At 41.1% G+C, this 242,157-nt stretch overlaps 5 protein-coding genes across 7 annotated transcripts; 3 read left to right on the top strand and 2 right to left on the bottom strand.

Annotated features, from left to right (window-relative positions):
• Window positions 1–63,603: 63,603 nt before the first annotated feature.
• On the top strand, window positions 63,604–125,467 carry LOC130193116 (cell migration-inducing and hyaluronan-binding protein-like). Its single transcript, XM_056413458.1, has 28 exons — window positions 63,604–63,783; window positions 66,960–67,097; window positions 73,524–73,662; window positions 74,279–74,515; window positions 76,264–76,443; window positions 78,931–79,001; window positions 79,193–79,288; window positions 81,091–81,212; window positions 85,460–85,607; window positions 86,200–86,391; window positions 87,996–88,165; window positions 88,467–88,676; window positions 89,052–89,257; window positions 101,719–101,788; window positions 102,202–102,330; window positions 104,139–104,224; window positions 105,339–105,470; window positions 105,731–105,766; window positions 107,621–107,776; window positions 108,759–108,939; window positions 109,830–110,045; window positions 111,455–111,666; window positions 116,747–116,932; window positions 117,812–118,016; window positions 119,844–119,930; window positions 120,549–120,706; window positions 120,998–121,098; window positions 121,860–125,467. The coding sequence occupies exons 1-28, from the start codon at window positions 63,720–63,722 to the stop codon at window positions 121,985–121,987; spliced, it is 4,056 nt and encodes a 1,351-aa protein (XP_056269433.1). The 5' UTR covers window positions 63,604–63,719; the 3' UTR covers window positions 121,988–125,467.
• A 751-nt stretch (window positions 125,468–126,218) lies between these two features.
• Window positions 126,219–172,158, top strand: il16 (interleukin 16). Of its 3 annotated transcripts, none has more exons than XM_056413764.1 (27): window positions 126,219–126,308; window positions 131,637–131,863; window positions 132,854–133,094; window positions 135,970–136,106; window positions 137,011–137,119; window positions 140,264–140,407; window positions 140,517–140,622; window positions 141,892–142,040; window positions 142,839–142,934; window positions 143,463–143,577; window positions 144,139–144,212; window positions 144,823–145,072; window positions 146,440–146,557; window positions 148,005–148,137; window positions 149,555–149,642; window positions 150,995–151,218; window positions 151,379–151,516; window positions 152,088–152,240; window positions 152,997–153,053; window positions 155,090–155,177; window positions 156,057–157,189; window positions 158,323–158,474; window positions 158,736–158,901; window positions 159,571–159,672; window positions 169,242–169,473; window positions 169,573–169,692; window positions 171,595–172,158. In XM_056413764.1, the coding sequence occupies exons 1-27, from the start codon at window positions 126,306–126,308 to the stop codon at window positions 171,759–171,761; spliced, it is 4,722 nt and encodes a 1,573-aa protein (XP_056269739.1). In that variant the 5' UTR covers window positions 126,219–126,305; the 3' UTR covers window positions 171,762–172,158. The 3 variants fall into 3 exon arrangements, with proteins under 3 accessions (XP_056269739.1, XP_056269738.1, XP_056269740.1); XM_056413763.1 differs by having other exon boundaries at window positions 155,087–155,177; XM_056413765.1 differs by lacking the exon at window positions 152,997–153,053 and having other exon boundaries at window positions 155,087–155,177.
• Window positions 172,159–173,533: 1,375 nt separating this feature from the next.
• On the bottom strand, window positions 173,534–188,669 carry stard5 (StAR-related lipid transfer (START) domain containing 5). The gene is made up of 6 exons (XM_056413768.1): window positions 188,074–188,669; window positions 186,416–186,465; window positions 184,642–184,774; window positions 181,356–181,473; window positions 179,414–179,507; window positions 173,534–179,308 (listed from the first exon to the last, which is right to left on the bottom strand). The coding sequence occupies exons 1-6, from the start codon at window positions 188,161–188,163 to the stop codon at window positions 179,158–179,160; spliced, it is 636 nt and encodes a 211-aa protein (XP_056269743.1). The 5' UTR covers window positions 188,164–188,669; the 3' UTR covers window positions 173,534–179,157.
• Window positions 181,976–182,851, top strand: LOC130193292 (uncharacterized). The gene is made up of 2 exons (XM_056413767.1): window positions 181,976–182,554; window positions 182,650–182,851. The coding sequence occupies exons 1-2, from the start codon at window positions 181,982–181,984 to the stop codon at window positions 182,791–182,793; spliced, it is 717 nt and encodes a 238-aa protein (XP_056269742.1). The 5' UTR covers window positions 181,976–181,981; the 3' UTR covers window positions 182,794–182,851.
• Window positions 188,670–189,208: 539 nt separating the features above from the next.
• LOC130193291 (transmembrane channel-like protein 3) lies at window positions 189,209–232,865 on the bottom strand. Its single transcript, XM_056413766.1, has 22 exons — window positions 232,744–232,865; window positions 223,986–224,132; window positions 220,042–220,117; window positions 216,752–216,833; window positions 216,194–216,300; window positions 214,947–215,045; window positions 213,472–213,614; window positions 212,699–212,846; window positions 212,434–212,477; window positions 210,925–211,072; window positions 209,410–209,519; window positions 209,220–209,298; window positions 206,665–206,928; window positions 205,123–205,251; window positions 203,617–203,684; window positions 203,126–203,254; window positions 194,646–194,756; window positions 193,321–193,446; window positions 193,159–193,237; window positions 192,616–192,655; window positions 192,254–192,530; window positions 189,209–190,214 (listed from the first exon to the last, which is right to left on the bottom strand). The coding sequence occupies exons 1-22, from the start codon at window positions 232,863–232,865 to the stop codon at window positions 189,209–189,211; spliced, it is 3,534 nt and encodes a 1,177-aa protein (XP_056269741.1).
• Between the last annotated feature and the right edge of the window lie 9,292 nt (window positions 232,866–242,157).

Here is a 242,157-nt window from a genome sequence, read left to right as displayed (position 1 = left end):
ATTAAGTTGAAAAACCAAACAAAAAATAAGTCACAGGCATCGGTACCGATCCGTCCTGAGCTCCAGTTTAAAGTGAATCCTGCTGACAGCTGACCTCATTGAGAGTTTTACAGTCATTGTGGGGACATTTCAGTGAATCCAAGTGGATTATTTCCATTAAAAGTTTGTTATCAATGTAATACAAATATAATATTTGTATAGAATTTGTAAAAAATCCTTTGAATCATGTTTATTGCCCATACCGGCTCTCTTCCTGACACTCGGTTATTGTTTCACTCGATGCAAATAATTCACGACTCTGGATTCCTGTGCGTGCATGAGTGTGATATGATTTGGACTCAGTCAACAACGCATTAATAAACTACGAGCTGCGTAAATAAACAGGCTTGAATGAACACAGACTGCATGTCGTTAATAAAGTCGTTCAGTTTCTTGTATTCTATTCCATAACTCTTGTGTTTTATTGTTCTCTTATTGTATCTGTTTGGGTTCTTCTTCACTGCTTCTCCTATTATAACATATTCCATATTCCTCACGTCTTTGCTGTTTAGAAGCAAACATTCCATCCCGATTAGCTTTTTCGTGATGTATCATGTGTGTGTATGCCTCTGTGCATGGTGTATGACAACATTGAATTGCATGAACGTTGATTTTGTCATTTTATTTCAATGCAACTCAAATCACTCAGGGGTATTAACTACCAGGGAACAGAATGCACGATGTCTCCTCAGAACAAAAGTACCATGAAGTTCTCAGCAGAGTGAACTACGCATCGGCATAAACTGGGCCTAAGGTGAACCAGCATGGATTTGATGGGCGTTTCTTCTTGGCTGTTGAGGAACACAGTAATGAATGAAGTGGCTGAAGAGTAAGTCAGTATAACGAATGAAGTGGCTGATGACGTTAAATGACGACTTTCCACTGGAAAGCATTGGCTCAGTCACCATCCATCCATCTCAATGATGTTCCCACACATCTCAACTGCAAGCAAAACACATGGTAAATACTTATGGGTGAGTGGGTAGCAGGTCCGTCTTTCAATCAGGGGGTTGGAGGTTCAATCCCCGCCCTAGTCGATGTGTACTTGAGCAAGACACTTAACCCTGAGTTGCTCCCTGTAGCTGCGTCTACAGTGAATGAATGTAACTACTGTAAGTCGCTTTGGATAAAAGCGTCAGCCAAATGACATGTAATGTAATATTGATAAACAAAACGAAAATGGAACCTAAGTACTTGGTTTGCTTAACCCTTGTGTTGCCTTCGGGTCATTTTGACCCGATTCAATATTTAACCCTCCTGTCGCCTTCGGGTCAATTTGACCCGATTCAATGTTTAATGTCGGTGTTCTTTCGGGAGTCAACAAACAAACATAAAGTACCTCACACTTAAACTTGGAAAACAATATTAATTCTAATAATTTTCTGGAGATTTTAATAGCTGGGGTCATATTGACCTCAAGGGTAAAATATGTTAGTAAATATAAAGGTAACAGGAGGATTAAACATTGAATCGGGTCATATTGACCCGAAGGCGACAGGAGAGTGAAACATTGAATCGGGTCAAATTGACCCGAAGGCGACACAAGGGTTAAAATTAGTAGTAAAAAAAAAAAAAAGTACAATACAATAATGTAGTCTACTGAAAAACATGTCACATTATTCTACTGCAGCTTACTGCAAATATTTTCCAGCTGAATTCTGAATTCTACTCTCTGACTATCAGATTGGTTGTTGCAAATTAACTGAGGGTCACCAAGTAAGCCTCAGCCAGCAGTTTAAGTGACAGAGTGCTACAGAGCATTCAGGCTGCAGAGGCTTTATTTAAATAACATACGTGTGACAGCGTTTGTATCTGTTCCTTGGCTTCCCTCCAGCTGGTGGCATCCCGGTAGATTCCCTAAATCATGTTTGCTTGGACTGCGACGGTCCAGGACACAGTCAGGGGAAAATGTTATGATTCGTTAATAGTTGTAAACTGATAAGAGAACATAAAGATAATGCTCTGCAGCAGCTGCTTTGTTAATCAGGATTGGAAGGTTTTAGTCTAAATGAAACAGGGATTTAGAGGTTATTATTGCTCACCTCACATTCATGCCAGGGAGATTAAATTAAAATGCACTGAAATGTCACACAGTCTCACAAAATGGAAAGCACCTGAAAACATCTAAATGTTGACACGTCCCCAGTATCCTCACTGATACTGATGGGTGACCAGTAAAGGACAATCCCGTGTAAAGTGTGTCAGTGAGTTGTTGTTCCACATGGAACCTTAAAAATAATTTCAGAGCTCCACGTCAGATATGTTCAGCCTGGTGTCCAACAAATTCAACTTCCATTGTCAGTTACTGTATGTTTCAAAGGTAACTATTTTCTCCTAGATTACGTTTGTTTTCACAAACACATGTAATCAAACTCTGCATAATTTGCATTGGGGGGAACTTTTACTTAACCTAACCAACTAGTTTTACAACTTAAACCTTAAAGTAAGGATGCTACGAACGGTTTAAACACTACGACATAGTTTTAAATATAAAATTAAACTCTCAGCCTGTGGAACTCGACTTGTGGGATGAACATTAAGAAAATGGTCTCTTTTAGATGAAGGAATCGATCTATCTATCTATCTATCTATCCAGTGCCGCCGCTCCCATAACTAAAAAAATCATCATAATAATTCTAATGCCGATATTGACCATACGGCACTGGTATCAATGAATCAATCAATGAATCAATCAATCAATCAATCTATCTATCTATTTATCCATCTATCCATCTATCTATCTATCTATCTATCTATCTATTTATCCATCTATCCATCTATCTATCTATCTATCTATCTATCTATCTATCTATCTATCTATCTCACACGCACACGCACCCACGCACACACAGTGGGCGTGACTTTAGTAGAGGCGGCGCTGCACCGTGCGCCCTGGACGGGAATGGCCGTGTCTTTGCGCTCCCACACCGGCAGACACATTAACGGGGCTCCGCTCCATCACTGCACTCCTCCTCAAGGCGCGTCTCACGGGCTCCGGGACTAGACACGGTGCTCACGCTACAGGTCAGTAGGTCTCCGTGTACTCCTGAACACCTTTTGAGGGGCATATGTGTGTATGCTCGGCTGTGTGTGATGATGGTGTTGTGGGTGTACAATGAGCGGGTCCTCCGGGGCGTAAAAGCGGTTTTATGTGCGGGTAGCGCGCGCTGCAGGGGAAGGAAAGCAGTAGCCTGAAGAGGGTCGCGTTCCTGTGTACCTCTTCAGTGTGCGGGTGCGCACTGCACTGGTGAACGCACGCCGCCTGTCTTGCCACGACTTTATGTGCAAAAAAGGTAAGTGGACTCCCGGCGAGCGCGCGCTGAAAGAACACTCTCTGTCTCCAGCACGCACGGCTGTCTTGGACAAAAACACACGTGCTTGCAGCTGGAACTGATGTGTAAATAAATGTTCAAGGAAACTGCACTTAAAGTGTATATAGCTACTGTTGATGACCAGCATGCTGTTGCGTTGCCGCTCTCCATTCCTGATGCTGCTTTTTTATTTTCGGGCACGGGGAGATGAAGGACCTGCTGGGAGAACTTATAAGAGTGTAAGAGGTTGCACAAAGGAAGACAACTATTTTTACTACTTTTTAGGAAAATAGTGCATGTTCAGATCGGCGCTGGTTTCAAGCAGCCGTGTGCAGGTTCCCCCTCTCCCTCGCCATGAATGGCGCGCACTGTTCAGCGGTAGTTCCGCGCTGCTGTTCGGCTCCAGGGGAAACAAGTGCACTGCTCTTTCCAGCAGGTTAGTGGACCCTTTTCTCCCCACTCACTCCAGGAACGAAGCTAAACAACTATTTCATATTGTTTATTACACAATTGGGTAAATGCTTCTTCAAAACGCTTATCACAATACTTGCAATATGATAACTCCTCATATGGCATAACATAGTAATAATGCCAACATGTCTTTTTATTTACTAATACTTCCTTTTGCAGCTTTAGCACCTTTTACATGTGCATGCAATTTTCTAAATGACATTTGAGAATGATTTCTACAGTTGGCCAGTATTACACTGTCTGAATGTCTTTATTCTGATTCTGCTTGTTGCAGTTACTCTGTAGCTTGGCTGCTCTGTGCCTATTAATATGTGTTTGTATAAACTAATCATTGTGTCTCCATTTGCAATGGAACTGTCAGGGATTCTTTGTTAGTGACTCTAGAATGTGGGAATCGAGTGGAATCTGCTTGGGCTGTGGAAATGGCGAAGCCTCTGAGCGTTCTGTGGCTGACTGCATGCCTGTGTTCCCTCATCGTGATGAGCAGAATAGCAGCGTGACAAGCACTAGGAGTAGGAGCAGGCTGGGAAAGAGTGGCAGTTATGATGGTAAACTACAGTTTGTGTTTGAGTGACCAGCTCTGTAAAGAACAATGAAGGATATACTGTGTGTGTGTGTGTGTGTGTGTGTGTGTGTCTCATGGCTACAGTGCTTGAGTGCCATATTCCACTGCGCGTGACAAACTGTGGACGGCCACCGGGTATTTTCAGTGTGCATATAAAAAGGAAAAAGCTAAAAGGTTGGCACGCCCAGTGTGTGCCTGCAGGAAATGGAAGCAACTCATTCCTAAACTGGTGCTATTGAAATGGGCTATCGTATTGTTTGTAAGGACAGGGATTTACGATATCGTTCTAGTGTCTGTTTACCTGAAGGCGTACAACATTAGTGTAGGGTCGTTTTCAGTGGCCTCGCTAACTAGGCTAACATTACCACCGCGATAAGTGATCTGTACTAGTGCTTGCTCGACTACCCCCATCAGTCACATTGACCCCCTTGTATCTCTGCTTTCTGGACTCTGCTGTAGCTTCTTGACCGACAGCTTGAGACATCAGGGACGAGGTGGAGTTCAGTGACCTTTCAACATGTTGGCTGGATTCTTTTTCTGAAGAAAGCGCTGGCTGAGATCTTCTTCAGATGAGGTCACGTTGTTCTGATCCGACTGAACTCTGATTGCATTACACCTGCATTAATATGCGCTGTTGTCCAGACACAAATTGCAATACTGGATGAAAATGGGGTCAAAGCCAGGTCACCATTGTGGCCACAGTAGCTGCTGTTCAGCAGAGTAGATTTAAATGTGCTGCTCTGGAATACGGATTGGTAGAAGTGAGCGATGATCTAACTTAATCTAGTTCATGAACACTTTGACATTTTTAGATTTACCGACCATGAATCACTGACGAGGCAACAACTATTAGTGTCTCTGAATATTTTTAATCTGCTCGGGGGATGATGTGTCTGAGTGATGATGTAAATGAGCAAAGCGCTTGAGTTCATTTCAAAACCCTGCAGCTATTTAAGGCTTGATGTTGGGCTGTTGAAGCTGCATCTTGAGCTTTTCTGACAGCAATGGAGTGCAAGAGCGAGTTTGGAAGTTCTCTGATGCTGAACCTAAAATATTGGCTCCATAAACCAGGAACTGCAATTACACACTTGTCTTCCTGCAAGAGGGAAGGATGGTTATTTGGGAGGAAATAGCAGAACGATACTTCAGCTGGCTTAAACTAGAGGATGGCATGAAAGAGAATCTCGTAAAAATATTGTCATGTTCCGCTGCTGATCCTCCGGAGAGCCTGCGGAACGAGATGATTCCTTCTTCTGGTTTGTTTAGAGCACAGGTGTCAAACACATCTCGAGGATGACGGTAAACCAGACCAGTCAAGAACCACTGGCCTAGACCACATCTGTCACGCATGTTGTTAGCAGCTCACAATTATTTGTTGAGTTATGTCCTTCTCAACTCTAACAATTATATAAATGCATGTACAGATATGACAGACAAAACAAACAACAAAAACAAAATGCTGTAAAAGGTCTATATATAGATTCAATTTACAAACAAAAAGCTCAGCAGAGCTGAGGGGAAAATGTAATTTCAGAAAATGTAAAAGTAGATATTACATTATATGTACAGTGTATAAATATAATAAAATGTACATATACGAGTGGCTTATTTGTCAATTAGCACCAGTTCATCATCATCTTCATCTGTATCACTGTCAGCCACTGGACCAGTAGCTGGTCTGACCGGCTGAGTTTTCCCAAAGGGTTTTATGTTGGCCTCAAACAGCAGAACGCTGTCTTCTGCATCACATTCACAGCTTCACAGGTCGCTTTATTCTTGAGCTGATTACTCCATACTTCTGTAAAACTAAAACAGTAGTTATGTTACATATGATAAGGGACTTAATCTAAACATTAAAAACTTATAGTCTACTGCAGTCAAAGACTTGTATTTTACCCAAATAGAAGATTGGTTGTCAACTACAAGATGTCAGTAACTTAAGAGGATGACATTATTTACTGACTGCACTCTGGCTAACGTGAGCTAGGTTGTGAGAGCATTTGTAGCTAACGCACCTTTAGAGCTAGCTAATGCTAACGTTAGCTAGCTAAAGCGAACTTAATAATTTCTAAATAGTTATTACTAGTTATCATTCACCGTAGGCGACGGCGTGTTGCTGGATCTCCTGGTGACAAAAGGCCACGTATTGCTTAAAATATGCTTTAATAATTATCCAAAACTAGAACACTAGAATAATGAATGTTCTGATGTAATTTGACATTTAGTGGAACAAATTACGAATATAGGTGTAAATTGATAATTCAACTCTTTTAATAAAAAACTTTATTCAAATTGAATATTACATGAATATGACATCAAACTGAACCAAAAAAACTATATGGCACTGGACACTTAATTATCATAACAATAATACACTTGATTTTAAAAGGTACATGTGTAACATTGCCAGACTTGTCTAGTCAGCATGAATTGCAAAAAAACGTGTAACTCTATAACATATGAAACATACTAGACAAGTCAATCTGGCTGGAAAATATTTATCTTACAGCACTAGATACTGAACTGATAATGAAAATCAACAATTTTGCAGTTGCCATAAAGTGATTATAACCAAATGTAACATGAACATTTTCTTTATTTAAAAAAAATCGTTTTCAGTTCTTTAAATCTTATTTGACTTACAATTGCTGAGGACTTGGCCTCAAACTAATATGTCGCACCACATGTTGGTGAATTCATGGCAATGTCACTTTTCAGCGGGTATCATTTAGATCTGAATGTCTGGACTTCACACAAAGTTACGGTCATCGGGCGCATTCATTTTCCAACTGCTACTGCTCACATATGTAGCTTTAATCAGGTGAGGCTTCTGACATGTATGAAGTTTGCCACTGTCACTAAGTGATGAAGGACATGACTGGTTCTCATGCATGAAGAATTCTTGCAAATCACACTTTTACATGTGCATGCAATTTTCGAAATGACATTTGAGAATGATTTCTACAGTTGGCCAGTATTACACTGTCTGAATGTTTTTATTCTGATTCTGCTTGTTGCAGTTACTCGGTATCTTGGCTGCTCTGTGCCTATTAATATGTGTTTGTATAAACTAATCATTGTGTCTCCATTTGCAATGGAACTGTCAGGGATTCTTTGTTAGTGACTCTAGAATGTGGGAATCGAGTGGAATCTGCTTGGGCTGTGGAAATGGCGAAGCTAGATAAAGAGTCGTGAGAACAGTCATCTTTCAGTCTCTTCTCTTTGGAATTTCTTCCAGCTTCTTGAAAGACTAGTTTGAAGAAAGAAACTGGGTTCTTCTTAATTGGATGGTAGAATGTCGATTTGTTATCATTCTGTAGCCCGTTCATGAATGACTGTAACTGCTCTTTGCCCCGCTGGTGATGTGTAGCAACCATTTTTGGCAACATTCTTTGTGTCAAGCGCTATTAAGTCAGCTGACTCTTCATGGAAAGTGTTACTCATCTCTTGTAACACAACAATCAGTGCTTTCACCTTTAAAAAGAAACATCTCTGAGCACTCTGTGTGCAGTCATGATGTCATGGACATAGTTTCATATTCAGCTACAAGACGAACCAATTCAGGTCCAGCTACCATCCATTTGCGAAGATCTTCTGTCAATCCAATTGCTCCTCCATCTCCTTTGATAACTGCATTATTTTGCTCATGGGCTTGATCAATTGCCAGTGCAGAGAATTCTTTTCTGGATTTGTGAATGACAAAGTTACCCTTGTGAAACTCTTTGGCCACTTCTGGATTTTGATGCTCCAGGGACATCACATCTCAAAGGTATGGGACCATCGTGCATAGTGGAGCAGAACTTTCTTCACTTTCACATCTGACTTCACTTCACTTTTTTTCCTTTACAGCAAATCATCAAAATTGTCTACAATTTTGAAAATGAAGCAACATTTTTGTCAGAAGTCGAATAAAGTAGCAGATTTAGCTTCAGAGTACTTAGAAACATAGAAATTGACACCAAGATCATTCAACTCGGGGAAATACAAACAGTTTTATAAAGTAAACACATTTTTGGAGATCCAATTGGCGGCCCTCTAGAAAAATAGCCGACATCTTGGATTTTTTAATAGCCAATCAGGCAGATTTTACCAAATACCTCTGGAGAACAACTTCATCAAATGTTATGGTTGTATCGTAATTTGCACGATTATTCTACTGTCTGGCCCACTATCAAGGGGAGCGACACGTCAAGCAATACGTGGCCTTTCGTCACCAGGACACCAAGCAACACGCCGTCGCCTACGGTGAGTGAGAACTAGTAATAACTATTTAAAAAAAAAATGCTTTTACATGATGAAGTCCTCTACAGTCTCAGGTCTGATTAAGTTGCGCTGCATTCGGTTCTTCACGCACCTGCAACATCACGGCAACAATGAAAACATGACATGGCAACTGGACCGGGTAATATAGGCGACAATGCCTTTGATAAGTTCATAATTATTAGAGGAAATTCTGTGGGCATTTTTTGCCCCTCGTCTAGTGATATCGGGGGCAAAAATATATTTCTTGGGGGCATTTTTTCCCTTTGCCCTCGTGTATTTCCGATGCTGATTCACATGTAATCTCATAAAATGTTGTTTGAAGATGTTTTGACAGCAAAATATATAGATATTAGAGATGAACTATGAGCTGTTATCACTAGCTCCAAACAGCTTATAATACACCATTAAAACTGTCAATAACAACATTTACTTTTATTTAATTGTCATGTAAATTGTGTGACTGAAAAGACACGATGCATTACGATAAAGTAAAAACGTTTGGGACAGTGGTCAAAAAATGAATAGTCCGAGGTCTTGTAGAGCGGCTGCTATTAAACAACAACGGGATCTGTGTCTGCGATATGGACCAATGATTATCAATTAGTGTTGCACGGTAAAAAACAACGTGATCAGGGATCTCTAAAAATAATGTTTGCTCCCCTTTTTTCTTTTGTGTCCAATCTCTTATTCGATTTATTAAAAAGATCCGTGAGACGTGATAAACCGTGAATCAACAGTTGATGAGCAACACATGCAGGCATGGAGAAGCTACTGAGGGATGTTTCAAAATCCTCTGTCTTGCATTCTCTCACGCACACATCCTCAACCTTTTCTTGTATTATAGAAAGCAATCCTTTTTTTCAAATTGGAGGAACACAACTCTTGGAAAAGAAAAAAATCATTTTACTTTCCAGTGTAGGCGGAAGTTTCCACACATCCAGTCAGATGGAAGAAGTGGGAAAGAGCTGCCACCGTGGATGATTGGGCCGGCAGCCAAAGGCCACAGTTTACTTGAGGAAACCATCAGTTCTCCAGCCTCATTTGTAGGAGGAGCGTTTCTCTCCCCTCTGGTCAGGCCTGCCGGCTGCAGGCGGCTCTCTCTCCTCTGGAGAATAATGGCTTCCAATTCATAGATGAGGTTGCCTAGATGGAATCTAGTATTTTTCTTTTCTAACCATCTATCAACTCCTTAATGGGCCATGAAATTGTTTTCGAACAGTGGCTCTCCTGCCTGTACTTGCTACCCTGCAACAGAAGGTGCACAACCCAACCCCCCCCCCCCTTCCCCTCCTCCTCCATTCACCCAACCCATGTTCTTAGTCAATGAAGTTAAACAACAATGAGGGGTTTCCCTGGGTAACTGGCTGTTAACTGACTGCAGCCTGGCACCATAACAGACAGCTGTGTTGTGGATTGACGTGAACCCGAATGTTGAAATGCAGGAGGATAACCACCTTCAAGTGTGCGTGCCGCTGCAGCTGCTCAAAGCTTAAATACAGCAGATATTAAAATCACACAAAGCAGCCACGTCTTGTTTGAATCCCACGAGCCCAATTTAGATCAAAGCCCTGAGACGGGAGGGTGCACTGTAGCACACACCCAATGGAATTCTTGTTTACCCTTCTGTGCTTTTGAGTTGCTGTAATGTACCACTTTTGCAGGCTAAGAAAAGCCCTCTGACAGATACAAATAGTAAACATCTTGTCAGCACATTACTATAGAGGCAAAAGCCACAAAATATCTCCATGCCACAAATTGGAACTTGTTCAACACAAGTTTTACATTCAGGCAGACACATTTAGTTGGTAAGACTGGCAGCTTGCCATGTCATGCTATTTATTTTTATTTTTGGGATGTACAGCTGATGACTAGATATGGTGTGTTATTCTCTCCATTGACGTGCACAAGTTGAAGGTTATGTAACCACTGTTCCTACGGAGGCACATTTTTAAACATTATTTAACTATTACTGACAATATAAAATATTAGACGGACTTTATAAAAGACTGATATGTTGATGCATCTGCAGCCTCTGTTCACTGTGTTCACATCAGACCAGTTGGTTATAGATCCATATTTCATCCTCACCTTTTTTCTTCCTTTGTTAGCAAAAGTACCGTCTCATGTTTTGTCCATGAAACACATTTGCAAACACTGCCGTGTAATATTATGACCTATAGGTTGTGACCATGTACAAGGTGAGATACATTAGAATTATTTCTTAAGGTCCAAACTTTGAAAACATGATTTTGAACACATTTGGCCGTAACACGTTTCCTCAGGCTGCCCAGCGTGAACTGGTCGTCTTCTGACTGCGATACTAACGGTGTGTGGATGTTGTTGATGAGTTACTTGGTAACTTTTAGGCTCAGATGCTCTTCACCCAAACAAAGGGCGTAGCTTATTTATTGGATGAAATTCTTTACTCATAAGAATGTGCTGAGTCGTTACTTTTGCCAGTTTTCTTTCGGGCTTGGACGAGACAGATATTTCCAACATCCCTGTGAAAACCACTTCTAGATCTCACAACATAGCTCACATTCGTGGCTTCCTGACAAAGATCTGCTTTTTGTTACTGTGCCCCACATACTTGGAATATGCTTCAATAAAACATGACCCTGTTACTACCGCTGGGACAATTCCATGGTGTAATTGCTAGTGTCATTGATCGTAACTATCATTGCTTGTAATTAGATTTGTTGATTTATTTTGTTTTTTTAATTGCTCTAACTAGGTATTGCTGGTTATTTACAGTTTAATTTTAGTTGTCGCTCCACTTATAATGTGTGTATGTACATATGTATATGTGTGTGCCTCGACACCATAGAAAATGAGGATTCTTCCTCAATGTGTTTTCTGAGTTTTTTTATTAAAGTTATTATTCAATTCAGTTTATTTGTATAGCCCATTTTCACAAATTACAAATTTGTCTCAGAGTGCTTTACAATCTGTACACATAGACATCCCTGTCCCAAAACCTCACATCGGATCAGGAAAAACTCCCAAATAACCCTTCACGGGGAAAAAAAGGGAGGAAACCTTCAGGAGAGCAACAGAGGAGGATCCCTCTCCAGGATGGACAGGTGTAATAGATGTCATGTGTACAGAAGGACAGATTTAGAGTTAAAACACATTCAACTAGAATGGGCACTCGGTAGAGCGCATACCTTCGCATATCACAAGATTGGGCATTGAATTATGAACATTTTGGCATTAGTTGCATGCCAATTGGTAAAAAGAAGATTTTGACCTTTCCATGACCTTTACCTTGACCTTTGACCCGATTGATCCCAAAATCTAATCAAATGGTCCCCAGATAATAACCAATCATCCCACCAAATTTCATGCGATTCAAGAAGATTTTGACCTTTTCATGACCTTGACCTTGACCTTTGACCCGATCGATCCCAAAATCGAATCAAATTGTCCCCGGATAATAACCAATCATGCCACCAAATTTCATGCGATTCGGTTTAAAACTCTTTTTGTTATGCGAGGAACACTCATACAAATAAATAAATACACGGCGATCAAAACATAACCTTCCGCATTTTCAATGCGAAGGTAATGAATATGACAGAGTGTATGAATAGCTCGTAGTAGGCATATTCCACGATGGAGACCTCCACGATCCATCAGGCAGATGGAGGTAGAGAGGAGGAGTGTGCGGAGTCTCAACAGTGGGCGGAGTCTCAATAGGGCAATGGCATAGTTGGTAGTAGACATATTCCACGATCCAGACCTCGATGGAATTATAGTAACTACCTGATGGGAAATCTTGTTCCATCTGTCTTTTTGTGTGGTGATGTGTGTTCATGTTATGACGCTCCGAACCAGCCAAACATGACACAAGCTTACAGATTCTGAGCTGTCGTTATCATATTTATTGATTGGCACGACTGTTTGAGTGATTCACCTTCACCCTATTGTCTCTCTTGCATGACATATGGTTCAGTGATGATTGGATGTGCTTACAAATATATATATACATTTACAACTAGATGTGCAAACTGCAAATATTATTTTGCCTAACTTGGAGAAAATATGTGAACATATGTGAAAAGTGGCGGATTGCAGCTCCATCAGCACTACACATGTGCGAAAAGAGCTGTATGATTTGATATAGCAACCAATAAGTTACATTGAAAATATTATTGGTATGAGTTTGTTTGATAGATGGTTCATCAAATCACCTGTTTTACAAACAATTTCAAGTGACAGTTTATTGTTCTGTGTAACAATATAATCTGGTGGTCAGGTTACCGTATTAATGAGACTAAAAGATAATTCTGTTGTGAAATATCTTTTATCTGTCTACCTGGAGGTCACTGGCTGCCAGGTAGTTCCTGAGCACCTGAACTGCTCTGTATTCAGTCTCCAGTCAGAGCGTTTTTGAGATACATGGAGTCTGTTTACAGGTGAATATTTCCTTCTTTTTCACACAGAGCAGAGCAACACAGAACACTGCCAGACTTTTTTGTTGCTTCAATTGTATGTGTGTGTGAAGCTGCTGAAGAATGCCTCAGCAGTGATTGGTAGTTTGAAAGCAGAATCAGAGCTGACATGGAGCTGTCGACAGAGATAAAGGAGCATGTCTGTGCTCTGGAAACAGCAGATCTCAACGTGATGCACATATTAACATATTAATGATAGTGGAGCACACACACACACACACACACACACTCAGCACGTAAGTCCTGTTTACAAGCCTTGCCTCTAATGTGCTACAAGTCTGAAGTTGATGTCTGAAGCAAATTCGAGTTTTACACTGGAAAGTCAAAGTTAGAAATAATAGGGTCAGCAATAAGAATGCGCTTTAATTTAAAGTGATCAGTTATAACGGATCAAAAATCTGACTTTTAGTACTAGAATTCTAAAATGTTTCACTTGCAAAAAAACAGGCCAGTTTACTCAAGCATAGGGTTTCTAAAAAGCAACATGCGCTATCGAATATGAATCCATGTTTCAGGGATGCTGAAGCTCTCCTCTGACCAATGCTGTCCAATCTGATTGTGTTTGTTGATGATGTAGTTTTAAAGTGATCATTATTTTAAATTCAACATAATTCATCTTTTATGAACATTGTGACATTGTTGATTTGCATATTTTCTTTCCCCTTTTTGATGAATGTTTTGGAATTGAGCCTTTGAACAGACACCTTGAGCTTTCTGTTGTACAGTTTTATCTCAGTTAATAACTTCAATATGAGATGTATCCATGTTAATTTGTACAAGAGACCAGTTTGATATCAGCAGTAGCTCAGAGGATATCTGATCTTCTTATTAAAGCATCAAAGGTGCCAACTCATTTGCATTTAGATTGCTTCACACCAGCTTTCAAACGTGGGCGGCTCATAGCTAACAGTGCTGACGGAGCTAACAGCGTTAACCTGAGCGGGAGCCGAGGGTGGGTGCTACGTCTCTGATTTGACGCTGTTGGTCAGGACGACGTTCTTAGCGGTCACCAACCAATGACGGCAGTGCAGAATTGTGGCAGTCCACTAACATTTAACGCTGGCCACAGTTTGTTTTTTGTAAATGTCAGCATTCTAAACGAACACCTCATACATTTTCTACATCAGGTTCAGTTTAATAGTTATGGCAAGTATAAATAAGTCTGTGAAAACACTGAACTAACTATAATATTCACTGCAGCTGTGAACAGATCTTTATTTCTGAGAATGATCAGGATGATATCTCAGCTTTGGTTCGGAAACTACGCCTTTTTGATTTGTTGTTATTTTATTTAACCCATTTAGTTGAAGTACGACACGTGTCTTTCTCCAGTTTGCGACACAAGCTTCCTGTTATCATCGTTCAGTTCCCACAATTGCTGAGGGGAGTCTGAAAGATGTGGGGTTTTATTAGGCCGGTAGGAGGAAGCTTTCTAGTTGTATTGCATGGAATGTAAGATGCAGTATTTTTGGACCACGCCTAGGGCTGGGTATCATTTCAAAGATTAGGTTGCCAGTACTAGAACCCTTAAGGTGATACCAATAGAGTAATTCAATACTGGTATTGAATTACTCGAAAGCTTCCGTCCGAAGCTGTGTGCAACGGACGGAAACCGCATCTGTCCTAAATAATAAAACTCCGTAAACAGTTCCTGTCTACAGCGTCTCTGTGCTAGAGGGAACCACCCGCGGTAACACAGACTTGTTACACATCCCTCGACCGGCCGGGTCCGGTGCTTGGACTGGGTGAGTGGGGTGAGAAGTTGTCATCGGCAAATGTGAGGTTGTGAGTGGGAGTTTGTTGGTGCAGGAGATCAGAAAGGTAGGAGGGGCCTAGTTTCTGCCACATGTATGTCACAGTTTCTTTGAGCGAGTCACTGAACCCCACGTTGCCCCCTGAGCATGTGTTTGCAGCACACTATTACTTAAATGAAGAGGTCAACATTAATTTATGTAACTCTGTATTATGACGATTGAAGTAAAGTAAAGAAAAATGTTGATGATGAGAATTTTAGATTTATCGCTGTTGAATTTGTTGCGGCTGGATTTCATCCAGGTCTTTTTAATGACCCCAGCCCCTACCCCGTTAGCTATATAGTTTACATAATAGTATAGACTATAGATAGACTTTAGGAAGTGGGACATAGTCATCATGACATCACCCATTTGTTTTTGTGGACTGATGTTTTAAATCTTCGAGTTTGGCGATTTAGCTGTCGCCATCTTGGATAACGGCCATCGCCATGTGTTTCTTTGAAACCAGCAGCACTAAACCTACGCCTTGGATTTATCAATACACAGCCCAGGCAATTGATATTTCAAAACCATGGTCGTGCAAACCTCAGTGTAATTATTATCAGCTGGAATTTTAACATTTGTTTAGTCCTTGTAATAATACTAATACAATAAAAAGATGATAAACATGTCTTTATTCAATATTTAAGTTCAAAGGTTCTATAGTAGTACTGTAAACATATTGTGATTCCCCTTTTACTGAAACATCACATGTATAACTAGAATGGGCACTCGGTAGAGCGCATACCTTCGCATATCAAAAGATTGGGCATTTGAATTATGAACATGTTGGCATTAGTTGCATGCCAATTGGATAGAAGTTGACCGTGCTATGGTAAAAAGAAGATTTTGACCTTTTCATGACCTTGACCTTGACCTTTGACCCGATCAATCCCAAAATCTAATCAAATGGTCCCCTGATAATAACCAATCATCCCACCAAATTTCATGCGATTCGGTTTACAACTTTTTTTGTTACGCGAATAACACGCATACAAATAAATAAATAAATAAATAAATACACGGCGATCAAAACATTACCTTCCGCATTTTCAATGCGAAGGTAATAAAACACAGATAACTAGAATGGGCACTCGGTAGAGCGCATACCTTCGCATATCACAAGATTGGGCATTGAATTATGAACATGTTGGCATTAGTTGCATGCCAATTGGATAGAAATTGACCGTGCTATGGTAAAAAGAAGATTTTGACCTTTTCATGACCTTGACCTTTGACCCAATCGATCCCAAAGTCTAATCAAATGGTCCCCGGATAATAACCAATCATCCCACCAAATTTCATGCGATTCAAGAAGATGTTGACCTTTTTCATGACCTTGACCCAATCAATCCCAAAATCTAATCAAATGGTCCCCTGATAATAACCAATCATCCCACCAAATTTCATGCGATTCGGTTTACAACTTTTTTTGTTACGCGAATAACACGCATACAAATAAATAAATAAATGAATAAATAAATCAATAAATACACGGCGATCAAAACATTACCTTCCGCATTTTCAATGCGAAGGTAATACGATTACACATAGTCACCTTGCGTTTAATATTAGACTATCACTGCCACCACCATGCCTGCATCTCCCAGAAAGTCTTTCTGCAGTTAAAGATGAGTCACTCCTCCTCTTAAAGTACAGCTCTGACTCTATTGTATGGTCTCCAGCATGCTATGTAAATGTATGTTCTCTAAAACAGCTTTCACATAGGCCTGGGAAACTTCATGTGATAATTTCAAAGGACTCCCTGGTCTAGCTGATCTAATTATTTATAATTTCATGTGCTCACATCAACTTTTCTCCAGCTGGTCAAGGCTTTAACTCCCAAAATATTCATTTGCAACAGATTTAACACCTCGTGTTTCGAATTTCTTCGTCTATTCTCAGCCGGCGGTGTGCCATCGCTTTGAGGTGATTGCGAGGACGCTTGCAGCGCACCACGATTCTCAAAAACAGCTCCTTTTCATCATTTAAAACGTAAGCAAAAGATAGCCAGAAGAGTCACCTTGCAAACTGTGCCATGATCTCATGTTGATCACACCACAATAGGCACTGTGATTTGTGTGTGTGCGTGCACTGGTGTGATTTACTCAACAACGTATCTTTTCTTTTTACTTTTACACCTGAAATAAAGGCATCAACCAATTATGCTTTGTCGAAATAGTTCATTTGCGTTTCTATTTTTAAAACAACAGCATAGAGGCTCTAATGTCAAAACCAAGACGGAAAACTTAATTGTTCCTTTTAGTCTTGACAATGGCAGCGCAGACCAGATTCGCTCCTTTTGTTCTTACCCTTCACAATAAAATCCCTAGACATAATATTAAAAATGGAGTATTTAGCATTTTTGTGTGTGTATCTGTGTGGTGTGTGGATATATATATATATACACTACCGTTCAAAAGTTTGGGATCACCCAGACAATTTTGTGTCTTCCATGAAAAATCACACTTTTATTTATCAAATGAATATAAAATATAGTCAAGACATTGACAAGGTTAGAAATAATGATTAATATTTGAAATATTAATTTTGTTCTACAAACTTCAAGCTCAAAGGAAGGCCAGTTGTATAGCTTATATCACCAGCATAACTGTTTTCAGCTGTGCTAACATAATTGCACGGGTTTTCTAATCAGATATTAGTCTTCTAAGGCGATTAGCAAACACAATGTACCATGAGAACACTGGAGTGATAGTTGCTGTAAAAGGGCCTCTATACACCTATGGAGATATTTCATTAGAAACCAGACGTTTCCACCTAGAATAGTCATTGACCACATAAACAATGTAGAGAGTGTATTTCTGATTAATTTAATGTTATCTTTATTGAAAAAACAGTGCTTTTCTTTGAAAAATAAAGTCATTTCTAAGTGATCCCAAACTTTTGAACGATAGTGTATATATACAGTATATATATACAGTATATATACAGTATATATATATATACATATATATATATCACTGTTACCACAATTTAGTTAGTCTGTGATCATTCAGATGTGTGGTCCTTTCCTGGGCCTCTTTGGTTGAATTTGATCATTCCCCTTAAAAGCATCTCAATTTGAGTCCTCTGGACCAATCACCATCACTTCAAAGCTCTCCAAACACACCACCGATTAAACTATAGGGGTTGCCAGTCGGAGGGCAGGCATTTATTCTGTTTTTAAAGCACTTGTGAAAAATATCTTGACGTCTTTTGAGTTGCCATTACATTCAAAAGGAATTCAACATTCTTTGCTGAAGCTCACTAAGTGCCACCCTGCCTAGAAGTGTGGGTGTATGTAAATGAAACCTATATAATTTCTATGGTGGCAGACAGCTTCTTACCTTAGACGCAGCAGGGTCAGTTTAGTTTGCTTTCAGATTGATCTGATGGGACAGCTGCACACATAAAATATATCACTTTGAGCAAAATACTAACATTAGTATGCTGAGTTGGTCACATGTACAGTACATTTAGTGGGTAAGATTCGGACCAGATTCCGACCAGCTAGAGCAAAATGCAAATTAAAATCAGTCTTGAACCACTTCAACCTTCAACCTCATTTTTTATTCTAAATGGGTTATCAACTGTGCAGACCAAATTGCTTCTGAATGCAATTGGACCTCGACATATGCGGTAGGCCATTTGCTCCATGAGAAACATGTCACAAAAACACCATCACCTGATGATGAATTGTTCGAATTAATATCCGCTTAGAGACATATTTTAGATTAGATTTATTTTAGATTCCTCCAGTTGCAAATGGGATACAACTGCATCTTGTTGTGCAACCCTGTGTTGAATAATGACAATAAATGATCCTTGAATCCTTAAACGTTTGCCACATCAGGTTGAAAGTATATCAATCACTTCTTACTTTTCAATAAAAACCATTTAAAAAAGCTAACTGCAGTTGATAGGTTTTTCATTTTGAAAAAATATACCATTTAATTCGTAAAATGTTTCATCATCTGTGGCCATCTTGTTTGCTTCTACCCAATATTAGAACAACAGTTTGATTGGCCTGGCATGTCCAAAGGGAAGGGGCATCCAACAGGGCATACAAATACATTATTTAGACAGCTTCTCTGGCAATAAATATAGTTTAAATGCAGTTTTCAACTAATAGCAGCACATTAGTGAAAGAGGTGGTACAGCAGTGGTAACTTAATTGACAAGCCTTTATTTGTCATTATACTTGACAAGATGACATTGAGTGCAATCAGGTATGTGTTGAAGCCTGACCGTCACTAGGATACAAGAAATTAGTCCTATTTAAGAGTGTGTCAGACTTCAGATGGATGTCTTTTGCAAAACATCTACTTCTCCACTGTAACTGCTTAACTCTGTACCAACGTGTACGAGTATGATATCATTATGATTCTTTCCCACAAGATAGTTTTAAAGATGTCTGTCAGTTGCTACAGGCACTCAATGCACACACACACACACACACACACACACACACAGAGCTGTGGCATTTCGGAAAGATAAATTACAATCCAAGTTGTCTGAAGTGCTTATTTAAGAATTCTGTAAAACTTCTGTGATTACAGACGTACGGTATAAAGCCCTCAATCATGTAGCAGGTCGAGGACTGCAGGGAGCCATCAGGGGCTGTTTCTATTGCTACATTACACACATATATATCACAGCGCTGACTGGGCTTTATGCCAGTGAGAGGAATACATGCCAGTACAGTGAGGACTAACAGCTGAGATATCTTGGGAATTTCTCTGTTTTGAGTTGCAAAAGTCAGTGGCAGCTCTCAAACATGATGCTCTGTGAGTGGGATCCATGTGTTGATACAAGCCTTGATGGTTGGTACCTGTATTTGCATTCTACAAACTGTACACCTGCTGCCTGTTTGATACATTCTTGTTATAGTTTACAATTATGACAAATATAATTAACCCTGGCATCATGGCTCCATTAAAAACTGTTTTTTTTTTATCAAGTCAGAGCCATCACTCATTAAGCGAGCTTTCAAAGTGAACCAACATACAGACTGATAGTAAAATAATCCATTAATCATCACTTGTGTCCAACTACGAGTGTGTGGTGCTGTCAGTGTCTGCAGAGACCCTGCCTTGCCTGGCCTTTCTCTTTCCTTCTTATTGTGCTGTGTTCGGGACGTTTCTGTGCATCAGCAAAGAGCATGTTGGCCCCTTGTGGGGGTGTAACTCCCAGCGAATAATTAGGGTTTGTCGTCCGTTCTTATTCCTAAGTCAAACCCTGCAGAGAACCGCTTGTTAGATCCTCTGTCTCTCAGCCGTGTGTGCTACTTAATCCTAGAGTCAGTGACCGAGTGGAGACGCCCAGCAGGAGGAAGATGCCTTGGCTGCATTCACTCAGAATCTATAGCACCGAGAAGAGCGGACATGTGGATGTGCTTTAGAATGTAACCACGTTGAAACAATCATAAAATAACTGTCTCACTATTCTCCCTCCGTTCATCCACTCTCCAGCTCACTCGACCGCTGCTGCACATTCTCTCTCTCTTCGTCCCTCTGAAAAATATTCTGTAGAGACCAAAACCAACAGTGTGTTTGCAATGAATCTGTTATAATTTGGAGTGTTTCCTGTTTTGTTTTGAAGTCCCTGTCTCGTTTCCTGTTTCCCTGCGCTTCCTTCCCTGTGCTTGTTCTGTTTCGTTCCTGATTGTCCCCAGCCACGCCCTGATCGTTTCCACCTGTGTCTCCACCTGTGTCTCGTTTCCCCAGTGTATTTAGCTTGTGTCTTTCTGCTTGTTCTGTGTCTGCTCGTTTTTGTTCCTGTCTTGTTCGTGTCTTTGTTCCTGCTAGATCTTTAATAATAAATCCTGTGTTTTCTGAGAACTCTGCCTGCTGTGTTTGGGTCCAAGCCTTGTTCAACACATAACAGAATCACTGAGAACATGAACCACAACGGAACCAAAAGGTAGCAACGTATGCTTTTTTTTTCTTTGTTTAAACCTGATTAAAGGTGTGAAGGCGACCAAAGACTCGTGTTGTTGACTGACTTTCAATCCTGCTGAGCACTAGCGAGCTTGAACTCGAGTTGGCCACGTCTCCCTGAACCGTCTCTTAGGCAACACCACAGGCTAGAGATCACATTAGCAAATGTCATGCTGCGTTCCCCTTTCTCTGGCTGTCTGTGTTTTCAACTCTTTCGGTTCTATTAATAGACAATATTTTTCAAAACCTTGAGGAAAAAAAGAAGACATTCAATTATAGTGAGCTTTTGCCCAGCAGGGGCCTCTTAATTAAGAGAAGGAGCTCTGGCTGAGTGCTGACAATTAGTGCAACGTGTCATTGCCATTGAAGATATTTGTTATTTATTGCAGTTTCAGTAAAACTCCCTAACACAGAGAGGCCAGATGAGCATTAATTAACGGATACACTTAGTTACTGCTCTGCTCTAAAGGGAGAAAAATGCACAATTCAATTCAATTTCAATTCAGTTTATTTTGTATAGCCCATTATCACAAATTACAAATTTGCCTCAGAGGGCTTTACAATCTGTACACATAGACATCCCTGTCCCAGGACCTCACATCGGATCAGGAAGAACTCCCAAACAACCCTTGAATGTTACTTTTATATCGGTTGCACTGATACAAATTCAGACCAGAGGTGAACAAAGAAACCAGTCTTCTGGATAATTTGGATCTGATGTTGGAGTTCAGTTGTTCAGAGTTTAGTCCAACGAGTGACACAAACATGATCAAAGGAAAAGTAACGTCAAAGAAATTGACCGGTAAATAAATACCAATTTAATCAGCTCTCATACCATTGCTTTTATAACGTGCTGCAATAACAAAATGCGTCTGCCTTATCTCTACACTCGACCCCCAGCGGTGGAAATTCGCTGCGTCTGAAGGCCTCCTGGAAATAACTGAAAGGCAGAGAACAAACACTGAAGTTACAAGCAGTCCCTGTAAAATGAAACTTTCAGGGTCAAAATACAGTCGCTCGAGTGTTGTTCCTCCAAGCAAAGTGTACATAAGTGACAAGGCTAAAGATAAATTGCTTTGTGCTTCGGTAGTGTTTTGCCCTTCTCAAGTCACATTGGTTTTCAGTTGCTGCACGTTACATTTTATTCTCCTCAATTCCAGACCACTTCCTCTTTGTTGAAGTCGAGGTTTCTTTCAGATAAGACGGCATGTTGGACCAAGTATAATCCAGTTGTGGAATGTAAATAAATACATGGACTACTTAAGTGCACATTTGAGGTATTGGTACTTTGTTTGACATTTATTTATTTAATGCTACTTTATACTTCTACTCTACTGCAATTTTAGGGAATATTTGACATTTGACTCCTACATTTATGTGATAATTACTGGTCACTTTACAGGCTCAGATATGAGCCTAAACATATTCTATATTTATAAAATATGATGTACTGTTATAGATTACTTGAAATAGTTATATGAGCTTAATTTCTAGCAATTTAAACAATCAAATGCTTTTTTTGCTGCACTTTGAGTACTTTTACTCTTGATACGTTGCCCATGTGGCACAGCCAACTGTTAGAATATAATAAAAAGCCACATACTCTTCATTTTAATCTGAACAACACACCAGTTAAGTTGTGTGACTGCATCTTACATGGTTGTGATGCTATTGCAGTGACAACAAACAGATATATGTACACTGAAACCTCCTCTGTGGTAGTTCTTGCTACAGCCAGGATAAAAACATAGTTGGTAACCACTCGATTAGATTTAGCTCTTTATTCTAAACACTTATTTGTAAATGAGTAATTTATTACTACCTGAATTGTTAATCGATTTGATATGAATTGATGTGGTTAACAACACCTGTCATCATATAGCCTATCGTCCTATATACTGTATGAGTGTGGTAACCCATTTTTAAACTTTATGACCGAGAGAGGATTTAAATGGGAATGAAATGGACGACCTGGGAGGATTTATGCTATTAAAGACAACTGGAAACACGCGATTGAGATCTTAAACGATGTTTAAAATGTTGAGTTCACCCAAAACAATAGAAGACTATTTCTAACCTGAACCTAAAAACAGAGACTGGATCCTTAAACTATTCTCACTTTGAAGGTCTCTATCAAAGATAGATGAACAATACTCTGCACTTTGATGAGCTCTTCTCTTTAACCGTGTATAAAACAAGCTCCGTAAAGTATATTCATAATTAATTGATAATAACTGAATCTCCAGACAATGGATCATTCCTATCCCAGAACCATGTCCTTGTCTGTTCAAGATGCTTTTGTCTTGTTGTCTTTGATGATGCATCGATGATAACATCTGTCAGTATTTGCACACTTGGCACTTCAATGCGTGATGCGGTGGTAATGAACACATTTAATTGATTTTACATTTTTCATAATAAAAGTCCCTTGTTTTTTGCTGCTTGCTATCCCTGCAGTATGAGTAGACTTGCTTTATTGGTCTCAGATAATGATCAAACCTGGTTGGAGGCTGTTCCAGTCTGGGCTAGTTGGTGTTGATAGTCAGCTGATCAATTGTTGTAGGATTCTAAATGCTTTCTGATCCAGTAGTTGTGAAATGCTGGGTTTCTAATAAATCTCTCTTCCTCCAGAGTGTAATATGTAAGGGGTTTCTAAACCAAAATACCCCATGCAGCCATCTTGTCAATGTGGTAATTTGATTGGAGTTCCTAATTTGTCACATAGCACCAACTTAAGATAATGATAGTCTTAAAAGTACATTTTGATGTAGGACACTTCTCAAAACACAGCCTGCTGCGGTTCCCAAATACAGTGAAATACTGCGAAGACTTTGTCGAGGCAAGTGAAGACAAGCAACAAGTGGAAGATCCCAACGCAGACAAAGTAGGCAGACAGAATGAGTGAAGAATGAAGAAGAACAAGCTCACATTGTCACAAGGCAGGCAAGTCATCACCACAAAGGTTATTATGCATGTTCCCAAAGTCATTTTATATATCAACAACAGTCAGTCAGGGGCCTACCAGCAGTTGGCACCTGCTCATTAAGGGTGTCAACCTGTATATATGGTTATGAATTCTACAATACAAATCGAGGCAGGAAGAATGTTGGTTGTAGAAGAGAACAGTTATTTGAATCTTTAGATAATGTGCATTGTGTGTTTACAATCAGCTGCCATAAGCCTTACTGTATGTCGAAACTGAACAGCAGTTTTATTGTCTGTTAAGCTTGTTCATCTTTTTATTCACCAATATCCTCTGTCGCCTCAAATTATCTTCTGATGTAAAGATGCAACGGTTTGATCTTTATTCAAAATGATAGATTCCTTTTTTTCCGCAAAACACAAGATTGTTGTACAAAAGGAGATCTGTCTCTCTCGCTGTCAGACCTGATAGATTAGGTGTGGGACGGCTCAAGGGAGTTGTTGGCTCACAGCCTTTATAGCCGTGATTGAAAGTGAATGCCTTGAGTCCTGACACTTCACTTTCAGTTCAAGATAAGATGGCTGTGTTCGCTGTCCCTTCATGCCTTTCTTCTTGTGTCTTCCTCGTGCCGTTCTCCCTCTCCTCTGCCAGACTTCCAGATCCATCATCTGTCTCTCACTTAACATCCTTTCATTTACAATCATTTCACTTTAGGAGCTCCGTTATGAACATGGAATTCCATGAATCGGAAACTGAATGAGACACAATATTTTATTTATCCACCACAGAATAATGAAAATTAAATAGAACCAGATTAGCTGTGTGCTAATTTATGATTTGGCTATATGTACAGCTATACTAAACAGGATTTTTCTGAAAAATATCAATCCCTCCCAGTGGAAAACGAAATGCTCTGCTTCATACAACCTGGTCACCAGAATGAATTTTTGTCATTGCATGTTTCTACAAACCGTTTCCAAACCAAAAATGTTTCATGAATATGATTTCAGAAACCCACAATTAAACATGGTTTTGTGAAATGATTGGTTAGGTTTAGGAAACAGAACTGCTTGGTTAAAGTCAGAAAAAAAATAAAAGTTTTTCTTAAACATGACACAACCTAATTCAATCAGCATAAATAAATGAGAATATAACGTTGCGTAAGAAGTGTGAATTTAACAGACTTTTGTTTTGACAAAGGACACAAACGGCTGTCTCCTGGTGAAAGTCTTACTCGTCCTCAGTGGACTTTTTCACTTTTTACACTTGTGATTATGCCATGTGACTTTGAACAACAGATGCTCCATAAATTAAATCACGTGTGCACATGCTCTGCCCGACTGCAAATTCATTCAAAAAAACATTAAAAAGATAAAAAGCCTTTTTTCCCTTTATCACCTTGTTTTGCCTTCACAAATGTATCCAGTTTCATTCCTATCTATATGCTGCATGTGTGTCTAGAGGGGTTTGTTCGTTTAACATTCAAAGCCTGGGTTATACAATATTTTATTATAAACATGGAGAAAAGTGATGGTTTTTATGGCTGCTGACATTCTGATTGATGCAGTGATACAGTGAAATATCCAACATTCCCTCTAAAAACTCATTTCTAATATGTCATGTGAACTTTGAACCAATGATCCGATTTCTTTCCAGAAAATTAGAACCAAGAATAATGCATCATTTTCACATTTAGACATCACATTTTAGAAATCGTATAACGAAAACAAATGTATTAATGCAAGTAATCAACTTGAGAAGTCAAAATTTAAATATTTGCCCCAGATTGTATTTTGTTTCTTCTTTTTAGTTTTGAACAAGACGGGGGGGGGGGCTTGCCCAAACTGAACCCGAGAACTGAACCCGAGTGGTGTCTCGCTATTGGACTTAAGTGCTAGCAATGGTTTGTCCATAATGAACACCATGTTTCCAGAGTGAGCTGGAAAATGTTGACCGACCTCGGCTAAGTGGATGAAAATGGATGGCTGGATGGATAGTTGCAACATTATTCGCCCCCAACATGTAACACTTTTGGGACTTTGACGAAACATACGTTTTTTCCCCCCTAAGTAATTCTTCTTCGTTTAGGGCCAAAACTATTACAAATGTAAATAATGATTTTAGTGTCTGAATTACACTATTTTAGTCTCAAAAATAGTCATCATTGAAGGAAAGGAAAAAAAACATCAACATACCAGGTAACTCTAAACTTTTGATCGGCAGTGTACTTCATATGAGTGTCATCATATCTACCTTTTCTATGTGCTCACAACAAGTGTGGGAATAAGCAGTGAAGGTCTATTGCTATAGCTATTACTCAAAGGATTGCTTGTTATGCTCCCACACATTCATCCACATTGTTTGCTGGCAGTGAGCACTCTGTGAATGGTGGCTGGACAGACTGTTTGCTGTCCTGGCTCCTCAGTGGTGGAACAAGCTCCTCATTGACATCAGGACTGCAGAAAGTCTCTACATATTCCACCGGAAACTAAAAAAACATCTTTTCCAACTATACCTGGAATTAAAACAGATTAGCACTTCAGTGGCACTTAAATGTCCCTTTCTAATGGTATTTTGTAGTTTGGCTTCCTTGAATAAATTGTACTTGATTGTTGTTGTTCTGAGTTTGTGCTCATGGTTAAATGCACTTATTGTAAGTCGCTTTGGATAATGAAATGTAATGTAATAGAATCAATAATTTGACCCAGAGGATGCTGAGCTTGTTGCTGCTGGCAACTAAAACCGTGAATCTCCAAAATGTCAGCTGCTCTATGATGAAGAAAAAACAGATAATGACAAGTTGGTCCTTCATTACTGTGTATGTGATGGGTGTGTTTCAGCTGTTACTCAACCTTATTAACCATCTTAAGACCTTCCAAATGTTGTGGGTGGTATGGCTGCTCTAATTGTTTGATTTTAATGAATGACTTGAATATAAACTAAACTTCATAAAAGCGTTTTTTTATTCCGGCGCGGTCGAGGATGGAAATAGGAAGCATGTCCACAAATGCTTATACATGCTAACCACTGCATGGGGGTCATTTATAGAATGGAAATGTGAGTGAAGTAAATTGTCTCTTCTGGCAATATACCGGGAAATTAAAGGTAACCCAGTGTGGAAGACTAAAATGAGGTCTAAAAAAATCTTACGGCTGGGTCCAAATGCCGAATATAATCAGTGAAAACTTGGACTGATTGATGTTCATGAAGTCTAATAAGCACGATGGGTTGCTATGAGTCCAGCAGCAGGATAGATGGAGTGAATGTCTCCCTCTGTTTCTCTCTCACAGCATTTTGAGCTGCCTCGCAGTTTGTGGCACTAAATCAATCCAGGTTCACTTTATTGTCTTTGCTCCTAATCTAATCCAGAAGGGCAGGTTGATGTACATTAATCAAAAAGATGCTGTATTAATCTGTCATTGGTTATTTGAAGGGCGGGAGAAGGAGTGTATTGTTCATCCGGTCCTATAGTACTTGTAAGATGAGCTTCCTCTCTCTATCTGACTCATCTGTCGGTGGAAACTTTGTGACGTCACAAATAAAGAAACAGCCTCTCCGAAAAAAAGCATTGTATTCTTACTCTCGTAAACACTTTGTCTTGTCTGTCAGTTCAGTCTAGGTCAGAGTGTCTCCCCAGTTACAACATGTCTTCTTTGTACTGTAATTAAATACTGGATTGTTTCCAAACTTTCCATATTTAGTGTTGATACAACCTTTCTAGAGAATCTCACAATTAATTCCAAGAGCTGTTTCTTCAGTTTACGATATATTTCATAGCATGCCCCAGCTTGTAAGGACTTAGATTCTTATGTGTGTGTGTGTGTGTGTGTGTGTTTACAGTAGGTACGAGTGTCGACAGGTCAGTGAATATGGGATTAGACTTGTGAGATGACAACAATGCAGTGGAAGGTATTCTGACCTCATCTCCCATTGGCAGAGTGTTGGTGTGTGTAGAGACGATTACATCGCTGCAGGAGCATAATTACAGGTTCGGGGGGGGGGGATGGTTGTTAAGGAACATCTGGACACTGGTCCACATGTAGGGGGACAACTTCACAGAGCTACTGTATTTATCCTGTCTCCCTAAATGTGTTCTACTGTCTTGCAGGAATGTTTACATGCCGTGTAATATAGCATTCACAGTCTCCGTACAGTTAAAGAAATAGTCAGCCAATTAAATAGTTCAGTTTCTTGCCGAGCGACAGAAACCTATCTTTCTAGCTGTTGGGACGACATTACACTGCAAAATGCTCGTTAGGTTTCGACAACCATTACATATGCGCCACTTCACAACATCACTGTGAGGCATGCAGTGTCAATCACCAGTCTCTGGATGAACTGTGATGGTTTTCCGATCCATCTTCCCACCCTACCAACATAAGAAGTCTTTCTCAATATTTACTACTATGTCACTAAGTCAGAAGAATGCGTTTCATTTGTTTGTGTGCTACAACAAAGGATCCTAATTGACTTTTCCATTGACATTAAGCTTACAATGTTATTGTTTTGTCATTGGACAACAGTACACTCCTTCTGCATTACAAAATGCAGATTGTGGTCCAATTTTGCTCCTCAACAAAACGCGGGAACTGGAGGATGACTTAATGTACAGCACATACAGCTTTAGTCCTCACCAACATTGTACGATGTGTGAATTATTAGTCACAGTTCAGGTGCTTTCAATTGGTGGTTTAGATAATACGGTGAAACTGTTTCCAACATGTCTGATTGTCCTGCTGATCAGTGACTTGCCTCCTTGGACCTATTTGTTACACATTTTCATGTGATTACATCTGCCCCGGGAGGGAATTTCTTCCAATTTGGCACGAACATCCACTCAACACTGAATTGGTTTCTTCTGCATAGCAACTGCAACTGAGGCTCATGGGTACGGCGGTATATATAGAGCAATCCACTATGGCAACTGAGGGAAATCAAATGAGGCAGCGTTATCCCACGAGGCTGTTGTTCCAGAGCTAGATGTTAAAAAGAAACCCTAGAAATGTGTTTCTTAATTGAACTTAAACACATGGCCAACCCTAGACATGTGTTTCTTAATTGAACTCAAACACATTAAATCCTGAATGTAAAAACACAGTTTCCTATATATAATCCTTTATTAGTCCTGCAGTGGGGACATTTACAGGATTATAGCAGCAAAAGAGGTAAAGCGCATACAAGAAATAGTAAGATAAACAGTCAATAACCGTAAAGAAGCAAAACAAATCTAAGAAAATTTGATTTATTTCTTCTGGTCTATATATTTTTAAAAGGTGATTCTTTTAGTTGCTGTTGGTTCTCAAAAAATAAAGACTGCCAAACAACACGCCATAATTACATCTGGGATGCTTTTTGGACATGATTCACATATATATATATATATATAAATAAATAAATATATATGTAGAGCACATATAGAACCATACTGCAATAAAAGGATATAAAGAGCAAACTGATGAAATCTTTAATAATACTGAATGTAAAAAGTCAATGTTTTGCTTCACTATAATTTGCTAATTTGCAAGGAAGAAATTACTTCTGGAGGCTTCTTCCACTGCGCAACCATATAGAGTGGCACTAACATCTGCCCTTTGACCTCTTGCAGTTTCTGAATGACTCACAATGACAGATATTTTGAACAGATGTACAGCTGGGTTCCAATTAGACTGATACCCCTCTCTCTCTCTCTCTCTCTCTCTGTCTCTCTGTCTCTCTGTATGTGTGTGTGTGTGTGTGCACACCATGGCCTACTTTTCTAGCTTTGAGAGAAGAGGCACCTGAGGATTGCCTCCAGGGGTTTGCTGTCTAGTTGAAAAGCTTTAACCCTGCGGAGGGGGACAGAGACAAATGAAAGAATAGATAGATACATGTGCGCTCCAGGAAACACTGATATACTATTTATCATGTGTGAGAAAATATTGCAGATCAAAGAGTATTGCTCCAAATTGGGATTGGGTGAATAAACAAATAAATAAACTGACAAACATGAAGAATGCTAATGCTAACACAGTATGACAAATAAATGTTCATGAATGTTCAAAAATACCAGGTGTCAGTTGCATACAATTCTGCACAGGTTCTATGAATTACTTAAATTCTGTGTGTGTGTATATATATATATATATATATATACAGTATATATACATGATCATTTTTAAAATATTATTTGTCAAACAAATCACACTCAAAATGCAGGATGTCGAGAGAGAATCGATAACCATAACTACTGACCAAAGTATGGAAGAGGCACTAGATAATTTACACAACGTGTATTATTAACCCAATATCAGTATTTGATTTTTAACTCACAGTTCTCGTCAATATTGGTATCCAGAATAAAAAGTAGATTCACTGCAAAAATTCAAACATTGCAGCAGCAAGCGTGTTTCAGGCTTCACAAAGAAACAAAGAGCAAAGCCACTTTAGTTGGTTTCATTCTTCATAAAGAAAGATTGAGAACAATCGCAAATGTGATTGAGCATCACAATCAATGCATCCTGTCAATTGCACACTGAAAGTCCACCAAGTCTATTTCTCAGCATTTGGGGACATGTTTAAACTGCTAAATTAGAAATATCCATCGAGTTAGGTATTGTTTGGACACATCGTCCTTGATTTGCAACCAGCCTCATGCACATGATTGGAAGTGGTGGCAGTCACTATTGAGTAATTTACAAATAGTTTGACATGGTTTCTCAAAAAATATATTGATCACATGTGTTGCACACTTGGACATCCAGGCGTGCATGGGTTTTAAAGAAGGTTTTTTATTGAAAGCACAGAAATACACACGGATCAGCATCGCAACCACACGCTGCAGGCTGTTGTGGTCTACTACTGAATGAAGCACTTCTCTTTTCCATACACTACCGTTCAAAAGTTTGGGGTCACTTAGAAATGTCTTTATTTTTCAAAGAAAAGCACTGTTTTTTCAATGAAGATAACATTAATCAAAAATACCCACTATACATTGTTAATGTGGTAAATGACTATTCTAGGTGGAAACGTCTGGTTTCTAATGAAAGGTGTATAGAGGCCCATTTCCATCAACTATCACTCCAGTGTTCTAATGGTACATTGTGTTTGCTAATCGCCTTAGAAGACTAATATCTGATAAGAAAACCCTTGTGCAATTATGTAAGCACAGCTGAAAACAGTTATGCTGGTGATATAAGCTATACAACTGGCCTTCCTTTGAGCTTGAAGTTTGAAGAACAAAATGAATACTTCAAATATTAATCATTATTTCTAACCTTGTCAATGTCTTGACTATATTTTCTATTCAATTTTCAATTCATTTGATAAATAAAAGTGAGTTTTCATGGAAGACACAAAATTGTCTGGATGACCCCAAACTTTTGAACGGTAGTGTATATACATATAACATATCGGCTTAAACATTCACTTTCATAACTTCATACATGCTGGCGACAATCTCCACATTCAATCAACTCTTTATTCTAACAGGTAACAGGTGGTTATTATCCTGTCTTCCTCGTTGGCGGGTGCTTGCTAAGTGCTGCACTATATCCCTCGACACAATATGACATTACAACTTGCAAAACTCCGTTATACATTCCTATTTGCATTACTGATAGTCTGTTACTCTTACAGTTATGATCCATGTGTCTCGGTACTTTTATACTGTTTTCAACACTTAACCAGCAGAAAGCACAGAAATAACCGCATTTCACACAATCGCATGCTGCAGGCTGTTTCAGTCTCCGACTGAAGGAAGCGTGCGGAACGTTCCCCCCGCTTCCTTTCCCAAGGACCATTGAGCTCTACTCATTGTACCAAAGCATTAACCTTCCAAACCATGCATTGCAGATAATGTTTCTCTTCTAAAACATACTGTCGTAGTAAGCATTAGCAGATTTTATGAAAATAAATCATTTAAAAAAACAAACATGACAAAGAATTGTACACTATTAACATTGTGCCTGTCAATAGGGTTGATAAAGTTGTGGGTATTTACATGATACCTGATTTTCACTCCCTCAGTTCGGCATTGATGGACATGGACACACCTGTGAGACAAAGGCTGCAATGCAGGAAAATAATGATGCATTTACTCACTCTATTACTTGTTTCTATTGTCTTTGACATGGTGTTGCCTCCTTTTTGCTTTTTCCCCAGTTTTTTGGCAGTACTTGGTGTTATATTAACTCAGTTTCTTATGATGATAAGTAAAGTTTAGTTTATGATTTACCGTAGAGAAAACAAGAGTTTTGTGTAATCCCACAGTAGTTTTCCTGACATTTCATTGAACACATCTTTCTTGCCCTCGTTCTCGAAGATTTTAATTTGTTTGTCTTTCTCTGAGAGAAAGAAACGTAGGAAGAGAGATTGGGCTGGATACGTTTAATGTAGTGTGATTGCCCTCACACCACTGACATTTCACACCTGTGCTATATGTGAAGTGTATTTCTGACCCCAATGCCTGCTCCAGAGCGTGATAAAGGCGCAATCAAAGTTAGCTGGATTCTGACATCTTGGTATTTATGTGACATTTACTGGCTGAATTACTTCACAAACCCTCCACTTTCTCTCGGTTTTCTCCACCATGTTGTCTTTCATTGGATTTCTCCTTCGATTTTTCTCTTCTGTCTGTCAGCCCTCTCTGCCTGCTAATCAGATAACTTGTGTTCTCCTGAACAGCAGAAAAACAAATCTCTCTCTCTCTCTCTCAGCAAAAGACAAAATAGGTAAAAAGCATCTGTTGTTAGTCAAGATGGGATTAAAGATCCGTTTCACATTATGGCAACAAAACAACAAGGAAGAGTTTAATCCTCTTTTGTCTCTCAAGAACCAACAAGCCTGCAATTGTCTATTGCTTTATATTATCATTCTACTTTTGCCAACAACACAAATAACACAACAAATAAAAGAAACACAGACAATAAAAGAAATACATGGCATAAAGAAATGCATGAAATGTCATCTGTTAAACTGGATTTATTTAAATCCAGATTACAGCATGGCAAAGAAAATAAAACTGCGTCAGAAAAAGAGGAACTTGTTAAACTGAAAGAATGTGTGACTTTTGTAGTTTGAGGAACATGTGTTTGTTTTTTAGTAAAACACATTTGTAATTTTCCTTTAATTAATAACACTAAATCTGCATATGTTTTAATTGCATTTAGTTCCAGTCCACACAATATGTGCTCAGGGCTCTCAAGTTTTGAAGACAGGCAAGAGTGACATTTCCATCAGCACCCCCCCCCCCCCCCCCCGCAGAACGAAATTTTCAGATATCAGTCGCGTGCAATACCAGGATGCTTTATTTTCATTGGTTGCTGGATTAAATCTTACCCAGATACAACAGATACGGGTTTTTTTTCTGATTGGCTATTGCGTAGCCCATTTCTTTTTTTGGATTGGCTGATAAGTGGCTCCTCACAGCAGAACTCCAGGGGAGCGCTTGATTCCTCCATGGTGAGGGCAGCGCGGCGAGCTCATGTTGGCGCGCTGCGGCACATTAAAACATTAAATAGTCAAGAGTTTTTTTCAGCGTGAGAAATACGATGTGTGGCGGGAGTGCGTGACTAAAGACCGAAATGCGTGAGTCTCACGCTCAATGCGTGACACTTGAGAGCCCTGTGTGCTGCAGAGTGCACCGTATTGGAGATACTCATGGTCTCTCCAGACTCTTCAGACTCATGCAGTTGTCAGCATCACGGTCAACAACGACGTTGTGTTAGTTGAAAATGTAGTGTTGTGATCCTATGGTGGTTGATCTTAAAAGGTAGTGTGGTCCGTACATTGCTATCTTGAGGCAGGAGAAAGCGATAGTCCCATTGATGTTAAGACTGTAAAATAAAAATGAGGGAAGACAGACATGGAATTTTATCTTTGAAGGAACTGAAACAAGCTGCAAGTTTTAACCCAAGCAACCATTGGCACAAATTACATTTTAAATTGCTATTCAATTTAGCTAATGCTTTTATCCAAAGTGACTTACAATCATACACACAGCTACGGGGATAAGTGTTTTGCTCAAGGACACAACGACTAAGGGTTCCGTGAGCCGGGATTGAACCGCCGATCCTCTGACATTTAGCAGAATTCATGGACGCTATCCATGCGGGTTCTGCTGTGTGAAGCCAATGCTGAAGTGCATTCTCTTGCATTCTCTCTCCTGACCAGTAACTATGAACATAATTAAACATGAGTTTATGGTCTCAATCTCTAGTTTTAAGTCTTCTTCAATACAGCATGATGTTCATTTGGTAAATGGTAGTCCATTTAGAGCAAATCATAAAACGGCAGGCTCACTGTGATTGACCACTCGCTGCCACTATCAGAATTGTGTACGCCACCTTTACATCACTCCTCCGCATTCTTAATATGTTAATCTCCGTTCTTTGGTTGTGAAAAGAAAACATGGCAATGGCCAAGATGGCAACGGCGAAATCGTCGAATTTGAGGCTTCACAAGATCAGTCCACAAACCAATGGGTGAGGTCGTGATGACTGTCCTCTTCTTATAAACAGACTATGCAGCTACTGACCGCAGCATGTACTTGATAATAATTGATCATCAAAATAAATGAGTAATGTATGAGTATGTATTTAAAAGTGATTATTCAGCTGAGAGTCCCCAGTTAATACGGTGAGCAGACTCTTTGAACGTGTGGCGATACCGACCAACTGGTGTTTAGTGTGTGGTGATTAGGTTGCCCTAGTTAGATAAATTATAGTTATATTTCACAACAATTTAAGTGTAGTGAAGATAGATAACCCCAAAGTTAGAAACAACTTTAGCTGTGGAATATAAAATGGAGTGTCCCCTGTGCTTCCTTACCAATATTCAATTTAATCAGTAACTTATATTAAACATTTATGCTGTTAAATGGCAGTAACTTTTCCATAACATAATTGAGTAAATCAACATCATGCTGTATTGAAGACTTGAAACTAGAGATTGGGACCATGAACTCATGTTTACAATGTTTACTGAGGGGATAGGTTAGGGGATAGGTTAGGGGTAATTTTATTATAGACTTCGATACAACCAGTAGAGTTGCCCCTTATGGACATTAGAGAGACTGCAGCTTTAAGATAATAGCTTAACTTTGTAGACCCGGAGGTTGACGCCTGATCTGGACAGTCTATGGCCCTGAGCCTGTGGCCCCTATTGTCTCCAAGCAGAGATGCGCACAGGAAGAGGTGACCTTTAAATGGTCATGACTAGTCATGCAATCAGCTGCACACATGGCCACTGGCTGCAGGTTCTTTCTCTTTCATTACCCCAACTGAATCAGTTAATGAGGGTTCACAGGATGATATACATTCTGAAGGAGAATGACTTGTGCTTTAAAAAAAGATAAGTGAGGAATCTCTCCTGTCTCTCCCTCTGTGCCTCTGTACTATTATACTGTGATGGCTTCATTGTCTGGGATTAAGGAAACATTTGAGAGTGATGAACCCATCAAAGGAGCTTTTCTCTTCTCTCAGCCTCGTTGTCTCTCTCTACTTCCCCTCGCTCTCTCGCATCGCTTCCAGGATTCAGAGAAGAATGTCTGACAGATTTGCGTCCGGTGAGCTCCAGATAGCCCATCCTCGTTTCATTGACATTAGTATTTCACTGCTACTAGCAGCAATAATTATTTACTCGCAGTAAGTACCGATGTCATGTGTCTCTGCCCTTTTCAAGTGGGATTTGTCACATTAAACCTGTCTGTCTGAAATAAATGTTTGTATTGGGGACATTTTTAAGTACTACTTTACTATTCAACTACTACACCAGTTTATTTTACACTGGTATTATTCAATTCAATTCAGTTCAGTTGATTTTGTACAGCCCGTTATTACAAATTACAAATTTGCCTCAGAGGGCTTTACAATCTGTACACATACGACATCCCTTTCCCAGGACCTCATATCTGATCAGGAAAAACACCCAAAAACCCTTTCATAGGGAAAAAAGGGAAGAAACCTTCAGGAGAGCAACAGAGGAGGATTCCTCTCCCCGGATGGACAGCAGCAATAGATGTCATGTGTACAGAAGGAATCATTACAGAGTTACAACACATTCAATGAGTATGACAGAGTGTATGAATAGTTGGTAGCATTTTCAGTATACTATCAGTGTGCTTCTGCCAGGGCTTTTAAAATGCTACTTCTAATCATTGCTGTGTGCTTTGGATGGACAGTATATAGTAAACATAGTCAATGTCACGCATTGGCTCAGATTTACTGTCCCTGTGACGGACAAGTAGCTTCTCTTGCCTCCTAACATCCGCACTGTGTTAACATGCTTTTGTGTTTCGGACACACTTGTACACACACATGGGAGCTGACAGTGTCTCTGGCCTCTTGGTTTGTTTCGATTGATATGCCTGTAAAGTTTTGTTGTGTTTTCGATGAAAATACCCTTTGCCACCTGCCTCAGTCTCTTATTCTTCACATACACAGTTAAAGTACCTACTGTAGAGAAGCTCGTATGCATACCAACATCTCTTTCTAATCAACTTGGAATGGGTTCCGTTTCAGTTGGCGCACCCAATTCTGAACTCTTCGGAGCATTTCCAAGACAATTAAATTGCTTCAGAATCCAAAAGGTTGGTTCCCAACGAAAATAAAAAGATGGTCTAATTTCCTTGAACTGCAGTGCCAAAACACTTCTGGTTCCCTCGACTCAATGTCAAGGGTTCTTTATCTTAGATGTCTGAAATAAGTTCTGTGGTTCACACAAGATGAAGATATTTGAACGTTTTATTTTACGAGTATGTCAGTAACTTCCCTTTTCCCTTTTTTTTGAAGCTTGTGCGGCTTAAAACAGGTGGTTGCTAACAAGTGTCTAAATGAGACTACTAAGTGTTATGTGTTTGTTCATGTGACTGTGGCGTAGTTACTTTATATACGAACGTTAGATTTCAACCTCTAGTGAATGAATTCACACTTCAAAAATCATAAAAGTGGTGTTCATTTGTAAAGATCATCTAGCCAAACTTGTAATTAACAAACCGTGTAATACATATTTCTGCAATAATCCCAAAACAAATGGAAAAATCCCATTGGCACTTTGTCAAGGGTACCAGTGTGATGTGAATTTCCAGGGTTGGCCTAAAAAATACGGTACCCCTGCAGCTCAACAAATGTGATCCTCGTTCCTAACACTACTTTTTATTTCCTTTGGGCATTATGCAAAGCCCTCCTTTGATGATGCATCCTTGAGTACACATGTTGTGTGTGTGTGCTCTTTGTTATTTGCAAGTTGGCAGAAAGTAGATTGGATTCGGTGCACTGCACTGTCCAGTAATGTGGACAGAGTTTGCATCAGCGCTCTTCAGATGTGTTAAATTTAACGTTTGTGTGACATTAAATAAACCTGCAAAATAGGTGTGATGGTTAAGATATCTTCTGCAAGAAGGAAACAAATGTGTTTACACATTGTGACACTCTGATGTACTGTTTATATGAAGGTAAATATACTGTACATGTTTCTCCAACAAAGTTATGTATAGCACTCGAGAGATGATTGCTCGTCATGTTATGTTAATTCGCTTTATTATAGTCTTAGTTTTTGAATTAACCACTAAATTAAATTGTTGAATCATGGTGTGGTAATATTATTAATACCATTAATCAGTGTGTCCAAATCTTTTTAGTAATTTACTTTTAGTATCGCACTCCACCACTTTGCTCCAGACTGACATTTTACTTCAAAGTTTGAATGATTTGCAGTTACATTTGGTACAGATGTTCATGTTGCCAACAGGATAATGGCTAGGCAACGGAAAAAGATTTCGGTATCAAATGCATTAACAGACTCTGTCTGGAGAGCAAAAGAGGCGGAACACATTGCCACAATGCAATCTGGAAACTTAGCAGCTACTCTTTTTCTTGCTAATTCCCTATGACCGTGACGTTTTTGGTTCAGAGTAAAATGTCTCAACAACTATCAGATCATCAGGTCATGTCATTTGGAACAGTCTGTTCTCTTTAAAAATAATTATGATCCTCTGACCTTTTCTCTATCAATTGGTCAACAACTTTGTCCCAAACCATGACATTCCCATGAGCCTCAGCTCTTTGTTGTGTGTAGTAATACGGGGCAGTGTCAGATAGTTAATGTATACATATCTAACGCATTACTTGAGTGCACACTCTGTGGTTGTGTAGCTTTGAGCAGTTACCTTTTTTTGTTGGAGAAGCTCCAACAAGGATTTACAACATCACATTCAAGGATCACATCTACACAATATACCATTTTTGTTATGTGATGTTTAAACTGGGACTGGTACAGAAATGCAAGAGTGTAACTCTTCCTGCACAAATGGCAGATAAAGTTGTAAGCATGATTTAACTTGAGTCAAGTTCTAATTTGTTCTTGCATGGCAGCCTGTATATATTGTCATCCCGCACTCTAACATCTCTAATAGTGATAAATACTCTTTGTTGTTGTTTGCGTTCTCCGTCTCTCCGCTCCTGTGCATAATGGAGAAGGCATTAAATCAGAATCAGAACCGTTTATTGCCAAGTACGTTTCACATACCGTACAAGGAATTTGTCATGGCGGGTGGTGCAGAACATTAGACATTAAACAATCAACAACAAACAACACAGTGCAATAAATAGAGACTTATTAAATGTAGAATATAATATAGAAGAATATAAAAATCACAGACAAACAGATAACTGTACTTTAAACAAGTGTAATGTGAATGTCGAGATGAGTCAACGGTAGGAAATTGTCCCTTATCAGGTTAACGTGTCCATACTAAGAAACTAAGATGTTTACAGGTGTAAGGGTTACAGGTACTAGAACCCAAAAGCACGACACGTAAACAGGAATGCAGGAGGAGGATTTTTACTTGGTGATTCAGGCAGGGTCAAAACCAGGTGGTCCATCAAATAAGGCAACAAATCCAAAAAGGGGCAGGCAAAACCTTAAGTCGGGTCAACAGGCAACCAGGGTCGTAACGGGCAGATCAGAATGAGTATTTAGGAATTCGCTGGAGAGCTTGGCAATGACACACAAGACAATCTGGCAGAGGACAAGTGGAAGTGAGGGAGCTGAATAGTGAGGGACTAATGAGGGGATGGGCTGCAGGTGAGAAGGGCTTGAGGACCAGGTGAAGGGAATAAGGGACTAACGAGGTGGTCAGAGGCAGGTGAGAAGGGCGTGAGGACCAGGTGAAGGGAATGAGACAATCAGGTGAGGATGACAGGATCTGGAATGACGGGAGAGTTAATTAAGCATGCAGGCAGGATGAATATAATTATGAAGGTGGGGAAGTTGTGACAACAGGAGGCTGAGGCCCTGTTAAAGTGTATTTCTTGAAGCCACACATTTAATTCTGAGGCACTGTCCTTCTGAAAAATCTGTCCACCTTTAAGTAGATTTGTCCAATTTTCAAAGCTCCCATCGTGAAGCTCGTAGTACATGTTTGTTTAAGGACGTCCAGCAGTGCTCTATTGTTCTTAACAACCAATTGAAGCTTATCAGATTAAAGCCAAGCATCACCAGCTTTCTAGTGAACTAATTAAAGACATTAGACACCGTCTCCTCTGAAAACTCAATGAGATTAAATGATTACGCTGCCAAGGATCACTCTCAACACGGGCATTAAAGCTAGAGTCTCAGAAGATACTGAAGAAGAAAGACATGCAAATGTGGCAATGTGTAGAACTAGACAGTTGTTTATAAAGATAACTATAGGAGAAAAGACATGTCTGGGGTTCTAAGGGACTCATATCCTTACTGTATCATTGCAAATTGCAGACATCTGAGTATGCAAAGCTAGTCCTTGTGACATGTCCCTATCCTGTCAAAAGGCACTGATGTGTCCCGTAGATTTTGTAGCAGCTCAGCTGTAGTTTCACATTATAGATATGATATGCCGGGGTATAAAAATCGACAACCATGCAAAGCAGAGGAGATTTAGCCAGATAAGTAGAAGAGGGGGTGAACCTTCCTTCTCCTGCTCGTGACAGCCCAGCCCAAAGCACCAGCTGTCACCTTCACATATTGGACTTGCTAATATAGTGTTGTTTGGCATTGCTGACTGTTGAAGTGGATGTGCAAGGGCCCGTAGAGACAGGACACCTTGAGACGAGGTGATCTTATTAAAAAACATCCCCAATGATTCCATGACGGCAGCTCAGAGCGCCACCGAGCTGTCTAAGGAATCATTACTTTTACCAGGCAACTGAGATTGGTGAGCGTTGCTGTCGTGTAAAAGATGTGTTCTTCATGCTCATGCAGGCAATGGGAGGAATGAAATCAAGAGGCGGTCGGTTTGTTAAATGTTTTGTTGGTTTAGGTCTTATTACCTGTCTTCCTTCCACACTCCTCCTTGCCCTAACCCAGGTTTCCAAAGTAGTGATGAGCTGTGAGAAGACAGTGAGCCATGTCTTGAGGAGGAGCAGAGCTCCAGGCAATGCGATAGTTAAGCATTAAGCATGCATGTTAGCGTGATCGCAGCATCGGCTGGTTAATTCAAAGTTCAGTGAGGTTACATGCTGCATTTATTGGTTTCAAATATTTATTGCCCTGCTGGGTTTCAGTTATAAGCTACATTCCATAGAGCTCCATTAATGACCAACATTATAACCATGAACAGCAGCTTGTAACCTAACTGGAACTTTGAATTAACTGCTTTACTTTTTTTTTTTTACTCAATCTCACTTTTACTGTCCTCTGGAAAACATACAACATCATCAAATGTAGATTAATCTGCAGCTAAAATAGTCCCCAAGAAATGCAATATCCCCAGCTGTTATAGCAAAATTACTGAGTCTTATTATGTCAAAATAAAGCCAAATATATGAGGAATTCTTCAAGATTTATGTCTTCAGCAGGAACCAATGGACTAAAAAAACTCAGCAGAGGAGGATCCCTTTCCCCGGATGGACAGAAAAAATAGATGTCGTGTGTACAGATGAACTGTGTTACAGAGTTACAACACATTTAATGAATGTGACATAATTTATGAATAATAAGTAGCAGGCATGGACCACGATCCAGATAACCACAATCCATGAAACAGAAGGAGGAAGCAGGACGCAGGGCCACGGATGACTTTGTAAAGAGAGATGAGTTTGTAAAGTGAGACCAATGGGTTCTGCATAGCTCAATTATATCCATTTAATTCAAACAGCACACTTCACTGAAGTTAATTGATTAGATATACTCTTGAGGTTACACCCCATCCCCATCAAACTAGAGCTAATAATAAGTACCTGATGGCGTGTCACCTCACCGTGTGAGAGATAGACAAGGGTATTGTATTGTGTCATTGTTAAAATGGGAGTGCAGCTTCCAAGGGTTGCTAGGACAATGAAATTGACTTTGTCCTTGCAGTGGGTAGGGGGCATTGTGGCAGAGGCCAGGAGTTATCAACATCTGTCAGATGTAAATATTCCACCCTGCTATCACTCCACTACTGTACCCTGCTCTCTATTTTCAACACTTTCAAGAAGTTGTGCCAAAAATGATACGCACAACAAAATAGAAGCAACAGCTAAACAAGAAAGATGACAATAGTGAGAAACTAATTTAAACAATTATAGTATCAAAGGCTAAATCCCGGGCAAAATTTAAATGCAGATTTAAATAAATGGGTTTTAAGTGCTGTTTTGAAAGTGGCGAGTGACCAAAAATATGTGAGGTGATGCGGGAGAGAGTTCTGAGGTTGCGGGTGGGTGGGAGCGTATCGGTGCAGGAGGTCAGAAAGGTATGGAGGGGGAGGTTGTGAAGGGCTTTGTAGTTGATGAGGAGAATCTTGAACTGGATTATTTGCTGTATGGGGAGCCAGTGGAGCTTTTGAAGGACAGCGGTGGTATGGTCTCTGGTGCGGGAGTGGAGAAGAGCGGCTGCATTCTGGATGTATTGTAGTTCGTTGATGGTTTTGGTGGATGTGCCATACTGGAAGCTGTAGCAGTAGTCCAGTCGAGAGGTGATGAAGGCGTGGATGAATGTTTCTGTGGCTGAAGAGGAGAGGGAGGGGTGTAGACGGGTGATGTTTTTAAGATGAAAGAAGGCATTTTTTGTGATGTGCTTGACACGGCGTTCAAAGGAGAGTGTTGGATCAAAGATGTTGAGTTTGAGGAAGTTGGCTTGCATCCAGGTCTGTATATCTGTGAGGCAGTTGCTGATTATTGAGTTGACCGATTGCACCATGGGCAGACGGGCCTTTTGCTCGACAGTTTCCCTGACCACGTAAAGGCAACACAGAGACTGTACTCTTTTAAGACTGGCCTAAAAAACATTTTATTCAGAAAAGCGTTTATGACTTTGTCTTAAATTACCATCAGCTATTTTTTCTATACTATAGCTTGTTTTAACTATATGTACTGGCTCTGTGTCATTCTGAGATTATTTTAAATGAAAAGTGTGTTACAAATACAATGCATTATTATTATTAATATAGTGGGTGTGATGGATTTGGTGAAGATGTAAAGCTGTGTGGTCGGCGTAGCAGTGAAAGTAGAGGCGTGGTGGGGTATGATGTTGCCAAGTAGAGAATGAAGAGGAGGGACTGGGGCTGTGTCAGACATAGATTTATTGATGATGATGATGAATTGTTTGCGGTCGGAGAGGTATGACTTGAATCACATTAAGTGTGGGCTTCATTAGTAAGGATCAAGATCTGTATTAATTTCCGCCACATTAATATATTTAGTTTAATTCCAGTGCTGAATATTTCTACTTCCAGTATCTAAAGGCTAAAATCTCCTCTTCCCATACATACTTCTTTTGATTTCCTGTACAGTTTTTGATCTTCTTGCAAATAATGCTCCCCATCCAGACAGCAGGACTGACACAGTGAAGTGAAGTTATTTTCAAATAGAGGAGAAAACACTCCCACCCACGACTAATGTCAAATAAATGTCATCATTTGCAGCAGCGTGTGTTTCAATTTCATCATGCTTACATTTCCAGCTGTTGTAATCTCTAGGCTGTGCAGGGAATCACACTGTGAGGCTCGCTGAGAATCCCGCCCCATGCTGCTGGTAACTCTACTTCCAGCTTTAATGAGGTTATTTCTCCATCTCCATCTCTATAATATAATATTATATTATATATCTCTTGAGAGATTTTATATCTTATCCCAGTCACAGAGAGTTTATTTCCTTGTACTCCAACTAATGGTGCAATGGATCATAAAACTCACAATTAGGATTGTATCACAGATCAGTCACGAATCGTATCGTGTATTATATTGGCACAAAAATAAAAAAGGACCAAATCTAACTTTTACAGATCCCTGATTACGTATTTTTGCTGCCGATACTTATTGCTGATTATGTATGCACCCAGTGGTGGCTGGCCCATAGAGGGCCACGGTGCCTGGCCCCACCCACCTTGAGCCACAAAGAAAAAATATTATTATAATTTTATTTTTTATCTAGAAATCATACAAATTGTCAATATTTGTGTTTTGGAGATATTGAATATACCCATTCATATTTATAAAATAGGATATCTGCGCAAAATATATGCTTTTAACAGCTGAGCTGAGGCCAGATCGTTATGGCCCACAGGACCACTGATTAAAGATATAAATGAGTCATATACAATTTAGCCAATCAGCACGCTAAAATAGGTTCAACTTGGGGCTAAAGCCATCTGGTCAAAAAAAGATTTCGGGAATCTTGTTAGGGATGTCCCGTGAAACTTTGCGACTCGCCATTTTAACAACATGACCATGGCGAGCGCTAGAAGACCCGACCCTAACTCTAACATCCCTTCTCCAAGACCCGTTTGAGAGAAGAACTTTGGCGGAGGAAATACAGACCAACCGGACCTCACAATAAGACAACAGACTGGATGAAAGGGAAACATTGATTGTGTGAAGTCACAGACGACACAAAACGAGCTGTTGGATTACATGCTGTCGGTTATAAGGGATTATATTCTGGAGAAAGTCAAGAACGCTGATTTTATTGTCATTCAAGCAGACGAAACAACTGACATTTCCACTCACCACCAGCTGGTGTTTGTGCTGCGTTACATCAATGGCAACAATTACGTACAAGAGCGTTTTTTTTGAGTACATTAACCATCCAGAATGCAACGGAACTGAATTGTATTAGTAGAATGTCCTTTCTTATATAAAAGTGTTGAAATAAATGTTAAATATTGAACTGCAAATGCGTATTTGATACGTTTTGTTTGCATTGAATCACTGGAATGTTTCCTGAATTTGATTGGATGGCCCCACCAAAAAAAAAAATCCACCAGCCGCCACTGTATGCACCATATGGCTGAAACGGATCCCGATGTGGTTTCATTTAGTAGCTGCTTTACAAGACTCCAGACTATTTTTTCATCGTCCCAAAAATCATTTTAACCACTCTGAAGTATCAGAAATTCTAAATGTTATATTTTTGCTATATGGCCTAGGGTTAGGGTTAGGGTAGACTTTTTGACTCTTAATGTTAATATATAAATATTAACATTAAGAGTCAAAAAGTCTATTATGGTCTTGTGCAATGAAAAAGACATAATTCACCCAATGCCAGCAGGGATCGGCTCCAGCCCCCTTGCAACTTTGAATAGGATAAGCGAATAAGGATAATGGGTTGATGGATGGAGGTCCTGATTGTAAACCAACAATATAGATTTTTTTCATAAACATAAACAATTGGTCTTGTTGCTTAAACATAACCAAGAGGTTTCAAATCTAAAGCTTTTTGCCTTCACACAACCAAGTCGTTTTGTTGCCTAAACCTAAGCAAGTAATTTGTTGCCTGAAAACAAACAAAAAAGTAGTTTTGAATAAGAACAGGTTGTTAAATGAGAATTTAACAACCTGGGGGATAGATATGTCACTCTTGCCTGTCTTCAAAACAAACTTGAGAGCCCTGCAAGTGAGTGTAAATCCTTTTTTGAAATGGGTGTGTGCGTGTCTGTGTTTTTTGACAGAGCACATTAAGTTGTCACACCACATGATTTCCTGCTTACACCAAACTTGTTAAGTGCACCAGGTGAGGACAGCATGTTCAGTATGCGACTAAATGTTATTTTACTGCAAAGAAGGGTATGTACACACGCACACACATACCTGCACCGCTCCCTCCTGCCGGTTTGTACGTGTGTTGAGGCAGGTCTGTTATCAAAACTGGCTGACTGGCTGCTGAGTGACTCATATTACCCATTGTCACAGCAGGCTTCAGGATATTGCTAATAATATAGATATTTTTAGCACTTCGGCAGACTTTCGTGTGTATCTTTTACGGGCCCATAGCAGAATTTGAGTAGAACAAAAGACCGACAAAGGTCAATTTCTGCATTACCAAAGCTCTAATTACCAAAGCTCTAGTCGATGTGTCCTTGGGCAAGACATTTAGGTCCCGTAGCTGTTCATATGGTGTGTGAATGTGTCTTTGAATGTTAGTTACTCCTGATGGGTAGGTGACACTTTGGCCACTTCCATCAATGTACGAATGGGTGAATGATGACAAGTAGTGAGCTACAAAGTAGCGTTTTGAGTGTTCGGAAGACTAGAAAAGCACAATACAAGTACAGGTCCATTTACCAATTAACACATCAAATTTGTCCAGAGGGGTGTCAAACGGAAACAAATTGTCCTTTTGTTGCAGTAAATCCTCTCTAGCATTTGCCATTATCATAGTAATTATTATTATTTTTGTTTGTTAATGCATGTTTTCAATTTTAATAATGAATAAGGACATAGTCACCTAACTTTCTGAAAGGCATTTTAGTGACAAATGCTAGTGACATTTGTTTTGTTGGATTCTTGAAATGTATCTGTTGAAGCTTTCAGGGAGTCTCAAATGTCAAGGGCACCTGTAATTACCCTGTAAATATATCTGGCTGCTGCTCCGTCACTAGGGCTTATCTTCCCTTCCTGCCCCCTTTAGCTCCGGCTGGTTGAAGGCACTACAGCAGGCACATACAGCATCCACTAATATAGGGCAACGTATATGTACCTGAGAGGCAAAACACAGTGTATTTAGAGTCTTTAAAAGGTTACACGTCCCCATGTCCTCAATGTACATTTGCACAAGACAGCACAAGACAATAAAGAGGGCACATGTTATGGTTGGTATTTCCATTGGCCAAGCCGAATGTTTATTTAACTGCTTTGCTAGTTTTACAAGGAATACTTCAACCTTTAAATAAAACCTTTATATCAGGTACTCACAGCCTGTTACTTTGAATTCTTGAAGAAAATGTAAATTTTCTCTCATGGCTCCACAGTGAACCAAAAAGGAGTAATTCCTTCATGAATTCAGGAAAATGAAGGCGGCTATACTAAATAATCGATGTACAAACTCCAACACTCTTTCACCATCGTCTCACACTTGCCAGGTGTGCAGGTAATCTGTACTTAAGAGAGACGGTAGTGTGGAGGAAGTGTTTTAAATTGTCAAGTTTTAGTGAACATGCATGTGCTGAGAAATTAGACTTGGATTATACATACTTATACTACATAAGCTCTTTGAGAGTTTGTAAATGGATGTTTTCATATCGTTTTGCAATAAAGTGGAACATATTCACTGATTTTTAATTATTTATCCAGATGCACGAGAGAAAAACAAATATATATATATATATGGGTGAAGTGTTCCTTAATTTATGTTCAAGAGAGACTTCAAGTTAGCAATTGTGTGTTAAAATGTTCCAGCCATGAGTATACAGTATAATTACATGCTTGCATCTGACTCTGGTTTTGGCCAGGTCCTAAAGCTGCCTTCCAGTATCTATACTCCTGTTGTTCTGCTTGTGCCTTCCACACAAAAGGCTGAAAGTGGTGACTTGTTGAGTCGCTCCATCTCAGCCGGCACTAATCTGTGCCACAACAAAGCTCTAACAAAGCCTGTTTGGAGAGGAATGCAGCAGCAGACGTCAACCCTGGAGGAACAATACCAATGCATTCAAACTCAAAACCAAAGCCAATGAGTTTTTTTCTTGTGAATGCCACAAGATGAAAACGCGACTGTGGGTCAGTGGTTAGCAGGTCTGTCTTTCTTTAAGGGGGTTGACAGTTCATATTTTATTTCCAGTTGTGGTAGTAGATTAAATGTTTGTTCTATTGATTTGCTGATCATGGAGACAGGGAGGAACTGACTAATTTACAAACCGTATAACGTGTAGCTTGTGAAAAAAACATACTGAACTACGGAAACATTACATCCATTCAAACTGCAGACCATCAGATGGGATATGTGATTTCCCAACTTAAAATGGAATGCAGTATGAGCTTATCAAAATCAACAACAGTGGCGTGGTCTTCCTGAAGCTGTAATGGGACTGGCTTCCTGCAGACGAGACAGGGAGCAAAACATGTATTCAGACATTAATATAAAATGTTAAGTGTGAGTGTGTGAAGTCAGCATATTTTCTCCACCTTCATATGGCTGGAGTTTAGTTTGACCTCAAACACAGCTGCTGCTAGTCCAACTAACGGAGCTCCATCCAACACTTTGTACTTCCCCTGAGGTATGTTATTATCCACTATTTATCGACTTAATGCATGTCTTTGCTAGAGATTAATTGTACGTTTTTGTTACTGTGGAAGTCATAAAAACATTTGAAAGTGTCCTCCACCCGCGGGTTTAACGTGTGTGAGTTGCTGCGTCTCTGTATGTGTGCCAGGTGTGTACTTCAGCATTGAAGGTTGCACACTTTTCTCAGACGTTAATGTTTTTGGAAGTTGGTGTGAAAACAGTGCCAGCTTGAGTCTGAAATTTCACAGTCGTTCTGAGCTCATAAAGTGTCCAACAGCTCTGGAAGCGCATACGGTAGTGTGTGACTTCAGCTCTGCGTGTCATCTATCACATAAATCTGAATTTACAACATATTTCTGAATGTGACTATTTTTTCTTCACGGTTAAAATTAAGCATGGAAGAGTTCCACTATTTTGGAGTATGACATACTCTTAGTGGGGGAGCATATTTCTATCGTGGAGAATATATATAATGCTTTTGCACAGCAGATATAATGCCATTTCAATCAAGAGAAACTTAGAATTTATCAAGAATGTATTACATATGCATAAGATTTGAATAGTGCAAAGTCTTTGATGATTGGACTCCATCCTGAAATAGGATAAGAAAGGGATAGTGATGCTAAAATCTGATAAAGCAGAATCCCTGAAGGTGTCACAGGTTTGTCACGAGACAGGCTGGACTCCAGGTTTGAGTGAAACAAAAAACACTTTACTTCGGAAAAAGGTCAAACATAAAAACTCTGGATTGAAAGCAACTCCAAAAAACACTAGGAATCACCATGGGAATAGTGTTGTTACGAGATGTGCCGATGCTTCGAAGCGTGTATCGAGTAATGGAGGGGGCGTTTCCTCGAAGCGCGTATCGAGGCTTGCTTCATTTAGGGGAGGAGCCAAAAATGATGACGTCCGAAGCCTCGCTGCCCGGCTGTACCACGTGACTGCTTCGGGAAGTTGTTCAGATATTGCCGGGAGGTTTGACAGCAATATAAACCCCTCAGGCTCCATTCAAAATGTGGGTTGTTGGTTGAGAGTTTGGAGAGTTTAGAGAGAGAGATAGTTAGGAGAGTGAGGAGAGAAGGATAGGTGATAAGATGGAACTGTTGAGAAACTGTTATTTCTGAATAAAAATGAATAAAATGTCCCCTGTCCTGTACATCACTGTCCAAGTTACACAAGCATATTCAGTCCCCTCTTCCTAGTTACACACACACACACACGTTCACTGTCCTCTGCCTGCTTAAGCCCATGCCATTTTCCTAAAGTGACATAATAACATTATTACACAACCTGCCATGTCATATGATACTACCATTTTGGGAACATTTACACACACAGAAAGAATACATTAAAAAAATATTTTATTATGCACATATGTGATAATTTATGTACAGAAATGATTTGGTCATACATTTGTGTAATTCATAGTCATTCCCAACAGCCATAACAGACACACAAATCCAATGCATCACATTATGTGGTTCAGATACAGCTGCCTGTGATTATGCACTTGGCCAGTAGGGGGTTTCGTGAGCACATGAAGCTTCGAGAAATGAACCCTTTCTCGAACCAATTGGCTGAAGTCGTTCGATGCCTCATGAGGCTTCATCTCACCATCACTACAAAAAACACTTTACTTCAGAAAAAGGTCAAACATAAAAACTCTGGCTTGAAAGCAACTACAAAAACATTAGGAATCCCCATTCTTACAAAGACTGAGCCATCGAAACAGAGACACTACGAGACTGAGATAAAGACAACAAACTGACAGGAGACAAGGGAAAGACTGGCCCAATATATAGGGGGAAAACACAGGTGCACGGCATGAGACAATCAGGGAGACAGGAGTGGCTGAGGGCAGGTGAAGAGAATTAACTAATCAAGGAGACAGAGGAGTGGTTGAGGGCAGGTGAAGGCAATGAAACAATCAAGACAGAGGAGAAATAGAGTAGACATAGAAGGGACGCAGAACACAGGAGACAGAGGAGAAACAGGAGAAACAGGAGAAACGAAACAGACCGTTGCAGAAGGTAGTTGCTGCAATCCGATAATGTATAAGGACAATGACTGATGCTGTTAGTATGGAAGAGTTGCATTATATCTGTCATACTCATTGAATGTGTTGTAACTCTATAACTAGGGGTGCACATAACTTTTTCATGGAGTTACTCAGGTGAGTACCGGGAGATGGTGTTTGGTACTCACTTGTCCCGATGTGCGCGCGCACACGCCGGCATCGGAGCTCTGCGGCGCGCGAGATGGAGAGCCGAGAAGTGTTAATGCGACACGTACAGACAGAAATGACATGCTGCTGTAGAGACGGTAAATAACAGATCGGTCAAGTACGCGAAGGAACACAAGTGGCATTTCGCATTGATGATTATTTTTGCGCATGCGTACCAGTTATGTGCACCCCTGTTTAACGATTCCTTCTGTACACATGACATCTATTGCTTCTGTCTATCCGGGGAGAGGGATCCTCCTCTGTTGCTCTCATGAACTTTTCTTCCCTTTTTTCATGAAAGGTTTTTTTTCTATTTCTTGGGAGTTTTTCCTGATCCGAAGTGAGGTCCTGGGACGGGGATGTTGTATGTGTACAGATTGTAAAGCCCTTTGAGGCAAATTTGCGATGTTGGGCTATATAAAAATAAACTGAATTGATAGGAGTTGTCTGGTATGGAGCAGGGTCGCAACTGATTTTAGCTAAAAACTAACGGCAGGAGAGAGGAGAACCTATTTTAAAGTTTAACAGCAATAATGTTATTGGCTTAAGGATACTGTGCATACTATGGTTAGTTCCATAATCAGCTGATAGAACTAGAGACTAATGGATTATGAATAGACGAGTCAAACGATAGTCTTCCTGACTGACTGAAGCTTCATTAAAGCAGTAATCCAAGTTAGGTGGAGCCCATGTTAACACCATATGGATGAGTAGGGACATTATTGCATTTGGTTAACATCTTTTTGAGTGTTACAAATGAGAAAGTCCAGAGGGTAGATCAGTCAAACAAACATAGAACTTTCACTCAGGAGGCCATTGTACGTAACGTCAAGCAAGCCTACAGAGGGATGTTGTTATTTATTAAAGGTGTGTATACAGTGCGGTGAAAAAGTATTTCCCCCTTCCTGATTTCTTTTTGTTTGCATATTTGTCAAACCCAACTTTTTGAGGTCAATTTCAGATTCAGCTCTATTGTCTGTGTTGACCAGAGCAGTGCAAAGAGAGCAATATATATATAGTTCAATGTAGATATAATATACAGTGGATATGCAATTTTACCTCATTCAATGTTTAATGTCTCTAAATATATGATTGATATTATCTTTTGCGTCATATTTCATGACTTCCTAATTTAATGCGAATAACTGGGTAAACTATATTAACATGATGCTATTTTGTCAATGCCCTGTTTACATGCTGTATGCAGTCTTTGGGGTCAATTGAGCCCAGGCTGTCTTAGTTGTATAAAACATATAAAAAATATCAACATTCTCCACACATTTGTTTTGGTTGTTTCAGATTTTTATAATCTTCAAAAAGCTTTTAGGGCCCTCACCTATCATAACCATAACTGTAGTTTAATCAGGAGAGACCAGTCAGATAAAGAATAGATAATTGTTGATTGTTATCAGATTATATGTGATGATGAAGTCTCAGAGTCTTCGGCGCTTGGCAGATGCCCCATCTCCCTGTAGAGACGGAGAGATGGGCTGTCTACCCCGATCAGCAACAAGATAAATCCCATGTGGATTCCAGATCTGGTGGTGGTGTTGATAGCTGATGGGGCTGATAGAATGATGAGTTGATGAAGCTGATGGATCTGCAAAGACTGGGCGGAGATGGGGAGGTGGAGGGTTGCTTAACAGCAGCATGAACATATTGACTAACAATGCAATTGTTTTGTTGTGCTTTTTGGATAGAGGAGAACAGCTGGGCCCTATTTCTCGTACCTAACGTAGTTAGCGGGATGAGATTACACAAGCAAGGCTTTTCGGTTCCACAAAGCAAGGTTTGAAAAATCACCATGGCAACAAATCAAAAAATGTGAACCTGCTCCAGTGCAGGCTCATTCAGTCTACCTGGATAATATAGCTACGCCCCCAGGAGAAACTGGAGCTCACTTCCTCATTGATGAATTAGCGATATTAGTTAGATTAGAGTTTTATAAGGAGAGAGTTCTTATCACTACACAATGACTTCCTATACGAGCGCTATCCATTCTGCATACAAGGAATCATTTATTTACAGACCTTCTCGAGCACATTGAACACCACAGACTGTATGCATAGCCTCATGCTTTTTTTCTTGTTGTACAGTGTGGTACATTGTTGTACAGTCTTGTATAGTGTTGTACAGTGTCGGCGATGCAGAACATCAGGAAAGCCGTTGTATGCCGAGCTGTTCATACAGTTTATTTAGCGCTGAAGAAACTTCTGGATGTGTTCATTACTTTCCCTGGCCCGCACACATGACTCACACACACACACATATTCAAACTCCTATTCAATATAGTCATCTCCAGATATATGTATATACACACATATTATCTACTTGAGCCATTAAACCGACTGCCAGCAGACACATTTAAAGAAATAATATCGGATTGATTGGGGTGAGGAGACGGGATCCATAAACTCGTATGTCTCTAAACACCTCCCACTTTTACAGGATCTCACTTTTACCGGCACAATCGATAGCATGCACTCTGTGTTCCCTGTCACAGCATAGACAACTATTTCCTGATTAACAGAGTTCTGGGCTCCTGAGACCTCTTCGTTTGAGGTGCTTGTTAGTTTTTCCTGATCCGAGGTGAGGTCCTGGGACCATGGATGTCGTACGTGTCCAGATTGTAAAGCCCTCTGAGGCAAATTTGTGATATTGGGCCATACAAAATAAACTGAATTGAATGGTCCTTATTTGCGACTGTATATGAAATATTTGTGTTGTCTTCTTTCGCTTTGTGAAGAATGTCTGGGTGTTTCTCTTGAGCATTGTGTGCCCAACATCCTCTTCATGCATGTTTTGCTTAGATGTCCTTGTGTTAAACATCCAAAACATATTCCCTTGGCTTTCAGGCATTATATTCGATCCTTGTGTGCTAATACGCCTAGCACTCTTCCGCTGCGCCACTCCGCTCTAAATCACCCCATAACCCTTTAATCTTGATACAATGCTCCAATGTGTGATTCTTTTGACAGAAAAGACATGGTGGTACGAAGGCATCAGCCACTTTAACTGGGTTGGTCTGCCATGTTGTTGTATCCGGCCTTATCCTCTCCATCGACACATTTATTTTGCGAAGCTGCTTCCTTTCATTCCAGTTTGGAAAAGTTTCTCCTATTCCTTGCTTTTGCTGACTGTAGATGTGTGTCTGTCCTAGAGGTCTCCAAAGAGTGGGTCCATAGCAAATTTTGCCTGACTGTCAATAAAGTTAACAAGATCAGCACATCTTGCTCTGTGTCTTCTTCTTTCCTTGAGGTCAAATGCTACATTGCGCCATCTCTTTAATTTTATATGGCAATTTGGATACCACGCTTCTCATATTTGTTAGATTATCCATCTCCTCCATGAACTCAACATCTTCCATCTTGTATTCCAACATCCAGTCAGAAAAATATAAGTATCCAGGGCTTTTCCAGCTTCATACTTGATTTGTGGCCACCTTAAGGCCTCGTCAATGTAAGCGCTTGCTATCATCAGCTCATCTCCATAGTTCTTCTGAAGCAGTCGTTTGGCTTCCTTGAACACTCTGCTTGCTGGCATGTGCTCACAGCTACATACAAGTTCCTGCGGTTCTCCTGCAGTGTATTGTTACAAGTAGTACAGTTTGTCTGGATCACTGAGTTTTCTGTTCAATGGCTTGCTCAAAAGCTCTGATAAAGGATCTGTAGGTAAATGGATCACCCTTGAAAACTGCAACCTCTTTAACTGGTAGCTGAGCTTGTTTCTGATGATTAACCAACATTTCTGTGGACATATGTTGTTTTCGCACTACTTGAAGAATTTCATTACTGCTTCTGTCAAGCTGTTGTCTGTCAGGGTTGTCTGTCTGTCTTGGCCTAACAGTGACCGTGTTTACATGCATTCGAATAACTGGCTTAGTCGGACTGAAATCGAATTATCCGTTTCATGTAAACACCTTTGTTCGACTATGTGCGGTCCGACTACGAGCCGATTAACACCCCTGGATAACTCGATCCGGTTGATAATTCGACTATCGCGGCATGTAACGGTGAATTGGATTAGGAACTGGACTTTGCGTCTTTGCGCATGCTTGAGATCCCGCCGCCCTCCTCCCTCCCATGTCGTGACCCGGAAGTCGAAAGAAACGATAAGTTGTCACTGCCGGGAGCCTGGCCGGCAGAAAACAAAAAAACAACGCCAATAGCGCCATTTGCATTCGCTGTACTCCTATTAACATCATGCAAGAATAGTAGAGGGATGTAGCTTCGCCTTGCTCTCTGTTCGCCATCTTTCTCGAAAAGTTGTTGTTGGTAGTAGTGAAGTGGTCAAGCGGAAATGGCTGTATCACCACGAGTTGTAATGAAAACAGCGCCACCTATCGTATCGGATATGACATGCTTTCGGCCAATGATTAGAATTACTCACTGCCATGTATATTGGGATAACAGCAGATCCCCCAAAAGATAGCATCGTTCTTTTTCACTTAAAGCACACTTTCATTGTTCAGCTTCTTCTGAAAACTGTCTGAGCCATCATCTTTGCCTCCAACCAGTTATTAACATCTGCATCCATTTCTTTTTGAGGCAGAATATCTGCTATTTGTCCACTGATCCTTTTAAGCTCACTGACGAGTGTTGACATCCTTATCCATTAACCTTTGCACTTTTTGCAGATTGCCAGCATTACTCTTTAAACTTTCAATTTCATTTCATTCTCTAGTTATTCAAGTTAATATTCCTCTCCTGGTTCCAATGAGCCTATGTTAAGGCCATCATATTTATAAATCAATGTGCAAATGTTCCAAAAAGTATTTCCACCTTTCTCATCAGACATGTGCATGACAACTTCTGAAACACGCAGAGACTTCAGTGGCTCTTAATGAGGCGCGCTGTCTGGTTACATGAGAAGGCCTTAACAAAGTGAGCATCCTATATCCTATTACATAAATCTTCATTAACGTCAGAGAAACTGACGGTCCATCATAAATCCGACACCGTAAACGGTTCTTCGGTCCTTTCTTTATCTTGTCCGACGTTTTCGCTGGGCCTCTTAGATTCTTTCTTCAGGTTTCGGCTGGCCTCCTTAATCCACTTGTTCATTTCTTGGAGTAGTTTTTCTGGTAATGTAGCGGCATTCCGTCGGTGTGGTTTTTGTTAAGCCGCAAACGAGCTGCAGACACCCTGAGTTCCTGTTTCCTGACGTGACAATATCGTTCCTTTCTTCTTGTCCTGATCCGAGGTCAGGTCCTGGGACAGGGATGCCTTATGTGTAGAGATTGTAAAGCCCTTTGAGGCCAATTAGTGATATTGGGCTATACAAAATAAACTGAATTGAAAAATTAAATTTGATGTAAACACAGATACATTAACTATATTCTACTTTCATACGATCTTACGGTAGAAAACCTGTGTTTCCTGGTGTCTAATGCAGCTCGTTACACTTAATCTGCTGTTGTCATGGCGTCATTTATAGACTTCGTCCTTGTGGCTCTTACACAGACATTACCCCACAATGATTCTGAAACATATGCAATACCGAGAACAGATACCTGCTGCTGCAATGTAAACAATTCCACTAACTGATGCTCAATGATGCAACGTATACATTCTGGCTAAGAGATACACAATAATATGATTTGTATAGCGCTTGAAATAAAAAAATGGTACTCAATGCGATTCCACTAACAAATGTCAATGCTGCTGCAACATACGTGATTCCGCTAAAGGATGCCCAATGCTGCGGCAACGTATGCAATTTCACAAACAGATGCCAATGCAGCTGTAACATATCTGATTCTGATAAAGGATGCCCAATGCTGCTGCAACGTATGCGATTCCGCTTGACCAATCGAGTAGTGCTGCTGCATTCAATACAATCCTTTATTGAACGATACGCACTGAGATCAAATCTTTTACGGTGAGACCTAGACAAGGCCACATCAAATATTATCATCTGACACATAACAGGACAACGACATGAAAACGCCTTAGACCAGGGGTGGGCAAACTTTTTGACTCGCGGGCCACATTCGGTTCTAAAATGTGACAGAGGGGCCGGGCCAGGAGCATTTGGACACGCAATGTAATTTTTTAAACCTGGAGATTGAGTCTGTTTTTTATACATTTCAATTTAAGGTACAGTTAAAGTAATCAACATTTACTGGAAAGAGATCAATGGAATCACTTTCAACATTCAAAACAAATTACCCAACGAAATACTCAAGCTCAATAATTTCTAATTGTTTTAAACCCCGCAAAATAATGGACGGATTGTCCTGAGAGATAGACTGTATTAAATATCCTGCCTGCAGCAGAAACTAGAAAGGGGTCTTTAAAGTGAGGGCGATGTGCGGCGTCATCTGGTCAGCATGTGTATGAACCCCGTCACAAACAGACAGCACTTTACTCGAGAAGATATGACCCTAAAGCTGACAATTGAAGTTCTATTTTTTTAAATTATTCATATCTCTTCTGAAAACACACCTTTACTGATGTGGACCAACTGTTTTGGTGTTTGAAATTGGTTTACCAAAGGTCATAGGTTCACAAAAGCAGTGAAATATCTGAATACAATGATAGATACATGTACTTGCACCTGTCCATCCTGGAGGGATCCTCCTCTGTTCTCTCCTGAAGGGTTCTTCCCTTTTCCCCCCTGAAGGGTTATTTGAGAGTTGTTCCTGATCCGATGTGAGGTCAAAGGTCAGGGATGTCTATGTGTACAGATTGTAAAGCACTCTGAGACAAATTTGTGAAATTGGGCTCTACAAATAAACTGAATTGAATTAAATAACTGAGGAAAACCACATTTTGTATTACCGTTTTTTGAGTAAAAATGATGTGTCTGTCACACATATACCAAAATGATAAAGATGGGACTGAGAAATGACTTCATATTGCAGCTAAAGTTTCATGGGGTGTGTGCAAATAAAAAATGACTTACTTTTTTTAAATTTTATAAATATGTATTGTACATTAAAAAAAAAAAAAATTCTACATTATATACATGTTGAGAAATAGAAAACAGAACACAACTATTGACTATTTACAATATAGCTTCACTATAATAACATCATGTCATCGTGTCACGAGAGCTCTCTGCTGGCCGGGCAGGTGGAGCTGCAGGCTGCGCTGCAGGCGCTGGTGAATCCTCTCTGTAAAATACAAGACTAGTCAGCACCGCGCGCACGTGACGGACACCGTGACACGTAACGTGTAGTAAAGACTCTTACCCGGTCCAAGTGGATCTCTTCTGGCTGCGTGTTCCTCCTCGTGGCTCTGCAGCCCCTCCAGGCTCCGCGCTGCTCGCCAAAATCACTGCGGCTGTTTCTAAATGAGTCTCACCTGTGTGGTGGGAGGTCCTTTGTGATTTACTGAGTGTTCATTGGTTGGTTTTTTTCGAGAAATTCTGACAGACAAACGGATTGACAAATCACGGTGAAGGGTTTCGTGTGACGAGTTCTTTCCGCGCCAACGCACACCGGAAGTAAACAAAGTCGCGATTTGGACAAGTTCGGCGGGCCGGATTAAAAAGCCTAACGGGCCGGATGTGGCCCGCGGGCCGTAGTTTGCCCATGTCTGCCTTAGACCATGATGAAGTGTGTCAAGTTGCATAAGACCATGATGAAGTGACCCACTTACCAGAGTACGACAGATGAGAGGAATTGGCAGAACGCTAACATGGTTATCTAAAAGAACACAATGAATAACAGATGAATGAATAAGTGCAATGTGATGACCGGAGACCCATGTTCCGGTTGAATAGCACTGCTACGACGGCAAGTCGGCTTGTGTGTAAAGTTAACTGGGCTAATAACCCGTTCACTACTTTTACCCACCTGCTTCTGACAACCATGCTCGGACTGTACAGGTATTCAGGGAGGGAAGGAGAGAGAAAGAGGGGATGACATTCAGCCAATGGTCTTGGTTCTAATTGAACCAGTGCTGCCGAGTAAAAAAAAATGATGCTCTCACGGGACATCCCCGGCTTTTGATGCGTTCTTATCTCGCCGACTATACCCTGAAAACTTTTGAGACTGAATCTATGACAGTGTATGTGGTGAAGCCTGACCGGAGTGGCTTTAGAAAGTGGCAGGAAGTAGAGATGGGCAAACGAAACCAGAGCTCCGAAGCTTGCATCGGTCTACTGAACCGCCATGTGTCGGAGCTTGTATTAAATGACAATGGTCACGTGACGGATTCAATTCAAATCACTATTTCGTATTGCCCAAAATTACAAACTGACTGATGACGTCCGAACCTTCGAACGTCACTGGTGCTTCACAAAGCTTTTCTTTGGTTTCACACGTTTGACAGCTTGACCGTTTTCGCGCCTAATGTTGCGTTCACACCAAAAGCGTGGCGACTGGCGAGCATTAACTTTTATTGCAATGTAAAAAACATAGATAACCGTTATATATATATATATAACATAAAATTCGTGAAAGAACACACAGCTTTAATTGACTTTTACTGCAGAAATGTGAGATAGTAACATTGAGGTGTTGTGCTAGTGCAGGGGTGGGCAAACTTTTTGACCTGCGGGCCACATTCGGTTCTAAAATGTGACAGAGGGGCCGGGCCAGGAGCATTTGGACACACAATGTAATTTATTAAACCTGGATATTGCGTCTGTTTTTTATACATTTCAATTTAAGGTGCAAAGTTAAAGTAATCAACATTTACTGGAAAGAGATCAATGGAATCACTTTCAACATTCAAAACAAATCATTACCCAACGAAATACTCAAGCTCAATAATTTCTAATTGTTTTAAACCCCGCAAAATAATGGACGGATTGTCCTGAGAGATAGACTGTATTAAATATCCTGCCTGCAGCAGAAACTAGAAAGGGGTCTTTAAAGTGAGGGCGATGTGCGGCGTCATCTGGTCAGCATGTGTATGAACCCGTCACAAACAGACTGACAGCGCTTTACTCGAGAAAATATGACCCTAAAGCTGACAATTGAAGTTCGATTTTGAAAAATTATTCATATCTCTTCTGAAAACACACCTTTACTCATGTGGACGAACTGTTTTGGTGTTTGGAATTGGTTTACCAAAGGTCATAGGTTCACAAAAGCAGTGAAATATCTGAATACAATGCTAGATACATGTAATTGCACCTGTCCATCCTGGAGAGGGATCCTCCTCTGTTGTTCCTGATCCGATGTGAGGTCAAAGGTCAAAGGTCAGGGATGTCTATATGCACAGATTGTAACGCACTCCGAGACAAATTTGTAATTTGTGAAATTGGGCTCTACAAATAAACTGAATTGAATAAATGAGGAAAACCAAATTTTGTATTGTTTGTCACACATTCACCAAAATGATAAAGATGGGACTGAGAAATGACTTCATATTGCAGATAAAGTTTCATGGGGTGTGTGCAAATAAAAAATGACCATTACTTTTTTAAAATTTATAAATATGTATTGTACATAAATAAAAAAAATTCTACATTATATACATGTTGTGAAATATAAAACAGAACACAACTATTGACTATTTACAATATGGCTTCACTATAATAACATCATGTCATCGTGTCACGAGTCCTCTCTGCTGGCCGGGCAGGTGGAGCTGCAGGTGGAGCTGCAGGCGCTGGTGAATCCTCTCTGTAAAATACAAGACTAGTCAGCACCGCGCACAAGTTACGGACACCGGGATGGACACCGTGACACGTAACGTGTAGTAAAGACTCTTACCCGGTCCAAGTGGACCTCTTCTGGCTGCGTGTTCCTCCTCGTGGCTCTGCAGCTCCTCCTCCGGAGGCTCCGCGCTGCTCGCCAAAATCACTGCAGCTGTTTCTAAATGAGTCTCACCTGTGTGGTGGGCGGGTCCTTTGTAATTTACTGAGTGTTCATTGGTTTTTTTTTTTGTGCAAAATGTTGACAGACAAACGGATTGACAAATCATGGTGAAGGGTTTTGTGTGACGAGTACTTTCCGCGCTAACGCACACCGGAAGTAAACAAAGTCGCGATTTGGACACAAGTTCGGCGGGCCGGATGAAAAAGCCTAACGGGCCGGATGTGGCCCGCGGGCCGTAGTTTGCCCATGTCTGTGCTAGTGCTTCGACACACTAAACGGCTGCTTTAATTTCATTGTCTGCCAGCAGATGACGCTGTTTTTCTTCAAAGCGAAGCCCCGAAGCTTAGAATCCGTTTCAGTACAAATAGGAAGAAAGCCTCAATGCTTCACAAGGCTTCATCCGCGCATCCCAAGTAGGAAGCACTCATGAGATATTTTGTAGGAAAACCATAACTGTTTATTTACACAAGGGCTCTGCTACATTTGAAACAAACAAACAAATCAAACCCTGGGTGCTTCACTGCAGCCCACTGCTCCTTAAAAACTAAGGATGGGTCAAATGCTGAGAAGAATTTCCCCACAGGGATAAATAAAAGTGTACATTTTTTCTTTTTCTAAACAAGAAGTTTAACTGAACTGAATAAAGGTAACTTAGATTAATATAACCTCACGTGCACACAACTACACAGTAATGTTCATTCCCCCCCCCGGAACAGCCAAAGGCATCAAGATAAATACCGCCTCCAATCAGGAGTAATCTACTTTGCACCATGAGCACAAGTTTTATATATATATATGTTATATAATGGTGTATCAAAAGTGCATTCCTCTGAGGCTGCATTCCTGACAGAGAGCCAGAAACACATGCACTTAAGTTTTTGATGCCAAGTCGGGAGTCTTTTGGCCTCGAGGAGAAAACATGTGAGCGCCCTCATGGCATAATATCACTCGTAATGCATTCATTAGAACAGCCCTGTAATCATTTCCTTTCACAACACACAATGTACGGGCCACTCCTGTTCCTCCAGGAATTTACAGAAGCTTGATCTTCATTGCATAATGAAGATCAATAATGCAGTCTAACAACTGCCATGCAGGTTAAAGGTTCATAGATGCAAGATTAGATATATTACTGTGTTCATTCTAAGGGGGACCATTTTCAACGCAGCAGCAAAACTACTTGCATAAATACAATACAATTAAATAGCATAGCAGTTACAGACAATTAAAAAATATATATATTTTTGTAACCAAGCAAGATAAATATCCATCTCATCTTAATGACAACTTGCATCTGTTTGATGGCAGAAAACCATTTTTTGTGGAGTTTTTTTCTTTTTCTTTCTTTCAGGATTACCATGCAGGATGTTTTCTTGCCATCCAGTGCTAATGATCGCTCTTTATTAGGCAATTGAAGAAATGGAGTCATTGTGTTATTTTAGTTGGCAGCCATGTTTTCAAAAGAATAAACAATGATCCACGATAATGTTCTAATGTCCTTTTATTTCATATTATAAAAAGTATGTGTAACAAGCGTCGGTTACCCCCTGTGACTTCCCCCTTCTGCACAATGACACCAGCACTCTCTGCATTAAGGTTCTCAATGTTTTTTAGTCAGTAAACTCCTCCGACTGTCTGACTCATTCTCTCTTTGACCTTCTTCCAGACGGTGACTCCAATCTTCCCTTCTCCTTTTGTCGCTACTCACGCTTATATCAGATGAGACACAATTAGTTGCAGCTTTGGCAAATAACGCCTTTGGCAAAAGTTGCCTGCACCGTTCCCTGAGCTACTTCCCCCGCTTCCCTCTAGCTGAGCCCAACCACGCCCCCGCCACCACAGTATATGCTAGTATTATTTTCTAATAACTGAACAGCAATGTGTGGTCATGCCTTAATCATTTAATGCAACACAAGACTATAGGTAGACTTAAAAAGGAAATTGTAGTTTATTACAACTTGGTGCAACACAAGTAGTCAGACTTGTTGGAAACAGACGGTTGGAAAACACTTCCACGTAAGACAAACTCCTTTGGAGGAAGAAATAAAGGTGGCATGTGAATTACAGGAATAACCAAACTTCATGCATTAATAAGAATGTACAGACTCATTTTTCTTTGTTTGATTAGCTGTTGGCTGTCTCCAGTGTTCCTACTAGAGTGCGGCTTGGGACTCATATTTCTGTCCAAACGGAGCCCAAGAGAGTAGTAACCAAGCTCGGCTGAAACCATTACACCTTCCGATTTTTATATCCGAACCGACCCGAGCGCAGTAATGGAAGCTGTAACGGGTTTGATTTGCAAATAGTCACTCTGAGCACCAGAGGGAACTCTACCACAAACTGGAAAGTATGTCATTTCAGAGTGCTTGATGGTTTGTATGGTACTCTGGCGACAGAGCGTACTCTGGCTATTCTGTCTGGGGAAACTGAGCAGTAAAAATAAAAAGCCACGCACAGTTAACGTGTGGTGAATGACTGAAATCCCACATTAACACAGACAGTAGGTCCATCATTTTAAGTTTTCACTCTGTATTTTGACTTAAGAGAACTTCAAGATTTCCTGCAGCACCCAAACGGCTCCCCATCATCAGAATTCCTCTTTAAACTAAAAGTTAGAAATTGTCCTTGTAGCTGCAGGAGTCCCATAAGACCAGCGAGAAGAAATGGAATCTTTAATTTTCTTGTGTTGCAGCTCGGGGAGCAGCAGCTAGATGAGATAATCTTATGATGTATATTGTTATGCGGAGGAGGTAACCTTGAAGAATACATGCAATGCTTACGAGACAGCTGTGACCTACGTATGTGCACATGCATATATAGGCTTTACATGGCTCGATCAATTGATATGCATATGCACACACTTGCGTTCATAAATATACATTTGGACAGAGATGAAGTGTGTTATTTGTTATTGAGGGACTATAAGAGCAATAGCAGCGCAACGCCTAGCAAACAAATAGAATGAATCATAATGCTGTTTGTGGCTCATTAAGACAACAATGTATACTAAATGCAAACTAAAGCTTGCTGCACAGAGAAACTCCCCCCAACGCTGTCCTCAATAGTCAAATGGCAAGCTAATTGCATGATAAAATAAATTATGATTAATATGATTAATAATTATTGCGTTCCTTTGTGCCCAATGCCTTTTACCGAGCTCTCTACATGGCAGCGCAACCTAATTACATTTAACCAAAGAGAGCATCAGTATGCTGCACAGTTTACAGCTAAGTGGTGTAATTAAAAATGCTATATGTACACTCTTACTTCATTGTATTTGATACATGTTGAATAGACAAACAGTTGTGCTAATTGTTTGTCTGTTTATCTTGACAAAAATGTCAAACAATCACAGTTTTTCCAATCCACAGCATGGTGTATAAAAGTGTGCAAGTGAGCACATTACATTTTCTGAGTAAACTTATCAGACTTGAGTCGTTAACAACACTTGGTGGTAGTGTTTGGTCCAAGCACAGACAAGACCAAATTATAAAACCCTTTCCATCTGATATTTTGTATCCTGTTAGCTTCAACTGGTCACAGTACTTTGCTGAAATTATGATTATAACCGAGAGAAAAATACAATTACATTAGAAACTAGAACGGGCACTCGGTAGAGCGCATACCTTCGCATATCACAAGATTGGGCATTGAATTATTAACATTTTGGCATTAGTTGCATGCCAATTGGATAACAATTGACCGTGCTATGGTAAAAAGAAGATTTTGACCTTTTCATGACCTTGACCTTTGACACGATTGATCCCAAAATCTAATCAAATGGTCCCCGGATAATAACCAATCATCCCACCAAATTTCATGCGATTCGGTTTAATACTTTTTTAGTTATGCGAGTAACACGCATATAAATAAATACACGGCGATCAAAACATAACCTTCCGCATTTTCAATGCGAAGGTAATGAAGAACTACTGATTATGAAAGTGTATCGTTCAAAACAAGTGCATAAAGATAATCTACAAATCTAAAATGAAGATGATCAGTGTCTCAGTAGTAAACTGAAGTGTCACATACAGACCTTTTTAGTTTTTGCTCAACTTTCAATGTTAACCAAAGCTGTAAAAAAATATGACAGTAACCCGGGAGATAACCCATTTTCCGGTAACTGTAATTGGGGATGCAGTTTAGTTGTATGGAAATATTAATTTCGCAGGATTAGAGACAAAGTGTCGGTACCTGGGAATAAAGAATCAGTGACTCGTGCACCTCAAAGTGTCTCTGCTGTCTCCCTCCATTCAGCAGAAGAAGCTACTGTCATACAGACTTTAAATCTGAAGCTAAAACCAACAGATAGACTACGCCACCCTATCACATGCTCGACAAACAGCGAGTCACCTATTTGTCCATCTCTTGCTGAGTCCTTTGCATTTCAATGTGTTGTTCTAGGTGCCTTTGGTGGCCTCCCGCTGTGAACTTGGCACACCCACTGTGAAATCCAGTCTGAAGTGGCGCCCACTGGGAGATCTGAAGCAACCTCGCAAGACCCGGGGTGTAAAGTTGGTCAGCAGCGGGATGAGAGAGATGAAGACATGTGCCATGTTTCTGGCAGCTCTGCTGCTCCCCAGCATCCAAGCAGGTGAGTTAAGGACATGTTTCTTTTTTTCTTTTTACTTAATTTATTATTATTTATTTGATTTGATCAAAAACAATGGGATGAGGACACTTGACATTGACATGAAATACAATTCTATCACCTGTTTTGTCTTGAGAGGTCGGGATCAGATTGAGAGGTGTGGGTCCACAAATCAGGACGACAAGCAGTGTTTTCCAAATCAAAATTCTGAATTAAAAAAAAGATAAACTTAACTCCGTCAGTAAAGCCGTTACACAAAACAAACATAAATATTCTTCTGGTTCATCTCCTCTGCGCCTCTCCTTTGTTCTCCCTCATGCCAGTTCTTCCCGGGTAATTCTTTTAGCTGGGCAGCAGCCTTGGTTCCGCCTGCCCTGCTGACTATGGGAATTGGAGTTTATTAGCCAGCAGCCATGATGGGTTGTAGTCTCTGCTACAACCACTTGGAGGGGATATATCTCTCATTGATTACACTTCCTCTCATGACATCACACACTCTATAAAACACTAAATTAAACTGATTCACATAACTCTGTTGAATGAGAATTGGGTGTAAAATGAGACTGAAGGCAAGACTACAATCTTAGCTAAACATCCATATTTCATGACATTCATATTTCAACTAAAGACATGAAAGAAAATTAAGCTTTTTAAATAAAAGAATGGGTGAATTGGGTTGCACTGATAAACTTAATTATTCACGTAGATGTCTTGATAAAAAAAACAAGGCCAATTTTTTGGAGCAAATGACACTTAACCCTTGTGTTGCCTTAGGGTCATTTTGACCCGAATCAATATTACACCCTCCCCCCGCCTTAGGATTAATTTGACCCCATTCAATGTTTAATGTCGGTGTTCTTTCGGTAGTCAACAAACAAACAAACATAAAGTGCCTCACACTTAAACTTGGAAAACAATATTAATTCTAATAATTTTCTGGAGGTTTTAATTGCTGGCGTCAAATTGAACCCAAAGGGTAAAATATGTTAGTAAATATAAAGGTAACAGGAGGGTGAAACATTGAATCGGGTCAAAATGACCCATAGGCGGGGGGAGGGTGTAATATTGATTCGGGTCAAAATGACCCTAAGGCAACACAAGGGTTAAAGCAAACAACTTGCAAACATAAAAAATGAAAATTTCCAAACTGGCTCAAATTAAAAGGCACAGTGCAAAAACAAAGAAGCACTGAGGACTGGAGACAACTTTACAACCGGACCAATGCTCGATCAGAATTTCTTTTACACGATCTGTTGTCAGCTTTTTTTCTGAACAGCCATATTCCAAGTGTCATTATTGGATTGTCGGTTTCAGAAAGTTTAAAATATGTTCTGACAGTGATTTGCTTTTCAGTTTAATTAAATAACACTTGAATAATCCCATATTTGAAACTATAAAAAGCAAACGGAAATAAAAATGCATAAAAAACAGTACATCAACAATAAGCAGAAAATAAAATGAGGAAGACATACAGTATTACGGATGCAAAGACAAGCCTCATGATAAGAACAATTAAGTAGGAAATATGTAAATGAGAAATGCAATGTGTCAAAAATGAGCGCTAAACAAGCTTCAGCTCATTAGAAAAAGTGTTAAGATGGATTAGTTTTGTTTAGACATTGTATTCCATTGACATTTTATGAAGATTTAAGAATTTCTTCATGAATGAATGAGCATTCTGTTCCTCTTTGAGCAACTGATTTAAAACAACTGACTGTTACCTCTTCAGACAAGTGTGAAGCATCACATCCTACTGCACAGGAACTTAGTTGACATCACTAGTCCCTGCGGTCGTAACACATTGAGTATATTAATATGGTTCCTAGTTGCTGAGGAAAGTTCCTGCCGTTTGTGGATTACCCTACAAAGTACTCTCACAGAAGGCCAGGTAGAAGATGCAAGCGTGAACGAAAGAGAGCAAAACATAAGGTTTTACAAAAATAGATATTATTCACTTATAGATGATGATCATGGTCTTTTGTTATTTACTTTACAATCTGTACACATATGACATCCATGTCCTATGACCTCACATCTGATCAGAAAAAATTAAGGTAGATTGGTGTTTGTAGTAAGCTGAAGTGTCTACAGACCGGTGGGGACCTTGTACAGTGGTTTTTTTCTTTTAGTTTTTTTCAACTTTTAATGTTAACCAAAACTGTAAAAAAAAAATAGGACAGTAACCAGGGAGACAACCCATTTTCCTGTAAATGTAATTGGGGATGCAGTTTAGTTGTATTGAAAGATAATTTTGCAGGATCGGCCACAAAGGGAAAGATAGTGTTCTGATAGACGACATCACTGTATGACATGTTTATAACAGCGAGTCACATATTTGAACATCTCTTGTCTCTTGAGTCCTTTGCATTTCAATGTGATGTTCAAGGTGCCTTTGGTGGTCTCCCGCTGTGAACTTGAAGAAGCTTACATGGATGAAAAGCTTTCCATCATAGCTCCCTTCTACCTGTATCCCGCTTCCTCCTTGACCTCTCTTCAAGAACTCAGACTTTAGTGTGTCTTTATGAAGAAAAGAAAATAGAGACTACTTTGAAAACTTTTGGACCATCTCTTCAGAAAGTTATTCATAGTGTGACACACATGAAAAATAAAGTAGTTATGTAAAATGTTTGAAAAAAATGTCTGTTACCAAAAGGGATCCTTGGATCCAGTCTCATCCACCCTCCGAAAGGTTTTTGATCCAACAATCATTTGGTTTAAAGTTAGCTTACAATGACGAAATAACATGAACACATATGTCTTCATTTATTGCACTTTTCATTGACTTACTTTTTTGTGATAGTGTATGAATTCTCTAGCAGTTTTTTCAAAATGAAAACATTTTCGACATTTATGCTGTTTTCACACCAAAAGCATAACGAATATTTTGTGTGAGTAGATTCCATGCAAAGTCAATGCACAGATGCGAATGACTTGAATGATTATATGATCTTTCATATGTATTTTTATGTAAAGTCTTGTTCTCAAAAGTAACCAGCAACTATAGCTGTACAATGTATGTTTTAGTTGGATGAAAAGTACTTTATTTCTCACTTGAAATGTTAATACTCAAGTGAAGTAATTGTATTTTACTACTGTACTTGAGTAAATGCATTTAGTTACTTTCCACCACAGTGTTGCGTGTCTCTAGAAGTTAATAGTTTATTTGATGTCTCCTTCAGTGTGTCCGGATAAGGAGTCAGGACTGCAGCCATGGATGCCGGGACACAGTGAAGATCACCGTGTTACAATCGGTTATGGCAGGAAGGTCCTCCTCACAACTTCAGCTACGGTCCACTCCATTGAGATACTTAGTGGAGGTAAGCTAGACAATTCCATTTCGTTTTTATTCTTCACAGTGAAATGGAATCGACATATTTCTGAGTCAAACAGAATTTCTGGATGTGATATCATTACGGAGGGATTTCAATCAAATCCTTGATTTAAATGGGCAGCTTGAATGGGGGCTTAGCTCAAACATAGCTTAACATGGAGTGAAAAAGTAATGGTGATGTAGAAAAGACAGGCAGCAAACACAGTTCTATAAAAAGTGAAGGCAATGCTTCATGTGTTAAAGCTGCATTCTCTCTGATGTCTTTCAGGGAGCAACTTTTCTGACAACTGAAAATGACTCTATTCCTCCCTTGTAAACATGAGTTTATGGTCTCAATCTCTAGTTTAAAGTCTTCTTCAATACAGCATGATGTTCATTCAGTAAATTATGGTCCATATATTGTCAAAAAGACATCAAGCAGAGTATGCTTTAGGGCTGGGCTACCTTGTGATTGACACGTTGCTACCACGTCGTTTTCCAGGTTGGAAGTTGTCCATGTTTTCTTCTTTCACCTTTAACCCTTATACAGTGTTTACTTTTTGGTCGCCTTAAAATATTCAGCATTTGGTTGTATAATACTCCACTCTCTTCTGTCACTTCAAATATTAAGATGACGACGGCACAATTTCTGAAATCGAGGTTTTAAACAAGTATTCCACAAATCAATGGGTTTCGTCACAGTGACTACGTCCACTTATGAACAGTCAGTCAGACGACCTACATTGTTTGATAAGGCGCAGGAGGATGAGGACACAATTTGGGAATTAGACCGACACCATGTTTTTCTGGAAGCACAAACACAGTTGTTCCTGCTTCAAATATATTCCAATGCTTGCTTTGACCCAGAAGATAATTGTCAAGTGTTTTATAAAATGGGTGAAGCTAGCTAGTCACCCTAAATCGCATTTGGTTGGATGCAATTAAAACAGTATGAGTGTCCCCTATATTATTATTCAGGGATTCAATAATATATCATCCACTTGTACGTGATCTTAAAACAACTCCAACAAAAAAGAAATGATTACGAAAGTATGATATGAATAAATTTGTAATAAATGACCTCTCACGCCATGTTTCCAGTCCAGCTGATCTGTAGCTCGGTGCTAACAACAAAGCGATACAGCAACTTCCTCACGGATTCTACAGATACTCAGAAAGTCTCTCTACCTCAATATATCAACGGCTTATTATAAGTACTAGCAACATAAATCACTTTATCACTTTAAAGACAGCAACATATGCTTACCTTGTGATTACAAGAAGAAGCAAAAGCATTTGTCCACTCAATCCACACTGATATGCTGGCAGGATACTCTGTGTCCCACATTCAAATCATTCCTGAGGGCTGCAAGGATTGACCAAAAGGGAAAGGAAGAGAAAATGACAGATTTGGCAGATCTTGCCTGAATTGTTTGTCCTCTCCTAAATTTCCTTTCTCCACTTTATTGCAGCCAACCTTTTCTGAGAGACTAATCACATATTGTACTATGATTTAATAGAGATTTAAACAGGCTGCTGCATCATTCCAAAATATTTATTTTCCTAAAGTGGCTTTTTTTTTTATAGACGAACCTGAAACTTTTGAATTGTGTGCCAACTTCATTTAATAATAGCCGGTAACATATAGACTGATATTTATATATCTGTACAAAAGCTCACAATTATTATTATTATTGTAACACAATCATTATTAAAATAGCCCCTGTGTTTGCTTAGATCCACCATTTTTAGTTTGAGTATGCAATTTTGAAGCTGAGGCCTAACAAATAAAATGTTGTAAGGTTGTGTATTTCCCTAAATTCAAGATGATACAGAAATGCTGGAAGATTTTACTAGAAGGTAAATTAAAGTGATTTTAATTTTAAGATAATTTAAAAAGTGTGCATTTTCTACCTGTGAGGCGAGACTACTGACTACTTGGATCCTGCTAAGTGTCTTCTTCAGATTAGTTTATCTGCTGAGTTACTGTTGTATTTGTTGTTTGGAGCTGCTGGATTGTTGGTCTGTACTGTTTTAGGATTTGTTTTGGTAGAGAGGTGTCCTGATTACTGACACCTGAATCTTCACTGATTGGACGAGCGCTCATCACCTGGTTTCAATTAAGTGTCATTTGAATACCAACGAGCAAGGGGTGGTGTCAACGCGGCTGGAGGTAATTGGCACCAACTTGGGCTCATAACCGGATCGGGTCTTTAGCGTCAGCTGTAGCGTCATCGGACGAAGACTTGGAGGACAAAGACATAGGAGTCTTCTGTTGGAGTCAAGACTCTGAGGACAAAGACATAGGAGTCTTCGTGGGTGGCTGTGTATTCCACCATTTTGTGACTGTGTGTATTTTCCATGCCTGTGCGTATTTCAACTCGTAGTTACTATAGGACTCGTTCATTTATGTACCGGAACCCCTCCTCGGTTATCCTTCCTACCCGTTCTACTCACACCCAGCACCTTGTCACGGGAGGCCTCTGGAACTGTCAGTCAGCCAACCGCAAGGCCGGTTTCATCTCTGGCTTTGCTATGGAGCAGTCGCTTGACTTCCTGGCTCTCACTGAGACCTGGATCACACCAGAGAACACGTCTACCCCGGCTGCTCTCTCCTCTGCCTTCTCCTTCAGCCACACACCCAGACCCTCTGGTCGGGGTGGAGGTGCAGGTTTACTCATCTCACCCAAATGGTGTTTCTCTCCCTACTCGCTTCCACTCTTTATCCCACTGACTTTTGAGTTTCATGCTGTGACGGTTACTCATCCGGTTCAACTACACATTGTTGTTCTCTCCCGTCCCCCTGGTTCTTTGGGAGATTTCTTGGAAGAGCTAGACGCCCTCCTGTCGAACTTCTCGGAACACGGCCCCCCGCTCATCCTTCTGGGTGACTTTAACATCCAGACAGAGAAGTCATGTGATCTCTTACTCTTACTGTCTTACTTTGACCTCTCACTCAGTCCCTCCCCTCCTACTCACAAAGCCGGCAACCACCTTGACTACATTTTCACTAGAAACTGCTCTACCTCCAACCTCACTGTAACTCCTCTCCATGTCTCTGACCACTTCTTCATCTCTTACTCTCTCTCGCTCTATGGTACTGACAACCCACCCATATCTACAGACTCTGCACCTGTACGCCGCAACATTCGCACCCTCTGTCCCTCCTCCCTGGCCTCCTCTGTCCTATCTGCTCTCCCCTCAACTAGCTCCTTCTCACTCATGCAGCCTAACTCTGCCACAGACACTCTCCTCTCTTCCCTGTCTTCATCTCTTGATTCTCTTTGTCCTTTTAAGACACGACCGGTTCGGAAATCCTCTCCGGCTCCGTGGTTGTCGGACTTGGTGCGCGCCGAGAGAGCCACCCTGCGAGCGACGGAAAGAAAATGGCGAAAACCGAATCAAGCGGAAGACTTGCTCTTCTATCAATCTCTTCTCTCCTCCTTCTCTTCCTCTATATCTGCAGCCAAAAGCTCGTTCTACCTGACCAAAATTCAGTCTTCCTTCTCTAACCCTAAAAAACACATCAATATCTTTTCCAACCTCCTTGATCCCCCCCTGTCCCCCTCCTCCTTCCACCCTTTTGCCGAGCCACTTTGTCGACTACTTTACAAACAAGATAGACGACATACGCTCCTCCTTTACTAATCCATCTTCTATCACCTCACCAACACTAACTTCTTCATCCCGCTCTCTTTCCTCTTTCACCCCTGTCTCCCAATCAAGTTCTTAGCTTGGTGACCTCCGCCCGACCGACCACCTGCGCCCTTGACCGCGTCCCGTCTCCCATTCTCCAGGCTATTGCTCCTGACCTTCTGACCTTCCTCACCCATCTTATTAACAGCTCCCTCTCAACTGGCTGTTTCCCTAACTCTCTGAAGGAGGCGAGAGTCAACCCTCTCCTGAAGAAACCCACGCTTGACCCGTCTGAAGTCAGCAACTACAGACCGGTCTCTCTTCTTCCTTTTCTCTCCAAAACTCTGGACCGAGCTATCTTGAGCCAAGTGTCCTCCTATCTCCACAGTAACAACCTTCTTGACCCTCACCAGTCTGGATTCAAGGCCGGCCACTCAACAGAGACTGCCCTCCTTGCTGTCTCTGAGCAGCTTCACACTGCTAGAGCAGCCTCTCTCCTCTGTCCTTATCCTTCTAGACCTTTCTGCAGCATTTGACACCGTGAACCACCAGATCCTTATCTCTTCTCTTCAGGAACTGGGGATCTCAGGCACTGCACTCGCGCTTTTCTCTTCCTACCTTAACGACCGCACTTACCGGGTAACTTGGAGAGGATCTGTGTCTGATCCTTGTCCTCTCACTACTGGGGTTCCTCAAGGCTCCGTCCTGGGTCCCCTGCTCTTCTCTCTGTTCACAAATTCTCTCGGCTCTGTCATTCGTTCGCATGGCTTCTCCTACCATAGCTATGCTGATGACACCCAACTGATCTTCTCGTTTCCACCGGCCGAAACACGGGTGGCGGCGCGAATCGCTGCCTGTCTGACCGACATCTCTCAGTGGATGTCTGCTCACCACCTGAAGATCAACCCTGACAAGACTGAGCTACTATTCCTTCCAGGGAAAGGCTGCCCACCCATGACCTGAATACCACCTTCAACAGCTCTGTGTTGGCCCCTACCCTGACTGCCAGGAACCTCGGGTGACACTCGACAGTCAACTCTCCTGACGGCCAACATCGCTGCGACGACGCTGCTCCTGTAGGTACATGCTGCACAACATCAGGAGAATACGGCCTCTTCTTACTCAGAAGGCGGCACAGGTTCTGGTCCAGGCTCTGGTCATTTCACGCCTCGACTACTGCAACTCCCTCCTGGCTGGTCTACCCGCTAAAGCCATCCGACCTCTGCAGCTCATCCAGAATGCAGCAGCTCGACTGGTCTTCAGCCTCCCGAAATTCACCCACACCACTCCGCTCCTTCAATCTCTTCACTGGTTACCGGTGGCTGCTCGCATCCGCTTCAAAACACTGGTTCTGGCGTACCGTGCTCTAAACGGATCGGGCCCCGTCTACATCCGGGATATGGTCACACCGTACACCCCGGCACGTTCGCTCCGCTCGGCAACAGCCAATCGTCTTGTGCCTCCTGCACCTCGAGCTAATCACTCAAAGTCCAGACTGTTTGCTGTCCTGGCTCCTCAGTGGTGGAATGAGCTCCCCACTGACATCAGGACAGCAGAAAGTCTCTACATCTTCCGCCTGAGACTGAAAACACATCTTTTCCGACTATCTGGATTAAAACACAGATTTGCACTTCAGTGGCACTGGGATGGCACTTATTGTGGTGCTTTTGTGGTTCGACTGAGTTGAGGAAGTGTTGCTTCCTGTGTTCTTGTTGTTCTTGGTTTATACTCTAGGTTGAAATGCACTTATTGTAAGTCGCTTTGGATAAAAGCGTCTGCTAAATGACATGTAATGTAAAAAAAAGCTATATGAACAGTTAACATAGGTACCCATTATTAACACCCTTTAGGAAATGTTTATTTTTATTTCACCGTTAGTAACTGCTCAATAGAGAATTAATTAAAGGCAGAGCACAGAAGTCACACTGACATCAGCTGATGGTAAGCTGTTTTCTTCATGCTTTGTATCATCGATGCATCATATGTTTGGCTCCTAGCACATTTGTAACATCCAAACCTACTCAGTGAAGGGAACCAGGCTACCGTAACAGTCAGTTTAGTTTATTACTCTGCTGATATCTACATGCCATCCACCAATCCAACTTCTTCACTAATCACGAATGAAACCCTTAGTTTAAAAAAAATACCAATTAACAACAGCAACTTGTTTTGCTGAGATATAATGTCCACAGCTATTTATGATAACAAACCTTTATGGTATGTATCAAAGGTATTAGTGCCTCAGGCAGATACCTAAAATGAATATTTTACTGTTTTCTGCCACACTTGACTGAATCATTTCTCAAAGCCCAACTATTTAAATTCAAGCTGCACCCCCTGCTTTTTTTCTGTTCTTAAATTATTTGAGGTGGTCTTTGGTAACAACTTGACCATGGACTACAAATTAAAAATAGCCATTGGAATAATTCTGCCATGTTTTATCACATATTATTTATTTGCACTGTCCCTTTCCAAAAGCTAAAGAAAACTATTAATACATTCAATAGTGTTGAATATATTGTTATTAAGCAAAGACAGACACTAATGTGGTGAACGAAGGGCCTCTGCCATTCAGAGCAAAGTAGCACATATAGTAAATCATGTTTACGGTAAACAGATTAGACTGCAGATCTGGTAACGCAGGTGTTTGGCCAGTTTCATCTGTTTTCTGCATCTGTGTGGACAAACTGAGCCCAGGGCCTTAAATGATAAGATGGGTCTGAGGGCACTGGGGCATGAATGACCTGCCAGGAGGCTTAATCACAACAACCCACCACCCTCTCCCATTCCCCTTTAGGAAAGCTGGTGATTGCTGACACCAACCGGGCCATACTGCTTAGAACAAAAAACATTCTGATTGGGGACAAGGGAGAACTGCACATTGGAAGCCCAGCCTGTCCTTATAAAGGCAACCTCACCATCTCCCTTTATGGAAGGTATGAAGTTCAGCATTAAAACCAACGGTCTCAACGCAGACTGTTAAAAATGAAATCTATTGCATTTGTGAACAGGGACACAAATTGTCCGCATTTGTCTTATCACTATATATCAACCTTTTTGAAAGGGATGACATGAATAGCACTGTTTATACTACTACTACTACCATGACTACTAATACTGCTACTACTGTAACTACTATTGCTACTGCCACTACCACCGCTACTACTACTGCGACTACTGCAACTACTACTGTTACTATCACTGCTACTACTATTGAATACTACTACCTCTACTATTACTACTTGTAATACTGTTTATACCCCTACTACTACTGTTACTAACCCTATTACCTCTACTACCACTGCTGATACTGCTGCTGATACTACTACTACTACTACTAGCTGCTATAGCTGTACTACTAAATGCTATCTCACTGAGCTTCTAGCTTGGCTGTAGACTTTCAGTCTAGTTGAAGACATAAATATGGAGACGTCTGATGTAAACATTAAGGTCGTGAATGGGAAGACTGAAGGAGACTTTCTTTCCTCAAATGTCCTTTAAAGAAATACATACATTATTTACATGTTCATAATTCTCCCATGCTGTTCTTAGATCGGATGCCATTGACAATGAACACACTTACTTTGGGATGAAGTACATTGGTGTGGGGACAGGAGGGACACTGGAGATCCACGGAGAAAAGAAGCTGTCATGGACATTCCTCAACAAGACCCTCCATCCCGGAGAGAGCAACCAAAACAACTACCTGTTCCAGAGGAGCTGGGGGAGCAGAGGCATCATTATCCACGTAATCGACCCCAAGACCGGAGAGGTGCTGCACAATGACAGGTAAGGGTCCCCTCAAAGCAGAGGCTGTTGAACAATCATGAGATTTTTAATTAGAGCAGAAATAGTGTGTTGGCTGACCTCTAGCAAGCTGTCTAACAACAAGGTTGTATAGAAGGAGACACATGTGAATATAATGGCTCTGGCTTGGTTTCATGCACATACATAACATGTAGAAATGAATTTCATTCTTCATATCATTTGGCAACATGCTTAGTTGTCCAACATATTTGTTAATTTAAACAAAGGTCAGCTACAATGTTATTGTGTTAAATACATGAAGGTAATTTCTCGATCAAGAAACAAGGCATTGGGCTGCACCCAGTCTTCTCTAATTTCCTGTCATCAGACTCAGTCTGATTAAAGGTGACGACTACAAAATGCACAACATGACAACACAGTTAATATGCAGACTGAGTCAACTGTTAAATAATAGAGCAATATTTATAAATGGAGAAAAATTAAATTGAAATTGGATAATGTTTTACGAGTCTAGGTTGTTCGACTTACATTTGATCATTGTGTTTTGTGCTATGCTCATTAGGAGTGATTTTAGCATCCATATTTCCAGGTACATTACCTGATTTTGTTCCTCTTTTTTCCTATTTTTTATCAGTGAATAAAGAAAAACAGCTGTTTGCAGTTTTATCAGAAATGCTACTTGTAAATACTCCATGTCTGAGTAGATGGGCAGAGTTAAGATCAAGAAAAATTATTAAGTCCTGCAAACCTTGGAAACCCCCCTAACTGTGCTGCCAAGCTAATAATGTCCCGATGCTCCTTTTCTGTTTGCGTTTATTTGAATAAGCATATGCTGAAATCTACCCCTTTCCATGCACAAAAGCCAACAGTGCAATTCACAAAGATCAGTCGCAGTTACAGTGAATATATTAGTGTCTTCAGAGAGTTGGTGGTAACTTAAGCACATTTATATGTGAAAAATAAAGTTCCCCTTCATGTCATCTTTGAAAGTAAATGCAAAATCGTTGGCCGCAAAGGACATTTGCATTGTGGCCGTACGCAGCAGTTTTTTAAATTTGAGTCTTGTGCAATGTGCGCTGTACAATTAAAATAATGCAGGAAATGTTGCCTAGTTTAAATTAAAGTGTTTTTGTCTTCTCAGAATTAATTAAATATTCATTAAGATGTTTTCCATAATTACTAGTGGTGCACCACAAGTAATATATTTTTTTAATTTTAATGTATTTGTAATTATTTTTTACTTTAATGCTAATTACCGGTGCCTTAAATGCTCAGTAAATAAAAAAATTACGTGTCTTTTAACATTTTCATTTCTTTTTATATCTTATGTGAAACAGGTTGAATTAAACACACACAAACATAGTCTGTTTGCATTGTTAAAGAATGCAGACAATTGTTTGCGGTTCTTGTTCTGGGAACCAACTGATTCAGATGCATATTGCTGCAAGAGGAAATATGCAGAAAACACTCTTGCATCTACAGTAATGTACAGCTCTGTTATTACAATCTCTATATGTATTCAGGATATACATTGGTGCAAGTAGAAGGGAGGATAACTGGCGCATATGTCACTGATCTTGGCAGAAACCATCATTCTTTAATGATGAATTTCTTAAGATATGGGAATTACGCCATCACAGATGTTGGAGGTTGATTGACTGCTTCACATGGAGTGGTTTTCAAAATGCCTTTTCTGGCCCGTCTTGGTTTTAGGATGAATTGACACAATAATGATTTTGTTCTCTTTCAACCACCCTTCACTGCCACAGGTTTGACACATACCGGAGTAAGGATGAGAGTCGTCGGCTTGCAAAGTATGTGGATGGTGTGAAGGCGGGGCTTATACTGTCCATGTTGGTCAACGACGAGGGCTCCAACAACTTGGAGGACTTGGCCAAGAAGAGCCTCTCCACGCTGGGCAGCCAGCACATCAGTACTCTGGGATTTCGGTGAGCTCCTGAAATATTGATTTTGAAATATCACGACATCACGTTGTGATGGAATCGGTAATCATTAACAATGACAACATACATTCTTTGTTTAAAATGTCATCGTTTTTTAAAATACAAGTCACTAGTACAGTGCGTCAACCAAATTCCAAGTTCTTTGATTGCCTTCTGAGACCCGTTAATAGGTATCCTTTGCTTCCTAAGGGGCAGTGGATTGTAGTTAAATGGTAATATTCTTTTTGTTGTTGTTGCATATTTAGCTTGTATCCTGAATATGTATCAAATATTTCTAGGACAGCTAAGAGTTTAGGCAGGCGGACAACTGGGTCACATATATATGAAAGTATATCGTCGGCATATAATGCTATTTTATTTAGATCAGAATTCCTTTTGTATCGCAGCGTTCTCTTCGTACTTCTGCCAGGGGTTCCATGTAAAGTACAAAAAGGGTTGGGGAGAGGGGGCATCCCTGGCTAGTGGATCTTTCCAGTTGTATTCGGTCAGTGAGACCGCTTTATTTCCTCTTCCCTCGCTGCTCTTACTTTTGCTCATTGACACATTTTCCTGCTTCTAGCCCCCCCTCCTTCTGGATCATTTTGTATTTTTATCAACTGTCCTCTTGTATTGGTGTTTTTTTTCTTCTTAATTTGACCAGGTAAGTCTTCGATCTACGTCGCCGTCTTGAAACGCTCACCGGAAGTCAAACTTATGTCTGTAATGGACTTTTAAGGCCACCGTCAGTCGCTAGATTGTGAGTTTAATTTTTGGGGTAATGTATCACGTAACTTGACATATGTCAAGAGGCTCAGGCGCACAGATGGATGGGAAGGTTGGTGAGACGACAAAAGGATTCCTTCCTAATGTCTTGTGGCGCCTTCTCGCAACACTGTTGCCAAACAGGCCATCACTGGAGAGAAAGGCTTTGTAATTTGCGGCGCACAAAGTGACATTTTAATAAGCCGAAATTAATGAGACAGTGTGGAAACTGTAATACATTCTCAGTTATGTAATTGCGCATTTGTTTAGTGCAGCTACCACAGAAGCGATGGCTGCAACACACCTAAATTATTTAAACTCAGTCGTGGAACATTCACAGAAGTTGTGGGCAGTTTTTGGCCAATGACCATATTAAATCAGCAGCCATCACAAGTGTTACTGATCAATTACATGTGTTCTGCTGCCAGGCCGAGCCTGCTTGATGAGATCATGGCAATGCCGTGCCAACTACTAATTGCCAGACTTCCTTGTCTACAACCATGTCATAAGCACCTGCACTAAATATAACTTTAGATTCATCAGGTAGACATTACTCCTCTAGGTCTTTATGTAGATGATAGCTGCTTGATAAGATACTAATGCTCTGAATGTCGGATAAAGAAGACGCAACAGCACATCTGTTGTGGATATGTGGATTGTCTCATTTGGGTTACATCTGATTTTCTTAAATTATTACATGTTTGACTAACTGTTGGCCTATTTTCATAAAGACTTCCCTGGGAAACTTTCTAACAAAAGGTTGTGTTTGGTCCTTTGTGTGATAGTAATTTACTCTGCTCCTTATATGTGCGTGTGGACTTAATACAGCCTTAAGTCTAATCTTGGTTTGTGGTTTTATTCCACTGTACAGTTGATCTGTTTCGTTTTGTTTACACATTGCAACGAGGTCATACTCAATAAAAATGACAATGTTAACATGCACCAAATGTTATTTCCTGTTAACATGGCTATTACAAATTGACATTGCACTAATATTGTGCATACGTTCATATTCTTATTACCATAACCATTGGCGGACTGTTCAATGCCATTAACATAGCCTCCCTTTTCATTCCTTCAACCATCTTCTTGAAAAGGTCTTGAAAATATGTATGCATATCAAAAATCATGTTGTTATCCAAATCCATCATAATGTTCTCTTTCCAACCAGGAATATGTTTTTTTCTTTGGAGCTACATTTCTACAAACATTTGGATAGTTGGTTTGTGTACAACACACACTGACTGTAAAGAGCTGTGTGTGGCAAGCTGTGATGAAAGACCCTATGTTCCTAAATTACTTAATTATCGGCATATTACACATGTCTTGATCAAAAATGCTCCGTTCAGAATACATTTGGAATATCCCCACAGACTAAGCTGTTGACATAATCTAAATATTAGTGTGCATGTCAACCAAGCTTTTGGTTTCTCGTTGGGCTCTCAGTTTGAGTGCTAACCTAGTCTGGCTGAGATGTCACACCTGAAAAATGTTGATTCAGATTAAAAAGGAAAATTCAGAAGTCTGGAACAAACGAGGTTGGCACCATCTAATGCAGATGCTCCTCATTTTTCACCTACTGTATCGATGTGTTTTCCAATTTTGGCTGAATATCAAACTCTTATTTCCCCCATTATCTGCCCTTTCCCGTCTCACCTCTCTTTCTTCTTTCCAATATGTCACCTGTTCTCTCTTCCCCTGCTTTATCTCTCCTCTCTTTTTCCTTTACAGGCATCCCTGGACCTTTATAGTAATAAAAGGGCGTGCATCTTCTGCAGTGGAGGGTCATGCTGTCTATCAAGGTAAGAATCAACGGTTCTTCACTGATTCTATTAAAAATACACACATCTTCAATTCTATTCAGTTTATTTTATGTAGCCCAATATTGCGAATTTGCCTCGGCGTGCTTTACAATCTGTACACATACGACATCCCTATCCCAGGACCTCACATCGGATGTTGGAAGTGATCTGTGTGTATTGTGTGTCGACAGGGATCAAGTCCTCCTCAGAGGCCCGGAGCTCTTGTGTTTTTCCGTTGTCTTCTGTGGAACGTTTCACAATTACCACAAGCAGTCAATGGGTACAAGGTAACACTTTTCTCATGCACAAGTACACACACACACACACACACACACACACACACACACACACACACACACACACACACACACACATGTAGGTGTCCTCTTTTTGATTAAATGAGTGAGTTGTGACTCTTGTTACATTGCTTTTGATTTCCAAGTGCAGATGTGACCCATGTGACCCAGACTCGCGCTGTATTTATAAAAAATTTAAGTTTGCTTTTAACCAGAGGTATTTTAGGTAAAGATCACTATTAAGGAAACATTTGTTGTGTATTACAGAAACCCTTAATCTCTTAACTTGATCTAAATCATGAAACTCTCGGTTCAAAACTATAAAGGGAATTAGATAAAATTATTTTCAGAATATAGATATTACTAGACAAGAATAGATGATGAAATCGTTGTCACATCATCTGCACGATAGGATGTATCGGACACCGTGCTGCAGAGAGCACAAAAACCAGCCATCAAATGACCTCTAATGTGATCCACTTGTCGGCAATGTAATTTTAACCGGTGAAAATATTCTTAATTCATTCATAAAATATCATCTTCTTGGGGAAAATCTCGAATTCCTTTTTAAGTCTTTCCAAACAGGTACCACTGCTTTAAAAAAAGCAGCTTTGGATGGCGGGCTCTCCTCTAATACTCTAAAAATCGAAAGCAGTTTCACATATCTGATAACAAGGCAGCGACCTCCGGTTGTGAAGCCATTGTACAGCCATTTTATTCTGTAAATTATGGTCCCATTGAGAGTCAAATAGACAATGAAGCAGAGAATGCTTTACGTACTTAGCTACACCCTCAGTGTAGTGTCACTTCTGGTTTAAAAAAACAAGATGGTAACAGCCCAAAAGCAAAACTTGATGCTTTAAATGGCAATCCACAAAACATTGTGTGTTTATGTTTTGGGGCATTTAAAACCTAAGGGTTTTTCAAGACTTGCACTTCAGGTGTTTTCAGCGTATTTGGGCATGTAGACGTTGTGGTTCAACTGCAGGATCTCAATTACTTCAGACACACATGCAGACACACGAACACTCTTTGTTCCATCATCTTACTTGGGCTATTTAAATTCTTCCTGAGATGTAATTGATCAACTTCAGTGATATCATCACCCAATTATTTTCTCATCAATACATCTGTCTCATACCCAACCATCTGCTGCAGTTATTAACCCTTCCTTTACCACCAGCTCTAAACTGATTCCAATTAGACGTTTCTTATATCTCATCAGATAGCAGCTACTTTAATGAAACTACCAGACTCCACCATGCAAATACGGACACTCGCACAAAAGGCTGTGAGACCTGCGCTCATAACTCTTATGGAGTCTGACATACTCTGTGTGTGTGTGTGTGTGTGTGCAGCCCTGATAAAAATTGCATTCTCAAACAATGAAACTGCATGGTAAATTGTGATTGGATGGAAATAATTCTGTATATTTCTCACAAATATGTTTTCTAATGATAATGATTTTCAGATTAACTAACTAAACTAATTAACTAGCTTTGTTGCATTTTCTAATTTCAGTTTACAACATTAACTGTGTTTAAAACTGTTAGACAGGGTTTGTGTGTTGCTACATTTGTTGTGTTAACATTTTTAATTCAAGTCCATAGTCAAATACACATCCTCCACTGTGCCAGCCAGACAGAGTGGAAGACACCTATGAGAGGAGACCTTCAATGTTTTTTGACAGCTGAAATGGATTACAAGTCCAAGCCTTGCCGAAGATTAGTATCTTATCTATTAGTATCTGATATCTGCTGCTGGTCTGTCGGACCAACATATATGTTTCACAGAGGCAGAATGGACAGAATGGTTTGACAGGGACGATGAGAGGGGATCTGGAGACTGGGAGAAATTATCCGACCTGCGCGAGGCTTACCCAGACAGACTGTGTAGCAGTCCACTCGACATCCAGGTACGTTCATTTTTACATCATAAAACATAAACACACCTTAATGAAAAGCAAATACACCAAGCCACAGAAATGAGAGCTGCTTTTGCTGGCAACCAGGTGATTATCATATTATTCTGAAGCAACATGAGAATCTATTGATGAAAATCAGCAGAACCTTTAATATAGTCTTACGTCCCAGCATTGTTCACACAGCTAGGTCTGATAGCCAAGTCATCAAATACCATCGCCTTGTCATGGCCCTCTGCGTCCGATTTGACACACAAGGCAGCGTCTGTATGTTACGATCTGTATGAGATGCACCACGCTTTCAACTATCTCCAATATGATCCCATTCAATTCATACTAATACGATCAAGGATGGTAATGAAACTGCATAGAGACCAAAAACACCCACATAGGGCCGGTGGGAATGGAAGATGGATGAGAACAGACCCAAGACTTTCACGTAGGAGACCGTCTATAATGTGACAGGAAGAGTCCTAAACCAGTGTGAATATGTGAGGAGTTGGGATGAGAACGGTGTCATGTCATCAACAACATATAGGCTAGTCTGCCAATGACTACTGTCTATTTCTGCTCACAAGGATTATGATGTTATTCATATCCATTACTCAGGTTTCTGGTCGTCTGTCCAGTATCTGAATCTCTCCAACAAAGGAGAGTCTATCATTTCTGTACTGAGGTGCAAGTCTTTGTCCATCGGCAGATTATATGATCCACTATACTTCGGTATGATATTTAGATATTAAACCTGGATTACACACTTAGACCGCGATAGACTAGCATACAATACTGGTATTCTTCTTTTTCAATCCCTCCCATATTTTAACAAATAAAGACTGTTGCGCTGATAGAGATCGTTGGTGTCAACGATCTCGTTCAACACTAACCTCTGTGACAAGTATCACAGAGGTTAGAAAAGAAAAAAGAAATGTATATTTTGTATTGATCTTTTCTGCATTTGACCCATCCTTAGTTTTGAAGCAGTGCTCCGCTGACCGTGCTCTCTGGGCAGCACAGCCCAGGGAGCAACAGAGGGTTCAGCCACTCAATCAATGTGTTTTGCTAGTTGAATGCTGTAAGTCAGCAGCAAAAGTATGTTCTAATGGCATTAGCTGTGTATGAGCATAGCTCTGATATGGTGGGAAGAGAGTGAACAGTGAGGCTGGTATTGATGAGATACAATTCCCCTGCTTTACATGCTGCAATTGCCTCCTCTGAATACCTTCATTGTGTACTACATATACATTAAATGCTACATTTTGAAGGGAAATTTGAATGCAACACAGCAACGGCAGACTCCACCACTGTATTGCAGAAAAAGTACCAAACATAAATAATATATTTATTCTTTTTTTTTCAGTAAAACCTCAAGCATTGTATCTGTAAACTCGTAGCAACTCAAATGTTGAGCTCCAGCTGCTCCTCAGTCCAGTTTCATTGGGGGTAGGTTTGTCTATCAAGTCAGCGCCGAGACAACCTGCCATTTCTGTGCTGCTGGGACATGACATGGCAGCATCCAGTGGATATGGATGTAGCCTGGCACCATAGAGCAGCAGCTGTTAGCCTTCCATGAAGATAAACATTAGTGCCAGGTCTGCTCCAACCCCATAACATGAACATAACTAGAACGGGCACTCGGTAGAGCGCATACCACAAGATTGGTCATTGAATTATGAACATTTTGGCATTAGTTGCATGCCAATTGGATAAAAATTGACCGTGCTATGGTAAATACAAGATTTTGACCTTTCCATGACCTTTGACCCGATTGATCCCAAAATGTAATCAAATGGTCCCCTGATAATAACCAATCATCTCACCAAATTTCATGCGATTCGGTTTTAAACTTTTCTTGTTATGCGAATAACACGCATACAAATAAATACATGGTGATCAAAACATAACCTTCCGCATTTTCAATGCAAAGGTAAAAATAGCTACTGTATGCTGCAGCAGCTTGTTATAACTAGAATGGGCACTCGGTAGAGCGCATACCTTCGCATATCACAAGATTTGGCATTGAATTATGAACATTTTGGCATTAGTTGCATGCCAATTGGACAAAAATGTATCGTGCTATGGTAAAAAAAGAGTGAACTTTCCATGACCTTGACCTTTGACCCGATTGATCCCAAAATCTAATCAAATGGTCCCCGGATAATAATCAATCATCCCACCAAATTTCATGCGATTCAAGAACATTTTGACCTGTTCATGACCTTTGACCTTGACCTTTGACCCGATCGATCCCAAAATCTAATCAACTGGTCCCCGGATAATAAACAATCATCTCACCAAATTTCATGCGATTTGTTCAATACTTTTTGAGTTCTGCGAAAGATTTTGACCTGTTCATGACCTTTGACCCGATCAATCCCAAAATCTAATCAACTGGTCCCCGGATAATAAACAATCATCCCACCAAATTTCATGCGATTCGGTTCAATACTTTTTGAGTTTTGCGAATAACACGAATACAAATAAATAAATACACGGCGATCAAAACATAACCTTCCGGCATTTTCAATGCGAAGGTAACTAGAATGGGCACTCGGTAGAGCGCATACCTTCGCATATCACAAGATTGGGCATTGGATTCTGATCATTTTGGCATTAGTTGCATGCCAATTGGATAAAAATTGACCGTGCTATGGTAAAAAGAAGATTTTGACCCGATTGATCCCAAAATCTAATCAAATGGTCCCTGGATAATAACCAATCCCACCATATTTCATGCGATTCAAGAAGATGTTGACCTTTTCATGACTTTGACCCGATCGATCCCAAAATCTAATCAAATGGTCCCCGGATAATAACCAATCATCCCACCAAATTTCATGCGATTCGGTTTAAAACTATTTTTGTTATGCGAATAACACGCATACAAATAAATAAATAAATACACGGCAATCAAAACATAACCTTCCGCATTTTCAATGCGACGGTAATAATGTTCTCCCTTACAATCTGTCCTTTATGCTCTCTTGTTTCAGCCATTTAATAAATAATGGAATATAATTATCTACCATGTAGTATGTTGCTACATTTGTTGTGTTAATTAGGGCCTGCAATTTCCTCCCTAGGTTGCCTGTGTCATCATTGTTCTGGTGCATTTCTTTTGCCTCTATGGGATCTCTAATTTAGGTACCCTAGTGTTTTTTGTTCTCTTACGTTTCATATGGTTCTGATTTGTCTGATTATCATACCATGCAAGAAACGTGAAGAGGCTCAGTGCCTTAGGTGGAAAGTGTGCACCTTCCTGTAGCTTGGCTTTGTAGTCTAAAAGGTAAACTGAAGGTCACTGAAGTTCAAGATATCAGTTGTATTGCTCTTTGGTCAAAGAAAGGAAAGGTCAAAAACAGGAAAGTCTTTTCAGTAGGCCATCTGACAATTGTGAATGTCCAAGGTTTAAACATGTTCCAATGTACATTTACTAAAGACTTGCACTCCACACTTACAGTACAGCCTACAGTGCTCTGTTATGCAAACACTCAGCAGGGGAAAACAACAAAAGATGAGATCAAATGGACACGAGACAACACAATAGAAAAAGAAATCCAATATTTACTGCGACTTACAAGACGACAACAACACCACCACAACAGTTGTTATCCCCAGCGTTCACAGATTCAAAATACAGTACAGAGATAACAGAGCTGGTTTAACAAATGAGCATCATCCTGGCATATATTGTTGATGTTGTATTCAACAAGTACTTGGTTCCTTTTTTGTGAAATTACTTTATAAAATATATAAAAATGCTCTTTACAATCCCTGGAGGAGGGGCAACCAATTCTAATGAGTGCAACCACAGATTGTTTTATTGTCATCTTTACCATTGAGATTATATCAGAAAAGCAGCCGTCTGATAATTTAAAGGACATCGTCACAAAGGGGTTGGAGATTTGCGCTCAGTAAAAAAAGTTCAATATAATCCACATATTCTCATTGCATACTCTATTATAATCAGTTTTTTACATAGAACAGAAAGTGGAATAAATCCTGAAACCCTGTCCGAAGATTTCAATAATTAACGTATTTGAATGCTGCACCAACTGTGTGGACATCTCTCTCTCTCTCAAGCTAAACACAAGACTATTGACACAACATTTGGAAATGTTTCTTTAATCTTTAGGAATGCTGTCACCTACATTGGTCTGGCGCAAAATGTAACAATAATGCTTTGGTGTTTTTGCAAATATTATCTTCCATCAATAGTTGTCTGTCATTTGTCCCTTATACAGGCTGAAACCCATGATGGCATACCAGCCAACCAGACTAAAGATGTGATCCACAAGAATGACAAGGACTATGGCTTCATCTGCCTCAACGAGCAGCAGGCTCACGGACTCTGTCACAACTACAGGGTTCGCTTCCTCTGTGGAAAACTGGGTACATACATGACTTCCTGTCTGTATGTTTGTGGGAACAGTGTGTGGGTGAAGATGTGAACGATATTTTTTCAATGCTGCTTTAACATGGATCGACCCTAAGACACCTACGTAGACGTTAAGTATGTTTAAGGGGGGAAGGGGATCTTTAGGGGAAGATGTGTGAATGGTTGTCTGTGTAAGCCCTGCGATAGTCTAGCGACCTGTCGAGGGTTAATCATTCCTTCACCCATTGTCAGCTGGGATCGGATTAAAATGTACAATCTATTTGTAAAAAACGTAGGCTTATGTAATAGCAGACTAATTGTAGATTACCTGCACTCATGTTTGTGTGTGAGTGTCATGTTTCACTGACTGTGTTATTTTTCATTTGAGTGTGTAAGCAACCATAAAAAAAGGCTTTAAGCATATTGCTTAGTCTTCCACAGAAAAATGTACTGCATGAAAAATTAACCATGGACTTAAATATGCATATATGCATTGTGGGCATGGATGGGCATCCCAATGTAGACGAGTGTTGCTGTGTGAAAATATCAGTATGTGTTACATTGCTGCATTATTTGAGCTCTAACTTTCACCGTCGCCGTCTGTAGTTCGTCCGCAGGCCTCTCTTTCCATCGATATGTCGTCCAACAGCAGCATCCTGGAGCTGGCCGACCAACCAGTGAACTGGAGGTCCCGGGATCGGATAGTCGTGGCCAGTACCGACTACTCCATGCACCAGGCTGAAGAGTTCGACCTATTGCCCTGCCCTACCTGCACTTCCAACCAGGTCAAGATCCAAGGTGAGAGAACAGTGACCAATATAAGCCATGCAAGGCTGGAATAAAAGGTTCTGATGTACTTGTTCTATCAAGTAATGTCTTAGACTAACTAGACGTCTGGAGCATAAAGTCTGGTCCAGAGTGGGGGATGGGGCTCAGTCAAGTCATTGGCACTAAGAAGTCCCGTAAAAATAATAGGTATAAATAATCGGCATTAGGCAAGTAAAGTGTGTCAGCGTAGCCACACCCTTGTAAGGGATATGAAAGAAAAGACATTCAACATGCTAACGCACATTCAAAGGCATCACCAGATGTGGAAAACGACCTGTATATAGTATTTTCAGTTTGATATATAGAGCCTACCTGGAACTTCTTGGAAAAGTGTTTGTTCAGTGTCACAAGCTAGAGATTCTAGATGCTTCTGTCAATCTGGCGAGAGGGATCCTCCTCTGTTGCTTTCCTGAAGGTTTCTTCCCTTTTTTCCCATTGAAAGTTTTTTTCTTTTTCTTCTATTTCTTGGGAGTTTCTTCCTGATCCGATGTGAGGTCCTGGGACAGTATGTGTATGTGTACAGACTGTAAAGCCCTCTGAGGCAAATTTGTGATATTGGGCTATACAAAATAAACTGAATGGAATTAAATTGAATAGATATGGATAGCTATCACCATCAGTCACCACAGGTGATGGCAATTCAACAAGGATTTCAATTCTAAGTATTACACTTTTTAATAATAGCTGGCTTCATTTCTATCTTACATTTATTTTTTGCATTTATTGAATACAGGTATTATGTATTTATTGAATACAGGGTGAGTTAATGATTCTCCATTAAATAGCCTTTAGGGATTTGGAATGAAATCCGTCTTTAACTGAGACATTTATGTCTGCCCAAACAGATTAAAATCACACACTAAAACCAACTTTATTGCACATAAACACCCATAGGCCAGGCTCAGCCTAGAGCAGTGTGTGGGAGTCATTGGAAGGTGTTTGGCCTGACTCAGTGCCAAGGGAAAGTCTCAGCCTGCATCCTGGAGCACTCTGTGTTGAGTCCATTCACTTTGACGCACATGCAATGACACGCAGGCTAGTATGAACACATACACTTATTTTCTTTCTCTCTAACTGCATTACTACGCTCACACTCTGCAGTTCTGCAGGCCAGCCTTGTCAGTCCTCACTGTTCTCATCTGAATGATTGAAATTGTCTTTGTTCTGAGAGAAATCCTCCTTGCACGCAGGCTAAAAGTCAACAATGATGTGTCCTCATATAACTATCTGCAAACCAAAAAAGGACAGTTCATGTTTCTGCTGTGGATTTAGGACTCCAGTCCCTCACCCTCCTGCCACTTGCGCCCTGTTTTTCCGAGGCTCTCTGATGTCAGCGGGTATTTGGCCATCCATAGCAGAATTCCTATTTTGGGAGCCTGATGCCAGAGCTCCTCTCAGGCTCTTCCTGACTGACCGTTTCCTAAATTCCTGCATGCGTGCCACTCTGCAGCAAAAATGTTCAGCACATGGAACTCTATAAAACAGTCAGCAACAGAGTATATGTTATGCATCAATGTTTGTACAAGGGTGACTCTGTCCGTTCACTATAAATGTGTGTGTTTGCGTGCGCGCAGGTAAGGCCCAGTTCATCCACATGGGTGAGGAAGTGGACGGGGTGGACATGAGGGCGGAGGTGGGCCTGCTGAGCCATAACATCCTGTTCCGTGGTGAGATGGAGCCCGGCTGCTATGGCAACGAGGCCTGCAAATTCTTCAACTTTGACACTTTTGGCGGACATTTAAAGGTACATTGATCTCCCGCACTCTTTTTCTTCCCTCCCACCATAGTCCATACCTCCCATTCATCATTCTTTATTTCCTTTAGTCTTCCTGCTAAATATTTATCGGTCTTGCGTCCTCCCTCCTTGCTCCCTACGTTTGTCTGTTGCTACTTCTTTATGCCACCCCCATCTTTTTCAGAATCCCTTCCTTTTGTTGCCCCCTCCCCCTGCTGTGCCAAAAGATTGGAGAACAGCAATTATTTGATTGATGCAACACTTGATCACCCTGCAAGGGTCACTAAAATATATTTTCGGTCGTTATCAGGTGGAGCGTGGCTTCAAGGCATTTCATATATCTGGGGTGGAGCTGAAGCACATGGGCCAGCAGACAATGGGACACTACCCGATCCATTTCCATATGAACGGAGACGTGGACGAGAAGGGAGGTTACGACCCCCCGACTTCTGTCAGCGATCTCTCCATCCACCACTCCTTCTCCCGCTGCGTAACCATCCACAGCTCCAATGGACTGCTGGTCAGTTAAGGATTTTTACTACTTGATGTATTTTTATGGGACATAGTTAAATAAAACATTCACATTTTGTCGAAGAAGCCAGCAGGAAGTCAGCCGGCACTGCCAAGGAAGGACTCATTCTCATCCTCTGCAGCCAAAAATGTGGAAACATTAAAAAGAGAATTCTGTAAAAATGCTTTTGTTGTTTGGGGCGCCATCTTAGAAAACAGTATCCAGTCTCACAAGCAATGATTTCTGCCAATAGACTCCAAAACTGATGGCCACTCTGAAATAGTTATTTCTACAGTTAGATTTGTTTTGGATTTGAAAGGGAAGCTTTGCTCTAGTGTGACATACTGTCAGTCCGTGATCAGTAATATGTCCATGTCCTTCCAGGTGAAGAATGTGGTTGGCTATGACATGCTAGGCCACTGTTTCTTTACGGAGGATGGTCCAGAAGAGAGAAACACGTTTGACCACTGTTTGGGTCTGATGGTGCGAGCCGGGACTCTGCTGCCTTCAGACAGAGATGGCAAAATGTGCAGTGACATCAGTCAAGGAACCTACCCAGGATATGTGGCCAACCCACGGCAAGACTGCAGGTAAGACGCATACAGAAACCGCACAAACAACAAAGAAAACCAATTAAACACACCAAAGTAGTTTTTGTGAACAGATTGGTTCGAGCCATTACAATCCGGTTTCCTCTCACAGCAAAGCACTGAAACAGCCCATCTCAAAGTCACCAATGACCTCCTCCTCTCCTCAGACTCTGGCCACCTCAACATTCTCATTCTTACTGCAGCCTTTAACGCCATCAATCACAGAATCCCTCTCACCCACCTCGAATCGTCCCTCAAAATCACTACATCTGCTCTCTCCTGGCTCAAATCATATCTAACAAACCAACACCAATTCATTAGCATCATCAATTGCACCTCCTCTGCTCTGTCTCAAGGAGTCCCCCAGGGTTCAGTGCTTGGTCCTCTTCTGTTCATCCTCTACGTCAACATGGTCTCCTCTTCCACTGCTGCACCGATGATGTCCAGCTCTAGATCTCTACAAAGGCCATCCCACTGCTACTCACTACACTCTGACCAACTGTCTCACTGACATTAAATCATGAATGCAAACCAATTTTCTTAAACTCAACTGTGAGAAATCAGACACAATCATCCTCGATCACAAATCCCAAAGTCACAACTTCTGCCTCACCATCGATAACTCCACTCTTTCTCCCTCCGAACACATCCACAACCCGTCAAGTTTGGCAGCAACCTTTCCTTTGAACATCAAACAAATCACCATAACTGACTTATTTCATCCATATTCACTCATCTGCTGCATTACCTCTGATCCATCCCTTCATCACCTCCAGAATCGACTACTGCAATAGTATTTTTTATGGCACTTCGAAATCGTCATGCAGGTTTATGTACACCACTGTCAAGGGTACAATCCTCTGTAACAATGCCTGACAATGCATATTATGGTACTTATTCTGTAATCCATTTCCATTTTCCATTTTTTTTCCCAACTATTTGATCTTTTGTGACAATATGATCCTCAAGTGACATCTCATTAGCACTTTTCTCCCACTCTAGGCTTTAGCAGGTCTCACAGCTGAGGCTGTTTAAAGTAAAGATTTTAATTTAGAGATTTAAAAAAGTAGGCCTAAAATATCAAAAATTGTTAAGTTATCTTTTTAGTCTTGGTTTCTATTTTTGTGAATGAACACTTTTGGACATATGGGGCACAGGTGGCTTTCATCATGTTTACTAGAAGCGTTTGCTGAATCTGTCATGGCTCACTTGTAACAGAATACCGTAAGAAAAAAAGAGTAAGAGAAAGTTAAGATAAGAATATGAAATAGTTCTTGCTTGAGGCCCATTGTGCCTCATTTGCTACTGTATACACATTTGTTTTCTCACAAAAGAAATGTCTAAACGTAATTATCGTTACTAACAGATGCTCTAACGGCTGTGTTGACATTAAGAGAACTGGCCTGCCTTCGTCATTTATGCGTAAAACTGGTCTGAGGTTGATGCTTTGTTCGCAGAGTAAAAACTAATTTAGGTTCAACAATCTTAATCAATTTGTGGGTTACATTTTTTTAATGCACAGTTTGTACACTTATTTCCTGCAGAAATAAGAACAAATAGACAAAAGTAAAATTCCATCTTTGAGATCCGATGAGAGCCAATGTAACCGATATGGAAAAGAGAATGGAAGGAGAAGAGTCAAACGATTTGTATCCAGCTTTCATTCACTCCTGCAGAACAATAACACACATAATTGCTTTCTGGTTTCTCGCTCTCTAGACATCCTCTTCCCTCAGCAATACAGAATTGTCAGGGGAAAACCAGACAACATTAAACCGAAACTAGAAAATGCATTTCCTAATGAAAATGCGTTGGAATGCTGAAAGCTTGCAGCAAAAATATTTTTTGTAAAAATACTAAAACTGTTATTTATATTTAATACTTCTCAGTGTAGAAAAATAACTTACCAGAGTTGCGTTAACTCTGAAATGTTATCACTATGTTCATTGTTACTATATATTACATTACATTTCAATAAGCTGACATTTGTATCCAAAGCAATAAGGGAGACATTCAGGGTTGAAAGTCTTGTTCAAGGACACATCGACTATGTGCTGCAGCCTCAGGGGCATCACCGAGCACATTTACCAGAGACTACAGAGTGAACGTTGCCACCCCTAACCCACTGGAGGTGGTTCTTCATCCACATTCCTCTGCTTGAGTCATACGAGGTAGGTTCCTTGGGATTCCTCTGGACTCTCTTGATGGAAGTAATTCAGTGCTAACAGCCTCTGGCAGTCACGAAGGATGAAATAGAACCAAAGTTACGTATTTAACAACAATTCTATTAATCTTGGATGACCACCAGCGTTCTTGGTCACTCGGAATCTCGGGATTTCACGAGAAGATTCCGTAGCACTGATCTCAGGATGACGCCGTAACTTATACTCGCCTGGGGTCATCTGAGGTCACAGGTGACTTTGTTGTTCAGTGCTAAGCATCGCCTCTGGTGGTCATCCAGGATTCATAGAACCGTAGTTACATACGTAACTTTCGATTTTTTGGACTTTAAGGCAATGATTGTGCAGATTGTAAACGTGGATACTCACTCTGAGTTGATGGGCAAAATGAACTTTCTGAGCATCACTTCCGGTTACTCCGTGTATTTACAATTAGAGACAGACAAACATTCATGCTCACATGCACACATACAGACAATTCAGAGTTCGATCATTGTATTCTATAATGGTTTCCAAATCTCAATTTATTTAAAACTGGTGTACACATTCCAGTTTAAACAAACATGATTGCACTTACAATAGTCCTTGCTATACGATTTATGATGATTAATTTCCAGTCCGCTCTCATGGTCCCTGGTGGCTCCTGTCTCTTTTCCAGACATTGTTGTGTGTTGAATTAAAACAACAATACATTTCAGTCACATCTGCCAAGAACCGGAGACATGTGGGCTGCATGAGGAGGATGAAACATTAAATCTGAACCAGATAAATGTGCTGGGCTGAAATGTTTTGCTTAATTCTGTGTGTGTGTGTGTATGTGTGTAGCACATTTACAACACCTGATGCCAAGAACTATTGCATGATCACTAAAGGTATTGCTGTCAGAACATTTTATTTAAAAATTTTGCTAAATTGTATTTCTTTTATTTTATTTCTTTAATGAATCTCTTTTAAAAGTGGTTCCTGGCCATGATTGCCGACTTTAGAATTAAATCATCAAAAAATTTAAACAACTTCAAATTATAAAATACATTTAAAAAAAGAGACGACAAACCAGAAAACATCATCAATCAAACAATTAAATAATCTAGTTTAAAATGTGTCTGCATCTCACACCAAGATGAAGGACCATAAACCTTTTTGCGCTTTCACCAAAAACGATGTGTGCTCCAGCGATGACGTATGTGTCCGCACGGTCGGAGGTCGGAGCTAAACACAATAGTCAACAGTGTGTGTGCTTGTGCACATGTCCATTTGTCTTTGAATGGTTAGATTAGTGAAACCAAAAAATAAAATACCAAATCAAGTTTTTCATCAATTGCAGTTGAACCTATTCAATTCAATTCAGTTTATTTGTATAGCCCAATTTCACAAATTACAAATTTGTCTCAGAGTGCTTTACAATCTGCCCCAAAACCTCACATCGGATCAGGAAAAACTCCCAAATAACCCTTCAGGGGGAAAAAAAGGGAAGAAACCTTCAGGAGAGCAACAGGAGGATCCCTCTCCAGGATGGACAGGTGCAATAGATGTAATGTGTACAGAAGGACAGATTTAGAGTTTAAATACATTCAATGAATGTGACAGTGTATGAATAGTTCATAGTAGGCATATTCCACGATGGAGACCTCCACGATCCATCAGGCAGATGGCGGTAGAGAGGAGGAGTGGGCGGAGTCTCAACAGTGGCGTAGTCGGTAGCAGGAATTCCACGACCCAGACCTCGATGATCCATCAGGCAGATAGGATCTATGCCGTCTCATAGGGTCCGATGACCCCATGAGACGTGAAGTCAAAAGGACTGCGGGGAGAAAGCAGAGTTAGTAACGTGTGATTGAGAGATGAAAATTCATCCCTGAGGAGATAGGTGCTCAGTGCATCCTAAACGTCCCCCAGCAGCCTATAAGCCTATAGCAGCATATCAAGGGGCTGGACCAGGTGAACCTGATTCAGCCCTAACTATAAGCTCTACCTATGTTGTTAATTTGTCTTATATACAGTGGCATGGTATATATTGTCCTAAAACAATTAACCCTGAAATGAACATTTGCAGAACATTTGGCAGCTATTTATATTATGGTAATATTTATCATGGATCACCCTGATGTTTGAGGATTTTGAAAATATTTTCAAATGTAAGCAGAGAGGATATTCAGACCGAACATGGAGAATGGACAATTCTGAAAAACCCATCCAATGTTTGATGGAAACATTGGTAAACATGATAGCAGCTTGGCTGTAAGAATAGTACACCACTTTGGTTTCAACAGAAACTGGGAAAGGGCCAAAGATAATGAATCCTACTGACTTTTCCTCTTGCGTCGCCATGAGCTTGACATTTATGGTTCAAAGTAGTGAATTAATTGATAAACCTGGAGATCAAGGCTCAAAGACAGTGGAGATGGTTTTAACGTACCGGGCAAATAAACACTTCTGAACAGTGGCGGCTGGTGAAATTTATTTGGGGGGGGGGGCGCAGTTGGGCGACGCGGTTTAAATAGCACTCAACAATGAGAAGAAAAGAGGTTTTGAGTAGAATATTGTAAAAAACAAAGCTTTATTTCAAGAACACACCGTGCTCAACACTGTCCAATAACAACTATCAACACACTGTAACTTTGGGCATGAGAGGTTCAGAGCAGCTTTAAGGAACATTGGGCTGGGTTTCAGAGGTTTGCAAAATAAAAGAGTTTCACCCTCACATGAAAGCGGTTCAGAGCAGAATAGTCAGAAAGAGATGCAGCACATGTTACATTGGGTGTTTGACAGAGTAGACCCCACTACTGTAAAGAAAAGTAGCCTCCTCTCTTTAAAGTTGGCAAACTTCTCCATAACTCTGGTTAAAGTCAATCATGTCTGTAACCAGCCTGTTTCCATTATTCTTGAGGAAATGTGTCTGTTTTTCAGAACTTCTTCGTTGTGTTTCGATGCCAGTTCGGTCTCCTTCTGCTGCTCTGCTCTGCAAACAGAGTTAGCTTCATGCTGTTAGCTCCATGCTCTTAGCTAGATAACTGCGGCAAGATTCGTGCTTTACACTTGTCTGAAGCTCTTTAGATCCCTCACCCCGTTGTAGTCCAGAGAGTTTCAGTCCCAGGACTTTGGAACAACAGACAGGGGAAACTAAACAGCGCATTACTCACTGAGTCTCCAGCTGACCAGCTCAGTTAGCAACCTGCTCCCGTAGCTCCGTGAAGCTCTCTGGCTGAGGGAACGATACGTCTCTGATCTGCCGAATAGTCCAATCACGTGAAATAATAAAACAATGTCATTGGCCAGGGCGCACATTTTTGTACCCCAAGATTCACGTTTCATCCGCCAATGAGAAGCCGTCCTTGCCGAAACGACTGTGAATGTTTGCTCGCTCCCGCACACACACGTTTGGCCGGTGTCCCGAAAATGGGGAGGGGCTTCTCTCCGTGATGTGTGGCGATATATTATATTTTTTCACATTAACTTAAGTGGTTGTTGACAGGCTGACGGTCTCCCACACACATTTAGAGCGTCAACACGGTATATTTACTATTTAAATGATTTGGCATATAATGTTTTTTGACAGGATGTATTTTTTTTTCATTTTCTTTTTCATCAACATTTTAAGAGAGGCGGCGCCCTAGCGCCCTCTATGGACGCACCGCCACTGCTTCTGAATCTAAAGATATTCAGGGTAAACTCTAAAGACTTGCTTTAGCACAACCAGCAAGTTTATATACATCTGTCTACCACACCCATGGTTCCCAGAACATGCGTCATTTTGACTTTGTGCCCTGAAAATGGGTCCTGTCACTGCGAACACCAGAGAACTGCTGCCTGTTCAGACTAGCTTTAACAGTTCGCTGATGCACCCGTATAAAGCAGCTGATCGCACAGTCCACCCTGCACTTGGGTGGACTGTCAGGAGAAGCAAGTTCATCTGAGCTAGCTCGGCAGTCAGCAGATCCACTCTAAAAGACAGCATGCCAGACTTCCCCCACTTGGGGAGAGCCCTTGCGGCTCCTGAGTAGGGATGGGTATCGTTTGGGTTTTTTCCGATACCGGTGCTAAACCGGTACTTTTAAAACGATACCGGTGCCTAAACGGTGCCTGAACCGATATTTTTTTTTTTTAAACGCACAATGAGGACATTAAAAACCTCTTCGGCCATATTCCCTGTTGAAGCCGTTATCATGGAGCACTGACAAACAACGGATATCAGACTTAACATAAACAATATATGTTCTCAATTATATGATGTGATATGTATTGTCATGTGAAGACCTTATAGTGTTAATCCTGTCACTGTTTTGATGGGCAAAGAGAACAACCAATCAGAGGTACTGAAGATGACATGTGACACATAAAGTTTTGCTTCTGACAGCGAGAGTTACACTGAAACAAAGTGACGCCCCACGGTCTTTATTCCTCCGTCATTATATTCCCGCTAACACCGGGTATACAGCCGGGATCGCTGTACATCAACACATCTGCTAGCAGACTGTCACGCTCGTAGCTAGCGCTAGCTACGAGCTAGCTTAAGCATGGTTATAATGGATAATTTATTATTTCTTGGGCTACTTTTATGAATGCAAGACTTGCAATCAACGTTACGGTACTAATCTGAGTTCAGGCTGCTCGTCATAATCAGTCTCCACGTGTTCAGGGGGACCAGTGACGGTCTCCCCGTCGCGCCCAGCCTGACGCTGGTGTGCTCCACACGGGTTCACGCCGTCGCACACGGCGCAGCCTCCGCTGTCAAAGTTAAATATGATAGGCTATCGTAACCTGCTGACAGGGCGGAGTCACCAGAGAAGTTCACAACAATAGTTTTTTTCAATTTCAATCGGCTCAGGCACCGGAAAGCAGCACCGAAATGTGCGTTGCGTTTCGGTCCGAGTAATACCGGTTGTATTGGAACCGGTACCATATTGGCACCGGGTTTCGGTACCCAACCCTACTCCTGAGACCTGCCGTTTGGGTTGGATTCAGCTGCCCTCACGGGGGAGGTCAATCTTACCCATCAGGTGTTCCACCTCAGCCAGTCCATCTAGCAGATCTTTTATGGCATGATGCCGCACTTCATGCAAGGGTTCTCCAAGAGGCCCGTGCACATGACCCAAATGACCCATAAAGGTCATGGCCATCTTCAGGTTGGACAGATGGCAGAGTTAAGTATAACCCCATGACTCTGCAGGGGCCCTGCCCCATTATGTAATGTGGGCTAATAAGTTAGTCTGCACAGGTGTGATCTGCTGACTCCTAGAAAACAGACAGAACAGTCATTAGGGGAGCAAGAACACTCTAAACTCGGGGGTAGTCACTGTAATTATTGGTCTCCAAAAGTCAGTGTCAAACCAAGTTACCCAGAGCAGGACACTGCTCACTGAAAGCCGGCCGTGACAGGGTAGTTATACAGTTAAAGGGTAGCAGGAACGCTCTTCACAGACACGGTATGTTGCCGGTCTTGCCACACCGAGGGGATACGCTCTCGTTTGAACGCCACTCAATTAATGAGTGCTCTGCCAACCGCTGAATCTAATGTTATAGAAACAATGGTAATCGATCTCAGCCGTTGATGTTTCACGAATTAAGATGGTCCATCTGGTGATGACCGAAGAATGGTGTGACCGCCGGTCCGGGGCACGTTAATCCGAACGGTAAAACGCACCGTTCCGTCTCAAGACATACAGCTTGTGGCAGTCTTTGGAGGGTGAGAGATCTGCAATTCTGACCAGTGGTCACAAGTAGGGTTGGGTACCGGAAACCGGTGCCAATGTGGTACCGGTTCCAATATAACCGGTATTACCCGGACCGAAACGCAACGCATATTTCGGTGCTTCTTTTCGGTGCCTGAGCAGATTGAAATTGAAAAAAACTATTGTTGTGAACTTCTCTGGTGACTCCGCCCTGTCAGCAGGTTACGAGCCTCTCATATTTAACTTTGACAGCGGAGGCTGCGCCGTGTGTGACTACGTGAACCCGTGTCGAGCACACCAGCGTCAGGCTGGGCGCGACGGGGAGACCGTCACCGGTCCCCCTGAACACGTGGAGACCGATGATGACGAGCAGCCTTAACTCAGATTAGTACCGGAACGTTGATTACAAGTCTTGCATTCATAAAAGTAGCCCAAGAAATAATAAAATTAGCCATTATAACCATGTTTAAGCTAGCTCGTAGCTAGCGCGAGCTACTAGCTACGAGCGTGACAGTCTGCTAGCAGATGTGTTGATGTCCAGCGATCCCGGCTGTATACCCGGTGTTACCGGGAATATAATGACTGAGGAATAAAGACCGTGGGGCATCACTTTGTTTCAGTGTAACTCTCGCTGTCAGAAGCAAAACTTTATTTGTCACGTGTCATCTTCAGTAACTCTGATTGGTTGTTCTCTTTGCCCATCAAAACAGTGACAGGATTAACCCTATAAAGTCTGCACATGACAATACATATCACATCATATAATGGAGAACATATATTGTGTATGTTAACAGTCTGATATCCGTTGTTTGTCAGTGCTCCATGATAACGGCTTCTACAGGGAATATGGCCGAAGAGGTTTTTAATGTCCTCATTGTGGGTTTTTAAAAAAAAGTATCGGTTCAGGCACCGGTATCGGAAAAAACCCAAACGATACCCATCCCTAGTCACAAGGCTACAGCGATAAACTCCAACAAGTATTTAATCTTTGACAAATTCAGCTTTAGCTAATGTTATAAAGGTGGTTAGACTGCAGGCCAGGATTCTCTCTGACAGCCAGCAGTCAAAGTCTTGTGTCATTTGAGGCTGCAGCTTTTGTCTGGGAATGCCTGAGTAATTTTAATATAAATCACTGTCATAGTTGATGTGTTTGTATTTTGCACAATTGTCAAAATCACACAAAATAAAAACATTTATTTATGTACAGTATGTCTGAGATGTCCTCTACTCGCCCATAACACTCTCATTTTGGAAATTAAGGGGGTGTTCTGAAAGTTGTCTGAATATAGCCATCTACTCATTCTGTCTGAGACAATCTGAATGAATGCTTGTCTCTTTAAGATTCCTCATGGAAAATTCCTTTGCTTGTGAAAACAACTGCATTTGACATATGTCACGTCACAGGCTGTCCCTATCGCCGGCTAGGGTGGGGCAGTGCAAGGTTGGGAGTAAACACAGACAAATCAAAAAAAAAGTCCATCCTTCAACACAAAGCATCCCGGGGAGAAAAAGATTCTTTCAACACAAACTTATCGTAAGCGCCTGGCTTGTCCAGCTCCTTCCCCCCTTCTGCTCACCCCTCTGTCTCCTCTTAAGCTTCCCAGCCCTGCCTTAGTTAGGTGTCCTAAGCACCTGCAGCTGGGTGAGTGGTGAGGCAGTCTGGGAGCTGTAGTTTCCGCCCGAGCGGCCATTTTGTCATGTGGTCGCTGGGATATAGCGTCCCTCCACTACCTGTCCCCTTGTGATGCCACACATACTATGTGTTGAGAAATACTAACTATTCTTTTGTCATAGGATGGTATTATTGTTATTGGAACAGACGGGTAGTTCTTGGGCGGTATAGAGCGTATTCACTCACGTGACCACAACAACCTCTGGCGGCCATGTTGGGGTCCATGCACGGCATTGTTTTGCTTGTTTGTATGCCGCTCTTCTTTAGAAATGACCATTATATCCTGAAGGAGACACAATTTCAGTTCAAAACGGTGTGCCTTGTGATTATGGTACTGTGCCTCACTGTTGGATGTGGGACTAATGATTCAGAATATGGGTTTATCAGCTCAACAAGACAGGCTATTACTTCAACTTGTCATGCATCTACTTCGGCTTCACTCGGCGTATGAGCGTTAGGACTGTTCTGTTGACACATCGGGTTGTGGGCACGTTTCCATTGACACACTCTCGTCAATAATCTCTTTTTGCTTTTTTCGCCGAGCGAAAATCAATGTCTTTCACTTGCGCAAAAGGAACTGTGGATGGAAACTTGGGAGGAAGCCATGAACATGGCAACTCTGTCGGGCGATGTCTGCCTTTACTCTGTGATTCATTTCAAGGTAAAATAAAACACTGGCTCCATGGGAACAGCACTCAGCACGGCCAGCCAAACAGTCACTGCTGGTCCTGAATGAGCGCTGGAAGCGGCTTCATCCAGACACTCGTCCTGGAGTCGGAGCTGTGCGACTATGGATCATAGTATGAACCCAGACACGGGGCGCTTGATGTTCTGACATTTGTGGTATTTCCACAAGTATAACGCAGAAATAGTTGTTAATGTCCCATGGTCGATAAATGAAAACTGTTTTACAGGAATGTGACCGGGCTATGTGCTGGTAACTAGCGAATTAACCACAAAGTGTTGAGCGAGTAAAATCAGGTAAAAAAGCGTTGCGAATATTCAATTCCAACCTCTGAAATCTTTCTTTGGTAATGCAGAAGGACATGAGGTTGCTGGGCTCTCGCATAATCAAACAGCGGACACGATAGCCAAGTCAACTGATGACATTTAATAAGTGGACCCCAAGATGGCACGATTGAGATTCTGACGTCACGTGAATACGCTTTATATTCTAATGAGCCTGCATGGGACACAGAAAGAGGATCCAGATCTGATTATTTCCTGACCACGGGCTGTAAGCTGACATGAAAGATTACCTTTCTCGGTTTTCCTTGAGACCAACAGTCTGATAACAGGCTTTTCTAATGGAGCAGTCATTTGTAAATCACCACTGTCAAGCATCAAACCTCCTCTATAAAACGATCCTCCTAAAAACAGTCTCCTGAAGAAGAGACATCGTTTCTGCTACACATTGACATGGGCTGGTTGAGACCATGATGACACCAGAGCTAATTTCTTCCTCATCCAAAGTGAGCTGCTGAAGGGTGCAATGGGAAGAGGCGTGTAGATCCTGTTAACGCTGCATAATTGCGAAGAGAGGTTAACATTATGCTGCGTTCACACATTCGCAACGCTTTACTCGCCCGACTATTTGTGGTTTATTCGCTTCATTTGCACCTTAGAGGGGGCGTGGCTTATCTCTGTGCATCAGCATTCAATTCCTGGCTATTCTTGTTCATGTCGATGTGTCTTTGGGCCAGATGCTTTACCTCAAATTGCTCCCTTAGCCGTATCTACGTTGTGTGAATGTTAGATATTCCTGAAGGGAAAATGGTAGCTTCATCCGTGTATAAATGGGTGTGAACGATGTGATGTAGTGTTGAAGCGCTTTCAGTGGTTCGGATGACAAGATAAGAGATTTACGAATACATCCATTTACATCATACAGTAACTGTACTAATACTAGTCATTCATTTAAACTGAGGGTGGGCTGTAGCTCATGGGGATGAGTGGTCGTCCCGTAACCACAAGGTACCCCACTCTCCCCATAGTTGCATGTTGAGGTATCCTTGAGCAAGACACTGAACCTCATTATAATAATAAACACTTATAATTTCCCCAGAGGGATCAATATAAGTGTTTGTTTATTTTTCTTTCTTTCTTAAACATTGTCCACCATACAGTAACTAGTACTAATCAATAATTTAACATTTTCCTACACTAACCTGGACTGATAAACATTTTTCATCAGTGATACATCTTTTTAAAAATTGATTACATTATATTGTATGCTGAACTGAAACCAAAGCAGTTAAAGTAGAAACGAAAAACCTACAGTATATTTCATGGCTGCTTGGCAGACTGCGACACTGTAACCGATGTAGCAGAGCTGTGGTTACCTGATGCCATGAACATGACCTTGTCGTCTTGGCGTCGGGATATCATGTATCATGTGTCAAAAACACACATTTGTGACCTTTTCAGTATTTCTCTAACACATTTCTGTTGGGTTTGCATATCCAGGGACTACTGTTATTCATGGGAATAGACACCGAAAAGCTTCTTAATTTGATAAATCATTTTATCTCTTGACCTATCATAAGCTAAAACAAATAATATGGGCAAAATGTGTAAGTAGGCTGGGCTTCAGAAAAAAGACATGAACTTGCTTGTGGGAGTGAACTTATCTAAATATTTAAAAAGTAAGATAACCGAGGTATCAGTAATACCTATGTTTATCTCGAGATTAAAGACGTTTTCATATCCAGAAAAGATATTGCCCAAATGCTTTTACCTGAGATATAGTCCATTTGTTTACCAACAGCACTGTTTTCACTACAAAAGCTCAGAAGTCATTTTCCCTCTCTCAGTTACTGTTATTGTGGAGTGACAGTGTTCACAGTTTCTTTGGTTATCTGGTTTAACTTGTTTAAACTACTTTGGTGAAATCCAATAACCAAATCATTTTCTCTTTTTCCTTTCCAATACTTTGTGTAGCGCCACTTCAACTTTCTGGATCGCCAACCCTAATAACAACCTCATCAACTGTGCTGCTGCAGGCTCAGAGGTGAGCCCTCCCCTCAATCTCTCTCCAGGTGGAGGTCTGTCTCATCACTACTGTGTGTGAAGGAAGATATTCTCGGTCAATCGGGAGAGGAGGAAGGAAGTCTCTGATTCAAAGTTGCCTCTATCTGTTTTATTTCTCGCAGAAGGAACATTATGACACAGCTTCTCAGGGCATTCTGTGACACAAGATTCAATAAAGTAAAAAAAGAACAATACAAAATCTGGCAGTCTGTAATGTAGAGTGAAAAAGTCTAGGCTGTAGTCGAATTGGGAGTGTGGGCGAGCTTGATTAAAATTAACCTATACATGAAACTTCACATTTGTACAGGCGTTTTATTGTTCTACATTTATAGGAATTAAAAAAAACGTAAGTGTTGATAACCCGTTTTTATATGTTTCTGTGTGATCCCTCAGGAAACCGGTTTCTGGTTTATCTCCCACCATGTGCCCACCGGGGCCTCAGAGGGGCTGTACTCCCCCGGACACACTGAACATGTACCTATGGGCCAATTCATTAACAACAGAGCCCATTCCAACTATAGGGTGAGTCTGAGGATTGACTGGTGCCAGGGGAGGAAACGGGTGAGGACTATACTGTACTTTCAGAAAAAGCCAGATGTGGCTCTAGATAGAATTACGCTGTAATGGCCGTGGGATCAAAGGGTGTAGTTACATTTTTGGCACATTTTGGTTTGTACTTATTTCAGGAGCTGAGGTTAAAGTTCCAATTTCAATACAAAATTCACATTGTTGCCAAAATTCATGCTGTATGCATAAATTCATAACACATTGATGTAGTGCCTTTAGAGCAGTTTTTTTTTTTTTAGAGTTGATTTGCAACAATCTAAAGGTAAAATAAAAGTAAATATTCTACTTGAATTCAAAGTGGCAAAGGATCCCAATAGAATGCTTTGGCTGTGTTTATGCTGGATGTGGAGGTAATTGATTCCTTTACTAATTGATCATTATTTCACTGGAAATCCTTTCGTTATCTTGTTAATAACTTCTCTGATATTTCAGAGAGAAGTAGACAAAGGCAGACGGGTCCCTTTTTTCGCCATTGCCGTTCTTCCTTTGCGGTATTTTTTCTGGAACTAAACCAACTGCAGTGTGTTGAAAATGTGCTTATCGTTTACAAGGTACCATCTGGACTCTAACTATTGCCATTCAGCTATACACTTAACCCCAAGCTGCTCCTGCAGGCACAGCCTAGATCAACAGGCCAGAGCTGGGGAGCAGCTACTAACAATTTAGAACCAGAGATAGAAAACAGGTTAGGGTTAGAAAATATATTTATTAAATTTTCCACAAACACTGTCATGACCACAACACCTAGCAGGAAATTCACTGAGATGGATGATTAGAGCTTGGCCGTTTAATATGTGTCTAGAAAGTTCCGCAACAGTAAAGATGACATCCCCCAGCTCCCTGTAACCCAAGTCCGCACCAGTCCATTATGCTCCTGAAGTTTTGGACGACACCACACTCATTGGACTGATCTCTGGTGGAGATGAGTCCATCTATTGACCTGGTTTAGAGAACAACTTAAAAACGCCGTAAAGATCGTGGAGATGGTTGTGTACTTCATCCTGAGTGACTCCCTGTTTGACGCTGTGGAGTCCTTCAGCTTCCTGAGCTCCATCATAACCCAGGACCTCCAGTGGGAGCGCCATCTGCTCCATCACAAAGTTTGCACTTCTGCTGCAGCTGAAGAAGTCCAGCCAGCCAAAGACTATGATGCTGCTCTGCCATAACTGAGTTCATCCTCCTCTCCTTCGTCGCCATCTGGTACTACTGGCAAGGACAAGGGCAGACCACAGCGTATGAGTTACTCTGCTGAGAGGGTGATTGGCTGAAATCTGCCTTCCCTCCATGACGTGTTCGGACCCTGAGGCGGGCAAGACAGATTGTGGCTCACCCAATTATTTTTCATTATGCCTCTACACTATCGCACTGTGTTTATTGTTCTGCACCGATCACCAAGTCAAATTTATTGTGCAAACATATTTGGCAATACATCTATTCTAATTCTCTACTGCGCATAAATTATTCGATAAAAAGGCCAACAAACAATGCACGCTATAGTCACAATGGAAAATAACACCAAAATATTTGTTTCAGCTCAACCAAAAAGTATGTTATTGAATTAAAATTCTAATGACTATAGTACAACTTGAGTTGTAAGCTTGACGAATTAATATTCACTTAATTTAACATGCATGTCGAGAATCTGTCTGACAATAATCTGGCAATCAAACTCTTGAGTGTCCAACCTTTTTCTAACATTGCTTTATTTTTTATTATTTGTGTTTGGTGTCTTGACCGTGTCGTTTTTCTTCTTTCTGTTCCAGGCTGGTATGATGCTTGATCAAGGAGTAAAGACTACCCAGGCAAACAACAGGGACAAGAGACCCTTCCTGTCTATGATTGGAGCCAGGTCAGACCGTAATAAACAAACACCCTGTATCACAAGCTGATGACACATCACTCCCACTATCATTTAGCATGATGGACTGACTGTAATGGTCATGTTACCTGTTGATGTTTTGAATCAAACAAATGTTGGTATTATAATATGGCATTGTGATACCAACATGCAGAAATATTAATTAATTTCAAACAAATGTTGGTATTATAATATGGCATTGTGATACCAACATGCAAGTGTCACTTTAAATCAATTTGAAGTGTGATTACTTTAAAAAAAATCTAATCAAGTAGAAATGCAAAAGTATATACTGAAAAACTAATCAGGACAGAGCAAACCAGACACCCGTTTCAAAACATATTTTTAAATGTTGCTGTTGTTATTTTTACTTGTTTTTCATTTCTGTGTATATGTGTTCTATCCGTGGTGAAAAGACAAAACAATAAAGCGTACAAAAAAAGAAGTGCAAAAGTAGAACACCAGCCTTTGGAATAGTTAGTTCCTATGTGGTCAGTGTGATGGAACCGATGTGTCGTCTTAACCTCATTTCAACTTAAATCACCCTACACACAAGTCCCTTTTCACTTCAATAACACTCTTCAAAGGGAGGAAATGTTGTCTAAAACTACGGATTTGGTATGCCTTCAGTCTGGGGAGCAGCAGGATTGAGTCACGTCTGAGTCCACGTGGAGACAAACCGGAGTAAAACAACATTTTCAAAGGAGTATTATATTTTGATCCAATCATATCCTGATTATAAAGAGCATATTAAGATTAGTTTATGTCAAAGTGGGTTTAAGTTCCTTCAGAAATACATAGACAGGATGAATCCTCTCAGCCCAGTGTGTTTGTGTGTTAACAGATAGTTACGGTTGTTGTGGTTGATACATTTGAGGTTTCAAATTGAACAACCAGGACTAAAATCTAGAGAAGTATAACTTGAAGTCACAGTAGACTTCTCTAAATCCACAAATAGCATAACAAAGTTACTGATTTACAGTAGGAGTGTTTGTAATTAGTTACCTTGCAGCACTGCATATGCAGCACATACACAAATATACAGTGCATTTAAATATAATACAATTAACACTGTCTTCTCTTCTCTGTATGTTGAATTGTTTAGTTATGGCCCCCACCAGGATGCTGATCCCTTCAAACCCAGAGTCCCTGCTCTAATCCACCATTTTGTAGCCTATAAGAACCAGGACCACGGAGCCTGGCTGAGAGGAGGGGATGTCTGGCTGGATGACTGTCAGTGAGTAGGCCTACTACATTAATCCAGTGGATAGTTATGTATATTAATTAGTTAAATGAATGAGTGTTTGTCTCAGGGAAGTTTGGAAATAATAATAATTTGTTTAGAATGCTTTCTTTTTTTTAACATCCACATTTAAAGAAAAAAATAAAAGTGACAAATTCATCCTTTATCAAATAATAACGATCACCTTCAGAGCGCGTATACACGTGAGACCTCATTGTCCTCACAGTAATAATATTTTCTGTTTTTTTGTTTAGATTTGCTGATAACGGCATTGGCCTCACTCTGGCAAGGTAAGAGCCCCACGCCAAAAAGAGCTTTAACATGGATTTAAGTACTACCTGTCAACCTCCGGGTTGTCCTAAGGGTTCATAGGCAGAGATAACTGGTAGGCCGGATACACACTGGTGCTTAAAAGGTTCCAGTTATTTAATTTAAGACACAGGCTTAACAAATAACTGTCATGCAGCATAGGTTGTGATTTCGATCTTCAAGGGAAACTTATGTCCAAAGATGGTAAATGTAGTCCACTTTAAAAATAAATAATAAATAACCTCTTGCTGCTATATTGACGGAGAAATGTAATCTCTCCTGCGAAAACATCCAACAAATACTGCTTATGATGACATTCATTCATGTAGAATGATTCCATTTATGTTGCCATCGGAGGGAAAATTTTAGCAAACACTTTGTTTGCTATCGGCAGCTCATATCCTCTCTATAGGAAGAAATAAGGTTGAAAATGTTCCCTTTTTAGTCCATGGGTCAAGCTCCAAAAACACTGGATCCTAGAATTCCAATAATGCAACTAAAAGACAGATGTCTTTACATTACACATATGCTTTTATCAACACATCAACTAGATCGAACCACCGATCCTCTGAATGAAAGACGGACCTTCTAACCACTGATCCACAGTCACCCCTCTAGATATTCTACGGCTGGAGTCCGAGTCTTGACCTGGTTCCCCTTTACTACCGTGGGAGCTTGTGTTGTACTTGGTACAGATAAACAATGCAACACAGGGAGATATCAAATGATCTCATGTACACAGGGGATCTGGCTGAACTATCTCAACTAATAACTTAACCGTTTTAGCTTCAGCTAACTGCAGTGAAATTCAATGGTAGAAAGACTTCCTGTACATTTCTAAGTTCAGCCGCTCACTGTGGATTCCAGAGAAAACTGCAGAATGTTGTAATGCTGTTGGTTCATTATTCAAAACGGTTTCAGCTTTCAGGTTTCTCATTTTCCAGTTTAGTGACTTTACCACTAACTACTTAGAGTTTCGAAATGATTTAGGTATATCACTGGAATAATATGCACTGAGATTTATCATTGAGACTCAACTTTCCAATTTGACTATCACAAAAATGTATCTTGTTTTTTTTATCGGTGTACCTTTATTACAAACATCATACTTTAGAACCTTTTTCTCCTACTATAAGAAACATTTACAATGTACTGCATTGTCAATAAGTTTTTCTCTGTGACTTCTCTGAGCTTTAGATGATCTCACATTAATTTTAAAAGGATTGTAAATTATTCTTAAACTTCATAGATGTTTTCCTAAAACACCTTATGGTGGCTCTGTGCAGACATCTGTGGACCATGGTGATCTCCGTTTATCAAAGGAGTTAGTAGTGGTCATAGATTATAAAGTGTCTCCTACTCACTTACAATACGTGCATTCATCCGTGAGTATAAACAAGAATCAAGAAATTACAATTTCTTGAAAAAAGCCAAACAACAAAATGCTATAATTTACTGAAGTGCTAATTTGTATTATTTATTTTATCAAGATATAGTCGGTAAAGATGTGCTTTTAGATTCCGGCGGAAGATGAAGAAAGGGAGCATTTTAAGATTAAGTCTGGTTCCCAAAGTGAGTTGAGTTTATCTGATCCATGCAGTGGGAATGAGGCTACCTTACTTACAGTGTAGCTGTATTTTTTTATTTTTGGTCCCCATTAATGCTAACAGTAGATCAATATCTATCATGATAATGTCTTTCCTGGCTTGATAGCAGCTCAGCCTCTGTTAACTCATTCACACTGCTTTATGTTCTCAGTATGTACCTCTTTATCTGAAATAGGTTGTCTTTATGTGTTGAATAATAACTTATACTCTACCCATCTGTGTGTGCAGTGGAGGGACATTTCCAGATGATGACGGCTCTCGACAGCAGGTGAAAAACTCGCTGTTTGTGGGTGAAAGTGACAATCGTGGGATGTCCCTCTTTGGCAACAACTTCTGGGGCCCTGGGGGTTCTGACCTCACCGGCAGAACCCTGGCTCGTGGCAAGTAAGTGACAATTAAGGCCTATTTTAGCTTGTTTTGGTTTCACAGACACATCAAGGTGATACATCAGATGTGGTATTTTCACCTTGCTATCCAGAGCACCCAACACGTTTAACCATTGATTCAGAGGCATTTAAACATGTCACATAAACACTTGTATTCTAGTTATGGTTAGGATTTGGATTGTCCTGGTAATGTGTGGTAATTGTGGATTTTGAGGGAAAGCATTGCAAAATCTGAAGTGAAAGAACATTATTTTGATAAAGATAGGAAAATAGCTCTATAGATAATTATTAAATCATGTACAGATCGTTATTACCCAGACGATCTGTTACAAACAATCCATCTGTTATGATCAGTGGGAGAGGACCCACATGCAGGACTCTGAGAAGAACTAGGTCAGGGGTCACTAACTCTTTTAACTGAGAGCTACTTCTAAGTGTACTGAGTAGTACGAAGGGCTACTTGTTTGATAAAAACTTCCTGAATAACAAAGTTGCAAAGATCACCTTTTAATAATAATAAAATATGTCAATGTTAATTTTTCATCACAATACTTATTCACATTGATTTCCACAACAATGATGGTAGGAAACACGGATATATTTAATAATGCAACATTTATTTCTGTTTCAACATTTGAAAGTCAGAGGTATATCTGATATTTTTGTAAATATCTTTTTTTTGACAGTTTTGTATAAATTTGAAGCATTTTTTTTGAGACAGTAGAGACAGAAATATACATTTTGTCCTGCAAATCATGTGAACATATCCCTGTCATGAAAATGTATTAAAACTGACCACAGCGGCTGCTCATGAAGGAACAAAGTGAAAACATTTGACGGACACTTTTGCAGCCAAAAAGTTGATTGTAGGTGAAGTTCCAGTTTAAGAGACTGACTGTGATGGTACAACGCCTGATATCAGACAGAATTGTCAACTCCTTACAATTGCTGATGATTTACCTGTGTGTGTTTCCCCGCAGTGATTATCCTATCCGAGGAATGCAGATCTACGATGGGCCCATCAACATGCAGAATTGTACATTCCGGAAATACAAAGCGCTGGATGGACGACACACCAGTGCCTTTGGCTTCAGGCTCAACAACACGTGGCAGAGCTGCCCCATGAATAACATCAGTAACATCACCTTTGACCACGTACCTGTAAGTTAGCTACCGTGTGAAATACACAAAATATCAGTGGTCTCACATTTTGTGGTATAATTGTGTATCACAAAATGGGAAAATTTGACAAATCTTCACCCGATATGAGGATTGTACAGCAAAGCTCTTTAATGCTAAATGCCATCATTCACCCATTCATACACTGGGCTAAAGTTCAGGAGTAGCTAACACTATTACACACATTGACACACAGCTACAGGAGTAATTTGGGGTCAAGTGTCTTGCAAAGGACACATCAGCATGGGCTAGCGGAGCTGGGGATCGAACCGCCAATCCTCTGATTGAAAGACAAGTGCTTACTGCTTACCGCTGAGCCACATTCGCCCCTGATAGCTCTAACAATCTGATGAGGAATCACTGGAGGACCAGTGCTTTTAAAATGCTTGATGCATTGCAGGTCAGTTATGTATGCTGAATCCAGGAGAATGTTGTGATGTGATAATTTGACAGTCGTTTGCTCCTGTAAACATCATGTCAGGATTATAGCAGTTACATTGGATGTAGCCTACATTAAGTATGAAAACATATGCATGTCAAGGTGAATATCATTAAGGAATATGGTTCGAACAGAGACTTATGAGGAGCCATACAAACTTTGAAGGACAGAACTTTGATCATCTTAAATAACTACAATAAAATAGAAAGAACGGTTTCATTTGATGAGTCCCGTTATGGATTGAGGAATCAGGAGGCTGATGTGGCTGGTGTGAGACTTTAACAGCCCCATCTTAAAATAATTTGAATGTGAATCAATGAAATGTAGTTTTTTAGGCTTCTTGAGCCGTCTTTACCACCAAAATATGTATAGAATATCCACCATGAGCAGCTGCAAATGTATGCATAATATTCACTCTATCCCTTTAATGTAGATCACGTCTCGAGTGTTTTTTGGGGAGCCAGGTCCCTGGTTCAATAAGATGCAGATGGACGGGGACAAGACAACCATCTTCCACGATATTGATGGCTCAGTCAGCCAGTATCCCGGAGCCTTCGTGGTTAAAGAGGACAACTGGCTGCTCCGTCACCCCGACTGCATTGACGTGCCCGACTGGAAGGCTGCTATCTGCAGCGGCCACTATGCACAGGTGGGTCAGCCTGCAACACTCGCTCATGCATTCATCCTCACAAATCAGCCTTCACAAGCACCAATCTGTCTGTTGCACCTTTTAACAATACTTGATGACATGCATTTTCATATCCCAATCATAGTTCTTTGAAATCATGAATGAGTCACATGCAGGTTTCCCCCCTGCTGCCATACTACGCTTCCTGGATGTACAGAAAATGACTCGATGACTGTCGATTTCTGTCTGCATTTATTTTGCCAGAAACAGCTGTTTTTTACTTAATAACTTTATTCCTTAAATAGCTTACTGTAATTTTAGCCTCCACAAACTTGGTGAAAATGTTGACGTTTTACAGTCCGGAAACTACAAAACCTATCCCAAATTGAAAGCTTACTGTTTAAGGTAGCCAATAAAAAAAAAAAGTGTTTAATGTAGCCTTGCCATATGTCTGAATGGCTAAATGGATAAAGTAAAAGAAACACCCCTTCACATCACATATCCCTTCACCAGGGATGTGGCCCACACAAAGTGTCGGGATCATGGAAGAGACCATGAAAGAGAAAATGTGGAAGGCATGCTCAAAAGCACAACACCGTCAACAAGGAACAACCAATCACAGCCGGCTTTTACAATCTATCCAATTGACGATATTACTTACTTCATCTTTTTGTCACAACATCGGTTAAAAGGTCAAACTAACAAATGGAGCAGTAAAGCTAAAGGATCAACAGTGCTGGAAGTCCATTTATCTTTGTTTTGAATTTATTTAGTTCAGTCAGAGGGGCTTATTGCTAAACTTTCGCAACGTCTTCATCTACGCTGCAGTGTGAAGGTTTTGGTTGCTTAGTAACGGCACCCCCCCATGCATTTAGGATAATAATCTGAAAGTAGCAAGGCTGGCGTTTTTAAAAGTTTTCGACACAATAAAGGTGCTAAATTTAATAATTTGAGTCAGAGCATTAATATCTCATCAAATGGCTATCATCTACATACAGATCTAGAGGAGTAATGTCTTTCTGAGCAGAGCAGGAAGTCTCTCTCCTTCTGTGTGTGTTGATATCAGAGCTTCTTGCTGCCGGCTCTGTGCCTTTTTAGTGCATGCGAGCGTGCCCCACATGTTAGCTCATGGCCGCCTCTCTGTTCTGCCGTCCCGACTCAGTGTGCTAAAGTGTAGCGCCCACTCTCCTATTCCCCCTCAGGTAAATACAGTTAGCTCTATCAGAACGTTTGCCAGTGTTTAACACCCTGAGAACCGCTAGCCTTCGCCATGTTGATAGCCGTTAGGAGGTAGATAATGCTCCCAATCTGTATTCATCACCTTTTTAAGTCGAAGAAAATGAGATCAAATATATGATGATATTAATATTGGGTAACACTTTAAAAAAACAATTTGTCAGCATTTTAAATCCATGGTCATTTTTCTCCAGATCTACGTTCAGACACGTAACCCTGCCAACCTGAACATGCACATTGTGAGAGATGAGTATCCTGACCGGCCCCTGACACTGGAGGGCGCACTGGGGAAGACTAACCACTATCAGCAGTTCCAGCCAGTAATCACACTGGCCAAAGGCTACACCATCCACTGGGACCAGGCAGCGCCCAGCGAGGTCACCATATGGCTCATCAACTTCAACAAGTGAGTAGACACAAGCAGCACAAACACCATCATCACACTTTGCATGTCTGCAGCAGATTCTGTCTGGTCAGGATAGTTTGAACCGGTGAAAATTATTTACTCTGCTTATCATAGACGGCATACATAATATAACTTTAGTCAAATGGTTTATGTTTATTTGCAGTCTATGACAGGCAGATTATTGATAAATTCAAGCCCAAATAACAGACTTTACAACAATACATGGGACTAATTAGCACAAGGGCATTGAAACATGCAATATAAACACACATAAAAAAGTCAGTAAATAGAGCACAACCAACATTACCAAACACAAACCAATCTTAGAACTCACATGGCATGTAGACTTTAAATACACTTAATGGGTAGACATAGAATTATATAAAATATCATACTGCAGATTAATTGAGGAACACGATAGGATGTAGTATACACGTATCAAAGTTGGTCTGTTGTTAAGCATGGTGGATGTCATCATGATGGCTGAATACCAGTTTACAACCGGAGTACATATCTGTCAGAGCAACTTATCTCATTATGACTTGAAACATAAAATGTGAAAAATGATTTGTTATAACGTGGAACATCTCTTGTTATGACATTATGTGATAACAATTAATCCTTTGTGTTATGTGATACCGATCCATTTGTCTTCTTCTGCCTTGGCAGCAATACGCTGCTGTTCATAACATCGTATACAAAGTAAACGTGGTGCTCGTCATCAGTCAAGATGTGCTCTGAATTCTAGAGAGGGTAATTTACAGCTCAGAGCACCATGCTGAGCATCATCCCCGAAGTAGAAGATAATAATAACCTGTGGGCACAAACCACAACTAGTACAGAAGCTCCATATCTTGTCTCTTATTTGCATCTTATTCTTGTGAGTGTAAGATATGGATCCTCCATGCACACATTATTATTATGTGCCCACAAGTTGTTATTTAAGGCAGGCAATATATTCATTTGTCTAACTTAATATATTGTCTGTCAAAAATAATAACTTGGGGCATAAGATAATATTTCCTGCATATGAAATTGACTGGTCCCTTGTGAACTGTAGGTATAGAGCTTGTGTGAACAAATTATTATCCTGTTTGTACACAAGTTAATAACATGTCGGCAAAACGAATACCTTTGTGGAAATTATAATCAATTGCGTACAACAGTGTGAAAAAGATCCAAATAAATATATCCTCAACTGGACTCTAACATTACAGGCACTTTATATATATGTGGTCTAATGTGACGGGGATGAGTAAAGGTGGAAGTAAAGTAAAGGGTTGTGAACTGTATTCTGTTTGTATATGCTTAAATTCTGAAAAAAATATTTTTTTTGTCTGTTTATTCAAAAAGAGAAGCATAATAAATGTCTAAACAGACTTTAAAATAATCCTAGAGAAACTAAATCAACTATTTTATCCACTAAAAAGGATAAACCAATCCAGACCAGCATGAGACCGTCTATTTGACCACACATGCAGTCTAAGTCTTCTGTTACAGTCAGAAATTAATTCTATGTACTTGACCTTCCACTTCTTCATCACACTGTTTTTGAAGCAGCTCTAAAGTCAACACTGAGAGGAGGAAAAGGAGAATGAGAGGGAGAGGAAGATTGTGACTGATTCAGTGAGTGGAGCTTATCTCAAGGGTCAAGCAGGTGGATGTATGTGGGCCAACTTCTGTCTCTGATCAAAGATGGTCCGTGGTAATGCATGTGAATGTCATCCTTAATCTTCGATGACCTTTGAGCTTTTCCTAGCGGATCCTCTGAACATGTTTGTTTGGTCAGGTGTTCACAGACAGCTGATGTCTGTCTCGGTGTTTGTCCAGGGACGTCACACATGTAGTGTTTCTAGGCAACAACTTCGGGGTCAGAAAAATGAGCGGAGCGACTCCTGGTTGTATTGAAAACTATGAGAAAATGACTCTTGATTGTCTTAAAATGTCATATTCAGCGTTGTGTTTAGCTCCAAGATCTCGAGTCACTTCTGGTTGTAAAATCAAGATGGCGACGGCTAAAATGCCAAATTTGAGAATTTAAAACCATAGTCCGCAAACCAATTGGTGACGTCACAGTGAGTACATCCACTTCTTAAACACAGTCTAAGAGTCTTCCTCACAGCTGTCACATGTGATGTCATGATGATGACACATACCATTCCAGCAGTGCATTTTCTACCTGGGCCTTATGTGCCGTCTTACTACAGCTGAACAACCTAATAACCTCACTATGACGCCAAAGTTACATGTTATTATTTGTTTTGTGTAAACACTTTATATTCAGAAAACCCTGCAACATTTGTGAATAGAAATACAATGTTACATAAAGTGCAACACCTAAATACACAAACTGCAGTGTGCAGACGCATAAATATGCACATGACGGGATGCTGCATCACTAACGTCCACATCAGCGTAATTAACACAATGACGAGAACAAATTCACAAGAACCATTCACATTAATTTCTAACAAAACAATCCAAGAAAACTGCAGCACGAAAACACCGCACACTCAAGAGCACTAGTCATTCAAATATTATTCACAAAAGTCACGCTGGCCCACTGACCAATCACAGCACATGTTAATGCTGATGTACTTGCGTCAAAGAACATGACCAGTATGTCAAACTAAAGATCTGATTGGTTGACAAGCAACGACAACTTCCCCATTTGCTAAAATCTGCAAAGGCTACCTAGAAGGCCTCGGGCCTCTCTTCTGACATAGAGGTGAAATCTCATTGGATAAAAGCTCTCCTTAAAACAAGCTGCACTGGACGCAGCGCTGCAGGCTGAAAGTAAAGCAAAAGAGACAAGAGCTGTGCAATGAAAATTGTATTGTATTGGTGATTTTTTTTTGGAATTTATAAAATAGCTATAACTTTGTAATTATGTTAAAGCCAGCAGAGAAGACTTAGCTGGCCCTGATGGCCCACCACTGCATTTCAGTCTTGCTTCCCCAAATAATACACTTCAAATAAAATGCTTGTCGGATCGTCGAACACTTTTCCATATGGGCAATCTAATAATTCAATTCAGTTTATTTGTGTAGCCCAATTTCACAAATTACAAATTTGTCTCTGAGTGCTTTACAATCTGTACACATAGACATCCTTGTCCCAAAACCTCACATCGGATCAGGAAAAACTCCCAAATAACCCTTCAGGGGGAAAAAAGGGAAGAAACCTTCAGGAGAGCAACAGAGGAGGATCCCTCTCCAGGATGGACAGGTGCAATAGATGTAATGTGTACAGAAGGACAGATTTAGAGTTAAAATACATTAAATGAATATGACAGTGTATGAATAGTTCGTAGTAGGCATATTCCACGATGGAGACCTCCACGATCCATCAGGCAGATGGAGGTAGAGAGGTAGAGTGGGCGGAGTCTCAACAGTAATAATAAGATCTGTGTTTGTCTTTCTTGAGACACCAGATTCATCTTTTCAAGTGTTCGACTAAGAGCTTCACCATAAATGAGAAGATACTTTTAAAGTGTGTGCCATGAACCCAATTTGTATGATTTAACATGTCCTGCCCATAAAGAAATGCAAAATAAACTGAATTCTTAGAGAGATTCGGGAGGAAGTAATAATAATACTACTGCAGTAGTAAGTAATAATTATTATTCTTTGTATTCGTATAACACTTTAAAAGGTATTATGCACTTTAAAGACACAAACAATCAAATCAATAATATAAACAAGGCAGATTACATTACAACAGTAGAAGGAAGAAAAACCTAACGAGCATCACAGGTTAAAAGCAGATTTGTGTCCTCAAGTGAGGTCCCTTGTGTCACAGCGTTGGTTGAGATTGGAGCTAGAAAACAGAGTTTACCAGACCTGTAGCACACTGCTCATCTCCCTTGGCTTCATGGGTTACTAACTACTCGCAGAACACACATCTCCAACTACATTCTCTGAAATACACTTGCATTGTGGATCATATAGGCACCAGATGTTGAGGAGAAAGTAGAAAGCAGACAATAAATCAGATAATATCTCTGGTTCTGCTGCATCAATTTTGAGACTTTGAAAAAGAAAACTGTCCATAGTGAGTCCAACAATAGTAGTGCCATGCTACATCTGTGGAAATGTCCAACCACGTCAAGAGTCACAAATCGTTATGCCTGTCCTAAAAGGCCTTTGTTGAAGGTGGGACAAAGTTCAAACTCTGCTTACACTCATATCTCCACGCAGCGGGCCAATTATTGCGTAACTCAGCAGAGTGTTATTTCCTGATGACTTAACCCTTCATGTGGTGGTTGGTCTTTTTTTATCCTGTCATAGAAAGAATGTGGTAGAGAAAAACATCAGGCTAAACATAAAAACATGTTATGAATGATGACATGACATCCATTTTTTAAGGAACGTTTACCCCTCCTTAAATGACAGGGCAGCGCTGAAGTCACACAGATAATTCATGCTGGATGAAGTAAACTGATGGAGGCCATCACTCCTGCTATTGAGATTCACCACAGAAATGGGGAGAGCCTCAATGTGTGCTCCACCTTCATATGGTGTTTACAGTGTGGCCTTCAGCTATTTAAACTGCATAAAAGCTGGTTGTCATTTCAAGCGTGTCAGCTATTCCCCATGACTGAGTCCACCCTGCCAGTAGACAGAGCCAGTAGAGTTCACTCGATGGTGTATAAACCAATGGCTCCATCTACAGTTCACAGAGGATTATAGCAACTGAGGCAGTTTCTCTGCAGAAAGAGCCAACATATATTTGACTGGAATTAAGAACTGCTGTGTGTCTTCTGATCATGGCTGAATGGGCCATAATTTCTTTCTTTATATTTATATATATATACTTTTTTTTTTAAAGGTGCAGATCCTCGAAAAGCCTAAGCTTATGTATTTTTTAATTTGTAGATTGTATAAACAAATATGTATAGAGATTGTTGACAGTTACTACTTTTCTGTCTGATTAATTAATTTGGTTATCTCTATTCAGAATTCATGTGATTCACCTGATTAGGTCAAGTAGAAGTAAGCATGATATGTGTCCTGTCACTGTGGTTGTAAGAAGGTGTTATCTTTGAGATGAAAGCAGTACTGTGTTCGGGGTGTTTCAGATATGACTGGATCAATGTCGGCCTCTGCTACCCACAAGGAACCAACTTCACCGTCATCTCCGATATCCACAACCGTCTCACCAAGCAGACACGCAAGACCGGCGTCTTCATGAGGACAACACAGAGGGAGAAGGTCAACCACTCCCACCTGGCGAGAGGATACTACTACTGGGAGGAAGACACTGGGTTAGACACATTCACACCGACACTCACCTCATCTCATAAGCGACCTCTACTTCTAACTACAAAAGAGATATATATATATATATATATAGGAGACATTAAAAGAGTATATATGATAGAGGGAGCAAAACAAATTTGAAGAAAGAGAACTAAAGTGAAAAATTGGGGCCATTATCTTGTAATAATGACTTCTGGATCTCAGAGATGTGAAGTACTATCTCATAATAGGAGATAACGGGTGTTACAGTGCATTCTGTGACCCATTACATTATTTCAATTAATAGGAATTTCAGCTATACTGCCACTGCAAATGTTACTTTACTGCTTTAATGACAAATATGTCAGCACCTGTACCAAATGGTGTCAAAGTATTTAGAAGGACTGCATTTGAGATTCATGACTTTGTATCTGTGAAGCGTCCCATCCTGGTTAAGCTGCTCCAGAAGGATCAAAGCGACTTTTAACTGATCAAAGTGTGCTTTCACCTGAAAAATAACCAAGAACTATGGATGTCTGTTGACATACTGATTCATATTTTTATCGTATTGTCACTGTTATTATGTTATACACAAACTCTGATGACAAGGTGTTAAATACTGCTTCTTTAGTTCTATGACATCATTACGTCATCAGGACATCTGATTGATTATTCGCCCAAAACTGTGGCACAGAGCAGGAAGGGGCGGGACTAAGGATGATTCAATAATGATAAATAGAAGTCATAATTATGTGTTAATCCTTCCATTTCTTTACATTGGAGAATGCAATGTATTTCTGTAAGAAATTAATCTCAAAGGTAAACAGATTCTAAAAGTCCTATACGTCCTCAGTACTGTAACCTGTATGTGTGTACGATGTCTAAAGCTCTACCGTGTATTGCAGCCTGCTCTTCTTGAAGGTGAAAGCCCATAACAACAAGGACCAGTTCGCCTTCTGCTCTCTCAAGGGTTGTGAGAGGGTGAAGATCACAGTCGTTATCCCTGAAGGCAGTCTACCCAGCAACTGCATGGCCCGGGCCTACCCCAAACATGCTGAGCTGCCCACTGTGGATGTACCCATGCCCAAAAAGATACCTAATAACAGGCTGGTAAGAAAAGGGAGAGGGCATTGGATAGTTGGGCAATTAAATGCATTTAAAAATGTTCAAACAAGGGCTACACTCGGGCTAGACTCGGGCTACTCAAGCTCCTCAAGCTACACTCTGGCTAAACTTAGGCTACACTCAGGCTGATATGATGTTAGCAAGTCGGATTGTAACCGCTTCCGGGCCGTTACCCGTGGGTTTCCCCCAAAAGCACCAAGGATTACCAGACACCAAGGTTCTGTTCGGTAACATTTCTTTATTGTGTTACACACAACACAGAGCGGACCGCAACACTGCGCCTCTGCTCACTCTCCTCCCTCCACTCTCAACTAAGAGCTTTTATGAGGGCGGCCTCGGCTGCTGACTGATTGCCAATCACCAGCAGCCGAGGCTAAATTGGAGACCACTGCCACACGGATATATCATCAGATGCCAGGCTTTGCATGGCTTATTCAATTCAGTTTATTTTGTATAGCCCATTGTCACAAATTACAAGTTATCCTCAGAGCTTTACAATTTGTACACATACAACATCCCTGTCCCAGAACCTCACATCGGATCAGGAAAAACTGCCAAGAAATAGAAAAAAATCCTTTCACAGCACAGGAGAGCAACAGAGGAGGATCCCTCTCCAGGATGGACAGAAGCAATAGATGTCATGTGTACAGAAGGAATCATTACAGAGGTACAACACATTCAATGAGTATGACAGAGTGTATGAATAGTTGGTAGTAGGCATGGACCACAATCCAGACCTCCATGATCCATCAGGCAGATGGAGGTAGAGAGGAGGAGTGGGCGGGGAACATCAGCAGGGCCATGGCATCAGACCCAGCCAGGTCCAATGAACCCTATGAGACGTGAAGTCACAAGGACTCTGGGGAGGAAGCAGAGTTAATAATGTGCAATCGAGAGATGAAAAGGCATCCATAAGTAGAGAAGAAGAGGAGATAGGTGCTCAGCATATCCTAAAACGTCCCCCAGCAGCCTAAAAGCCTGTAGCAGCATACTGAGGGGCTGTACCAGGTGAACCTGATTCAGCCCTAACTATAGGCACTGTTAAAGAGGAAAGTCTTAAGTCTACTCTTAAATGAGGTGACTGTGTCTGCCTCCCGGACTGAAAGTAAAAGCTGGTTCCATAAAAGAGGAGCTTGATAACTGGCTCCTATCCTACTTTTTAAGACTGTAGGAACCACAAATAGCCCCGCATTTATGATGGAGCATTACCAATCAAGGCTTTGTAGGTGAGGAGAAGAATTTTAAATGTGATTCTAGATTTTACGGGGAGCCAGTGCAGAGCAGCTATACAGGAGTGATGTGATCTCTGTTCTTAGTTTTAGTGAGAACACGAGCTGCAGCATTCTGGATCAACTGGAGGGACCTAATAGACTCATTAGAGCAGCCTGATAATAAGGAGTTGCAGTAATCTATATATATATATATTATAGGTTCAAAGGTTCTCTATATGCATTTCAGAGCATATCTATTGCATGCTCTACAGAGCATCCTATACTTTCCAACTTATACATCCTTTTGTCTACAATGTTTCTCAAGGTCTTTAGCAGACACATATTTCTAAATCTGCACTTCCTATTTCTTAGAAATAGATGTCTCTTTTAAGAATCTGCTGCTGATCTCAATTTCCCGACAGGCATTTAGTCATTATAAATGTAATGTATTTTTATATTTCACTGCATTTTGCAGCTGTGGTTCTTTCATACTATTTGTTTAGCTGTGTGATTGTGTTGAGTGAAAACTGTCTTCAAATTACTTCTGTGAAATGCCAAATGGTGTGTATTAATTCTAACTTTTTTGCTTATTTACTCTCAGGACTCCTCAGAACATTTCTTGGAGGTCAAAGTGGAGTCCTACAACACTCGATTTTTCCACATTAAAGAGGACTTTGCCTTTACTGAGGTGATACACACGTCTTTCAACCTTAAAAAAACAGCGATGATGTCATCTGCTCGAAAACTTAAAAATGATTACAGTTTTCATAAACATAGAGGTATATATGTGAAATTTGACCTCTGTATTTAGTTTAGTGCAAGCAGTTTTAGCAACTTGGAGCTTGAATGATACTTCAACATCTGGACCATAATAGGCAGGAATCAAACAGCCAACATCATGGTTAAAGAAAAAGTGGAAACTAACCCAACTGACACTTTGTCCCTGACGTGCAAAACTAGCGCTGACATCATTTGAATCATAGGGCCACTGACCAAGCATCCAAATGACTTCGGAGTGGGAATTTATTGAATAATGAAGCAAGATAAACACTGGAGAGGATAGCCAGAGATTAGACTAGCATCAGCCAACATGTTTCAAACATATGAAGTCTATGAAGATTGTTCTTTTTAGAGATACTGGTAGATTTATTGTATTTATTCCTTTGGTAGCAGTAATGTTAACCTCAGTTTGTTTAATAATGCTAAAGAAAGTTATTGCAATATTTTGTGATGACATGTTATGTAGACCTTAGTCATTTAATAGATACCAGAACTGTAGTGTGATTGGATGACAATTTTGTGACAGGTGAACGACAAGAAGTTGTACCAACCAGAAGACGGAGTGCAGCTGACAATTATTGATGGACATGATGGGAAGGTGGTAGAGAATAAAGGCTTCAGGAACTCCATCTTACAGGGGATCCCGGCACAGATAGACAACTACGTCAGTGGACTGAGAGACGGGTAAAAGCTGCTCCATTAATGTACCACCAGACTAAAAGTTCTTAAATAGTTTATACTACCATTCTTTTTAAGTTTCTTAATTTGTTTCCTGTTTTTGTTGAACCTGAATTTAACTGAATTAACTTGCCACAAGGTTATTTGACACTGAGTCAAATGTGTTCATGATCATTAAAGTCTCCTTAATGACAAATAGTCACAAGCTAGTATAACAAACGGCTTAAAAGACAAATACAGCTACTATCAGCTAAATGTAAATAGTAAAATGAAGTGCTGTCCTCACTCTTTCTCTAGTTCAATCGTCCTCATTACATCGAAGGGTCGTCTGGTTACCATAGGAAGCTGGACTAAAGTCTTGGAAAGACTTGGAGCTGACAAAAACATACAATTGAAAGGTAACTACCTATATCTGTTCTTATTTTGTTTTTTAATATGTCTTGTTCCTATGCTGCTTTAATTGCGCAACTAATACAAATAAATCCGCACTGCAGGACTAATAAAGGATTATCTTATCTTCTTAATTCAAAGCTTCATTCATAACATTGACATTCAAATTCTAAAGCCACATTTGAATGCTGCACAGGTTGTTTATTTTCACGTATAATTATATTTTGCATTTCTTCAAAGTTCTATATAAATATCAAAGTACAGTAATATTATTAGTATTATACTGTTAATTTTTATTAGATTTCAGTGGTGGCTTCATGAAGGATTATTTCCGGTGAGGAGTAACGAGTGCACAGGCAGGCAGTTAGATAGATACTGGATGTATTCTTCACATGCATATTGTCAACCCTTCTGTCTGCTTCGCTTGGAAATCACTTTCTTGTTTTTCCCAAAATGTGATAATATTTATGCAGGGAGTACAGTTAGTGACAGTGTGGGCTCTAGTGTAATATGTGTAAAATGATGTGCACCGCTGCTGTGATTTTTAAAATTTCCCCACTGTGGGACGAATAAAGGCATATATCATATCAATATAGCTCTGGCGTGGCTTAGCCCTGTGCTTACAGTGTTCAGAGCCAGAGGCTATTGATTAGAATTGAAGCATGCCCCCCTGTGCTGTTCAGAAGTAAATGTGAGGCATGGCATTGCTGCTAAACAAACATCCAGGTACTCTGATGATGTCACTGACTTTAATGTCATTTGCCTGCAGATAAACTGGCATTTGTGGGCTTCAAGGGCTCTTTCCACCCTGACTGGATCCATATGGAGGTAGATGCCAACCGAGCCAAGATCCATCAGGTCCTGCCGGTCCCTGTGGTCCAAAAGATGAAGCTATGAATTGCAGACAGAGCGGGGAGGACAGCAACAAGAGACTATGAGACCCCCAGAAAGTGACATGTTGCCAATCCACCCATCCCCCTAAAAAATGCACAGACACGCACTTACACATACACTGCAAGCACCGCAGTCAGTTGCTCCAAGACAGTCAAGAATTGTACATTTTTGGCAATGAGAGAGTGATGTTCAAATGGGGAAAACCCTCTTCAGAGCCAGCACTGCCTCACCATGAATTGGATCTGTGAACGCAAGCCCATCAGTGGAGGGCTTTAAAATGACAACACAGCCTCGGGGGGCCATATTTGAGGTCCTTATCTCTCAAGCAACAGTGGCTCAGAGCCAAGGGTGTTTGCAGAAATGGGTCTGTCTCCTCATACATCAATAGACATAAATGATATTGGTTCCATTTATGACTGAAAACTATCATTGTTTATGATGTGTCACTAACATGATTCTTTACATGACGTTAGCTTGTCAGCTTAAGTAACCATTGGATTCGGTTAGCTAACCAAACACGAACACATCTGTTTTTAACTAGTTTTATGTTAACATTTACATTGGTCTGTTGATTATTCGGTAGGGTTGTTAGTTCTCTGACCATGGCCAAAAAAGTAACTCACTCCTCTCTTGATTAATTCTAGGACATTGAAGACTTTTAACATGTTGTACATATTCTGCCATCTAACATACTTCACTATTGCACTCTGACACTACAGAACCAATATCTACACCCTTTAGCAGCACTGTTTGATGATACTGTTAGAAAGAGCTTTTGGGGGGAAGAGCAATGCTTAAAATTAACGAGCTCATACAGTTGTTCAACATGTCTGAAGGCAAAATAAACGGTAATATAAGAAAGGAGAGTGAAGACCTTGCAAATATTGAGGGTGAGATGTGAATGTGCAAATTAACTACAGCTAAAAGGATCTGTGTGAAAAATGAGAACAATAGAATCATTTTCCAATCACTGGTTGATGTGGGCATGATTGGCAGTTTGGGAAATTTACAAAGATCAAAGAAGCACCGACTGTCAGATGATGCCATCTGAACACATCTAAAGGTAAAGTGTGTGTTGCTATTCCAAATGGCTTTACTTAAACATGGCCCAAAAAGCCTTTTGTCAAGGAAAGCATTAAAGTGCAATAATTGTTCAAATGGGAATAATGGTGCACACTCTCTTCAAAGGGATTCATGGTGTGTTCACAAGAAAAATAAGCGTGATAAAGTAGTTTAATGAAGAAAGGGGGCTTGAGTTCTCCTCGGTCATGTTTTCCATCCCACATATAGGATCAAATGCAAGTTGTTACTCAATGGGAGAGTAAGCAAAGGAGCAAAGTAGGCCAGAGGTTCCTTCCTCAGCAATCTCCTCCAGCTATACATGGTAACCCTGGAGCTTTCCCAGGCCAGATGAGATAAAGACCTAGCATGTTCTGAAGGTTTCTTGGGGCCACTGTCTTGTTGGAAATGCCAGATCAGATGCCTGAACCAGCGCATCTAATTATGCCAAGAACTCTTATGAACAGGTAGAGCCACTTCACTTTGAATAGGGAAGACTGTAACCACTATAGAGCAATGTAAGTTTCTGAGTTCAGACACTGGGGCTTTCAATCCCAATGATCTTGGGAAGGTTATTCAATCAATAGCAAAGTCTGGTAACAATCTACACAGAGCTGAAGTTATACATTTCTCTCTCCAAACACCTACTAATGACAATTGGGAGGATTTTAGTCTTACATTTATCATACATGTAATAGAAGAAAACATGATGCCACCCAGACAGTTATTATTAACAAATCTGCTCAATATGTTGTGCCAGTGCTTCTACAGTTGAATAGCTCTTCATCATTCATCATACATGCTTAGCAATTAGTAATATGTTCACAAAAGGGGAAGACTGGTCATGGATGGATTACTGAGTGGACATACCAGGCACAGGCCCAGGGTCCAAAGGGTTCAGCTGGTCTCAAAACAGCAAGAAAGACATAAATAACTGCTAAGAACAATTGATCTGAGACACAGTTGTGTCTCTGATAGTTCTGGTTCGTCTGCAAAATAGTAGTGAGACACAATGAGAGTGTAAAGGATGCAGTCAATTGTCATTTGTAGTTTGTATCTATTTCAGTCTGGGAGGGTTGGAAGACCTTTGACATGTCTGTACACAGGGACCAAGGGGTCTCATAATCTGTCCATGGTCAAACATGTGTTTTTAAGCATGAAAGTTCAATCTTGGAGTTAAAAAGTTATCTCAGTCCAAGCTGTTTCAGTCCCATTTGGTCCAGACCATCTGACAGCTTTCACAGCAGTCTAAACAAACTGAACCAAAAGGCAAATGCAACAGTTTGGTTGAACTATGAGCTCTCCTTCCCTGAATTTTATTTTTGTTGTTGCATTGGAATACATACAGCATGTTGGAAAGTAACGTAAATGCTAATACAAAGAGTTGTGTATGATTGTGGTTTGTAAGCGACTGGGTTTGCCAGTTTTCTTTCTTATTATGAAAAAGAAAAGTGTATTTGATGGAATCCCCTTTTACGTTTATCATTTAACAACAATCATTTACAACAGTTTCTTTTTCCAGTCTGATTTTTTAACATTTATATAACAACTCTCTTATTCTCCAAAAGACCATCAGCTGTAACGTGATTTATGATGCAAAGCCTGTATGAGAACAAAGGGAGCAAATACTGAAAAAGTGTGAGCTAGGGAATCAAACGCATGTTAAATGTATATGCATCACTGAGCATCCGCAGGTCTCTGTGGTATGTGACAGATGTAGAAGTTGAGTGGTTTCTTTTCTTGGTTATATGCCTGCTTTATTTGAGTAAACTGTTTGAATAGAGAAGAAGAAACAATCAATGCATCTAGAACAGTGGTTGTTATCGACAAATATTGTGATGTTTTCATCCCATGTTTTTTTTTGCTCAGTGTTTGTGAATCAATCAATCTGTATTTTTAGGGTGAACCAGCAGCCCATGATTATATACAAAATTTAATTGTCCGTTGAATTTAGGGAATCTTTAAATGTGCAATTTCCCCCATTTCAAAATAAAATAGAAACCTCAATCTGGCGAGAAAAACTATTCTCCTCCCTTTGCCGAAATAGCTGGTCTTTTTTCGGAAATTGTAGCAGTAATTTAGTGTTTTGTTTTTTAATGTGTTTTAAAAATCCACAGATTGCTAAGAGATATATTTTATACTTATTTATTGTACAGACACAGTTGATTAAAATCTACAAGCACCATCTTCTGAGTTGTAATGTTATTACTGTCCTGTATGTACGTATACTGTGTAAGAAACCATTATAGCTCCATTTAAAAAGATTTGTATCCGACACTCATACTGCATATATGCATATGACTCTTAATAAATTGGCTTGTTTTAAGCTGTGTTGTATATGTGGATTGGGCCTGTAAAGTATTGAAGCTGTTTGACTTTAAATTTCTTTGAAGACTTTTGTACAGAAATAAATGATGACTAATTTGTCTGAATGTTATTTGACTGAACCACACATTTATTTGTTCATGCCGAACAAGCAAATCCAGGATTTCCATCAGTGTCTCTGTTTCCACTAAGAACCAAGAAGGACTGTTTGCCCTCCTTTCCTCTGGGAGGCGCTATATGAATCTCAGTTCCAGGACCAGCAGGCTCGGGAACAGTTTCTTCCCCTCAGCTGTCAACTTACTGAACTCTGCACCACGGTGATAGCCCCCATCCCTGGTTATTTATCTGTAATGTATACTGTTATTTACCTAGCACATTGTACTGCACTTTTACTGCCTCTTTTTGCAGTTCTGGTTAGATGCTGAAACTGCATTTGCAAGTCCTAGTACAAACAGTTCAAACAGCACTGAAAATGAGTCATACACACATATACTCAAATGGGGAATATAGGGTTTATGTGGACGACAGAGAAGGTATTCACACTCCATCCCACACACACCTACACAAAAACAAACACACCCACACACAACCTTGTAAAAGCCCATGTTGTAGGTGTGAGGTCAAGTCCAGCTCAGTGTGTGTGTTTTCCTCTCTGGAGCTGGCTCACGGGAAAGGGGCAGTGGTTTTGGGGAGCTGTGCCTCTACTGAGACACACTGTTGTGCTCTCCAGACAGAGGGGGAGGAAAAGGAGGAAGGAGGACGAAGGAGGTACAGGAACATTACTCCAGATGAGTCCCAGTGAGGAAGCCACACTGTGGGTAATGCATCAGTTTCTGACCTAAAGTTCTGTCTGGATTTGTGCCTGTCTGCCTGGAGTGGATCCTCTGCATCTCCAGTCGAAGCTGTAGAGACCGTCTGAAAGACAACATGATGGATTATGGTGAGTAGGACTTTCAGTCCAAACACTGATGGCTTTTTAACAGGGATGTTCAGCAGTTTTTCTAATTATTGAAACCATGTGTCTCTCAGACTGGTATGCAAGTTGACATTAATGACTGTAAAGACTTTATGATTGAAAATTAAATGAATTTTTTTTGTTTGTCTGAGCATTGTGTAACTGTCAAAAGTGTTTGCAGATCAGTGAAGTCAAATGAGGTGTTTTTTGGCGTGAGGGCTGAATGAGTGTAATAAGTGTGTGTGGGTGTGTGTATTCTCACTTGCACACAGAGGTCCTTTATGAAAACCCAAATGACATACCATTGTGTATGTCCATTCCAAGGCGACCTTTAGAGCACAAGTAGCTCAGTGAGGCCAGTGGATGGGCAGGGCTTCCTCTCTGCTCTCCCCACAGCCACACACAGCCCACTGGGCCAGCTGACATACGACCACATGGCTTTGCACAGCACGCACCTTCAATACACACCATTACAACAGAGGCCTCCCCTTAGAGAGGGAGAGCCTTCGCTTTACAATAATTCTAGATTTTCATAATCAGATGATCTCAGTGATTGCACACATTGTGAAAATGGTGGATTATTCATAGCATGACTTGCTTCAGATGGCTCTCTTGGGTGTCCTCTGGAGGCCCTGCTCTGCCTCACACACTGGAAACAGGAGTCCCCAGTGAAACTTCCAAACAACACTCACGTTGTTCAGCCGAGCAGCCGCCCCACCCCCTGCTTTCTCTCAACCAAGGTCTGTTCCAATAGCTTGCTGCCTTGCAAATGTTACAGGCAGTCAGTGTTTCTGTGAGGATGTACACACACACACACACACACACACACAGGATTATGCAAACACATGTTTCTTCAACCTATCCTAAACCTTTTATACATGACTGCCAAAACAAAAAGCAATTAAAGTTGACTAATTGATATGTTGTGTCTTGTTTGTTTAATCTGGACACGGACAGAAATGTAAAGACAGTTGGCTTTGCTCCAACTATTTCTGGGCGCATCCCATTGAGATTTCTAACTTCATAGGGGTTTTATGTAAGCAGATGTTCTGACTGGCTCTTTGGTAAGAATGGGTCATACTTGAGAATAGTTGTTATATATATATACAGTATGATATCAAAGGAGGTTTGCTCCCTGGTATAACCCTCAGACCTGCAAACTAAAGCAAACGTCACAAAAGTTTGAAAGCATAAGGCTTTCTACTAATCTGGAAGAATCCAGCTTAGTTTGGCCAGAAGGCCCTCCGTAATGCCAGAGCAGCCTATTACTCAACAGTAATAGAAAAAAATAAGAACAACCCCAGGTTTCTCTTCAGCACTGTAGCCAGGCTGACAGAGAGTCACAGCTCTGTGGAGCCGAGCATTCCTATAGACCTCAGTGGTAATGACTTCATGAACTTCTTTAACGAAAAGATTTTAACTGAGGCAAGATTAATATTCTCTTGCCCTCAACCAGCGCCGATCTGTCCTCAAGTGGAATGGCCTTGGAAACCGCTGTATGCCCTGGTGTATATTTGCATGGTTTTTCTCCCATCAACTGTGACCAATTGTCTTCAACGATTTCTACTTCTAAACCGTCTACCTGTCTCTTGGACCCCATCCCGACAAGGCCGCTAAAAGATGTTTTGCCTTTAATTGGCAGCTCTCTATTAGATATTATCAATGTGTCTCTGCTAACAGGCCATGTACCACATTCCTTTAAAGTAGCTGTAATTAAACCTCTCCTGAAGAAGCCCATTCTGGATCCAGAGGGTTAGGGTTAGGGACAGATCTCTAACCTCCCTTTCCTCTCTAAGGTCCTTGAGAAAGTAGTCACACACACACCAGTTGTGTGACTTTCTTCATAATAGTATATTTGAGGAGTTTCAGTCTGGATTTAGGAAACACCACAGCACCGAGACAGCACTGGTGAATATTACAAATGACCTCCTAATTGCATCAGATAAAGGACTCATCTCTGTACTGGTCTTGTTAGACCTTAGTGCAGCGTTCGACACCATTGACCATGACATCCTATTTATCAGATCGATCTCAATTTGTATTTGTAAACGATGAAGCCTCGATAACCACCAACGGAGGTCACGGAGTTCCCCATGGTTCTGTGCTTGGACCAATTTTATTTACCTTCTATCAGAAAACACTCCATATACTTTCATTGTTGTGCAGATGATACTCAATTATATCTATCGATCAAACCAGAGGAGACCAACCAGCTCGCTAAAATTCAAGCATGTCTTACATTTTGGTTCACGCGTTTAATTACTTCTAGACTAGATTACTACAACTCCTTATTATCAGGCTGCTCTAATACGTCTCTTAGGTCCCTCCAGTTGATGCAGAATGCTGCAGCTTGTGTACTCACTAAAACTAAGAAAAGAGATCACATCACTCCTGCACTAGCTGCTCTGCACTGGCTCTCCGTAAAATCAAGAATAACATTTAAAATACTTCTCCTAACCTACAAAGCCTTGATTGGTGATACTCCATCATATCTTAAGGAGCTTGTAGTACCATGTTAACCCACTAGAGAGCTGCGCTCACTAAATGTGGGGCTACTTGTAGGTCCTAGAGTCTTAAAAAGTAGGATGGGAGCCAGAGCCTTCAGTTATCAAGCTCCTCTTTTATGGAACCAGCTTCTACTTTCAGTCCGGGAGGCAGACAGTCACCTCATTTAAGAGTAGACTTAAGACTTTCCTCTTTGACAGAGCTTATAGTTAGGGCTGAATCAGGTTTGCCCTGGTCCAGCCCCTAGATATTCTACTATAGGCTTATAGGCTGCTGCGGGACGTTTTAGGATATGCTGAGTACCTCTCTCCTCTTCTCTCTCTCTACTTATGGATTCATTTTCATCTCTCGATTGCACATTATTAACTCTGCTTCCTCCCCGGAGTCCTTGTGACTCCACGTCTTATATGGTCCATTGGACCTGGCTGGGTCTGATGCTTTGGCCCTACTGATGCCCCGCCCACTCCTCCTCGCTACCTCCATCTGCCTGATGGATCATGGAGGTCTGGATTGTGGTCCATGCCCACTACCAACTATTCATACACTCTGTCATACTGATTGAATGTGTTGTAACTCTGTAATGATTCCTTCTGTACACTTGATATCTATTGCATCTGTCCATCCGGGGAGAGGCATCCTCCTCTGTTGCTCTCCTGAAGGTTTCTTCCCTTTTTTCCCTGTGAACGTTTTTATTCTATTTTTTGGGAGTTTTTCCTGATCCGATGTGAGGACCTGTGACAGGGATGTCGTATGTGTACAGATTGTAAAGCCCTTTGAGGCAAATTTGGAATTTGTCATATTGGGCTTTACAAAATAAACTGAATTGAATAAGGAAAACTCCCAAAAAAACAGAAAGAAAACCTTTCAGGGGGAAAAATAAAAAATAAAAAAACTTCAGGAGAGCAACATAGGAGGATCCCTCTCCCCAGATGGACAGAAGCAATATATGTCATGTGTACAGAATGAACCGCATTACAAAGTTACAACACATTCAATTAATATGACATCGTTGTATGAATAATGCGTAGTAGGCATTGACCACGATCCAGATTTCCACAATCCATAAAACAGAAGGAGGAAGAGAGGGCCATGGCAGGAGGCTGGCCCACTAGGCAGGAGGCATTGCGAAAGAGGCCAGACAGGTTAACCGGCACACTTAAAGGTTACAATATGTCTTTTTGCGAAAACTAACCCTTGAAGTTATTTTCAAACTTAGCAAAGCTAATGTTTCTCAGCTAGTGCTAGCATTTACATGATTCATAAGATTATTATTTTGCTGAAGGCTGAGGGAGCATTTCCATTTGAAAAACCCGTTAAAAGAGCACTGATGGAGGAGAACTTGAAGTACTGTGTTTCAGTAAATACACCTCAAACTAAGATGTATTTTTAGAAGTGTGCAACTTGGCTGCTCCAACATAAAATGTGCACTACATATTCAACAGATTTGACCTGACTTTAGGTACCGCACAACATTATTTTAATGTTTGTATATTTGAAGATTGATTTGCGTCCTACTGTCCAGCCTATGAAAAGGGAGGAGAGAGGGTGATCCATGTCTCTGTTTCCTGTATGTGGCCATCAGACTAGCAGACTAATGCTCCCTAATTGATAACACACTTACAGGATATTCAATACTCACTGGAACCTGTGGGTTTTACTGGTTCCTTTATTCATTCAGCAATTCATGTATCTGACAACTTGATTAGGTATTATAAACAAACATGAAGATAAAAGTAACTTAAATAACTAATAATGTAATTACATGTTTATTACATCTATTTTATAATGCTAATGATAAATAATTGTATTTTTCTGAGCTAGAGATAAACTGAGACTCCAAATCGCTGCACATCATAGATACAGTATATACACATTCCATCAGCATGGTGTAATATTCACTGCAAGAGAGGCATTGTCAGCAGGCTGCTCCATTACTGTAACACACACATCCATTCAGCTCAAACCAGTCTCTTCCTCTCCTTCACTGGGTGAGATTTACAAACAGTCATACTTTTAGCTCATGGCAGAAGTTTGCGTTCAGGGTTTTCTGTCAGAAATCAGAAACAGGTTTAGGCCACAAACCTCCTTGGTTAGGTTTAGGAAAAGATAATGTTTTCGGTTAATGTAAAGAAAGCACTGCTCAAACCTCCTGAGCCACTTAGGCCCGACTGTGAGGGCAACACCATGATGTCAGACCAAAGGCCATATGGGTTTCAGTGAAAGAACCTCTGCACATGGTTGACTAAGTGTTCATGGCAAATGCGAGAGGGCATCTCCACTAGAATGTATAATGCATACGAGGGTCATGCTAATTATAGCGTTGAAGTTTATAGCGTTGAAGTTTACAGACCATCATTGACTCCAGCTCATTGATGGGACCAGTACTCCAGGACTCAGACCATCTCGTAGAGATTGTGTGTACATTAAAACATAAATTGAACCAGGAATGAGCCTCTACTAGCTCAACAGCGGATCATGTTACATGTGCTTTGGTCATATTACACTTTGAATGCCTGTGTCTGTGAGTTTGAGTGTGTGTGTGTGAGTGTAAGCCGTATGTTTCTCTCAACATGACATTATTCAACATTATTTTTTCAAAACATGGAAAGAAAAGCGTTTTCAATTCAGTTTATTTTGTATAGCCCAATATCACAAATTACAAATTTGCCTCAGAGGGCTTTACAATCGGTACACACACATTTGCATCGCCTCTGGCCTCCACAAGTGCCTCAGCTGCTTCTCAGAACACTTACACACACGGATGCAGTCAGACTGTCCTAACTGAGTTTTCTAATTGCCGTCCATTAGGCTTCGGGCCGGCTGGGAGGAGTGGGATGCTTTTCCGAGCTCCAGCCGCACACACGTACACACCCGCTGACGGCCATGCCTCAGAGATACTCCCACCAGAGGAAGAGAACCAGCACAGCGGCTGCTAGGAGGATGGAAAGGAGACACAGGGAGCAGGAGGAAAGCAGCAACAACAACGCAACCAGCAGCCACAATCACCGCTCCAAGAAGCTGGCCATGCTCTCCAGGTACCAGCACCACTCAAAGGCTTCGAACTCGTGCTGCACAAGAAGGGGACAACGCTTCAGTTAGGTCACCCTTTTTATTGGCAGAAATAGTATGCAACTGTCTTTACAGGCTGGTGTCCATCTTTACGATGGAAAGAGATAGTTTGAATTTTATCATCCCAAAAAATGTTTGTATGCATTATATGTTCCTCCAGAACAAAGAGACATTTACATACGACAAACAGCATGAATACCTTCGTACAGAAAACATCTGTGTTATTGTGATTAGCGGGCTATGAACATGTGTACAGTTTCTTATCAAAATAAACTACAAAAGTAGGTTCATAAAGTCTTTAAGTTTAGTTGGTTTGGATTGTGGCTTGGGTTTTTTCCATACAATAAGTTTGCTTGTACTAACAGTGTCTAGCTACATACCAGATACATAAGTTTTATGGTGCAAGGTAACGTTGACTTGGTTTTACATTGGACATGAACAGCTGCCTCCTGAGGGAAAGTCTGTTTGACCACATGATCCACCTAAAGGACTTTCCTGTTCTTTATACTTTAGTTGTTGTTCTGAGCCTCTTATAATGACATGGATGGGACATGTTAGAGTTTGTTGAAAGTTTGGTGCATCTCTTACAAACTTTAGGGTGCCTCTGTATTTGAGAAGTTGTGAGACTCTGATGGCCTTTTTCCATCTTTGTGTTCTGTATCTGCGACAAGAGTAGTGAAAAAAAGATTAATAGGGAGGATAGGGTTATGTGCTGCATGCGAGTGATGGCTTGTTATTGTAAAGACATTTCTTAGTCAAGACTATGCTACATATTTTTGTAGCTTGTTATTTATTCAATCCAATTTTCAATTACATGTATTTATATGTGACAAAATAAAAAATCTAAAAAATGTCTCAGCTTTACAATATGTAACATACAACATACTCTGTCCCAAAACACTTCAAAACTACTCAAGACATTTAATGCCTAATTGACTTTCACTGACTCTGTCCAGGTCCCTGATCCTGTGTCACTCTAAAACTAACGATGACTGCCTAGAAGAAAGTCGTGACACGTCAGAGAGATGCAGGACATGGAGCCCAGGCTGCAGGGCAGATGTGACTGCTGGGGATCAAACACAGTGCAGAGACGCAGCCCTGGAGAAGAGAGGAGGCACTGAGTCAGATAACCAGCTGCATCATGCCGCCACACTTGGGGGGAACAGAAGGAGCACAAGGAGGTCCTTCAGCATCAAGGTACGACGGCAGCGGTTTGTGCTCGTGATAATTTGGTGATAGAAATACCACAAGCATATTCTGAGACTGATTGTGAACTTTTTCACCCATACTCTTCTTTAAACCGAGGAAGATCATTGTTGTTGCCTGTGTTTATTGTTATTATTGGGCCATACTAGCGACACTACTGTAGTGATGACAAAAGAAAAGGTTGGTCAGTCCACCAATTTAGTACAGACTTAAATAACTCTTGATTGGTTTGAAACTTTGTTCAGCGATTCATGGTCCCGAGAGGAGGAATGCAGGTTAATTTCTGAGGTGCTGCCCCCTTTGCTGGAGGCTGACCTGCAAATCTGTGTTTATATGTTTGATGTTTAAAAAAAAATGCTTTTTAATGCCTTCTGATTCGTGGTCATCAGCGTGATCAAAGGGGGATCAAGGGGACAGAATTCTGACCGGGACCAGGTCAGGAATAGTCGGCGGGAGTACAAACCTGTGCTACCCTCCGCTTTTATGGGGAATATGTCCGCTTCTTGGCTAATAAGACGGATAAACTGTCGGCCCACTTGAGGGACGATCACCAATTCCGAATTCACGGAGACCTGGCTGTCGGACAGGATACAAGAGTCCTATCTGAAAATGCAGGGTTTTCACTCCACATGATGGACAGAGAAAAAACAAGGTGGTTTTCCTTTATGTGACTGACCGGTGGTGTGTCATCCTGGTCATATCCCGGTGAAAGAGAGCGAACATTAAGTTGCCGGCGTTACTATTTGCCCAGGGAGTTCTCACGTAATGGTTCAAGTTGTCTATATTCCAAGGGCGTAGGTTTGGTCCCAGCATTGTTCGGGACACTGCCAGCTAAAATGACAATATACAGTAACAGTATATTCTATATCCAAAATATTTATAAACCGATTTCACCAGTTGTGTAGTGACAAAAGAAATTAGAACATTTTAAATAAATCTGTCAGAATTTTATTTAGAAAGTGCCTTGCGTCATGCTGTGTTTTAGCTATTGCACTTTTGTTGTTACAGCATGATGGTGTGCTTTACTTGCTTGATGGCGATTAAAACTTACAATGGCATTTAACATTGAGAATGATATCAATATAATAGATTTGTCACATTTGTCAAGCAAAAAAACTATTCCTGCTTCCCACATGTAAGCAGAAGGCTGCATGGTCATTTTGTTCCAGAGTGGTCTTTTTGATGCTTTGACACACTCAAAACAAAGTACCTTTTTTAGTGTAGGGTTATAATGCAGCCACAGTTACTGACTACTACTTTGCGTGAAATCGTAACTTATTGTGATGAAGTTGCTGTCCTCTGATGAATTTCGGACCATGCTGGTATGGTCCACTCCTCATGTCCAGGACACTGCTACACTCACGTAATGACATCACTGTCACTCAAACTGACTGTTCCCTAAAAAGCAAAGAGAACTTAGCCTAGTCTGCAAATGAATGTTTTAACATAATAACAATTCACTTAAAACAGGAAGACAATGTTTACTGTCAGCTATGATAATACACCTCAACACAGAATCAATGTAGACCTCACCTGAAGCCCTGATGGTCCAGCTGCTGCTTCCTCAACCTGCACTACATCTGCACTGTTTCCTGAATCCATTTCAAAATAATGCCTTCATGAATAAATGTAGACCTTTTGAGTACACTCAAAGAAATGACTCATTGGATGAACTCAATTAAATTGTTGGCAGGTTTTCCATCCAATAATTATATGCAACTCCAACTCAAATTTAGCACATCAGTGCAATAAAATGTAATTAAGTTAGTCCAACTCATTTGTATCAAATACATCTAAAATAAAATAACGATATTCATTAAATTAAATTAATTTGTGTTTGTCAAACTCAAAATATAAACTAACAAAATATGCAAAGTCCACACAGAAGGAACGCCCCACTGGGAATTGAACCCACAGACCTCTGGCTTTGAGGCGACAGTGCTAGCCACTACACCACCGTACAGCCCTGGAAGTGTGTTCACCTCATATAAACAACTGATTTTCAGCTGGCGCATGCGCAAAGGGTAGTCCTCAAAGAAACACATTTATTTTGAGTTGATATGCACACCATCTAACCTAAATAAATCTAATAAATGAAAGAATTCATACATTTTGTGTTCCACCCATTAAATATAAATATCTATTTTTGTAATTGATTTATATATATATATATGTATATATATTAATACCAACTCTTTCACAGTCAAACAGAAATTTATGAATAAAGTTTCTGTAAATAGACCCATGTTGTCGCTAGGAGATTAATTTCAAGAATGATTCACGCTCATCATTACCTTCGCATTGAAAATGCGGAAGGTTATGTTTTGATCGCCGTGTATTTATTTATTTATTTATTTGTATGCGTGTTATTCGCAGAACTCAAAAAGTATTGAACCGAATCGCATGAAATTTGGTGGGATGATTGGTTATTATCCGGGGACCAGTTGATTAGATTTTGGGATCGATCGGGTCAAAGGTCATGAACAGGTCAAAATCTTCTTGAATCGCATGAAATTTGGTGGGATGATTGGTTATTATCCGGGGACCATTTGATTAGATTTTGGGATCAATTGGGTCAAAGGTCAAGGTCATGGAAAGGTCAACATCTTTTTTTTTACCATAGCACGATACATTTTTGTCCAATTGGCATGCAACTAATGCCAAAATATTCATAATTCAATGCCCAATCTTGTGATATGTGAAGGTATGCGCTCTACCGAGTGCCCATTCTAGTTTATTGTATGTATTTGTTTCACATGATAATATTTTCACATTTGTGGTTGCTCCATATTTTAAGTAATTGACATACAGGAAATACATGCGTACCCATGTGTGTCTGTGTGTCTGTGTGTGTGTGTGGCTATAGGAGAGTAGTATCTGGAGGATGTGTGTAGCCACAGGGCCCACTGAGGACGTGTGTGGACCACACATGTCTGATAACAGGATCGAGACTGAGGACAAAGACACTAATGTGGAGCCAGGGAATGAAGGAAAACTACACAGGTAAACCCCCCAAAAAACTCTGAATGCACCAGCTATAGGTGTGACAACAATAAGCCTCTGGGGCCGAGAGGGCTGTATTTCTGGGGTCCTGGTGTAGCCAGCAGATATCCAAGCAAAGACTTCCTTTTCGGTGTTCTCACTTATTATTTAAAGTCAATGTAGCAAATTCTGACACAAGACTTGAGTTCAGAGACTACTGGATTGTTTCATAAATAGCCAATGAACCTCATTTTAAAGCAATACAAAGCTGAATCATCATCAGACGATAAACGATCACAGATTACATTTCTGCCAATCGTTTCTCCTCTTTCTTTCCACACTGTTGACTGTTTCCCTGCATTCAACAAAAGCCTCTTCCAATGTGTCTAGTCAAAACTACTCGGAGAATAAACCAGTCATGTTGCCTTGACTCTATTTATAGAGATTACTGAAACCTTAATGAAATACTAAAACCTGCTTACACAGCCAAACTTAAAGGTGCCATTAGGAGCTTTTGTGGAAACAAAGGACTTTTTTTCTCTCACTTTCAACCAAATAACCTCTGTATATCCTTGAGTGTATTTGTTTTCTGAAATAGTTCTTGTAAGGCTGTTTAAAAAAATATATTATAGGTTGTTCATTATATAAATTATGTCTTTGTTGGTGCATGGTACCGTTTCTTTTCACATTATACATGCGTGTGTTGTAAAACAAATAGCAGTACTAGTGGTGACAAACCCACAGACAACCTTTAATCTGATAAATCAGTGAAAAGACTTTCAGAAATGTGGGTTTTAGTGTTTCACTAAAAATACATGTGAAAATATATTTCACTTTAGATAGTTTTGGTGTGAATAGGTACTTCTAAATCCTATCACAGCCTAACTTTAATAATGATATTATGTATATTTGAATGAGTCTGCAGCTTCCTGAGCCCAGACAAGATGGCAACCTTTAATGGACAGTTTCTAGACGGCAGTACTTGGATGGCAGGGGAGAGGATGAGGAGCATTCCCATTGAAGCCGACAGTGAGGTAATAGTGGCTGACGCATGAAATTAATCCTCTTTGCCCTGCTGTCCAGTCATTGTCCAGCAGAATACTGCTGAGCAGACACAATGCGTTGTGCACCTTTGAGCTGTTGATGCAAAAAGATGCATGTTGTGTGTATACTGTACATTTGTTCCACGTTTCATTCAGTTTATTTGTATAGCCCATTTTCACAAATTACAAATTTGTCTCAGAGTGCTTTACAATCTGTACATATAAGACATCCCAGTCCCAGAACCTCACATCGGATCAGGAAAAACTCATTTTAGTGAGCGCAGCTCTCTAGTGGGGCAATATGGTACTATAAGCTCCCTAAGATATGATGGTGCATCAGCAATCAAGGCTTTGTAGGTTAAGAGAAGAATTTTAAAAGTTATTCTTGATTTTACGGGGAGCCAGTGCAGAGCAGCTAGTGCAGGAGTGACGTGATCTCATTTCTTAGTTTTAGTGAGAACACGAGCTGCAGCATTCTGGATCAACTGGAGGGACCTAAGAGACTTATCAGAGCAGCCTGATAATAAGGAGTTGCAGTAATCCAGTCTCGAAGTAACGAACGCGTGAACCAATTTTTCTGCATCTTTTTGAGACAAGATGTGTCTGATTTTTAAAATATTACGTAGATGAAAAAATGCAGTCCTTGAGATTTGCTTTACGTGGGAGTTAAAGGACAAGTCCTGATTAAAGATAATTCCGAGATTCTTTACAGTGGTGTTAGATGCCAGGACAATACCGTCTACAGAAACCACATCACCAGATAATTGATCTCTGAGGCGCTCAGGGCCGAGAAAAATTACTTCGGTTTTGTTAGAGTTTAACATCAAGAAGTTGCAGGTCATCCATGTTTTTATGTCTTTAAGACATGCTTGAATTTTACTGAGCTGGTTGGTCTCCTCTGGTTTGATCGATATATATAATTGAGTATCATCTGCATAACAATGAAAGTTTATGGAGTGTTTCCTGATAATATTGCCCAAAGGAAGCAGGAGGGCGGCTGTAGCTCAGTGGGGTAAGGGGGTCGTCCTGCTCTCCCCATTAGTTGCAAGTCGAAGTGTCCATGAGCAAGGTACTGAACCCCCAGTTGCTCCCCGGGCGCATCACTGCAGCCCACTGCTCCTTAATAACTAAGGATGGGTTAAATGCAGAGAATACATTTTGTTGCCTGTGTACCTGTACTCTGTGCAATGACAATAGATTTAATCCAATCTAAACCAATCCAATGTATAAGGTAAATAAAATTGGTCCAAGCACAGAACCTTGTGGAACTCCGTGACTAACGTTGGTGGTTATCGAGGCTTCATCGTTTGCAAATACAAACTGATATCTATCTGATGAATAGGATTTAAACCAACTTAGTGCGGTACCTGAAATGCCAATCGACTATGCAGTAGGCATATAAACGATCACATGTTAGTTAATGTATCTTGAATTTCACAATATCAACCTTTTCCTCCAATTAATTTTGGTGAACATGATTTTTCATACCTTTCATTTTCTCCATTATTATCAAAATTGTGTATTATGAGCAATTTCTAAAATAAAAGGTGAATCACCAGCATGATGTGGAAGTCAAAAGTATTATGTTGACATTAGTTAAAACAGTTTTAATATCCTAAGTACTCATCAGCTCATGAACATTTAAATTGAATTGAATTTTTTATGAAAAGACAACATCTCAATGCATGATATAAGCTCGACATGGCTGAGCACCCTGAGACGGTCAATGGGTCTAAAGTTGTCTGTAATAAGCCTGTCAGTTATCTATTCATATAAAGTGTGCTAACAAAAACCACCAGTAAGCTACTGGTTACACAGGCCACGTAGGTATGTAGCAGTAAAAGCTCTGTTGGTTCTAGAACTGCACTGTGTTGCTGCTTATAAATTCATCTTTTCATTAGTGACAAACATATGGTGTAATTTATTTCAAAGGGTTCATGATCTCTCTTTAAAACCGCTGAGTGATTCATTCAGGATTAGTGCATCTTCCTGTCTGAGTGTCCTTGAACGAGACATTGCAACACCATTTGTTCCCTTGGTGCATTCGTTGCCCACTGCTCCTGATACTGAGGGTGGCTTGTATGCACTATACTACTGGTTAATATACGATACTACAATATTATACTGCTTAATATTATATTATATATCACTGCCTACACTGCTCTACTTTACTAAACTACTACAAAATGTCCGAGCAACACATTAATAAGTAACATGACAACTCTATATTAAACAATACTGCTTCAACTATAACTACAATATAACATGACCACGCTTCACTCCCCCACTCATTTGATGTGTCGTGTTGATATCACCACATATGACTCATTAACTTAATTTACATGTGTAGATTTATTTATGCGAGGTGAACCCCTTTTACCTCCGTTTGTCTCAATTCTATTAAACGGGTTTCCCTTTCGTTCAGACTGACAGGCTAAAACATACTCAAATTGTCTCATAATTAGATTGCTTACCACTCTGGGAGTACGAGCTGAACCCCCAGACACTCCGCCACATAACGAAGACCTTGTTCATCCCTCTCCTCGAGTCCCTATTATCAAACCGAACATGACCCTTAACCAGTCTTTTCTGCATCCTCCAGCTATTCCAAATACAAGTAATTTATCTCCTTACCCATGGTGTGGTCTTTGTAGTGTTGAGTTAAAAAAAACCTTGGGCGACTCGGGCGGAGAGATCATTTTTCAAAATAGTTTTCGCCTGTTTTTACGATCTCCAAGGAGAAACCTCCAATTTAACTACGCCTCCCATAATCAATACATTTCATTCATACTTTAATCATCTTACAGTTATAATAAACATACGGTGACTTTCTTCTCTTTTCCTAACACACTGTTCATAATATTCTTAAGAATATCCCTTAATAATGATCATATCTTTCTTTCTTTATTATACTTTAAACAGATACAGTCTTTATATACATGGGCAAGTAAAGATAACTATTATAACTCTACATTGGTAAGCAGGGTTTAGCACTGCACTGCTTTGTACTGTACAAGCAGAGCGGACAATGGGAACTACTGAATTACTGAAGTAGACATTAAAGTTACATTCTGTCATTGTCATGCCTCATGTTCTGCCAAAGTTGAAATGTTTCTCTTCACTTGTGCACTTTAGCAAACTCCTACATGTCAGGACATTCTACATTCACAAAGTCTGACTGCAAACCAACCGCGTCCAGCTCTCATCTCCCCATCTGAACCTCAGTCATTGCCTGGATACACAGATGTAGAACGTCTTTCCAACAACAACCACCTCAAGGTAAACTAATCTTACAAACTGTTTTATATATATATATGCCGTCGTTAAAACATTATCTTATTTCACGTTGCAATTAGTTTGTGTCCCTTTGACATACATGTGTGTGTAGTTCTCTATCGCAGAGGTGAATGAAGCGAGGTGCTGCGACACGGAGGAGCCTGAGCAGAGCCCATCAGGACAGATGGCCAGCAACAGGACACGCTCCCACTCAACCAGTGTGTTTTATACCTTTTTCAGTACAATTAACAATCACCTCTAATCCACCGGGAGGAGTGAGAACCATTAACTTGAGGCTACTTTTCTGTCGCTGAAGCTTTTAGAGTGTAAAGTAAAGACCGGCGATGGAACGAGAGAGAGGCGGTGATGGGAAAATCATTCATAATAAGTTTATTATCTTCAGGGACGTGTGAGGCCAGAGAGTATTATCTTTTTAGATCCAGGAAGCCACACTGCTTATTGAAAATGTGGTGCACTTGAAATTGGAATGAATGGATTGTAAATGTCAGTGTATATTTAGCATGACACAAAGCAATAATTCAGTAATCAGGCAACTCCTCCACACTGTAATCCACTCCAATACATCGCTTTACTTTTGGTTGCCACACTACCACAGTTGGAAGGATTGGTTTTCATCACAGCATTGATCCTGTGTAGCCCGTGGTACACAATTTCAACAGCGCTACATATAAGCAGGCATTAAATATAAAACAATTAATACTAATCTCAGTATACCAAGGTGAACAGTGAGGAGCTACATGTAGTGGTGACTGTGGCTCAGTGTTAGTGCGACTTAGCGGTTCGACTCCCGGCTACGTGAGTCCATGTTGATGTGTCCTGCAACCCTGTAGGCTATTAATCCCATGTCCATGGTGTATTAATGGGTGTCAATGTCAGTTAGTCCTGATGGGTGAATGATGACATGTAGAGTTAAAGTGATTTGAGTGGTCGGAAAACTAGAGAGAGAAATAATACATACAGTTCATTTAGCACTCTGGGACGGGTCAGATGTTCTTCTTATTGTGTTAACTGACTGCTTTGCTGGTATTGTTCTCACCTTGTGAGCAATCATGATACATTATGGTTCTGGACATGGGAACTACCACAGAGGAGGTTAAAGGTAGTTGTCTGTCTACGCTGGATGTAGAGGGGTAGGAAGTGGCAAAGGGTTCATTGGTCCCTCCCACTTTCCAGCCTGATTTGGCGCTGGTGTGATCCCAAAATCTGTCAACAAACAGAGAGCGATCCTGTGTTCCTGTGGTAGTTCCTGCGACAGAAATTGTGACCTGGTGACATGCACGCAGACTCACAAAGTGAAAATAATATCTGTCATGGCTGGTAACTTAATTATTTCGAGTATTATAATGAAAAACTTGGTCATCGTCAATGATGGTCTAAAAATGCTGCTCCTTCTGCCTTTTATTCTACACAATAATAGATTTTACTCTAAACTTGATGTTCATCCTGATGACATTGTGCCTAACCAGGTGTTCATCCTTACTGGATTGGGGATCTGGACACCATCATCATGAAGACCCCAAAACTGTACACCGCTCATCCTAATGGGAATGCTGGTTTCTATAGTAACAGGAAGTCTCTGTCCCAGCAGCTGGAGTTTCCTCACTCCACTCCACAAGTATGTTTCTTACATTCTAAACAGAATGCATGAAAGGTCACACCTGGTGACATGTTGTTCACTTGTGCTCGTCATATAAAGAAGACAAAGACAGCAAGGCTACAATTAAGCACAGTCAGAAAAACAATGCCTAAACTCATACAAACTAAGTTGGATGTATATGTCCATTTTTGTTTGGTAAAATGAGTAAACTTGACAATCTACTTTATTCTCTGCGGGCTATAATCTGTTGTGTAACACCCTCTTCTCCACTCTTCTGACACACCTGGTGATGTTTGACGTGTTCTGAAGAGTGAGACTTATTTTATCTTCACAGACTTGAATTCAGTAAAGTTGATACTTCCCATCTCCAGTTTTAGTGTGTTACCGTTGGTTTGAGACCTATCTTAAATATGCCCTGCTAGAGTCAATACATGACATGATAAGCTCTATGAAGTGAGTCCTCAGACTTTCTCTGATGTAAGCATGTTCTTAAAAAAGTTGGTATTTTATCAAATAAACCAACAGCATATCTTGGCTAATCACTATTGATACTAGCAGAGTGTAATTTCTGTAATATGGAGTCAGTATTATTCCAGTCACCACTGGAGCAGGAAACTCACAGCACTCAGATCAGTTTGCTGGTTGAAGAGAACAGTCAACAGGACAGAAGGTCTCTCAGTCATTTAGGATGATCTGTGATCCTTACAGTGGTGTGAAGGTGCTAGAACAAAGGTTTTAAATACTACTGCTTACTTGGAGTAAAGGAAATAATTGATAATTCCCTTTTTCTGTGTGTTTCATATTGTTCCTCTCCAGCCTCGATCTCTCAGCTCTGACCAGCTAGTACATTCCTGCAGCAACATGCAAGCCTTCATCATCTGTAATGTTGTGCTAATGAAGGGCCATGGCAAGGTAGGAGCCAACCATCACCACAGCTGTCACTTTAATCCATCTCTGAAAATATGATTCAAAATCATAATGTGAGCAAGTGTTCCCAGAAGTCTTCTTTCCCTTCAGCTCGTCAACACGTATAATATATTTATGTCACGCTCCTAGACTATTAACCTCTAGCAGTTTATCATGATATTACTTCTTACATTTGTCATTGTTAATCAACTGGGTCACTACATTTGTGTGAGAAGCAAATAGTGCCTCTCGTTCTTTTTTTTAATATTACATGTCTTCACACTGCTTTGTGTGATTGAGTGCAAACTCCATCATCTTCTATTCTTTACACAAACTACTCTTTCCCAGGTCTAGAAGAAACGATTACACTCAACTAGTCTTACTTTACTTCTGCATCAATTACATACCAGTATTGGTCAAATTGTGAAACTGTTCCTACGTTTATGATTAGGACTCCAATTATGATTGTGATTATATAGTTGTCGATGGGAATCAGTGGTAAGGCTATTAATACTATTCTGCTGCTGTTTCCAGGGTCTAGGCTTCAGTATAGTGGGCGGGAAGGACAGCATGTATGGACCAATGGGAATCTATGTCAAGACCATTTTCCCAGGAGGGGCAGCAGCTGCTGATGGAAGGCTGCAGGAGGGTAAGGGACAACATCCATGACGCTCATACATTCACCTTAGGACAAATGTAATTGTCACAGTATTTTTTCTAGAATTGTCACCTGGCTACTCTTTATTACCAATTATTGTAAAACACCTATTCATTTTCCCTTATTTACAATAATATATGGAAGCATTTAGAGTGCATGGAGAAATTATTGGTCCCCGGTAGAAACATGAATGTTTTTTTGTTGTTGTCCTCTTTAGAACACAAGGTAGTGATACTCTTCAGCATCTTGTGGCCAAAATCAATCTTTTGAGTTTTTCCTGATGCGATGTGAGGTCCTGGGACAGAGTTGTCGTATGTGTACAGATTGTAAAGCCCTCTGAGGCAAATTTGTAATTTGTGATTCTGGGCTGTACAAAATAAACTGAATTGAGTAAGTAAGTAAATTAGTCAGTCTCACACAGTGTAAAAGTATTAGACATGATTGGAACCCTTTTCCATAAGTTTTATCAATTCCAGTTTTCCAAACTCTGTCAGTTGACATTTTGCTGAGTATAGCCTTTAATGCTCTCATATCTTCCGTTTCTGTGCACAGGTGATGAGATCTTGGAGCTGAATGGAGAGTCACTACATGGTCTGACTCACGATGAAGCCCTACACAAGTTTAAAGTAAGGCTACTTTATTGTGATCCTAATAATAGTACTGGTTTAGCAACCTACAGGACCTAATTTATTCACCTAAAAATTAGTAAAAAACACATTGCTACACTGACCAACCTTCCGGAGGAGTCTGCCATGCTGCTTCATAAAGGACAGAACCAGTGAACCCACGGCCCTGGCAGGAGGCCGGCCCACCAGGCAGAAGAAATCACAAAAGTGTTGAACCAGTGATGCCAGGCCCTTGAGTTAGGAGGCACAAAGGAGGAGGCAGGGCCATGCCAGGGGCTGTATGCAGGAAGCATAAAGACTTCTCTTTGCATGGCTAAAGAAGTTAAAGCCCACTTCTTCCTGAAGCCGTTTTTTAAAAGTGTCCCACGAGAGTATTTACCAATAGTTATTATCAGATAACTATAGATTTGGTTCAAATGTCTTTTCATTTCAATTTTGAAATTACTTTGTTTATTAGTACGACACACAAGTATTCTACAGATGACAGATCAACTTATTATAATCAATTTTTGGTGGGTGTGGAAGAATAATAGGTGCCCAGAGATCAAATTTCAGCCAGCCAGCTACAAGCATTGAGCATTAATTTGAAATATTCAATGTCTTTGTGCAGCAAATCAAAAAGGGCCTGCTGACTCTGGTGGTGAGGACAAGCCTGCGTGTCGGTGCCCTCTGTGGGCAGTCGCAGGTAGCCCAGCTATGCAGGTCTCGCTCCCTCAGCTCCTCCACAGGCATGTCCAGAACCAGTGCTGACATGGGAGACTACAACTACCTGAACAACACCTGCAGTTACACACCAAGTGTCCCGGGTCCGCCAGCTGAGCCCAGAGACCGCATCGTGGTGGAGATCATTCTGCAAAAAGGTCAGACACAGGAGGGGGAGGGATCCTTCCCTAGTGGGTATCAGGGGGCGAGGACCAGGGAAAACCTGATTCAACCCTAACTATAAGCACTATTAAAGAGAAAAGTCTACTCTTAAATGTGGTGACTGTGTCTGGCTCCTGGACTGAAAGGGGTAGCTGGTTCCATAAAAGAGGAGCTTGATAACTCAAGGCTCTGGCTCCCATCATACTTTTTAAGACTCTAGGAACCACAAGTAGCCCCGCATTTAGTGAGCGTAGCTCTCTAGTGGGAAAACATGGTACTACAAGCTCCTTAAGATATGATGGAGCATCACCAATCAAGGCTTTGTAGGTTAGGAGAATAATTTTAAATGTGATTTTAGATTTTACGGGGAGCAAGTGCAGAGCAGCTAATACAGGAGTGATGTGATCTCTTTTCTTGGTTTTAGTGAGAATACGAGCTGAAGCATTCTGGATCAACTGGAGGGACTTAAGAGACTTATTACAGCAGCCTGATAACAAGGAATGCAGTAATCTAGTCTAGAAGTAGGAAAAACGCTTGAACCAGGTTATCTGCATCTTTTTTAGATGCATGATATTTTGAAAATGTTACGTAGATGAAAAAATGCAGTCCTTAAGATTAGTTTCAAGTGGGAGTTAAAGGACAAGTCCCAATCAAAGATAACGCGGAGATTCTTTACCGTGGTGTTGCCAGGGCAATGAAATCTACCAATACCACAACCACATCACCAGATAATTGATCTCTGAGGTGTTCTGGGCTGAGTAAAATAACTTGCGTTTTGTCAGAGTTTAACATTAGGAAGTTGCAGGTCATCCATGTTTTTATGTCTTTAAGACATGCTTGAATTTTAGCAAGCTGTTGGTCTCCTCTGGTTTGATCAATAGATATAATTAAGTATCATCTGCATAACAATGAAAGTTTATGGAGTGTTTCCTGATAATATTGCCCAAAGGAAGCATATATAAGGTAAATAAAACTGGTCCAGGCACAGAACCTTGTGGAACTCCTTGATTAACGTTGGGGTTCATCGAGGCTTCATCGTTTACAAATACAAACTGATATCTATCTGATAAATAGTATTTAAACCAACTTTGTGCAGTACCTGAAATGCCAATTAACTGATCCAGTCTCTGTATGATCAATGTTGTTGAACACAGCACTAAGGTCTAACAAAACAAGTACAGAGATGACAAAACAAGTACAATAATGAAAGCATGTATTAATTTCAGATCTAAATGTCAGATTTGCTGTGGTTTGTCGCAGTCTAAATGTTAAATCTATTTTGAAATTCAACCTTTACTTATAGACAGTATAATTCTGAATCATATTATAATAAACATTTATAAATGCATATGCAATTTCTTAGAGGCTGGTGTTGGTCTGGGTATTGGACTATGCTGTGTTCCATCTGGTGCCGGGTGCCCAGGGATCTACATCCACACCCTCTCTCCCGGATCTGTGGCTCACATGGATGGAAGACTGCGGTAAGCATACATTAGTCCAGTACAAAAATATCTCTACTGTCATTAAGTGTGTACGGTAAGTTGGTCAGTAACACAGTGTATGAGTTCTCTGGAAAGTGTAGTGTATGAATCACAATCAAATCCTTGGGTGGGGGGTGGGGGGGGGGGGGGTGCAGAGGACCACATCTTCCTTAAGATGTAGTCCACACATTAGTATTAGTATTTAGTTTTGTGTTTTATATTTATTTTCATTGATGCTCTGATGTGCACCGCTGTTGTGATTTTTGAAATTTCCCCACGGTGGGACGAATAAAGGAATATCATATCATATCATATTACATAATTTTACAAGGAGAACATATAATTGAAGGTAGAGATTGGATTTTTATATAAAAATATAAAGACATTAAAATATTTATTGTATATGTTTGTTTTGTGTGACTTCAATAGGAGTATTTTTTTCAATAATGTGCTGAATTTATCATTTGTCAAATCTACTGTTTGACAGATCATTAAGTTAACTACCCATTGCCCCACGTTAAGCCACAAGAAAAATTGAAGAAATGAATTACACATTATTCTAATTATAATAATACATTGTTAATATTTGTGTTTTTGAAATCTGGAATATACCCAGTAATATTTGTAAAATAGGATATCTGCATCTGTCTGCCTTTCTCAGCTGTGCTGGGGCCAAAGTTTAGCCAATTAAGGATATAAATGAGTGACATAATTTAGCCAATCAGCATCCTTAAATAGATTCAACTTGGGGCCAAAGTCGTTTTTTGTAAATTCCTTGACAAATAATCAGTCAGAAAAACATGCAGGTTTCCTTAACACACTGATTGAGTGTTTCCCAAACACACTAGGTTGTGTGATTTATATGATATAATATTTAGATTTTATTATCAGGTTTTTATTTTTATAAATATCTTATCTTATTTTATTATAAGATATTTATGATTATATGATATTTATTATATTATATGATATTCATGATACATATATTGTATATTTATGATATTTATATTATATGGCATTTATATATCATATTATACTGAATGTATATTAATATACTGAATTGTATGAATATAATGTGTATGAAGTGTTGGAATAAATGTTAAATATATAACTAAAAAGTAGTAATGCATGTTTGATACCTTTTCTATGCATTGAATCATACTGGGATGTTTGCTGAATATGATGACTGAAACACACAACAATATTTCCACTTGGCGCCACGAGTAATGATGGACACTGGCTAAAGGTGGTTTCTTTCATTTTATAGACCAACCGATTAATAAGTCACATTAATTCACCTTAAGGTACCCTATTTCCTCACTTGGACTTCAGTGATGTGTCCACAATCATGTTGTGCCATAACAATGGAATTACATTTTATATGTCCAAAATATTGAAATGTTTTATTGATAGGCATGTTCCTTCTTTTCCTGATCTTTCCCTTCAGATGTGGAGATGAGATCATGGAGATGGACGACACTGTGGTTTACAACATGCTGCTGAATGATGTCTACACAGTACTGAGCCAGTGCCCACCAGGGCCAGTACACGTAATCATCAGTCGACACCCCGACCCCAAAGTATACAACGCCTCTACCTCATTTACCTGAATGTCTTAATGTGGTTTCATCGTTAGATAGATAGTTACTTTATTAATCCCTCAAGTGGAAATCTTTTTCACGACAGCAGCCTTTTGACATGAAGCATGACTGCATCCATGCAAACACTATCTTTTATTTGAACAAATTGATTTAGTATGGGTGTTTAAACTCTGAAGTGTGATGTAAAAAACACTGGGGAATTGCAGGGAAGACAAACTGGTACCAATCCCAGATTGGCACAGACTAAATACACAGGGAAGACAGGAGGAGGACAAACAAGGAGGGGGGTGTCTGAAACAACAGACTGAGTGACCGAAAACACATCAGAATAGGACAACGACAATACAACTGCACAGAAGGGTTACAGACCTCAGGTCATTAAAACCCAAGAATCCCCAGACACTATTGTCAACATTACATCTGTGTCCTACATGCTACGTTTCACTCTGCAATCCACTAGTCTAATATGTGTTTCATACTCACTTTTAAAAAGTATATTTATTTTGTGAAATTAGTTCATGAGCAGTTCTCCTGTTGGAACTTTCTGCTGCCTTTGACGCTCTTTCTAATTTCTATTTTTTTCCGTGCCACTGTTTTTTTTCTTAATTAGTTTTCAACAGTAGTTAGACAAAAATACAGGCATGAAGGTCACAATTTTTAAAAAATTGCCAAAACATAACTGCGGGAGAAAAGGCAAGTAAATCATTTGTATAAATGATAATAAAAAAGGCACAGGTTCAAACTAAACACAATAGATTCAATTAAGACAAGAGGACATTCTTCTCCATGTTAACAACACAACTTGTCATTACTGAAACACATTTCCTCAGCTACAAAAGTGTTCCACACATAAACACATCTTCCATAACAGGAATGAATGGTTCCGATAACTCATTTGTACTTTTCAAAAAGTGATTTTCTCCGTTGACAGGCACAAAGACGATTCCCTCAGCCACAGACCGATGCAGCATATTAGTTTATCATGGAGCAAGCACATGTTAATAAGTGTTTTTTTCTCATTAACAACGAAAATACATTGTTGGTCGAAGTGATCGGTCCCTACTTAAGATGCTAATTATTTGAAAATGAGTCATGATTATACATTTTCATTTATTTTTTTTACTGTAGTTTTAAGCAAACTGATGAATTCATATTTAGCACTCGAGTGAGTATTTTAGCAGCGTGAGTGAGTCTAAATGAACCACAATGTGTCTGACATTCAGACACATTGTGGTTCAGACAGTGTGAGCGAATGAAAGCATCGACACAGCAGAAAACCAAAATACAAGAATGAACCTAGAAGATAAGTATCATTTAAATTTGTTTGTGTGTGGCCTCGAGTACCAAAACATTTCACCGCCCTAACTTATTCATTCCAATCTTCTGTGTGTCACAGGTATCAGAGCAGCAACTGAATGATGCTATCGCTCAGGCAGTGGAAAACAGCAAACTGAGAAAGGATAAGAGCCAGTGGAGCATTGATGGTAAAATATGTATTTGGTCATTATTCATTTTCTAGTCACATAGGATCATGGTATGACTGGGTTGTCAGCTCTCCCCATGGTTGCCTGGACTCGAGGTGTCTTACTCCTGTACTTTTTAGCTCAACCGTGATTTAAATGTGTATGCTTGACGTAATGCTCATGTAACAAATGATATCCATAATAAGCTATACGCAGCTTTTTGATAAGATAATTTTTTTTAAAATATCTTAGAACCACTTGCGACGGAGATACTTGTGTCAAATTGTGCATACTTCTTTGTAGATGGGTGTTTTCTGAGAAATAACTTCCTTATTATACTATATTACTCTTTCATTTGACTAAAGATGTCCTTGATTTTGTGTTGCACTTCCAAATACTAGATGGACAACATTGAAAATGTAACACCCTGTTCTGTTTCTCCTGTGTTCCGTGTCTCCTATGTCTCCTCTGTGTCTTCTCTGTCTTAATTGTTTAATTCCCTGCACCTGCCCTCAGCCACTCTTGTCTCGTGACTGTCTGATGTCGTACACCTGTTTCCCCCCTATATATTGTGTCAGTCTTTCCCTTGTCTGCTGTTGGATTGTCGTCTCTAGTTCCGTGTCCTTTTCCCGTCGTCCTGTCCGTGTTCCTGGTTCTGCCTGTTTGACCCTGCCTGCCCCGAACCTGGATTCTCTGCCTGCCCCGTTTGGACCTTGTTTTTTTGTAAACTGTTTTGCCTCAAAAGAGTGCTTTTTTGTTATTCATATTGCGTCCAGCCTGTCTCTCTGCGCCTGAGCCTCACCCCGTCACAAGAACCTGACAGAAAAATTTAGATTTTGTACCACGCTTGTAGACCATTGAGTCCAGCAAATATCAAGATGTAGGAAAAGTTAGATCTTTAAGGGGTTTATACTCCAAAAACATTGGAGACAAAACTTCCATAATGCAACTCTATTGTGGGAAATGTTGCCTCTTATTCAAACCATCAGGGAAAAGCCAAGACATGTCCAGTATATGGCGATCTCTGAGACAACGGCTACATCCCAAGTCTCTTATTTGCCGTTTCCTCACTCCTCACTTGAACCGGGAGTTGTTATATTAAATGATATTATATTTTTACTAAAACTTATAAAGACACATCACTGTACTAAAACTAATAAAGACAGTTATCATCACTGTACTAAAACTAATAAAGACAGTTATCACTGTACTAAAACTAATAGACAGTTATCACTGTACTAAAACTAATTAAGACTGTTATCACTGTATTAATACTAATAAACACAGTTATCGTCACTACTAAAACTAATAAAAACACAGTTATCATCACTGTACTAATACTAATAAATTCATCATTTAATCTTTTCACCCAGGGCTATGTCGACCGGAGTCTTGTTCTCACAGCCAGCTCGCATGTGAACATTGTCAAGAGAGGAGTTCCAGTCAGCTGATGGATCAACGAGCACAGAAGACCATGAGCCGCTCCTGCAGCAACCACTCCAACGGTCACAACAACAACCACTGCCTCACCATATGCAGACCTCACCACACACACCATAGCCCATCAGTCCGCGTCCACAGCCTCGACACACCCACGGTAACCAAATATGTGGCAGGTTGTATGAAGAGGGTTCAAATACAGTTTCTGTGATCAAATTATCGTGTACTTCTTGGAAATCTATCAGAATCCAAGTAATCTCATATTATATATGAAATAAGAATGTCTCATCTTATCCTGTCCCATTCTTGTTGTGTAGTCTATGAGAGAGATGTGGTCCGACAACAGACTGTCAGTGCCTGTGTACCCTGATGAAGACTATAACCTCCCGTACAAATCTGCTGCTGCCAGCCCGTCCAGTCAGCAGGCCCTGGATCTGGCCTCAAGGGGCCACAAGGTAACCCACCCATCCATCCATCCAATTAAAGTCAATTACATCATATTTATTTGTATAGCCCAAAATCACAAATCCTCCTTAGAGGGCTTTACAATCTGTACACATACGACATCCTCTGACCTTTGACTCTCACTTCGGTTCAGGAAAAACTTTGAAGTAGGCCTACTGGCTGAATTTGAGCTTACTGCTAACTGGGGGCATGTCTGAGCTGCTGAATGCTCCACTCCTGACAAAGCAGCCTCTTGGCGGTGGGGAGGACGGGACAAGGGGGCGAGTTGTATTTGTGTTTCTGCCAGTTTCAATTGAATTCAACAATCAAACTATCAAAACTCACTCAGACCATGAATGTTTTAGCCTGTAGCAGCTCTACTCTTCATTCTATAGACTGAGGGCAGAATTACTATTGCCTCTGAAGGAACAAGTAGTATTTTAATTAGCAGATTGGATAGATGTGTCACATATCACATAGCATTATATCAAGACTGTTACTTCTTCACATTGTTTTGATAATGTTGGTTCAGTTTCTGAATATTTTAAACCTTATGCCTGTAATAGAGCTGTGTGTCTGTAGTCCACCTGCAGGGTGCGTGCTGCTCCACATCGGTATTGCTGGCCTCAGGATGTGACCAGTGAGGAGAGTTATTATGGAGACTCCAGCGGCTCCAGTAAAGGATCCCCAGTTAGAGATGAAGGACTGGAGTCATCATCACACACCGGCTGCCAGGTACATCACTCTAAATGCACCTGCTCTACACTTTTGTACTTTCTGCATATTTGCTAGTATTTACTCTTGATTATTTTATTGTTTAAAAGCTTTTATTTTTCTATGGTTATACACATATCTACTATGTCAACATTTTGAATTGTCCCTTGACTAGTTTGAGGGTACCCTAGGGTAATTTGATAAAACACAGTTGTCTTCCTTGATGTACTCCATTTTGCAACTTGCAGTTGCATTGCTACATTTCTTTGCAGCCATCTGTCAAAGTTAGGAAAAGAAAAAGAGAAATTACATTTTGCATTTGAAATATACCAAACCAATCCAGATCCAAACCCTTCACTTGGATCTGTCAGATGTTGGTCAGATAGCTTTTGTGTTATTCCAATGATGTGTAAAAAAAATCTGAAATTACACATCACAATAAATGCTAATCAGGAAGTGGGATGGGTATATGGTAACCAATCTAACATTAAAACAATTAACTCATTGAGTGAGACACGAAGGCGTCGGCTGCGGTGAAAACAAATTTGCGCTGTCTGAGAAATGAAACCAGTATCTCAGTTCAGTGACCATAACAAGATGTTAAAAGTATATCTGAGACCATCTGTTTTATTTCCACACTGAGAGATGACAGGGAGACAGCTGCTTTCTCAATGTACTGATCCCCATTATATGAATCATGTTTCCATCAATGTACTAATCATGCTTCTTGTCAAAAGAGTGACTTGTAACACACTGCTCTTCTTCCGCTGTCGGCAGTTCTTCAGCAGTATGTACAAGGCCTTGAAAAAGATCCTGAGGTTACTTTTAAGGAATGTATGTGAAATGATGTGCTTCCAGTATTTTGCTTTGTGAATGCATTCTGCACACCTTTGACTTTTTTTAAATAATGTATTGAAATGTACAGCTGTCAACCTTGCGTTTTAAATTGCTGTAGCTTACTGGCACTACTCTAATAAAGCACCCCTTTTAATGGTTTATAGATTGGATCCAAGAGCTTTACAAGGGGTAAACGTTTGATAAATCAGTTACTGTATAAGTCATTTGGTAAGCATATTATTACTTACGTACTATCTTGTGGAAAGCCATACAAGTGGAGGCTGTCATAATTACAAATGGGTGTAGAACCCTATCAGACAACAGCATTTGGCCTCCCAGTGAGTACCAACAAGAATTTTAACGGTGATTTCTAACTTAAAATCTCGTTGTAGAAGGTCTGAAGCAAGGTCTGAAGCACACTCTTATTTTACATCAATGTATAGAACTGCTCCTGTATCAATATCGTATCTCTTTCAACCTACAACTGAACACATGATCAACATTTCAAACTAATTGGTGTTGTGTGACACGTTTGTGTTGTAAACATGTACACATCCTTCTGGCCTTGAAATTCAAGTGTGTGTGCATCGCTGTGTACAACTGGCTTTGGAAAACTCAGGTATTATACTATAATATGGTGCTTAAAATACCTATCTTATGTTCCAGTCATGCTTTTCATGCATGCTTTTACACATGTTTGTGTGTGCATGTCAGCATAAAAGCAGTGCATGTGCATATGTCATAAGCCTGGCAGGGGCTAAATTGGGCCGAAGCCCACTGGAGCTCTGCCTTCTGACATCCAAATCAACTATGTTCCTTCAGTGTTGCTGTGTTGCCAGCTTTCACATTTAAAAAATAATACTAATTCTGCCATGTCAAGTGGGTTATTACAGGGAGATTTCAGTTTTGATGCATGAATGTAATAATCTATGTAGCTGTCTTTTTCCATCTAATTCATAACAATAGTTGCTTCATCTATTATCAAGTTAAATGTTTTCACCTGAGTGTCATCTGGTCATTTAGATAGTTTGTCAATTTCAGATATTTGTCTGCTGAATTTCAACAATACAAAGGTGCTGAATGGAAATTATTTTGTGGCGCAGCGTTAGAGAAAACTGTGCCACTGAGACACTAGATAAACCACAGCCACACAACTGTATTGTCATCGCACAGACTACAAGTACTAGGGCAACTACATGCAGATTTAGCATCTTACCAGAGTGCAAAAAGAAGCAGTAGAAGTAGAGCAATGTGCTAGGTGAATAAGAGATAAATAATTAATAATAATTGATATTACAAAACAAATAAAAACAACAGTATGAGTACTATTCAATTCAATTCAATTCAGTTTATTTGTATAGCCCAATTTCACAAATTACAAATTTGTCTCGGAGTGCTTTACAATCTGTACACATAGACATCCCTGCCCCAAAACCTCGCATCGGATCAGGAAAAACTCCCAAATAACCCTTCAGGGGAAAAAAAAAGGGAATAAACCTTCAGGAGAGCAACAGAGGAGGATCCCTCTCCAGGATGGACAGATGCAATAGATGTAATGTGTACAGAAGGACAGATTTAGAGTTTAAATACATTCAATGAATATGACAGAGTGTATGAATAGTTCATAGTAGGCATATTCCAACTATACGTTAATATATATATAATATATAATATTATATAAGTCTAAACAGTATGGACAGTGGATATGAAACACAAGATGTATACAGAAAGGCTCCAGATTTAAATGGTACAACTCTACTGAAGAAATAGTGCCCATTAAAACTGTTACGTGTGGTCTTTGGTAACTATCCCACCTTTACTTAACTCCCCAATCTCATTGGACAAGGCTCCCCCTCCCCCAAAAGCTCAATTTGACCACTGGCTGTATGCATCACGCTTGTTGCTTACTTTATGGGCCTGTTGCTCACTTATGTTGATGAATGTCTGAAGGGAAGCAGAGTATGCTATTGCACCTCTCTGTGGTCGATACAAGAGAAGATGTTGTGACACAATACTTCCTGTTTGTGTAGCAGGAAGGAGAACGAATAAGAGAAGAGTCAGAGGAGCTCAGGGAAGATTTCACTCATCCTGTAGCCCACACCAACGACAGACTACACACAGGTAGGACATGAGTAATACTGTCTTATATTTTAGCACCTGAATGAAACTTCCAAACTCGCTGAATAATCAGGCAGTTTGATTCCACAAAGTGTCAGCGAGCTCATCGTGGTGTTGCGGTTTTCAGTATTTCAGTGGAAAGCTACTGAGGTTCCACTTCCTATTTGAGGTAGAGTTTTTTATGTGTCAGTAAATATAATGAAATCAGATGAGACAGCCCAACTGGGGCAGTCCGGGTCATGAAGCATTTTACATTGCAACGATACATTAAATGTGGACGTTTCCGCATTTGATCATAGCAAGTGACGTAGGTCGTTGTACTACATAGTAAGTAGTTGGTGCAGGCTACAGTATTGGGATGAATTGTACTCAGCCATAGTACGAGCTTAACCAAGTAGTTGTGTGGCTTAACAAGATTAACCACCAGATATTGTATGTTTCTACAAGCATGATACACAGCTGATATAAAAGGTATTTATAAAACATATTTGGGGTTTAAAAATGTCATAAGTGTACAATGCCAACATTTTTGGTGAATCAGTTGACAGCAATGGTGTTGATTGCCTGCTTTGGTTAGGCCAAAACACAGGCTTAAGCATGGATATTCATAGAATTTATTGTTTTACTTCAATGATAACCTGTTTTTTAATTCGTTTTTTAATAGTAAATGTTCATACGCTAAAAATGTATTTGAACGCATGAAATAACCCTTTGAACCTTCGGTAATACAAGCAAAGGCCTGGATGATGATTATTTCAACTATCATGTCGTGTAATGTGAATACACACAATAATATATATTCCTAAATTTGAGATATGAACATGTTCGAAACACAAAACTACTTATGAGAATTTTCTAATCTCTTCTGTGTTGCGTGGACAGGTGATTCATCATCTGTGCTCTGCTCACAGCCGAAGAGAGGATCTCTTAGGAGGCAGGCTCGTATCGATCAACCCGCCCAAGAACAGCTTCAGGATCCTTGGGTTCGCCTTTCAGACAGCTCCCCTGAAGAGCTGACTAAGATCCACTACCATCACCGCGCTGCAGGAAGAACACAGCCTATCAACGTCTATAGCAAGCCTACCACTATGAGTGACAAAGAGAACATGTCCAAACTCAATGGCTCAGCCACTGATGGGACTTCAGATCCTCCGTCCAACTTGACACCTGAAAACACATTGGAATGTCCTTCAGGAGCAAAGTTGGGGCCCCCGGTGGCACCCAAGCCTGCCTGGTTTCGCAAGAGTCTGAGGAAAATTTGGGATGAGCAGGATGAGAAGACGCAAGCGAAACCCGCAGAACAGAGGTCTGCTATGGGATTCAACAGAAGCTTCGGTGTTAGATTTACCTCATCTGCAGCCAACCTGTCAATCAAACAAAAGATACACTCATTTGAGACTTTTTCCTGTCGAGAAGTTCCAGAAAAGGGGGGTAACAGAAAGCCTGTGGCCCCTTCCAACTCAATTCCTCTGGATACGGAGTCCAAGAGTCACCCTGCCTCACATGGAGGTTATGGGAAGGGAACACATGAAATCCTAGACCCAAACCAGTCTGCATTTGTTAGGGACACAAATAAAATAGTTTCTGCTACACCCTCTCCCATCACCTTATCCTCTTCTAAAGAGTGTAGTCAAACACCAACCAAGTCTTTTGATGATGAACCTCTCTCTATCCAATCCCCCACAGATCTCCCACTTTCTGATACCTTTAGTACTGATCTGGACTCAGGGACAAATGATTCTCATTCTCAAGTCCATGATGACAGTAGTATCTTTCCAACAAAGCAGGAGTCTGAGCTAGGAAGGGTGGATCTTAACGGGACCACAGAGTGCAAGGTCCTACCCTCGACAACATCTATGAGATCCAATAAAGTTGAGGGGGAAAGTCCTTCAGAAGAGACAGAGGACGATGGAGCACAGAGCCAAGGAAGGAGTGCTGTTCCACCCGCAGACAGGAACACTTTGGGAGGACTGGAGGGAGAGAGTTTAGGGAAAATACTCGCCTTTAGTAACCAGGTAATTTATCATGTGTGGAACGATGGTCACATGTGACATTTGAACATTATTTAAAGGGAATTTTCAAGTTATTGATTTATTGGACTTATTTTAACATAGTTGTGTCTACAATTTCCAGGAATATGGCAGTCTAATAGGTCAATAGGGTTGTAAAAGTAACACTTTTTCTGGAGGTAAGTTACAGGAAGAATTAGGGTTGGGTACCGAAAACTGGTGCTAATATGGCACCGGTTCTTATACGACCGGTGCCGACCGGACCGAAACGCAACGCACATTTTGGTGCTTCCTTTCGGTGCCTGAGAAATTGAAAAAAATATATTATTTTGAACTTCTCTGTTGACTCCGCCAAGTCAGCAGGTTACATAGCCTATCATTCAACTTTGAAAGTGGAGGCATGCATCGTGTATGACAGTGTGAGCCCGTGCATCAGGCTGGGCGCGATGGGGAGACCGGTCCCCTTGAAAATGTGGAGACCGATGATGACAAGAGCAGCCTTAACGCAGATTAGTACCGTAACGTTGATTGCAAGTCTTGCATTCATAAAAGTAGGTCAACAAATACTAAATTATTCATTATAACCATGTTTAAACTAGCTCGTAGCTCGCGCTAGCTATAAGCTAGCTACGAGCTAGCTACGAGCTAGCGGGAGCTACGAGTGTGACGGTCTGATATCCGTTTGTTGTCAGTGCTCTATGTGAACGGATCTTACAGGGAATATGGCCGAAGAGGTTTTTAATGTCGTCATTTTCAATCGTCGTTTTGTGCTTCTTCTCTTTTTTAAGTTTCGGTTCAAGCACCGTTTAAGCACCGGTATTGTTTTAAATGTACCGGTTTAGCACCGGTATCGGAAAAAAACAAAATGATACCAATCCCTAGGCAGAACCTCCAGTTCTGAAAAGTAAAGTCTAGCTTCATGTGTTAAAGCTGCATTCTCTCTACTGATCATCAGGGGTCGACTCCTCTGGTTGTATAGAAGTCTATGCTTCATGTATTAAAGCTGCATTTTCTCCACTGACCAACAGGGGCCAACTTCTTGTGTTGTATTTCTATACAACACAAGAAGTTCTATAAGAAAATGAGTCATACAATATTAATTGTATCTTAGTCCAATTTACGTGTTGTTTTTGTTCCAGGTTTCACAAGCGCTGATGCGCTCATTACCCACGCACCCCTGCCATGAAAACCCTTGCTCCTCAAACCTGCAGGACTCCTCTGCTGTGGACTTTACGAACCCTCGGTGGTCTGAGCATGCGCCGGACAGCCCCGACCGAGGATTCTCTTTCAGGTAAGACTTGCACTAACGCCGTGCTTCATTATTTAAACAAGCACTCACTACCAGAAAACATACAGTGCATAATTTATATTCACTAGGAAGTGGTTTAGGTTTTAAAAAAAACAACTTCCTGCAGCAGTGACACAGTTTAGAATTATCAGAAGAAATATTAAATGCAGCTCAGTTACACACTGCTAGCATGAACACGTGCTCATAGGTGTGTAACTGGCTTTACATCCTCATCTCTGATGTGTTTTTGTCATTGAAACACAGCTTGGCCACACTGAGGGAGTGTACCATTGAGCGAGGGGAGGGGGGGTGTCATGACGAGGCAGCAGTCCCTTCTGCTGGTGCTCACTGTGTCATCTCAGCCATCCCCTCACAGGAAATACAGAGGATGATCCAGGAAGTCAATGGTCTGGACGATGAGACGCTGAAGGTAAGAAACCTTACCTCAACTGGTTATAAGATAGCTTCATATTTCTAAAACTGTAGATGTATACATACAAATTACCCACTTATAAACATACTACCTAAAATCACAAATTACAAATTATCCTCAGAGGGCTTTACAATCTGAACACATACGACATCCCAGGACCTAACATCAGATCAGAAAAAAACTTTTTTGTGTTATTTTATGTATATTTATATACAGTATATGTACACACATTTATATACATAGCTATATACACACATACATCTGTATATACATATATACACACACATATTTACATATTTATATACATACATACATTATCATATATATATATATGTGTGTATATATATACACATACATATATAGACATATACAGGCATATATATATATACAAATGCATACATAATACTCATATCCACATATATATATACATACATATCCACACATATATATATATGCATACACAATATCCATATACTTTATATATCATATATATATACACACATATATATATATATAAATATATATACACACATATATATGCATACATACATAGAATGTACGTATATATCCAAATATATATACACTCCATGGCCATGCAGATCTGAACAATGCTTGGTGGTATAAGACATATACACTGCAGAAGTAACTGTGTGTCTTTTTCCATAGCAACTGTTGGACATCCATGTTGTGATTCTACATAAAGAGGAGGGAGCTGGTCTGGGCTTCAGCATCGCTGGAGGGTCCGACCTGGAGTGCAAAGTTCCCACAGTAAGCCGCACTCTATGTTAGTGGTCATTCATTTAAGATTGCACCAATAGCAATCGACAATTCATACATATGTTAGAATGCCTTTTTAAACTTTATATAGCTCTTTCAACCTACAACTAAACAAACCATCGCGAATTTTTAAACAAATTGGTGTTTCGTGATACGTTTATGTTGGAATCACATTATAGAAAATAGAGAGAATATAAGTTGAATATGACCCAGTTTCAACTAAAAATCAATTTTGAAATCCTGTTTGGTGTTCACTGGGAAGCCTGCGGGCATTGTGTTATTCATGCCACAGTGTGTGCTTGACTCATGACAACTTAAGTCTTAAGGTAACTTAAGATACAGGTAACCTAATGCACAGTTCAATATTTACTCCAACTAGGCCATGATCCATGTTATACATTTGACTTTTGGTCTCTTGATCAGACAATACAAGCTTTTTTCTTTTTCACAATTTATTCACATTTTAAAAACTGAACACTTCATTCATTCTTATTATTATTATTGTTGATAATGTATACCACAACTCCATAATGAAAACAGTCATACGGTTGCAGCATTTCAGTACTCTACGCATCTGAGTTTTCATACACAAAGCATTGCTATTTGGATTAAAATACTAAATCCAGGTAATTACAACTCAACACCATGAACACAGTGGAAACAAGTTAAAGGTCAACTAAAACACTATTGAAGTCAAAGTCTAAAGAAAATAAGGCAGACCATGAATCTCCCCTTCCTTTGCTGAATCAGCTGCTGATACTATTAGGTCAGTTTACGCTGAGAACATTTTGAAAACTGTTACATTTCATGTTTAAATATTTAAAGCCTCTGAATACTTTTGTTCACACCTTGTTAGTTTGGTTGCTTATATTTTTCTTATCAGTGATTCATGTTTTTCTGTAAGTACGTACTGGCTTCAGATGACTCACAGAAGCCTTTAGATCAGGGGTGGGCAAACTTTTTGACTTGCGGGCCACAATCGGTTCTAAAATGTGACAGAGGGACCGGGCCAGGAGCATTTGGACACGCAATGTAATTTATTAAACCTGGAGATTGCGTCTGATTTTTATACATTTCAATTGAAGGTGCAAAGTTAAAGAAATCGACATTTAGTGGAAAAAGATCAATGGAATCACTTTCAACATTCAAAACATATTATTACCCAACGAAATAATAAAGCTCAATAATTTCTAATTGTTTTAAACCCCGCAAAATAATGGACGGATTGTCTCAGCTCTCTATAATATAATGAGGCACAATTGTCCTCAGGTACAAGTGGAAAGAGAAAATATGGCCCTAAAGCTGAAAATTGAAGTTAGATTTTTAAAAATTCTTCATATCTCTTCTGAAAACACACCTTTACTCATGTGGATGAACTGTTTTGGTGTTTGAAATTGGTTTTCCAAAGGTCATAGGTTCACAAAAGCAGTGAAATATCTGAATACAATGCTAGATACATGTAAATAAATGTGGAAAACTAAATTTGTTATTGTCGTTTTGAGTAAAAATTATGTGGTCCGTCACACATTCACCAAAATGATAAAGATGGGACTGAGAAATGACTTCATATTGCAGATACAGTTTCATGGGGTGTGTGCAAATAAAAAATTACCATTACTCTTACCCGGTCCAAGTGGACCTCTTCTGGCTGCGTGTTCCTCCTCGTGGCTCCGCGCTGCTCCCAAAATCACTGCAGCTGTTTCTAAATGAGTCTCACCTGTGTGGTGGGCGGGTCCTTTGTGATTTACTGAGTGTTCATTGGTTGTTTTTTCCCGCAAAATGTTGACAGACAAACGGATTGACAAATCATGGTGAAGGGTTTCGTGTGACGAGTACTACTTTCCGCGCCAACGCACACCGGAAGTAAACAAAGTCGCGATTTGGACAAGTTCGGCGGGCCGGATTAAAAAGACTATCGGGCCGGATGTGGCCCGCGGGCCGTAGTTTGCCCACGTCTGCTTTAGATACATATGTATCTAAAGGCTTCTGTGAGTCATCAAGCCAGTTGGTTTTATAGTAAAAGTTGGGCTTTTGGGAGGGGAAAAAGAAGCAAATTCAGACCAAGACGAATCAAACTGATAAAACATAAATTCCTCAAGTATAACGTTTCTCTGACTTCTGAGAACTGGAGCAAAAAAAGCCAACAGGTTGGTCTTCCTGGGATCACAGGCTGAAGGGGCGATGTATTTGGACTTATCTGTATCTCCAAACAGGTCGGATTATTGTGCTGCTGTAAATGAATTTCTCCTCAAAATTTGTTCACGTGCATTTACTGTGTTTGGTGATTTTTCTAGAGCTGCAGCGATTAATCAGATTAAATTAATCACCGACTATTTGAATAATTGATTAATCGGTTTGCGTAATCATTTAATAAGAAACGGAAAAAAAGCTTAAAGGTGATTATATATATTCTGTTTTCCTCAACGTTACTCCTCTATTACAGTTATTGTTATCGGTATTATTATCAAAAACATGGAGGGCTTTGGAACAGGGGTGCTCAATACGTCGATCGCGGCGTAGTATGGTAGATCGCATGACATTAAAAAAAATTGGCCCGCCCCCCTGTCACTTTCTCTATAGCGCCACATTACAGCAGAAGCATGTCATTTCTGTCTCTACGTGTCGCGTTAACAGTCCTCTGCCCGCTGTATCGTGCGCCGCAGAGCTCCGACACCGGTTTGCGCGCATCGGGACGGAGCAAAGAAAAAGTCACTAGCACCCCCCCCCCCGTCGGTCGATCGCCTTGACAAGAACACAATATTAGTAGCTCGCATGCTGAAAAAGTGTGAGCACCCCTGCTTTGGAACAACACACTGACCAACATGTTCCACCATTTTCAGACTAAAAGATCATCGTTACACCCCGACATCTTCCCACCATGTTTTGGGGGTGTTTTGTCAAACTAAATGAATTAGGAACCTGACATTTCTCCGAGAAGCCTAATAAAATCAATCATGAGTTAAGTCTGTCCTAAATTGGAGCTCCTAATCCACACGACTCCCAAAGCTCGGATCATTCACGCATGACTAAAGACAGTCCGCCGCAGCACAACGCGCACAGCGGGCACAAAGCCTCGCGCTATAACTAGCTTACTACCGGCAGACATTCCTGTGTCTACCATTGCTGCTTTTGCACAATACAAATGTTCTTAATGTTCTCGGGAAGTATAATTAAAGTTTGGCTTATACAATGTAATTAATATGGGGCGAAGTTACGTTCTGGATTTCATTCAACGATTCAGACTTTCAATGGCTTTATGAATAAAAGACAATTTTTTTTGTCATAAGGCAACTGCAAACGATCAAAAAAATAGAAATGATATCAAATAATTTGCCTGAAAATATATATGTTCAAATTGGTAGCCTACATGGTAAATAACAATCAAAATTGAAAACGCAATGTCCCTGCTTAAAATCAGTCTTGTCGATATAATGTGTGAATTCAGCTACTCATTGATCTTATAAAGCATGTCTTCTTATTGTTGCAGATAGTTTTGATTGCCCGGGCAAAAAAACTGGAACTTAAAGTGTAGCTCTTTACCAACAGGGGAAGGGAAATTTCCTTAGAATTCTGGTGATTCTGGAATGGAATCCAGAATGTGACAGTGGAATCATAACCCCTCTGGCACTGAATGTTTCACAATTCACTTGTTGACTTCACTGTTGGACATACTTTTGGTCACTCTATTGGACACACTTTTGGACAACCTGTTGGACACACTGTTGGACAAACTGTTGGACATACTTTTGGACACACTGTTGGACCCATTTTTGGACACACTGTTGGACACACTGTTGGACACACTGTTGGACACACTGTTGGACAAACTGTTGGACATACTTTTGGACACACTTTTGAAAACACTGTTGGACCCATTTTTGGACACACTGTTGGACAAACTGTTGGACAAACTGTTGGACACCCTGATAGGATTTTCTCCTATCAACCGTGACCAATTATTTTCAACGGTTTCTACTTCGAACACGTCTACCTGTCTCTTGGACCCCATCCCGACGAGGCTGCTTAAAGACGTTTTGCCTTTAATTGGCGGCTCTCTATTAGATATTATCAATGTGTCTCTGCTAACAGGCCACGTACCACACTCCTTCAAGGTGGCTGTTATTAAACCTCTCCTGAAGAAGCCCACTCTGGATCCAGAGGTATTGGCTAACTACAGACCGATCTCTAACCTCCCCTTCCTCTCCAAGATCCTTGAGAAAGTGGTGCAAATCAGTTGTGCGACTTTCTACATCATAATAGTTTATTTGAGAAATTTCAATCAGGATTTAGAAAACACCACAGCACCGAGACGGCACTGGTGAAAATTACAAATGACCTCTTAATGGGAGCAGATAAAGGACTCCTCTCTGTGCTGGTCTTGTTAGACCTTAGTGCTGCATTCGACACCATTGACCATGACATCCTGTTACAGAGACTGGAGCAGTCGATTGGCATTTCAGGCACGGCACTAATTTGGTTTAAATCCTATTTATCAGATCGATCTCAGTTTGTATTTGTAGCGATGGCGCCTCGATAACCACCAACGTTAATCACGGAGTTCCACAAGGTTCTGTGCTTGGACCAATTTTATTTACCTTATACATGCTTCCTTTGGGCAATATTATCAGGAAACACTCCATAAACTTTCATTGTTATGCAGATGACACTCAACTATATTTATCGATAAAACCAGAGGAGAGCAACCAACTCTGTAAAATTCAAGCATGTCTTAAAGACATAAAAACATGGATGACCTGCAACTTCTTGATGTTAAACTCAGACAAAACCGAAGTAATTTTAATCGGCCCTGAGCACCTCAGAGATCAATTATCTGGTGATGTGGATTCTGTAGACGGCATTGCCCTGGCATCCAACACCACTGTAAAGAATCTTGGCGTTATCTTTGATCGGGACTTGTCCTTTAACTCCACGTAAAGCAAATCTCAAGGACTGCATTCTTTCATCTCGTAATATTTCAAAAATCAGGCACATCTTGTCTCAAAAGATGCAGAAAAATTGGTTCACGTTCGTTACTTGAGACTGGATTACTGCAACTCCTTATTAGCAGGCTGCTCTAATAAATCTCTTAGGTCCCTCAGTTGATCCAGAATGCTGCAGCTCGTGTTCTCACTAAAACTAAGAAAAGAGATCACATCACTCCTGCACTAGCTGCTCTGCACTGGCTCCCAGTAAAATCAAGAATCACTTTTAAAATTCTTCTCTTAACCTACAAAGCCTTGATTGGTGATGCTCCATCATATCTTAAGGAGCTTGTCGTACCATATTGCCCCACTAGAGCTCGCTCACTAAATGCGGGACTACTTGTAGTTCCTAGAGTCTTAAAAAGTAGAATGGGAGCCAGAGCCTTTAGTTATCAAGCTCCTCTTTTATGGAACCAGCTTCCAATTTCAGTCCGGGAGGCAGACACAGTCACCTCGTTTAAGAGTAGACTTAAGACCTTCCTCTTTGACAGAGCTTATAGTTAGGGCTGAATCAGGTTTGCCCTGGTCCAGCCCCTTGATATGCTGCTATAGGCTTATAGCTGCGGGGACGTTTAGGATGCACTGAGTACCTATCTCCTCTTTTTCTCTCCTTAAGGATGAATTTTCATCTCTCAATCACACGTTACTAACTCTGCTTTCTCCCGGAAGTCCTTTTGACTTTCGTCTCATGGGGTCATCGGACCCTATGAGGCGCATAAATCTATCTGCCTGATGGATCGTCTGGGTCGTAAATTCCTGCTCATGACTACGCCACTGTCCTGTTGAGACTCCGCCCACTCCTCCTCCCCACCGCCATCTGCCTGATGGATCGTGGAGGTCTCCATCGTGGAATATGCCTACTATGAACTATTCATACACTCTGTCATATTCATTGAATGTATTTTAACTCTAAATCTGTCCTTCTGTACACATTACATCTATTGCATCTGTCCATCCTAGGAGAGGGATCCTCCTCTGTTGCTCTCCTCCAGGTTTCTTCCCTTTTTTTACCCCTGAAGGGTTATTTGGGAGTTTTTCCTGGTCCGATGTGAGGTTTTGGGGCAGGGATGTCTATGTGTACAGATTGTAAAGCACTCCGAGACAAATTTGTAATTTGTGAAATTGGGCTATACAAATAAACTGAATTGAATTGAATTGTCCATCCTAGGAGAGGGATCCTCCTCTGTTGCTCTCCTCCAGGTTTCTTCCCTTTTTTTCCCCCTGAAGGGTTATTTGGGAGTTTTTCCTGGTCCGATGTGAGGTTTTGGGGCAGGGATGTCTATGTGTACAGATTGTAAAGCACTCCGAGACAAATTTGTAATTTGTGAAATTGGGCTATACAAATAAACTGAATTGAATTGAATTGAATTATACCTTTGGACACACTGTTGTTCACACTGTTGGACATACCTTTGGACACACTGTTGGACACACTGTTGTTCACACTGTTGGACATACCTTTGGACACACTGTTGGACACACTGAAGCCATCATCAGCAAGGTGCAGCCATTTCTTCAAGAAAATGAAGAAAATGAACAACCTGAGAGCAGGAGGACTTTTCTTTCTGCAGGACAAGGTCTCTTCATGGCTCCCCAGGACTCGTCCCTCTGAGGACATTTTTGTTAAAGAGGAGATTGAGGAAGAAATAATGGAGGACTTTGAGGAGGCAGAGGAGATACACTCAAAAAAACCGATTCAAGGCCTTCTTAGAGGGGAGATATTTAAATATTGTTTGATACATTAAAATAAATCAATTACAAAAATAGATATTTATATTTAATGGGTGTAACACAAAATGTAGGAATACTTTCATTTATTAGATTTATTTAGGTTAGATGGTATGCATATCAACTCAAAATAAATGTGTTTAATTGGGGACTACCCTTTGTGCATGCGCCAGCTGAAAATCAGTTGTTTGCATGAGGTGAACACGCTTTCAGGGCTGGTGTAGTGGCTAGCACTGTCGCCTCACAGCAAGAGGGCCGTGGGTTCAATTCCCGGTCGGGGCGGTCCTTCTGTGTGGAGTTTGCATGTTCTCCCCGTGGCAGTGTGGGTTCCCTCCGGGTTCTCCGGCTTCCTCCCACAGTCCAAAGACATGCAGTCAGGTTAATTGATGCCTAAATTGCCCGTAGGTGTGAATGTGAGTGTGAATGGTTGTCCGTCTCTATGTGTGCCCTGGATGGACTAGCGGCCTGTTCAGGTGACCCTGCCTTCGCCCAATGTCAGCTGGGGTCGGCTCCAGCGCCCCGTGACCCTAATGAGGATAAGCGGTATGGAATAGAATATTTAATTTCCAATTTATATTTTGAGTTGGACAAACACAAATTAATTTAATGAATATCGTTCTTTTATTTTAGACGTATTTGACACAAATGAGTTGGACTAACTTAATTACATTTTATTGCACTGATGTGCTAAATTTGAGTTGGAGTTGCATATAATTATTGGATGGAAAACCTGCAGACTTTGAAGGTGGAGAATGCAGACGTCAGGGCTAAATTCCACATCATGGAGATCGAATATGATGTAATCAGATCTAAACACTTCTCTCTCTCTGAGCGCCATGAAGAGATGACGTCAAAGAAAAATGATACCATCTCTGAGAACCACATCACCATCACTAAGCTCCAGTGCGCTGACGGGCTCAAGGAACAGCAGTCAGAGAGCAAGACAAGGCAGGCAGAACTTGAAGATGCCTTAAAACAGGACCAGACAAAACGGGCAGAACTTGAAGATGCCTTAAAACAGCAGAAGACAAAACGGGCAGAACTTGAAGATGCCTTAAAACCGAAGAAAACATTCACAGAGTTGCAGCATCGAGCCGACCTGATTGCATCTGCTCTTGACAAAGAAAGGGCCAGGTGTGAGAAGCAGCGCATCGAGCTCAAGGAAGCTTTGATTCGTCAGATTGAAACCCTGGAGGTGAAGCAGACACTGGCCGTGGCTCTACAGAAAGCCCAGGACGACATCTCCAGGCTGCAGGGACAACATATGGGAGAGTCAAGCATTCAGCTCAGACACATCAGTGACACTAAGCTCAGGCTCAACCAGCAGAGAAATGCCCTGGATGAGAGGACAAAGGCTCTGCACCACCTGCAACGGGAATACACAGATCTAGGGAGTAGACACAGAGACATTAATTCTGACTATCGTGAACTGCTTAAAACTCACAGCTCCCTCCAAAAACAATATGAGAGGCTTTGCTATGCGCAAGGAAAACCCAGACCGGACTTCAGCCCACCTCAGTTCACAGTCAAACTGTAATCTTTCGCCCCCAAAGAGGATATTTTTTGGGTGTTTCATTTCTCATCCGAGACGAGGGACCAAATGTGTGTTGTGATTGTATGATTGTAAATAGTTGATTTGTTATACTTTATATATAAAACTGCCTAATAATAAACTTCACTTTGTACAGCCACTTATGTTTTACCTTTGTCATTTTGTGATAAAAAAATTGGGTTCAAAGGCCTATGGAAAATAATATTGGAATACATTTGTAATATCGTATATCTAACTGCTTCCAGCGGTATGAGAGCGGAACATCTAACGCCCTCGTGTTTGGGTTCATAACATCCCCCGTTGCTGTTTTATTCTCTGCGATTTCGGTACTTATAAGAGATTATATTAAAGAGCTCCGGGTTCATGCAAACCGCAACGATGAGGCCCGAGTTGCGAAACTTCGGCAAAAGTTTAAATATTTTTTACCGAATTGCAATTGTTTCACAACGCTTAAAATGCGTCGCCCGGCGTCTAACACAACCATTTGCGTTTGTACGTTGACTTTGTATGGGATCTCGTTGCGCGAAAATTTCCTGGAGGGAAGGGACTCGAACAGTTTGTGTCCAGGGTGAGAGCGGTCGGCAACAATCTTTCTTGCCCACTCCACGGTCCTGGAGGCAAACAAGTCCTGGAGGGTCGGCAATGCAGCCAATAACCGTCTCAGCAGAGCGGATGATGGGCTGCAGTCTGCCCTGGTCCTCCCAGTGGCTGCAGCGTACCAGATGGTGATGGAGGAGCAGAGGACAAACTCAGTGATGGAGGTGAAGAAGCGCACCATCATGGTCTTTGGCAAGTTGAACTTCTACAGCTGCCTCAAGAAGAACATCCTCTGCTGAGCCTTCTTGGTGATGGAGCTGATGTTCAGCTCCCATTTGAGGTCCTGGGTTATGGTGGAACCCAGGAAGAGGAAGGTCTCCACAGCGTTGACGGGGGAGTCACGCAGAGTAGTGGGGCTGATTGGGCTTAGTTCTTCCTAAAATCCACAACCATCTCCCCTGTTTGGACAGCATTGAGCTCTAAGTTTTTCAGACCGCTCCAGGTCACCAGTTGGTCAGTCTCCCACCTGGAGGCGGACTCATCCCCATCAGAGATGAGTCCAATGAGGGTAGTGTGTTCCCCAAACTTAAGGAGCTTGACGGACTGGTGACTGTAGGTGCAGCTGTTGGTGTACAGGGAGAAAAGCAGCCTCATTCTATTTGGATAGGATAGGAATTATACTTTACGGACTTACATTTTGGGTGAGTAACTGCACAAGGTCTCTGAATCTCCTGTTTGACACCCTCATTGTCTTTGTCCAGGTCCACAGAGTGTTTCCCAGCGGCCTGGCAGCTCAGGAGGGCACCATTGAGAAAGACGATGAGGTGTTGTCTATAAATGGTCAAACACTGCGTGGAGTCACACACGCTGACGCCACCGCGGCTCTGCGTCAGGCCCGCTGTCTGAAGCAGGCTGTGGTGGTGGTCTGCAAGAGAGCAGACGAGGAAGGAAAAGAGGAAGGAAGCTGCAGGAGCGATGAGTCCAACCATGCAGGTAAATTCCAACACTGAAGCCCTGTGGCTCACGTAGGCCGAAAAGGTTCCACATTGAAGGGTGTCAAATGTAACATGTAAGTTGTGTTTTGTACTGCAGTGGAGGAGCAGCTGAGTGTGGAGCTGGAGAAAGGAGCAGGAGGAGTTGGCTTTACTCTTGAGGGAGGGAAAGGCTCAATCCACGGAGACAGCCCTTTAGTCATCAACAGAATCTTTAAAGGTACACTGATTTCATTATATTTACAATAAACTAATTCCCCTTACATTCAAATGTAACTAGTGCTACTCAGCCATCTGTAGTTTTAAAAAGTGTTTCATAAAATTCTGTTTGTTTACTGAAGGGGACAGAAAGGTTAATTCTGAGAGTTCTGTTAATCAATCAGTCAAAGAGAGGAGAGACAATTCCAATCATCAGGAGAGGACGTGATTGGTAACTGGGGTGATATCATTTTCAAAACAGCTGTTGAAAACTGCTTCAGACATGAGTACTAGTTCACGTCTGTAACAGCAATAACTTAATAACTGTGAATTACTCAAATAAAAGGGTAGAACAGGATTGTAGCGCACTTCATGTGGCCAGAATGAGTATTACAACACCAAACACTACACATAAAGTAACGCTGTTCATTCTGTCCACATGACATCTATTGCTTCTGTTCACCCGGGTAGAGGGATCCTTCTCTGTTGCTCTCCTGAAGGTTTTTTTTCTGTTTTTTTGGGAGTTAATCCTGATCCGATGTGAGGTCCTGGGACAGGGATGTCGTATGTGTACAGATTGTAAAGATTGTAGAGGCAAATGCGGGGCTACTCTTAACCCTCCTGTTACCTTTCGGGTCAATTTGACCCCATTCAATGTTTAATGTCGGTGTTCCTTGGGGTCAATTTGACCCGAGGCTGTTTTTCACTGTGTCAAACGTATAAGAAATATCAACTTTTTAATATATTTAAAAGGCTATTTAGGTAATCAACAAACAAACATAAAGTACCTCACACTTAAACTTGGGAAACAATATTAATTCTAATAATTTTCTGGAGGTTTTAATTGCTGGGGTCAAATTGACCCCAAGGGTAAAATATGTTAGTAAATGTGAAGGTAACAGGAGGGTTAAAAAGTAGAATGGGAGCCAGAGCCTTCAGTTATCAAGCTCCTCTTTTATGGAACCAGCTTCCACCTTCAGTCCGGGAGGCAGACACAGTCACCTCATTTAAGAGTAGACTTAAGACTTTCCTCTTTGACAGAGCTTATAGTTAGGGCTGAATCAGGTTCACCTGGTCCAGCCCCTTGATATGCTGCTATAGGCTTATAGGCTGTTGGGGGACGTTTTAGGATGCACTGAGCACCTATCTCCTCTTTTCTCTCTCCTTATGGATGAATTTTCATCTCTCTATTGCACATTACTAACTCTGCTTCCTCCCCGGAGTCCTTTTGACTTCACGTCTCATAGCCCTCTCTACCTCCATCTGCCTGATGGATCATCGAGGTCTAGATCGTGGAATATGCCTACTACCAACTATTCATATTCTTTGATTGTGTTGTTACTGTGTTTTAATTTGTGTATAATGATTCCTTCTGTACACATGGCATCTATTCTTCTGTCCACCCTGGATCCTCCTCTGTTGCTCTCCTGAAGTTTTTCTTCCCTTTCTTTCCCGTGAAGGGTTGTTTGGTAGTTTTTCCTGATCCGATGTGAGGTTTGGGGACTGGGATGTTCCAAAAAAAAGCGTTCTGAGACAAATTTGTAATTTGTGAAAATGGGCTATACAAATAAACTGAATTGAATTGAATTGAAAATGTGTAATTTTGGGCTATACAAATTAAACTGAATTGAATTGAAATGATTGTGACAAAAACATTGCCTGGCTAAACTTTTTATGTTTTCACAGAAGTGAAGTAACTTTGAAATATAATCCTGGAACCCCCTCTTTTCCACCTATTGTTAAGTCATAAGCACAGGGGAGAAAAGTCTAAGGGGTTCTATACATTTTCACTGATTGATTCAAAAATAGTGAACAAATAAGTCTGGTGTTTTTACCCGTACTGACACCCAGGTTAGCAGCTATCACACCATTGTGAAACCTTCCCAGACCAACTGTGTTGCCTGTCTCTGCGTGTGTTTTTCAGGTGGAGCAGCAGAGCAGAGCGGTCTGCAGCATGGAGACCAACTCCTCCAGGTCCAGGGAATCAGTGTGCAGGACATGACTCGCTTTGAGGCCTGGAACATGATCAAGGCCTTACCTGAAGGACCCGTCACCGTGGTCATCAGGGGGAGGCAGGAAGGGGTAGAATGACAGACACGGCTGCTGGGAGCTGCAAATCACGATGTCAGCGAAATGAAAACCAATAATAGCACTTGAGGCACACAGATGTTAGCCTTTTATTTGAGACAGAGTGATCCTATTTTGACAATGGTGGACAACTTCTGAATACATTTCTAATATAATTATATTGCACATTTATGATCAGGTATGTAGTTTGTAAATAGTCAAATCAACCAAATCCTTGTCTGGAATACTGAGAACGATCGGGGGGGGGGGGGGGGGCTTCACAAACCCAGGGTGGACTACGGCCAGGTCAATTTAGCGGTTAGCATATCAGTATCTAGTGTTAGCACTACGCTAGCTACTGAAGGTATACCGAATGTATTGGAATGATTGTGACAGAGAATAAAGATCTACCTGGCTTTTACACTGTTGACCTTTTTTTATTGTCTTCTGTCTCAATGGCGAGGTGATGTGGTGGTTCACTGACGATGTGTCTCTGACAGCTTGATGGGGGGTGGGGCTTAGCAAAGGCCCAATTAGGTTCCAGTGGTTACTGCGTAGGATTGTTTGAGCATTGTAACGTCAGGATTTACTGAACTAATATAGAATTAATCATTTCCAAAATGCACAACAATATTATTATTATTAATCTCTCAAAATAATCAGTATTATGTAAAAACAAAATGCTATTTTCGGTTCATTTGTGTAGACAAATGTCACTTTAGAAGATAACATAGTAATTTGTGGCGTTGTCTTTGTAATTGTTGATAGAAATGCCTCATTATGAAAACTAAATAGTTGTATTGTTCCGCTTTACACCTGACATCCTAAATGTAGATACATTTTGCTCCTTAAAATAATTTCTTCAAATTAGCCAAAACGATGTAAAGTAAAAGGCAGTAAAACATCCGCTTGGCACCACAGCAGTTTTCTTTTACTCGATCCATGAAAGTATAAAACAGTAAGCAACACATCAGGCCGTGTGAGTCACTCACGGTCAGGACGGTTTGAAGCTAACGTGAAGCTGGTGGTTTCGGATGTTTTCTCACTTATCCCCCTAGACGTGGATTAAAACCAGAGCAGACATGTTGCACTAGTCTGAAGGAGAGGGGAAGAACTACAGGAGATTAGGCACAGTGATAGCAACACCCGCCCACAAGGCAGCCCACATCTGTGCTGCTGTTGCACAGCTGTTCATTAGATTACAACCTTTATTAATCCCAGCAGTGAAACTAGGTTTGGTTTTTAGTGTCCCTTTAAATTTAGTCTAGAATACGCAATTGTGTAAATAAGGAAAGTATATATATTGGAGTAACAGTGATTTCTCCTCAGCATGTGTGTGGAATCAGAAGATCAACCTTCTGTTATCTGGCAAACTTAACTCACTTTGTTTAGATTGAATTTATTTAAAGTCAGAGCATGCAATGGGACATCCTGAGCGCAGAAGATCAGAATCAGAATCAGAATCTATGTAAATGTGTAAAGAAATTCACTCATTTCCTTCTTTGCTCCAACAATGTATCTCTGTAATTATTATCCACAAACACACACACTAATAACCTTCTTTTAATACTGGTGTTTGTAACCCTTTCCATACAAAATAAAACATGCTTGTTCCATTGCACACTCAGGATTAAAACATGTGTACAAATATTAACTATTCTGGTTTACTTACAAACATATAAATTACAAAACGATGTTTAGCCTGAAGTCATTCTGCAAGTTTGTAGGTGGTGTATAAAGACTTTGAAGTGTGAAAGTGTTGCAATAATGAATAAGAGCTGCGGTGGACAACAAGATGTTCTTCATTATTTTAATGCTGGTGAAATACAAAACGAACAAGGGGCAAAACAGTACAAGATAAACACTCATGTGCAAATGTAAAGGGGAACAGCAGTTGCTTTCAGTAAGAGGAGTACTCTGGACACATCTGATGTGTAATTTTACACACACTTTTGTTAGGTCAGTGCTTAAATTGCCCCGGATGTTGTGCAAACAGGGGACAGAAGTGACTGTTGGACCACAACTTTGGAAACTTAGGCCACTTTGAACTGGTATCTGAATGTCAACCACGGAAGAGTAACTGTATGCTGGGTATTTGGTCTCATTGGTGGTGAGATTGGATTGGATTCAATTTATTGTCATTGCACAGAGTACAGGTACAGAGGCAACGGAATGTATTCTCTGCATTTAAGCCTTCCTTAGTTATTAAGGAGCAGTGGGCTGCAGTGAAGCGCCCGGGGAGCAACTGGGGGTTCAGTGCCTTGCTCATGGACACTTCAACGTGCAACTAATGGGGAAAGCGGGGGATTGAACCGACGACCTTGGGGTTGCAGGACGACCCCCTTACCCCACTGAGCTACAACCGCCCCCGATGATGTCACAACTTGTTAGTGTCGGTTCCTACGGCTCCATTTACATCAACTATTGACACGTTTATATATCAGGATAAAGGGAAACATTTAAAAAAGTTATTGCATTACAAATGAAAATCAACTGTAAAGTTTCTAAATCCACTTCCAAAAGGCTCTCGTATCCAGACTACATTTAAACCTGGTATTAATGTGCATCCCCAGAGCCACAGAGATTCCATCACTGTCCAGCAAAACCAACCTAACGCGTTGAATGAGCGTTACCTACTCCTCCCCATCAGTGATGCGCTACTCGTGATCATGAGACAGACAGTGTTGTCAGGCTTCATGGAACGCAATCATTGGTTTAGACCAATCAGAGTCCTGAGTGAAGCTACAGGCAGCTAAGGGCGTGGCTTAGGTGAGCATGTCGACTGATTGTTCTAAACAACAATGGCGGCTCCTGAAGAAGTTAGCCCAGATGATCACACGTTAACACATGGTAGAGACAGTCCAGAAGAATATCTACTTAAAATGCCAGGGAACTGTGCTTCTCTGGTTCCCAGTCTCTTTGTATTTGTCGGCTATTTCATAAACAAACATGAAAATGTCTATAAAACAATGAGCTCTCACATGACCTGGAAATGGTGGAATTCAATTAGGAGGTATTTCATTAATATTACCGTCTAAACTGGGAGGTAAAAAGATGTTACAGGTGACGTGCCGAATCTTGTTCAAAGGAAGCTTGATACTCCAAAAGAAAGACATGTCACACTATATGGCTTATCGTACACATGAAGGCTCTGGTGCACCAAGTTGACAACACATACCAAATCCTCCATCCGGTCTTCCCTGACTCAGATACACATATTTTCATTTAAAGGGATCTGAGGGATCCATAAATTAAGGAACCTTAAATAAAGTGGGGATCAAGGGAAGGCTTACACGGTTTCTTTTTAAACCACCATTTCCCCAACTAAAGTGAGGATTCAAACGAGTACAGTACATGTGTGGTCATTTCTTCTGAGTACCTGAAGAACTTACTGGCAGTTGTGAAAAAACGTACATGTGAATATGTTGTACATAATATGAAATGCGTATAAATGCAATAGCAACTTTTATATTGTTTAGATGTTAAATACAGACATGATTTGAGCTGTAAGCTTTGACTTGTGTGTGCAGTAGTTCACCTCCTGTGTCTAACCCTAAAATGAGTCCCCACGTTAAATGACAAGACAGCATGATTAAATAAAGCTAATGGTCAGTGTGGATGGGCTCATGTCAGGTAGTACATGTGTCGTAGTAGAAGTACCGTCATTATATACAATTCCACTTCAAGTTCCACAAGTACTTTTCCCAATTATGTTCCCCCCCATACACAACTATCATGAACTACAATGTGCAGACAGTGAGTTGGCCTTGAGAGAAACTGGACTGATAAATATCGTACTGGTCCTGGATTTTGATAATCTACATGTAAAAACACTGAAGTACCATTCATTTGTACTTTATGATACGTGTCAGTATAATTCTACTTTCCACCACTGGCGTCAGAGTTGAGAAACCTCATGAAGTTCACAAATGCTCTATAGTTTAGCTCACATTACACATCAAAGGGTGTCTATAACAGTACTGGGATTACCAAAATCTTCCTGAAATATTCTCAATCACTGGGCCCATAGAACTAGTTTCCATTAGCCCCGCCTCCTAACTCTCAGACTCATTTATATGAATGGAGCAAAGGAAATAATTCTGGATTCAGCTGTTAGTTCAATTCACAACATAATTATTTAAATATGGGCCATTCAAGTGATTGAGTGACCTTAAGGAAAATTATCAAATGATTAAGTCTTTGAGCAAAAGTCTTTTTGGGCCTCATGGCGTCACATGATGGAATCCGGGAGTTGTAATTCCATCGTTGACCACCATGTCGAATTTGACACAAAAGCTGGACTCTTTCTGGGGACTAAAGGTGCGTTCACACCAAAAGCGAAACTATTTTTCGCGTCGCCCAAAACGCGTGAGTTTACTCGTTCGACCATTCGCCGTGTTCAAGCGATGAGCGTCGAGACGCTCCGCGAGGGGCGGGGCTTATCTCTGTGTCTCATCTCCGTAAAGACCGCTATCATCTCCTTCATCCACCAGAATAACTAACAACCAGTGGCGGTGCGTCCATAGAGGGCGCTAGGGCGCCGCCCCTCTTAAAATTTTGAGATGAAAAAAAAGAAGAAGAAGAAACAAAAAATACATCCTGTCAAAAAACATTATATGCCAACTCATTTAAATAGTAAATATACCGTGTTGACGCGCTAAATGTGTGTGGGAGACCGTCAGCCTGTCAACAACCACTTAAGTTAATGTGAAAAAATAGAATATATCGCCACTCATTATCACGGAGAGAAGCCCCTCCCCATTTTCAGGGCACCGGCCAAACGTGTGTGTGCGGGAGCGAGCAAACATTTCACAGTCGTTTCGGCAAGGACGGCTTCTCATTGGCGGATGAAACGTGAATCTTGGGGCGCAAAAATGTGCGCTCTGGCCAATGACATCGTTTTATCATTTCACGTGATTGGACTATTCGGCAGATCAGAGACCGGTATCGTTCCCTCAGCCCAGAGAGCTCCACGGAGCTACGGGAGCAGGTTGCTAACGGAGCTGGTCAGCTGGAGCTCAGTGAGTAATGCACTGTTTAATTTCCCCTGTCTGTTGTTCCAAAGTCCTGGGACTGAAACTCTCTGGACTACAACGGGGTGAGGGATCTAAAGAGCTTCAGACAAGTGTAAAGCACGAATCTTGCCGGTTATCTTGCTAAGAGCATGAAGCTAACTAGCTAACAGCATGAAGCTAACCCTGTTTGCAGAGCAGAGCAGCAGAAGGAGACCGAACTGGCATCGAAAACACAACGAAGAAGTTCTGAAAAACAGACACATTCCCTCCAGAATAATGGAAACAGGCTGGTTACAGACATGATTGACTTTAACCAGAGAGTTATGGAGAAGTTTGCCAACTTTAAAGAGAGGAGGCTACTTTTCTTTACACGTAGTGGGGTCCACTCTGTCAGACACCCAATGTAACATGTGATCTCTTTCTGACTCTATTCTGCTCTGAACCTCTTTCATGTGAGGGTGAAACTCTTTTATTTTGAAAACCTCTGAAACCCAACCCAATGTTCCTTAAAGCTGCTCTGAACCTCTCATGCCCAAAGTCACAGTGTGTTGATAGTTGTTATTGGACAGTGTTGAGCACGGTGTGTTCTTGAAATAAAGCTTTGTTTTTTTACAATATTCTACTCAAAATCTCTTTTCTTCTCATTGTTGAGTGCTATTTAAACCGCGTCGCCCAACTGCGCCCCCCCCAAAAAAAAAATTCACCAGCCGCCACTGCTAACAACTAGTTCTGCTTTATATTTGTTGTGGACATCCCACACACTAACGCCCTCGTGTTTGGGTTCATGACATCACCCGTAGGCTCACTCAGCTCGATCACTTTCACCGATGAAGTTACTGTTACGTCTGAAAGACTTCTGCTTCCAGCGCTACGAGAGAGAACTCAAGAGCTGATTGGCCCGAGTTGCGAGATGACCGCCTCAAAGTTGAAATATTTCAACTCAGGGCGAAAATTGTGCCGCTGTAAACGTGCCGCTGTAAACGGGTCGGCCACATCGCGTCGCCCCAAACGCGCCGCCTGGGAAAATATTGCGTCTATCGCAGCCACAGTCTGTACGTTGACTTTTCATGGGATTCGGTCGCGCGAAAAAAGTTTCGCTTTTGGTGTGAACGCACCTTTAGTCCAAAAATGACAAGAGCAACAAAGCACTCCTTCGCCAAGGAGTTAACCTCTCTTCACTCACAAAATGCGAAACTGCCCACAAACATACTTAGAAATATAATAACAAGTCTAGTTTTTTTGCCATTTTACCCAAGAGCATGGTGACCACCTTTGTGAGCCCAGTTAGTCAGAAAAGTCGTTGTTAAGTTTTGAGAAGCCAGCTAACCCTCTCCAGGCAACTGCTGTAGTTATAATCTTGAATCTGCAAGAGTTGTTTCAGGAACTGTATTTGAAGAAAAATTCAAAAAGGGAAATGTACTATGGCTCGGTGATGAGAAGGGTCATCTTTCAGAGGCTCGGTGGTTTAATCCCCGGCTCCACTAGTCCATTTGGGTTCAAGTGTCTTCCACAGCTGTTCTACAAGTGTGTGAATGTTAGTTACTGCTGATGTGCAGGTGTCACCTTCGCCCCTCCCATCGGTGTATGAATGGGTGAATGATGTCTTGTAGTGTTAAAGCGCTTTGAGTGGTCAGAAGACTAGAAAAGCACTCTACAAGTACAGGTACCATCCATTACTTGGAAACTACTGGCATGAAAAAAATCAGATTAATTTTTCTGCTCAAAAGAGAAGCGTAAAACATGCCATATTTACCCACCTGTGCTTCAGTGTAAAGGATGAAAGAGGCAGATCATCAGGGTTTACAGGTGAGTTGGAAAACAAATGGCAGTTCAAGTACAACACAAACAACAAAATATGAGGTATGAGCCAGTACTCCAAACCAACAACCTGATACCGGCATAGGATAAATAGGATCCATGCAACATGCATGTTTACTGTACACATTGACGTATGAGTTTAGAAGAAGAAGACATGTCTCGTGTCTCATCGGCATGGAAAAAAGCACTGTTATTTAAGAGCATGTACAAATAGAGATAATTACTTCCATCTTCAGTCTTTAGATTGAAGGAAATTAATTAATTCCACTGCAGGAGATGAAAAGAGAGACTGGAGTTTGAGATGCAGGTTTAGTCAAAGGCAAGCCCTCATTCTGATTGTGGGACTTCGAAGTGCATGAACTGCTTTCAAATAAGAGGGTTGACTGTTGAAGATTCACTGGATTCCTCGTGCATCAACACAGGACGATAGGAATGTACGAACACAAATCATGGATAGGATCTATTTGAAGTCAGCGATCGATGATTTCAATGTGCCGATCGCTGTCGAGTTTGGACTGTTTAAAATACAACAAACCTGACCTAGTCGTCGGGCTCAGGTTTGAAGGAAAATGTCTCAACTCTTCGTGTCAAAGGTCCTTGTGGGATTTCACAGCCTTGGCCAGGTTGCTGTAGAACTCAATCATGCTGGAGGGGAAGAACGAGTCCACCACGGAGCGAGGGAGGTAGCCACCCAGGTCGGTCTGGAAGAAGCTGAACACCTGGGTTTTGTTGGGCTCCCTAGAAGATACACACAAGAGAAAATAGGTCCTACAGTGGAGATGAACTTGAACTCTGACTCGAACATCCTCACACACTGTTCGGATTTTGTGTGAGTGTGCTCACCCTGAGATTGGGACACAGATGCAACCACAGGGATGGTTGAATCCTCTCACGTAGCCAGACTGGGGCGGACAGCCCGGGTGACTCACATTGGTGGCTGTTTGACAGGACACAAAACACACATGCACATGTACGCGTCTACATTATGCTGATCTTGTAACATCTGTGGCTCTTTTAACCATTCCCACACCGGAAAGAAACTGGGTGCCTGCTGAATGAATTTTAAATCTAGCTTGATATGCTGCTATAGGCTTATAGCTGCCGGGGGACGTTTTAGGATGCACTGAGTACCTATCTCCTCTTTTTTTCTCTCCTTAAGGATGAATTTTCATCTCTCAATCACACGTTACTCACTCTGCTTTCTCCCCGGAGTCCTTTTGACTTCACGTCTCATGGGGTCATCGGACCCTATGAGACGGCATAGATCCTATCTGCCTGATGGATCATCGAGGTCTGGGTCGTGGAATTCCTGCTCCTGACTACGCCACTGTCCTGTTGAGACTCTGCCCACTGTTGAGACTCCACCCACTCCTCCTCTCTACCTCCATCTGCCAGATGGATCGTGGAGGTCTCAATCGTGGAATATGCCTTCTATGAACTATTCATACACTGTCATATTCATTGAATGTATTTTAACTCTAAATCTGTCATTCTGTACACATGACAGGTGTCCATCCTGGAGAGGGATCCTCCTCTGTTGCTCTCCTGAAGGTATCTTCCATTTTTTCCCCCTGAAGGGTTATTTGGGAGTTTTTCCTGATCCGATGTGAGGTTTTGGACAGGGATGTCTATGTGTACAGATTGTAAAGCACTCGGAGACACATTTGTAATTTGTGAAATATATATACAAATAAACTGAATTGAATTGATCAATTTGCCATGTTATGTACATTGCCTGGTATCAGAGCACTGATGCCATCTCTGTTTCCAGTCACCGAGATGACTCTGGAGCAGCATGACGGGAATTCATTACAATATAATTATTATCTGATTAAGTTAGTTGTTACAAATGTTTTTAAGATTCTTCCTCCACTTATTACTATCTGGGGTGGCAGCACATGTGTAAAAGTGACCAGCAAATAATTAGCATCTCTAAGCTCTACCAGTCAGTACGGTTGTCACAACGCTATTAGAGTGGACCCAATAGCACGACTCAGACAGGAGTAACAAAGATTACTGTCTTTGGTTGGAAACAGGCTGGGTCAAAACCGGGAAATCAGTCGAAGAAGCAAACAAGTCCAAAAAGGGGCGGGGCAGAGAATCAGAGGTCAGGGCAGGCAGGGTCAGGAATATACTCTCATAACGCTGGAGAACTTGGCACAAAAACACAAGACAATCTGGCAGAGGGCAAGTGGAAGTGAGGGAGCTAAATAGTGAGGGACTAATGAGGGGATGCTCTGCAGGTGAGAAGGGCGTGAGGACCAGGTGAAGGGAATGAGGGACTAACGAGGGAGTGATCAGAGGCAGGTGAGGGGAGTTGGATTGACGAGATGGTGTGACAGGATGAAAACAACTATTACAAAAAGGATGGTGTGGAGCTAAACTGTTACAACGGTATTGTCAAATGTCATGCCGTAGGGCAGGTTCTTTTTAGAATAGTTTAAAATGGTGCTTGTAAACCTGGAATTGGTGACATTGATTAAAGCAAACAGCAGATTTATCAATAGGTACAAATTTAAGACTCCTTTGGCAAAATAAAACTTGAAGTGAGCGACTCTTGAGTTCCTATTAATTTGTCCCTCCTTAATGCGTGTCATGTAATGCATTTATTTTGTTCACGCATGTAGTGTATCCACAACATAGTTAAATCTCATACAGCCATGTATCCAAGTCACTCCGACAGGTAGAAACAGTCCAGCATCTACTGCATGGCACAATGAATTTCAGGATGAACAAAAGAAACAAGCACAGGCAGTAGAGGAGACAAGAAAGAGTCGTTACGCACCATTTGATGAAATGGTGCCATCTTCGTATTGCTTAACTAAAATGACGTCGACAAAGTCTCGTGGAGCTATGATACCCATAGCTGCTGAGGGCGTGACTGTTCGGCAGATGGAGATGTCCTGTGCAAGAGAGGGAGACATGGGAATGCATTTACAGCTGCACCAGGCAAGTCTTTTTTTTAACCCTCGTATGGTATTCGGGTCTGTGGGACCCGTTTTCATTTTTCATCAAAACAAAAATAATATGATTCATTATTTTTTCAAACTCAGACTTATTGGCCTTGGCTAATTTTCTGCGAAGAACATATATCAGACAACATTTTCATCGACAGCACACCGTAACCCCCCCCCCCCCTACACATTTGTATTACATACAGGGTGTTCGGGTCCACTGGACCCGGGCTAATAAAAGTGTGGAAATTGTTGGTCCTGTGTACCTTCAGTCTGTCCTCCTCATGTCTGGGCCTGCTGTAAGTGTGTGTGTGTGTGTGTGTGCCCGCGTGTGTGTGTTCGCGCGGGTGTGTATGTGAGTGGGCCTGCTGTAAGTGTGTGTGTGTGTTTGTGGGCCTGCTGTAAGCTAAGTATGTGTGTGTTTGTGTGTGTATGTGAATGGGCCTGCTGTGTGACCATGGTTGGAACGATGAGAAAAAACAGGTCTGAGCTCCCACCTCAATTGCTGCCTACAAAGAACAGGCATGTCAACTCGTCCAAGTTCGTCTACACGGCTGACACATCCCTGGTATCATATGTGCCAAAGAAAACCAAACATGTGGTACTAATAAGTACACTACACAGGGATGGGAGAATCTGTGGCCTGGAGCATCAGAAACCAGAGATACTTATGGACTACAATGCCTCAAAAGGAGGAGTAGACAACTTGGACAAGCTGGTGTCTGCCTACAGTTGCAAGAGGAGGACCCTACGCTGGCCACTGGTGATTTTCTTTGACATGCTGGACATCTCGGCCTACAACGCCTTTGTCATCTGGATGGCATTGAACCCAGAGTGGAACAGAGGGAAGCTCCAGAGGAGGCGCCTCTTTCTTGAGGAACTTGGAAAGGCACTGGTGAAACCACAAATCCTAAGAAGACAGCATGTTCCGAGAACCTCAGCCTCTGCAGCCACCGTGAGGAGGATTCAGGAGAACAATGCTGGTGCCCCATCCACCCAACCTACAGAACCCCCATCTGCAGAGCCTGAGGTAAGTGTGTGTGATGCTGTTGCAGTATATGTTTGACACTCATACCTTACGAGACAGAGGTTTTAGTAAAATTCATGATCTTTTCATCATTCTAGGTTGCGGCCGGCAGCAACAAAAAGAAACGGTGCGAAGTGTGTGGACCCAAGACGGACAGAAAGACGCAATATACATGCATCAAGTGCAAGAAGTACATATGCAACACACACACAGTAAAACTCTGCCACTCATGTGTTGAATAGGCTGGTATGAAAAGGCAATGTGTTCAACAATGTAATGTGTTCAATGTGTAATGTAAACTGTGTGTTGTGCAATATAAAATTACCTGATTACTCATGAAATTCAATACAAATTCAAATAAATAAAAGTCAATAGTTTTGAACAACCTTGCTTCATTTGTGAATTTGTTGAATATTGTCCACTCATATCTTGATTAAAATTAGTTTTCTTGATTTTATCAACAAAAAAAACAGTAGCACTTTAATTCGTAAATGTGTATAACAAAATTAAAGGGAAAATATTAACCATATTTGCTGTTTATATTGCTCGTAATTGGGATGAAGAAAACATCTGTTAAGTATTTTAACATCAAATTGTTTGATTGTGTTGAATTAAAAGCCCAAAAATACAGCGGGTCCAACAGACCCACAACACCTTCTGAGTAACAAAAAAATGAATACCATACAAGGGTTAAGTATGTGGATTTGTTTGGAGTTGTAGCTATTGGGTTAAGGGCAAAGCTGATGAAGTCAAAGTGGAGGAGTACAGGTTCCTGAGCGTCTCCATCGACAACAGACTGAACTGGAAGACAAACATTAACGCTGTGTACAAGAAGGTGATGAGTCGGCACTTTTTCTTGAGGAAACTTGGATCCTTCGATGTGTGGAGCAAGATGTTGGAGATGTTCTACCAGTCTGTTGGACCAGTGCTCTGTGATGTTGGAGATGTTCTACCAGTCTGTTGGACCAGTGCTCAGTGATGTTAGAGATGTTCTACCAGTCTGTTGGACCAGTGCCCTGTACTTCTCCGTAGTCTGCTGGGGGAGACACCAACAGACATAAGCTGGTGAAGAAGACTCGCTCCATCATTAGCTGCAAACTAGGCAGTCTGGAAAAGGTGGTGGAGAGAAGGCATTCACTCCTAGTGGTAGGTGGTCTTGTATGTTGGAGAACCAGTTAACATTATGCATTCTCTCCAGAGGCAACTGACCCGTCTTTGCTTTCTCGAACTTGTCCCACAATATCTAAAAGCAATGAGACTCGGATTACACTGGTTGTGGGATGAACCTCTGTGAGAAGTATAGTCTGCAAAGTGGTATACTAACCCCAGGGTAGCGGCTCGACTCCAAGTCCCTTACCCTATCTTTAAGACACAGTGCACCTGTTGGTGATATATGCTGCCACTGTCTTGTTGCTTGTCCTCACCATGATATCAATTGAAGCAAAGGGGTTCTGTACTTTCAGCACTGTGGACAGCTCCAGACAGTTTACATGAAGGATTCCATATTTTACTTACAACAAGAGACAGGCATATCAAGGGAACCGTCTGGGTACACGGATGCGTGTGATGTCACTCCGCCAGGTGTAAAAAATGTTTTTCAGTGTGTCAGGTCGGAATGCATTTAGGGAGAAGGGATCGTCCAGGCGTCTTTGGTGCCAAACTGTTGGCCCTATTAAGATCAAAAAAAGTATCCAACCACTGGTATTCATCAATGACACTAACTCAGTCACTTTCTTCATCAGCGGCGTCTGAGTTAGAACCTCTCATTGGAATGCAACCATGTATAAACCCAATAGCAACAGCTCCTAGGGGGCAGAGCCTATATGATATAAGACCACATTAATCCACTCAATAACAAGTTGGGTTTTTAAACCATGATGTACGCAGTTGATTGACAGTACCTCTCTAGGTGTATGGTTACTGCACTGCCATTTAATGCAACAAATATGTTATGACACCTAGTGCAGCTTTAAAAATAATCTTTGATTAAAATCAAATGAAAAATGTCACTACTGTATAGAATGAAACTTGGGTTAAGAATGGTCATGGCAAAACATCCTTTAATCAGAAGACAGACATTAGGAACAAACCTCTTTGATTTGTTCCAAAAGCTCAAACTTTTTGACATTATTGTCCCACTTGACTCGGAGCCCGTTGGGTACTGGTTTCAGACACTCCCACACTTTCTCTGGGCAGCCACTGACAATCCCCTCCCCCTTATAACTGCAGGGGAAAAAGGACAAGGACATGGTCAGGAGAGCAGTTGATCTGCTGAAATTAGAATTATTATTAGAATGATACATTATTGGACAGGCAAATGATTTAACGCTTGCACACAGATACAAAGTCCACACAATGTTTTCGGATCATACCTTCCTTAAACATAATATAACACTTTGATAGCTAATTAACTCACACAAACAATGACAGTCTAATGATGATTACCAATTAAAAAATATTCAGAAAGAATATTAGAAATGCTAATGTGAGAAATCTAAAATAATTACATCATAAATTACATCCAAGTTGATTGACAAACAATGACAATAGTATCCAAAGTATCGGTACTGGACCAAAAGAAAGTTGGACTGGTGCAGCCCTAGATCTCATGAGGGGTAAAAGTAACATTGAACTAATTGATACAAATTTAAGTGAGTTGTGATATTAAAAACAGTGCTATGTATTCACAACACTAAACGACCATTTATCATTTTAGGAAAGTGGCCTCAAGGCTGGGAGTGACAAAATAAATGTAAGGGAAATGATGAAAATGTATATAAATAGACTGATAAGTTGTCAAAAGGTGTGAGGAACTTGATTTTGAACGGGACCCTGCAGGTGCACTCAGGGACACATCCGAGAGCTCGGGGGCGAGGCAAAGCGAATCTTGTGTGAGCTGATGATGGAGCTAATAAGTGAGCCCTCTCCTCCCTTCTCAAGTCTATTGGGATGCAGTGCTCAAGAGCAGAGACAAAAACCTAGTTAGTCAGGGGGATATTGTAAAATGATACAGTAGCATAACTTTAGCCCACTTTTTTAAATGACAATGATCGAGGCAAGATGGGGAAAATCATGAAAAATGGCTCTGTGTTCATCATATCACGACTGTTTTGATCAAATCAGCTTTAAATGATTAAAATCAATGGGTAATGTATCACTCCATCTTCTAGTAGCAGCTAATATTTGCTTTTAAATATCATTTCAAAGTAGAATAGTGATTTAAAAACCGTCTGCAGTTTTAGTTATGCTATGAAGGACAGGTCATAGTTGTAGGCTTGACGCTTGTCCTGATCCTCGTGTTTACCGTCACACGACTGTAAATGCTATATGGACTGTACTTGTATTTCTCTTTTGTAGTCTTCCGACCACTCAAAGCTCTTTGACACTACATGTTATCATTCACCCATTCATACACTGATGGGAGGAGCTACCATGCAAGGTGCCACCTGCCCATCAGGAATAACTAACATTCACACACCATAGGAACAGTCTTCGGGGGCAAAGTGGGGTTGAATTCAATTCAATTTATTTTGTATCGCCCAAAAATTACAAATTATCCTCAGAGGGCTTTACAATCTGTACACATATGACATCCTCTGTCCCGGGACCTCACATCTGTACAGATAAAACTCCCCCCAAAACAACTTTATCGGGAGTAAAAAGGAAGAAATCGTAGGAATGAGCAAGGACACGTCGAGCCGGGGAGCAAACTGCCATCCTTTGATTGAAAGCCAATCCTGCTCTGCTACTGAGCCACCGACACCACACAGTCACAAAGTGTTCTATCCACAGATTTGATGCATTGTGTTCAACTATTGATGAAATCTAAACTAGAGTAGAAAGAAAAAAGTTGAGCCTTCTTACACATTCCCAGGGAACTCCGACGAGGGACGCCAAGACACGACCACGTCATTCTGCCAGAGGAAACAATAGAGTTACAGTGAGCAACATTTTCCTTAGTATAATAAACATACTACTTCAAATAGGTCAAATAGGTCATAGGTTGTGTCTCTTGAAGAGCACGTGGGACAGAGGTCACTTAGAGTTGCTGCACCGCCCGACAGTCTGCCAGCATTGAGCACCAGTGTGCTGAGCATTGCTGGCATTCGTTGGCTCTTAACTGTTCAGTGTCAATGTTCATTCGGTGCTACGTGTAGCTGACAGATGTGTTGGCAGGATATTTGGAGTTCTGAATAATCTAAATGGTAAAATGTCTGATACTAGATGGTCATAACAGAGGGCTCTATAGTAGGGTTTGTCAAGGTCTATCATTGTGAGAGCAAACACTTTGAACCATACAAGAAACAGGGTCAGGAAAAAGCTAAATGTGCACCCTGAAATGAATACTATATTGTTGGCGTAGTGATATTTAAATACTGTTGTCACAGTCAAAACCAGACCACCATGATATTTGTGTGCTGATGACAATAATAGGTTTGTTCGCGATGAGCCAGTCCTGCGCAGAATCAATCGCTGGCGATCGGTGCGTAATGCATGCTGGTTAGATTGGTGTCTGACTTGAGCCCGACTTGCTCTGACGTCATGCACACATGGTCAATATGTGCATGTCAGTGATAATAAATATCTCAGAAGAGCGAAGCGGCCACAGATTATAGAGCCAGGGGCCACAGTAGCTCTCCACCGACTGCGTGGCCCAGTGCATGATGGGAAACACCTGGTTGTAGACAAATCTGAGAGCTGTTGTAGAACATTCTTATCTTCTGTGTGGTTGGAATACTTTTACCAATAATCTCAGGTTTAATCTAAAAACATATATTGTGTGGTTGATAATAATAATGCATATTTATATCATGCATATCAAAAAGAGTAGTAATGTATTTCACAGGCAGACATAAAAGAACAACAGATAGCATACAATACAGGAACACGCACATTTCTAGATTAATACACATTTCAAACTCATATGAATAAATCCGAACGAGGTCTGTAAACTATGAGTAGCCTACAGATCGGAACTAACAGGAAGTAACTTTTTCTGCGTCTTCCTGCTCTCGTCAACTTTCAGGCGAGGCGCAGTTCATCTCGAACCAGCCTATTGTGTGGTCGGGATGGGGGCCGTCCGCACAGCCTGCTCAGTTGTCACGTGAACGTTTCGTCATATCCGGCAGAGAGCGTCTGTTAAACTGATATTCATACGAGAGCCAGAGACATCGAGCATTTCATATTGTAGCTTGGAAAAAGGATGACGAGTGTGTCATGCGCAGACGAGCAGCAGTCAGCAGTAGTGGGACTCATGCACTGGTAGATGTGTAGTAGGTTAACTAACTCATCAACCCCCTCGTTTTATGTCTCCGCTACCTCGAATATGTATTTATTGACACAGTATTTGTCAGTGAGGCTAAAACCAGCAACAAGAGGTACATAGTTAATGTCCACTTGCTTCTTGAACCCGTCAGGTGACGTAAGCAAACCTGCCGGGGTAACGCTGACGATGAAGCTCGAGAACACGACCGGAGAGCAGCACGGGGACATGTCGGATAATAAGAATAGCATACAGTTACCGATTTCTTGCAGACTTTCCAGCCGGACTCGTCCCTCTTGTAGCCCAGCATGCAGTCGCCCACTTCTTTTGCCTTGTGCTCGTAGTCCATAGTGTCTGGTTGAAATGAACCTCCCCTCACTAACCGAGCGTTAATTCACCTGGTAGACTGACGCAAGCTGACGGTACACGGGCTCAATGGCTAATACGCTATATTATGTTATGTCTCACTTCAGCAGACATTCACAGAGACGAGCGCTGTGGACTGCCAAATGCAGCAGCGACCATTAAATTACCGTGAGCGAGTAGAAGCCGCAGAGCTAGCGTTAGCGTTAGCCAAATGAATGAAACGCGCTGTGCAATGCCTGCATCGTTCAATAACAAGCAGCGAGCGCGCGTCGCTTACTGTTCACTCTAAACCCCCTGTGGCCGCTCGACAGTCCGCAACTGTCTCGGTCACAACGTTTAAATTCTCAACGATTTGAATTAATTTCCTGAAATAAAAGAATTGTTAGCGGTGGAGTCAATTCAGTCAGATACAAGTTACTTCCGGTCTAACTTTCAAAATAAACCCCCTTCTCACATACTTAAGCGGTTATGAGAATTGTTCGTGTGCTATTAAAAGGCATCCAATACATTTGGAATGTGTTCATTGATTTAATCACGATTTTTCATATTGTTTTTTACACAGCAATACATTTACATAATCGACAAGTACTATGTGTCTTATTTTGAAGGCAAAGCGCCCTGCATCTTGACGGCATCACGCCCCTGCAGCTGGAGTCCTCATACGTACAGCAAAGCAAGCTGGGAATTTTAGTGTTCACGTCATTCCATCTGAAATGCTGCTTATTCAATGTGCAGGACTGATCAATGAAATATGATTATCTATTGATCAGATGGGAAGCAAGTGTAATTATGTGAACTGTTTTTCTAGCTGATAGCTTCAGTGTTGTCTGGTTTGATTGTTATATACACAATGGAACAATATCCCATTTAATTATCTAAAGTACATGTAACAGTTTCAAGATGTTACAAGACCACATACACATTAAAGAAAGAGAAAACAAATCACATTGATGATAATATTCTCACTGTACTTTCAAAGCATTGTAGCCTTTTACCCCGCAACAGAATACATAATTTTAGCAAATATGTCATACATTGGAGCAGACAAGGTCATTTGACTCAATGACATTTGGATCAAAGCTGGTTTTGGACTTCTTTTTGGCCAGCTTCCCTTGCCCGACATCAGTCTTGAGATGTTGCTCCTTGTTGTGGATGACCTGAATGTACTGGTCAGTGCTGCTGTTCTGCTGGTCACTGCTGGAGGCCAAGGAGGCTGAGTCTGACTCGGTCAGAGTGGTCTCCATTTTTGGTCTTGTCTTGGGTTTCACAAAAGACTCCATGCGTCTGGTCCTGGCTTGGGCCTGACAGTGTCTATCTGGGGAATGGATGTGATGCCTGGTTCGCACAAGGAGCGAGTCTGCTCCTCTCACATTGGCCTGAACCCGTGAATTTGACTCTAAATCTCCGCAATGCATTTCTCCTTCATCATTCTCCTCTTCATCATCTCCTTGCCCTCCATATCTTCCTCGAGCTCGAGTGTGAGCGCCTTTAACAAAGGACACGTGACTTTCTACATGGTCCCCGATGTAGAAGTTTGCCGGCTGGTGAATGTCAGAGAGGGACTGGGGTCGATGAGCCTTCCCCGGCACCATCCTTCTTCTGCCTTTTCCCTCTTCCTCATCCTCTTCCTCTTCACTCAGATGCTGATGCGAAGGGTGGGACCTGTGAGGATGTGGCTGGTGTTGAGTGGTGCAGGGTGTGTAGCGTTTGATGTTGCGTGGGTAAAGCTCAAGGATCTCTCCTGGCTCTTCCATGAGGTAATGACGTGGGATCCGTGTGGACGAGCGTAGCAGCTTCTTCCTGGGCTCGTGCTCATTGACAATCACATAGCGGGTGGTGTGACCGCGCCGTCCTCCATAACTCTGTGCAGCGATGATCCCGGCAGCCTCGACTGGATGTATGGAGCGTATGGACTTCCTGTACAGGGGGTCAGAGTGGATGTTGTCAGAATAGCGAGCTGGGGGATTGTATGCCATGTGGTGGCAGGACTTGGATCTGCAGGTACCACTCGGGCCAACAAGAAAGGGTGGGGGCCTGTTACAAGAGAGGACAACACATAAGATTGAGCTTAGATGAATATCATGTCATATTTTTTGAGGTGTGTTATCATTGCTTCATGAAATGCTTGTAATAAATTGCTACAATGTTGACTACATTTAAGGTGATATATTTTTCACTGCATGGCTAATTAAACAAGGTTCAAAACTGTAAAGCATGCTTAAATAAACATGTACATATTGGTCAGCAGTGATGCTTTATGTCTTTTCTTCAAAATCTTCTTAACCCTCCTGTTACCTTTCGGGTCAATTTGACCCCATTCAATGTTTAATGTCGGTGTTCTTTGGGGTCAATTTGACCCCAGGCTGTTTTTCACTGTGTCAAACATATAAGAAATATCAACTTTTTTATATATTTAAAGGGCTATTTAGGTAGTCAACAAACAAACATAAAGTACCTCACAGTTAAACTTGGGAAACAATATTAATTCTAATAATTTTCTGGAGGTTTTAATTGCTGGGGTCAAATTGACCCTGAGGGTAAAATATGTTAGTAAATGTGAAGGTAACAGGAGGGTTAAACATGCAAAAACACAGGCATGGTGCTTTTAAAACCAATATTCAGCAGTTTTAATTTGGACAATATAATATATAATATTATTCTTTAGAATGAAAAAATTAACTGAAACAGCATTTAGAAAACCCAGGTTAGCTACTGTGAGAAAACTATGCTTAATATCGTTCTTAGTGATAACTATTGTGGATCATAATGTGATGTCGAAGGGTGAAGTCAAATACAATACAATGTATTATGCAATGATAATAAATGAATAACACTGAATGTATTATGCGATTGTGGAAGACCTCAGACAACGACTGTGAAAGGAGCAAAGACTTTTGGCTGGGAAATGTTTTTGCCAGAAAGAGGTGTAGATGTTGGAGAAAGACCTGTTGGACCTGACTGCTGAGAAATGTTGTTGATCATGAACTAAAATCAGAGTGATAATGAATGCCCATGCTAATGCCCCTCCTCTGTTCCTCCTTCGTTCCAAGTATTGTGGTTATCTGGATCATGGTCCATGCCTACTACTCATTATTCACAATTTCTGTCACATTCATTAAATGTGTTGTAACATGGAAATACTGTTCATCTGGTTTATTCTCTTTTTTCCCCGTGAAAAGATTTTAGATTTTTTTCTGAGAGTTTTTCCTGATCTGATATCAAAAAACTGAACAATTGTTGGACGAGTAATGCCAAAACTAAAATGCTAAATAACATAAACTGTTCATACCAGCAGCAATAACACATAATAAAAGGTTTGAGTACATTTGGGTAAGCAGAGTTTATATTGACACAGAGCAGCTTCTGGCTGTCTTTCTGGGGGAAATTGTTGATTAGTTAATTAAGCTACTTTAAGCTAATGTATTGAGTTTCCTTTCAGCAAAATGCTGAGTGAATTTGAGTTTCCTCTGGTAAACAGCAATCTCCAAACCCATCAGTTATTGGTGTGACGACACTAAGCCTGGGGGCGAGAATCTATATTTCTGGGGTTCTGGTGTAGCCGATGGATTCACAGACTAAATGTCTGCCAACGCCTCTTTTTCTCTCCATATAGATAGTATTAACCGGTTTTCAACCAAAGCCTGTTCAAAGTGATTAGTCAAAACTAAACCGACAACAATCGGAGTCTAGAGATTATACATATGAATGTTGTCTTGTTATGGAATGGGTCACCTTTTCTGCATTCTGTATGAATAAACGTATGACCAAAACAACAGCTCTAAAATATACATTAACAGGCTAATTATTTGTAGGGAAAAAAACAAGGCTAAACCCCACCAATGGTTCAATAGACAGCTTTCAAACCAATTAAAAAGAAATGCACTACCAGGAAACAAAGTTAGTTTTAACCAAAAATGTTAGATTGTGAAAGTATCATAAAACTATAAGACATCCCCATTAGCTATATGTTCAATTCTACAATGCAATTAATTAAATTGTATCTATCCATCATATAAGAGTTAGCCTGTTGTTTTCAGACAATTTGATTGGAGAAACCAATATATGTGTCAGACCTGTTAGGTATGTGCTCCGGCCTGTGTTTGGGCAGTATGGTCACTGTTGGACTTCTGACTGCTGATCCAGCCACTCTTCCTCTGTTCAGGTGCGCCCTAGATGCTGATTGGGTGATGGTGCGGATGCTGTTTCCTTGACGAACTGGAGAACTAATGTTTGTAACACTGCCGTTCCGTTGGGGAGATGGAGTGTTAATGGAGGGCTCCTGGCTCGTGATGTCGCTCTCCTGCTGATCCGGCTTTTTGTCAGCTGCAGCTTCTGGAGCCTGTAATCTCGCTAAAATGGAGTAAACGTTTGGGTCACGACACTATAATAAATAATGGAACACACAAAGGACACGTGAAAAAAAATTCCGAGATACCTGCAGCCATCAGGACTTTTTTCTTGTCCTCGGTCCGCTCCTGAAGAGAGTAAAGGAAAATTCCACCTTAAATATTTTCATTATAGCAGGAGAATTACTTTTTACTACAAGCTACTTAAATGTCTTCATTTTGTCTTCAATTTGGCGGTCTCTTTAAACAAAAGCGGTAATGTTGACAAGCACCATAGTCCCTTTCGAAAACCTCTTCTGATTGAAAGACGACCCACTCTAAATCTGAGCCAAAACCGCCGTAATTTCTATCCTAGTCTACCCGACTAGTCCTGGTTCTTGTTCTCCTGTGTTCATTGGTCAATATAACTGGTCATATTCCTGCCTTATTCTCGTTCTGCAAACGTGCTACAATTGAGACGGATGTCGATATTATATTTCTGTCTTACAAAGTATACATGTTGAAAATATATCCAGCATGGTAGCCACTGATATCACTGTATGAATGGAGTGGTTGGAAGATTAGAAAAGGGCTATACAAGTACAGTCCATATACCGTTTACACACACTGCGATTGATTTATCAGAAACTCACAGTCTGGAGCTGCATTCTCAGCTGGCTGTTGGTGAATTTGAGGGATCTGGCAATGGCCTGGAGATAGTATATTAACATGCTGAAACACACAGGGACAAAAGTCAAGATGGCATGTTGATATTATAGGTGTGTGTGTGTGTGTGTGTGTGTGTTTAGTCTTACAACAGCAGCAGCAGTGCTGGTAGCACTACGACAGGGCTGGTGACGTAACTCATCACTTTATTGAACCATAGGGGGAAATCACTGACCACTGTCTCAGAGATGATGTCATATATCTTTTCTTGGCCACTGAAACACACATGTAAGTACTTTTATGGAGTTAACATTTCAAAACTATACAAACACAATAGCTCGATATTAGTAGCAGCTCCTCCTTCAAATGTGGTGACCTCCTCATTTTGCACAAACACAGCAGACTCTAGCAAGTACTTTGGCTCCTTTTCCCCCTTGGCATCCCTGTCATCTGCTGTGCCCCTATACCACCAACTTGTGGGCATAGCCTTGACTGCCGCAACGCTAACAGGGAACCTGCATTCACATCAGCTATATGGCAACATTGTCGGTTAGCATTTTGTGGATCTGACCTTGCTCCACAAAGCATTGATTTGTAAACTGTCATCTGACTATACAGGACTGTCTCAGAAAATTAGAATATTGTGATAAAGTTCTTTATTTTCTGTAATGCAATTAAAAAAACAAAAATGTCATGCATTCTGGATTCATTACAAATCAACTGAAATATTGCAAGCCTTTTATTCTTTTAATATTGCTGATTATGGCTTACAGCTTAAGAAAACTCTAAAATCCTATTTTAATATTTCCTCAGACCAAGTAAAAAAAAAGATTTATAACAGCTGAGTGTTTGTCAAGGCTCAGGAAACCCTTGCAGGTGTTTCGAGTTAATTAGACAATTCAAGTGATTTGTTTAATACCCTACTAGTATACTTTTTCATGATATTCTAATATTTAGAGATAGGATATTTGAGTTTTCTTAAGCTGTAAACCATAATCAGCAATAAATCAGAATAAAAGGCTTGCAATATTTCAGTTGATTTGTAATGAATCCAGAATGCATGACGTTTTTGTTTTTTTAATTGCATTACAGAAAATAAAGAACTTCATCACAATATTCTAATTTTCTGAGACAGTCCTGTATATATCTATATAGCTATATATATATATATATATATATATATATATATATATATATATATAAATAAGCATATGTCAGACTTTCAATTAAAATGTGTAATGTTTCAATGTGTAATTAAGCTACTCTTTGGAAAACACAAAAGATAGTGAAATGTTGTCACAAGGACCATACATATTGTGTTTCCTTTAATAAAAATAAAAAATAAAAAAATATATATAATAATATATATAGGCTATGTTTCTTTTCAAGGATAGGAGGAGGCAAACAAAAGGAAATGTAAATCACAGCAGTTCAACAACACACCTCTTTTGGCACTATAAACTATGTGTGTCACCTGAATGGTCCACAGTGCTGTGAAGGTCTGTATCTCACGATGGCAAAGACGGTGGGCAGCATACACAGAAACAGCATGAAAAGCAGCATAGCCAAGTAGAAATTGTTTGATCTGAGCAAAATAAGCAAAGTAAACACAACATTGGTGTATGAACATTTTCACATTACTATTGTCTTCAGGCCTCTTCTCTACTGTTGCTTTTAGAGCAATCTGTCGAACAATTCAGCAAAATACAACATAAATTAAAGTAATTGTGGGAAAAGTGTACACACTAAACGTAATACTTTGCACTGAGAGCATGAGCTGACATTTTATATCCTTAACCTCAGCTTCACATCACTTTTACACCCATTGGAAATAAAATAGTGTAGGAGCGCGGGAATGAACGATATGGACAACGTCACTTTCTTTGGCTGCACACCTCTGTGGCCGTTTATTTCCTCACACAAAACATTTCACCCGTGACACTGACACCTCGTGACCTTTAAACCCCTCGACGCCACCCCGTTGCCCTGGTTACGCTCCCAGCTCTTAAAGGGACCCGGTCACGTATCCTGCACACCACCCTACTAGTCTTGTGAATTATGTGCTCCCAACAGAGTCCCCTACATACGCCCCCCCAGAATTCACCAAGACTAAAGAAAACAAAAAAACCACACTCATAGTCTCGGGGCCCGAATCAACCGTCCTGCCCGACTCCTTGTTACTGGAGCTGGAATTGGAGGCAGCGTGGCCGTTGCCGGCAGCTTCTGGGCCTTGCAGCGGCGTGGTGGAAATATAGGAGGGCGCCCGCGCCGCGGGGGTTCGGCCAACCTTACCGGCTGGTCTAGGTCGAGCTGTGCTGGTTTAAGGCGATCAACCGACAATTGCTCCACCTTACCGCCAACGTCGACTTTGAAGGTTTTGTCCCCGGCCTCTAGAACGCGAAACGGTCCTTCGTAGGGCGGTTTAAAGGGCCCATGGCGGCCGTCCTGGCGAATGAAGACGTACTCTGCTGTCTTTAGGCTGGACGGGACGTGTGACTGCGGGAGGCCGTGCTGCGACGTGGGCACAGGGGTGAACACTCCGGCCTTTTCCAGGAGAACGGCCCGCTGTTGTGTCGCAGACCACGGGTCTGTGACTTTGGGGATGAACTCCCCAGGAACCCGCAGCGGCTGGCCGTACACCAACTCGGCGGATGAAGCTTGAAGGTCCTCCTTGGGGACTGTTCTGAGCCCCAACATGACCCATGGGAGCCTGTCCACCCAGCCCCCGTCCTTGAGGCTGGCTCGGAGAGCAGCTTTCATTGAGCGATGGAACCGCTCGCACAACCCATTAGCCTGTGGGTGCTAAGCAGTAGTACGGTGGAGCTTCACCCCCAGGCTTTCTGCTACTGCGTTCCAGAGCTCCGACGTGAACTGTGGGCCTCTGTCCGAGGAAACGTCAGCTGGGGCTCCAAACCTGGCGACCCAAGTCCCAATGAACGCTCGAGCCACCTCATCCGATGTCGTTGATGACAGCGGGACGGCCTCTGGCCAACGCGTGGTTCGGTCCACCATGGTGAGGCTGGCACATCCCGCACCCAAGGCTCCGATCGCCATCACCACTGACGCTTCAGATTTTGCAGTGGGCGCCGTGTACGAGTAGTGGATGAAAGGGGCATGGCAGCCACTTGCTTTTTTTAGTCGACAGCTGCGTCCTAATGAGAGAAAGTACAGCACTTTTGATCGGGAGCTCCTTGGCCTGTTTCTTGCCATTCGATATTTCCGGTTCCTGCTAGAGGCTCGACAGTTCACAGCTTTTGTGGATTACAAGCCATTGACATTCGCTTTGCGTAAGACAGCTGAACCATGGTCAGGCCGCCAGCAGCGCTAGCTCTCCTTCATCTCCGAATTCACCACGGATGTTCAACATGTGGCAGGCAAACATAACCTGGTCGCAGACTGTTTATCAGGAGCTATCGTGGGGCCGGTTCATTTGGGACTGGATTATGCTAAAATGGCGGAGGATCAAGTTTCGGACCCAGGCGTGCAGGAATTGAGGACGGCAACAACGGGACTGCAATTGGAGGAGGTTCCATTCGGCGAAAAAGGGACCACGCTCCTCTGCGACGTCTTCACAGGTCAGACACGACCGGTTATTTCCACCGGATGGAGACAGCAAGTGTTTGACACTATTCATGGTCTTTCGCACCCCGGCAAGAAGGCATCGCAGAGGTTGGTGACGGCGAAGTTTGTCTGGCACGGCTTGAAGAAAGATGTGCGAAAATGGGCAGGGACTTGTGTGGTGTGTCAACGTGCCAAGGTTCACCGCCACATAAAAGCCCAATTGTCACAGTTCTTAGTTCCAGAAAGGAGGTTCGAACATGTAAATGTGGATCTGGTGGGACCCCTTCCTCCGTCCCGAGGGTTCACCACGTTGAAAGAACACTTGCTGAAGGCGTTTGGACTAGCGGACACCGAGCGGGCTCGCCGGCTGCTCTCACTGAATGGCCTCGGCGACAGCAAGCCGTCGGAGCTTATGGACAAGATGCTGGCTCTCCTCGGGAGACACCAGCCCGAGTTTTTATTCATGGAACTGTTTCTACAGCAGCTGCCTTTGCAGGTGCGGTCAGCTTTGGCCAATTCCAGGATTAAGGATTGTCGGGAGTTGGCTGAGGAGGCCGCTAAGTTTTTTCTTGCCGGACAACAACACTGCGCGGCCGTGCAGAAGCCGGCGCAAGCTGTATGGCTACCAGCGGAGACAGCGGGTGGACATGCTGACAGACGGACATGGCCCCCCCCTTGAAGCCGCACATTTGGGACACGGAGCGTACAGCTGTGTTTCAGGGGGCAGCATTTCCGCTGGGACTTTGTGACGGCTAAGATTAACATGCCCTTACTTGGTGCGGATTTCCTGTGTGCCTATGGACTGTTGGTAGACGTCAAGGGCCGCCGCCTGATTCATGCTTTGACTTTCTTCTCTTACCCGTGCACACTAGGGGGAGCAGATGCAACCAGGCTGGCTAGCCTCTCAACTGCGGATGAGTTTCTTCGGTTTCTGGCTGAGTTCCCGGACCTCACACTACCCACCTTCTCATCCTCCACGGTCAAACATGAGGTAGAACATTACATCTCGACCACTGGCCCACCGGTACATGCCCGGGCCCGGCGCCTGGACCCGGCAAAGCTCATCATCGCCAAGACAGAGTTTGACAACATGGAGCGCCTGGGCATCATTCGCCGCTCCAACAGCCTGTGGGCGTCACCCCTGCACACTGCACCGAAGCCTGGAGGTGGGTGGCGTCCGTGTGGGGATTATCGCCGGCTCAACGATGCAACGATCCCGGACCGCTACCCAGTTCCGCACATCCAGGATTTTTCTGCCTTGTCCGGTAGCGTGGTGTTTTCTAAGGTCGACCTGGTTCGGGGTTATCATCAAGTGCCCGTTCAACCTCTGGATATTCCCAAGACGGCACTGATCACACCTTTCGGCCTCTTGGCATTTTTGAGGATGCCGTTTGGCCTCAAAAATGCAGCACAGACTTTCCAGCGCCTCATGGACACTGTCAGTGCGTTTACATGATGGTATAATTCGAATCTTGCTTTAGTCGGACTATGCTATCTTTTGGGGGATCTGCTGTTATCCCAATATACATGGCAGTGAGTAATTCAAATCAGTGGCCGAAAGCATGTCATATCCGATACGATAGGCGGCGCTGTTTTCATTACAACTCGTGGTGATACAGCCATTTACGCTTGACCTCTTCACCACCACCAACAACAACATTTCGAGAAAGATGGCGAACAGAGAGCAAGGCGGCTACATCCCTCTACTATTCTTCCATGGTGTTAATAGGAGTACAGCGAATGCAAATGGCGCTATTGGCTGAGTTGATAACGGAGAAAAGACGCCATCGCCGAAGGTACATGGAGAATTTAATTTATCGTCTCTTTCGACTTCCGGGTCACGACATGGGAGGGAGGGAGGGAGGAGGAGGGCGGCGGGATCTCGAGCATGCGCAAAGACGCAAAGTCCAGTTCCGAATCGAATTCACCGTTACATGCCGCGAGAGTCGAATTATCAACTGGATCGGATCGAGCTATCCAGGGGTGTTAATCGGATCGAAGTCGGACCGCACATAGTCCGACAAAGGTGTTTACATGAAACGGATAATTCGATTTCAGTCCGATTAAGCCAATAATTCGATTGCATGTAAACGCACTGAGTGCTTAGGGACCTGCCTTTTTTGTTTGTTTACCTGGACGACATCCTGGTTGCCAGTTCATCGAGGGCAGAGCATATGTCTCACCTGCGGATATTGTTTGCTCGGCTCAACCAACACCGGTTGATCGTCAACCCAGCTAAGTGTCAGTTTGGGTTGACATAACATGTTTTTTTAAACATGTTATATACATCAAATCGTAAAATTTTAATGTTTTTCTTTCAATTACAGCAACGCTTTAAAAGTGTGTAACATTTTTGCTACTTGGAACAAACATACATTAACATATTTTAAAGCCAAAGCAGCTGTACTCACTAGAATCCACACATTGCTAGACAGTAGAAATGACTCCACTTCCTTTAATCCAAGTTTGAATCCATGAAAAGACCTCAAGCTGTTGTTTTTGCAACAATCCTGATCAGCATTTCACCTGCCACAATAACCTATACTGTTATCTGTGGTCAACTTGATGTAGGAGGCTACACATTTAAACAGGTGGTGGCACACTATGTGCTCAAGTGACCACTTAAGCAATACCAATGGAAAGTCAATTAGGATCCTTTGGCGATGTGGTTGGAATCAAAGGTTGGGGTCCAAGTGGACATATGGGTCAAACACAGGACTTTCACTAAGGAAACCTGTATTTGTGTCCCAGTGTAACCAAAAGTCAGTCTTTACTTACTCTAAATGAGTTAAAGTTATCTCACAAACATACTAATTTGAACTCAATTTATGATGATGTCTTTCCTTAACTAAACGCTAAATTGTTTCAGTGGTGGAAATATGTAATTTGAACATAATGCACTGTTAAGAGGTCGTGAGATTACGACTTTTTAATTGGACGGAACCAAATTAGCTGTCTCCCAATGCTTCCAATCTTCATGCTAAGCTTGATTAATTACGTCCTCACTCCAGCTCTGTGTTTAACTCACAAAAGTTTCGCGAAATACATATTTTTGCTGTTCATTTTAAACATTTTCTGAAATATGCCTCTCTAAATACTTACAAAACTATCCCTGTGTATGAAAACCTGTTCCTGTTTGTTTTGACGTGCATGACGACAAAACTCATTGTTTACACAGTAATATACTGCCATTATAGGTTTGATTTTTTTTTTTTTGCCACTGTATTCAGCTTTGATTATACATTAGCACCTGTGGAGAACAACTAACCAACATTATTACATTACATTACATGTCATTTCGCAGACGCTTTTATCCAAAGCGACTTACGTCTTCCATTGTCGTTTCTGTATTTCTTGTTTGAGGCCAGAAACACAAGACTACTTCAATGATTCTAGAACTAAATCCATATTATCGCCTACAGACATGTTGTCAGTAGAGTGTTCCCAGCACTCCACAGTAAAACGCACAGTTAGTACCACACCTTATTTACTATCAACGTGTCAATAACAGTCTCTCTCACATCCAGCACAACCGCATCTAATAGCTCAAATTAAATGTTCACTCACACACTGTATGTCGGACTGTGTGTTTGTGTGTGTGTTTTTTGTGTGTTGGTGTGTATGTGTGTAGCCTGCTTGGATTTTCCACCACATCTGGCGGGGACTGATAAGGACTGCAGGAGGCCATGACAGCCTTGTGTGGGCTGAGTGCCTTAGGCCTGTGTGGTGTGTGTGTGTGAATGTGTGCATGTGTGTGTGTTTGTTTGTGTGTGAGTACTACACAATGATTTGCCAGCACCCCGAGCTGGAAAATAAAACAATTAGTGATAATAAATAATGAGAAAAGTGTGCTGATCAGTGTGTGAAATTCCACAAAGGGTCCCGTCTCCAAACTCCGCCTTGTAGCAGAATATGCATCATACACTCGCCTCTCTCTCTGACCTAACGCACACACTCAAACAAGTAGTGCAAGGTCATCCTTCAGACAATCAGCCCATGTCGATGTGTCCTTGGGCAAGACCACAAAACGGCTCCCGCAGGCTGTTCCTGCAGTGTGTGAATGGGTATTAATAAGTAGATAGTCCTGATGGCACCTTGCATGGTAGCTCCTGTTATTGGTTTAAGAATGACACTTGAGTATTAATTCGCACTCCTGTAAAATTGAAAGCTGTTCTTGAGCCATTTGGAGTACATGCATGGTTTTGGTCTCTTTAGAAAGATAACACTCTGAGGTTTTTCATAATCACTGTAAGTGCTACGGAAATTGAGTAATATAATTTTTAACACACAATGCTCCCCAGAGAAGGAAGTGTAGGATTTTGAACGCGGCCCATAGGCTGGTTACTCCCCATTCAGCACCAGTATATAAAAAACACCGGTTGTCATGGCCTCACTCCCTTTGGGCCCCTGTGGTGGCTCATGGTGTTGCTCTCCTGAAGGTTTCTTCCCTTTTTTCTCCAGTGAAAGGTTTGTGTTTTGTTTTTTGAGGAGTTTTTCATGAACCAATGTGAGGTCCTGGGACAGGGATGTCGTATGTGTACATATTGTACACATACGACATATTTAACATGAGTTTCAGACATTCCTTTATTGTTCTGCCATCAGACTACTTACCCTATATGTAGTCACAATCTTAATTTAAGGAAATCTGGTCCTTGTGTAAAATGGTCAATGGATTTGTACTTATATATTGCCTTTCTAGTCTTAAACAACTCAAAGCCCTGTTACTACATCATTCACCCATTCACACCAATTCATACATTGAAGCAGGGGCCACAATGCAAATGCAACCTGCCCATCAGAATTAAATAAATTCAAATGTAAATGCCAATTTTACATAAGCCATTTAGGGTACAGTGTCTTGCCCAAGGATTTATCGACATGAACTAGAGGAGCCAGTGTTCAAACTTGCCAAGCCAATTGGAAGACGACTCATTCTATCTCTGAACCACAGTTGGCCCTGTCACTTCCAGCAAGCCACACCATTCCCACTCCAGTCTCTACACTTAGCCCTTTGCCTTTGAAGCAATGAATCCTTCTTTTGATCTTCAACTCCTGAGTCTGTATTGCAAAAAACATACGGTTATGAGTATAAGTTATAGTGTTCCAAGAAAAAAGTCACTATCCCAAAATCTGAGATCAATTTCCCAATGATGAAATGAAACCCATAACTTGAGGTCATCTACATCCCTGTTGTGGAGCTGAAACAAATGTTCTCCCCTGTTTACAATGATAGTGTGTAAAGAGACATGTGATATTTCATTGAATGTGTTGTAACACTGTACTCTGTTCATCTGTTCACATGACACATATTTCTTCTGTTCATCCGGGAAGAGGGATCCTCCTCTGTTGCTCTCCTGAAGGTTTCGTCTAGAAATAATTCAATGAGGAATGCAGGACACAGACAAAATAGACACAGAAATAATAGACACAAACATTATAAAGACCGCCATAATAAACAGAGAAATAATAGACAAAGCCATAATAAACACAGGCAAAATAAACACAGACACAAAAGACACAGACATAATAGAAATAGACGTAATACATACTTACATAATAGACAGACATAATAAAAAGGCATCATAAAAATAAATAACAGACAGGCATAATAAATCATGTAAATTAATTCTGTTATGGCTATTTAAAAGGTGCTCAATATATAAACATAATGCCTTCACACGGCTTAACGGGGAGACGGCTTAGCTGGTGGCTAGAAGCTAGCAATGCTAAAAGTGCTAACAATGTTGACAAAGCAGTGTTTATCTGAGGGGGAACTGCCTCCATCAGGGAGGGAACATCATGTCAGTTGTTGCAGGTCAATTCAGGGCGCAAAGAGACTGTGGCAGCGGGGGGTGTTTATGCTCGGCTGCAGAGTGGGTGGAGCGGGGGTGTGGTTCAGAGAACAGTGTCTAAATGGCCACAGCTGGTGGCTGTTTGGTAATCAGTCCAGTTTAGGCCAATCTTTGTGTGTGTGTGCATCTGTCCCCATAAAGATGTTGTAGGGACTGAGGAGCGAGAGTGGAGAGCAGAGGCACAGTCTGCAATGACAATAAATGATATTACCAAATATCCTTCTTCTTATGCCTATCCTTCGGTGCTTGGGGAAGAAACCCAATGGTGACAGCCACGAACCTGTCACAGAGACCTTTAACCTGCTGCCAGGGCCAACAGTTGAATCACTGTTATACTGCTTGACTTCAGTTCCATCACCAATGACTATATTATCCTAGCTAAGAGGCTCCGTTCTGTAAACAAATGGGAATTAGTTTGAAGTGGTTGTTCTCAGAAAATCACTTGTTGACAGTTTCCCCATTAGTTAAGGTGTGTGTGTGTGTGTGTGTGTGTGTGTGTGTGTGTGTAGTTGTGTGTGTGTGTGTGTGTGTGTCAGACCTGGAGGCTCGAAACACCTGCTGATGGGGGACATTACAGGTGAGGACGGCCCAGCTCCTCAGATACATAAGACCAATCAGTTTCATCACGTTGAAGGCTGGAAGACAGGGAGAAAAGAACGCTCCCATCCTGGAGGAAAGAAGGAGGCAAGTCAATAATACACATAGACACTGGGGTCACACCTCATATAACACACATTACATCCTGTGGCTCATAGTTTCGCTTCATTATGTTCATTGCTGCAAGGCGACATTTCTGAAATGAGTTGATGAAATACAGAGGAGCCAGACACAGGGGTGTAATGGAGAGATCATTGAGCCACATTCCTTTAAACAGGGTCATGGAGACGGGTCAGCACCGGCCAGACTATTACCTCTGAATTACATCTACTATTACACACACAATGATGGCCAAGGTGATGTAGTGGAATTAAAGAGATATATCGATATTTCCTTTTCTTTTAAATAATTTAGATGAATTTTCAGACTTACCAGATCATCCCTTGGTTATAAATCAGATGCAAAACATTCTCTGCTATTTTGAATTCTCCATATTCAGGCTGAGAAAAGACAGAAAAATCATTGTGTTTTTTAAATTTTCTGTTCACCATATGGTAACAGTTTTAATTTAATGTTTGAAACTTAAAACTTGTCTGGAAAGCTGGGTCAAAACATGTGCACGTTGGCTGTAAAAGGGGTCTTTTTGCAAGTAGAGGTCCCCAGTATCATCCTCTGTGGAGTACCATCCCCTAGTGTAGGCAACGTAATTTCTCTCTTTACCAGCTCTTTTATTATGTATGGAACACCTCTTTATTTCTACCCTGATCACACATTGTTTGCAACTGTATTATTTATATTTTCGAACAGTTACCTTATCAAGTCATTTTGTTGCAAATACAAGTTATTCCCTGTGAAGAGAGAAGTTTATTTAAAAAAGTAAAACATAATTGATGTGCATGTGTCTGAACTCTCTCCAGCTAAATACAGTAGCCATTTTGACATGGTGAACACTTAACCCTTGTGTTGCCTTCGGGTCAATTTGACCCGATTCAATGTTTCACCCTCCTGTCGCCTTCGGGTCAATATGACCCGATTCAATGTTTAACCCTCCTGTTACCTTTATATTTACTAACATATTTTACCCTTGAGGTCAATATGACCCCAGCTATTTAAATCTCCAGAAAATTATTAGAATTAATATTGTTTTCCAAGTTTAAGTGTGAGGTACTTTATGTTTGTTTGTTGACTCCCGAAAGAACACCGACATTAAACATTGAATCGGGTCAAATTGACCCGAAGGCGACAGGAGGGTTAATATTGTTAATCATAGCACTGTTCTATTTAGTTCTCTTGTATGCCAGAAAAAATAGTTTAAAGTACTAGTTGTGTGTCTATGAATCTGTCAATAGCTTAAAACCAAACTACATCCCTGATGTCTATATCATGTGAACCTTCTCAGCCTCTCGGGTCATCAGAGGGTCCATGTTAAACATGAAGAAGCAGTTCCTGTGCACCTCAGAGCTGGAGCAAACATCCGGATAGTATTAGACTTGCACCGACTTTAACCACCTTTAAACCCAGGTTAGAAAGTGTATGTTCTGCACTGCTTATGAATTAAGACGAAATGTTCATTATTTGCCCTCTTGATATTTTTGGGGATTGTACTTGTTCACTTATGGTAGAGAGGGTGAGCAGATCAATACCTCTCTCTTATCTGTCCATAAAATATGAGGCGACAGACAGAAACGGGTTGGCTTAGAAACAAGGGAACAGGCTTGGTTCAAAGGTAACTACATTTGCCAACCAACTCCTCTAGAGCTCATTTTGATAGCTCAGTCCATAGAAAAAGTAAAACAATTACAATTCTGGAGTTATGTGCTGGACTATTTGTTGGCTACAAGTAGTAATGTCATACCAGAAGTCTTCACTGGTTGTCACCAATTAGTCAAAGCATTTAAAGTTGTATTACACAAAAACTCAAAATTGTGTACAACTTACAAACTTGCTTTCTAAATCCCAGCAGCAGCAGTCACTCAGGTAGCGAACCACCAAACCTCTGATGAAGTCAATGAGCAGGATGCTGGCCACCGTGAAGATCATGTCAATGATGGACAGCTTCAGCATCTCCTGGAGACACACCATACACACATCGTGTAAATAAATATATATATTACATATACATATATATATATATATATATAATATGTGCAGTTCAATAGATTTTCCACCACTCAACCAGGCTAAAACTTGCTCAGTAGTATTGTCTTTTGCTGTTTGTTTAAGCACAGCCATGACTTGCATGGGAGATGTTATAAAAACACAAAGAGTATAAAATAATACTAGAATAATAGAAGCAATTAAAGTAGGAGTAAAATAAATGAATAAATAATCTAATAAAAATAATTTATAATACATTCCAATGATGTAGCCAGTGAATATCAGAGCATTTACTTATTCCTTTGTGCACAGGTCATTGTTTAGAGCAGGGGTCAGGAACCTTTTTGACTGGGAGAGCCATAAAAGCCAAATATATTTCATTGAGAGCCATATAGTATTTTTAACGGATAATAAATTAAATATGTCTTGCTTTTAATGCGACTTCTGGTGCTGCATGATGCTACGGGCATCGGATCTCTGCGGCGCGTGAGACGGCGAGTGTTACCGCGACACGTAGAGACAGAAATAACATGCTGTTGTGTAGATACGATCAATAACAGACATTTAATTTAATAAAAGAACAAAGACGTCTTTAAGAAAAGGACCTGACATTACTTCTGCTGTAATCTGCCGCGATAGAGAAAATTACAGGGGGCGGGCAGAGATTTTTTTTTTTTTTCAACTCAAAATTGTCTGCGAGCCATATGCCGTCACCGGAAGAGCCATAGGTTCCCGACCCCTGGTTTACAGTCTGACACTTAATATAAGGGTCTGGAGTTTAGAGATGACATGTACAACCGGATTGTTTAACAAGTAGCCAATTAGTTAACTATTAAAAAGATAAATTGTGGGAGGTGGGATCCCAGATTGCATTTTGCCCACCACAAATGGTGTCTTGTTGATTCTGTATTCCAAGTTAGATATCTGTTCATAGAGATTGCATACCAGCTATGCCAATGAAATTATCTTCCACCTCAGCGCTACGTTGTGTTCACTGTTAATTAGCACACTTTTGTATTTTGTATTGTCATTGAGAGCTACAGTATATTTTGTGCCAGTATTTTATATCTCTAATTCAAACCAATGTATTGCCCATGAAGATATTTATTCACATTCAATGTTTGAAAACCATGTTAAGTGTAAGCGAATACCTTCAGATCAATTAAATTAAATTAAGTGTGTATTGCCCAAAATCACAAATTACAAATTTGCCTCAATCTGTACACATCTGTACATATCTGTACATATACTAGATAACTAGTAAACTTTTGACATTAGAATTGTGCAACTTCCCTAACAGTTCTCTTTTGACTTCCAGTTGTAGAAAGGAAGAAAGATGCCGTATAAATAAGAGAGTAGTGTATAGCAATCAGAAGAGATTACCTGTCCAACGTAGGTCTCCCAGCATGGGTCCTGCTGAGAGCGGGTGTTCTTCTCAAACAGAGATGTCTGGTTGGAGAAGGTCCCTGGGCTGCTTGTGCTGGTGTTCCTAACATTCAGCATGGTGGCAATGGTTGCTATGGTACTGTTGCGAAGCTCAGAGACAGAGATCTCAGAAACCAGGGTGGAGAGGCTGTCTACCTCAGGCTGAGAGATGGTGGCCAGGAAGGAGCTGGAGTCAGACCAGTTACCTGGAATCACTTGGACCTGGAAGAGAAAAATAGTAGGATCCATTACCAGCTAGATGCTATTTCACACTAATATGGGCAACTGTGAGATAGCTATTTAGTGGTGTGAAAGTACTAACTTACTTAACTTCGTAATAACTTACACCCAGGAGACAGTAGTTCATGTCCTGTGTGAAACCAATTCTTCTTTTACATTAGATTTGTTAGGTAACGTACATAAATACCTAACATGCATACATAATTTAGGTAACAAACATACATATTCCAACCCAAACCAAAATGTTTTTCTTGTGTTGCCTAAATCTAACCAAGTAAACCTAAAACTAGGTAAACGTCCCCTGAAATGCACCTTACACGCATGTCCAATGGGCGATAGAGGGATCCTTAAAGCGCATAGTGACCAAGCATCACTTTTTGACAAGTTAGCCCAAAGATAACATTGTGTAAATAAGACACGTTTGCAGTGCTTACATTCTGCATACTGTGCTAAGCTTATATGACCTGATTCTAGCTCATCAGATTTAGATCAATCTTTTTCTTATTTCACTCTCAGAAAAAAAAATGTAAATATGCATATTTCTCAAAATGTCTTGTCTATCAGATTATATCTATTCTGAAATAAAACTGATTCTGTTTGGCTAACAGCGCTGTCCATCGAATATTTTACTCACGAGCCCCCGACTGAATGCTGCTGTTTTGGATTTTTACTCGTAGAACAAGAGGGTCGCCTCCACGCGCCTACGGGTTGCGGGGAATAAGGCTCTGACTGTTGTTTCTGTTTATGCGTCAAACAGCAGTTCTGAGTATCCGGCCTTCTTTGAGTCGGTGGGAGGGTTCCTGGAAAGGGCGCCGTCTGCCGACTTCATAATTCTCCTTGGAAACTTGAAAGCAAATGTGGGCAATGACGGAGAAACCTGGCGGGGGGTCATTGGGAGGAACGGCTTGCCCGATCTGAACCCAAGTATTGTTTTGTTATTGGACGTCTGTGCTAGCCACGGTTTGTCCATAACGAACACCATGTTCGAATATAAGGTGGCTCATAAGTGTACCGAGTAAGAGAACACCTTAGGCCGGAGATAAATGATCGATTTTATAATCGTCTGATCTGCGGCCGTATGTCTTGGACACTCAGGTGAAGAGAGGAGCGGAAATGTCAACTGATCACCACCTGGTGGTGAGTTGGATCAGATGGCGGGGGAGTCGGCTATAAAGACCTGGCAAGCCCAAACGTGTAGTGCGGGTGAACTGGGAACGTCTGATGGAGGACCCTGTCTGGGAGGTCTTCAACTTCCACCTCCGGATGAACTTCTTACACATCCCGAGGGAGGTTGGGGACATGGATTCTGAGTGGACCATGTTCAAAGCCTCTATTGGGGACGAGGCCGATAGGAGCTGTGGTCGGAAGGTCATCGGTGCCTGTCGGGTTGGCCCAGGGGTCTCCTGAAGCAGCTGACAGGCCAGAAGGGCTGCAGCTTCAGGGGTCGCAGATGCTTTAACCCTTGTGTTGCCTTCGGGTCAATTTGACCCGATTCAATGTTTCACCCTCCTATAGCCTTCGGGTCAATATGACCCGATTCAATGTTTAACCCTCCTGTTACCTTTATATTTACTAACATATTTTACCCTTGAGGTCAATATGACCCCAGCTATTAAAATCTCCAGAAAATTATTAGAATTAATATTGTTTTCCAAGTTTAAGTGTGAGGTACTTTATGTTTGTTTGTTGACTCCCGAAAGAACACCGACATTAAACATTGAATCGGGTCAAATTGACCCGAAGGCGACAGGAGGGTTAAATATTGAATCGGGTCAAAATGACCCGAAGGCAACACAAGGGTTAAACTCGGGAATGGGAGGAGTTCGCGGTGGCCATGGAGAAGGACTTTCGGTTGAAAACAGTGCACATGGACTGGCAGAACATTTATAACCTTTTATCACAGACTACGGAGCATGCAGTTGTGGTGAATTTTTCCCTTGCAAGCAATAAACAAAGATGAAGACAACTCTGATTCCAAAGGGGTTTTATCCATTTTCATTATTTTTGTTCAAGTTTGGCTTCCTTTCCTCATAACATAAGAACTTTTCCATTGCACGTATCATAAGCAGGCGTAAATGTTATTGTAGCCCAGGTTCTACTGTTTAATTTGGTGTGCAACACCATTATATTCGTTGGGGATTAGTACATTGTTTATTCCGGTTTATGCCAAGCCGATTCCCAGACTCCCTATTTAGTGGGCTCTCGGTCTTAAAATAAATGATGCCTATGAATATAGGAAAATGCTTTAGATGTTCGATATTTTCTATACTCACAGCAGAGCTCATACTGTTGACCTTATCAAGGAGGGCGATAATGAGGCTGTAGAGATTTCCCAGGTACAAAACAAGCACTCTGTAAACACATACACATATATAACCAATGTTAGTGTGTTGTATGACCTGATATGATGTGCCATATGTAATTAGTGCTGCATTCAGCAGCAGTAATGTAGTGATGGAGTACCTGGCCAACTGGAAACGCAGCGAAGTTCGTGGGTGATACATCTCGAGTTGAGACACCAGCTCAAAGGCAGACGGAGCAATCATGGTGATAAGAGAAACCACCACACTAACCTGGAGAGTGTAAAAACATGAAAGCCACTGACATGGAGACTGTATTATATTTCGATAGCAATATCTCTACAGATAACTAATCTGTGAGGCTGAATTTAGGAGAGAATATCCAATATTTATAATATTTTTATTTGGTTGAATGGATATTTCACTTCATGTAATTATCATAACACTTTATTTAAATGAAACAGAATACATTATAATACCATTAAGTATAAAACAATTAAAAAACAAATCCAAATTATTTAAAACTTAATGGCAATAACACTTTGTTAGCCAGAGTCATTTTTATCCAAATGAGAGTTGATGAGTTTACCTCATACTCTTCCTCTCTTTTCGATACGTTTGACATCATCGTCAAGAACTCATCAGACTTACAGCGTAAACATCTGATTCACCATGTGGCTTTACATTTGGCAAACTCTTGAAGACTTTAATGCTGAGACCAACCCCTCCTTCTGCTACCTGCAGTACCTGCTAAGTAGTGAATTCTTCACATTTGTGTTAACTCTACTCTTCATATTCTGTTTTCTTGAGCACAAATCTAAAGAAGCCAACAAGCAACTGATGAAATAAAATGAAAACCATACACATCCTAATGTGCTGGTCGCATTTAGCTCTCAACGTCTGAGAATGTGTTGTGTTTCTATAGTATCATATTCTACGACCAACTAAGTCATTTCAATGGTATGGTCCATGGAACACATTTGAGGCTTTGTTGAGACTAAATATTCAATGATTAAACTGAATATAAATAATCAATAAATCACAAACAAGAATGTTCGTTAGTTCAAACGTTTCTCTAAATTTGAACTTGTATTGCCATATTAAGTATACATTTAAACATCAGGTGATTAAATGAGACTTATCAGAAGTGGATTTGTTGCCATCATGGTTACAATGCAAGACTTATAACTATATATTTTCATGCAGAGCTGAACACTGATCTGCAATAGCCCTGAAAGTTGAATTAAAATTATGTACAAAGACTTGCTGTCCTTGAAAATTTTTTAGAACAGTAAGTGCTTGCTCTTCATTTCAGCCACAAGAGGCTGAAGAGCACTGCCCACTTCTAAATAGGACTCAAAGCATTCATGTTTTCTTCCAGGTGAGCTTTCATTTACATAACCGTGTGTTTAGACTAGAGGGATTGGAGAATTTATCACAGCAATAAAAATTGCAATTGCATCAGACTTGGAGCAGCATTTATTTCTCACTTTTGCCTCTCAGGACTTCCATTCTGATGTGACAAACTGACCATGGATTCATTTGGCTGATAGAACAGCAGCCTCTCTGAAGGAAATGACATTGATGAGCCCTACTGGATCAGTCTGGGTTCTCCACTTTCATTGATTCCTTGTAATGTTGAATAATCGAATCAAACTAATGATGTCTATTCTGCTACCTCATTCTTCTCCCAAAGTGTCAGCTCCGGCTTCTCCTGCTCTAGCTTCTGAGAACGCTCCACCACAAAGTAGATGATGTAGATGCTGCCAGCCAGAGACAGGAGCACCAGGATGTTGGCTAAGATACGCAGACTGATGAGGACTGCCCTGAAGAAACACACGAATACACAGAAATACATTTGATGGCTAGAAGAGCTCAGGTTTCATGTCCCAAAATTCTGGAACGTTATATATATATGTATATACATATATATATAACAAAAATAATAGAGAAACACTTGTCTGCCTGTTTCTCTGTCTCTCTGTCTGTCTGTCTGTTGGTCTGTTGGTCTGTCTGCCGGACTCTGTCTATCTTTCTGTCTGTATGTCTCTATGTCTGCCTGTCTGTCTACCTGTCTCTCTGTATGTCTGTTTCTCTGTCTGTATGTCTGTCTGTCTGTTGGTCTGTCTGCCAGACTCTGTCTATCTTTCTGTATGTCTGTCTGTCTCTCTGTCTGTCTATTGGTCTGTTGTTCTGTCTGCCAGACTCTGTCTATCTTTTTGTCTGTCTGTCTGTCTCTCTGTTTCTCTTTCTGTCTGTTTGTTGTTGCCTTTAATTGAAACAGATTCAAAGATATCAATCAATTTCCTCATCTCACTTGTGCATTTTATTTATTTAACTGCATTGATACTTCTATTTCTTGTTTTTTGACTGTTTTTTATGTTTTCTTAATTCTTTTAAAATCTTCTTTTCTTTTGCATTATGTTTTGATGCTTTCAATGGTTTTATGTGAAGCACTTTGAATTGCCTGTGGTTAACGTGTGCTATACAAATAAACTTGCCTTGCCTTGATAAACACACACACGTTCCCTTTACAAACACTCTTTTTCACTTCTCTCAAGTAAAAACGAGTAAATAGCTAACTAAAAGCAGAAGTGTTTTCAGCCTACTAAGCTTAAATATTAACATAATTCAATATTTTTTTAGATCTAAACATCACAAAAAACTAAAGCTTCTGGACTAGGTCGTTACCTTTCCTAACAGTAAAGTCTGCTCCTGTTTTTTTTTCCTGTATTGTTTCTGATTGTGAATAGCCGGGACATGGGTGTGTGATGGAACGATGTCATTTCAGGTGTGTTCCTGAGGACCAGAAGAAGCTCAGTGTTCAGTGTGAAGTTGTTTGTATAAGCAATTCTCCAGAATGTTGTAAGCCACAAAAGCAGAGAGACAGAATTCGGCTTGTTCTGATCGGGCATGTTTTCAACCTCCACTGCACTAATCATTTTCTTAAAACATAGGTTACAAATGACTTTTTACAATTGTTTGTCAGATTGAAGGATGACAACTAATGTGATAGCTGGTAGGTAGAGAGGGACATACTAATAGGAAGGAGGAAATTCTAAGATGTTGTGTCTCTCCAGTCATGTCCTTTTTGTGATTTGCTGTCTCTTCTTATAATGAAATGAATGGATTGAATACAGAAGAAGAAGAAGAAGAAGAAGAAGAAGAAGAAGAAGCAGACACCTACAGACTGGTATCCTTCTTCTTTTCCTGCTCTTCAACGATGGCTTCCTGTGCAGAGAAACATTTTATAATATGTTGTGATGACCCCTGCTGATATTATTTTAAGGGTAAATTTAAGTCACAATGTTTTCATAGTGTTCTGTGCACGAGAAATGTTGTGAAATAAATCAATAGAAATACAAGAAGGGGTTGTCATTGTTTTGGGCGGATGTGATTGTAACTGGATATGTACAATCTGAGTGTGCAGTGTGTCCAAGTGTGCCTCTGACCCTGATGTTGTTGACAATGGCCGCTCCTTTGCTCTCTGCAGCCTCAGGGTTTCCTATTAGGTAATCCCAAGCACAGAAAACTCTCCAGCAGAACGTGAAGTTCTCATCAGAGGCGCTGGCCAGGCTCATACGAGAGTTCTTGGCCATTCTGCAGGAGTTTATCCAGAGCATGTTATCCAACCATACAATATATTATCAACACTATAATTTGTTGGGTGCTGATGCTAGTCAGGTGATCAGTCGAATGCATGACAAAATATGAATGTAAAATAATGCTGAATATGAAGTCATGCTCTAAAATTGAAAAACAATAAATTATTGTATGAAGATAGGAAGACAACTCCAAGGATGAACAGGTTTTACCAATGATACCGCAGCAAATTAACCTATTTCAACACAAACCACAACCTTTTCCTCATCATTAGTTGTGTTGCCTATACAGGTTTGATTGATTGTGTTTTTAAGCATTCGTAGGAGAACAAACTGAAAATAATATAAATAATTTTTCATAAGATATGAATTGGGACAAGCTAACACAGAGCCAGTTAGGAACATGCTAGTTCTAGATAGTCAAGAGATGGTTTCAGAGTCTCCAGCTGTTCGGCAAAAGCCTGCACTGTAGAGATGGCTTGCTGTTGGTGAACAGCACATATTTGCATGATTAGTATGAATTTGCTCCTCAACTTTGAAACTTTAAATGCTGACCAGGCCATTTTTATCATCAAATCATTATTGTTTTAGTATTAAGTCAGGATGAGTAAAATAATGATTACTTTCTTAAAACGATGATGAAACTGTAGGCAAAGACAGCCATTCCAACCATGAAGTAGGCGAGGGGCAACCGGTAGCCTGCACTGCCAATTTTCCTCAGCCTGCCATAGTAACCATAGAATAACACAGAGTACTGCAGATAGCCCTGTGGAGATCAAACACACACACACACCACACACACCACACAAACACACATGTTGATCACAAAACAATAAGATGGAAAAGCACATCTAAATCTAAAGTATACAACTTCATCTGGAGTATGAAGTCAATGCAGCCGAGAAGCATTAGAAGTTCGGGAAACAGAGAATCATTAGAAATCACCATGAATGCTAAATCTGTCTGACGGATCTCGTCCGATGCATATGTAGTGTTATTGCTTGAAGCAAAAGTAATAATTAATTAATTGAAAAATATGTAATAGTTCATAAGAACCAATTCATTAGAATAAAAAACTGATGATACTCATATATATATATATATATATCTTTTCTGGTCTCAAAGCTCTTTAACACTACATTACATCATTCACCCATTCACACCCATACATACACTAATGATGGGAGGAGCCAGCAAGCAAGGTGCCACCTGCCCATTAGGAGTAACTTACATTCATTGTTGTTTTTAGTTTATACTCTAGGTTGAAATGCACTTATTGTAAGTCGCTTTGGATAAAAGCGTCTGCTAAATGACATGTAATGTAACATGTAATAATTCATAAAACATTCATACATTATAGGCACAGCTCTGGGAGCAATTTGGGGTTAAGTGTCTTGCCCAACAACAAAGACAAGCAAAGCCATAATTCTTAATTATCTTAATTTAATTTGTTGACCAAAATATGACAATGATCAGTAAATATAAAAATCAATAAAATACTAATTACAAAAAACAGTAATGTCTAAACAGTAATTTGATTAGTTACAAACACAACAGTAGCAATTAATATCCTAGTGCAAGAGGCAAAAAAGAAAACTCAGCCAATTTGAAGCCATCACCTAGATATTGTTAAACACTACATGTCATCATTCACCCATTCGCCAATGGCTACCAGGCCCTTCAGGAGTAACTAACATTCACATAGCAATTACAAATTGTAGGCACAGCTACTAGAGCAATTTTGGGTTAAGTGTCTTCCCCAAGGACACATCGACATGAACTAGTGGAGCTAGAGATCGAATCACTGATCATCTGATTGAAGGACGACCCTGTCCTACCACTGACCCACAGTCTCCCGGTTGGTAGCTCTTTCAAAAAAGGCCACTGATCACAATAGCTTAATGCACAGGAAACCGTGATTTATTATTGCCTTTAAATTACATTTAGATGTAGATAAATTGAATAATGCTCACAGGTCTTTACACGGCCAGTATACTTGAAGTAGAGGTCAGAGAGGCAGTAAAGTAATGTTAAAATAATGGTCCATTGTATCTGTAATGTGCTATTGACAGAACAGTAAAATGAAAGCGAGGCTTACCCCAAGGGACCATATGGTGTCTAGGTCCTGGGCTGAAGTCAGATGCTCCTTGGGGATAGTTTTACTCCTTGTTGTTCCAAAAGGAGCTCCAGCCAGAAGCTAGTATAAACAAACACAGACCAATACATTATGATATTAATACAGAAATGTTAATCTGCATATAAAAGTGATGACACATGTCTTATAGATTAATTCAACTTTTGACCCTGTAAAACATTTGGTTATAATCTGGCAAGAGTGAAACAAAACATCTTTAGAGTTCATTGTGATGACTGACAATAGTTAGGTCAGTAGCCAGATGCAAGTTAAAGGAATTATTCAAAACCTTTTTTTTTTTTTGAGAATGAGACTGACTTAGATCTCATGTCTGTGGTTTCACTACAGAGCTGGAGTCAAGATATGTTTAGTTTATCTTAGCATAAAGACTGGAAGCAGGGGGAACACCTAGCTTAGCTTTGTCCTACCGACACCTCTAAACTGTAGCTGGAAACTCATGGTATTCTACACAAAATTGCTGAAGGATGAACTATAATGTATCAATAATAGCCGAAACAACTAAATCATCCAAAGACCATGACCTGTTGTTTTAACATTTTTAATACTTTAACATAGAGAAATGTTTCAAGCTTAGAAACATGTTGGGACCGTTTCAGAGTTTTTCATTTGGAGTCATGGTTTTGGATAAAAAAGGAGTTTGACCGGTTCACTCGTTTAAAATCACTGTCCAGTCAGCCTCTCACCCAGGTGCTCCGTCACCATGACAATCAGTGATACACACGAATGCAGGAAGGCAGTGTGTGCGTGTGTATGGATATATATATATTTATATATATATATATATATATATAACCTCAATAACACATTTTATTACAGGTAATGTTGCCGTAAATATATATATATATATATATATATATATTGCAGTAGTTGCCACACCATCGAAGTTTCTTGAAACATTTTCGAGTTCGTATCTATTGTTCTTATATCATAATAATAATAATAATAATAATAATAATAATTCAAACTTATATAGTGCTTTTCTAAATACACAAAGACGCTTTATATTGAATCAGGGGGTGGAGTATCCATCAGCAGACCACACAGACATTTAAGTGACCAGAGACTGTTTTTGTATTGTTTTTTAGAGACATTCTGCACAGTATACCTTTACGCCTACGACTCACATATGATATGCACTATTATACCATTGATGAAACTAGTAAAGTGTCCAGTGTGAGAGACTTGCTGACCTCTGGTAGGACGATGAAGGCTCCAGTCATGATGGTGAGGACAATGTTGATCCCAAACAACCAGCGGAGGAATATAAAGTAGGAGGCCACGCCTGACCCAAAGTGACCTCAACAAGACACAGAAAACATCTAATAATAACAATATATCCTTTATAGATCTCTGCGGGTAAATTCTTCTCTGCATTTAACCAATCCATAGTTATTAAGCAGCAGTGGGCTGCAGCGAAGCCCCTGGGGAGCAACTGGGGGTTCAGTGTCTTGCTCAAGGACACTTCAACATGCAACTATGGGGAGAGCGGGGATCGAACCAGCTACCTTATACGATCGCTCTCCCCACTGAGTTACGGCCGACCACCACAGTCACACACTCTAATGTATGTTTCTGTGCCTTGAAAAGAACAAACACCATATAGTATGACCATACTGAGGGATGACTGTCCTGAAAAAAAGGAATTTAGTTTTAGGTGAGTCAAGTATTAAAATTGCCATTACATCACTGGATTTAAAGCAAATATATCATTACTGTGATTCATTGTGTAAAAAAAATAGATGACTTACTTTCTATTTTCTTGATCCTCACTTCCCAGGGAATGAACAGAACCACGATGTTGTAAAACACACGTGAAAGTTTCTTCAGCAGCTGCAGGAGGAGAAAGCAGCTTTGAGGAGCACTTTAAAAACTTACTGAAACCGTTGAGTGACCCACACCTCCGCAATGGGCAGTAATAACATGAAACATAGAACATAAATCCCTTTATAATTACAATAAGAAAATAATTTGTGTTTATAGAGAGTTCTCAAGATACGCAAATACGCATTTTTTCTCTCCCCCCCCCTTCCCATGACCTTCCCTTCCCTGCTTGGCTTCTCTTGTCATGTCTTGTCTGTCTCTATACTGGAGAGACTCTCTACGCATCGCTCTTCGAACTAAAAACCATGGACGTAATCAACTGGTCCTTAAACGCAATTGACACCATCTTCTCGACGAGAAGCTCGGGTTCGGGGGAACCTGCCTGTCCTGCTGGGACGAATGTTGCTGGATACACGATGGACGCGTGGGCGAAGTGGCGGGTCTTGTGCCTAGCACCACTCTCCGTGGAGGACGAGAAGACATCTACCTATTCGGAACTATGATTACAGGATTTCTGCTGTTTGGATTTGGCGCTGCCCTGGCTTATCGGAAAATTAAGGAAACGGTGACAGCTGTAAAAGCCCCTAAGGCTGCCCGACATGATTGACGTTGGGTAGAGTTGTTGGCACTCAGACTGTGGCATTAAACCGCCAGAATGATAACATCGTGGAGAAGCTGACGGCTCTGCAAATGAAAGTGGATCGATTTGAAATCCTATTGGCAAACGGGAGGAAGATGGAGGAATAGTGGTTGCGCAAAATTGAAATGCAGCTACTGGAAGACCAAACAATCCCAATCTTATCTGCTTTGCTCCCTTACCAGGACGGGCCTTGGCCAAGGCCGTTACTGGAACAACAACTCCCGAAGATCACTGAAACGAGAATCTCTCTCATTCCTTCCCCTATCCACAGACACCTGTGGTTGTTTTCTCCCCAGGACCTTTCAAGGCTATCTCCATGGCAACGACCATCTTGCGGACTGAGAACTTTGTCTGTTGTGGCCTGGGGGAGGACGACATACCAGGCCACGCCACACGAACTTAACATACACTGAAATGCATTCACTACCCCTCCCCATCCCACGCCTTCGCCTGCTTTTACCCCCAGTGTGACAGGACGGGCTGTGATCGGCGCTGTAATGGCTGAAGGACCGGCTGGCTGCTTGTCGGTGCTGGTCACCTCCTGCCCCCAATGGCTGGGCTTAGATCACCCAGTCTTTGGCTTACCTCCCTCCCCTTCCTACTCGTTGCAATTTATGTTTAAGATGTATGTGCTTATGTGCTAAGGTGTTTTTCCTGCTCCCACACTGTACCCTCTAGGGCATAGTCGGGGTTGGTTTTTTCTCGCCTTCTTCCCTCATGTTATGCTGTAATCTTCCATCCCCTTTCTTGTAATTTCGTTGCTTCTGTACCTGTACTCTATGCAATGACAATAAAACCCATATCATATCATATCATATCATATCATATTAGAAAGGTGCAGCTCTCCACAAGGTCAGAACACAAGAGACTCAGACATTACATTACATTTAGCTAATGCTTTCTATCCAAAGCGACTCACAATCATACAGAATAGAAAGACTGACACTGACCAAAAGACTGTATATTATGTGGTTGAGGTTAGGCAAAAGGTCCTGGTCATGGATAAAAACATCCAGCAATCACTGTTGGCTTAGAACACTGGTTTTGAAGCATAACATTTCAGAAAGTAAATCATAGGTGTTTCAGATGTTTGAGCATTAAACCCAGCTGTTTTCTTTTTCTAACAGCTGTCTCAGATCTATGACAAGCGTTCACACACATTCTCATACAGTTCGTACTATTTAGGATGTCATTTTGTTAAACATATGTATCCATGTTGTCCATATAAGATCTGATCTGTGAAGCTCTTCACTTCATTAGAAAATCAGAACTGAGATGATAATTGTTAATCAAGATAATGTCAGCTGGACCAATAATTCTCATTTTCAATTATCTGGGAGCCAAACTGTAAACAAAATAAGTCATGATCAGACTGCTCACTAAAATGTATACTAATGGGGCCTGAACATTTTAATTAAACAGAGCCTTTACCACGGACTATAAATTCACTCATGCTGCTGTATTAAAGCTGCAAAGCTATCTTTTCCCTCTCTGGACATAAGTGCATGCAATACAGAGAAAATGATCCACAGCCTTTTCGTGTACAGCTCACAGGAGGCAGCCTGCACAAAGGAAAGCCAGCATGTGTGATTATCATCTGGTTACTGCAGTGCAGTAAAATAACAGAAAGAAACTCCCGTTAGCATACAGTCAAACAGAATAAATGCAGTTGTGTAACGAGCACATATTGTACTAAAGCAGTGACAAACTGGATGAAAGCTGATTTTAAAATCAGCCAGTTCTGAGCCGTCTTAGTTATTCTCAATTTCATATACCTGCAGAACCATTGTTACAACGGTGTTTCTATTTTGTGTGTGTTGAGGATAAATCTGCTCCACCTTTACAACATCATAAATAAACACAAGTTCTTATCTCCACAATCTGTCTCTATGGCGGGGTAAGATGGGGGGGCCTGGGTCACCCCTTGACGATCATAACCACCATGCTCCATCAACAAAAACAATGTCTCTTCATAAAATGTATTTTAAGAAAGTTATTTTGTTCTTTTTTATTTTCTATGTGTTTACCTGCGAATGTCCAGCAACACGAGGGATCATTGCATTTGCATAAGCCACAAGAGTTTAGGAAACAAACCAACTTGTTTAGGTTTAGTTATGTGGGAAATAAGTCAACGTTGACTTCTGGTTTCACATTGGACACAAGGAGCTCTTCCCCTTTCTTCATACTCCGTCACCAGTCCACAATTACATGGCTCACATCAGATGGACTATATGGATTATATACACAGTGCATGACTGTTGGTCGGTATAACGATGACATGTGTATGAAAACAACCTGACCAAAAGGAGCCTTGAGAATACAATAAATATTCTAAACCAGAAGCATTGAAGGAACAATTTTGTGTCATCCTCACATTTGCTTGTATGTTTTATTTTATCAGTGGTGGTATGAAACACTTTGATTCTTTACATTTCTGCGCACACAAAGAACCCTTGAAGCAACATTTTAAAAGTGAAAATTATAATAGTGGACAAACAAACTGTTTAGAATTCTCAACCTACTGCATTCAAAGTTATGGGATCAAAAACATGCTGTGAGTATGAATGACATACATACATCAGCTCCTGCAGTCTGGTAACCTCTGGTTCTGGTGAGTCGACCCTCGTACTTCAGAACGATCTCTCTGGCCTGCCTGGGACACAAAGACACACAGGTGGTAGCTCACTAAGTACATGTACTCACAAACTGAATGGACTTGTTGTATTCTTAACTAAAATACTTCCATTTCCATCTAGTACTACTCGATTTGTGAGGGAAATATTATACTTGTAACCTCCATCTGAGGGATATGATTATTAACTGGGAGAAACACATTTTTAAAAGGAATGATAAGTGGTGGTTGCACATGCTTGGGTGTCCTGGAAAAATGATCATAGATGAGTGAGAGTTCAGGACGACCATATTGTGAAAGTGAATGTTTGCCAATTCAAAACCACATAGGTCAATCCAAAACAAATGCAACATCAGAAACATCATGGAAATAAAGAAACGATGCAAGCTTGTTCCAGTGGAAATATTTTGCACCTGTCGTCCACCATTCAAACCAGTTCGATGACCCAGATCCTCCTAAAACCAGGAGTGTAGCATACTGGTTCCATTAAAAAAAACTACAATCTAAAATGATTGTGTCGCTTTACAGTCCATTAGACAGAGAAACCAGCTCATCCAGCACTTGGGTCCACTACGAGGGCTATGAGCCCTGTATGCCACACCCCAAGGGAAAGCAACTGTTGTTTTTACAATTACGGAATACAGGGGTCCTATTTTGTCACATTCTATTTTCAAATTGTATTGTTACGGTGAGTAAAAAAAATGGGATGTGATATAGGAGCAGTCATTGCAGTGGGAGTAATCACTGACATTCAGCCTGAGATTAAAGAGGGTGTAAAAGAGCAGAATTGCATCCCATCCCTGATGATGGTAATAAAACCTCTGCAGTAATAACAAACTGCCCATATAAAAGCCGTTATCCATGGCACATACTCAGCACATCTTGAGCTCTCTATCTCCTCTGGTTTTCCCTGGCTCAGCCTGTTCTCTATCTACGGGTCTAATAACATTCAGTCAACTGTTAGAGCACAGCCCCTCACAGTGTAGTGTCTGATTACACGGCACTTGTGGAGGAGCTTCTTTAGACTTGTGGCGTTCCGTTCACAAGGAGCATGTGGCATTTGGACACCTGGCAGAATGATCACACATGTTGAAACATCTTCCACCAAGATGTTTGCTGTAAATGTTAACAAGGTAAACGGTAGTAAATGGTTATGTCTTAATGAAAGTCAAAGTATATTTTTTACTTTTCCAAATTCTGTTAAATTCAAATCTGCCCATGCAATATTTATGTTGCATGGGCATGGGCTTTATGCTAATATGTCTTCTCTTCAAGCACTGTAACTCCTAGTAGGAAGAAAGCAGTTAAAAATTACATCCATGTTCTATTAAATGAAATACCTCTGAAACTTAAGTTTCTAGCAATTATAAATAAGACGACATTCATTCGTCAAACCCGCTCTTATTTACACCTCAATGAGAAGCATTAAAAATTATATTTTCTTCGAAATGGTACAGCCTATGTACATCACAGTCAGATATTATCCGCCAATATTAACCCTTGTGTTGCCTTCGGGTCATTTTGACCTGATTCAATATTTAACCCTCCTGTCGCCTTCGGGTCAATTTGACCCGATTCAATGTTTAATGTCGGTGTTCTTTCGGGAGTCAACAAACAAACATAAAGTACCTCACACTTAAACTTGGAAAACAATATTAATTCTAATAATTTTCTGGAGATTTTAATAGCTGGGGTCATATTGACCTCAAGGGTAAAATATGTTAGTAAAAATAAAGGTAACAGGAGGGTTAACTACAATATTTAATTTTAACTCTTCTTTAACAAGAAAGTTTTTCGTTTTACAACCGCAAATACATTTTATTAACATACTGAGGACACCGTTTGAATGAATATATCTGCAAAATAGTCAATGACAGCATTAGTATTAATATTGTGTATATTATATAAATATATATATTATATATTGGTGGACTGGGGTGATGTGATCTCTGGTGCAGGAGTGGGAGAGGAGACGAGCAGCTGAGTTCTTGTAGTTTGTTGATGGTTTTGGTGGATGTGACGTACAGGATGCTGTTGCAGTAGTCCAGTCGAGAGGTGATGAAGACGAGGATAAGTGTTTCTGTGCCTGAAGAGGAGAGAGGGGTGCATCGACGGGCGATGTTTTTAAGATGAAAAAGGCGGGTTTTGTGATATGCTTGACGTGGCGTTCATTGTAGAGGGTTGGATCAAAGATGACACCAAGGTTACAGATGTGTGTGGAAGCAGGTACAGAGGGGCCATCGATGGAGAGGGAGAAGTTGTGATGGGATTTGTTTAATGATTTGGGGCCGATGATGATGATGATGAAGCAGGTTTCAGATGTGTTGTCGTTGAGTTTGATGAGATGTGCTTGCATCCAAGACGTTATGTCTGTGAGGCAGCTGCTGATAATGGTGTAGGTAGTGGGTGTGATGGATTTGGTTGAAATGTAAAGCTGTGTGTAGCATGAGAGCCAAATTAATCCTGTGGACAGTTAAATACAGAGTGTTGTATGTATTTGCCGTAATGATTATTAAAAGCAGTTGATTTCATGTACAGTGTGTAAATGTTAGTTAGTAATATTTAATATTACAAATAATAGTCCTGTAATATTACAGGATTAACTCCTGATGGGCAGGTGGCATCTTGCACGGTAGCTCCTCTCATCAGTGTCTGAATGGGTTAATGATGACTTGTTGATGACATGTATACTTTAGAAAAATGATTTTTTATTAAATTACTATTTATAATTCGTCCAGTTGAAAGCGATGGTGTATATTGTTTAGATATTTCTATCTTTCTTTTCTTTTAAATCATAGCGCAAGTTAGAAATTATTTTGTTGTTCTTGATCTTTGAATGAGGACATTCTCTCTAACTGGATCTTGTTGAATTTTAATTGAATACCCCTAAAATAAAAAATCGTTCAAGGCAAAAGTGGACCAGACAGCCCCGGTTATTGTCATAGTCAACACACAGATGTCTGAAGTAGACTGTAGGCCAACGCATCACCCCCGTGAAGGGTTGTTTGGAAGTTTTTCCTGATCCGATGTGAGGTTTTGGGACAGGGATGTCTATATGTACAGATTGTAAAGCACTCTGAGACAAATTAGTAATTTGTGAAAATGGGCTACACAAATAAACTGAATTGAATTGAATTGAATTGAATCACCTGGAGATTCTAAGGCAGCTTGTTATTTTGATTATCACTCAGCAGCTTCAGTTTGGTTGACTCTTGCAAAGTCTTGCCCTGCTGTTAGTAAGTAGTTCTACAACTGACAACTGATGACTGTAAATGTAGATTGTATAAAGGTAAAACACTATTTTTTTTGTATATGGTCAGGTATTTCACATTGCTTCTTCAAATATGAGATGTTTTTACATGTTCAGTGTTTTACCCAAATTACCACATTTCCCTAACTAAAGTGCCATAGTAGCCTAAACTTAACCACATGCTCATGTGGATGCAAACCTTAGTCTGTGGTGTTACACAGTTTGTGCAGTGGAAGAACCTCTGCCAGGGAACATAATACACAGCAATTGCTTTCTGTCCAAAAGGCATTTGGCAAACCATTTAGCAGTGAAGTATACATGTGTTGCCTTATCACACTCATGCAGCACAAGAGGCAAACTAATATGGAATACTCTAGATGAGTTAGATAGCTTAGTATCAGTTAGCTGTCAATCTATGGATGTATTTCAGTAACACAACGGGATACACAGTCATCCTTCCTCTCGTGGTTTTGGTGAGTGAGCTGATGAGTCATACTCACATTAAATTCACTGACATTAACATATCTATAATACTTTATTTGAGAAAAGTAGCCTTGTGAGTCTGTTCAGAGCAGAAGAGTAGGGAAAGAGTAAACTATCACTCCACAGACACAGAAGGAACAATCACACTAAGAGTACTTTAAGACTTTGAGCTTGCGTCTCATTGGCCATGGTCTGGTCCGAATGTTGGCGATGATCTCCTTCTGGTACTGAATGTTCTGGAACATTTCCTCTGGATCGTTGCTGTCCACCCGCTCTTCCTCTTTATCGTCATCATCGGAGGAGCTGCAAAAGATGACAATAAAAAACGGACCGGTCTGCTAACATGGTAAAGAAAAAATATTGTTTTGGGCTGATCCCAAATGTTTCACTCAATAAAAGAGTATGACGTTATTTTTATGACCGACAGTTTGCCTACTTTTCTAACACGGTCTAGATTAGAAAGATGATGTTATAGTCGGAAATGTTTGAGATCAGATTAAACCAATTACATGATATTCATGGTAATGGGAAATGGACTGTACTTGTATAGATCTTTTCTAGTCCTACGACCACTTAAAGCTCTTCAACACGACGTGAATTCACCCATTCACACCCGCTACTGTGGCTCAGTGGTGATCAGGGTCATCCTTCAATCAGAGGATTGGTGGTTCAATCCCAGGCTGTGTGTCCTTGGGCAAGACACTTAACCCCCAAAATTGCTCCTGTAGCTGTGCCCACGGTGTATGAATGTTAGTTACTGCTAATGTGCAGGTGGAACCTTAGCTCCTCCCATTAGTGAGTGAATGATGTAATTTAGTGTTAAAGTGCATTGGCTGTATGTACTTCTCTGTGTTTAGTTCAGACTCTTGGAACAGAAAGTAGACCAGTCCCAGATGACCTGAGGGGTCGGGGAGGTTCATAAGGTAGCAGCAGATCACAAATGAAGCTCTAGCAAAAGTTCAGACCGGAAGACCATCCTCTCACGCTAGGCTTGTAGGTCTCTCACTCGTACTGCTCCCTCACCAGCCGCACATGATATTCTATTCTGGATTTCACTGTCAGAGGAGTCATATACTTGATCAGCTTTTTAACAGCTGAGCGCCCCCAGACAATAGTGCAGAGCTACACCCTCTTGGTTGGCCTATCAGCTGTTGCTGTCTCTTCTATATCTATCCCCTTCTCTATCGTCCTGCTGCTGTTTCATGCGACCCTCTGCCTCCCCAGCACCATCCACCTTCTCAGATATAGCACCCCATCTGCATCTCCAGCCATCCACAGCAGAACATCCAGCCACCACCACCAGTGTCTGGACTCCTCAGGGGGATTTAATTAATGCTCAGGGTGTTGAAATGGCGCGGCTGTGTCCAGTCGCCGTCGCGGCAGCTCCGCGGAGATTGTGCGCTCTTTTAGTTTTTGTGTTTATTTTTAATATTTTCTTTGCCACAAACACATCGGCAATAACAACATACGACCGCAGCACACTTTTGGACATAAACTTTTGCGCAAAACAAGGGTTTTTGTCCACTTTTTCCATCGATCCAGCGTGGCGGCAGAGATTTTACGAGCGAACCAAAACAACAACAGTGGAGCCGCTACTACGGGGAGACGACGAAAACATCGAGGAACAGACTGAGAGTTCAAGCCCACCGTCCACCTTTGCCCAGCATCCTTCTTGCTAACGTCCAGTCTCTGGAAAATAAGATGGATGATTTTAGGGCAAGGATCAGATTCCAACGGGACATGCGGGATTGTAACATCTTTGTCTGACGGAAACTTGGCTGACCCGCTGGTGCCGGATCGAGTCATATGCCCAACCGAGTCCTTCTCTGTTTTCCGTGCAGACAGAACGGAAGAGTCTGGTAAATCTAAGGGTGGAGGTTTGCTTCATGACAAACAACATGTGGTGTGACCCCAAGAACATTAAGACTCTTTCTCGCTCCTGCTCGCGAACCTGGAACATCTGACGATCTCATGCCGCCCATTCTACCTTCCCGGAGTTCAGCTCGGTCATCACCACAGCCGTCACATTCCACCACAAGCGGACACCGACGTAGCACTATCGGACCTACATGATGTGTTATGTCGGCATCAGAACAAGTATCCCGAGCGGCTGTGGTGGTGGCTGGGGACTTTAATAGGGCAAACCTAAAAAAAAGTCATGCCGAACTTTCACCTGCACATTACGTGTGCTACCAGTGAGGAAAGAACGTTGGTCCACTGCTATACGCCATTCAAGAGAGGCTACAAGGCTGTCTCTCTCCTCCGTTAGGGAAATCAGACCATGCCGCCATTTTTCTGCTTCCGGAGTATAAACAAAGGATCGCGGGAAGCGGTAGTGACGAGAACGAATGCGGTGGTCTGACCAATCAGAGGCTGAGCTACAGGTGTCGTCGACTGGGACATGATCCAATCCAGTTCCAGGACGCCAGCGAGTTTTCGGAAGTAGCAATGAGCCTCATAGCATAACGCTAACGACACCATCGTCCACGGTAAAAGTTAGGGTCTTTCCTAACCAAAAGCCGTGGGTTGATGGATCCATCCGTGAAGCTGTGAACGCCACTGCTGCCTATAACTCCGGTCTTGTATCCGGCAACATGGACGAGTACAAGGCAGCGGTCTATGGACTGAGGAGGGCGGTGAAGGACGCCAAAGGAGGTACCGAGACAGAGTGGAATCACAGATGGAGCAGCGCGACACCAGGCGCCTATGGCAGGGGCTACGGACTATCACAAACTACCAGAGCAGACCCCGCGCAATGGTGAGTGCCGACGCATCCCTAGCGGACGACCTGAACTCATTTTATGCACGGTTTGAGGCTAGCAACAACAGCGCTAGCGTAGCCGAGGTGAGTTCTACCGCTGGGGATGAACACACACTCTCTGTGACCGAGCACAGTGTGAGGAGGGCTCTGTTGAGGGTGAACACCAGGAAAGCTGCAGGTCCAGATGGCATATCTGGGCGAGTACTGAAGACCTGTGCTAACCAGCTAGCTCCAGTGTTCACCACAATATTCAACCTCTCCCTGGCTGAGTCCGTGGTCCCCGCCTGCTTCAAGAGATCCACTATTGTCCCTGTGCCCAAGAATGCTTCTCCAGCATGTATGAATGACTACCGACCGTGGCCCTCACCTCGGTGGTCATGAAATGCTTTGAGAGGCTGATAAAGGACTACATCTGCGCCTTCCTCCCTTCCTCCATGGACCCGCTGCAGTTTGCTTATCGCCCAAACAGATCCACGGATGATGCTGTCTCCCAGGTACTGCACACCACACTCTCTCATCTGGACAGCCAGAGGGGGCTATGTGAGACTGCTGTTCATTGATTATAGTTCAGCTTTCAACACCATAGTCCCTCCAGACTGGCCGGCAAGCTGATTGAGCTGGGACTGAACACCCCTGTGTGCTTGGATCCTGGACTTCCTGACCGCCAGGCCACAGGTGGTCAGGGTGGGCAGACACACCTCCAAATCCCTCACCCTGAACACAGGATCCCCCAGGGTTGCGTCCTCAGCCCCTACTGTACTCCCTGTACACATGACTGTGTGGCCAGGTTCAGCTCCAACACCATCATCAAGTTTGCGGATGACACAGTGGTGGTGGGCCTGATCTCCGACAACGGCGAGAAGGCCTACCTGGAGGAAGTTGCTGATCTGTCACTCTGGTGCCAGGACAACAGCCTCATCATGAATGTCACCAAAACTAAGGAGCTGATTGTGGACTTTAGGAGGGTACAACAACAGAGGACGTACTCACCACTGGGGATTAACGGGACTACTGTGGAGAGGGTGAGCGGTATAAATACCTGGGAGTCCACATCACCGAGGATCTGACATGGTCAACAAACACAGACACTCTGGTGAGAAAGGCAAGGCAGCGCCTACCACCTCAGGCAGCTGAGGAAATTTAAAGTTTCCCAGAGGATCCTTCAGTCCTTCTACTCTGGAGCTGTAGAGGCGTCGTCTGACAGGAAGCATCACAGCCTGGTTTGGCAACTGCTCAGCTCAGGACAGGAAGGCTCTGCAGAGAGTAGTGGGTGCGGGTGAGCGCACTATTGGAACTACACTCCCCACCCTGCAGGACTTGTACACCAGGAGGTGCAGAACCAGAGCCGGCAGGATCATGAAGGATCCTCACCACCCCAACAACAGACTGTTTCAGCTGCTGCGGTCAGGCAGGCGCCTCCGTAGTCACGCTGCAAGAACAGAGAGACTGAGACGGAGTTTCTTTCCTCAGGCCATCAGGATTGTGAACTCCGACCTCACCAGGACCCCCACATAGACCCACACAACTGCCCCTCTTAGGCACACACACACACTTACTGTAAATATTGTGTTGTTTTTTATTTGTAAATAGTGTGTACTTGTTGCCCTTGCACATTCCTGCTGAGCATTGCCACTTTCATTTCACTGCACACCCTGTGTGTGTATGTGACAAATAAAACATCTTGAATCTTGAATCTTGAATCTTGGGGTAAACACAACACAATCTCAAATCTCCTCCTTGAGTTCAAGAGCCAAATAACTTGTGTTTAACGTCATGAATGCATCATCTGGCATAATAAATATACTATTAATCATTCACTTTTCTCTCCTGATTGAAATGTATTAAATCATTCAGTGCTTTATAAATCAGCATTATGATTTTAAAGTAAATTTTTTGTTGAAAGTGCAAAGACCTTAGAACTGGAGTGATCGACTTTCTTGGTCTTAGTGAGGATTTGAGCAGCAGCGTTCTGATTTTTTTTACAGAGACCTGTGAACACACCATTACAGTAGTCAAGTAAACTGAAGATAAATGCATGGACATGTTTCTCCAAATCCGGTTGAGACATAAATCCTCCAATCCTTTATATTTTCTTCAGGTGATATTAGGCTGATTTTGTAATTGCCTTGATATGGCTGTTTTGGCTAAGGTCTGCATCCATAACTGCACCTAGGTTTCAGGCTTGGTTTGTGCTTTTTAACATCAGTGATTGAAGCTGGGCGCTGACTTTCAATCGTTCGTCCTTGGGACCTAAAACAATTACTCCTGTTTTATCTTCATTTAATTGAAGAAACTTCTGGCATATCCAGTTTTTTTCAATGCATTTAGCCAGCCCTTGTATGGGATTATAGTACTCTGGTGATATAGTTATGTAGAGTTGTGTGTCGGCTGCATCATTACGATAACACACTGTTTCTTTTCATAATTTTGAGCCAGTGGCAGCATAGATATTGAACAGAAGAGGCCCCAGTATTGGACCTTGGGGAACACCACATGTCATCCTAGTCAGCTCTGATGTGTACTTAGCTACAGACACAATGTATTGTCAATCTTTCAAGTAGGATTCAAACCATTTAAGTGCTGCGCCAGAGAGTCCTACGCCGACTTTGAGTCTATTTAGTTGTATGTCATGATCGACCGTGTCGAATGCAGCACTGAGATCCAGCAATACGACGACATATCTACACATATATACATACACAAATATACACACTGAGATCCAGTAATATTATGATAAATATATATATATATACACACTGACATCCAGTTGTACTAAGACTGAAGTTCTGCCACTATCTGTGTTTAAGTGTTGTTGAAAATCTTAACAAGAGCAGTTTCATTACTGTGGTGCTCACGAAAGGAACACATCAACACAGCTATTTCTGGCCAAGAAGTTGTTCAGCTGTTGAAAATCCACTTTTTCCATTATTTTACTTAAAAATGGGAGGTTTGATATTGGCCTATAATCTTTTCTTATTTATTGTGCTAAATTAGACTTTTTTAATAGTGGTTTAATAACTGCAGTGTTTAGGGCTTGTGGGAAGACACCTGAGAGAAGGGATGTATTTATAATCTGTAAAATATCAGTGGTCATGCAGTGTGAAATATTTTTGGAAACAATATTCGAGGAGGCAAATTGATTTTGCAATAACTGACACCGGAGGGTTTGTTAGCCTATCGATGGTAGCAAATAAGGCTGTGTATTGTATTGTTTTTGGTTACGATTTCTGATGAGAAGGACTGCCTTGCATTTCTAAGTTCAAAATTATAATTTTGGAGTCTCTCTTTATCGACAATGTAGATTAAAGACAGCAGTTCAGTAAACTTATAAAAGAAGAATCCCTTACGTTCCACCTTCTTGCGCAAACTCTGACTGTACAGAGAACAGTCATTGGTCGACCGATCTCAGTGTTGCCAGATACACGATAATTATTCTCCAAATACGACCATTTTGAGCCTTTGGTACGATACTTCACCATTTCCAAACTGGCAACACTGAGCACCTTGCCGCCTCCACTAGTTGCATTTATATAGAATTTTGTATTTGTAATCATTATTGCTTTAATATATGAGGAGGACTGCAAAGTGTCTTCATTTTCTTCATATGTGGCTATATTAAGTATTTATTATTCAGAATTTTTTATTTGTTATCATTATTTCTTCAGTATATGGACAAGACACATTAAAGAAGCGCTGGACGAAATGCCACAAAAAAGATTTGTTTTACATTTGCACTTTGCAGTTTTGTTAAAGTTCAATAAATAGATGTTCATAAAGTCATTTGTGTCATTTTTGTCATTGCATTTGTGACATTTGTATGCATTCACATGGTCATGGTGCGGCATGCTTACCCCCCGACGAAGTGTCCTCTTTTTCACAAAATCAAATCTGGTCACCCTTACATCTAAGATTATACATGTTGTGTCAATATAAACACGAGTGTGTTAGGCTGTATATGTTAAGGTTGTGTGTTCACAATTAATTTAATATTATTGTCTAAAACAAGCAAGTTAGACCAGTCATAAGAAAGACAGTTGAGATAACGAAGCAGAGATTCATTTGAGACTGTCTCGTTGTATTCACAGCAAAATAAATTCATCTGGAATGCTGAATGGAGATTGTTATCATTCAATGTGTAACATATACACTCTTATTTCACTCTTGAAACTGAAGTTAAGTGTCTTGCTCAAGGAGACATCGACACTGACCGGGGATCGAACCGCTCATCCTATGATTAAAGGATGACCCTGCAAACCACTGAGCAACAGTCACCCACCATGCTACTCTTTTTTCTACATTTAAAAAAACCTAAGCTTGATCCTTCTGATTTTAACAATTTTAGGCCAATTTATAAACTTCCATTTTTATCAAAAGATTAAGAAAAAGTGGTTTCAACACAACTCTTAGCTTCTATGAATCATAACAACATCTGAGGGACGTTTCAGTCAGGTTTTAGAGCACTACATAGCACAGAAACCGCTACTCTTCTCTATCTCCTTTACGTCTCTTCATTACTCACTCTAGTTCTTCCCCTGAGTCTTCCCCCCAGGAGTGCCTTCTCGCTTCATCGGGTCAATTGGAACTGACTGTGTCTGAAGCTGGTTCTGGGTCCTGACCACTTGCCCCTGCTTCCTGCTTCCAGCCCCTGGCCTGGACCTGGCTTCCTTCCCAATGGCCCTGCCTCCTTCTCTGTGCCTCCTGCCTCAAAGGCCTGGCCTCATTGGTCCGTCTTAGGCGATGTCTCCTGCCTGGTGGGCCGGCCTTCCTCCTCCGTGGCCCTGCCCACTGCCATGGCCCTGCTGATGCCAGATGCCAGCCCCCCCCCCCTCCTCCTCCTATCTTTCTCCTTCTGTTTCATGGATGTCTGGATCATGGTCCATGACTACTTATTATTCATACATTTCTGTCATATTCATTAAATGTGTATGCTGAATGTGATCGCTGTTCATCTGTTCACATGACATCTATTGCTTCTATCCATCCGGGGAGAGGAATCCTCCTTTGTTGCTTTCCTGAAGGTGTCTTCCCTTTTTTCACTGTGAAAGGGTTCTTTCTGTTTTTTTACAGTTTTTCCTGATCAAATACAGTCTCAATAATCATAACAACATCAAATTAGTTGATTTGCATTCTGTCAAAAATCCTGATTCATGCTCTAATTGCTGGCAAGTTCTGGTGAATGGAATGACTATGATTAGAACTGATTTATACTTTATCCCTTTGTTGCTAATCAACAAACATGGAGATTTACAAAATGATGCATGCAGGGTAACATCATAGCATGCGATGCAGGAATTGTCATGTACATCTATCTGAGGGTGCACAGTACCACAGGACAAGCTAGGATAGGTTTAGGAAAAGATCATTGTTTTGTTTAAAGTGTTAATCCCAGGAATTATTTCAGGGTGTGTCTCATAGTAAAGTTGGCGTGTTATCTAGCCTGCTGGATTGCAGATGCCCCCTTCCATTTGAAAACACATCTTTCAAAGTTGGCCCCAACCCCCAGCTCAGCCACAACAGAAGTGACTGTCCACTGATCATGGTGACCAGAGGAGAACCCATGCAGTGCATCACCTTCAGCATCACATGCTGTGAAAGAGAAAGGGACAGCAAAACCCAGATTATCTCAGATTTTGGTGTTTCACATTGCAATATTTGCCTTTTCCGTAGCAACTATTCTCTTAAATGCGTGCTTGTGAATGCAGAAGTTTTCCAAATAATAGTAACAAAATAAGAACAAAATAAGGAGAAGCAGGCTGAGGGCAGGGTTCCGGCAGATACTGGTTGTGCAATACTGTTGTCACATATCTTTGCCTTGTTTTTTATATATATATTTGTTATAACAAAGTAAGATTTTCATTGTACGGAGTAACTCAGTTAATTGTGCAGATGACTAAAAAGGAGAATTTCTCTATCAGTTAAACTTTGTGGGAAATAATATTTCACCTTGTGTATCATCTTCTTCAAATATATAGTATATATTATTTCCCTCCATAATGTTTTTTGTAATAAATGCTTTGTAAATTTCAGAAACATCTCAAAGAGATGACAGTCATTCAGAGCCAAACAGAGACAGAAGAGCAAACAGGCTTGGAAAAATCCTGAGAGAAGTAAGATCAATCAAATGAAAAAGAAGAGTAAGCAGAGCAGACTCACCCCTGCTCGTGGTTCTGATAGGCTGAATAAATCCTTCTGGAGTTCTTCCTGATACTTTTGTGCCTCTTGGCTGCAGACAGATACCTGCTGCTGCCAACCAAAGGCTCAGGCACTGTACTCATGCTGCCTCACTGGTCAGTGTGGGAGCAGACACTGCATGCTGGACTGAGGGGAATGGGGGGACTGTAGTGGAGCAACCTGCTGCTCTGGACCCCACTGGAGCATCAGACACTACACACCAGCATTCTAGGCTGAAACACACTCTCTCATCAGACCAATCACAGCCATACTGACTGCTTAAAGGGACAGCACCAAAGATCATGTCAAATTTCTCTAACGACTACGTCAGTTTAACCGATAAAGTATGGGTGTGTTTTAAAAGGAGATCAGTTGTTACAATTTGATTTTACAACAAAATAACAAGCAATATATATACAGTATTTATATATATATAGAATTTGTGTCATTTCAGCCTAAAAGTGCTGAGCTGAGGGCAGCGGCACTCTCTCTAAAAACTGTACTAATAGAGTTAAAAATGCACTTCATCATTTCTTATTTCCAATTTTTTTTATTGATTTCTGTAAATCATTTAACAATCCTGTTGTGTAATGTGAATTTTATCGGCATGAATTATTTGTATTTAGCATTATTATTTGAAATAACATTTCACCTCTTCTGCACCTCCTCAGCTTCCGCAACCCCGTCTTCCCCTCAAAATGGTATTCTACATTGCTGAGGGCAGCAGATGTGCATAGAGATTAAAAGGCATTTTATGTGTGATTTATTGTCTTCTGTCGGAGCAAATAAATGCTGGAAAACTATATATTTGAGTCCTCTCCTTCCATGCCCCATCCACATCCGTCACATATGCACAGAGACTCATGTATTTTGGATGAGCTGGAGTCTTGTTATGATGTTTATGTTATCCACCATAGAGGGCTATTGTAATTTTTTAAGACATCATATATTAAAACTATCATAATTCCTGAAAGGCACCAACCAGGACCCCATCCCTTCCACCTTATTCATTGCCTGTCTCCCAGCCCTCCACCCGCTCCTCCTCAATGTCTTTACATTAAATATCATTTAGCTGACGCTTTTATCCAAAGTGACTTACAATTAGTGCATTCAACCATGAGTACAAACTCAGAACAACAAGAATCAAGAAATCACATTCTGACTTTTCCATGACTTTTAACCAAATGTCCATGACCAAACATTTTGTGAAATCTCAGTGTATACAGGACTGTCTCAGAAAATTAGAATATTGTGATAAAGTTCTTTATTTTCTGTAATGCAATTAAAAAAACAAAAATGTCATGCATTCTGGATTCATTACAAATCAACTGAAATATTGCAAGCCTTTTATTCTTTTAATATTGCTGATTATGGCTTACATCTTAAGAAAACTCTCAAATCCTATCTCATAAAATTTTAATATTTCCTCAGACCAAGTAAAAAAAAAGATTTATAACAGCTGAGTGTTTGTCAAGGCTCAGGAAACCCTTGCAGGTGTTTCGAGTTAATTAGACAATTCAAGTGATTTGTTTAATACCCTACTAGTATACTTTTTCATGATATTCTAATATTTAGAGATAGGATATTTGAGTTTTCTTAAGCTGTAAGCCATAATCAGCAATAAATCAGAATAAAAGGCTTGCAATATTTCAGTTGATTTGTAATGAATCCAGAATGCATGACATTTTTGTTTTTTTAATTGCATTACAGAAAATAAAGAACTTCATCACAATATTCTAATTTTCTGAGACAGTCCTGTACATGAAAAGGTAAGAAAATGTAGTATTTTAACTAACAATGAGAATTCCAAAACATACAGTATACATTACATGACACAAATGAATGAGAGACAATAGTTTGATTAAAAGAATAAACATGTATAGTCTAAAAAAAAATATTTGTTCAATCAAACTATTGTCCCGTACGTGCTTTGATCAAATAGTATGACACCTTTGCTTCAACAAATTATACAACGTGACACTCTGGAAGTGATGAGCGAGCCCCAAAGAGCAGAGATATGCATGTTTGCTTTTGCAACAACATATGAGGGAACATTCGTCGAAATAGCAGGCTGGCATCTTCGGATGATGTAAAAGAATAATGTGAATTGGCAACCGTCAGTTTCCACATTACCTCCGCAGTTAGGACTTCAATTTTCGTTACAGCGTCGGTTATCGACACCTGCTCGTTACCGAAAAGAGACTTGGTGCTCGCCGTAGCAGTTGCCCTCGCTCTGGTGAGAAAGCCGGTGATGGGGGTTGGATTTGGAGCGTTTTTCTTTTAAAAGCATATTAATTATTTATAACTCTGCGTAAACATATGAATATAACATATACATATAAGAAATATCCATGACTTTTCCAAAACTTTTGGCATTTTTTTCAAGCACTTTTCCAGGCCTGGAAATAACCATTTTGAAATGAATATATAAAATGAATATAAACCTTTATAAGCTGTGATCAAAAATAGCTTCTGTGGCTCGAGACACATTTTATTTGGTGAAAATAGGGCAAAATGGCTCTTTGGATAGGAAAGGTTGCTGATCCCTGCTCTAGGGAGGTTTTGGGACAGGGATGTCTATGTGTACAAATTGTAAAGCACTCTGAGACAAATTTTTAATTTGTGAAAATGGGCTGTACAAATAAACTGAATTGAATTGAATGGTCTGGAGTATTGTTGTCAGATACAACTTTAAAATGGCAAACACCCACAATGTATCAACCTTTATGACAAACAACTTTAACTTTTGTTCTCAGACATGTTCAGGACTGGCAGATGGCTAATGTAATTGGTGGCTGCTTGAGTCTATTTACTCAGAGGAGTACTTGTGACAAATGTCTCTTTGCCCACGGGGACCAGTCACGCCTTAACTTTAGATGAAAAACCTGGATGTTCAACTCAGTCAATCCCATTTAGTAATTCTGCAGATAGGTTAGGCATACAGCTCGTTGGAGCTCAAAGCCTGAGGAATTAACATTAACTACTGATGTGCGGTCTTGTCTTTTGCTGCCAGTGTAAAAAGCCAGAGAGCCCCAAGGGCTACACTAAGCTTATCATGCTCCAAACACAACTCAAACACCAACTTTATGAATGACAAAATATTCATATTAATATTTCTCAAACATTCTGACCACATTATCTCTTGAATAAGCAGACAATCCACAAATTCACAAGAAATCCATCAATTCAATTCAGTTTATTTAGTATAGCCCATTATCACAAATTACAAATTTGCCTCAGAGGGCTTTACAATCTGTACACATATGACATCCCCGTCCCAGGACTTCACATCGGATCAGGAGAAACTCCCCAAAAATAGAAAAAACCCTTTCACAGGGAAAAAAGGGAAGAAACCTTCAGGAGAGCAACAGAGGAGGATCCCTCTCCACGGATGGACAGATGCAATAGATGCCATGTGTACAGAAGGAAACATTACAGAGTAACAACACATGAATATGACAGAGTGCATGAATAGTTGGTAGTAGGCATGGACCACGATCCAGAACTCCGTGATCCATCAGGCAGATAGAAGAATATAAAAGTGAAACCATGGATTGTCACATAGAGAATAAAGCTACTAAACTGTGTCATTGTTCAGTTGCATGTCGAAGTGTCCTTGAGCAAGACACTGAATCTCCAGTTGGTCCCTGGGCGCTTCACTGCAGCCCACTGCTCTTTATACAGATGTGACAAATGCAGAGAAGAATTTCCCCACGGAGATAAATAAAAGTGTACATTTTTTTCAAACATGCTAAATTAAATAAGTTTTTCACTAACATGGTCTCATATCCCTCTTTGTTGTTATGGTTTTATATGCAGATTATAGTCTAATCAAAAGAACATCGAGACAATAGTTTATGGAACACCACACAACTCAGTTTGACCTATAGTGTCACATCAATTTATAAAACGTTATGTGACAAAGTGGTTGATTCAAAAGATCATAATACAAAACATTAGACAAAAGGGACCAGCATTGTTACACTCAATGACCAGCTGTTTAGTATACATGCCAATGAACCCTTCTTAATTATTGTCTATAAAAAAGCAGCTGGGGAGCATCACAGCTGAGCGTTAAACTGGAGATGTGGAGCTTGCTGCTGTGGCTGCTGCTGTATGGCTCACCTTGCAGCAGAATCATAGACACAGCCATAGGAGGAGGGCACGGCTGCGGAGGCTCATAATTCAATTCAATTCAGTTTATTTGTATAGCCCAATTTCACAAATTACAAATTTGTCTCGGAGTGCTTTACAATCTGAACACATAGACATCCCTGCCCCAAAACCTCACATCGGATCAGGAAAAACTCCCAAATAACCCTTCAGGGGGGAAAAAGGGAAGAAACCTTCAGGAGAGCAACAGAGGAGGATCCCTCTCCAGGATGGACAGATGCAATAGATGTAATAACACTGTTTACACAAATAATAAGATGATGCATAAGATGATGCTGATATGGATATTAAACATTGATCACAGAGCTTGAATTAAACACCATCAAACTATTAATGATATTGCTCCTGCAAGTCACATGTGAAGTTCGCCTTGTTGAGTTTATACTACCAGAGAGTGTACGCCTTTCGGGCATGATCACACCAGACGCGACTTTTAAAAGCGCAGCCGCTACTAAAACGCCTTGACAAAAACGCGCCGGGCAAAATAGAGCGGTGCGCCTGTGGAGCAGACCTGCGTGCGCAACCAGGCGATAAAACTTCATTTACAAAATGGATTCAAGCCGACGTCGCGCTCTTGCCCTTGCTGTGTTGTGGGAGGAGGAGGAGGAAAAAAAAAGGAAAAAAAACGTAGGTTTTGGGTTTACGATATAAACAAAGAAGGAAAGAGTACGGCGAATACCACACGAAAACAGGAAGGAAGTGGTAAAGTAATAAAGCCCGCCTCTTGCTTGATCCAATTGGCTGCCTTGGCCGAGTGTGACATTCGCCTCCGCACCTCGCGCTTAAAGTTGAGAATATTTAAACTTTTAGGGCTCGATCACACCAGACGCGCCTCTGAAAAACGCGTCGCTAGCAAAACCGTTGATTCCCTATGGTACGGCGTGCCTTTCAGACGCGCCTTTTAAATGCCACACGACGCGTTTGTTTTGCGTTTTTCAGGCGCGGTTAAAATTTAAAATATTCTTAACTTTAAGCGCAAGGCGCGGAGGCGAATGTCACACTCGGCCAATGCAGCCAATCGAATCAAGCAAGAGGCGGGCTTTCCTTCCTGCTTTCCCGACGAGAACCTCATATTAGCGGTATTTAATTACGAAGAGCTTTATAATTATAAATCTAAACACGACTCCAACTGACTCCTGCTCAGTCGGAAGTGCAACTGAAAGCGCAGGTCCGTTCCACAGGCGCACCGTTCTGTTTTGCCCGGCGTATTTTTGACAAGGCGTTTTTGGTGCGGCTGCGTTTTGAAAAGTCGCGTCTGGTGTGATTGTGCCCTTAAGCGAGCCTGAAAAATGCGCCGTGCAGCATTTAAAAGGCACGCCGTGCAGCATTTAAAAGGCGCGCCTGTAGGGGATCAATGGTTTTGCTAGCAACGCGATTTTGAGTCACGTCTGGTCTGATCGAGCCCTTAGTCAAATGTTTCTACACCAGAGCTGAGAGTGCTGTAGCTAAATTTAAATAAGCGATTCCTTCTGCATTTGATTAATGTGATGGAGGACTCCTGGGCTAACTTTAGTCCGTCCCAGATCATCTTGTCGGTTGTGCTACAGGCTCACTAAGAATGACAATAGACTTGAGAGCCCCTCTGAAGAAGAGTCGGCTGAGGAAAAGGAGGTTTGCTCCCTGGTATAAGCCTCAGATCTGCAAACTAAAGAAAACATCACGAAAGCTTGAAAGAATATGGCTTTCCACCGAATTGAAAGAATCACGCTTAGTTTGGCGAGATGGTCTTAAAACATATAAGAAGGCCCTCCGTAATGCCAGAGCAGCCTATTACTCATCAGTAATAGAGAACAATAAGAACAACCCCAGGTTTCTCTTTAGCAATTGTAACGTTATTCAGAATTGGCAGCCTGGAAGAGCTTCTACAATAATACAATCCACAGTCTGTTATCGTTCTCTCCTTTAGGGAGACGTTTATTCACTGATCAAAAGCAAAGTACAAACGCTTACCAGCGATTGTAATCACACGGGGAGCTCTCTCTCAACATGCAAGTTGAGCCCAAAAACACACTGTGCCCCAAATTAAGGTTCAATCTTTCATACACAGATCTCATCACAGGTACATATCCCACCCTCTGACCTCTTCTTGGCTCTGGTCTGTCATGAGAATTCACTCCTAACCCCGGGTGGGGGCTGTCTGTTGGCCGCACGCCCCCTCTTGGAATGTGTAAATACTGATAGCAAGTGTGAATGTTGAATACTGTTAGGCGTGTAACTAGCCTTGAGCTGCAGACACAATATCTCTCTCTCTGGCCCATTTCTAGCGGCAAAGTGCCGTCTCTGCTGATGTTTTGCCGGAACCTAGACATTACGGTCCCTTCAATAAATCAGATTAATATTAACACACTGCAGGATGACAGAGTGTCACAGTCTGTGGAGCCGTGTAATCCTATAGACCTCAGTAGTAATGACTTCATGAACTTCTTCAATGAAAAGATTCTAAGTATTTGAGTCAAATTTGATGAACTCCTGCCCTCAACCAGTGCCAATCTGTCCTTAAGTGGATTTGCTTTGGCAATGGCTTTTCTTCCATTAACCTCCGAGACCAACTGTCTTCAACGGTTTCTACTTCTAAACCCCATCCCGACGAGGCTGCTTAAAGACGTTTTGCCTTTAATTTGCAACTCTATTAGATATTGTCAATGTGTATTTGCTAACAGGCCATGAACCACATTCCTTCAAAGTAGCTGTAATTAGACCTCTCCTGAAGAAGCCCACTCTTGATCAAGAGGTGTTGGCTGATTACAGACCGATCTCTAACCTCCCCTTCCTCTCTAAGATCCTTGAGAAAGTCGTCGCAAACCAGTTGTGTGACTTTCTTCATCATAATAGTTTATTTGAGGAGTTTCACTCAGGATTTAGAAAACACCACAGCACAGAGACAGCACTGGTGAAAATTATAAATGACCTCCTAATTGCATCAGATAAAGGACTCATCTCTGTACTTTTTTGTTAGACCTTAGTGCTGCGTTCTAACTCCTTTGCTTGGGGTAGTGTTAAGCAGAGCTTGACTGCATGTATCGACTCAACATATATAAACTTGGGAGGACAAAAACACTGTGGCAGCGGGGGGTGTTTAGGTTCGGCTGCTGAGTGGGTGGAGCGGGGGTGTGGTTCAGGGAACGGTGTCTGATTGTCATCAGCTGGACTGATTGCTAATCAGATTGGTAATCAGTCCAGCTGATGATATGTGTTTGTGTATCTGAGGCTGTCTCCATAAAGGTGCTGGACGGACAGAAGAGCGGGAGTCAGCGTGGAGAGCAGAGACACAGTCTGAGGTGGCAATAAAAGTGATTACCAACTATCCCTCTGGCTGCTCAGTCCTTAGGGGTGGGGGAAACCTACTGGTGACGGCTACACGCCTGTCACACTGGAGCCAAATGTGGGGCCCCTTTTTTGGGGGGGAAAAAGCACATGGAGAGCATCCAGCAGCACCCAGATCAGCCAACCCAGCCATGGATTCAGCTGGGGCAGATGCTGGGGAGGATAGCAGCGATGTTGCAGGACCAAGCGGAGGCAGGCCGGCAGACACTGGGGAAGCGCCTGGTCCAGGCAGAGGAGCAGACGCGTGCCCTGGAACGGCTCGCCGCCCAGACAGCTGCGGCCACACCTATAGCTTCCCCCTTGGCGGGGGTGGCACTCCAAAGAATGACGGCGGGGGACGACGCGCAGTCATTCCTGGAAACTTTTGAGACGTGGCGGAGGCATGCGGCTGGCCAGCGGGGGAGTGGGCGATTCGCCTCCTGCCCCTGCTCACCGGGGAGGCGCAGACTGCGGCCCTGGGGCTTCCCCCAGCAGCACGATACAGTTACGCGGACATGCGAAAGGCGGTGATGGAGCGGCTGGGTCTGACTCCGGAGGATCACCGGCGGAGGTTTCGCGAGGCCACGATGGGGCCCGACGACCGGCCGTTTGCATACGCTCAACGGCTGAAGGACGCCGCGACAAGGTGGCTGCAGCCCGGGAACACAGAAGCGGCGCAGGCGGCGGTGGAGAAGGTCGTCGTGGAGGGGCTGCCGACCGGAACAGCAGAGTGGGTCCGCTGTCACGGTCCCACGTCGCTGGAGGCCGCCATCACACGGGCGGAGGACCACCTGGCGGTGCACCCCGGCGGCCAGGTGGACAGCGACGGTGCACTGGCCAAGACCAGAGAGATGGTGGTGGACTTCAGGAGGAAGGCGACAGCTCCTACACCTCTGAGTGTCCTGGGAGTGGACGTGGACATGGTGGAGGAGTACAAGTACCTGGGCGTCTCCATCGACAGCCGACTGAACTGGAAGGCCAACATCAACGCTGTGTACAAGAAGGGGATGAGTCGACTCTTTTTCCTGAGGAAGCTTCGATCCTTCAACGTGTGCAAGATGTTGGAGTTATTCTACCAGTCGGTTGTCGCCAGTGTACTGCACTTTGCCATTGTCTGCTGGGGAGCAGCATCGGAGCCGGTGACACCAGCCGTCTTAACAAACTGGTTAGGAAGTCTGGCTCCATCATCGGCTGCCAGCTGGAGCACCTGGAACAGGTGGTGGAGAGGAGGACATTGAAGAAACTTGTGTCCATATTGGACAACCCGGACCACCCTCTCCACCACCTCCTACAGGGACAGAGGAGGACTTTCTCCAGACGTCTCCTCACGCTCCGCTGCCACAAGGACAGATACAGGAGAACATTCCTGCCGACGGCTATGAGGCTCTATAACAGATCACCTCTTGCCAGATCCTAGTGCAATAACTGAATACTTACACTATGTTGATCTGCACTTCACACATCTCATTTGTTTGCACTACACACGTACACACACTTCATTTGCTCTGCACTCATACACACACTTTGCTTTTTGCACTCTGTCTATATTTAATATGTTTGTATTTGATTTGTCTGTTGTGTGTTGTGTATGCATGTGTGTTGTATATTTACATATATGTTTTGTATTTTACTTTTATCTTACTTGTATACTTCTATATCTTTCATCCCTGTTTCTTATATTTTGTGTTTTGTTTTTTTATTCTTGTGTGTTGCTGCTACTGTCTCGACAAATTTCCCCTTGGGGATTAATAAAGTATCTATCTACACAGTCTATGATCCACCAGAGCCTGGTTCGACCAGGGGCATTGGTGGAGGCATTGTGGGTGAAGATAAGGTGTGTGCATGGGGACATTCACGAGTATCCCATAGTGTCAGCGGAAATTAGACACGGGGGGGAAAAAGCATAATGTGAAGGTCGCG

This window comes from Pseudoliparis swirei, chromosome 4, assembly GCF_029220125.1.
Source record: "Pseudoliparis swirei isolate HS2019 ecotype Mariana Trench chromosome 4, NWPU_hadal_v1, whole genome shotgun sequence".
NCBI lineage: Eukaryota > Metazoa > Chordata > Actinopteri > Perciformes > Liparidae > Pseudoliparis > Pseudoliparis swirei.
Note: the sequence above shows the minus strand (reverse complement) of the source record. Positions and strands in the feature narration are given on the sequence as shown.

Bases quoted from the DNA above. Each gene is read 5' to 3' on its own strand.
- LOC130193116 (XM_056413458.1), top strand. From the start codon at position 63,720: ATGAGAGAGATGAAGACATGTGCCATGTTTCTGGCAGCTCTGCTGCTC. The intron at 111,667-116,746 runs GTGAGTAGACAC...GGGGTGTTTCAG, and splicing joins TGGCTCATCAACTTCAACAA to ATATGACTGGATCAATGTCG. The intron at 116,933-117,811 runs GTTAGACACATT...CGTGTATTGCAG, and splicing joins TACTGGGAGGAAGACACTGG to CCTGCTCTTCTTGAAGGTGA.
- il16 (XM_056413763.1), top strand. The intron at 152,241-152,996 runs GTACATCACTCT...CGCTGTCGGCAG, and splicing joins CATCACACACCGGCTGCCAG to TTCTTCAGCAGTATGTACAA. The intron at 155,178-156,056 runs GTAGGACATGAG...TTGCGTGGACAG, and splicing joins CAACGACAGACTACACACAG to GTGATTCATCATCTGTGCTC.
- LOC130193292 (XM_056413767.1), top strand. From the start codon at position 181,982: ATGGTTGGAACGATGAGAAAAAACAGGTCTGAGCTCCCACCTCAATTG. The intron at 182,555-182,649 runs GTAAGTGTGTGT...TCATCATTCTAG, and splicing joins CCCCATCTGCAGAGCCTGAG to GTTGCGGCCGGCAGCAACAA.
- stard5 (XM_056413768.1), bottom strand. From the start codon at position 188,163: ATGGACTACGAGCACAAGGCAAAAGAAGTGGGCGACTGCATGCTGGGC. The intron at 186,466-188,073 runs GTAACTGTATGC...TTCCTCTGGCAG, and splicing joins GGAAAGTCTGCAAGAAATCG to AATGACGTGGTCGTGTCTTG. The intron at 179,309-179,413 runs GTGAGCACACTC...TGTATCTTCTAG, and splicing joins ATCTGTGTCCCAATCTCAGG to GGAGCCCAACAAAACCCAGG.
- LOC130193291 (XM_056413766.1), bottom strand. From the start codon at position 232,865: ATGAGTACAGTGCCTGAGCCTTTGGTTGGCAGCAGCAGGTATCTGTCT. The intron at 193,447-194,645 runs GTGACACACATA...TGTGTGTTTCAG, and splicing joins CAGCACTGTGGACCATTCAG to TGGCCAAGAAAAGATATATG. The intron at 192,656-193,158 runs GTGAGTTTCTGA...TACTCTCTTCAG, and splicing joins TGAGAATGCAGCTCCAGACT to GAGCGGACCGAGGACAAGAA.